At 37.9% G+C, this 243,793-nt stretch overlaps 20 protein-coding genes and 3 long non-coding RNA genes across 35 annotated transcripts; 14 read left to right on the plus strand and 9 right to left on the minus strand.

Annotated features, from left to right (window-relative positions):
- The first annotated feature begins 47,764 nt into the window (after window positions 1–47,764).
- On the plus strand, window positions 47,765–48,698 carry LOC132789373 (rhythmically expressed gene 2 protein). The gene is made up of 3 exons (XM_060797344.1): window positions 47,765–47,922; window positions 47,990–48,078; window positions 48,160–48,698. Exons 1-3 carry the CDS (start codon window positions 47,765–47,767, stop codon window positions 48,696–48,698), a joined length of 786 nt encoding a protein of 261 aa, XP_060653327.1.
- Window positions 48,699–48,732: 34 nt separating this feature from the next.
- On the minus strand, window positions 48,733–49,634 carry LOC132789374 (mitochondrial assembly of ribosomal large subunit protein 1). Its single transcript, XM_060797345.1, has 3 exons — window positions 49,303–49,634; window positions 48,981–49,241; window positions 48,733–48,923 (listed from the first exon to the last, which is right to left on the minus strand). The coding sequence occupies exons 1-3, from the start codon at window positions 49,601–49,603 to the stop codon at window positions 48,766–48,768; spliced, it is 720 nt and encodes a 239-aa protein (XP_060653328.1). The 5' UTR covers window positions 49,604–49,634; the 3' UTR covers window positions 48,733–48,765.
- A 961-nt stretch (window positions 49,635–50,595) lies between these two features.
- LOC132789367 (tyrosine-protein phosphatase non-receptor type 61F) lies at window positions 50,596–59,983 on the plus strand. Of its 2 annotated transcripts, XM_060797336.1 has the most exons (7): window positions 50,596–51,203; window positions 55,020–55,193; window positions 55,255–55,517; window positions 56,367–56,733; window positions 56,972–57,555; window positions 57,617–57,742; window positions 59,832–59,983. In XM_060797336.1, the coding sequence occupies exons 1-7, from the start codon at window positions 51,084–51,086 to the stop codon at window positions 59,866–59,868; spliced, it is 1,671 nt and encodes a 556-aa protein (XP_060653319.1). In that variant the 5' UTR covers window positions 50,596–51,083; the 3' UTR covers window positions 59,869–59,983. The 2 variants fall into 2 exon arrangements, with proteins under 2 accessions (XP_060653319.1, XP_060653318.1); XM_060797335.1 differs by lacking the exon at window positions 59,832–59,983 and having other exon boundaries at window positions 50,597–51,203; window positions 57,617–59,766.
- Window positions 59,984–60,535: 552 nt separating this feature from the next.
- On the plus strand, window positions 60,536–62,370 carry LOC132789369 (tumor susceptibility gene 101 protein). Its single transcript, XM_060797338.1, has 7 exons — window positions 60,536–60,702; window positions 60,810–60,894; window positions 60,985–61,050; window positions 61,116–61,391; window positions 61,450–61,667; window positions 61,729–62,084; window positions 62,139–62,370. Exons 1-7 carry the CDS (start codon window positions 60,658–60,660, stop codon window positions 62,323–62,325), a joined length of 1,233 nt encoding a protein of 410 aa, XP_060653321.1. The 5' UTR covers window positions 60,536–60,657; the 3' UTR covers window positions 62,326–62,370.
- A 202-nt stretch (window positions 62,371–62,572) lies between these two features.
- LOC132789376 (transmembrane protein 258) lies at window positions 62,573–63,078 on the minus strand. Its single transcript, XM_060797348.1, has 2 exons — window positions 62,940–63,078; window positions 62,573–62,884 (listed from the first exon to the last, which is right to left on the minus strand). Exon 2 carries the CDS (start codon window positions 62,881–62,883, stop codon window positions 62,647–62,649), a length of 237 nt encoding a protein of 78 aa, XP_060653331.1. The 5' UTR covers window position 62,884; window positions 62,940–63,078; the 3' UTR covers window positions 62,573–62,646.
- Window positions 63,079–63,153: 75 nt separating this feature from the next.
- LOC132789365 (uncharacterized) lies at window positions 63,154–70,413 on the plus strand. Its single transcript, XM_060797332.1, has 6 exons — window positions 63,154–63,291; window positions 63,373–63,679; window positions 64,694–66,709; window positions 66,772–66,971; window positions 67,594–67,731; window positions 67,790–70,413. Exons 1-6 carry the CDS (start codon window positions 63,283–63,285, stop codon window positions 70,217–70,219), a joined length of 5,100 nt encoding a protein of 1,699 aa, XP_060653315.1. The 5' UTR covers window positions 63,154–63,282; the 3' UTR covers window positions 70,220–70,413.
- Window positions 63,868–64,698, plus strand: LOC132789375 (uncharacterized). Its single transcript, XM_060797347.1, has one exon. It carries the CDS (start codon window positions 63,992–63,994, stop codon window positions 64,643–64,645), a length of 654 nt encoding a protein of 217 aa, XP_060653330.1. The 5' UTR covers window positions 63,868–63,991; the 3' UTR covers window positions 64,646–64,698.
- A 60-nt stretch (window positions 70,414–70,473) lies between the features above and the next one.
- Window positions 70,474–73,615, minus strand: LOC132789366 (dnaJ homolog subfamily C member 16). Its single transcript, XM_060797334.1, has 2 exons — window positions 70,870–73,615; window positions 70,474–70,745 (listed from the first exon to the last, which is right to left on the minus strand). Exon 1 carries the CDS (start codon window positions 73,293–73,295, stop codon window positions 70,953–70,955), a length of 2,343 nt encoding a protein of 780 aa, XP_060653317.1. The 5' UTR covers window positions 73,296–73,615; the 3' UTR covers window positions 70,474–70,745; window positions 70,870–70,952.
- A 300-nt stretch (window positions 73,616–73,915) lies between these two features.
- On the plus strand, window positions 73,916–78,730 carry LOC132789371 (E3 ubiquitin-protein ligase sina). 4 transcript variants are annotated; one of them, XM_060797343.1, is made up of 3 exons: window positions 73,916–74,913; window positions 76,953–77,178; window positions 77,236–78,730. In XM_060797343.1, exons 2-3 carry the CDS (start codon window positions 77,064–77,066, stop codon window positions 78,009–78,011), a joined length of 891 nt encoding a protein of 296 aa, XP_060653326.1. In that variant the 5' UTR covers window positions 73,916–74,913; window positions 76,953–77,063; the 3' UTR covers window positions 78,012–78,730. The 4 variants fall into 4 exon arrangements, with proteins under 4 accessions (XP_060653326.1, XP_060653323.1, XP_060653324.1 ...); XM_060797340.1 differs by having other exon boundaries at window positions 73,918–74,913; window positions 76,953–78,730; XM_060797341.1 differs by having other exon boundaries at window positions 73,918–74,498; window positions 76,953–78,730.
- Window positions 78,731–79,393: 663 nt separating this feature from the next.
- Window positions 79,394–80,712, plus strand: LOC132789370 (probable E3 ubiquitin-protein ligase sinah). The gene has a single exon (XM_060797339.1). The coding sequence runs from the start codon at window positions 79,631–79,633 to the stop codon at window positions 80,585–80,587; it is 957 nt and encodes a 318-aa protein (XP_060653322.1). The 5' UTR covers window positions 79,394–79,630; the 3' UTR covers window positions 80,588–80,712.
- A 146-nt stretch (window positions 80,713–80,858) lies between these two features.
- Window positions 80,859–83,309, plus strand: LOC132789368 (coiled-coil domain-containing protein 22 homolog). The gene has a single exon (XM_060797337.1). It carries the CDS (start codon window positions 81,110–81,112, stop codon window positions 82,772–82,774), a length of 1,665 nt encoding a protein of 554 aa, XP_060653320.1. The 5' UTR covers window positions 80,859–81,109; the 3' UTR covers window positions 82,775–83,309.
- Window positions 83,310–83,919: 610 nt separating this feature from the next.
- Window positions 83,920–154,631, plus strand: LOC132793544 (four and a half LIM domains protein 2). Of its 5 annotated transcripts, XM_060803516.1 has the most exons (10): window positions 83,920–84,027; window positions 85,111–85,328; window positions 110,065–110,150; window positions 126,137–126,513; window positions 126,577–126,821; window positions 143,064–143,264; window positions 144,263–144,437; window positions 153,710–153,879; window positions 153,940–154,126; window positions 154,194–154,631. In XM_060803516.1, exons 2-10 carry the CDS (start codon window positions 85,251–85,253, stop codon window positions 154,349–154,351), a joined length of 1,677 nt encoding a protein of 558 aa, XP_060659499.1. In that variant the 5' UTR covers window positions 83,920–84,027; window positions 85,111–85,250; the 3' UTR covers window positions 154,352–154,631. The 5 variants fall into 5 exon arrangements, with proteins under 5 accessions (XP_060659499.1, XP_060659498.1, XP_060659500.1 ...); XM_060803515.1 differs by lacking the exons at window positions 83,920–84,027; window positions 85,111–85,328; window positions 110,065–110,150 and adding an exon at window positions 112,911–113,092; XM_060803517.1 differs by lacking the exons at window positions 83,920–84,027; window positions 85,111–85,328; window positions 110,065–110,150 and adding an exon at window positions 125,462–125,948.
- On the minus strand, window positions 84,265–85,827 carry LOC132793548 (uncharacterized). Its single transcript, XR_009633126.1, has 2 exons — window positions 85,782–85,827; window positions 84,265–84,577 (listed from the first exon to the last, which is right to left on the minus strand). It is a non-coding gene; the product is annotated as an uncharacterized LOC132793548 (long non-coding RNA).
- LOC132791839 (uncharacterized) lies at window positions 99,638–101,675 on the plus strand. The gene has a single exon (XM_060800933.1). The coding sequence runs from the start codon at window positions 99,953–99,955 to the stop codon at window positions 101,513–101,515; it is 1,563 nt and encodes a 520-aa protein (XP_060656916.1). The 5' UTR covers window positions 99,638–99,952; the 3' UTR covers window positions 101,516–101,675.
- LOC132793543 (trichohyalin-like) lies at window positions 128,856–136,570 on the plus strand. Its single transcript, XM_060803514.1, is given in 5 exon segments — window positions 128,856–131,354; window positions 131,415–131,483; window positions 131,660–132,934; window positions 132,937–133,382; window positions 133,384–136,570. Coding segments are annotated over 5 exon segments (6,618 nt in total). The 5' UTR covers window positions 128,856–129,293; the 3' UTR covers window positions 136,151–136,570.
- A 1,076-nt stretch (window positions 154,632–155,707) lies between the features above and the next one.
- LOC132793546 (ubiquitin-related modifier 1 homolog) lies at window positions 155,708–156,534 on the plus strand. The gene is made up of 5 exons (XM_060803521.1): window positions 155,708–155,817; window positions 155,873–155,940; window positions 156,000–156,081; window positions 156,148–156,196; window positions 156,254–156,534. Exons 1-5 carry the CDS (start codon window positions 155,777–155,779, stop codon window positions 156,320–156,322), a joined length of 309 nt encoding a protein of 102 aa, XP_060659504.1. The 5' UTR covers window positions 155,708–155,776; the 3' UTR covers window positions 156,323–156,534.
- A 463-nt stretch (window positions 156,535–156,997) lies between these two features.
- Window positions 156,998–157,424, minus strand: LOC132793545 (amblin-like). The gene is made up of 2 exons (XM_060803520.1): window positions 157,328–157,424; window positions 156,998–157,271 (listed from the first exon to the last, which is right to left on the minus strand). The coding sequence occupies exons 1-2, from the start codon at window positions 157,410–157,412 to the stop codon at window positions 157,042–157,044; spliced, it is 315 nt and encodes a 104-aa protein (XP_060659503.1). The 5' UTR covers window positions 157,413–157,424; the 3' UTR covers window positions 156,998–157,041.
- A 1,323-nt stretch (window positions 157,425–158,747) lies between these two features.
- On the minus strand, window positions 158,748–218,433 carry LOC132789195 (triple functional domain protein). 4 transcript variants are annotated; one of them, XM_060797042.1, is made up of 17 exons: window positions 217,929–218,433; window positions 204,264–205,139; window positions 203,957–204,190; window positions 188,593–188,716; window positions 186,550–187,332; window positions 181,759–181,875; window positions 181,219–181,342; window positions 174,460–174,745; window positions 173,643–174,248; window positions 162,494–162,619; window positions 161,840–162,432; window positions 161,616–161,777; window positions 160,314–161,046; window positions 160,045–160,258; window positions 159,868–159,984; window positions 159,383–159,811; window positions 158,748–159,059 (listed from the first exon to the last, which is right to left on the minus strand). In XM_060797042.1, the coding sequence occupies exons 1-17, from the start codon at window positions 218,112–218,114 to the stop codon at window positions 158,848–158,850; spliced, it is 5,922 nt and encodes a 1,973-aa protein (XP_060653025.1). In that variant the 5' UTR covers window positions 218,115–218,433; the 3' UTR covers window positions 158,748–158,847. The 4 variants fall into 4 exon arrangements, with proteins under 4 accessions (XP_060653025.1, XP_060653024.1, XP_060653026.1 ...); XM_060797041.1 differs by lacking the exon at window positions 217,929–218,433 and adding an exon at window positions 213,138–213,572; XM_060797043.1 differs by lacking the exons at window positions 203,957–204,190; window positions 204,264–205,139; window positions 217,929–218,433 and adding an exon at window positions 202,882–202,942.
- On the minus strand, window positions 183,462–184,860 carry LOC132793139 (uncharacterized). 2 transcript variants are annotated; one of them, XM_060802824.1, is made up of 3 exons: window positions 184,726–184,860; window positions 184,486–184,659; window positions 183,462–184,425 (listed from the first exon to the last, which is right to left on the minus strand). In XM_060802824.1, the coding sequence occupies exons 1-3, from the start codon at window positions 184,801–184,803 to the stop codon at window positions 184,054–184,056; spliced, it is 624 nt and encodes a 207-aa protein (XP_060658807.1). In that variant the 5' UTR covers window positions 184,804–184,860; the 3' UTR covers window positions 183,462–184,053. The 2 variants fall into 2 exon arrangements, with proteins under 2 accessions (XP_060658807.1, XP_060658808.1); XM_060802825.1 differs by having other exon boundaries at window positions 183,465–184,425; window positions 184,486–184,664; window positions 184,726–184,857.
- LOC132792591 (uncharacterized) lies at window positions 197,655–198,474 on the plus strand. The gene is made up of 2 exons (XR_009633027.1): window positions 197,655–198,162; window positions 198,231–198,474. It is a non-coding gene; the product is annotated as an uncharacterized LOC132792591 (long non-coding RNA).
- A 2,281-nt stretch (window positions 218,434–220,714) lies between the features above and the next one.
- LOC132792316 (gamma-tubulin complex component 2 homolog) lies at window positions 220,715–222,971 on the plus strand. The gene has a single exon (XM_060801620.1). It carries the CDS (start codon window positions 220,820–220,822, stop codon window positions 222,839–222,841), a length of 2,022 nt encoding a protein of 673 aa, XP_060657603.1. The 5' UTR covers window positions 220,715–220,819; the 3' UTR covers window positions 222,842–222,971.
- A 3,504-nt stretch (window positions 222,972–226,475) lies between these two features.
- On the minus strand, window positions 226,476–232,500 carry LOC132791469 (dynein axonemal intermediate chain 3). Its single transcript, XM_060800399.1, has 7 exons — window positions 232,301–232,500; window positions 230,106–230,770; window positions 229,568–229,730; window positions 228,223–229,508; window positions 227,482–227,657; window positions 227,227–227,426; window positions 226,476–227,171 (listed from the first exon to the last, which is right to left on the minus strand). The coding sequence occupies exons 1-7, from the start codon at window positions 232,498–232,500 to the stop codon at window positions 226,514–226,516; spliced, it is 3,348 nt and encodes a 1,115-aa protein (XP_060656382.1). The 3' UTR covers window positions 226,476–226,513.
- Window positions 232,501–240,008: 7,508 nt separating this feature from the next.
- On the minus strand, window positions 240,009–240,403 carry LOC132791529 (uncharacterized). Its single transcript, XR_009632908.1, has 3 exons — window positions 240,323–240,403; window positions 240,231–240,259; window positions 240,009–240,174 (listed from the first exon to the last, which is right to left on the minus strand). It is a non-coding gene; the product is annotated as an uncharacterized LOC132791529 (long non-coding RNA).
- Between the last annotated feature and the right edge of the window lie 3,390 nt (window positions 240,404–243,793).

Raw genomic sequence — 243,793 nt, forward strand, 5'->3', positions numbered from 1 at the left:
AAAAACACCGACAACAACAGCAGCTAAACCAAAGTCGAGTTTGCTTTGATTCCCGACGCTACACCAAAATGAGAACTAGCCCAAAATTTGCAAAACACCTTGATGAGTTTGCTAATGGCACAGTGGGGCAACTCAATGCAAAAATCAACAGTCAAAAAATGTATCAAAAAAAAACGCAATCATAAATATAGAAAAAACTAGTTAATAACCATAAGATGTTTACTGCTTAAATATTATAATTATCTTTCTAGCTTTTGATATTTTAATAAATATTTTTGGCATTCAATTTTCTAGGTCTTTAAGCAATCCACTTGAAATTTAAGATATATTTAATACTAATATTGAAAATTGCAAAAATATTTATTTTTAATTTCTTCTTGATATCTTTTCTATCAATTTTTATCATATTGAATAAGTAAGTGCAACCAAATCTATTATATTCTTAAACCTTTTTTTAATAATTCTGAATGTTTGAACACATTTCTTATATTTGAGACATCAAAGTGAAATCCTTAAGACTGAGAAAATTGAGAAAATTTGAGAAAATTTAAGTAGCTCTTATTAAAGAATCAAAATCAAATCAATTGTAATGCATCGTTAGGCAAGCTGACTAAGCACAGAGTTCAGTTCATGGTCTGATACGAAGAGGTAAAAGTTGTTTTTTTATAATCATACATATGTTATATATTTCATGTCAATGACTGAACTAATTGAGTAGCTAGCAAATGGTAACGGTACCACAGTGCACTGAGTGCTTGTGTGTGTGTTTGCATAGGACTTTTGGCAGTTGCATGTTGCATGTTGCATGCATTAGCATACAAGTGTTGGCCACTAACGAACAGAGCAGAGTGAGCTCTCAAGAGTCTCGAGAGGCAGCAGCGAAATGCATTGAAGCGACTCAGCTGCTGTTGCCACAGCAGTGGGCGCTGGCTATGTGTACTGTGTGGTGCTGTGTGTTAGCAGCCCCCCTCTAAACAAATGGCAGCCCCCGCCTAACAACAACAAACACACGTGCATCTCTACTTTGAGCTCTTTTTGTTTTTTGTTTTTTTGGGATGGGCTATGAGGGAAAGTCGCACAGCAGGCAATTGCAGTTGCCGCTTCCTGAGCCCACACAAACAGCCAGCGAGGGAGACAGACGACGAGGAGAGAGAGAGAGGGTGATAGAGATAGAGACTGGCATAATTATAGCACATTCCATGGCACAAAGTAGCTGCAATCGGATGTGGCGGCTGGCTGTGGACTGTGGATTTGCCGGCTGCCAAGTAGGAGTTCACTCTAAAAATGTGGGCGATCTCCCTCCCCTCTCTCCGTTCCCCTCCCCTTTTGTCCGTCTGTACACTGCGCTCACCTCTCAACAAGCGCATGATTTGCAGCTCCGCCTTCGATCTGAGATGTATTAATGACATTTGGCCCAGTTTTCACTTCCCCCGAAACAAAAACGCGACGTGGGGGCGACGACGATGGCGACGGCGACACGTAACTTGCAGCAGCTGTGCCACCACGTTGGCGTCGCCCCCAAAGCCACATGCCCCTCGGTTCCCCTTCTCTCTCTCTCTCTCGTCTGCCTCATTCATATTCATAAATTTAACGTCTTTTTGCGTAAAGCTGCAAACGCAGCGGAAGTTGTAGCTGCCCCCTCGCCCCCCTCGACTGCTTGCGTCCCCCTTCTTAGCTTAGCTGCTGCTGCTGTTGGCAGACAATGTGCCGCTCTATTTTGGCTGCGTTCCCGTTCCCGTTCCCATTCCCATTCCGATTCCCATTCCCATTCCCGAACCAAATCCAATCCGAATCTCATTCCCAGGCGCAAAAGGGAGCCAAAAGTTCAAAGCACTATTGAACTCGGACGCACAACACTTTCGCCATAAATAGCAAAAGTGACGGCTGCCCCCCAACTCCCTCCTCCCTCTACTCTCCCTCCCCTCTTCGCTTAGCCAGTTGCCTCGCTGCAAATGTTTTATCAACGGAAACTGGCTGCAGACGAGGCGCGTTTAAGTGGCTTGAGGGGGGAAAGCAAAACTGTGGTAGGAAGTGGCAAAACAGCAAAAGAAGCAACTGAAGAAAGAGAGTGCCAGAAAGAGAGAGACAGAGAGAGAGAGGGAGATAGAGATGGAGAGTCAACAAAACGAAAACAAAAGTGACTAATGCCTCAAGTGTGAGCACAGCTAGCGGCTTCCTCCCGCTCACTTCCTGTGCGTGTGGCCTAATGAGGAAGTGGAAATGGAAGTGGAAGTGGAACTGAAAATGGAATTGGAAATGCAAATGGAAGTGCAGCGAACACACATACGAAACTGGAACTCCAAGTGGATGATGGAAGGTGGCAAATGCAATCGCATTTTGGAGACGAACCAAAAATAAAATCAAACATTAAAAATACCAAATAAAATGTAAAGTAATGGCGACATTTGGATGCTCTACACAAAATTCTAAAGAAAATTAGAATTTCATTGAAATAATGCTGATTTTAACACAATTTTGTTGCGCAGCAAAAATAAAGAAAGATGATTTTATTATTTTAAGAGTCATAAATTTTTAATTTTAATTTCACTTTCATTAAAATAATTATATTAATAGCAAAAACGAAAATATTAAACACTATAAAATCATTGAATTTATTTTGAGTAAAAGATAAAAAACTTATTCTTAAAATAAATTGTGTTATTTTATAATGTTTAATTTTATTTCGTTTCTGCTATTTATTTAATTATGTTAATAGAAAAAAATGATGAATGAATAATATAATTTTTTTTTAAATGTTTTATTTGGTTTAGTTTCTGCTATTTTTTTAATTATTACAATGGAAAGAAAATTATGAATGACATAATTTATGATTGATTATAATCTTATGATATAAATATTAATTTTTAATATATTTTTTAACAAGTACATTTTTTTTTAATTTTAATTTATTGAGTGTAAATGGGATATTTTAATATTTAATATAATTATAATGAAGTATGCATATAATTATAAATAAATATGAATTTCTAGCTTTAATTAAGCCACTTCATTCCTTAGGTTTTATTCCGAATGAATCTTAAGTTTTTTGCCTGACTGTGTGACACATCGAAGGAAGTTAGGGTATTGCAGGCCCTAAAGGCCGATGCCACTTAGAGCCGAGTTGTTGTTGCAAAGTCGTGTTGGCGGGGTGGCAGTGGCAGTGGGTTGGTTGGTATGTGTGAAGGGAGCAGGGGAGAAGGGGAGAGAGAAGAAGAGGAGGGGGGCGCTCTATAAATAAGCATTTGCCCCGAAAGGCCGGAAATATTGTGACTATATAGACGAAAGCCAGCGACGGCAACCGATACGAGTCGCAGCTGTCGTGCTATTTCGCTCGCACACACTCTTCGCTGTTGCTGTCTCTTTCTGACATTCATGGCGCATGTGTGTGTGTGCGTTTTCATTCATATTTTGCGCACAATTCATTCATAACTGTATGTGAATGGAATTGGGTAGAGAATGATGTAGGAGAGGGGAGCGCAGAGTGGAGAATTGGCACTGGGAATGGGGCAATGGCAGCATACAATATGCTTGTTATTGCTGTTGTTGTTGTGATTGCGACAATATGCAGTGAAAAAAAAAAATGTACGAGTATTGGGTGCTGACCCCAAAAAAAAAAAAAAAAGCGGAGGAGATATGGATGCGTTCCGCACTTATCAGTTTATGTCTGTCCACAGAGCAGAGTGTGTGTGTGTGTGCGAGTATGTGAGTGTGTGTGTTTGCTGTTGTGCGTGTGCTCAATGAAAATTCATTGAAATTTAGAGCAAATCTATAAAATGCAACCAAGCAAGCAGCAACTACAACTACACTAAACACACACACATACAAACACACACACGCACACATGGTTTGGGGGGTCTCAATGGCGTTGGCGATGGCAGCGATAAACTAACAACAACGCCAACAACAAACAGCAAACGAAACGCATTTGGAGCGATGACACGAGAAACCGCAGCGGAGGCGTCGACGTTGACGTCGGCGTCAGCGTTGGCGGCGTCGGCGGTAGCTGTTGTTGCTGTTGCTGCTGCTGCTGCGGCATTGCATGAATTTATGAATGAAAGTGTATGTGATTATGTTTGGCTCGCTGTGTCTGTGTGTGTGTGTGAGTTGAGCACTGCGCTCGCATTTAATGAATGAAAATCCCAAGCCGAAGCAACGACAACACACACACACACACACGAACACATGTTGAAACCACAGCAAATGCAGTAAAAAACGGAAGTAAATGAGAACAACAACAAGAGCAACAACAACGACACAACGTGAAGAAATATGCTTCATTGGAATGAATGAATACCCGCCTGATTTTCAACTACGGATAAGATACTTGTAGAATATTTGATGTCTTCAAGTATCCACTCACATGGCAGGCATATAATACCCATACATGCATATATACATGTGTACTTATACATACATTTATTTACACACGTATTAAATACACAAGGGCGAACTTAGGCTTAAGATTAGATTGTGCTTTGCGCTCTTGATACTGCTCATCATAGCAATGAATCAATGCTCATCATAGTTTATGAATTTTAAGTGTTCAATTTAAGAACTCAGCAACTATATGTATTTTGAAAACACTAAATGAAGTTGGATTCGAGTTTTGAAAGTGGTAAATATATTTTTCTAAATTATTTAAGAATTTTTTCCTAAATTCAAAATACATTAAAACTTTATAAATCTTTTGAAATTTAAACATTTTGAAGTTTTAGAAGTTGAATTAGCAAAGGATTTGTTCCTTTATGCAATTTAATTTTACTAAAATTTAAAAATGTTAAACATTTATGATTTAGAAAGTAGTAAAATTAATTTTGTATTTAATTGAAACATTTCTTTCAACATTTAAAACTAATTTTGCTTGCCAAAATCTTCAAATTTTATAGTTATTAATAAAAAGTTATTATGTTTTAAAGTTATTTTTGAACAATCATAAAAAAATACTTTTATTTTGCAACTTTGAATTAAAAATGTTATTTTTTAAATCTTGCTACAAAAGATTTATTTAAAACTCTATTAAAAAATTTAAAAATGAAATTAAATTTAATCAAAAAATTTTAACTTTTAACTTTTAAGGACATAAGACCCTAATTATTTATAATAAAATCAATTATTTGAATATGCGGCATGATAAAGCGAAATATATTTGCTTGTGCAACCAAAGGATATTTGCATAGTAACTAAAGAAGATGAAGAAGTTGATTACAAACCTAATAAACAATGAAACCCAAAACTGTAGTGCTAAATTTAAATACGCTGACGATAAAGGGCTTCCAGATTAATGGAATTCAGATATGGCAAAAACTGTGTTGAGAAATTAATGAATTAACTCTGCCTGCTCGGCTCGGTTGTCCGATAAATTACGCTGACATATTTATTTTCTACTTGTTTTCATTTTTGCTGTTGCTGTTGTTGTTATTGCTGGTTTTTGCGCTGATTTCATTAGTTTTATTTCGGGATTTTTTCGATAAGCTGAGATTTTCTAAGAAAAAGATTACATTAAGAAATTTGCATTTGGCGTGTTTTTGTTACATGTGCTTGTTGCTGAGTCTGAGGTCTGAGTCAGGGAAACACGATTGTTGTCGACCGACACAAATGGGGCTATGATTGATCGAGTTCTGGTGAAATTCGATTGATTGTATCACAAGTGCCTTCGACACTGAAATGGAAATTTCGAATGGAAATGGAAATTCTGAATGGAAATTGGAATTGGTAATGCAAATGCCACTTGGACTCACCGCACAAAAGTCATAAAATTCACAAAAATAAAAAGAAGAAAACAACAAAGTTTTGTAAAAATTACAAAGAAAATATAGAGATGTGTGTAAATAAAAATAGAAAATGTTTCAAGATTGTTGGTTTTTTTTCTTAACAACAATGACGCACATTGCAGGTAAAACACAAACACACAAACACTCAGTCGAGTTAAAGGCAAATATAAATAGTACGATATAATATTATATGATACCTTCATACACACAAGCCCTGGCTTTGACTTTTACGACTTAATATTTATCGAAGCGGTAAAATTACAAGCGAAAGTGCCGCGAAAATTGTTCAAATGTGGAGAAACAATAACAAATAACAAAAAATGAAAATAAAAAATAATAACAACACAACATTTAACCGACCAAATGACGCACAAACTTTACAAGGTTGTCTGCCCCGTCTGCGGCCAATGTAATATCATTGAAGGGGAAAGGGGAGATAGGAAGAGGGAACTTTGTGTACGTCATTGAAAGCTGAATGAAAACGAAATGAAAATGAAAATTGGCGCACAGCAAACACAGCAACAAGTAAACTAACTAGCTGCAACTCACACTCACACACACACACACACACTGGTGGCTTTTACGTCAGCAGCATCAACACAATTTCCATGCGATTTCTTCGCCTTTTTTCCGTATTTAGATTACGATTATTTATATTAGAGCAGCGGCTGATGACGTTCTCCGCCGGGGCCATTGAAGGAGTCCAGAGATCATTTCGAAAAATGTTCCGACGTCGACGTCTCATTAAAAGTGTGTGCGCGTAATTATGCCAGACACTGTGGCAGAGAGTTGCCAATGGATTTACATTATTGTGCATTAAACAAAAATAACCAATCGATAATTAATCGACGGGGCGATCGCACACACACACACGCTCACAGGGTGATCCGTGTGAAGCTTTTCGCTTTCAATTGTCGATTTCTCGCTTCTTGATATATTTAGTTTAGTTTAGTTTTTCCTTTTTTGTTTGTGTTGCTTTTGTTTTTGTTTTTTGATAAATGCGTAACATATCAAACTGGTTCAATTCTGTTGATAGTTTTTCATGTCGTTGTTGTTGATCGCGCCTCGACTGTACCAATCTTAATTGCGCATTTAAATAAGTATGTATGTATGTTGTGTGTATGTAGAGAACAACTACAACTACTACAACAATACAAAATAGTATTCACTGGCAGCCAGCAAATTTACAGCCCATTGTGAACTTTGAGGCTTGAGGAAAAAAGGCGCCTTCTTCCCCCAAAAACGTGCGCTCTTTCTCTGTCTCTCTCGCTCGCTCTCTACCCCGACTGCGAATGCTACCCCTACCCATTGCTCCCTCCCTCAAACCCTGATCGCGTTGGCCGACCATGTGTCTGTCGTTCTCGACATTTTGAAGCTGCGCATATTGCGCCTTGGCTATTTATTATGTATTATAGTTTATGGGCCTGCAAACAAAAACAGAAGCGAAGCAAAAGCAAAGCGACCGACCCGACCGACCGCACTGCAAAAACGTTTTTGCGCAATATTCTCACAGCTTCGAAGTCTGTAGTATGTCGTCAGGTGGCAACGCCAAGTTACGTTTTGTGCACGGCACGTGTAGCTAATTATTCAAAAATAGTTTTTTGTTCTTCGTATATCTATCTTAATAAAATTAATTTATTTGTTCTAATTAGACAATTTACGATCATTCATTTTTTTTGTTGTTGTCGCATTTTAAAATAACAGCATTCGCGGCTGTCTGGCAACGCTATACGCAAAGGCCAACATGAAGAGCGTGAGAGAGCTTAAGAGCACACAGCTACAACAACAACAAGAGCGACAACTTGTTGCGCTTATGACTGTGTGGGTGAGCAAGCAGGCGTGTGTGTGCATGCGAGTGTGTGAATGAGCGTATGCAAGACAGAGAGAGAGAGCGAGCTTTTAGGCCTCGCTGGCCTTGCTGTTGTCTGGGTTGTCTCTCACTCTGTCTGTCTGTCTGTTCGTTGTGTCGTGTCTGACTGACTGTGTGTCGCTGTTTGTGTGTATTTATTTCTTTGGTGCGCAAAAAGCCCAGCGCACACTTAAGGACAACAGTGAGAGAGAATGAATGAGAGAGCGCGAGAGTGCACATGTGAGTGTTTGTGGAGGACTCTGCTGTATGCCTGGTGGGGCTACAGAGAAGGGGGATGGCTGGCTTAAGCTGTTCAGCGTTGCGCTGCGTCGCTGCTGCAGGCTGCACAAAACAGCTGTTTTCTGTTGTCAATTTGTAATGCACGGCCGGACAAGCGCAGCGCAAAAACAGCTGTTTTAGCTGCATTCCGCACTGCGCTGACAGCGCTGACAATAACAATAACAAACACAAGCAGAGAACCGAGTGTACGCGTGTGTGAGTATAAAAACTAGTAAAAGTTTAAACTACTTGATACTTACAAACAAAGCCATTAGGCAGACTGCTGATGGCGATGGCGATGTCGATGTTGATTATATAAGCAGCGACGCACACATACTCAGGGCTATTCTACAAGTATGTGTGTTTGTGTGTGACTAAGTGGAGTATTCTGTGTGTGAGAGTGCTTTAGTATTGGTGTGTGCCAGTTTACTAAATGCTCAGCACACGCACTAACTCAACCGAACGAAACGTCGACGGCGACGACAGCGGCGGCAGAGGCAGCGACAGCGACAGCAGCAGAAGCAACAGGCAGATAGGCAAGTTTGCCTTAGTTGTTGTTTGGCCTCTGTTTGTCGTTGTTTTTGTAGCTGTTGTTGCTGATGTAGTTGACTTTGTTGTTGTCGTTGTTGTTGTTGCTGGGCTGGCGGCGACATTTGTGTCGTATCTGAACATTTGCGCTTTAAATAAATATACAGAGGTATTATAAAAAATGAGGCAACTACGAGCAACTACGAAATTGGTTCAATGCACGCCGCCAAAGCCAAAAGTGGCATCGTTCTCTTATCACAGCTAAGCTGCAAACTTCAACTTCAATCGAGTTGTGGGCGGTTTAGTTTCTCGATTGTCGTTTATCGATATGTTGATCATCATCATCAGCTTTGATCATCATCGCTTGTCACTTGTGGGCCATTTAGTACAAAGTTCACTTGCTCTTCTTGTTTTTGCTTTTTTTTGTTTTGTGTGTTTTATACATTTTTGCAATACATGCAAACATTTGAATTTTGATTGTATAAGTTTACTGTTGCCTTGTGCGCCATTTTTTTTTATACAAATCCATACGAGTTTGTGACTGTGTGTGTTTGTATGTGTGTGTATACATTTCATTTCTTTATTTAGGTTTTTTTCTTTTATTGTTGCTTTTGGCTTGTATTTTATTTTATTCTTTGTATTTACATTTCGCTTCTAATTTTAATTATTCAGTTGCGAAGCTCAAAAGTCGCGCGCTAGTTTGTTTTTAATTCTTCTTCTTCCGCTGCTTCTTATTTTTATTGTTGTTGTCGTTTAAGCAGTTACGTTACGTTATTATACGTTACGCTACGTTATGGCCTTTAAAACTGCGTCGCAAATTTGCAATTTTTTTTTTGTTCGTTTTGGTTTTTTTTTTTTATTTTGTGTTTAGCTTGATCGAGTTGAAATTGGGTTCAAGTTTCTTTTTGTCGCTTTTTTATGTTTGTTTAGCAATATAATTAATAATTAGTTAAATGGCGACACACAGCAAGGCACACACACAAACATGCACACAGACAGCTGCAGACACTCGAACACACACGCACACACACATATAGGACGTAGAAACAGACACAGGCCAAACACCAACACCTTTGCACAGTTTTAATTGAAATTCACTTTGATGCCGCCGCCGTTGCTGTCGCTGCTGCTCGTTGCCGCCGTCGTCGTCGTTGTCGTCGTTGCCGCAATCCAGAGACCAGAAGGAGAAGAGCCCAAAATGAAGCAAGCACACAGCCACACAGTGTAAGCCGCCGCGCCCAGGCAGAGCAAGCAGTTCACCGCCTCCTCCTTCTTGACGTTGGCGCTGTCGGTGACGTACTGAAACAAATGTCTCACCAAAGCTTCGTTTGCAGCGAATAGTTACGCGACGAAAATACACGCACACACACAGACATTCAAGGCAGAGGCAGCGACAGCGCTGCGAGAGCAGCAGCAGCAGCAGCAGAGACCGCCGCCACCGCGCCTGGTATCAATGAATATGCCTTGAGTTGGGCGCCCACTGCATCAAAAAGCAACAAGTTCGTTACTGAATGAATGTTGCTCGCAGCGGTTGCTGCTGCTGCTGCTGTCGCTGCTTCTGCCGCCGTCTTCGACACTGTGAGTGTGACTTTGCATGTAATGGTTAACGCCACCATGGACAAAAAAAATTTATACATTTTGCTTGTGTCTGCTGCTTTGGTGCGGAAAACAATAGCAAAACAAACACACCGACACCTCACACACCGACACATACATGCACAGGAATTCGTATCAAAGAGAGCAGTTCTCTCTCTATCTCTCTCACATTCTGTCGCTCACTTTGTCCCAGCAGCAGCGGCAATGGCAAAAGCTTGCGGTCGTTTGCTTCTGTGTGTGTGTGTGCGTGAGTGAATACGATTGCTTAGCACGGTAAAAAATTTTTATGAACGAAGCAAAAAGAAAATGGCGGCCCAGCCAAATGCAATTTTAGCCTATCAATTGCAATTTTATCCCATTAGATGATCAATTAGTTATGAATTATGACTTTAAGACGCTGATTCTGTTGTTAATTTAATTATCATTAATCAATAAATTAATAATTTGTTAAGGTAATTCCAAATTCTACAAATATTCAGTGGCATTCTTTATATTTACTTGGAATAAACGCATTTTAAATATGTTTTACTGCAAATGAAAATGTTTAAAATGTTATACAAATATTTTGGCATTATTTTGTTAAGCACAAATTGCATTTCAGATGCTTACATTTTGATATTTCTATTAAATATGGACATTTTCTATGAAGTAAATCAAATTTGTTTGATGTGGAGAATAGTAAATTTTTATAAATTTGGCTTAAAGCGATTTAATAAAATGGTTATTTTTGGTTTAATTCAATTATTTTTAGTCTTTAGATCACTTTAATTCTAATATTTACGTAATCGCATGTTTTATTTATTTGGAATACCAATTAAATTAGTAACTCTCATTTTAATTGATAATTGTCGAGGATATTCATTGAAATTACTTAAGCAATATGCTTGCTTTAAGCCAGACTTTGCATTTAAGCGAACTGCATGCGTTTTGTGCTCAGTGTAGTGTGCTCAAAGACACTTATTTAAACACACACACACGATCGAAATCAACGAAAAAAAAAACGCAGCCAAAGCCCCAACGAAATCTGTAGAAAAAATTCCTGTGCCAGAAGCGCGTATATGTATATACATACAAATGAATGTACGTAGGGGTGTGTGTGTGTGGAGCAGAGCAAGAGGTTTAAACTAACACACACACGCGTAAACACAAACGCACACTCGCGTAGCGTGTGCCATATGAAATGTGTAACGTCACAAAACACAAGCGACTCACCGACACATTGATACTAGAAAACATTTCGATTTGGGGGTCTGTGTTCGTGTGTGTGTGCGTGTGAGTGTGAGAGCTGCTTGATATGCTTGTACGTGTATGCGTGAGTGTGTGTGATTGCCATGAGGGCATTTTCTAATGGCAAGCATGAAATTGAAATGAATTTGATATCAAATTAAATGTACTTACAATTCAGAAAAGAAACCCAAAAAAATAAAAACAAAATGAAAACTATATGCAATTAAATGCTTACAATAGAGTTTGACAATTTGACTGATACTGAAACGGAACTAAGTACAAACGGACTATTATGAAAGACTGTGGGCCCAACCTTTAACCGCACACAACTGATATCAGTTTACGAGTTGTCATTGTGTCCAGTCCAGGCAAGCAAGCAAGCAAGCTAGCTACAACACACAACATCAAAAATCAACAACATGAAGAGCGAAGACAGTGAAAACACACACACACTTACACGCACATCAAAGAATCATTCAGCCAATAAAATGTTCAAAACAGATGCCCTTAAACGTTTTCCATTTTGGATGCCCCCCAAATCATCAACATCAACAATTATGTATTAATTTGATCCTAAATGCTTCTTCAAGTTAATTAAACGCTTTAATAATAGTCCACGTGCTAATGCTGACGTAAGGGTCGCCGACACTCGTTGTCATACTTTTGTATGTGTGTGTGTGTGTATGTGTGTGTGTGTGTGTGTGTGTGTGAGGGGCGTGCACAATACGTATCAACGCATCGCGCTCACACACACACATGCGCAGCATTTCTCACTTAGCTGACAAACACACACACAACAAAAGTTTAGCAAATTTCTTTCTATAAAGATCGCAGTACACACTCACACACATATACACCCTCTCACGCACACGAAAAGAGTGAGAATGCCAAAGCTCCAAATGACGTACGCAATATCGAATATGAATAATAGTCAAAATGTCGTCGAGACATCCAGAAAATTCTCCAAAATTTCCACCTTTCACTCAAAATATCCTTCTTTAGTAGGGAAATTTCCAACACTTTGCTCAAAACTTCCTTGCAAAAATTCTAGTAGAACCATTGCCAAAAAAAAAAAAGAAATCACGTGTTCCTCCATGAATCGAATTAATGTGTGTATTTTATATATACTATGCACGGCAACAGAGTGAGAAAAGAGAGAACGCACCCGAAATTAGCAACAACAAAAAGCTCGACACTCGCACTGAGAGAAACTCACGCGTTGCGAATAAAAACCGAGAAAACAAAATGGCCGTCAGGTGAATTTTGTTGACGTGGTTTTATTTTTACCAACGCTGCGAAATTTGCGAATTTCAACTGCTTTCAATAAACAAAAATAATTGTACATATTATAAGAAATATTTTACCTTTTACTATTTATTAAATTGTATTAATATTAAAGACAAATTACACAATTTCTGCTTAGAATTAACTTTAAAATACACAAAATGGCGTCTGTTTTTCGTTGACAACACTCAAATGTTTTTAGTTTTGTCTATATATATTTAGAAAACTGTTAGAAATGTTTTTAAACATAGCTTATAATTTGCCAGTTGCATCGTTATTATTATATAATCGCAGAAAAGGATCGCAAAAGGATAGGCTCACAGCATGAAACCTGAAAGAAATTCAGTAATTTCAGAGAATATTAAAGTCATTACAATAGTTATTTTCTAGCATAGGCACATAAAAGGACCATAAGCTAATTTAAAATGTGATACAATTGTTTAACAATAAATTTTACGCATCTTTTATCCAAGGGAAGTGATATATAATAATTTCAACTTAATATTTTTAACCCTAACTGCTCTTTAAAATGGACTTTCATTCATTTAATAAAATAATTTACAAAGTTCTTGACTCCAAACATATCCCAAGTTCAATAATCCTAAATATAAATATGAATTATTATTTGTATGTTATTTTATATCAAGTCTTCGTTTAATGGCTAACATAAAGTTATCAAGTGTGCAATGAAATTTTCTAATTTCTTTAAAAGTACATTTGAAAAAATTGTAATTACATCTTTAATTTAAATATTTTGAACACTTTTAGTTTCGCAACAATGTAGTTAAAGCAGCTGCAACTAAATTCAAGTTTACATAATATTCGATTATACAATTAACTTTACGATTTGCATGTCGCTTATCCTTTTTTCTAAGTATGCCAAATACATTTTAAACTGCTATTATTTCACGCAATTAGTTTGGAATTTCATTATTTTACGAAGAATAGATCAATCAAATGTGTATTTAAATTTTTAAAGAAAACATTTTTGTCCTTAAGCTAACTCTGAAGTATAAAATCACTCCCGAATTTTTTTTAGAAGTCAACAATCTGTATTGCTCTTCCACAAGACAGAATTTATTAGTTTGGTTTGGGAATTTCAGTTGAATAAAATATTTTTGAAATCCTTCAGAAATCAACTTAAGCTATAATGATATTAAATGTAACTACAGTTTTGCATTTTATTTTGATATGAAAAAAATAACAATTTTGTTTCCTATTTCTATTTTTCTTATTATACAGTGTTAAATAATAGAGTATTATCATTAAAAATAATGAAATCGTTTAATAGTCTTGCAGGACTTTCTCGAGTTGACCAGCAAATAACAATTATTACGTTTCGTGTGAGATAAGCAAAACGTTGTGTAGAATTTGGGTTGCAGCACAATTAAAATGTTGATCGAATATTCAAATATTCAATTAGATTTGGCCTCAATTTGCGGCTGCTACGGCTGCTGTTGTGGCATGCAACTATGGTTTGAGTTGACTAGACTTGACTTCGAGCTCGGTAGTCAAAGTCGAACACGGAGTTGCGAGTCCATGCTTGTTGTAGTTGGACTCGGAGATCGTTTTTTGGGGGGCGTCCATTTGACCAGACAGAAAGCGAACCGACTCCATTAAAAATGCTCCACTAACTGCATTCCAAGAATTCATAAGTCAAAGATCGAATTTGCTGCTGTTGCTCTGGGTTCCAAAACGATAGTGGCCAGTTTTTCCCAGTCTCAGACTCAGTCGCATTGTAGCTATGTTGTGTTGTGTTTGTCTGGCCAGGGCCAACGCCACGAGACAACAAAGACTTCAAATTGAATAAATAAAGCGCAAGATTTATGCATACGAAATTAATAAATTGAAATATATGTACACAATGAATATTAGACACTCTCTCTGTGGAAAGCTCTTTAACAAGTGCAGCAGGCATTTAATTTTAATGCGTCGCCACTTTGCCACTCCCCCCACTGTCGCTGCATGCCCCCGTCCATAAAGTTTATCAGCGGGCACAAACGAAAAGAGATTAACACGGAGTTTTTACCATCGCATGGCGAGAAACCAGATATGAAATATGCGCGATAAGACCAAAGTGCATTGGTGTCAAAAAACTACTTACATGAAGAATGCAGGCCAACTACGTACGTGAATATCGCGCTCTCTATCACACACTCCATCGTGCTATCTCTCTCTGTCTCTGGCTGGGTTCTTAAATTGTGTGTTCGAGTGGTAAAGTGATGAAATGCACTGCCACACACACACACAGACACAATCTTGTATTTACTTATGAACATGAGAATGAACCAAAACCCCTTCCTCCTCCTCCACCTCCTCCGCCCGTTCCCCTTCAGCCATCACATTCAGAGTCAGAGTCGCGGTCGCCAGCCAGTTTCAGTTTCATGAATGGGGCCCTGGGAGTCACAGCAACTCCAACAGCAACATCAACAGCAACAGCAACTGCAGCTGTAAGCTTCAAACTGTTGCAGCTGTTTCTGTGATCTGTTTGGTTGCATGAATGAATGAATGAATTGCGATGTCGATGGCGATGTTGATGGCGCCGGGGAACCGCATTGATCGAACTATTGTAATTACTATAAGATTATGCAAAATGCATATGCAATTAGTTTTGCCGCTGCACTTAAATTCTCAAGCCAGCCAGCCAGCTAGCTGGCCTAGCTGTATCTTTGTATCTCTGTATCTGCATCTGTATCTGAGAGATTGGCTCGCAGTCTGCGACCGGCTCACTGTCTCTCTCTCTCTCTCTCTCTCACTGTCTCTGTCTCTGTCTGTGTCTGAGTCATGGGGGCAACTGGTTTGACTTGACTGAGAACAAGTACAAACGTACCTCTAGTTGCAGTTACATTGCCAGTAAGTAGTTGCAAGCAGTGAAGTCGTCACAAAACCCCATAAAAGGGGCACGTTATAAAGATATAGCTATCGCTGAAGAATTGCGATTGGACAGTGTTGGACAATATACAAATACTAAACATTATCCTTTGAAGTCTTTGCAGTGAGTGAAATGTGTTATTTAAATTGCTTTTTAATGGGATATTGGTAAACTTCAGTTTACAGTAGTGTTTATTTCAAAAGAATGTGTATTGCATTAGTTTAGTTTTCAGAGAACTCAAATTAAAGGCCTTTAACTCACCTAATGCACTTCACAATCTGTTGATTTAATATAAATCACTTTATTTATTTATTGAATTTACTTTATCTATATAATTTATTTTCAATTACATTATTTTTAATTGATTTACTTATTTCTTCTACTATTCTATTCCGTTAAGCTTGCTAACATCCTTTAACTATGTTTGCTAACTGACATAGCTATTTAATTTATTGTAGATTATTCATTAAAATGAAGTACGAACTGCTAAGAATGTTCTTAAATTAAGTTAAATTATATCTTTAGTTATTACTTAATCTTCTAAGACGGCAAAGCGATCTACATAATAAATAATACTTCTAAAATTTCATTAAGGTTTAGAATAGTTTTAAGACGATTCATTCTTATTTTTTCTTTCTTTTGGAACGCATTATTCTTATAATAAGTATATTTATTATTTTTTTTTTTAAATAGAGTTTTTAACACTGCAGTTATTATTGCTCTACTCAACTGAGCTGAAAGAATTTGTTTTAAATCTATATATTTATGTATATCCTGCATCTAACATCTTTTTATTCTCTTAAATTAAAAACATTTTGACAACATTTTTTTATATATGAAAATTGAAAATTTGAAATCTGTTTATTCTCTATCTTAATACATTTTGAAGAAATTTCTTTAAGGAAGTTCTAGCAACAAGAGAAATTATTTTCAAAAATATATCTCTCAAAATAATAAGTAAATGCAAAATAGGAATAATATTTATGGTAATCGATATCGGTGAAATGGATATCAATTCGTGAATGAACCCAATAAATTTCTTAAACATTTTCTTCACAACTTTAAATTCTTTATATTTTGCATCACTGCATGCACTTTATTCACTGGTTTCAAATCTGAAACATCTTTTAATAAAGTTAAACTATGCACTTCTTTCACAGGGTTCAAAAGTTAAATATCTTCAAATAACGTTAATGCAAATGTGTAAACAATAGTTTGGTCATAACTTCCAAAATTGATTGAGAAAAGAATGGAATTTATCCACCCACAGATCGTTTTTCCCCCCACGTGTCTACGCACCTGACTGAAGTGACTGTGATATGAAGTCACGATATTGGAATGTGTGTCTTGATGATGATGATGATGATGACGAACACAATGTTGTGCAAGCCACAAGATGCAGTTCTGTCTGCATCAACCTGTTGGCATTTTGCAATTAAACTTGAAATCTTAAATTCAAATTTGAATTTAAATTTGAATATTCTTAAGACATTTTGAGATGTAGTTAGTCACGTCTATGAATTTAACTAATTACGAATAGAAAAGTAACAATATTAATTTGATGGTCCATAGTCTCGTTTGTCGACATAGGCATTAAGATTAAGAATGGAGTAAAATACCTAGAAATACCCAAAAAAAATACAAAACTGCATCGAGAGATCAATGCCAGTCAATAATGAGCATCAAAAACGATGCCGATGGGAAACAACAAGGGAACTGCATCGCCATCGCCATCGACAACGACAGCGACAACGACGACATTCAACCTATCAGTATATAAAAATAATGTCTGTCCGAGTGTCTCCTAAAAACTGATAATAATGTCGCCTGCGGGAAATTCCTTTAGCGGCATTTAAGGCCACTTAATTGTGCCCCGTTGAACTGAACTAAAACTCAAACTCGAGCTCAAACTCCAGCTCAACTCCAGTCTCTCGCCTGAACTGACCAGGTTTCAGTTCAGTTCACTCTCTCTCTTAAAAAAAAAAAAACCGAAAAACCAATCCTAAATTCCTGGAATTTTGACTCTTGTTAAATATCAACTGCTGTATTTGTACACGCCGTCGACTGTCGACTGTCGGACTCTGTCTCCCAGTCTGAGACTCAGTCTCAGTCCCAATCCCAGTCGCAGTCCCAATCCCTGTTGTTGTGTCTGCCTTCAGTTTGTCTGTCCTTCAGTCCGTCTGTCTTCTCAGTCTCAGTCTCAGTTCTCCTCTCCCCCGCTTGCTGCACTTTCCGTCTGTATGTCTGTCTGTCGGCGTCTCGCGATGCGTGTGTGTGTTTTATGCATTCTCTGCCCAGCAAGAACTTTTCAACCTGAAAGACGCACTGAATAACAACATTCTTCGCCTGCAGAAAACTTCACTTCTTATCATATTCGTTAAAATTATCCATATTTCTGTGTTTAACTACAATTGAACTATGATTGAAAAGGATATCCTGTGACTATTTTGGATATTTACCAATCTCATTAAATTTTTATTTTAATTCTATATCTGAAATAAAATCCAATGATTGAAATGGAAATCATTTGATTATATTGGGTATTTGCCAATCTGATTAATTTTTTTTTTCTTTATCTGAAATTAAATAGAATTCATTAATATCTATCTCTTAATATATAGTTATCTCCATAACTAAGCTGGAATTGCTTTAAATTATTATTTTTAAAATTGAAACGTATATCCTTCGATAATCTTTGCTAACATATATGCCATTTTTATTCTATTTTTATGCCCGCTATCCATTAGGTAGAAGGATATTATAACTTTGCGCCTCCAGGAAATGTATGTAACATTAAGAAGGAGGCATCTTCTACTTACTACGATTCTTGATAGCTTGGGCTGACAATCTGGTATATTTTATACTCGATGGTAAACATTGAATGTAGTACAGAATCAAAATACCAACTATATCCTTTGATATATTTTAATATTTTTGCAGTATATTAATTTGTTATATTTTCTTTTAGAATAATACCACACTGAGTTGCATTTATTCGAAATGGGTACCGGGTATCTCACAGTCGAGCAAACTCGTCTTCGGTTTCTTACATGTTTTGTAGTGGCTTTATTTAATTTAGGATCAAGTTCATTCATCAAATAGTCTTTAAAAGCATACTTTACTAGTTTCACTTTGTAAGCATTCATTTCTTATCATTAAGGTAATAAGGATCCATACAACTTTGTTTAATTAGGCATCACCAATGATTTTAAGATATGTATTTCTATTGCCTATTATTCTGTACTCAATAATTTAATTTTTTGTGACGATCCACAAATATGATAATACTCATTACTCATTATATTCTAGTCGGGTTAAATTTTCGCGTTTCCTTTAGAAATATGCAATGCCTAAATTTAAGCTAGAATTTTTGTGAATAAAACAAGATTGTTATTTAATATCATGGATTAGAACTTAAGAAATAATGAATTACCTTTCTTTTTTTTCTTGTTATTAATATTTTTCTACCTTTATTACATTATGTATATCTTCGTTGCACCTTAGAGCAAACTGAAAAATATGTTTCCCTTAAAAAAAGTTTAATTTATTTATTTTAACTTACACTTTTTAACCCATTCACACATTTCGCAGCTTCGAACTAACTTTTAATCACGCCAATTGCAGCACTTTGGCACCGCTGAATTCTCAGCTTACCTACAGCGGAGAAAGGAATGTGCATAACTTTGCAAGAGCTTTTCAAGCATTTAAAATAGTTCTAGCCAAGTTAATAAAGCTATTTATATTTGGTATCTCTCAACTGCATTCCTTTAACCTGAGCGTGACCTTTTGTGTGTGTGTTGCCACTTTACCATGGCTAAAGTTGATTATCAGTTGGTCAATGGTCTCTGAGTTGATAGATGTAATCGCAAAACAGCAACTTCAACGGCAACGAATAATAATAGTTGAGAAGCGAAGACAAGCATCTCTTGTGCGCTTTTTGCAGACACCTCGATCGAAGAGATCATCGAGATGCCGATGAGCGAACCAATTAGATCAAACGTTTACTCCTGCTGAGTGGCAAACAACTGCATGCAGCACTGTTGCATGCCCCATGCCCCAACTCCCAACTTCGCATTGCCTGCAGGCAAAGAGCAACAGAGTCAACGCTCAAGCTACAAAACCCGCCAATGTAAATATACACACACCACACACACTCTACACACACACACACTCAGTCAGATATCAGACATTCTTTCGGTCTACGGTCTACATTCAAGAGGCAAGCAACACAGAAGTGCAGCAGCGGAGAGGGGGAGGAGTGTGTGTGGAGCAGTGTGGAGAAGGGGCATCGATGATAATATTCATTCATTTGATCAAACCGCCGAAGACGTCAACAACAACCACGAAGCAACAGCAACAACAACAACAGCAACAGCAAACGACGACTTTCATTATGCCCCAATGGCCATGCCACCTCCTCAACCTTCTCCAACTCCTGCCACGACAACGATGGACAACAACGTCGACGACGACGACGACGACTGCAGCAACAAAGCAACTAAGCAGCGACGCCAGCAGCGACGTCGACGTCGACTTGCATTGCTGTTTAACCATTGGGCAGGCGATCGCTCGACCGCCCGAATGCAGTCCAAAATCAAATTGAACCGCAGCAAAGAAGCAACAAAATCATATTGCCAAAGTAGCAGCAGCAGCAACAACAGCAACAACAGCAACAGCAGCAGCAGCAACAAAATCAACATCCAACAAGAATAACAACAACAACTGCGCGCTTCACATCATTACACTGCAAGAAATCAGGGCGTGCATACCAACGTTGGCAAAGGTAACTGCTTCATTTTCAATGCAACTTTTTTTATTAGAATATTTATGAGCGTATTCTATTAGGGCTTCTACCGTAAGGCTAATTTTATTTGATGTGAAAATTATGGGTGTATTTTCTGTAGCGTATACTTAATATTAAAAGAGACATGGAAGTATAAATTAAGATGAAGTGATTACATTTTATAACTACCTAAAGTTTGAACAATTTCATTATGTATTATATGGTTATATAGAATTTATTGCTATCTTACGATTAAATTGAGGAACTGGATTACTTTACTTTATATTTTATTTTTGTAAGAATAAGAATTGCTACCATGTATCTTGGTACAATTCTTTAATACTGAAGAACAAATTAAACTCTGAACTATATATTTTGATTTGTTGTAAGAAAATACTTGAGGATCATCTGAATAAAATTAGTTTCAGCCAGTTTTCTATTATTTAAATGTATATACTTGTATGAAACTAATATAGTTAGCTAAAAAAAAGCGTTATCCTAACTGGGGAATACAGTTAAAACCTTAAAAAATCAAATTATTTCTATACCAACTATCCATAGAGTAGAAGGGTATTACAGCATTTTTTATTTTATAGTATTATAGCTATATTAATACAATTGCTAGAATAAAGTGCAATGGAGACCAGTTCTTCCTAATCAAGATACTTTCATTTTTCTGGAGGACTTTCATTAAAGAAAATGTAATAAATTTAAGAATACTTGTTCATGCGAGTCATTTACATGATTTTCGGTTTCCTATTATTTATACTACAGAGAATAGAGAGTTTTCGAAAATGTCATAAATATGTAGAGGTGAAATTTAATTCGAATACCATTTAATTTATAATCTCTAAATCACATGCAGTAATTTAGAAGAATTTATTAAATTGAGGTTATATCGAAAGATCTATTTAATAAATTTGACAAGAAAGTGTTTTCACTTTAATCATATTGAATTACAAGATTAGATATCGGTATGGTATTAATTTTTGCATAAAATATATTTATGATTATTTTTCTAAGCGTTGATTTTCTTTCCCCAATTTCGTGGAGGTGTAAAGTAAGATCTTTGGTAATTGCCTGTTTCACCTGTGATTTTTGTGACAGTGCAGACAATCGACACATTCACTTATAGACTTAAAAAATCGATGAGAAAAGGAATATGTTGAACGGGCGGGCGTTTGGTCTGCTTGCTGCAGCACGGCTCAAAAACTGCTGCTGCTGTTGCTGTTGTTGCTGCTGCTGTCCCAAGGTCCGTTTGTCCGCCCATGCACACACACAGACACGCATACACACGCACACAGTGAGAGGGAGACGAACACACAGACAGCAGACGAAGCAAAGACCTCTTTTTAATGTATTGCAATTCCAAGAATTTAGGAAGAGGAACGTGAGAAACTTTGTTTTTGTTATTTTCTTTTCTTTGCATTTCATTTCAAGATACGAAGCGAACGAAGGCTTCGCAGTCGCTGCTCTCCATCTCCATCTCTCTCTCTCCCTTCGCTATCCATTTCCATCTCGTTCATGCGCTGGGCACTTCTGCAATCCCTGCTGCAGTGGAGAGAGAGCGCGTGGAGAGTGTGTATGGAGTGTGGAGAGTGGAGAGTGGAGACTTACGGCGGCTATTACTCTTACAGAGCTTGGGCCATGGCCAATGTTTGATTGCAGTCAGTTGCATGCCCCAGACATTCATATTGTATACACTTAAAGAGTTCTTTGTGGAATTTTCGTATTGCAGCAGCCAAAAACGGCGCATTTTAAGGTGAGAGCGAGAGAGAGACAGAGCGTGTGTTTTGGCCATGCCAGACTTGGCTAATAAAGCCGGCGACAAGAGAAAGCCAAAAATTCCGAGACAGAAAGCCGCAGTTGGGGGCGGCCTAAGGAGCAAAGAGAGGGGGGCGGCAGCCAAGGGCAGAGAGGAGGAGAGAGAGAGGGGGAGAAGCACTGTATGTTGCCACATTTAGTTATTCTGTTTGCTTGCCACATTCTCTGTTTTCTTTTCGCTTTGCTTGGCTTTTGTTTTTGTTTTGATTTGTTTTTGCATTTGCAGCGATTTTTGTTGCAAGCAGTTCATTTCGTTTTTGGGATGCTGCTGACGTTGCTGCTGCTGCTGCTGCCACCGCTTGTGGAATGTGCGCGCCGCCATCGTCGAGGCTGCATAATTTTTTTTTTGTTGCTGTTGTCGATTCTCTTGTTTGTTGTTGTTGTTGCTGTTGTGGCGCAGGGCAGCGACAAAATAGCAGAATCCTGTTGCCATGATCGTTAACAAGATGCCAAGACAACGGTGCGGCGTGGCGTGGCATGGTGTGCTGTGCTCTGTGCTGTGCTGTGCTGTGGCATGGTGGCGTGGCAAGCAGGAATCTGGAATCTGTGGGAGCTTCGAAGCTTGGCAGCCAAATTAAATAGGCGCAAGCGCTTGAGTTAGCCACGAGTTTCTGCTGCCCATTCTTCTCTCTCTCTCTCTCTCTTTCTCTCCCTGTCTTTCTCACTCCTTCTCTTTCTTTTCTTTCGACAACCGAGTTGATTGTCCTCTCACCTCAAGTTTTTGGCCTCAGTCTGGAGTTGTTGCTGCCTGTTGCTGTTGCTGCTTTTTGCATGGAATGCTGCCTTACGGGTAGAGAAAATCTTCTCACCTCAACAGGCAGCATCATCATTTCGTTGGCCGAATGTTAAGATCCGGATTGCGTTTTCAATGCAACACCAACAACAACAACATTTCATTCTCAATACTCGAAACTAACTATAAATGCACTCTTTGGGAATTTGATAAGTATCTATGATTCTTAATGTTTACAGATCATGTTGCATTCTTTGCATGCTAGAGATCTTTTTATAATTCTTATTGATTTCCTAAGCTTTTTTTTAATCAAATTTAGAAAATTTTTTAAATTTTTTTTATCGAATTTGCTAAATTCTAATTTGTCAACATTGTTGGAATTTTGTTCATCAATCTGGAATTTCGTAAAGGAAAGCTTTACCACATTATTCAAGCTCTGAACATAATTATAACATTATTAGTAATCTTGAATTTTATTAAAGTACAATTATGAAGTTTGAAACAGTTTTAAAAAATTTTACTTAAAGTTCACCTATAAAAATTTGATTACTAGAATAATTGTTACAAGTTATTAGAAGGATGATCAACAAAAAAAAGTATAAGCAGAAATTACTGTATTTTCTTGTTTCGATCATCACATTTATTAATTTTGTAAACATTTATGAAAAATTTACAATTTATATGGTATTTCCGTAAAAAATCTATTTTTGTTTTTAAGTCTAAAATTTTTTATCTGGAATTTTGCTTACAGGAATTTGAATTTTATTACATTTTGTTGCCTAATAGTAGATAAAAAAATTATATTTTAAAGGAATGTCGAAAATTATATTGAATCGTCCCTGAAAGAAATTGCACATAATTTGATTAGCAATATCATAACGACGATAAAACGAACATATTAATGATCTCCTTTTGTATTTGTGTATTTATGAGATAATTTTTGTAATTTAATAACTATCAAAAGTACTATTTTTTGTACTTTGAATATATATAGTAACATTTTGACCCAATTAGTGAAGTTTATGCAATTTTTGCTACAATTTCTTATTCGCTTTGTGGGTACTACGTTTAATTTCTGGATAAGCAAATTCAAGATGTTATTAACAGAAATGTAACATATATACCAAATATATGGTATTAAATCCATGATGCCAATACCAAAAATTCGTATACCAAATACCATATATTGGTATTTCAATTCAGTCGTTCAATTCACTATTAGAGTTGTCTCAAATATTATCTTCTATGATTAACTGATATCATTTATGAAAAGTGAAATAATAAATTAATTAGGTAAATCGACGATGACATGATTTCGCTTACTACTTTCGTTTACTATGATTTCAGAAATCGAAAATAATTCTTAGCAGCAAACTTTAAGGTATTAAATTAAATAATTAATTGATAAATTGATGATCGTTTACTGAAATCGAAAATAATTATTCTCAGCAAATCTTAAAGATATCGAATTGAATAATTGAAAAACGTCGATTAACTGGTTGCGCTTAAAATGTGTAATTATCGCATTGATAGGCTAAATAAAAGAGAATATTCTGGATATTCTGGAAATTAAAGATGTTAATAACAAAAATGTATATACTAAATATATGGTATTTATTCCAAGATATTATAATATAATTCAGTATTAAAGTTGTCTCAGATATTATCTTCTAGTATTAACTAATATAATTGATTCAAAAATGGAATAACGAATAAATTAATGAAATTGATGACAGGATTTCGTTTACTACTAACATTTTATGATTTCAGTAATCGAAAATAATTATTATCTGCAAATCTTAAGATATTAAATTAAATATTTAAAAACAGCTTTAGAATTATCTCAGATATTATCTCCTGGGACTAACTGATATTATTGGTTCTAAAATTTAAATTATGTATAAATGAATGAAATTGATGATGACATAATTTCGTTTACTACTATGTCAGTAATCGAAAATAATTATTATCAGCAAATCTTAAAGATATCGAATTGAATAATTGAAAAACCTCGATTAACTGGTTGCGCTTAAAATGTGTAATTATCGCATTGATAGGCTAAATAATAGTGTATATAGCGACTTATTATAGCCATCATCAGGTTTGGGCGTTGATCATTTGTTAGGTAGAGACACAGAGAGGGAGAGAGAGGAGCGTGTCGAGTCAGTGTGAATAAGTGGACGCGATGAGCCGTAAGGAGCAACTTCAGCAACAGAAGCAGAAGGAACAGAAGGAAGGCGTTGCTGTTTTTCTTTTGAATTCGGCTTTTGACGATGGTCAACGAAAGAAACGGACTTGGAGTTGGAGTCGTCGTAGTCTGATGTTATTCCTGAGCTGCATATTGGTTATTATGATTATTTCTGGCAGGCATTTTGGCTGCGTTGACTGCGGCTGCGACTGCGACTGAGGCTGAGGCTGAAGCAGAGACTGTGCAAAAATCCGCACATAATCTCGCAAAACCAGTAGAACAACAACAAGAAGTCGCCGCCACTTCGGCACTTAGGACGTGGATGTGGATATGGACTTGGGATGCTGCTCTGCTCATTTATAATGGGAAATGTGTGTGAGAGAAGGCGCAAGGCGCAGGCGCAAATCCCTTTTCATACCTTTGCCTTACCTTTCCTGTCAGTTCTTGTTGTTGTTGTTGTTGTCGGGGTCGCCGTTGTTATTGTTGTGCGTCTTGTCTGAATGTGTCTGAATCTCAGCCACAGTCACAGCCTCCGCCACAGCATCATCGGCTTTTGCTTTTGGGTATTTTGTTGTTTTTCTGCTGTTGTTGTTTTTTGCGCTCTTCTTTTGTCCTGTGCGCATCGCATTCGAATTTTCCCAGAAATGTTAATTATAATACATATACATAACACATATTCATACATAATTACTCGCATTTTTTCCATGTCCATATCCTGTTTATGCCTCTCTGCATTCGCTTTGCGCCTCTTCGTTTTGTTAATGCGCTAAATAAATTTGCATGCTATGCGTTTTTTTTTTTGAATGCCTTTTGTTTATTTTTGCGGCATCGAAAAACATTTTAGAGGGACGAACGCAGCTGATTTCGTCTTAAAGAGCATCGGGATTCTATGAAAAAGGTGTTCCCATCACACCAGAAAGATCAAGAACAGATCTGATATTTCATTCACAAAAATTGGGTATAAAGCTGATTAGGGGTGAAAAGTTCCCTAATTTAAAGCATGATTTTTTCTGTGATGCATTAAATTATTCTTAGTTATTTCCTTACTTATTGAAGACTATCTAAAAAAGGAAGAAAATGCTCTTAGCCTATTTAATATGTGTTCCATCAATTAAAATGTTGATCAAAATATAGTATAAATTAAGGTAAGGCTTTTCTTAACACTTAATAGTAATACTTAATACTTAATTAGTACTTAATACATCCCATAAATGCATATAATACTTATTTTATTTATGATTCTTAAGTGGCAGTTTTATTTCCAAATTTTCTGAATTATTTACTTGAACTTATACAGTAAAATACGCATTAAAACTGTAAATAAAAAAATTAGAAATAACAAAACAAAAATAAAAATCAATATAATTGTTTGTCAATTATTTAGAGACTATTAAATATAGAAGATTTTATTATATTATTATTTTAATTATTTCCTTAATTTGATTATTTTTATCACATTAGTAGAAATCTTAACAGATAAGAATTTTAGGTTAATTATCTTAGGGTTCCATAAAGACATTTTATAGTTCTAGTGTATTTTTAAAAATATTTTCCTATACAAGGAAGCTAATGCATTACATTTTATTGCCTCCAATTTCAAATAAATAGAAATTACATAAGATTAGAAAAAACCAAACATAGTTTTTATAGAAATACAAAAACTAACAAAAATAAAAACAATGATGACTGTCATATTTGTTAATGTGATTATGCGTATGCATTTCAACATTAAATTATGTAATACAATACACGACAATTAATTTAAATATTTTTTATGAACGCTCTTTATGTAATTCAAGAGCTTTACAATATTTGGGTAATTAAATTATTTTAATTGCCGTTCTGAAATGAAAAAAAAATAAATAAAGAAAAATGAAATGTGCATACAGGCAAATGTTGAAAAGTTTAAACAATTTGCTACAACGCAATTTTTAAGTCTTCTATCAAAAAATCGCCGCCATTATGTTTTTCGACGCTCTCAAAAAGAACAGCAACAACAATAACAACAGCTACAATAATAACAACAACAATAACAACTGCGGCTGCGGCAGCGGCAGCGACAGCAAAGAGCAATAGTGAATAGCCCTCCCACTTCTCGCGCACCCCAAAAGCCCACAAAGCATGTTAACGAAAGCTGTTGCGGCTCTCCAAATAAAAACGACAATAACAACAAAAATATGTCAAAAACTAACAAAAGCTAGTATCTCTCTCACACTTACACATGCTCCCGCACACATGACACACACGAACACGAACGCGAACGCGAGCAAATGTACGCACACATACAAGCGTAACCCACTCACACTCACACACACAGTTAGGCAAGCGCCAATTGATCGCTCACACGCGCACATGTGCGCGAATTTCTCACCTACACATATGCTCTCTTTCATACACACACGCTCGCGTCAATACCAATGCATACGCTCATACTAATCGCAGTACAAACGTTGACGAAGGTGGAGGTGTGGAAAGGGGGGGTCGACGAGACGAAGATCACGTAGTGAGACTGTGACTGGGAGATAGGTGAGAGGTGGGCACAAACACACATTAATTGACGTCGGCGTCGACGTAGACGTAGACGTCGCGCGAAGAGCGTGAGAGCAATACACACACACACACGCATACATAGTATGAACGAGTACGTATGCATGTGTAAGTTTGTATGTACCTACATACATACATACATACAAACAAAGAGCATGGGGCCACTAACGCCACCCTGTCTTGCCAACAAAGCGATAATGAACGAAAGACTCGACTGTAACTGCGACAGCGACGGCGACTGCGACTGCAGATGGGAGCCACAAAGGGGAAGGGGAGGGGAGTGGAGTTGTGGGCATTGCAAACCAGTTGCGGTGGCAAGTCGCAATACCAATACCGCATTCCAAACCAAAGAGGTTAGACCTCCGCCGCCGTCATTTCATTCACAATTTTCAACATTGCAGCCGCGCAGCAGCAGCAGAAGCAAAAGCAGAAGCAGACTGCACATTGCTGGAGTTGTGGTTGTGGTTGTAGTTGTAGTCACTGTTGTTGGTAGCTTGCACTCTGCTGCTGCTGCTGCTGCGACTGTGCGATTGACTCTTTGCGCTTGGCATGCGACACAAACACGGACACGGACATTGTTTTGACTTTGAAAGGGGGCCCCAAAAATATGTTTTGACTATGTTTTTAATACAACTTTTGCCTTTAACTCACTCTCTTTATGCGCGCTCTCGCTCTCTACCTTGCTCTCTTAAAGCCTTGGAGTGTACTTTGACCTCAACGTTGATGAAATGCTGCCACGACGGCAATATGATTCATTTGTTGCTGCTTCTTCGCAGCATAACCTGTTGTCTTAATTTCTTACTCAAATGGCAAAGCGAATTACAATAAATTCCTTAACTAGTCGTGTAATCGTGTTATCATCATTATTTACAATTACAAACACACACAAACACGCTTGCAAGCACATTGCTGATACACAGCAAGAAAAAAGAAAAAGCACAAAATGAAGAGAGTGCAAAAACATTTGTATTTTGCTTTGTAGTTGGAGTTGTCAGCGTTGCCACTTGACAAACAAAAAATAGTGCTGACTACTAGTTTGCTCTATTTTTCGCTCTCTTTCGTTTTGCGCAGTGCATTGCGTATGCCGTCGCTTTGCCTATGCGTAGCCCGTACATTAATAATAACAGCAGAAGCAGCAGCAGCAGAAGCGACGCAGAAGCGACGCAGAAGTCGCAGCGCCAGCAGCAGCAACTTGCATACAACTTTTTTTCTACTCCGGCAACTGCGACGTGCCAGACGTGTGTACACACATGCATACATAACATACATGCATGCATACATACCTACACATACTTCAATGTTACCTAATTAAAGTTTACAAGTAGAAGTAGACGCTGTCGCAGTTAAAGCAACATCAACAGCAGCAGCAGCAACAATAATAATAACAGCAACAGCATGATTCATTGGAATGCAAAGAATTTTTATATGTTTCTATCTACATATGCTCAGTGTGCATGTGTGTGTGTGTGTGTGCGATGAATGATTTTGTAACAAACAGAAACAACAACAACAACAAGAGCTACATCAACACCCTAAAAACATCAAGGCAAACACTGCGCATGTGGAATGCAGCAGTAATGGGGCCCAAGCATAACAAAAGCAGACAGAGCCCAACCAGGCTGACAGACAGAGAGACAGTTAGTCAAATAGACAAGCAGACGGACGGACAGAAAGAGCGAGAGAGATTGATAGTCAGTTTAAAGTCGAAGCGAGACAAACACAGCGCCCAATAGATAGACAAATCTGGATGATGGAACCAACACACCAACAAACAACACTCGGTAACTTTCAGAATGATATGCAAGTTGAATGAGGAATTTGATTAGGAAATCGTCATAATTGGGCCGATATATGTTACTTGTAAAACTTGACTATAGAACATTCCAAGCACACACACACACACTCAGAACTCGTACTTCCCCAAAAAAACAGATCGTTAAAAAGAAAACCTTGCGTGGGTTAAACCTTATGTAGTTTACATGTCTTAAAGATTAAGTTCTCTGGGAATTTACTTTTATGGTAGCCATAAGTTAAATGTGTCTAATTTTATTATTTATAGAGCAGTAAGCTTAATGTAGATCCAATAAGAATGTTAGTAAAGAAATGTTAGTTGAGTATATGCATAAATTTATAATATTTATTTAAAACTTACTTCTTGAATACTTAAAAGAGATCTTTAAATGCAACAAGCACTTGAAGAGATATTTTGAGACTAAAGTAGAGAACTACTTTTTTATGAAGACTCGATAAAGACTCTATAAGCATGAAAAAGTTCATTATGCTGATGCAAAATTTTCCTTAATAACTCATATATTATGAATTCTTCAGATTCTAAATATTTCCAATAATACATCTTTGTTTCATACCATTAACGCATAACTATAATATCCACTATAAATTTTCTTAAATTTGGAGATATATGATAAACATATGCATATGCAAATACTTTGATCCCGCATAAGCGATAATTTCCTCAATATCTCATTTATTAAGAACTGTTGATTTATTAATTTGTTCAATATATTATTTTATGTACTTTCAACCTCTATATTAATCCTCAGTAAATTTAGTTTCAAGATTTAATTAAGATAATACATTTTTATTCGAATAATATATCACATTTTAATCATTTAGCCGTGATCTCTTTGCTTTATTTTATTCCAAAAATATACTATACCTTAATCATTAAACTCTAATGTTCCTCCCCAATGTAAGATACTTTCAGAAATCCATTGTCCAATTTAGCCTTCTACAATAAGTAGGCAAACAGAACTTCGCTTTAAGCAAACACGCTATTTAAGATCCTCGAAAAATGAATTTCGTTTTCATTTCCATTTAAATATAATTGTAATCGTATTATTCTTACTCTGCTTACACCCAAAATGTTTAGCCATTCTTAAGTTTTTAGTACCATTAGATAAATCGCATCCATTATGCAGTGATCGATTTTGAGATCAAAGTCAATTTACATTATAAATCGATAATGATTTAGAGAGATAGCGATGCATCCCACTCTAGTGGGAACTCCCAGCTCAGTCATTCCCACACACACACACACGAACACACACAGACTCCTACACAATGACTGAGAATGAGATTGAGAATGAACGACCTAGACGAGCAATAGACCAGAAGACCATGAAGTGCATAAAGCAACACCACTAGACTATACAGAACTCAAGTGTCTGGCTGGGTTAATAATGGGATTGCATTGTAGGCGGTGTTTTTTTTGTCTTGTTCGAAAAAAAAACAGAATACAAAAAATATCAACGACGACGGCATTATGCATAACAAACAAATTGGGCATATTTCTCGGTCTGTCTGAGATTGTTGTGGGTTCTGTTTCAATTTCGGAATATCTCTTGCTGGACAAGATATCAGTATTATTATTGGTCGCTGTGTCGCTGCGTGTGTCAAGCCAAGTGACTTGGTCAGCACTCATTTGGCATTAGCTGTGGGTATCGCATCGCCATCGATGCATTGCAAAATTCGTAGAACTCATTGAGCAGGCATTTGAAATAGGAGCAGGCGATCGCTAGGGTTTTCTTTAGAACCAAGTCGAAGACGAAGGCGTCGTCGTCGGTCAGTTGCATTTACGATTGCATTCGGCATTCAATATTTAGTATTCGGCATTCAGCAGTCGGCTGTCGGCACTCATCACTCGGCCATTGGGTTTTCCTGGAATTTCGACAGCACTGAGACATCTCTTTGGGAGGCCCAATACAATTTAGTCAGCGTGTAATCATTTTTGCTGACAACCACTTCCTGTGCCACAGATTACCACAGCAGCAATAAAAAACACACACAAGCAAGGACGTGCCAATTGCTATTGCTGAACTAAGCAATACCCTGTGCAAAAAAAAAAATCTTATTGCACTTCAATATTTAAACGGAGATAAACAAGACGAAGTTATAGGGATTAAGATTATTAATTATTTTTAAGATTATGGAATTTTGCAATCTTTTTTATTGCTACAATATAAAGAAGTTCATTTTCTTTGCTTCTTAGTAATTTCTAACAAGTTTTTATTGAACTTCTCTATTTATTGAAAATAATTAAGACCAAACCAAATTTATATACAACACTAATTACTTCTCAATATAATATAATTATAATCTTCTTTATTGCAACATAATGTGCAAACCAAAATATTTTGATACAAACCAAGTAAATTTATTATAACCATTAAAATACAAAAATAAAATCTCTAACTTCTCTACTTCACAAACAATCTAGCTGTTGCTATGATGACGACCATTTGAAAGACATAAAATATTTCCAAATTCTCTCATTACTCATTAATTTTTGTATTTTGAGAAATTTATTGTTGATTTAAGTTAAAAATAAATAAGAGTTTTCTCTAATTTAATTTTAGTTTATAATTTACTTATTTGTAAATAGTAAACTTAGATTATTATCTCTCTTATGTTGCAATTACTCTAATTAATTTTCAAGAAATTTAATATATAAATTATTCCTTATTCTTTTTAGTGGGAAATGCTAATCCATAACACAAATTTAATGTAAGCGTGAAATATATTTGTATACCAAATTTGAAATCTTTAGCTTAAATACCTTTTGAAGGAACAGACATAAAGAATAAATAAAGCTCAAGCAACTGACTTAAAAATGTAAGAATATAATTTTAAATTGTAACAATCCGAACTATTTTATAAGTACCGTTACAATTACTCCGGCAAAACCATTATACCCATTTACAGTAAGTGCAGGGTATCGTGAATGTAAAGTGATTACGAGTTGCTCTCTTGGAATCGATCTGCTGTCCCGTTGTCAGCTCCTGTGGCCAGCATTGTGTGTGTGTGTGTGTGCGTGGGTGTGCCAATATCAAAGTGACAGTGCCGCAATATTATCGAAGAAGAATTCCTCTCCTCCTCCTCCTTCGTTTCGTCTCAAGTGTGGGAAGTGATGTGTTGATTACAAACAAGTCGAGGGCCGAAGGCCACATATGGTTTTTTTTCTTTCAGGCCGTTGCTGACCTGTGACCTCTGACCGTGATTTTGAGGACATCAAAAAGGGCAGACCGTTAAATTTCTTGGAACCGAAGGAGGTGCTCAGCTTGGATTACTGTAAATATGCAATCAATTCTTATCGACAAACGAGCGTGAGATACTTTCCATTCTCACCGAGAGGAAAAAAAAAAACATCAAAAAACCAACCAACACACAACAATTGCAACTAAAAACCATTCATGAAAACACACAACAAGATGATTTTTTTTCGGGAACTAATTTGTGCAGTTTTATCTGTTGTGCCGACACAAAGGATTTATCACCCCTCGAAAAAAAGTAGAATAGGGAACCGGGAAGACTCGTTAAGGACGAAACCTGAAGGAAACACACGCTCTTACACAAACACAAACAAACACGAGAGTTCAGAGGAATTTTGGCAAACGATAAACTGAAGTGAAATGTGGGAACTAACCAATTAATGAGGATTCAATAAGAAGGACAGTTATGTAGTCTGGAAATAGTAAAAAGGTGTTTCAAGGAAACAAGCAACTTTAATTGCAAGTTTATTTATTGATTAAGATTTCATTGAATATTAATGAATAAACAAACGAATGTAATTAGCATAAATTCAGGAATGCATTATTTGATCTCTATATCTAGATAAAGCGATCAATTGAAAAGGATTTTACTGTTTACTTAATAAATAGTCGGAATATAAATATCTAATAGAATATATTAAAGAATCAATAATAATAATAATAATAAGACTAATAAGAATAATAAGATTAAGACAATTAATGATTATTTCATTAATTGAAAAATTAGTGTAGGTTAATTAATAATTCTTTCAGTTAGACTAAAAAAATATTCTAGTTATATTAAATACTTTATGCAAATTATGTTTTATATAAATACAGAAAAAACTCATTTTAATTAAATAAAAAATATTTCATTTGGTTGTGCTTCCATTTTTTATCACAATGTATTTCTTATAAACAGGCTACAATTTCTCTTACTTTATTTAAGGGAAAAATACTAACAAATATTATATTTTCAAGTATTCACAGTGAAACTTTTCTAATTGGGCAACTCCTTTATTTAGAAGGACACTTTTTGGGAAACGCTACTTTTAAATTTCATACATATCCAACTTTGTGGGGAAAGCACCACAAGACTATTTTATTTACTTAAAAGGATTACATATAATCAAAATTAACACTAACATCATTACTAAAGCACTGGCAAAAAAGCCTTAAGCTTAAAGTATTATAAAATTAACTACTTGTTCCAAAAAAAATATCTTTAATGCTAGTTACTTGTGGAATGAAAACTTGTAATATATTTTTGAGCTTCCTTTTTCTATTCCTAAAGTGTTAAGCATATTTTAAAACATTTTCCTTCCAAGATTTATGCCTTTTACTATGTTTAATTTATTATATGTATGTTTTCTAAGTATTATTTAAAGAAAATTCAAAGGTTAGGTGATTTTTAAAACCTTAATGGTGTCGCCTATCTTTATAGGTGCTTTATGATCCACCTTTTTATATGCCATTTACCATAGTCACTTAACCACATTCATGCAATGGGCTGACCCGCATTACTGCAGTGTTGCACCCACAAAAAAAGAAGAGAAGAAGAAAGAACCTAGGAACCGAGACGCCACAACGCCAGTTGCAACTGCAACTGCAGCTCTTTTCTCACATTGAATGCTTCTCGTGTGCTGTTTGCGTAGCTTTTGAAGTTGCAGCGACAACATCATCACCCAACTCTAACTTCACCTCCATCCTCAACTCCATCTCCATCTCCATCTCTCTATTGCTATTACCATCATTGCCAGCGTCATCGTCATCGTCAACGCCATTGGCAACGCCATCGACATCGACATCGACATCGCCAGCATCACCCGCTTGTCTCGTCTCCATTTGTCTACTGCAGTGGATTGAAGTTGTTGTTGTTGCTGTGACTCTGTTGTTGGTATGTTAAGTGCGTGGTTTGTTGAGTCTGGGCCACGTTGTCGCACATTTGAATATGAAAAGCGACGAGTCGAGTCGAGTTGAATGTGTGTGTGTTTGTACTTTGTGTATTTGTGGTCTATGGAATGCCTGGAATGCAGTTCGTCCGCTCCGCTTTGCTCGGCCCATTGTTATCAGTTACACCTTGAGCAAACTCCAATAGTCTTGAGAGGAGTGCCTACAACAGCACCTACATATAACATAGAAGCGAGTTAACTGGCCACTAACTACATACTAGAAGTTGTTGTAGGGTTCGGCTTTGGCATATCTGCATACAATGCACACACACACACACACACACAGAGTGAGAGACAGACAAAAGGCATTGCTAATTTTTGCCAAATAAGGCTGGCATCACAAGCATCATCAAGCAGTAGCTGCAACAAAATGCTGTGGCAAGTCCAACGGTCATTTCTGCAGCCAAGAATGCGGAAGAATGACTCAAGAACCGTCTCTCTGTCTGTGTGTGTGTATTTGTATTTGTATTTGTGTGTGCAATAATTCGAAAATAAATGCACAGGAAAGAAAAAGCGCTTAGCGTTTCCATCTCTCCATCTGCATTTCCATCAGCATCTGTAGCTGTATCTGTATCTGCATCTCTATCTGCATCTGTATCTGCATTTGTAGCTGTATCTGTATCTGCACATGCAATTGCCAACTCTCAGACGAATAGACAACGGATGTGTGTTCCCTCTCTCTGTATGTGTGTGTGTGTGTGGTTGTGTCTTGTGTCTGACTGCGCCAAGAGCTATGACTCTTGGCAATCTGGGGTCTTGTCTAGAGATGGCCATGGCAACAGCGAAGCGAGCGAACACGAAAATCAGCAGCAAGCAACAAGCAACAAACAGCAAGCAACACAAACAACACTAACAAACAGCTAGTTGTGGAATGCTAACGGAGCTTTGTCTTGAAGTTTTGAGTAATGCTACTTTGTACTACAGATAATTCAAACGTGAATTTATTATTATTTTAGCTTAACTACGTGTGATTAAACTAATTATCTTTATTAGAGCATCAGCTCTTTTGCTGCTTAAGCAATAGTTGGACTTTACTTTTATATAAAACTTCCCAAAGCTCTTCCCACATTTAATCGAAAGCTTAAAACTTTTAAGAAGCTAACTATTTAAAGTATTTCTTTTTTATAGTAATATATCACAACTGTTGCAGGTTGAACCGTTTTCTTACATAGCATAACATTATTAGAGCAACAGCCCTTTGACTTCTTAATTAATTGTTAATCTTTAAGTTTGATCAAAATTTCCCAAAGCTTCTTCTAAATTTAATCGAAAGCTTAACGCTTATTGCAAATTGACTAGATAGAAGTCTTTCATTATTTTCTATAACTTTAATCTATCGAATTTTGCATCTCCAATTTGAATCCTTAACTAATACAGTATAGTTAGATTCAATCCGAAGCTCAAATGTTACCAAAGCTTATTTTTAAATGGATTAGAAAGCTTTAATCTTGTAGAACAATACTTGTAATAGTAGCTAAAAAGTCTTTCTTTCTAATATTCATATGTCAGGGTTTGTATGGTATCTTTATCAGGTGCAACCTTTCTGAAACTTCAATTGTCTTTAAAAAAAAGAGAGCACGTTTTTTCTTTCTGTGTACAATTGTTAAACGATAATCTCATTTAAGGTATGCCATAAAGATTTTCCATTTATGGAACCAATTTTAAATAATAAATTTCTTGACAATTTTCCAAAGTTGCCATTATAGTTTAATCTGTAATGGTATGAGCCTTCCAGAAACTTGGTAAGTAAAAATAAAAGTGAAGTAATCATAAAAAGGTTAAAGTTTATTAAATTAAGCTTGAATATTCCTAATTTTATATTCTTTTCTGTTTGCTGCTTACAATTTTCTACATTAATATTGAAAATAAATACGTACATCTTTAATTAAAAGCATTTGTTTGTTCATTTTTTACTCATACTATAATACCTAAAGACTTGCATTTTGTCGATAAATATAGCAAATTTCTAAGCTAATGTGCTTTTTTATGGAGCTCTTCTTATTTTTTATAGAAAAGCATTTTTAGAATTTGCGGAGACAACAACTTAACTTAAGTTCTGAGAAGCTTTTCATCAAATATAGCTTTAATGAAAAGCTCTTCTTTACTAAGATTGTTACGCAGTAGGCGAAGCTCCTTCAGCAATTGCTGTTCACTCTTCTTAACTTGTCACCTTCTTTAAGCTTTTCCAAAAAAAGCTGTTAATTGTTTTTTGGAGACCTTGTGTTCATCTCTAAGCTGCAGCTTGAGCGGCGTATCAATTAAAGATGTGCTGCCAAGCAGCCGGGGGGATATTTGCTGCCTGGAGTATAGTTGCCACCTTGGACAGCTGCGGTGTCAGAGCAACAATCAATCAAAACATCATCAACAGCAGCCAAAGCAGCAGCAGAAGCAACGTTGCCTCGTCTCCATCTCCTGTCGCTGTTGGCTATGTTTAGCCATGTTTGCCATATACTCAGATACACACACACACACATACTAACAGCAAAAGAGACATTTGTGATCTAACTGTCTGTGACAAATTTTATTTCTGTAGCGGATCGGCGACGTCTGTCTCGTGCATCCCCCTTGCAGCTTCGCCCCGCCGCTTGGCCGAGTAAAAAGCGCTCAACAACAACAACAAAGTAAAAACAAAAAAAAAAAAAAAGCTAATGTCACTTCGCAGCATATTTAAAAGCACATAAAGATGTTTATACCAAAAATAACATGCAAAGCAAAGCAAAGCAAAGGCAAACGACAAACGGCAAAACAGCAGAGCGAACGATCTGCACCCCAAAAAAACACACCACCTCCCCACCCCCGAAAGCTCCCTCCTGCTGCACACATTTGCACCTCTCGCCGCTCGTCCATCGCCCAGCAGCAGCAGCAGAAGCAGCAGACAGACGACGCGACTGCGGCCCGTGGACCAAACAGTCAAAAAATAGCCTAGCGACAGGCCAAAAATAAACGAAAGCAGCAGACGACGCCGACGTCAGCTGCGGCTCTGTTGCTGCTGCTGCAGTCGCCAGCTGCAGTCAACGTCGCAGTCGCAGCGAGCGTCGTCGTCTCCGTCGCAGTCAACGTTGCCCGGCTGGCAATAATGTCGCAACGGTGGCGCTCCGTTCAAAAAAATAAAAAGCAGAAAACAAAAAAAAAGTGATGCCAGGGCTGGCGCTAACAGTGATGACTCATTTGCACAGGGCTGCCAACTTGCTTTGCATCCTTGCAGTGCTCTTTCTGTTGCCTACTTATAGGCTTGCCTTGCACATCCTTTATTGCCTGCTCGACTTCATTTTCGCATTTCAACTGCAGCCCTGTGACCGTGTCAACAAATTAAATTCCGTCTGCTTGCGTCTCGCCAATGAGTTTCATTCTAGGGACAAATCAGCGGGACAGTCGCATTCATTCGTTCATATAGCGCGCTATTTGCATACACTATGCAGCAGAGTTGGCTTTAATAGAGAGCCATAGTGGAGACTCGACAAGAGCGACTGGAGCGACTTTTAGGTGAAAGTTAATTGTAATGATTATAATTCAAGTGACACTTCATAAAGTAAATTTATATTTTAAAGGATACATTAACATTTCATTTTTTCATTTTTAAAAGTAAAGGAAAAATTAAAAAAAAAATTATACATTTTTCTGATTTTATATTTATTATTTTATTTACAATACAATACAATAAAAATGTGTAAAAAATTGAGTAACTTCAAATAAACTTCATTTTGTTGTATTTAAATAAACTACTCAGTGAATAAATAATGTAGTTTCTATATTTATTCAATCATGACATAATATGTGTAGATATTTTATAGTGGTCCTCTTGAAAATAAAACATTACGACTACTCCTGATTGATTGAAAAGAAGTAATAACATACTTCAATCAAAACAATTTCAAAAAGATTGTAAAACATTTTTAAGATAGTAAATACTTCGCAATTAAAATGAAAAACATTTACTCTCTAAAAACTAGAATGAAAATTTTGAGATAACCAACTTTTAGATCTTCAAGAAAAAAGTAATTAAAACAAAATGTTCAATCTTAAAAAATTCTAAAATCAAGTTCCCAAACTTCAGGTTCGTTTCCCTGTGTGTTCTTAATGCGTTTATCATTTCCCAAATTTTTCAAATATATAGTAAATAATTCTTTTTAAATTTATTTAGGCGCATATTAGCGCTTTGATGGTTATGAAAAAGAATTTTTAACTGATAAATTTCTTCTTCACACTTCCAAAGTATTACAAAAACACAGTAAGCAAATTTTTTTTTAATTTAACAAATCGTAGCGCTTTGATGGTAATAAAAAGAAAATATTAACTTATTATTTCTGTAATAATTTGTTATCTTTGAGTTGTGATTGATATTTAATTAAACAAATTTAAGCTAATGTTGACTTTATGAAACATGGAATTTTTGTCAATACAAAAGATTGGCTAACTTTTCTTATAATTCATCACAATAGCAATGTTGTTGTGCTATAGCGAGTTGCGTCTGTAGCCAGACATATAAGCACGTGCTATGTGTGAGTATGAGTGTGTGTGTTGCCTTGGTGGATGCTAGATCATTCCTACGGATGGCAGCGTAAATTCAAATTCAGATTCACTTGCCCACAAAATTAGAAATTTAAAACAACGCCAGCAACAACAACAACAACAGCAACAACAAAATAGCAACATTTTTCAGCATCTAAATAAAGTAGCGAAACGCAAAAAAAAAGCCAACCACAAAAAGGAACATAGAAGATCACAAAACTACAACAATAACAACAACAACACAAACGAAGAGAATAAATGAAAATTGAAAAGAAAGCAGAGAAATGATGAAGAAGCGAGGGGAAAATCCTAAGCAAACAAAATGTTGTGTGTTCGTCGAGAGCGAAAAGTTTTATTTAAAGTTATAACAACGACGGCGGGGTGGAGATCTGCTGTCTGTCTATATAGTAGCTATATATCTATAGCTCTATAGCTAGAGATAGATCTGCATCTCGCTCTGTCTGTCTCTCTCCGACTGTCTCTTTCATTGAGCATTGTCTGGGAATGCCCAACGACGTGGAATGTGGCGTCTGTTGTCTTGCTGGGGCCCTTTTTGAGCGGGGAGAGATGCTATATAGTGTATGTTTATATATATCTACTCGATGTGGGGCAAGACTGAGGGGAGACCTCGCATCATGCATTCCATACTTCCGTATGGAAGCTGGCCGTAACATTTTTCCCCTTAATCATCGGGCAGCACAAAATTAGAAAATGACGAACCGAAAGTATTTCCGTTTTATTTTTGGATAGAATATGGATTGCATATGTGTGTATGGGATATTGGAATGTGGAAGTTGTTTCGCCATATCTCACATTTTTGGTTGATCTTGCCGCTGACAGAGAAAAACGAAGAAGTTGTTCATTAGGTGTCCTGCTAAAAGTCATAATCACCTGTCCAGCCTTCATCAGCTCAAAGCTGTAGAGACACCTTGGGAATATCGTTTTTGGTGGCGTTGTCTTTATGCACCAATGGCAACGACATCGTTGTTTCTCTCTCTCTCTCTCTCTTTCTCTTTTTTCTTCTCTTTCTCGCTTTCGAACTCCAACTGATCGCAACGGCGGCCAAAGACAAATTCTTGCGTTTTTCCCGGAATTCACTCAATAAACTCAAACAAAACCCAAACATTTAACAAACGAACCACAGCCACAGCAAACTCTGCGCCAACTGCGGCAGCAGACAAAAGGCCAAGACGCAGTTCGAAGATGAAGACGGAGATGAAGAGACAGACGAAGCTGCAGACGAGACGATGCAGAATCGTCTCGGGCAGCAAAACACAAAATAAACCTAAAAGGCGGATAAGGAATTTCAAACAAGAACACACCATGCAAGAGATGCAAGAGATGGAGTTGCAACTTGCAACTTGCCGATGCCGATGGAGTTGCAGTTGCAGTTGCACTTCGAGATGGAGATGAAGCTGTGAAGTGGCGCAGCCAAGCGAAGAAGAGCACACTGAGCAAATACAAAGTCCAGCATTCCGAAGCTGAACAAAAGCACTTTTATGCAACACCAAAAATAGAGTAATAAATAGAGTAAACTTTGATTGAAAAATTATTAATTAATATAACATTTTAACTGTTAATTGTTCATAGTGCGCCTTGAGAATCATATTTGGATCATTAGTATGAATTTTAAACTATGAAGCTATGATTTTTATTTTCTTTAGATCGTACGAATTATTCACAATTCTTAACCATTTCTTATCATAACCAGTTAAGATGCTAAATAAGTGACAGAAAAAAAAATAAATATAACATATCGGTAATTTTTTGACAGTATTTGTAGTGTGCTGCATTATTAACCGTAAAAAAAAAACATAAACTGAATTAATTTTATAAATAAGTTAAAGTTATTTTTATAGCACTGGCTTTGCACTATATTTGGAGCTAAAGTTCATTTTAGGAACTTTTTCTGTTTATGAAAACGTATGTATTTTAAATAAATATTTTTCAATTTGTCTAAGATTTCGCTCATTTTGGCAATTATCTTTAATCAGAACAATAATTCCAAAAGAATTCTTGCCTCTTTAAGTGCCAATAAAGAGCGAAAGTGTTCATATTTAGTCAAAATAGTCACTTTGTACAGTGTCGACACTGATAATTACCAATATACATATACATATAAATTATAATAAAAAGGTGGATTTTAATCCGATTCATTTACGTATTCGTTGCATACTTCAGGGCTTTTTGAACATTAATTCCTGAATTACTTGTTTGTACTTGGTCCTTATATGTACTTATTTTGTGTTTCATTCGTATACATTTAATTAAAGTGCAAATAAATGTCATTGCTAGAGACACTTTAAACTAGTATGAAATAAATATAAAAACGTTTTCTCTATATGATCTAGATATATTATCCTTCAGCTAGCTGCGACGAATTGTGTTTTTTTTTATAGATTTAGTATTAGGTAAGGTCTTAAATAATTGTAAAATTATGAATATGATTATCAAATCGTTTATTTGATCTATACTACTCAACTAATTAGTCACAACATTATTTAGCTTATATTATTTACCTTTGCATAGCATACTTTCTGGAGCTAAGGAGATATAGGAGCCATAGAACTGCAAAACTTACTTTTTCCTTGAGTCGATTCATATGGAAAAGTTATGAGGAGTTTGCTTTGCTGTTATTTACAGGACTGGCATCCAGGAGTGTCATCCAGAGTTTAATAACAAATCATTTGCAACACATAAAGAATTTGACATATGCGTTAAAAACACATATTATACAAGATGAAATGAAAAGTGCAAAGGAGAAAAATGTGCTAACATTTCGATGACAGACCAAAAAATATAAGTTAATTAGAACATATTATCAAAGTAAATTCATCAGAAATTGAAAACAATAAGGTAAATAACCATGTTATAATATATTATATATATTTATTTCATACAATTTGTAAACATAATGTTGAAAATAATTTATAAATTTATTTTAAATAAAATAAATAAAATTCTATATTTTTATCGACTCTTAAATCATTTAAAATGGCATTTACAACACGTTGAGAAAAGTTTCAGTTCATGTTCTACTGTTGAACTATTTGTGCAGCAGCAAATAAACTTGGTGCTACAAAAGTGGTTAGTTAGTGGGCGAGTCCGCTGCAGAGAGCTTGTGGCATGCAGCATGAAGTAGGCGGAGGCGGTGGCTGAGGCGATGGCGGTGGCGGTGGCGGTGTGTTTCAACCACAAGAAGCCAGACCTAATCCGTTTTGTGGACTGCCACTGGGCAGAAGGGAGTGAAGTCGAAGTCCAAGGCAATCTGCGGCTACTGATGGCGCTGGCGCTGCTGGTGCGGTACTTTTGCTGCTGCTGCTGTTGCTGCCACAGCGAGTGGCAAGTCGAGGGCGCAGGCAGAAGGCAAAAGGCGAAGGCGCAAGCGCGCAGTCAGCTCCTAAGCGCTACAAGCGAATCCTCCTAAAAATTATTTATTAACATGGTAGAAATTCGCAAACAGGTTAAAACGACCAATCAAAACAACAACTGCTGCAGCAGCAACCAGCAACAACAACAGCAACCAGCAACCAACAACAACAAAAAGCGGCGGCGGCGGCAGCCAAAGACCCAAAGTGCAGATAATATTAAAAGGCAGTCAGGCAGCCAGTCGGCCAGACAGAGTTGGAGTCGAACTTGGAGTTGGAGTTGGAGTTGGGCCGACCGACTGTCGGACGGACAGACAGACGGACGGACAGACGGACTGGCAGACACATTTCGAAAAGGGCCAACATGAAATTCCATGGGAGTCATTGACTTTATTATTATTGGTTGCTTGGTTGGCTAGCTTGGCTGCTTTGGCTGCTTGACTTGGCTTTGCCTTGCCTTGGTTAGGTTTACTTTGCTTTGGTTTTGCCTCAACTCGACTCAACTCAACTCGACTCGACTCGACTCAGCTTGACTTGACTTGCTTGAGTTGGTTGCTTGGTTAATTTTCTTGGGAAAGTTTTTGTTGAAAGTTGGGCGGCCTTTTTTTTGTTGTATTTTCTGCTGTTTTTTTGTGTTCAGTCTTTCTTCGCTGCTTTTTTAATTTTTTGCAACTGAAGTAGTTGGCGTTAAAACGAAGGTAAATACTAATCATTGGGTAGGACATAACATATGTCAGTAAATCGCCGAGTTATCCAACTGCAAATTATACCGCTGATCGCACAGCTTAATGTAATTGAACATTTCTTTTATTTTTTTGGTTTAAGCGCTGATAACAAAGGATCTTAAGAAAAACAATGTAAATTTGTAAATTACATACTTCATAAAATATTAACTTTTGTACAAATTTAATAAGAAATTGACAAATTAAGAACATAGTAAATTTCTAAATAAAATAAATAAAATGTTCTTACATTTTTAATAGATTAATTTATGTAGTATCTTAAATTCGAGATTTAATAGATAGATATTCTTAAGAGAATATTTCGAAATGCATTAATCGAGCAAATCTTAATGAAGAAAGTATTAAATATTAAAAGACTATAAACTATTTCCAACATTTTTATTTAGCAGAATATTTTTAAATAGTTCATTGATAAACTATATAAAATCCGAGTACAAAATATTAAATAGTCTATTCAGAATCTATTATGAATAGAATTCTTACATATTAATAATAAAACATTTAGAATAATAATTTAGTAATTGTATATTGAATACTTATTTCTGCAATGGCGAAAATAATTAAAAATTAATAATAATAAATAATTAATTGTAATTGAATTCAATTTAAAAAAAAAACAAGTAAGAAAGCTACAGTCGAGTGTGCTCGACTGTGAGATACCCGCTACCCATCTTGAATAAAAGCAATATATTTTGCGGTATTATTCGCAAAACATACCGATTATACTACAAAAATACTAAAAATATATTTTGGGGTATTATTATAAAAAATATACCAAATGTACTAAAAATACTAAAAATAGCAAAAGCAAATTAGACCCCTAGTAAGTAGGCGGTTTTGCCCATACAAAAGTATTTCTTTAATAACTTCCAACCAAATTTTCAGGAATCATAACTACTAAAGTAATTATTGTATATACCAACATTCGCAACTCTAGCTTTTAAATTAGGCTTGTTATTCGATTTTTTTGATTTGCGGGGGCGGAAGTGGGCGTGGCAAAAATTTGAAACAAACTTGATCTGCGTGCAAACATAACAAATGCTGTCGAAAAAAAATATATATCTCTATCTCTTATAGTCTCTGAGATCTAGGTGTTCATACGGACGGACGGACAGACGGACAGACACACAGACGGACATGGCTAGATCGTTTCGGCTGTTGACGCTGATCAAGAATATATATACTTTATAGGGTCGGAGATGCCTCCTTCTACCTGTTACATACATTTCCTGCCGGCACAAAGTTATAATACCCTTCTACCCTATGGGTAGCGGGTATAAAAACGTACCAAATAAATTACTTCTAGTTCTCTGATAGGATTTAACATTACCAATGAGTATTTCCATATATTAAAAAACTAAAGATTGGGCTAAATATATATAAGGAAAAATATTAATTAGTTATATGAAGATTATTAAAGTATTATAAATGAGTTGTTTTTTTTTTATTAAACAATATTCTAAAGTTAAATGTTTTCTATTAATTACCTCTATTCTTTTTTGGTATAAAAAATCGCATTGCTAATGTTTTAAGTGTATAAGATTGTCTATTGAAAAAACGAGTATAAGTAAATTGTAAATATAAATACAATTATTTATGTATTTCTAAATTTCTAAACAAATACAAGACAAATTAATATTCATTGTAAATTAGCAATAATAATGACACACATTTAAATACTTGCCCAATATTTATTAATGTTCAATTTTTAAATAACATTAAAAAATGCCCTTAGCCTGTTCTATTTACACTTCTTGCACATCTAAATAAGTAATTCGATTTTAATATTAATAATAATCATTTTAAATAATATGAGCTTTTTATACAAATAAGATTCTCTACCAATTAGAATTCACAGTAAATTTAACATCATTCATATCCTGTTCTATCACACTTGTTGCCCATCTAAATAAGTAATTAGATTTAAATACATTCTGCAAGTTGATTAAATGCGAATACCAAAAATGACATTGTCAATGCGCAAAATGAAGTTTTTAATAAATTCCATTAATACCTCGCCTTTTCTTGGTATCACGTTCATTTTTTGGGGGCCAAGACAAGACAAAATATTGCTGCATTCATCGTTGGCCCTACCAAAACAGCATCGGAAGAACGTTAGTTCTCCATATCGTTGGTATGTGTGGAATTTACTCAGTGTGGTTATTTTTTTTTTAGGTGTTTGTATCTTTTTGGACGTTGTTGCCCTTTCCATAGAAACTTGAACCTAACAAAAAACCTTGCTGAGGCAAATTGATACTTTATTTATAGCGAAATCGAACAAAATTGGCAAATACCAAAAGTGCTGCGAACTGGGCGCAGTCAAAAGATGAAATAAGCAGACATTTTCATACCCTATAAACCTTTGCAAATGTGCATCAAATGGGGTAGCTTGACTGGAAGCAATGTCTACAGCAGGTGAGAGTATAGAGTACGATTTCGTTGAATATAATCTTAGAATATTTTGTATTAATATTATTTCTATTTTAGAAATAGATTTGGATTTATAATACTATATACCAATGGGACTTTTTCTTTTTATAATAATTTAAAATATAATAGTGAAGGAACAAAACATACAAAAAAGGAAGAAATAAATTTAATAATTTAATGAAAAATAATAGTAACAAAATATACGACTTTTTAGAGAACAATAAATAAAAAACTTGAGAAAATCAAAGTAGAACATAATATATTAGATTTTAGGGGTAAAAGATATTAATAAACAAAAAATAGAAAATTAATATTAAATGTAAAGAAAAATAATATCAGAAAAAAATATATGACTTTTTAGAGAACATATAGTACATATAAATAAAAAACTGATTTTAGGGATTGAATTCATAATAGAAAATTCAATCTGTTGTCTCTTTCTCTGTCCGACGATAGAATTATCCATATCTTAAAGACAATTTAAGTTAAATAACTAAAAATTCACCTTTTGTAGCTGGTGGATTCAATCCTTCATAGCTCCATCATTGGCAATTCAAAACTAACAAATTTCAAATTTTTTATTTGTATTACAGCGTATCTAGCAGTCGCGCAATATCGACTAGATTACTCTTTTTGCTTATAGCTGGCTGTTTGTGGGCGCGCGCGCGCTTCGCGAGTCAACAGAAATCAAGAGAACAGAATTGCCGACCACAACAAGAATCCAAAACGATCCCCGCATAAAGCTTAAAGTGCACACAACAAAGAAGTTAAAGCTGTGAGTGTGTGTGTGTGTGATAGCATTGGACAGCACTTTTGGTCCATTGGGTTTGGGGCTATTGTTGGAAGCTGTCGTTGCAACCACCGCCGTCGACGTTGTCGGCGACGTCGACGCCGCCGCTTTGGGTATGAATGAATTTATGCTTTTGTTATTTTTATGTGTGTTTTCACTGGAATTTCGCCGCATGCCTTATACGGCATGTCTGTCTGTGTGTGTGTGAGTGTATATTTGCGCATCTGTGTGTGTGTGTGTGCTTTATATTTTATGCCGCTCGTTGGCCAATAAAAGGATACAAATTTGGCTGTCCGCTACTTTCATCGCCAATTTTCATTTGTAATTGGTCCTCGACGAATGCACACCAAAAGGTAACCGGATCCAATCAAGCGACAAAATGCCGCAAAAAGTGCAACACACCGAAGCGTGAATACGCTAGCAAACATAATTAAAAACACTTTGCATAGTAACACAACTCATCGTCGTCGTCGACAGTTGTGTGCAGGAATTCCATTAACAAATTGTAAATTATTATTTTAGTTTTTTGCTCAGCTGATCAGCAGATTGTTAATCATAATTGTGGCCACGCCAAGTGCACAATGTTGAGAGCCGGCAAAAGTTTTAGGGGCAGGTAGACAACGTTGCTCGGTAGGTCAAAACAGCAGATACGTGCTGCTGCTGTTGTTGTTGCTGCCTTTGCTGCTTTTTGCCAATTGTTGTTGCTTCCCACGAGCATTAATAAAACTGACACGTCTGCCATATGCGAAGTTTCTTTTACACATTTTGTTTTTTTCCGTTTATTTATTTTTTTTTGCCAAAATGTCGCCGACTGTTGCGTTCGACCTCGAAATGCGAACAGCTAAACGAGAATGAAACGAGCGTTGCACAATACAATTCAAGTTTTGAATTACGCGGCTGCGTGCGCTGGTTTTTGTCTTGGCTAAATACCAAATTGAATTGTGCCAGTGCTGCCAAGCTGCGCTGAACTGTTACAGCAGTGTGACCGCAGGCAGTGGAGAGTATTTTCAATAAGTTGGCAGCACTTCCAAGTTATCGCGGGCTGTTCAACTTTCAACTGATAAGAGACTATTATTGTTATTGTTTATCTATTGGGACAATGGCAATCCGAAATCAATACTAAGCTTATTACCATAGGCTACTGCCCTGATAAGCTTAGCCAGTTATGAGATGTTGTCATTAATAAGCTAGAGAGATATAAACCGAACCGAACGCATACAGAGAAAAAGATTTATGTATAAATCCGCAGCTGATAAGAAAACAGCAGCAGCAGAAGCAGCAGCGGCAGCGACAGCGCAGCGGACATAGAAAACAATTATGGGGGGACTCGACACACGTAGTACGAGAGTCGCCGTCCAACGCAACGCAGGCGAAAATCAACAAGTTAATCGGTGTCAGGCCATTAAAAAATATTGACTTTATATAGTGAGACCCCTAGCAAAGATGCGCAGCTTGAATCGTTTTCGCTTGATAACCTTTGATGTAACAAATACATTATTGCAATTTCGCACCAGTCCTGGCAAGCAATATGGTGAGATTGGAGCGCTTTTTGGCGCACGCTGTGATAACAACGAACTGGCCAAGAACTACAAGGCCAACTGGTAGGAATACAATATAGAAATTTGCAATGCCATCCTTAAATCAACTCCGAATGCAAATCTCTCTCAGGTACAAGATGAACCGCGACTATCCGAACTTTGGCAGAGAAACATCGCCGCGACTTGAATGGCAGCATTGGTGGCGTCAGCTGATAGCAGGTAAGCGATAAACTGCAGCTCTCCTCTCAAGTGTTCAAAGTGCAAAGCAAATTCCAATTGTTTGTTTGCGTATTTTGCCAGGCACTTTTGCTGAGAGCGGCGCACCTATACCCGAGGCAAAGTTGGACGACTTTGCCAATCATTTGCTTGAGCTCTACAAAACTTCGATCTGCTGGCAGCCATGCAATGGCAGCATTGATCTGCTCAAGCAATTGCGACAGCATGCACAGTCCGGGAAACCATGTCGTGTGGGTGTTGTGGCCAACTTTGATCCACGTCTCGATGTGCTGCTGCGAAACACAAAGCTGGAGCAATACCTGGACTTTGCTCTCAACTCTTACGCTGCTCAGGCGGAGAAGCCACAAGCTGCCATCTTTGAGCGCGCCATGGCCGAGTCGGGATTGAAGGAATTGAAGCCAGCGGAGTGTTTGCACATTGGCGATGGACCAACCACAGATTATTTAGGCGCCAGGGAGGCGGGTTGGCATGCGGCTTTGGTGCATGAGAAGAGCTATTCGTATCTGGCCAAGAAATATGGTGTGGACATTAATCGCAATCATGTCTTTCCCAGTCTCTATGATTTCCACAAGAAACTGAGCGACGATGCTGTTGTTTGGTAGACGCAGGTGTCATCAACATAACAAATACATTACGCTCTCCTTAAGCACAAATTTGTGGGGTTTTATTTTACGGTTCTGACTTGGGCAATGGAGCCATAAATATGTTGCCCATGGGTTGCTGTGGCTTTTGACTTTCTGTATCGTATTGGGAGCCAATGGCCCACAGGGACTCCAAATCGTATTCCTCGCGTGCCTTGGGTGAAAAAATGTGCAGCGCAATGTTGCCTAGAAAAATGCACAAATATTAAGCAATTGTTTAAAGGATATTTCAAACAGACGCACCCAAATCCATGGCCATCCAGTCGTGACTCTTTTCGCCCTCAATGCGTGGCAACAGGTCACCCTTAGAGCGCTTGATTTTGAACATGCGACGCACAAATCCTGCTGTGGCCAACATATGGCGATAGCTACGTGCACTGCAGACAACCAAATGATCCACATACTTTAGCTCCTCGGGCACATAGCACACAAATATGTCATCGACATTCTCCTTGCGCAGCAACTCCACGAGATCCTCCACATCAAACACGCCATGAACTCCGCCTATGGAGTAAGGCACAAACAAGTAAGCAACAAGTGATACAAATTTACTTCTCCTACTCACGCTTTAAATTCAGGCCCATGTATTGATCTTCTGCAGTGTCAACTTCCAGCTCACGTTCCCGGTAGCGTGCCTCTTCGACATCAAAGATCTCTGTGGCCTCCTCATCACGGAATACTTTGTATTTATCTTGCACGCCGCCGGTCACAAAAGACGAGCTGAGTTTTTGTTGCTTATCAGTGAGTTCGTTCTTTACTTTTGACGGTTGCGGCTCTGGCTTGGTGAATTCATGATGAAAGCCACGTAAAATTGGCACGCTTAAACGTTGATCACGTATTAAGCGAAAAATGCGCGTTCTTAACATAATTTATTTATTGTGCAACCAGCTGACTGTAAAAAATATACAAAATAAAACCAATATACTTTGAAATAATCTACTAAATAATACCAGATTTGCATTAGCGCTTGGTATAATTTATAAGCAGGCGCAGCTTTTGAATTTCGCCATAGAACAAACGTTCACAGTTTTAAAAACCGAAAAAATTTCATAGTCGCTAGTAACCATTTCAATTTTGTTAAGATTGGAATACTAGTGAAATATATTACCTCTTATTCAAACCAATTCCATCAATATTAACGTTTATCTGGTTATGTTCCTATTGGGTTTAAACAATCGATTACATCGATTCCACAATCAATAAATCGTTACCAGTTTTAGTTTTTATTTTTCGGTGCTAATAAGATAATAAATAATACATTAATTGGAACATTTCTGTTTTAATTCATAATTCTAAATAATTGTGATATCCCCAAATCTTTGCCCATACAATTGCACAGTTTGAGGCATACTGTCCATGCTAATCTATCAGGGCTGACAAATATATATTTATTAAATCATTTCAAGTTTCATATTGCTTAAAAATACCAAAACAAATTGAATAGTTTTCCAATAATTAAGTTGCATTTTGTTAAACTGTTTTCAAAATAACTGGTCTATATTTTGTTGATCGTCGCAACATTCATAGTACATTACATTCTTATTGGAATAAATATACTGAAATATACCTACCTGCCTTTCAATTCCATTCCACTGAAAAAAATTTTACTCGATTTCGCTTTATTTCAAAACAATTAATTTTGTTATAATATCCTAATTAATTTAAGAATGGGTTTTAAATCGTAAATCGACTAGGCGAGCTTTAGTTTCTTAGTTGCTCATCTAGTTACGCATTTTCGAACATAAATGTTTGTAAAATTCCTCCCACACCTAGTAAAGTGTTACCAAGTTTGTAATAATGAGTGCGGTATATTGGTATATTTTTCTCCACAAAATAGCACTTCTATCATTTGCAATTGCGGTCTCTCATTGCTGCTAATTTGCGGAAAGAAAAAAGCGAGAGAAAAAAACATTACTAATCAAAACTAAACAAACAAAAACGCACGCATTTGCTGCTGTTTTAACGTGGTGAAGAATATTGTGAATAATGTGGCAAATTGCAATCGATTGTACTTAGTCATATGCATATTTAATATACAATTGCCGCCGCTAGCCTAAAACAACACGCCAACTAAAACTAGAGGGGCAGCCAGCCAACCAGTCAGCGAGATAGCAACAGACAACAGAAGAACCACCGTCGCCTCCGTCGTCGTCGCCGTTGCCGTCGTAGTAGTCGAATTTTTCTTACGCACTATTTACTCGGCTCAGTCGTGTGTTGTCGGTGTGTCGAAAATAAAAAAAAATAACGCAACGAATTGAATCGAAAAGTAAAAAAACAAGCAAGCAAACAACGTTACTAATTTAATACAAATTCCAAAGTAACTAAAACAATCAAATCAAGTGCGCAATGAGTGAGAAGGCGACAACGACAGCAGCGCCCACAAAGGATAATACGCCCGCTAGGCTTAAAATTGAACAGGAATATAATGACAAAAAAACTGGATCGGGATGGCATCGGTTCTACAAGGTGAGTGCAACACACATACTGCATACATATGCATATTGTAGACAAAAAAAAAACAACAGCTATTGGCAAGAAGAAGCAGCAAACAGACTGATACAACACACATTCATATATCCACACACACTCCTATTTGAATATGGCAATGTGTGTGTTTGTGTATAACACTCTCAGACGGAGACGCACATACAATTTTTATTCCTTTTTGATTCGATTTCCACGAAAATGTGATGAGTGCGCAAAAGGCTTCTGCAGATGCCGATGCCACCAACACACACACAGCGCAACCACTACATGGTTATACCTACGTTTGCATGTGTGTGGCTGTGTAGACACGCAGCTCACTCACGGTCAGCCCCACTGCGCTATTATTGTTGTTGTTGTTGCTGTCATGTGAGCGTGCGCTTGTATTTGTAGCTTTTGGTGTCGGCAGCATTGGTCAGCGGAGCAACAGAACAGCAGCAGCAGCCCAACTTCAGTCTTTGGCTTGAGTTTGTGGCGCTCGCGCAACGTTTGCCCAAAAAATGTTACAGGCACATTCTCTCAAACACACACACACACATGGAGCAGTCACTCATTCACACACACATGCATACTTACGCTCACCTGCTGCACTTTTTGCATGCGCTCTCTCGTGTTTTTTGTGCTCTTGGATGCTGTTTTGCTGTTCTGCTTTTTTTCTCTTTCCTTGCCTTGCAATTCGCTCAACATTTTTGTGTGTTCTTGATGATTACAGTGGCCATTTTCTTCTAGACTTTGCGCCGCTCGCTATGAGTACCTGGAATAATGATAAATTCACACTCGACGCAAGAGAGTTTACGATTAAGATTGCAAAAAAAAAAAACAATGTTTTTTATTTTATTATTATTATTGATAAAAGGCCGCGTTTGCTCGCAAGCATTTGGAAGTTCCGCGAATTTCTTGTCGGCATTCGATTCGTGTAGAGTTCTAGGAAACACACACATAAACTATGGATGTGTGTGTAGTATATGTTTTGGATTTCATTTGTTTTGATTGCTGTCTGTTGATAATTGTACTGCAACTAACAAACTCAGTATTTTGCATGCCGTAAATCACTCAATCAAATAGTTAGATAGGATGGGGGGGGGGAGGAAGGGGAGCGAGTTAGTGCGAAATCTTTGCAATGTGTGAAGGGTTCGATGAGCTTTCGCTCAAAAAGTTTTTGCATTTACCGCTGCAAGTAGTCGAAAGTATTTTTCACACGCATAAGCACATACGCATACACAAACACATTCGCACGCACACACACACACACACACATACAAATGAGTAATTCTTCACAAAAGGGCAGCAGCGTCTGGCTTTTGGGCCTGGCCTGGGTTTCTTTTCTTTTGCCTTCCGAGCTAAACTGAGCTGGAGTTTCTGCTTTATGACCAGTTCCGGCGAAATGTGTCTTCAGCTGTTGCTGCTGCCAATGTTGTTGTGCCCGCTTCATCGTCGTCGTCGTTGTCTTTGCCACTCACTTGAATTTGGATTTCACGGAATTTAACTTCGCAGTTAGGATGACATTGCCTGCGTATCTCTCTCTGACACGGTCTCTGTCTCTATCTCCGTCTCCCTCTTGCATGCTTGAGTTTTTTGTGTAATGAACGCAATTTGTTGTTGTTGGTTGGCCCCTTCTTCGTTGTTCCTTTTGGCTCCTTTCTTTATGCGCGCTGTGCGAGGATAATCTAATTTTCCAACTAAATCCGTAATAATACAACGACGAAGCCAAGCTTGAACAGCAGTATCCTAATTGTTTTCGCTTGAAAGCATTTTCTTTTGTACAATTGAACGTTTCCAATGAATTATAACTGCGCAAAAATAATAATAACAATAACAATAATAACTCGAGCAAAAACTGTTTAAATTGTTATGCTTTATGCGCACTTTAATACAGTTTTCTTTTTATTTTAGACGAGGGAGCTTTTTCTCTTGTCTATGACAACAAGCAGAAGAGTAACAAGAAAAGTAACGGTGCTTGTTGTGCGCCATTTGCAATTTATGCCGCATGCAATTTGCATACCCTGTAACACTCATTATGAGTGGGGTAAATTCACTGTAAACCAAATGACTCATCCATAAGCATGAGTAATTTTGATGACTAGAGGTATCTGTTAGCCGAGTTCCCCATTGCTTTGGCCATGCTCTGGAAATTCTGACTGCAATTTCTTGTTGCAACAGATTTCACAACTGTTGCATGTCAACAATGCAGATATACTTGGAAGAGTAAAGGGAGGGAGGGAGGGAGGGGGTCACCTGAATAATCAAAAAGCATAAAGAGTAAACTGTAAAGTAAGCAGCTATTATTTGCGGCAGATTAATGTAATTACTTGAAATATGCACTTCAAGTTGCGGTGCATCAAGTGAATCGCTTTTAATAGCCATTACTCATAACGTATTAAAACTTAGTGACAACTAGGAAATGTATTTCAGGCATGGATGTATAAATATATCTGCCTGAAGTTATATTCTTATATTTTCTTGATCACCATTTGTGATTGCAGTATATTGAAGTTCTAAATAAGAACAATATAATTAATAATTAATAAGGTAGCTTCTGAAAAAAAAAACAAAGTCTTGGTTCTCGAATAATCGGACCTCAGGGATTTTAGCAAATTCGGTGGCAAAATTCCTAATAATTTTTTTTTGTTATTATGACTTAATCTAGGTTTACATTTGAGCAAAATTATAAAATAACATTTCAAACACTATTCTTAGTGCACTATAGACTGAATACTAAATTATATGAGGACTCTTATTGGAAAAAAGATAGAAGTCTATTCCTCGAAAAATAGTTCAACGTCTGGCAAGCATTTTTTTTTTTTATAAAAATAAATAATCTTATTCTCAATAATTTCTCAAAATTACACTTCAATCATAATAAACTTGAGTTAAAGTGGTTCCCCAGATAATTTTGAAAAACGGCAATCATGCTTGGAATTCCCTTTAAAGTGAATACATATATCAAAGCCGAGCAAACTCGATGGTCTGCAGTTATTGCACTTGCTGTTGACTGATAACGAAGCATTTGCTGGTAACAGTTACAGTAACGATAATCACTCGCTGCATTTTAGGCCCACAAGAGATGATTTCGTTTTGTGTCGTCTGCTTCGAATGAATTCTCGCTTAACTCTGAGAACTGTCTGATGCGTGTTATCGGGCAATGTTTCTTTGTAATTGCAATTGCAATTTCATAACACTGGAAGTCAGTCGTCAGCCTCAATTTGCGACGCACTGATTATCGGGGAGTGGCGTCGCGACTTGACGAACTGATTCACCTACTTAATGACAAGCTGACAATTAACAGCTGATTTTTGACGCTGCCGTTGCTGCTGCTGCATATCAAAATAACTCTGACAGTAACAATGAACATGCGAATTGTGGTGTCTCATCAGAGGGAAATTGTTAGTCACGCGTTAAATGCAAATTTCAATTGTGTTTAAATTTAGCCAAAGTGTCGGAGCAATTGGCACCAAGTACTAGACATAAATTGAGGATCACTTGAGGACGTCGCAGGCGACATTGAACTTGTTGATAATGTTACTCTATCCATGCTCTGCTCTGCTGATAAGCAGCCAAAGATAATGCTGTTACCAATGTGAGTGGAGTATGCGTGGAGCACACATTTTGACCAATTAGTCATACACACGTTGAGCAGTCGCTAGGCCATGATAAGAAGCGAGTCCAATATTACCAATGACAGTCGCTGTTGTGGGGGAGGGCTATCCCCAAAAAATCAATTGGGGAATTGTGTGAATCACCAGGAATACTAACAATGTGCAACTCATAATTGTTTTATTTCTGCTTTTTTGATTACAGGAATTGTGCGAAGTATGCGATCGTGAGGCTAAAGAGCAACAGTTTACCACATTGGAATCGGAGCGTTCACAGAATCGAGGACTGAATAGATATCGAGATGTCAATCCCTACGATCATTCGCGCATTATCCTCAGACGTGGCAATGTCGACTATATCAATGCCAATCTGGTGAAAGTAAGTCACAAATTTGATTAATTCAAATCAACAAATGTAACAAACATATATTTGATTGCAGCTGGAACGCGCCGATCGTCAATATATACTGACACAGGGTCCGCTGCTGGACACGGTGGGGCATCTATGGCTGATGGTATGGGAGCAGAACTCGCGCGCCATTCTTATGCTCAACAAACTGATGGAGAAGAAGCAAGTCAAATGCCATCTGTATTGGCCAGATCAACTGGGACCAGAGCACGCTCTAAATCTGCGCGATGTCAACTTATCCGTTGAGCTCATCTGCTGCGAGAACTATCAGAACTTTGTGCGCCGATGGTTCAAGTGAGTTTAAACCAGATTTTAAATACTATCGAAAATGGGTTTTTTTTGACCCTGTGGCACGTTGACGCTGACAATCGCGCACGTTTGTCAACTGATGCAATCCTATTAATAGCATCGCCCAGATAGATTAGCTTGACTGACTGATAACATCACGTTGATTGCCATCATTACATATGTAGTGCCAATTAAGCAGAGTAATCATTCAATTGTCAGTCAATTAGGTAATTGATATTGCACAATTCGTGGTAAAACTGTAATCTAATTAGATGCATTATTAGGATTTTAATGTTTATGTTGGTGATTGGCAGTTGAAAGCATCCCTGAACCTATTAAATATGTTCAGGAATGTTCTAGTTAAAAACGTTGATTAGGTGTTTTTTTATGAATTAAGGTTCATTAATGATTCCACCTCTTAAAGTCAAAAGGAATCTTTAAAGTTTTCTGTAGGTTCAATGAAAATTGTATAATAAACTTAAAAATGGTTCAATAACTATTATTTTTACCTTGAATTTAATGAACTTTTGCTTGTACTTCGTATGGTTTCGTATTATTATAACTTTTCTGTCTAATTAAGAACACCTTTTAATCACATTTTTAAAGATGTGATGAACAAAGTACAACGAGCTTATTTGCTTTACCTTGGGATTCCCAATTGGTTATGAGGCAATAAAATAATTGCCACAGATTAATAATGCCAGTCGTAGCACAATTTAAGGAAACAAATAATGAAAACTATTCAATGATTTAAGTATTATTTTCATGACAATTCTTTTACCATTTTGAGGGTAGTTTCACAGACATTCCTTTTTATGAAGTTTCCCTATTTAATCTCTACATTATCTCTTACAGATTAACTGATCTCGAAACGAAAACGAGCCGTGAGGTTATGCAGTTTCATTACACGACCTGGCCGGACTTTGGCATACCCAGTTCGCCGGATGCTTTCCTCAAGTTCTTGCAACAGGTGCGCGACTCGGGTGCACTCAACAAAGATGTGGGTCCAGCTGTCGTTCACTGCAGCGCTGGCATCGGTCGCTCTGGTACTTTTTGCCTGGTCGACTGTTGCCTGGTGCTGGTGGATAAATACGGCGAATGCAATGTGGCAAAGGTGTTGTGCAAACTGCGCAGCTATCGCCTCGGGCTTATACAGACACCCGATCAATTGGACTTTTCATATCAGGCAATCATTGAGGGCATCAAGAAGTTGAACGACCCCGTACGTATACCAAATAGAAGTTCTCACAGAAACTGCGCGCAATGTTGAACCTACAAATTGTCCAATTGTTGTTGAATATTTTGTAGTAAAAATTTATTGTTGATTATTGCAAAGTAATCATTGTAGTTTTTCTTCTCAACAAGTTTTTTTTGAGTATCTTTAAACTACATTTTGCGCATTTTCATATCCATACAACATTTATTTTGCTAATCTCATGTTCATACGCTTCACTTTGCAGAGCTTTCTTGAGGCAGAGGAGCCGATTCTTAGCAATGATACGGAACCGCACACACAGGACGAACAACCGCCGCCATTGCCACCGCGTTCGCATTCCCTCAACTTGCCATTGGCGCCCAACACTGGCGGCGTTCTCTCCCTCGATATGCGCGCTGCGCATGCCAATGGCGATGGCATTGTTGGCGAAAGCGATATTATCTTAAGCGGCGGCGGCGGCGAGAAGCCAACGCTGAGCAGCAAAGATGCGCTCAACAATATTATTATCAATCAGCATGAGATCGTTAATGCCGAGGTGGCAGACAGTCTATTGAATAATCGGCCATTGCCTCCGTTGCCCACGTTACCACAGCACAGTGAACAGGAATCGGATAGCGATGATGAGGACGAGGACTATGATGATAACGACGATGATGAGGACGATGACGATGAGGAGGAGTATGAGACAATTGACGAACACAAATTGGATACAGCCAACGGTGATGTAACATTGCTGCAACCGCATGAAGATGATGTCAATGCCAACAGCGAGAAGCCAACAGCGGCTGTCGAGCCGCACAAGGTCAACGGCATTGATTTGACAACGAGGTATGTCATTAAGTAATCATTTTGAATCGCAACACATTTCATATATTAATCATTATTGTAGTTCCGGGGATGAGCTGAAGCGACGAAAACGCACCGAATACCAAGCGAATCTGGAGCAGAAAGTCAACGAAATCAAGCGAAAGCAGCGCGAAAACGAGGACAATCAGCAGGCGGCGAAAAAACGAAGGTCATTACTCACATATATTGCGGCAGGTGTTGTGGTTGGCGTTATCGCCGCCTACGCGTACACGAAGCTAGGTTAAGTCCTTGACCAAAACGGCCCCCACCCACTATCCAAAACAACCTTCTCCCCCAAAGTCCCCTAGTAGTTATCATCGAGCCAGGAAGTAGTCCAGGAAATAGATGTAGCAATTAGCAGTATGTAGTTTGTGGCACTAGCGTGACAATGAATGATCCCGAGATTCTCGGGCACATATGTATGATGATGATGATAATGATGTATATGTATGTATTGTATGTAGGTCTTATATCGAGCTAACATCAAATGTCAGCGCGACACCAACACTTGCACACACACGAACACAACACACAGAAAATACGAGAAAACGGACAGCGAACGAGATCAATGCGAATATGTCGCATTTGTTGCAATGTTAATGGCAATGCATATTAGGGAATTTTTTTATATAAAAAAACAAGTCGAAAAAACAATTTAAAACAAAAACACACAGCAAAAACAAATGTAACATTTAGGAACTCGGTGTGGAAACGACGAATCCCGAGCACCAAAAGTAGACGATTCTTGCGCAATAGACTGACATTTTAGAACAAATATTTTTCTTGAAGCACTTTCAAAAACGAAACCTAAAAAAAGAGGAAAAATAATATATACAAAAAAAAAAAAATCTACCCAGAGCATGTGGATGAGAATGAAACTTTAAAAATATCGATGTGTAATATCCAAAAAAGCAAATGCATTTTTCTCTGATTTGCGCTCGCTAAGAATGTACAATTTTTTTATTTATCTAATATGAAATAAAAACGTTGCTAACTTAAATAATGTATGCATATGAGAGAGAATACGTTGGTTGTGCCGAATAATATTCTGACCAAGTTTAAAACACAATGAAAGACCACGCCCACATCCACAAAATATGTCCATATTCACGCTTCACTTGTTTTTGACACACACTTCAGTTTCGCAATGACTCTTTAACTTGTGAGTATGTGATGTTTATGTGTTATGAAGATTTGATGATGGAACGAACACTTGTTTAGCGAATTCAAAATCGACAAGTTTAATTGATGGCAGCAAAATGCGGTAATGTGCCAAAAAACAAAAATGAATTGAGGAAGAAACGAATAAAAAAATTGAAACAATTAATCAAACATTTACTTTGCCCGCTATCTGTAACTTTACTTTACCAAAAAAAAAACATTAAAAAAACGAAAAGAATAAGAATGATTTCAACGAATACGAATTGAAGAAAAATGGAACTGGAAATTTTAGTACTATGAGAATACAGGCGCCCATTAAAGCAATAAAAACGCAAATATGTAGCACAAACATTATAATAATGATAATAACAATAAATAACAATTATGATAATGAGCAAATATGATACAAGCGAAACCATTTTGTATTCTAAAATATAATGGCATTAATTGTATGTAATCTTAAAGCAGATAAGAGGATAAAAGTAAACATAAAAAAAAGAACGAATGAGTTAAAGAGACTATTAAATGGTTTTTAGCAGTAAGTGTATACTTTAGATATCTGCGACTCCCTTAACCACTTAACAGCAACATAACATGCATAAATAAACAAACACACATACTTGAATGCGCAGACATGAATGAAACAGAAAATTATTTTTATATGTGTAATCCACAAATTTAACAACTAAATAAAAACGATAACTAACCACGACCCACAATGAGAAAGCGAGTGCGCTTAGAACGATGACGACGAAGACGATGATTTTTATAAAATACATACATATATATAACACATATTTATATAAATATATATACATACATATATATATATATATATATATTTAATACAAGTAACAAATGAACAATACCTATAGAAATGCCTAGTTAACTGAACATTGGCTAAGTACACTGACCTAAAAATGCAACCACACAACAACAACAACAACACGTAATATATACATATATGCCTAATGAGTAAAGAGACAAAAACGAAAGTATTCAAATAAAGTTACATTTAAGATACAACAAATGGTGAGATTTTTCTTTTAACCCCCCAAATAAATTATGATTTTTGTGTTTTTCTTATTTGTTTGCAGACGCCCAAAACATCGCACTGTGCCCAAGATAAAGTAAACACTCAATCAACCATCATTTCCCGCCCCTTGCACCAAAACCGAACAGTAACACAATGAACATATCATTTCCCAAAAAAAATCATGTAGAAACTAATTTAAAAAATAATAAATAATGATTTTCAAAAGTATTCCTTTGCATATCCCACACATACTAAAATTGACTTTCCTTTATTTGAATTACCCGCCTTACAAACAGTTATTCAAATGTGACTCCATCGTTATGATTATCGATATATGCAAAGTTATCGCGAAATTGCGATATATACGTTTTTTCTTTTGTACTCTGGGAAAGTTCTATATTTGTCCTACACAATTATATTTAAATAAAAGGTAATTAAAATTGGAGTCGAAGTATATTTTTATTGTAGCCAGGAAAGCGTTTATTGCGTATACATTCAAATAAATACTGTAGTTCCCCTTTTTGAAAGCCACGCAGTAGCTCTCAAACTGTAAGATACAGACGCCAGCGCATTTCGTGCTTTTCAGTAAAATTCTTGTTCATCAACTGTATTAGGAAATGTAGTACTATAAATATAAATAATATTTAAAACTGTCTTCTATTTTTATCAGCGATTTTGTATTGTTTCAATAAAAACAGCAAAACTATTATTTTTAGTATATTTTTCAGTTAAATAAGGTGTATTTGAATATGCAATCTACAGTCACGCTGACACTTTGACGACTTTGTTTTCCTTTTGCGAAATAAAGAAATTTTTGTTACAACAAATTGCATTTTAGTAGCAGTTGTCGGGTCAAAATTCGATAAAATATATTAACAAACTAGAATATGCCTGCAGTAGAAGAGGCGGAAATCAATAAATATCTTTCAAAGGTGCGATGAGTCATAATTACCAAGTGTTCTTTTTGTAACCCAATACAAATCGCTCAAATGACGAAACGCAACACGCAAATTATTAATTAATCATTATCACTTTATAGTATAAAAATGTGGCCGCCACAAGGAAAGACGTTGTCGATGTTATTACTACGTATCGCAGTTTAACGTACGATCTGCAAAAGTTTGGTAAGTATAGCAAAGAGGGTGGGGTTTGATTCAAGTGGTTTTGCAAAGTTTGCATAAAACGTTATAATAATAAACAACAACTCTACGCAGTTTTTAACGATGGCAGCTCCAAGGATTTGTTTCAACTGCAAGGTACCATACCAGTGGTTTATAAAAGTATGTACACGTATTCAAATGAATTACTATGGCAATTAACTCGACTTTTATTGACCTTTCGACAGATAACACCTACTACATTCCCATATGTATATGGCTGATGGATACACATCCGCAAAATGCGCCCATGTGCTTTGTGAGACCTACGCCTACCATGCAGATTAAGGTCTCCATGTATGTGGATCACAATGGCAAGGTTTATCTGCCTTATCTGCATGAGTGGCAGCCGCACCGTTCCGATCTGCTTTCACTGATCCAAGTGATGATAGTGACATTTGGCGATCATCCGCCTGTATACTCAAAGCCTAAGGAACAGGTCGCTGCTCCATATCCAACGAACTGTGAGTGATTAATAAATTTCATTAAGATTATTTGTAATCATTTTGTTTCTATCTTCAGCTTATATGCCGCAACCTGGTGGTGGACAAGGTCCCAGCAATTCGTATCTGCCTTATCCGAATGCTGCTGCTGGTGGTGGCAATTTTCCACCATATCCCACAGGTGGCAATTTTGGACCATATCCACCAAGTGGCGCGGCACCGGGAGGAGGCTCAACTGGCTATCCGCCCTACATGAATTATCCACAACCCGGCGGTTATCCAGGCAACGCTGGCTATGTAAGCACAGAATTTAAAGAATTTGCTTAAAACGGAATAATTTATATGTTTTTCTCTTTAGAACCCATCTGGGAATACCAATGCCAATTCAACGGGAACCATCACGGAGGAGCACATTAAAGCATCACTTATTAGCGCAGTAGAGGACAAGTTGAGGCGTCGTATCCAAGAGAAAGTTAACCAATATCAGGCTGAGATTGAAACATTGAATCGGACCAAGCAAGAATTAGTCGAGGGCAGTGCCAAGATTGACGGCATCGTTTCGCGTTTGGAGCGGGAGCAAACCGATTTACAGAAAAACATAAGCGTGCTGCGTGATAAGGAGGAGGAACTAAAGAAAAACCTGGAGACGCTTGAGAATGCCGAGGCAATTGATCCGGACGAAGCGGTGACTACAACTGCTCCCCTATACAAACAGTAGGTTATGAATACATGTATTTCACTGAGAAAGCTAATGGTGTATGCTTTTAGATTACTGAATGCCTATGCTGATGAGGCCGCCACCGAGGATGCAATCTACTATTTGGGCGAGGGACTGCGTGGAAGTGTCATCGATCTGGAGACGTTCTTGAAGCATGTGCGTACGCTGTCCAGGAAGCAGTTTATCTTGCGTGCTACAATGCAGAAGTGTAGGCAAAAAGCTGGACTCGCTGGCTAGTAAACAAGATACCAGACACTTTTCCAGCTGGTCTAGTAAAAGATACAGATACCGATTATTTTTCCCATCTCTGTTGCTAGTTATGATTTTTTTACAAATATAGAATGCGCAGTTTGCAGTTTTAAAGTGCAACTAATAATCAAACCGCACACATAATAATAATATCTGCTATTTGTTTTTAAGCTACAAAATTGAATCTTTGAAATTATAATTGTATTATGTGTATAATGAATAAAAACCCAACGTATGTTCACACCACGCTTACAAATATACAATCTATTATGTTTATTGCCAAATACATTTATAGGGGAATGTTGTTGTTCATACATAAATGCCAACCGTGAGTAGAAGAAACACAATGCCAAAGCCGAGGAATATAGCGGCGCACAGACTGATCAACAACTCTTTGATCAGTGTGCTCTCCTTTGTGTTCTTTCGCGACACCACAAAAACGAAGAACCAGGCGGTGAAGAACGTTCCAATGATGAGCAGCACAGAGGCGAGGTGGGGAAAAACGGCTGGATTGACCGGCGAAACGTAACGTTGCATAGCCTCCATGCTGTGTACAAACAGGTGTTAATAATTGTGTGAACTTAAGTGTTGTTTTTACTTACATTCGGGTTTATTATTTATTGTTCTTGGTTTAATTGAATTTTATATTATTTTCTTCTTGTACGTGGCCCGGCCTATGTAGCGTTTTAGGGTTGCTATTCAAAAATCGATTGCTTATCGATTGTTAGTAGTGTCGTAGTGTTGCCAGCTTAAATAGATAACCTTTTGTTATCGATGTATCGAGCAAACGATAGATGTTAGAACATTCAGCTGTTCATCTCTAGCCAAAACGTGGTTTTGTGTAAAAGTTAAAGAAAACGAATTTGCAAGAAATAACAAAAACACTGCGCTTTTTAATGTCAAAAAGAATAACAGCGATAAGAAAATACAACAAGGACTGGCACGATGAGCGATGTAAGCAGCGTCAGACGTCATAGCAGTCGTATCACATTTTTTAAACTTCGCAGCTATTTGCTAAATGTGTGTTTTTTGTAGCTTGAAGAAATGGACAACGACAGGCTGAATGAGCTGGAGTCAATACTATACGCTTCAATACATTATAGTGATGCAACAAGTGAGGAGCAACATGCCAAGGCTGTGGATGTGGATGCGCGGTCGATGCCACCACCTTTGCAACAACAACAGCAGCAGCATCGCTTTGTTAGTGGAAAGCGTGTTATCAACAATGCAACAACAACAATTGGCAAACCACGTTATTGGATAGACAACAAAGGCGAAAGCAATGCAACAATTGGCGAATCTACCAAATCACCAAAGACAAGCGAAGTGCCGCCAACTGAAGGTCAGTATAATATAATATATAGCGTGTGTAATCAACTCACGTGCATTTTGTGCAAATGTTTAAATGAGCACTGCAACTTGTCCGAGTCTTCGTTAAGCATACATACAGACTAAAGCGAAGAAATAATTCATTCTTGTGTCTTTTAACAAGCATAGCTTGCTGTAAATCAGTTAGTGAGCTAGTCCAAACAATTTTCAGTGTGCAGAATATAAATTTCACTTGTTTTTACTTATCGACTCAAACTTAAAAAATATCCCAAATTATTGTTGACATTCCAAATTTCAAACCGAATTCTGTCTGCTTTTTGGCATCATGACGCAACATTGGATGCTACACGCTATTCACCAAAAATTGTGCGAAATTAATCATTGTTTTATCATATGGCTGACCCTTAAAGTGCTAGGCCTTGTGCTATTCTTGGACTATTATTATGTCTATTATCGCCATGATTTGCTCTACTGGATAGATGAAATATCCCAGCATTTGTTGGCCTACATATTATCCTGCATAGTGCTCGTGATGATGTTAAAATTGCTATCCTCGGTTCAGGTGATCACAACCGAAGCACTCTTTAATCGAAATACGCATTGCATCATGCGACCACGTAAATTGTATGAGGAACGTTATAGACGCTTTGTTTTGATGCGATTGGTGCAACAACTGGAGACAGCGTTGCAGCAACGCAACACGATTCCAAACGATATACCACATGATCTGGCAATGGTGGAAGATTTGCATTTATTTCATCAGCAAATCGATCAAGCAGTCAACGACTTTCGCAATGCGGTGTCCGTTTTACTTTGGCCCAATCGTGCTGATTTGCAATGTGATGCCTCGGTGCTCTACGCTATTGATAAGGCACAGCTCGATGATTTGGTTGCACAGGGCTATAGCTTGAATAAACCCGAAAGTATTGATATATCAAACGAACACATAAAGCAGTTGCTAAATCCAGTTGGTTATTAGTTATTACAAGTCAATAAAGTAATATTAATTCCACGGTTCTGCTTGTAGATGAACCAAAGACGACGGCGCAGCCAAAGCGCATGTTGCCGCCGCCACCAGCAACCACAGTAAATACCTCGCAAAAGGCCAACAAGGTTAACAACGCCAAGAAGAACCCTCCAAAGCCAATCAACAATGTGCAACAGTTACTGCAGAATCAGCAGCAATTGAAACGCAAGCAGCTGCAACAGGCGACTAAAAAGCAACAACGTCAACAGCTTCAACTGCAACTACAGCAACAAAGTCAGCAAGAGCAGAAACAACATCAGCATCAGCAGCAACAACAACAACAGCAGCAGCAACAACATCAGCAGCAGCGACAACAGAAACCACCGAAACCACAAACAACTTCTAAAACAACAAATGATGAACCCGAGCGTTTTGATCAACGTCTTTTGGTCGCCATACCTCCAAATTGGCCAAAAACAAAGCGGGAGCCGGGACAGCGTGCTGTGGCGCCTTTTGGCAAGGCAAATCGCAAGCTGGAGCAGCTTCAGAAACTGGAACAAAAGCGACAGAAATCGAAACAGGCGCGTGCCACCAATAAGAAACTCAAACAAAACAATGATCAGCCCGTGGAGATGATTGATCTGGTGGATAGCGAAACTTCGTCGAATGCAGATGATGTTGTCATTGTGCCGCTGCCGCCAGTGCCAATCATTGATGTGGATGCCAGCGAGGATGAGCAGAACGAAGATGGCGAGGAGGCGAAAGGGCAGTTCACGCAACCTTATCTAGAGGAAAATGCCATGGATGCCGCCGACGTTAAGCTGGGCGTCAATTGTGCTGTGGAGCCGGCAGCTTTATCATCAGCGTTAACCTCGCCCTGCAATTCTGTGCTTTCGAGTGATGATTTTATTGTACAAAAAGACACGAGTCGTTTGCTGGCGGATCATGCACGTGCCACCGATGAGGATTTGCTGGTATTGACTGAGAATGCAATCCGTAATGCTGCCGAGCCAGACAGTCAAACTATGGATAGGGAAGAGGTGCTCGACAACTCATCCGAATACGAATTTGTGCCACCCTCTAAGCTGGAGGAGATTAAGCAAAACTTTCGTGTGGATGAGCAACAATTTCGCGCTCTCGATGTCTACGAGAGTGAATCAGATCTCACCGAGAGTGGCATTTATTGCAAGGCCAAACAGAAGGCGACACCAACGATTATACGCAGCGTGGACACCGACTCGAATTCCAGCGATGTGGAGGCTGTGATCGAGGATAATGTGGTAAAGACCAAGCGACTGCGCAAACGTCGTGCCTCAAGCACCAAAGACACACAATCCGATCCAAACAATGAGCTCGATGCCGATGAGACGGACAGCGATAATGATGATGTGGAGGCCACCGGAGTGCCGGGCATAGCTCGTGGCATGGCTGTGGAGCGCTGCAAGCGTAAGATACGACGCATTAGTCAGCGACGTTGCTCGGAGAGTGCGGTCAACACAGAGCCCAGGAAGCTAGCGCCCATCGAAGGCAGTTCGGACAGCGGTGCTGAGGATGAAGCGTTGCCAACGGCGCGACAGATTGCGGAGCGTTTGCTGAAGCAGGAGCAACAGAGGGAAATGCAGGCTGTGGACACAACCGAAGATGTGGCGATGGTGAGCGAAGGCTCCGATGCCAACACTGAGGAGGAGGCTGAAATGAATGAGGCCATTACGGAAGATATGAGCACAGTATTCAAGCAGATCGATGCGAGAACAGAACGCTCGAAGCGCACTCTGGAAGCCAATGAACAAGCGACGGTGAGCACCACAGAGGCGCAACCGGAAGACGAGGATGAGGACGATGTAGTTACTGTTGAAATGCAAACTCAGGACTTGGAGACAGTGTTAGATGAAGAGGTGGAACAGGTGGAAAAAGAAGAAGAGTCTGTGCTGCAATTGGAGCACAATATGTCAGAGCTCAAAGAGGAGTTGACTGGCGGTGATCTTGTGGGCTGGAATGATGAAATGTGTCGCTTCTACAATGACAGCTGGAATGGTGAACAATTCAACATGAACAAGCTGCTCAAAGCCATGTCTGGTAAGTGCTATCTATTGACTCCTAGTTGACTTTATTTAATTGCTTTTAATTGCCAATTACAGGACAACGTCACGAGTGGCGAATTTCGAATGCAGATCGCTATCCAGTGATGCGCAAACGCTCCAATCTTAAGTGCACCAATTGCTTTGAAATGGGCCACATGCGTGCCAAGTGTCCGCGTCCACGGAAACCCGTCACATGTTACACCTGCGGCACAACCGGACATGCCGAGCCACGCTGTCCAAATGCCATTTGTCTGGGCGTAAGTTGGAGTTTATATAGTTGTGTTAGCTATTAAAAAGTGTATTCTAGTTTCGTGTACAGCAAATGTATGTGTAACAGCCAGGGGAAAATTTTGTATTTATTATTGATGAGCATTAATAATTTATATATTGTAGATTGTATGTTCGGCTGTTCAATAGTTGTGTAGTAGCAAAAAATGAGAATATTGTTATTAACAAATATCAAATACATGATGCATGTTATTTTTGATGACGATATTGTTAGAGATTTGGAATTTGATGACAAAAAGTGAAATTAAATTTATATTATGTCTGATTCTTGATTATTGTATTGTTAGATAGAACTAGAGATTTAAAATTTAAAAAGAGAATTCAAATTTTAAGGCAAAAATAGCAGAATAGTTTTAATTGGGCATTGAAAATAAAATATAATGTATACAATGTCTGAATCTTGACGATGATATTGTTAGAGATTTAACATTTTAGGAAAAAAATAACAATATATTTTGTACGCAAAAAGGAATAATACCATTATAGAGCTGCTTTAAATGGGTAGCGAGTATCTCACAAGCAAGCAGACTTGACTGTAACTTTCTTTCGTTATTATTGTTATCATTAATTATGTCTTATTTATGTTTTCAGTGTGGTGCCAAGCAAGCGCTCTACGTGCAGAAGTGCAACAAGTGCTCGTTCCTCAGTCGGATGATCTGCCAGCTGTGCAAGATGCGTGGCCACAGTACGGACATGTGCCCGGACAAGTGGCGTCGCTATCATTCCACGGTGAGTGCAATCAAATTAGCTTTTACTCTCATTTATTAAACGAATTTTGCCATTGCAGACACGCTCCAATGTGTCGCTGGAGTCAAAAGTACAGTATCGCACGAAGCATTGCAGTTATTGTGCGGCACGTGGGCATCTGTTTGAGGATTGTCGTCAGCGCATTGGCGAGTATCGCAACACCAACTACACCACCACGATAATGTCGCATCAGAAGGTCTACAAGGATCGCGGGGGACCGCTGAGCTATCTGGGTGATTCCTCCACATTTTTTTCAATCGAGACACCATTTCATTTCAATTGGAGCTCGGAATTCTCGAAGAACAGTTGCTATGGTCGCTTCCTGAAGGCTGTGGGACTTGCACGTCCGCAAAAGAAAGCTCAGACGGCAACGTTGCAACAATCGCAGCAACTCAAGCGTTATTCGAATGATTATGTGCCCAATCCCTTGGTGCAAGCAGCACTAGGAAACAAGACAACGGCTTCGACTTCGCCTTCGACTTCGACTTCGACTTCAGCTGCAACTATAACTGCAACATCAACATCAACTGCGACTGTAATAATCGACGAGTTGCCTGAGCCGGAGGAAGATGCAGTTACAGAAGTTATTGCCTCGCCTGTGGAGGAGACACAGCAGCCGGTGTTTGTTATTGATACTCAGAGCAAGCCAGCAGAAGCTAAGACCACCGCGACAGCTACAACAGCGACAGCAACAACGCCCAGTAAGCCCGCAATTAGTAAGCCCAGCGTGACGCCTCACGACCTGGACTCGGACTCCAATTACAGTTTCTCCGAGCACTTTGAAGTACCTAGCTCAACGACCACAACAACAAATGAGGTGGAAATCGTAGAGGATACATCACCAGCAACCCCCAAGTCAGGGCCGATGGAGAATCTGCCCGAAATGATACCGTTGAGCTCAACAGCGGATGACAACGAGGAGGAGAACGTCAACTTGAGCAACAATCGCTATTCGCAGGGCATCTCAATGTGTGTGACCAGCAAGGCGACATCCACCTCGAATGCAACAGCAGAAGATGCTGGAAGTTTACCCGATGTGCCTTCGGAGGCAAAGATATTGATGGCACAGGATCAAACGCAGTATTTGTTCAGTCCGGAGGGTTGTCAGTTCTTGACAGCGTCGGCCAAGAAGTGCAATGTGAGTGTGCGCATGGATTTCAAAGAGTATGGCTATGTGCTGGTCATTTACGGTCTCAAAAAGAATCAGGAGGAATTGCAGCTGATGCTTTTGCATCGGAATCGTGAGGTCAAACGTCGCAGCAACGATATCCAACGTCAAAAGCCACCCAAACGCATCGATGTGCTCATACGTTTCCTCCGCGACGGCATTAATAGCTTAAACACCGATCTCGGTAATGCCAAAACACATTTCATACGCATTAAGGAGCTGGAGGAGATGAACACCAAGAATGGCTTTAAGCTGGCCGAACGCAAGCGACGCCTGCTCAACATGATACTGTTTGGTCAGGCGGGATTGGGCAATGGCAGCATGCATCTGGATCAATTGTTGGTCATACTCAAGCGTCTGCTGGAACTTTCGCCCGATGAGAATGCTACGTCGGCAATGCGCAATGAGATCGAAGAACACTATAGCGTAATCTTTAGTGCGCAACCCAATGACAATTATGAAGTTTTGTTGCAGAACTACGCCAAGCTGGACATTAAGAATCGACTCAAGTCGTTGAATATCGAGCCAGCTGTGTTGGGTTTAACGCCACGCAAAGCGAATGCCACGCCGCGTCGACTCTCCTCGCCACCGCCACCGCCTCCCGTTTGGACACAGGATGCAACGCCGCCAGCTGCGCCTAAGAATAATCGTGTGGCCAAACCGCGTGCGTTGTTGAATGCCAAGTGGTCGGATCACCAGCAGCCAGCGGTGCCGCCACCTCCAGTCTGGCAGGACGAGGCTGCTCCAGGCAATCAGCAGCAACAGCAGTCGCAACAACAGCATAATAATCGTGTAGCAAAGCCACGCCATCAACAGCAGCAGCGTCGACAGCTGCCATTGCCGCCCATTTGGCAACACGAGGAGCAGCAGCAGCAGCAGCAACACAACAACAACAGCAACAACAAATTGCGTTTACCCAAACAGCGAATGCAACCATATGCCAGACCAATTGGCCAGCAGCAATCACAGCTACCTTGCAACAACATGCAACAGCGTGCAATTGCCACTGGAGGATTGCACCTGCAACGCCATCAGCCGCTGCAATCGGAGTGTGTGCGTCTTTTGGCTGGCATGGAACGTGATTCGTCGTCGCGCAACAACATCAATACGGATTCATCGAAGCCATCGATATTCTGGTCACGTGAATCGCTTCGCTACCTAGATGAAATGTTCCGCACAACCGCGAATCCAGAGACACTGGAGCGACTGCATCGTGTGTTGGATCGTTCGAGACGCGGAGAATTGTCGCACAATGATTATCGAGCCGTGATTCGATTGCACTCGCTGATGGGGCCCAACTAAAAGTTGTGCTTAAATACTAGGGGGAAATAGGGGCGGGAATTATAGTTGTATATGTTTATATATCATCTTAAGACTAGACATGAGCTTACAAATGGAGTACTACTAATAATACTATTAGAATATGTGGGTATGTCGAAGATATTACCCAAACAAACAGAGAAATGAATAAAAGAAATCTGGACTTTTCAATTTAATTGTGTAATGCACTAAACTTACATTTATTCTTTGGTAACAAATACAAAAAAAACAAATCGATAATTATATAAATTAATGAAATTGATTTAGCTTGTGGTGATATTTGATCAACGAAATACTGATATTGATGCTTGATTGATTTAGCAATCTTTTCTTTTTGATAATGGCTGATCATTGATTTGGCGTTGCAAATGTTGTTGGCAGTTTCCTTGACTTTTGGTCCACATCAAGTTTTGGAGAATAGGCAAGAGGAGGAAGGCAAGCTACGCTACGTATTTTAAAGTTGAAAGTTGAAGAGCAGAGAAGATTAGTGGAGTATAATCCTTTCGTTCTGCAAGCACAAGAAATGAGAAATGAATTCGAAATCATTTTCAAAGAAAAACTTGCAATAAATAGATAATAATTTATTTGACTAGATGCGATTTACAAAGAAGGGGGACGACAAAATAATTTACATTTTCAATTATTTGTTCTGGTTGCTTTTTTTTTGTTATTTGTTATGTTGTTTATTCATCTAAGCTGCGAGCGCTGTCTTTGTCTACTTAGTGGGAAAATCGGGCCAATAGTTAATATAGTATCTGTGTGTGGTGCCCTCGAACAATCGATCCAGCCAATTGCTGAGACCATCCAACAGATTGTCCTCGAAGAGCACATTCGATTCAGCATCGGATTCCTCCGAATAATTCACGCCCAGAAAGTTGCCAATCTCTGGATCATCGTTGCGATCCAGCAGCTGTTTGGTCATCTTAATCATACGCTTTGTGCCACGAGCGCATTCCGGATGCTTGGCATGATAGACGCAAAAATACTTGCGATGTCCATTTAATGCTATTACGGTGCCCACACAATTCCGTGGATTAATCTGTAGATTCTGATTTGTGCATAACGATAAGCGTAACAGTTCCGAATACCACGACAAACCCTTCTCGATCAGCATGTGGCCAAACAGCAGCGTCTTAGTCCGTCTATACGGCCAAACCGCTCGATGATATGGCGGTATTAGCTTCGTCCGACTCTGCAGATCTGTAATCAAGAGAATCGTGCGACAACCGGGTTTCAGCAGACGCACCAGACCATTGTACTTCTCGGCTCGCAGCTCATAGAGCTTCAATTCAGGCGCCTGCTTGCTGGGCTTGTTATTGCACAACCCGTCGTTGAGTTGTCCTTGCGCCTTGAGGGTTTCCTCCTCGGCGCGAACAAAATACATCATCACATAGCCGATGGCAAACATAAAGGCAATTGTGCCCAGCAGCGACAGAGCGGCAAACAAATGCTCATCCTCAATGTTATCGGATAGATAATCGACTAGATAGAGTAAACGTGTAATCCATTTACTTAGTATGCCCTGAGCATGCTCATCCAAGAGATTCTGCACATAAGCCTCATAGGTGAGAGCTTCATTCGTTTTCAATAGACGCTGTATGGTCAAATTAATCTCATGTTTTGTCGTATTTATGGCAGAGTTATTCAAATAATCTGTGGTCTTGATATCCAGCTTCGCGCCATCGACCCATTCATATTTGATCTGTGTGCTATCGCGTCGCCAAATGACCACGAGACGCAGCAGATTATCCTCGAAGGAACCTTTGGAAATGGCATTCAAGAAATCCGCTTGCTTCTCCTTGTACATATAGGCAAATCGCACACGCTCCGCACTGTAACCGCTCTCCAACGCAATGTGTCGCAATGCACCGCGTGCTATGTCATAATCCGGGGAGTTCTCGGTGATGAGAACGACACACAAACGCTTGCGGGGACGATTCCATTCGGCGGGACAAACGCCCTCGAGCACCTCTTGCGACGAGAGTCGCGGCAGTGACAAGTATTGATTGGATGAGATGATGTTCTCTAACGTTTGCGTTGGTATATCCGCCATGGAGATGCTGGCCACCGCACGCAACGAATCCTCATTGAAGAGAAACAGTGTATCCAACTTGGGATTCACTTTAAAACGATCTGCGATTAATTTGGTATTCTTATTCGTCAGATCGACGAAACCAAAGGCGACACGATCGTGGAAACCAAAAGCAGCGATCAGATACCTTAATCTGGTGGAGCTTCTTGGTTCCAGGACCAAGGCACGCACACGATTATCTGTCCAGCCCTTTAGGAACTCCTCCAGATTATCATCGTTGATGCGCTGACCGATCTTAAAGGGCATCTTCTTTCGTATAAACTCGGCCAGTTTCTGTTGTGTGTAAACATTCTCACGATACACATAACTGTGGCCACTCATCACCAGGACCATTCTGGGAATGCCATCAGCACCGGTTTTCCTCAAGATGCCCGGCTCGTGAGCCGCATTTATGGTGGCAAATTGCACACCGAGAGGCTCAAAGGTGTCGACTAACTTCTTAAAGGCCGCCACAATTCTCATACAGCCAAAACACCAATCATTGTAGAACATGATAATATGCAATTTGGTTTTGCTCTTTGGTATGATTGTTTGTTCGAAATAATTCGAGGTAACGGACAATTTGTGATACAAACTAATGTCCTGATCGAAGCCAAACTGTTTGCCAAAGAACTCCTCAACCGGATCGAAAGCGAACCGATTATAGCCGCTATAATCGTGCTTTTGTCGCAAATAATGCGAATCCTCGCTTGTGATTCCATGTTGATCGTAAACTTTGCGTCGCTCCTGATCGTTGAGCAGTTCGTAGGCTTTTTTGATTTGCACAAAACGCCTCTCTGCGTCCGGATGATTGTTTTTATCGGGATGCCATTCTTTGGCCAATTGTTTATAGGCTCGCCGCACTTCTTGCACCGTTGCCGATCTCGTTATGCCGAGTTCCTCGTAGGGATTATTGAGGGCACAGTGGGCGAGAGTAGCGAGCGCAATGAGTGCTACACAATATAGTATCCAATAATTGGCCATCATTGTGTCGAATTAATTCTATATATACTGTTATTTTATTATCCCGTTTTTCTTTTAATGGGGGTTGTTGGTCCGTCGTGTGCTCCAGATACGAGGCGTATGATTGATGTGGAGAGTTATCGATTTTTTGGTTGTTTTTTGCTTGCTTAATTTAAACAGCAGTTGATTAACACTGGATTAAACGCTTTTGGCAACGCACATGGCGCTCCAATAAATTTGTTGTGTTTTATTAAACAGAACAAATTTCGTTTTGAATTCTTTTTCTATGCTAGTTACAAATTTAATCGCTACACCCCCGACAGGGTTGTCGCGGCGTCTAAAACTGCAGAGTTGTCGTTACACCGCAAAAAAAAAAAACAAATAATAAATGCAATCAGTATGCTGTTTATAATTTGTTGTTAAATACATATTATTATATAAATTTAATAAGTACACGTTTTTCATGTAATTTTGCTTTGATTTTAAAATACAATACAAATATAGCAACAACAAAATAATAACTTTAAACGTAGCACAACACTGAAATGCTGGTAGTGTGACCAATTACAGTATTTTCAATGGGCGCTTGGCATGAAAACACTGCAACTCGTACATCGTATTTCCACGAAAATAGTATATTTTTGGAAAATCTAGTTGCGGTCACGCTGTGTACAAGGCAAATTAAAAGATAAAATTAAAAATAGCCAGAAAAATACGCGAGTCTGACGTGCTAAATAGTTAAATAGTTGTGCCTGGCAATTTATAAGAATGCCCACATAGACTGAGCACATCGTGCAAGTGTTTTTGTGCAATAATAAATAAAAGGAACAACAATATTAGAAATAAATTTTCAAGCTTCTTCGGCTACATTGCACGCAGAGCAGCAGCAGAAAGAAGCAAGCCACTGCCTGCTCCCCCTCTGCCCTGCCCTGCCCCTTAGCCGTAGCATTCGCAGTCGCAGTCGTTTGTCTACTTTAAGTTGCGTCCCGTATGTAAATGTAACCGATGGACGACGAAGGCGAACCAAACAGATGATATTCACGCTACAACAACAACGACCACACAACAACAACAAGAAAAAGCAGCAGCAAACATGTACATATAGCCATCAGCATATTATTCAATGAGTGTGTGCGCGAGCGTATAAAAGAAAAATTAGATAAAAACGAAAACGAAAAATATATAAAATGAAATTAGCGCACGCCTGAATTTCGAGTTTGGCGCAAGGTGAATCGAACCGAACCGAAACTGAATGTTGTACATACATATAATACATACAATACAAATACAATACAAAAAAAAAGTGCGACGAAAAACAATTTCCAACTTTTCTCTTTGTGCGTGTGCGTGTGCGAACCTGAAGTGCTGCCACCTGCAATTGCAATTTGCAATTGCATTGATTTAAGCAACACACAAACACATACATACAAACATACGTGCATAAAGAGGATATACATAACGTACATACAAACATACACTCACCTCATACATACAAACTTATGTGCATATATGCATGTGTGTGTGCACACATACACGTGATGGCTGACTGATAAAAGCCTCAAACTCACACAAACATACACACACACACGCAGAGGCAGTGAGAGACGCACACACACATATAAACACGCATACAGCGAGCTTTGTAAGTTTACGTTTATGATTATTTTGTAGCTGTTTATTTTTACACACATTCACACCCATACATATATAAATTCGCATTATTATTGTTGATGTTGATGTTGTTGTTGCTCTAACATATCGCTCTGCTTTCCGTCGTTTTCTATTTGATTTTGCAAACTCATTGAAAAAAAAGTAACAAACTTAATTACATTCATGGCTTTAGTGCAGCAGTAATTACCCCGCCGACGACGCTCTCCCTTCCCCCTCTTTACAATGATCTGCTCTCTACTCCGCTCTGCCGCATGGAAATTTTCTTACGGTACGCAGCGAGCCCCCAGAGCCAAATGTTAATTATGTGCCGCTACCACAGCCAACCAACTACCATCCCTACCCCTCCTTTAGCCACCCTCATAGTCAGTGCTCATTGCTGCCACAAACGAAGCCCATATTGTTGTTGACGCAGTTCGCGTCGCATTTGTTTATACTCCATACTCACTCACACACACGCTCACACTCACGCATACTCCCACAAATTTTGGAGCGTTGCACTGTGATTCTGAGTCGCTGCTAATTTAATAAATGCATTCGAAATGAATGAGATAATTTCATTTCATTCAATGTTTGTTACAATAGAGAACTTTAAATTGAATATTGGGAGAGGAAACATTTTTTATTTAATTTCATGTTTCCCAAAAACTCCCATTTTCTATATAAAGTTTTGGGGAAGGAAATACTAAATAGATTACTAGATTGAACACATAAATATAGAGAGAGTTTACCCAAAAACTCTTAAGATATAACACAAAATATTGAAAAATATGTTTTATTGTTAAAATTGGGTATAGTTTTCTACGGAATTTAGTCGCATTTTTATAAGCACATCAAGAATGTCGCGTAATTAGCTTTCTGGGGAGTCAGGAATTCAAACAACTGAATGATTAGATTTAGGTAACATTAGTATCAACCATTTTTTTGTACAAATCGTCTTGCATGCAGAACGATAAGAAATTAACAATATCTATAAGCACGATTTTATTTTAAAATTTGAGATTATTGAGAGATTAATATTGAAGTATGAAATTTTGTTTGCCAATCTGAAGTCTAGATTGCAATTTTACCTAAAAGTCAGAGCAAGTAGATATTTCACTTAACGACCACTTCACTGTACCTCAATTGTACTTAGCAGCCAAGCTGCGTTTGTTATAGAAATTCACTTGTATCGAAATTCACTGTACAAAATAAAACCAAATATAATAAAATAGAAGACACTAAAAAAAGTCCATTGCTTCACTTTAATGCCTTCTCGGTTAGTGGCCAAATTTTACAGCTCAGGTCGAGGCCGTTAAGCGAGGTGTAGGTGTGTAACAGATTAGATAACTATTTAACCAGTTTACACACGCATTTGAATCACTGTGCGTAGATCATCACGCTCATGTGTCGCAGTTCGAATGGCGGGCGGTACGGAATGAAGCCTAATGGTCGCATTTTTCATCACTCTGATAAGAGTGGCTGGCATTCAAGAAGTATTTGCGTGGTTTTACACGCGTGTAAGGTGAACGCGCCTCAAACTCGTCTCGGTATCACAAAACACAAACGCAAACACAGACATACGGCAAATCAAAAGCGAAGTCAAGCGAAAGAAGTGCGGCGGGCCTTCAAAATGACTCAGCAACAGCAACAACAATAGCAACATTAACATTAAGTTTAACAAAGAAGCTACATATCTATACCCTACGACGTGCTAATGTTAGTCGTAATAATTATGATTGAATGCAATTGGATATTTGTGACAGTTGACGACAATTGTCGAGCAGAAAGGACGGTTAAGATTAATTGAACGTCTTTCAGTTGTTTGCTATCATTACGATTTGTAATAACTTTTGTGTATCGATTGAGTGTCAATCAAACTCAAACTTCTTCAATTATTTACTAACATTCCCACACATGTCACATAGAATTTCATTGTAAAAAAACTGAATGAATCGAGTAAACATTAAGTGACTAATAAATGACGAATTTGTTGATGTCTTAACGGGTTTTTCGCTTTGTCTAATTTTGCAGTGACACACAATAACATTATAACTTGAACTTGGCACAATTCGCTGGCGCAGGAGGAGGAAGTAGCAGGCAATCACACACACTGAGGATAGTTAAATAGCACCAAGAAGTCCAATGTCCAATAAAATCAATCCCAAGCGACGTGAACCGACAGCAGCAGCCGCTGTAGCCGCCGCCACCGCCGTTGTGGCGACCAATACGAGCAGCTCGACGGGATCGTCCAGTGCTGGTAACACATCATCGGCAAACACATCGTCCTCATCCAGCTCATCACTGTCGTCCGCAGGAGGCGGTGATGCTGGCATGTCTGCCGATCTGACATCGCTATTCGAGTGCCCCGTTTGTTTCGATTATGTGCTGCCACCGATACTGCAATGCTCCAGCGGGCATTTGGTATGCGTCTCGTGCCGTTCCAAGCTCACATGCTGCCCCACATGTCGCGGCCCCCTCGCCAACATACGCAACCTGGCCATGGAGAAGGTCGCTTCCAATGTGAAATTCCCATGCAAACATTCGGGCTATGGCTGCACCGCCTCACTCGTCTACACTGAGAAGACGGAGCACGAGGAGACCTGCGAATGCCGGCCGTATCTGTGCCCATGTCCGGGTGCCTCGTGCAAGTGGCAAGGACCGTTGGATCTAGTCATGCAGCATCTAATGATGTCACACAAGAGCATTACAACGCTGCAGGGCGAGGATATTGTGTTCTTGGCCACCGACATCAATCTGCCCGGCGCCGTCGATTGGGTGATGATGCAGTCGTGTTTTGGCCATCATTTCATGCTTGTGCTGGAGAAACAGGAGAAATACGATGGCCATCAGCAGTTCTTTGCCATCGTTCAGCTGATCGGGTCGCGCAAGGAGGCTGAGAATTTTGTGTATCGCCTGGAATTGAATGGGAATCGACGTCGTCTCACCTGGGAGGCAATGCCGCGTTCCATACACGAGGGCGTTGCCTCGGCCATACTCAATTCGGATTGTCTGGTGTTTGACACATCGATTGCGCAACTCTTTGCCGACAATGGGAATCTGGGCATCAATGTAACCATATCTCTGGTCTAAAACACCAACACACACACACCCGGTACATACACACAGCATCAACACACATCACCAACACACAAAATCCAACAAAATGATTGAAATGATTATGTGCATCGTTTCTAAAACGATTTTCGATGATTTTCGATACACGATTCTTACACCACACATATACAAATTATATATACATATATATATTCCTTTAATCGTATCGGAATGTATATAGAGCATGTGTGTGTGTGCGTGTAGATCGGTAGATTGTCTGTCTGTATGTCTGATTGTCAGTCTCTTGCCTTTTGGACTGGCAATAAATATTATTAGTAGTTCTAGGAATATTTCATTTAAATAAGTGAGAAATGCAAACTAAGAAAATTAAACAACAAAAAGAGAGGAAAGAAAAACACATTTATTCTACCGCGTGTTTTTTTTTTTTGTATTTGTGGGTTTTAGTTTAATTTAGTTTGTAAGCCGGTCGACGTGGGGGCATAAAACTTGGAGCGGAGCTGCCCACCATCCACAATCCATACCACTCTCGAAACAAATACACACACACACAATACACGTACACATCTATTACATCTTTACATCTATACAACTGAGAACAGCTAGTTTAGTTAATGTAAATTATTTTATACGAAATAAATTGTAAATGCTATAAAAGTAAACATCACTTTTAACGACAAACAAAAAAAAAACAAAACAACAAAAAAAATCAACAAAACATAACTTAACAAGAATAATGCAAAAATAAAAACTAATTGATATATAATGATAATTATATAATTAACTCGAGAGTTGTAAGCTACAAATTGCGACAATTTTTGTTCATGCCAAACGAAACGTAACAGTTTTTTTTCTCGTGTAAAAACGCAACTCGAAATTATAACAATAATACGATGAAACATCCTCCCCCCTAAAAAGACACCAACAAACACACACTTTATACTAAGATTTGTATCCCCAAAAAAGCAACAACAATAAGAACACCAAACAAGAAAAAGAAAAAAAGCAATTTAATGTTTAAATTTAACTAGTTTAGACCGATCTCCCGAACAGTTGATTTTATTTGTTTTCTGCCTAAGTTTTTCAACATTGTCAACAAACAAAAACGTTTGCAATTGGAAATTGTAAATTGAGCAGTTGTTTTTTTTTTACAATTAACTGCAATATGTTTAGTTTAAACAACAAACAAACACACACACACAACAACAACAACAAACACACACAATGACAACTACTACAGAAAATGAAAAATAAACGTGATTAGTAAAAAAAAGAATTAGAAAAAAGTCTTGCAGTAAAATCATTTCTCTTGACATCTAGTTGACAGTTGATTATTTTTTTGGAAGCAGGCTTCGCCATTCCCATCGAATTGTTGCAGCAACCCAGACGAATTTAAATTTCAGTTTCCTTGAAGGCCTAAATACAATTGTCTTTTTCTCTTCCTTTTTTTTTTTTTTTTTATTTTAACAGAACTAAATTGCCAAGCGTACGAAAAATTGACAGGCACACTCCAACTTTTGATTAAACACATTTTGTTTTATAGTTTCCTTCTTCTCGGTTCGCTTTAATTGCACTTTGACAAAATTTCCAATTTGCTGCCAGTTCAATAGATATAGATTCCCAATCGCAAAACTCAAATGCAACCACGTCGACAGCGCCCCAACGCGGATGCTCCACCGACGGCCAATGCTCTGACGCTGCCCAAGGATACGAATAGCGGTCAGGAGATGGATACGTCACTCGATCATCACCAAATGGAGGGCAGTTGCAGCAGCAGCGGCGGCGTCAGCATCGATTGCGATAAACCCGCCGAGACGGCAACCCGAGAGTTTTTGGTCTCCCTGCTCGAATGTCCCGTCTGCTTCAGCTATATGATGCCTCCAATTATGCAGTGTTCGCGTGGTCATCTGATCTGTTCGCAGTGTCGCAACAAATTGAACGTCTGCCCCGTGTGTCGAGTGCCCATGACCAACATACGCAATCTGGCCATGGAGAAGGTGGGCTCCAAGCTGATATTTCCCTGCAAGCATGCCTGCTATGGCTGTCGGATGCGTTTGTCCTATGCGGATAAGAAATCCCATGAAGAGGACTGCGAATTTCGTCCGTACTTTTGCCCGTATCCGGATGAGAAATGTGTGTGGCAGGGCGCGCTGAAGGATGTGTATAAGCATTTTGTGAGCACGCATCAGAATGTGATCACGATGGAGGGCACAGATATCATATTTTTGGCCACGAACGTAAATCAAGTGGGAGCACTGGACTGGACCATGATACAGTCTTGTCATGGCCGACATTTTCTGCTCTCGCTGGAGAAGGTGCAACTGGGCGAGGGTTGTCAGCAGTATTTTGCCGCCTGTCGCATGATCGGCACTATGCGCGATGCAGCCGATTTTGATTATCTCATCTCGTTGGAGGCCAACAATCGTACACTTAAATGGCAGTCTAAGCCACGCTCTATACGGGAAAGTTTCGTTACGTACACCAATGCTGATTTTCTGGTATTGAACAAGTCAACGGTGGAGCTCTTCTCGGAAGATGGCAATTTGGCGTTGAATATCATTATCAAAAAGGCCGACAATGGAGTACAGGATTGAGCAAATAGCAAAGTACCGTAATTCCTCTAACCATTGTGTCGATGGTCCAGTCCAGTCTCTCAATAGTGTACTTTATATTCTCTATGTCCGCCAATATTACGTGGTAAAACTTATCATTTGCCAGATTTGTTCTTTTCGTTTTCTTCAATGGGTGCATAGTAGTTACTATGATTTAATATAGACTCTAAGGTATAGAAGTATGGCATTGAAGTCACTACAATGGCCTTCAACTAGAAGATAATATTGATAAATCGTATTAAATCTGATTTATTGTGCACTTCCATTTTGTTATATTTGAGTTTGGTATTTTCGCGCTACGTCGATAACTTTCTGAACGCTATCGAGCTATTCTAAGCGACCGCAGTGTGACCATTGCTCGTATATCATTTATTTGGCGACCAATATACCGCAAAAAAATATCCATGGTGTATTGCAATACTCAGCTTGCGGTCACGCTGAGCGAAAGACCAATTTTTTTTTGTAATTAAAATGCCAAAATAAAAGTAGATAAATATAATAATAATGGACGAGGTGGATAAAATAATCATGCACCAGCTGCAGCAAATCGATGCCAGCATTGAGCCTACGGATCAGCTGACCACATTTACGCCTGAGCAAGTGGTGCGAGCCGTGTCCAGTTGTTTGCTGGAAATCAATCCAACGCTGACGGAGCTGCCGCGATCATTGCCGGGCGGCGCGATGGCACAACGTTTCAGCGCGGCCACAGTGCTTGCCGAGCGATGTAAGGAGAGCGGCTACCGCGGCGACATTGGCTACCAAATCTTTCTCTATCCCAACGCTGTGGAGCTGCGACGTCTGCTGATGTTTCTCATTGAACGATTGCCTCGGGAACGCCAGAATGCAGACAGTGCGGGCAAAGCAAATGCGCTTAATGCGCGCGAGCAATTACAGCGAGAGGTTCGCAGGAAGTTGACGGAACAACTAAAGGCACCATGGGTGCCGCAATTCTGTCGTGCGGTGGCCAATCGTCAGAAGCAGGGCTGCAGTTGTCAGAGCATCGAATTTAAGCCACATCTGAATCTGAACATTCCCGGCGCTAAGCTGGCCGAGCGCAGCAAAGAGGTGCAACAGTATTTCGAGCAATTGGCACCGAATCTCTTTCAACAAGTGGATGCCAGCTCCTATGATCTCATTGCCTCGGTGTTGCACAAAAACGATCTGGAGAGTTGGGGCGAATTGGTGCCGACGGCTGTAAATGTGCTGAGTGTTCGTGAAGAGGAAGTGCCGCCAAGTCCACTGCTACACGTTGCGGAGAAGCTGCCCGAAAACTCAGAGGCACCAACGCCAGTGCAACAATTGGGTGACCAAGTGCAACAGTTGCGTGCCCAAGCGGAAAAGTTGCTGACACAGCGCAAAACACTCAACGCCCACCTGGAGACACTCAAGGCCAGGGAAGCCTCAGCTGCTGGCGAGCTGGAGAATATACAAGCAGTGCTGAAGCTGCACGAACGCAGCTGTTTAGTGTTGGCCGATCCCGAGGAGAATGTTGCAAAGCTAGAGGCATTGCTGCGTGCAACGGAAGCCAAACGACAAACGTTGACGCAACAGTGGCAGGATTATCGCAATCCGCTCTTGAGCACGCTGGACACGCTCAAGGCGGTCAAGGAGGCGCAGCAGGTGCAGAACGTGCGCACGGGAATCGAGCAACTGGAGCTGGAGCTGCTGGCGAAGACACAAAAACACAACGAGCTGAGCGTACGCAGCGCCCAGCAAACGCAGCAAGCGCCACGCAAGGAATATACGCGCCGCATACACGAATTTATTGGCAACATACGCAAGCAGCGGGACGACATCGATAAAGTGTTGGATGATACACGTCAGCTCCAGAAGCAGCTGAATGTGGTTGCTGCGCAGCTGGAGCGGCAGTTCAACTACACGGATGATCTGCTCTTTCAGAGCGCCAAGCACGATCTGCATGCGAAGAAGGCATACAAGTTGTTGGCCCAATTGCATGCACATTGCAGCGAGCTGGTCGAGTGCGTCACGAATACGGGCAATGTCAGCAAGGAGATTCGAGAGCTAGAGGTGCAGATCGATGGAGAGAAATTGAAGAATGTGCTGATCAGTTTGCAGCAGATCACTGGAGATATTCAGAAGTTTGAGCAGCATATTCAAGAGCTGCAATCACAAATACGCACAGTGGAGAATGCAATAACGGCGGCCTAAAAAAGCAAGAGAAACGATATTAGATTATTACTTACTATATATTAGTGCCAATTATAACAAAAAAAGAAAAACAAAAACAAAACAGATCACTCACGCATAGCGTAGTTTCTCGTAGCCAATTTATTATTCAATGCATTTGCAAAACTTTCAATAAACGGACCTGAGCAATTTCAAAACGAAATTCAATTTACATTTTTTCAAAATATTTATACACTAGTATATGATCATAATGATGACGCGCACAGTGGAAACAACATGCTTCAAAGCATTCCATTCTCTTTAACTCAAAACGCTTCGCAGTGCAAACGGGCTATTAGCCTGCCGGCTCTCTCATTAGTTCTCTCTTTGCGAGCATGCGCTCTCATTATACACTTTCAAAAAAGTCACACAAATAAGTCAACGAATACGTGTTGAGCTTAAAAGTTAAGTCTATAAATATTCCCAATTGGTATTTGGTTCAAATATGTAGTTAAATTAAATAAAAATAAATGATGTAGTCAGAAATATTAATTTTTTATTTGTAAAAAAAAATATATTGCAGAAATACCGAGTCTTCAGAAAAGTGTAATTACATGTATTTAATATTATATATGTCATCCATTCAATCTTAATAAATAATGTTTTGTTATATTACAAATATATCGAGGTTTTATAAAAGATTAATTTGAATGTCTAATACACATTATGTTATCGTTCTTCTTACTAAAATAATAATGATAATGTAATATAGATAATAGAAAACATAATTGAAAATTAGTTTGTATTTATAATAATGTTGCGATGATCATTTTGATCTATCACGGTAAATTTATAAACATTTTTCTTGACTACTTCCCATAAGTAAAAACTTTAATGCAGCTTTTACACATGAATAACACACTTAAATAAAATATAATAAAATATATTTAAATAATTTCTTTACATGTAATATTGATAAAAATATAAAAATAAATTTATTTATTTAGCAATATTTGTAAGTTTTAATTGAATTAGATTTTATACATTTTCTGGCCACCGATAATAAGAGTATTTGGAAATCGTGATGCTGCCTGGTTGCTTTCTCTCTTGTTGTACTCCCTCTGGCTTTTTGAATCTGAAGCGGCAGTTATAACTGCCGGCCCCGGACCCGGCTGTTAGTTGTTGCTCGCCTTTTGAAGTGTTTTGAAGCTGCAGCGCGTTGGCGGCCGTCGTCTCGTGTGTCGTGTTTTCGTTTCATTTTTGTTGATTTACTTTCGTTTGTTTTTAATTTAAAAGTAAATTTCCAAGCCAACCAAGCGACCACTTTAGCAATGTTGCCCTAAGTGCCACTGTCTAAGTGCTCAAGGGTTTCTTTTTCATCTAAAAATTATATATGTGCAATACAACAAAAATACAACAAAATACAACTAAAATAAAATAAATAAACAAAAAACAACATATCAAAATAAAGCACTTGAGTTGTGTGTTCTGTGTGTGTTTCAGTGTTTCAGTGTTGCTGGGTGCTTTTGCTCTGTTGTTGTTGTTGTTAGTGTTAGTGTTGGTGTTGCCCTGTGCCGCTCCAGAACTCGTTTGTGGCCTAGAGTTTTAGGTTCTTTTGCATGCCGCGATAACAAGTTTAACCGGTGTGCGTGTGTGCCGCGTGTGTAATTGTGTGTGACTGGTGTCCTCTGTGTGTGTGATCTGTATGTGTGTGTGTGTAGTGTCTGTATGTGTTAGTGTTTTGTGCCTCCTTCAACAAACTGTTGCGCTTGGTCGCTGATGACGTCGTCGTCGTCATCATCGTCATCATCATTATAATCATCGGGGCCCTTTTTGCCTCGTTTGCTGCAGGTCATAATTAAAAATAAAAATACAAAAAAAAAAAATTAAAACGACGCTTGACCAATTGAATTTCAATTAGAATTGCAAAACAGTGAAGGTCGCGCCACGACTTTGCAGACAACAAAAAAACAACAAGTTGTGAACAAAAAAGAAAAAAAACAAGAAAAAAACTTGGCATGTGGCCGGCCGGCTTTGACTGCGGCTTAAATGTTTTTTCTTCTTTTCGTAGGCCGCTAAAAATAATTGTGAACTCGTCTAACGGACCACGTCACACCTGGCAGCAGCAAGTACAGCAACAACAACAACAACGCACAATAATTAAACCGCCATTAATAAATAGTAATAACACCAAAGCGAATTATTAGCGAGCAAGTGAGCGAGAGCGAGTGACAGAAAAAAAATACAAAGTGAACTATTCACGTTAGCAGAATATATTTTTAAACGACTACGCAATAATTTGTTTAACTGAATTTGCAAAGCAACAACTGATAAAATTGATAATAACCATAAATTGAAATTTTTCTTTATGTATATAGCGAAGGCGTCCGCACAACGAGTGTAACGAAAAGCAATATATAAGAAACAAATTAAATAACAATTTTAATTAAACATAGTAATAATTGCAATTGGCATTTTGCAAAAGTAAAGAGAGCAGCGTATCAACGTATCATTAAACATGACACCATCGCCCACAAAGGAGCTCATGAGTGCGCAAACACTTTCACGACGTCCTCGGGAGGAGTTCGCCGAGAAGGTGAGTAATACATCTACATACATCCCACCCCCCCTCTCTACCCACCCTCAAATGTCCTTTCCGACTTGGCCATAAATACTACTCAATATCACCTAGTGGCTATTTATAAACTATGGACTTCCTCTGCTTTTATTAATCGACCAAAAACCAACAAAAAAAAGAGAAAAGGAAATTTATAAAAGTGAGAAAAAAATAGAAATAGAAATGATTGTGCTTTGTATTCTTGGCATGGCTAAAAAATATAAACATTTGCGCGGCTTTTGTTTAATTTTGTTTGTTTGTCCAATGTACATAGTAAAATAGTACATTGTACATTGTACATAATGTAGTCTGAGCACATGTAGTAAACATACGAATGTAGTAACAGATCGGGTTAAATAAATAAGAGTTCTCTTTCGATCTTGTCTGTCTTCTATCATTAGCCAAGTTAAACTTGGACTTGTTTCCAATTACCTGTAGTTTTTTTCTGCTTTTTAATCACATGCCACACACAAGATTTGGCTCTGACTAATCATTGAAATGGCATTTACCGTCGTTCCCGGCCAAATGTGATTGATAAGATATCAGCAATCGACGTCAACTGATAATGTGTTCGACTCTGTTAAAAGCTCGCAGCATGCACTTGTGTGTGCCTCTAAATATAAAATATTGTTTTGGAATTTGTTGTGAATAGTTAGGTAAATATAATTGAATACTATAGTTCAGTAATTAATGATGCACTGGGGGAAATCAGCTTTTAAAATATGTGCTACTTTTAATTTATGTTTTTTAAAAGTTTTGATCAGAGTGTCAAGGGAAATAAAATGTATGCTTTAAATAATTAAAAGTTCTTGCAGACATTGGAAAATTTTAAAATGAGTGTTAACTACTGATGTTTAAAATTAAAGTAAATGCATTGAATGTTTGTAAAATATATGGATAATTCTTTGCCGAAGATGTCACGTTCAAAGTGGAAAATACGTCTACCTAAGTATTGCTTTATTTTGAATAAAGATGAATTGTATAGCTTTTGATTAGCACTTAACTTAGACCTAATAATGCTTTTGGAATTATTTTTCTGTTTTATGATATTTGCAAACATGTACGAATTTTTATGAAAACCAAAAAAAGAATGAATTTATATACATATTTTAGCGTAAAGCAGAAAAAGTTTTTAAAATCAATCTTAGCTGTAAATATAGTGCTAAACTAGAGCTATAAGAATAACATTTACTTATTTTTAAAATTGTTTCAGTTCATGTTTTTTTGTTTACACTCGAAATTTTTCGCCAGAGAACTACTTCATTAAATATTTTCAAGCTTGAATATTAACTCTCTAGTAAAAATAATTAGTTATCTTCTCTATTTTAATTATACAACTTAAACTTAACATTTTTAAAGCTTATAGACATCCAGTTATTTACTTGGAGTATTATTTAAAGCCTTGTCTTTCAACTATTTAAATAATTGTAGGTATAAATTCTTGCATTGAGACAAATATTTTTTTGAATAAAAATTTGTTTTGTAAATTAGCTGAGACAATGTCAAACTCGTTTCAATAATATGAGAAAGACGTATACATAATTTGTATAAAATTTGTATTGTGATGACATAAATTAAGTATAAGCAGTTAATTTGTTTGAAATATGAGACACTGAAATTTGACACTAAGAAATTAGAGTATAAATCGAATTTTATTGAGCCGGTTTCAATAAGTGATATATTGTTTATTATTTTCACAATAATGTAAACCTTTCAAATTTGAACTTTAATAAATGTTACAAAATAGGAGAAAAAGTCTAATTTCACATATTTTAATTTAGTTCATTTACGTAATGAGAATAATATAAGAAACTCGAGAAAAAAGTATAAAAAAAACAGTATTAGATCATCTACTACTTGAACATCAAATACTTGCCTCGATTGTGTCACATTTGTGCAGTAATACATTTCAGAATTAGGCAATAATTATTTGCATTCGCTTTTGCTTTAGCTTTTGCATTTTTGTAGACACAATAGCATCTGTAAAGTATTTTCTGTCAGGGACACATTCCATGCGATTTGTTTGTTTGCCTGGCTTTGTTCCCGTTTTGCAGTTTGCAGTTTGCAGTTTTGCCGTTGACGTCACAAATCCATTTGAAATGCAAAAAAAAGCAGCGAGCAACAAACAATAAAAACAAATTCGACATGGCAGCTTAAGTTAAGCGAGAGGTCAATGAGTTGCAGCAAAATACAAAATAAAAAAAAAACACAAACGATGACAGAATGAGACTAAAAAGACTTGTAGCTAAAAATTCCAACACGTTTGAGTTTGGAATATTCGTTATTATAATTCGATTATTGTTCTCGATGCTGTTCAATATATGTGACTATGTCACACAAATAGAGAGATAGCAAAGTGAGAGACAGTCTCATATGTAAATCTTATAATTTACAGCTTGTATTGTTCTGGTTCGTTGCTTTCACAACGCTTTCAACGCGACAGCAGCTTGAGATACAAATGTATCTGTATCTTCATCTCTCAGAGTAGTTTTCGACACCAACAACATGAACAAGTCCCCAGAGTGAACTCTTGAGAAAATAAGCCCAATCAGCGAAAATTGTTGTGTGTGCTTGATTCATTGATTGATTTGCAACAATTCCACAACCACAACGGCCAATGTTAATTTCATTTCAAACTTTGCTGCAGATCAATCAATTTGCTGCACACGTTGAAAACATTCTTCTTTTATTTTCGGACTGTCTGTATTTCTTATACAGAGTATATCGCATGTTACGATGTTCTGTGCGATGGCATTGGCCAATTTGTTAGCTGGGCTCGCCTTTAAATGCGAATCGCATTGAGTTATAACCAGACAAAAAGACAGAAATACTGACAGACGGACAGAAAGACGGTATCATCAGCTTTTGGGGCGGTTTGTGTTGTCGTGCTAACAGCTAATTTTGAATATTCTGCATATGTGTGTTTTACAAAAAGGAACTGGAAAAAACATCAACAAGAATTTCAGTTTTAAATTTGTGCGCCACATAACGACATGCCGTGCGAAATCTGATGCAATCGATGAGATCATCACAGAACCTACAGCAAGACACAAGACCAACAACAACCACATTAACAACAACAAAAATGTTAAGCGAACCCGAACTTGAAATGCCATTTGACTCGGCTACACGAGCATAATGAGCCGGCAATAATATAAAAAATAAAGAACGAACGAAAAAAACCTACTTAATACGTAATAATAATGAAAAACCCAATTGTTTAATTCGTAGAGGCGTTAAACTTAAGATTGCAATTTCCTCACTTTAGAATTCCTCGGCTTCCAAAAAAATAGCTTGACTCATTGCTCAACTGATCAGCATCGCTGTCTCTTTCTACCATTTGCTCTCTCTCTCTCTCTCTCTCTCTCTCTCTCTCTCTCTCTTTCTTCTCACTCAACAAATATACCCAGCTTGACAAGTGAGCACAAGGAGGCTGCGTCAATACGTAATGCTGATTAGCGGTTAGTAGAATTTACATAAATGAAGCACAGTCAAGTTTTGACAGTAATAGACCTTTTACTTTTTATAGGTTAACTTAAAATCTTCAGCACTTAAATATGCTTATGACGAATATTTATTAAATTCATAAAAAATTTGACATTGAAACTAAAAAAAAGATGATATTTTTAGTTGCTCTTCACCCAAAACTAACTAACGAAATTTGAATGTGAAAATCTGTATTTAACTAAAAAGTAAACGATACTAGCTTAGGAATATTGTTTTATTTTTAATCCAAAGTATATACAAATTACGAAGAATCTTTGTGAAATTTGAAGAATCGATTTTAAATTATACCTTTTACTTACCTGTTAAGTTATGAACTAATATATTGAGATAGTAGACTATTTCAATACGAAAGGATCGTAAAATAAAATACTTTTGGTCTTATTCCAAGAATTTGGGACATGTCAAGTAATTCATGTATACGATATGACAAAAGTTATTTAGCTATTGATGGTGATTCAGATTATATATACTCTATAAGATCGGTGCTATCTGCTTCTTTTTCTATAATCTTAATAGATCCTGTATTCTGTATTAAAAGTAAAGGGTGTAAAAATTCAACACAAAACATTTTAATCAAATTGGAGTTTAGCCTTGAGCATTTGCTTATAAATCAAAAGAACCACTTCAAAAACTATTAAAATATTCACTTATGTGCCGTTAAACTCGAACTGGAACTGGAACACTTTTATTTTGTTGTTGGTTGTATCCCGAGTGCATTGAACTCCAATGCCCATTGATAAGAAATTCAAATTTCCAGTTTAGTTTACGATTTGCATAACAATTCGAATCGTTGGGGTATTTCACAGTCAAGCACTCACAGCTCACAGTCTCCATCTGTCTGTCTGTCTGTCTTTCAGTCTTTCTGTGTTTACTGTGTGCATCATCGCGTCGTGTTCAGAGTCGTTTTGGGGTCCTCAGATCTCATTCCTCCAGTGATGCATCAATTCCTGCAACTTTCAATTTCTGCCGCTGCATGCAACTTGCTACGCTCCCCTTGCGACCCTTTATCTTTCCACTTTGTCGGCTGCCGAGTTCCGTTGAAAAACTATAGCACATCTACATACAAATATATGCCACAAAAACTGAGTCATCAGCCAGAATTCAGAATTCAGAAGAGCAGACGAATAGACGAACAGATCTCGCATTTGACACGGAAAACCAAAACCAAACCAAAGTCTATAATGTATTTCACTTAAGTGATGACTATTGCGCGTTTTGTGGCTTTCCAATTGCCATCAATACTTATATATTACTATATATATACACTCTACTACTGGTTTGAGTTAAATGTTTGGTAAATACTTCAGACAGCAGGTGATTTCGGTTATGACGAGAAACAATAACAAGTCGAGCAAAGGGTGGCGGTTAAATCAATATTTGTTTTTTGCCAACTTTGCTTGCAACTATCATCATATTTTCCTTCAGCTGAAGACCTTCAACTCCTGCTGTCTGGCTAACTAAAAATAAACTGCAGTTTTCATTTAATTTGCAATGTTTTAAATGGCAACTGAAATGAAAACGTATTTTAAAATAATAAATAAACGCTTTGAAACTGTGGCAACCAAAAACTCTCATCACTTGCTTGTTTTTGCATAGAAATATAATATTAATCACAAAAGTTGCAAGCAGTTTGTTACAATTACTTAAGTGGCAATTATGTTTCAAAGGACTTTAACTCTCAGCTTAAAGTATGCAACAAAAACAATTTGCATTGCTTGCATACTGCGCAAAAACTTTCTGGCTGAAATTCAATATACAAATTAAAAGCGCTTTGTTTAATTTTGTGGAAAAATGCACAAAATATATGTATAAATGGTGCTTGGTACTTTAATATTTGCTCAGCAAACATTAGCAAATATTATATTTATTCATTTTATAATTTAATGTTCACTGCTAAACTTGATTATTAAATTTGTAGATTAAGAAATACATGAATTCAAATTATTATTTTTAATTCTGGCAAAAATACAAAATATCATAATATACATTTTTATAATTTACCTTTTACTCATTTAATATTTTAATATTCTCATCCAAATGTTGTCTTAAAGTTTAAGGTTTTGCTGTAATTTATTGAATTTTGAGAATAATACAAAACTGTAGAAATGCTGCGTGAAATCTTCATGTTACTTTTGAGCATACATTTTATTTCACGCCCACTTCCGCTCCTGGAAATCAATAAAAATCTAATTACAAGCGTAATTTTGAAGGTAGATTTTTGGTACATACAATAATAACTATAGTCTATGATTCCTAAACATTTTCTTGCGATTAGATTAAAATTGTAAGAGTTATTTAAGAAATACTTTTGTATGGGCAAAAACGCAATTACGGGTCCTAGTTACTTTATCTGCTAATCTGGTATATTTTGCACTCTATGGTGCATTTTGAATATACTAAACATAGTCTTTGGTATATTTTATATCATTTTGCGGTATATTAATTTGATACGCACTGTTTTGCTTTTATTCTGAATAAATTTTAAATTTATAGCATTTGCAATACAAAAATTTACATTTTTTGATTCATTTTGGGGACAAATACAAATTTATTTGTTCTCTCAAGCTTTTATATTATATTTCGTTCTAACTTAGTAAACAAGCCTCTTTATATTAGTATTTTCTAGCTCTTAGCTTAGTAAACATATTTTTTTATATTTGAATATTCTGTAGTAAATTTCATTATTAAATTTCTAGATGCTGCACATGAGCTTCGTACTTGACAGTGACCGATTTGTCTCAAGCAGATTTCCAGGAAATTTCACAATTTGTGTGTTCCTGGTTTCCGTTTTGTTCTTTCCTATTTGTTGAGGCAACATATGCTTAAACATGAAACAGTTTCAAGAAATTAATTCGCAGAAATCGCTCTGCAAATATAAATTTATAGCATGCAAATATCTAAACAATTTTCTAATTTGACATTTACGAGTATGAGAAATGAATTTATAGCTCAGTGTAAGTTACTATATAGTACGAATATAGTATCATTGACTGCATCTTATCATGTATGTATATAGATGTCATATGCCTTCAGCTTATTTGCGTTTTAAAAACCTTGCCTTGCACTTGTTGAGTTACGCTTGACAATTGACAACTTTGTCAGGCTTTTAATATTTTAATTGCATTATTAGTTTTTTTTTCATAGCTCGCGACACTTTGTCTCTGACTATGACTTTGTCATAAACATTTTGCAGCTGCTGTGCGCACAAATTTAACACCCCAATCTAAATCTAGAGAGTGACAGAAAGTTGTTGTGTCTTCTCTTGCCTTCTCTGCCCATCAGCATAATCATCTTTAGGTCTTTTGGTAATTGTTGCGTGTCGCTGTTATATTTCCCATGGGCGTGTTAGTTAAACTTACACAGTAGATAGCTACGCACTTGGGTGGTTTTTGGCTAGAGTGGTGGAGTATCGACTTTAACACACCTTTACCTTCCACTGCCACAGTTGTTGACCAGCTGGTGAGGTGGCCAGGTGGCCAGGTGGAGAGGAGGCTTGTCATATCATATGGCAATGTTTGCGCAACGAGATGGTTGCACGAACATCGCTTGGGCGGCGACAGGGTTGCCACCCTCTGCTTCCTCCTTCTCCCACTCCCATCACAAACAGTTAGTGATGGTCAGCCATAAAAATATTATTTTTATTAACTTGACAAAACAATCCATATAATTATTTACCGGTTTTTGTTTTGTTTAATAGTTAAACTTGTCATAAATCCCACATGATTATTAAATTTTATTGCCTTATACTATACATATTTTACCATTTAATTTTCACCATCTCTAGTTGTTTATTTTTATACCCGCTACCCAAGGGGTAGATGGGTATTATAACTGACCTTATGATTCTTATAAAGTTGGTAAAATTGTAGAAGTTATGTTTATGGCAAGAAACGGCAGGTGCAATCAGAACTTTGTTGCTTTGGTGATTTGAATAATGTAATATATGTGAATATACCAAATTAGACTAAAGGACGAAGTATGGGACATATTAAACGAAGAAATATATATGTTTATATACCAAATTAGCTTCAAAGTATGGTATATTTTGAATGATGTAGTATATATTTATATATACCAAAGTAGTCTGAAGACCTCAGTTGCTCTGGTTCATCTCTCCAATAAAGAATTGTATTCGTTATTTCAAAATATATCAAATATAGCTTTTGGTATATTTTTGTATTTTTTCAGTATTTTAATTGGATTCCGTTTAAGTATAATACCGCATGGTTTTTTAGGTAGCGGGCTTCTCATAGTCGAGCCTACAACCCTCTAGCTTTCTTACGTGTTTTTTTGGTAAATTTTTGGGCGTGTCATATATTTGTTTCTTTTAAGCATAAATATTGGTATACTATTATTAATTTAATTGATTTTTTGTTGGCCTAATGCGTCGATTGTCCAGCAGCTGGCTAGCAACAAAAAGTTTATTGCAGCCATTTGTTATTTTTGAGGCATTTAAAATAGCGAAATTTATGTTAAATTCAAACAGCTGGCCGCAGTCATTAGCTGCGGAGGGGGACACACGATGCACGAACTCGTGTAACCCCAAAAGCAATTAACATTAGTCAAACATGTGTATATATATAGTATATTTGTATCTTCGATTTGTTTGGCTTAAAAATTCGTTATAATTATTGCTAATCACCTGCGAACGGTCAACAACGGTTGTAAATTGCGAGCAAGTCGAACTTGAAATACGCTAACAATCCAATTGACAAACATACATATGTATCTGACAGATACAAATCTGGTTTCAACTGTAACTGGTTTAAACATCGCACACAGGTGAGGCTTGTTTTGACAGCTTTTGCTTACGATTAAATCTTAATTAATTAAAGACAATTTTATTAATTAATTCCTAATTAACTGCGACTATCGCCAAAGCTCATCTCTTCGGGTCAGGTCATAAAAGGCGAGAGCCGTAGCAAATTAATGAAAACTAATTATAGATTTGTTTGTGATAAAAACCAAGCTCAAAAACTCTCAGTTCAACAGAGGAAGTGAAGAATGTGTTTTGCGCTCAAAACTTCGTAGGGAAACAATTTTGACAATTTCTTTCAAGTCTATTAATAACTGTGCGTAAAGTGGTTGCTTTGAGATTCTTTGATTTGCTTTTCGTTTTGTACTTTTTCGGTTTGGTTTTTTTTTCGGGTAGTTGCCAAAAGTTTTTGTCGTAGATAAGGAAAAGCAAACGAGTTATGTTTGCCAATAAGTAAATTAAACAAATTCTCTCTTTCGGTTTTTGTTGTTTAAAAATAAATTTCGGCGTCATTCGGCCTATCGCTAACTGGGCAAAGACGAAACGCGTACATAGACAACACTTTTTGGTGCCCCGTTAGCGGTCCAACTACTCGTACAACACTCGAAGCTAGCAACCAACTCAACAACTCAACAGCAACTCAAGTGTCTGCAGTTTTCTGTGGCTGTGGCTGTTGCAGCTGCCTCTGCCTCTTCCCATGCGTCTCTTGGCCATTAAAACGCCATATGGCCTTTCTCCAAAATTCAAATAAAACAGTCATGAGACACGTCATGAGGCGCAAGCAAGCAGCCAAACAGTCAAGCAGCCAAGCAGGCAGCCAGGCAGCCAGGCAGGCGAACCAGGCAGGCAAGCAAGCAAGCAACGCTTGCCCCGGCTCCAGAGAGTTGCAAAGCTCGCGTCATGCGTGCCACTTGGCACCTATGTAGATAAGAAGTGTACGTAAGGTCTATGCGAGGGTGGCACAACAAATTCTCCACTTTGCTAGCTACTTACATAACTAGAGAAAACAATGGGGAGATTGTAAAGATTTTGCATGAAAACATGAAACATACATATTTGTTATTATGTTATATGCTATTTACGAACTTGAATGTTTGGATTTTATAAAAGAAAACTTGCAAAGTCAGCAAATTCCTCTTCAAATTTGTGAAAGACTCGAATGAGATTCTAATGTCCTAGGTCTATAAATTGTATTATAATAATAACAATCTATAGTATATGAATTTTGAACAAATATGAAATATGCAATATGAAAAATATGAATATAAATCAGAGATCTTATAATTACTTTACATGTTCGACAGCTATCACTTGTTACTTCTCGAGCTGCCCTCGCTTGTTAGTATCGCTATGTACAATGGTCTATTTTGTGCGCCGGTCGCTACGTGCACCGCCGGCAACCGGTCACGTTTCGCTGTTGTTGTTGCTGTTAATGTGTTGTTGTTGTTGGCGTAGCTGAAGCTGCTGGTGGAGAGCTAAAGAGCTAGAGAGTCAGCAGCGTCTCTCTATTCGTAGGTAGTAGCTGTGGCTCTGGGTTATAGCTGTGGCTGTGGCTGTGGCTGTGACTTGTGTCTGTGTCTGTGTCTGTGGTTGTGGCTGTGGCCTCAGTGGTGGCCCGTGGAGACCCAACGACTGGATAGCTGAGTGGCCAGCTGTGCAGACCGCTGCTCATAACTGTAAAAACACGCTCGCCCACTTCCTTGGAGCATTGAACAGACGGACAGACGGACGGACGGATGATCGGACAGACACATTGTCCATGTGGTGTGTGTTTGATTTTTGGTTTCATTTATTGCTTCATTGCTGGCATTGTTGTGTGTGCGAGCGACGAGCGGGGAGAGGCAAGAGGCAATGCTTGTCATTGGCAGGCTGTGTCTATGTGTCTGTCTGTTAGTGTGTGTGTTAATTTTTAATTGTGCTAAATGTGCACATAAATATCAAGATAGATAAACACAAACGCACGATATATAGACAACAATGCAACAACAGCAACAATAACAACAATAACAACAACAGCGACAGCAACAACAATTTATTCACAATTTTCAATTTCAACACCCACCCATGTTTTGGCTTATTTGAAGCTTTTTTCTTTGTTGAGGGGCATGAATGGATCTAGCTGCCTCGTCTGCTGCCTCTGCTTGGCTTTTGTTGCCTGACATTGGCACCAACAGCTGTCATTGCGACTCAGTCTCAGTCTCGGAGTGTGTGTGTTTGATGTTTGCTTGTGGGCTATGACTTAATAGCTGATAAATAATGTTACTCGCATTCTCATTCGCATTCGCATTCGCTTTCGGGTAAATGGTCGTCACATGTGCGATGAACAAAATGCATACAAAATGTGTCAAATGCTCTCTCATTGCCCATTATCGAGACGCAGCAGATACAATTGTATCTCATGGGACACAGATACTTGTACATTTTTATTGTACTACCTACCACTTACTTTCCTTTTTCCTATGCCTTTTCCCCATTGCCATTTTCATTTCCATTTCATACATAAATAACCAGACTGAGCGACAACTTTGTTTGCGGGGTCCTCGAGGCCCACTTGCGGGCATACACTTCTTCTTCCTCTTCTTCTTCTTCCGCTCGTTCTTCTTCTTCTTCATATTCTGCTTCCTCTTCTGGTCGTACTCGGATGGGCTATTCAACAAATTGCCGTTATTATTTGGACACTTACATTTGTAGTTATGAATTGAACGTGTCTGTTCGTGTGTGTGTGTGTGTGTGTGTGTGTGCGTGTCCATTCATGCCCATAAAGTTATTTATATGTGCCAAATATAAATAAAGCCAACTATAAATTAATCAATATTAGGTAGCTACTTTTAATAAAGACAAATCAATTGGTTTTCAGGGAATTAAATTTTTTTGGTGTTGTAATTTTTATTTTATGTTATATACTTTTCTAAAATATGCCATTTGTTTACCATCTATTGAAATTGTTGGAAATTGTTATTTAAAATGAACATTCTACAATTTAACTAAAAAAATTAAATTTTTAATTAAAGGAAATTAAATAATTTATGCTAAGCTGTTTATTATTTTTAAATATGTCATACTTAGAGGTCGATTTTTCAATCTCTCCATAGAGTGATCTATGGCTATTGTTTTAAAATGATTTGCTCAATAAAGTTCTCTACAACAAAATTCAACTTTGCAAAGTATGAATGTAAAAATACTATAAAATAATAGGTGGAAATATTGAATAACAAAATATTGTATAAAATCATTGATAATCGACCCTTAGTTATTTATAACTGTTTCTCTAAATAAGTACTTTAAAACTTTATGTTTAATAACAAAGATCCAGCTTCAAAAATTGTATTGGTTCTCAAGGAATTAAATGTATTTTGCAATGTTGCTGTGATTCTTTAATCTTTAATCTTTAAATGCCTTCTTCAAAGTTTAACTAATAAGACTAAGATCAAACATTTCTTTACCTAAATAGTTTATTAATTCTATATTGCCATTCGTTCACGCTTAGTCATTATTAGCTGTAAATGTATTTCTGAATTAATACATTAAAATTCAGCTCATAAAAAGTCTGACCAAAAATTATGACCATGCGTAAAAACTTTCCACATTTATAAACTAAAAACTATAAACTATAAAGCGCTAGTAATTCTTCATATATGATTTATAGGCAACCGAGCACGTTTTTTGATCAAATATCATCTGTTTTTTCTTTTTGTGAAACACTCATCTGCTGTTGCTCATCCCATTTCTCACACTTGGTCATAATTAGCTGGCAAATAGCATAGTTATTTGCCTTTTTTTCGGTTCTGATCTGAATTATTATTATTTTGTTAAAGATTAAACAAAAATCCAAACAATTCGCATAAACAAATTTATTGCATATTTCCCCCCATCCAACACTTACTTTTTCGACATAATAAACATTTTGCCGTAATAATAATTCTTCTGGTGTTGTGTGGTATTTTGACCCACTGCTGCGTAAGGCTGCTGCGGCTGTGGCTGCCATTGAGGCATGTGGCAGGCCAACAAAAATCATGCAAGTGTTAGCGAGGGTTGCCCGAAAAGTTTTTCTTTATTAGATATATACAAAATTTATTAGAAATATTGAAAGCAGCTTTTATTGCGACCCGCGCACAAGTTGGATTTTCATGTTTTTATGATTCTGCAAATGGCGTGAACTTTTTCCATCGCCCGCTGGGATTTTAGATTGTCGGCGAAGTGTGTACATGACTTGAGCAGAGTATAATAGCTGCTGCTTGGGCAAAATATATAAATTTCAAAACATTTATTTGGTGCATTTTTCAAAATTGATTTCAATTTCGAAGCGAACAAGCGCCTTCGAACAAGTTGCAATCATTTTTCATTGCATATTTTCCGGCTGTCGCTGGCTTCGGTCAACCGCGCGCTTAAAAGTATGCACCATAAATTCTATTGACAGTCGGCTTATTTTGTGGCATAAAATTTGTAAATTTATTTGGTTGGAGTCTGGCAAATCGGCAGTCGAAATCATATTTTTGGTTGTGTGCACTCATTAATATTCATGTGGGAATTAAACACATGGAATCATTTGCGCACATTATCCGTTTAGTCATCATAAATAATTGCGAATACGAACAGCTGCCGCTGCAGCAATCAAAATGGCTATTCGCACTTGTTTGAACAGAGCAAACCGTAAACATCAAACGGCTACAGATACAATCTAATGACTCTCATAAGTTTTTGGCGGAATCGGAAGCGAAACAAATCAAATGACACAAAAGTGCGCGCACACGAAACTCAATCACTCATTAAGGCGAACAATGAGGCGTCTAGCATCTCGGCAACGCCATCAAAAGCCATCGATAAATTCAGACTAGACTACAAGCTACAAGCGTCGCACCGCTCTGCACAGTGGCGCAAGGGTTGAAGAAAATGAGTGAAAAAATTTCAATTATATTTGATGAGTCGTTTTAGAGTAATAGCTTTGCTTTATAATGATGCTGTGATTTTTTATTCAAATGTTTTTACTTATTGAATACTGCAAATATTTATTCATTTTTATTAATAATTAAATTATATATTATATATTATTATTCTCTTATCATTAATAATTGACTAAAGAACTTTACTGAACTTTTTAACAGAAAATAAATTTACTTGTTATGGTTTTTTGTTCAATGATTTGCATTTGTTTATAATTTCCATTTTTGACATAGCTATCTAATAACAAATGAGAATAGCTGGTAATTAAATTTTCGTACTATGTTACTCTCATTATTGACAATAACGAAATATTATTTGTATGAATAATTTTATTTATTATCTATGAAAGCAGATTGGTTTAATTGACTTCATTGGAAATATTTAAATACTTTGTAAAAGCAAAATAAACCTATTGTATTGTAATCAGCAAAGTTTTCCTTATTTATATTTGTGTTTTGATAAGTCAATGTAATTATAGCTTGCTCCAGTTAATAATTTATGCCATTTTGATTTGAATTCAAACTGTAATTGCTAGACAAAACTAAAATTAAAAGTTCGTGCCGTAACTTAATAATAAATCGCGAAATTTGCATATTTTTTTTTGCTGCTCAGCTTGAACCACTGTGCACGGTGTTTGTTGGTTGTAGAGAACGGGAACTGCTTAGTTGGCACTTCAAAGCGACAAACAAACAAAGGCAAAGTGCCCACAACAGACAAAGCGGATAGCTGTGAGGTGTTGCTGTTGTTGTAGTTGTAGTTGTTGTTTGTTGTAGTTATTGTTGCTGTTGTTGTTGCATTATCTGGCTAACGCTAATGCGTTAAATGAGCTGTTGATGCGCCACGCCAGATAACTAATTAGAGCGCTTTCTGGTGCATAAATTACGAAATCAGCCACAAGTTGCAAACAAAGCCCTAAAGCCTCGCTTCACCTACGCACGACGACGAACGCTGATCGCAGCTCAAAACTCTACGTCATATTATGGCCATAAAGCTAAACACGATGATGACGTTAAGTATACGCCAAATTGGTCAAAACAAAATAGACAGAGAGAGAGAGAGCAAAAAAAAAATGAAATAAAAATGACAAACGAGCGAACGCAAAATACAAAACACGAATGACAAGCCGAAGCCGAAGCCAAAGAAATTCTAGTGATCCGCGTAATAAGTGAAGTTAAGTTGGCAGTTGCTTTGTGGCATTTGCCAGCGACAGACACGCGAATCGCGTAGCGAAGCGAGCGAAACGAAAGAGAGCGATTACTAATTAAAGTGTGCGATAGAAAGAGACAACAAATTATAGACAACGCCGCAGATTTGTCGTCTATCATTTTTGTTTGGTTTGCTTGACGCCGCCGGGCGCTTGTCGCTGAGCTTAGCTTGAGTTCGCTCCAAGGTTAATGAGATGTCATTTTTTCGCAATATACGTTCATCGTTGGCATCGGCCACGTCGTCGCGCAAAAGTTCCTCACGCGACACAACGCCAGTGCGCAGCTGCAACTCGCGTCCGGCCAGCGTGATTAGCTCCCGCCGGGATTCGAGCACGAGTTCAACACTGCAGCGTGGAGATACTTTTATACTGAATGATGAGGAAGAGGAACAGCAACAGCGACCCACAGAATCGAACAGCAGCACACTGGAGAAGAAGTCAAAGAAGTCAAAGGTGTTTAGCAAATTCAGCACATTCACGAAGCGCAAGAAAACCCCTTCACCCGAGGAGGTGGCCAGCTATGAGCATCATCCGAGTGACACGGCTACGAATACTTACTACAAATGGCGCAGCGATGGCGATCGCATGTTGGACTACGATGCGCACTCGGATCCCTTTAACTTCCTGTACGAACAGCAGAGCAGCGGTCACAAAAGTCGTGCACAGGAACGTCCCTCGAGTCTCGGTTCCAATTCAAGTGGCAGCTTCGATTCCAGCACTTATCGCAAAAGCAAAACGCCCACGCATTTGCGAGAGCAGCTGGAGCAGCTGAAAACGCAGTCTAATGACGATCTGCTCGAGGAGGATGAACGGGAAAAGTACAAAACGGTCACACTGAGCAGCTTTCGCAAATCCTTTCGCGATCGCCTGCTGCAGCAGCAAAAGGAGGCGCCTCATAATCCTGCCTGGTTCGTTGAAGTGCCGCCGCCGCCAGCAACAGCAAATGGAAGTGGAACAACATCGCGTGGCGAGTCCAAAGAGAACCGCCCCGATTTTCTCGTCTTTGACAATGAGAATTATCGCCCGCAATCGCGTTCCCCACTGCGCGATCGCCCGTCGCGTTCCGTCACCCGCTCGCCCGTCAAACGCAATGAGACTTTTCGCGTGGCACATCCAACGGTGCGTCACCTATCGCCATCTCCAACGCCGCCAGCTGCCAGCTCCATACGCATTGAGATCAAGAACTCCATACTGCCGCACTCTCCGGGCCGCCTAGTGCCGGTGGGCGTGGCCAAGCCCATGCCCACCACGGAGTACTATGCACAGCGGCTGCTGGCCAACAGTCTAGCAAGGCAGACGCCTCCCCAACAGCAGAGTTCAGGCAAATGGCATCGCTCTCCCACCCGCTTGACAGGCATAAGTCAACTGCAATCATCGTCCGCTCCTCAACGCAGCAGCGGACGCTATCAGACCACTGTGCACATTGGCAGCGAGTCGAGCAAATTGGCTGCGACGCCAGCTGCGCTGCCAGCGCGAGGACGTGCGCCAACCCGCGTCCAACTCTACGGCAGCAAACCGAACAATCGACAGCAGCATCAGCAGCTGCAACAACCGTCGGCCACATACTTTGGCGGTCACTATAATGCACCTGCCACCAGCACGGCGATCAATACGGTCAGCAAACCTCTGGCTAATTCTAGAGTGAGCGTGGGCAACGCCAGTGCCAATTGGGGGCGTCGCGTCGAGCAGCCGTCGGCAAGAGTTGTCGCCCCCGCGCAGCGACGTAATCGTTCTCCGATCAAGATTCCATGGCGATAGATCGCATACCAACTTTATTCGAACTGCGATCGATGATCGAGCGATTGTTGTTTACAAATTGCGAATAACTTTAGCACGCTAGTGAGGAACGCGTGATACGAATAGTTTTACGAGTATATGCGATAGTCGAATTGTAATAAATGAATTTAATTTATAAAAACTGCAACTTTTCAATAAGGAATTAATGGATTAAAAGATATGCGAACAGCGAAGGGAAAAGTATTGAAATAAATTAAAATAATTTATAAAAACTGCGACTTTTCAATGTGGAATTCATGGATTAAAAGAGATGCGAACAGCGAAGGAAAAAGAATTGAAGGAAAAGTAGTTGTGAAATTTAAGTGAAATTTAAGCGATAGAAACTAGGAAAGAAACATGAATTGAACGATAAAATGAGATATCAATATCAATGTTTTGATTTACATATAAACTAAATTTTAGTGAACAAATATTAGGAAAAGCAGTCAACCATAATCCCACAATAGAATTAGTCCATATGCGATAGCCGACTTAAAATAAAAGAGTTTTTTTCTGAAAATCATCGATAATGTGGAAAATTAGCTGCGAACTACTACAGTACACAGCAAACGAATTTGTTGATTGAAGATTTAAAGAAAAATAAATAGATAGCAAAGAATTCTGCGAAAAGCGAATCTATCAACAGTTTACAAGGCGATTTATTAAGTAAACAATGTTTATTTAAGAGTGTGTGATAAAGATTTCGCACAAAAAGGTTTTAAGATAAAAACAATAGTCTTTGAATATAATTTTGGCAAACAATTTTTTATAGATAAAGATTTAAGATGAATGCATTTTGAGATAAGAAGCTTGACTTAAGCAAAATGCTGAGAAACTTAGAAAATACATTTGAAAAAATATAAGAAAATATTTGTTAGCAAACAAAAGAACAAATCGGTTTATAGATGAGTTTAAATTAGTATGTGGTAAAGCAAATAAATTAGCCAATGATAAAATAATAGAAGTGATAAACAATTTAATATAGAATATCAAGATAAAGACCATTAAAAAATAAATACTGATAATATTGATAACTATCGAAGGAATATTCAATTTTGCTTAATAGTGAATATTCCTTCGATCAAAAATCCATTAAATAAATATCATCTCTAATCTATAGATCATATGAGTAAGGCGACAAATCTCTTGCGTCATTTAGAACCGTGGGATGTATTGAATATTATTATTTATTTTCCTTATAAATTGTGCTAACAATTTGATATCTGTGTAGGGTCGAAAGGTACACACATGAGTATTCCTCGCGTTTTGCGAGTGTGTAAAATAACAATTATAATTAAGTAAATAAATGAATCCAATAAATGCGAATAAACACAGAGGGGGAGAGAGAGAGATACAGTTGAGATACAGCAAAGTCGGCGTGTTGTGTAAATTGATAATTATCATTTGTTGGCATTGCCCGTGGCCGAAATCATTTGGTAACAAGCAAGGCTTTCAGTAGTTGTAGTTGTTGTTGTTGTTGTAGTTGTTGTAGGGCCATTAACAAAAGAAAACACAACAAAATAAAAAAGTGGAACGCACATGCTAAAATATATATCCAAACCATACATTCATTCATTCATTCATGTGTATTCACTTATCCCCCATTGAAAATCGAATCCCACATTCGGAACAACACAATATTGTACAATATTTTATTGAGGTGTTAATTATCTGCCGACCGGCCGACTAAAAGAAATCTCAATGCATGATATGTATTAAATTTAATTTGCCCCGTTTTATAAGTATTGTATATGGTATATACATATATTTATACCCGTTACTTATAGGGTAGAAGGGTATTCTAACTTTTTGCCTGCAGAAAATGTATGTGTGAAAACCAAGTACAAATTTTGAATTGGATTAAAAATGTCGAAATTATTTAAGGTATAGTTTTGTATGGCAAAAAACGCCTACTGTAATCAGGTCTTAGTTTCTTTGGCTGACAATCCGGTATATTTAGTGCTCTGTGGTGTACTTTAAAGTCAAAACTATGTCGATATACCAAATTTTGCATCTGGTTTATTTTGAGTGATTTTTTGGTATGTTATTTTGGTATATTTACATAATATGCTTTTATTTATTATTATATCGATATACCAAATTTAGACGTTGGTATATTTTAGTATTTTTGTATATTATATCGGTATATTTTCGGTATATATTTCTATTTATTATTATATCCATATACCAAATATAAATTGGTATATCGGTGTATTATTTAGGTATATTTTCTGAATATGGTTTTTATGATATCTCACAGTCGAGCACATTCGACTGTAGCTTTCTTACTTGTTTTTTGATGTTCTCCTTTGTAAATAATCTTCGAGTCCCGCTCTGTCTGAATGTGTATGAAAATGGGCGAGCGTTACGTGATGAGAATTCATTTCCATACGAGCATTTCTGACTTGGTCTGGTTTTTTTTGCCTTGGGTTCGCTTGGGTTGGGTTTGGTTTCTGTTTCTGTCCGAGGGGGAGGGAGTGCGAAAAGTGGTTAGTTACGTTAGAAAGCTGAAAGGAGATGCGCTTATTATAGCCGTATTTGGTTACGACAATTCTTAACGCTTAACGGCAAAAATTGTCTCGCAGAAATTATAAAGCTTGGAATGACGTCAACGCGACATTTGATTGGGTTTCATCGTGCACCTTTTCAGATCTGGAAATTAAATAAACAAACACATCTACGACTCGGGAACAAATGAATCGCGCCAAATATGAGTCTCAAAATGATTCATACTTTTTTTTTGCTTATTATACCGCGCATTGATTTGCTTAACAAATTTAACTTGTTTCAATCCGTATTTGGTTTTCATTTCTTTTCAATATTTAAATATGTACATAATGTTTGTCGGTTTTTAAATTGTTTTCAAATTGCTTGCGGAAATAAATAAAAGAAAGTATTTGACGGGTGAACACCCTATGAAATTACTTTTAATGCACCAAATTATATAATTATTTTTAATATACATTCAATTATTTGATTTTTCTCGAGTAGGATAGCAAGATAAATTTAGAAGTGAGCGTATTCAATTATAATTAGAACATTTTATTAGAAAAATAGTAAAATAAATTTGACGTATTCAATTATTTTTTTAGTATAATTAAAATATTATTAGAGTAGCCAAATAAATTTAGAAGTGAACGCAATTATTTGTTTTAGTATAATTAGAAAACGTTAATAGAATAAGTGAAACAGCTACAGTTTAGTGTGTTCGACTGTGAAATACCCGCTATGAATAAAATCCAAATAGTGTATTATCATTAAAATATACCAAATCAATATACCACAAAAATTACTAAAAATAATCCAATGGCTACAATTGGTATATTGATATGCCGAATGCAAAATATACAAATTTAATATTAGTAGTAAAAATGGTCTTAATTACGAAATAATAGAATAACACTTCAAGTGATGTCTAAATATTTATAAATATTTATTCAACATGATACTAAGGACCGTAAAGAATTGAAAATGTAATTTATACAAATTTTAATTTCATATAACATTTTATTTAATTTTTTACTAAAGATTAAAAAAAAGTATTCCGATGGGAGTATGTTTATTTTTAAATAATAAAAAAACACTTAACAACTCCATTATCCTTTATTTATTTTTCAATACGAAGCAAAAAAGTATTATTTATAAACTTGTGTTAATTTCACTTCCTATTCAATTGTTCGTTAAAGATTGTAATGTAGCATTTCTAAACAGCTTCTATATATATCATTTAAATAATAGAAAAGCCTTTAAGATGATATCTAACAATTTCATAAATTATATTTTCGAATCAAATCATTTAATATTTATAATCGCTTTTAATTGGTTATTATAGAACTGCAAATTAATACTTAATAATTAGCATGATTTTCTTCAATTATAATTATTAAAAAGTTTCAACTTCTATAAATATCTTGTAGCTTCTTAAATTTATAATACCCTATAGGCGATGTGGTAATCTTAAGGAATCATAGGTAATTGACCCAACACCTTTTTTGCCGAATGTTAATTAATGTGTTCTATTTATGCATTGCCGTCAAGTTGTGTAAAGTACCCCTACACATCATTAAATCGATTTCCGAGAAATCGAATAAGAAATATAAACAAAGAAATAGAGTCTTATAGTCGCAGAGGAACTGATCTTCAGCCTTTCTCTCAGCACTTCTTCAGCGTCGAGAAGTTAATTGCTAATTAGCAAATCTCTGCTCTAATATCAGCTTAAACATTGGCCACATATATCACTTTCTAATGTGGCCACAACGGGGCCAGCGAGTTAGCCAAAAAATAAAACAGAAAAAATCGTAAAAAAAGTTAAAGCAATTCGCGTCAGAGAAGTCATCAGCTAAACTTGGCCAACAACAGCAGTTAGAGACTGATCTACGCATGATCTTGAACTACATAAATAGACTTGAGTGTTGTTGCAACGCATTTTAGCCATTTTCCTTTTGTGTCTGTGTGGCGGCATCTTAACTAGACTGTGAAAACTAAATGTAATGTAAACTGTTTTGGAGTCGTAACCTCGCTTTAGGTGCGACTCTATGCATCTAATTTTGATCTTTGTAGTTTTTTTTTTGGGGGGGAAATTACTATTGCGTGGGTCGCTAAACAGGTTGAAGATAAGCTTCATCATGATCATTTGACTCGAAATCGTGTTAATTAATGCGAAATTTTTGTTTGACAAGCCAAAGCGAAATCAGAGGCGCGCTTTACTTCACTTCATTTCAGTTCTCGAGAATTCTCGACAATTGCGACTTCTGTTTATGTTGTTAAATCCCCAACTTAAAGTCTGGCTCTTTGTTGTTTTGGTTAATTTTCTCTCTCTTGGTGTCTGTACTGTTTTGCAATAAACAAACACTTACGGGTTCTCTTGTTCTGTTGCCTTTTTAACGATACTCGTATGTGGCTCAAACGTAGATTGTTTTCCAAGTAATTCGAAGCCGGTTTTTGTCGACCTACGGACTCTTTATAAATTGTTGTTTTTTTCGTTTTGTATATATTTAAAAGCGTAGACAAACAGTCAACAGAATCGCGGCATAGCGTCATAGTTTGAAAATGTATCTTAAAGCGCAACTGAGCAGCGCATAGATACAGATACAGATACAAATTCAGAAATTTGTTTGCCCAGAACTTTGGATCAAGTGCGTGGGCGTTAACTCTGTCTATGTGACTGTTTGTGGGTAGAACTAGTTTCCATTACCATTTCCATTCATTCGCTTTAGCCGATATATTTTTTGAATTTTGTATGCAACTGGCATTGCCTCTCTTTCCCCTCTTGATTTAGTTTAGTTTCCCAGCGAATATTTTTGGTCAGTTTTATTTACATTTAAAATTGGATTTAGAGCTGATTAAGCGTGCCTTGCATGACATCATTGTAGAGCAAGATGTAAATTACACCAAGTATTACACCGAACAAAAAATCTATATATATATTAAATGCGTTGTTTTTTGTTTTGCTCATTCGAATTTTTGCGTTGTTTGTTTTTCATTTTCAAAAGTAGATTGACAATAAATTTAATTACACTAATTATAATATTTTTCTTTATTGTTAATTCCCTAACTAATTAAAGTTTTCTTTTTATGTTTTTGTTGTTACTTGATTTAATAAGTATTTAACATTTTTCACTTGAATTTGAATTTTCTTAATGTATAGTTTTTGTTGTTTATTTATCTTTTGTATTATATTTAACATTTTGAACTTCAATTTGAACTTTGTTGTTTAATCATTTAATGAATTATATAATTTTTTGTTTACTTAATTATTTATTTATCTTGATTCGCGATTCTTAAAAACATATTTAATACTTTCATTAACGTCATCTGAACAATGATGAGAGAGAGAAAGTTCTTAGAACTTATTAATATTTGATATTTAAGAGATATTGATTAATTTACTTCTATTGGTTGATTTTTAAAAACATTCTAATAGAATTGAAAACTTGAGTAAAATAAACAATTTCTTATTATTAAAGTCGATCAACTAAAATTGAATAGAATAACATTAACACTAGTTAAATTTGATTTATTTTTGTTTACCATTTCTTTTAATGACATCTTAACATAATTCTAAAATAGATATTGCAAACTATTTTTATTAATTATTATTCTTCTAAAGCTCTTTTTAAGTAAATTGAATGGATATTACATATGTTACCTTTAATACCTATACAAAATTAATAAGATATATTTTTATTGAAAGTAGACAATTCTATTTCTTTAACTATATATTATGAATAATGGATTATTATTATATTCTAAAAATAGCCGCAGATTAAAATGTGATATATTTTATACATTGGTACTCATATTTATAATATTTCTTGTAATTTTTTTCAATCGACTCTAATTGCTGTTGACTTTAATTTCTAATGTGAAAACTTTCCACTACTTCCATAGAATTTGATTGTTTGGTATTTTTGTTTTGTGTTTTGTGCTGTCATTAGCCAAAAAGAATCTCATATGAAATTCTAATTATTTGGCTATTAATAATATTTTTGGCTCTGCCTTCGCAGCTAAATGATGCTCTGCCTGGTGTTTCCCCTATATGGACTTAGCTGATTTCAGCTCCCCCGAAAACAAAAATGTTGTTAATGTCATCTGCGTTAATTTGTTTGGAATATGTAAATGATTATTTTGTATAGCTTTATGGCAAAGTGGAAAGCTTTCGTTTCGAGCTGCATGCATTATAGATTTATTGGCATTGTCATATGCTTAATTGGCACATCATTAATCTATCTGCAATGCAAACAGCAAAGGGCTAAAGACAGAGCAGAGCAGCAGCAGCGGCAGCTGCAGGCCAGAAGTCAAGTCAGAGAGCTAAGTGGAAGTCAAACATTTGCTCACTTGAGTAGTCAACTTGCTTGCAACTTAATGCCGATGCCGCATCCGTCAGTCAGTCAGTCAGAGAGAAGTCGAATGTTTGTGCCTTTGTCTAGGCAGCAGGCAGGCATTGTGTTGTCATCCAAGTTGGCTTTGAACTGGGTCAGCATCGATTTTCGGAGCGTGGCGACGTGTCACAATTATCGTTTGAATAGCATCGAAAGGGTCGCCAAAAAAACGAAGATAAAAAAAGCAAAAGCTTGGCTCAATTTTCGAATGCACTCAAAGGACATGTCGCCTGCATCCTGCTGCGCCGCATCCTGCATATTAATTTTAGCTGCCGAACTCAACTTTTTACGCTGTGTAAATATCACGTAAAAAAAAGAAGAATCCAAAGAATATTACAAAATAAAATGGCAGCAAATTTCGCTGCAGTTTGTCAGCCACAAAATACACACACACACACACTACAAACACACAAACACACAAACACACACACACACTACGAACACTCACACACACACTGAGAACACACACACAGTGGAAGACAAAGAAACATGGCCAGAATCGGAATGGAAACGTGCCAAGTTGTTGTTTGTTGTTGTCATACATATATTTTGGTGTAATTTTGGAACAAGTGTCGCTGCTTGCCACCGTCTCTCCTTCTCCCTCTCTTTCCTCTCCCCTCTTTGCTATAGGCATTTGCTGCAGTTTGTTTTGCTATGCTAAGCCTCTCTCTCGTTGACTGTTGACCTCACTCTGGCATGCGGATTTCGGGCTCCAGCCAGTCATCCAATTGCAGCTGCAAAATGTTTCTGCATCTGTATCTCTATCTGTATTTGTTGCTGTATTTGTATCTCGAACCAGCTCGAAAGGGAGACACACAATAAGCACTTGACGCAATGGCGCGTAAATGAGCAAAACAAAAATTAAGTTGTATAATCGCAAATCGCTTTTGCAGCGTAAAATACCCTACAACTGAATTCTCAAGGGATCCGAGGAGAAGGAGCGAAGGCAACTACATTAAGAGCAAATTATTTTTGCTAAGAGACTAAACAAATGCTTTATGTCAGAATGAAATATTTGTTAGCACAGCCAAAGCTCTCTGTTTTTTATTACAATGCCAAAGTAAACACTTTGCATTTCACCTTAACCTAATGAATATAAAATGTTCATCTTTATGGGTATTTTTTTCGTGAAGTCTTTTGACATATTTAATGATGTTCTTCACATTTGTTTTTTCTTTAATTACATAAATCTGTTTAATATTAGGGAAAATACAATACTTGCCCTTAGATATATATAATATCCACTTCTTTAACCCAAGAAAGAAAAAAATCTTATATTTCTTAGCTTAAGAAATAATTATTACTAATGATAATAACTAAATAATTTCCCCAAAAATATATATTTATGGTATTCTTACATTGTTTCTCGTTTATTTCATTCATCTATTTATGAATGAATTTCTCTGTACTCTTATTTTTTTGTATGTTTTCTACACAGAAAGAAATAAAATATTTTATTAGATTAAAGTAAAACCGTTGTCTTTCACCTTAATTTTAACTACATCATTTGTTTTTACTACAGAATATTTGCCCGCACATCAGGCCATTAAGCACTCTCGAAAAAATCCCCTTTATTATTATTAAGTTACAGTTCTCTCTCTGTCTGCCCGTGCAATATTTAATAATGCAATTAAAAATGACTAATTACAGGGTGTCATTATACGCGAAGTGGACGACGGCGTGCGCTGTGAGCAATGCAAATCAGAGTGTCCCGGTTTTGCGGCCCATGACTGGAGGTGAGTGAAAGCTGTAACTATTCTCCCGAGTAATAAAAACGGTCACAGTGCGTATACGCAATGTTCGTAATAAACGATTTATCATTTGAAAAAAGTTCGTTGCGCACAGCTGGCCCAATATTTAGCCACCACTGTTGAAAGCTTTCAGCAAGCTCGTAGTTAGCTTCTAATTGCTGTCGCCAGGTGGCGCTCAATCGTAACTTGCAACGTTTTTGTTTAGACTACAAAAGACAGCTAAAAATGTGAATTTTTGAAATTCAATCAATATGTTTTTGGCAATTTACCCACGCGAGCTGTCGCCAGTCTTTTGCAGTTGGCCAGTGGATAATGGATAAATAAATAATGCGTCACGTTTGCCAAATAGAATCTTCGCCAAAAATATTTTGATCGTAAAACATGAAAGACACAACAGACAAGAAAAAAGTGAAACGCCTTCAGCTTAGCATCACTTGTGGGCGCCTTTTGACCGCAGGATGACAAACTGCAGCGGCATGCAGTAATAAATTTCTGGGGTGTTGCACAATAAAAGCAAATATAAAATTTATATTTAATTAGCTGACGGTTTTATGCAGTGTGCTAATGAGCCAATTGATGCACATTTAATACTGGTATGCAAAAATAATTATACAATTCTGCGTGCAAATGCAAATTAGAATGTGCATCGTTACTGCCAATTCACAAAAACACTTAATGCTCGTGTCCCTCTGCTCCCCTCTCTACATCTCACTTTGATGCTGGCCACAAATTCAAATTACGCTATTAATTTGTGAAATTAGTTTGTCTGATTGTTTCGGTCTCCTTTGTCTAACTGCGGTTTCTGTTTTGCATTTTCATTTCGGTTGCTGGCTGCACGCCAATTCCCATTGAGCGGCGGCAAACGGGGCGGATACGTAATCGCAACTGATAAACGGGGCGTATGCGCGTTTTAATTTTACTATTCGTGTTTTTGGCTTATTCGATTTGTAACCACTGTGTGCGTCCCCCACATCGACTGCTTGCGATTTTCCTCATACTATAATTCATTTGTTTCATTCTTGTTTTTGGTTTTTATCGTATATTGTTTTTATGGCGCTGCGGTTGACTTTAATGGCAAAGAATTTCGGGGCGTAAATAAGAAATTCAAATTCATAAATAAACGTGTTTTTAATAAATAAACGAACAAAGAGCATCGCTATTTCTTTTATGCTGCGCAAGTTAATTAAATTGATGAAAGCATATATCAAAAATTGTCAACACAATTTATACTTAGGTGAAGAACAAAAGTAAAATATGTAATTATAAGTACAGTAACGACTGCCTTTGCTGGACAAGTATATAAAGAGGTTAAGACAATAAAGCCAAACAGGATAATTCTGTGTAATTTTAATGAAATTAATTAAATTAATTTAAAATATTTTTTTTTAAATTTTTAAAACGATTTTACTATTAAAACAAAATTATTATTATATATTAAAATTAATATAAAAACTGAAAAAAAAAGTTTCCGTTTAAGCGCAGAAGAGAGTTTTTACTGCAATAAAAAAACTTTGTAGGTTGTTCAACAAATGAATATGCCGAATCATTTGCAGTTTTAATTGGAATAGTTAATTTCGAAAATACGTATTAGGCTACAATAGCTCGCAAAAAACAAATACCGAAAAACAATAACAGCTACATTATCTATCCCATAAAAAACACAGCATGACAGCCGAACTTTTTGCACTGTCCGCAGGGGGCGTAACATGACAACCCGCAGAGCGCAATCGTGCTAGCTCCACTACGATCGTCATTCGACTCTTCATTCGGTTCATTGCTCGGCTCATCATTCGGCTTCTCATTCGTCTCTGCGTTCGGCTCCTCATTCGGCATCTCACTCGTTCGCTTTTCGTCTCTTTGCTCATGTGCTGCTCGCTTCACTTGCTGCATTGGCAATTAAACTGTAATTAAAGGCCTTGACTTGCTTTTTTTTTGTACTTTGTCTCTTTTACTCGTGCTCAATTCTTGGTGGCTTTGAAAGCTTTAGCTCTAAATTGGCGCCCATTGCCGCAATACCATTACGAGCTTGAGTATGAGTTTGAGTGTGTGCTTCCCTTGAAATGTTGCAATTGGCGCTCAGCTTTCGGGTTCAGCTCAAGTTCACACCGTGAAGACAGCGCGTGCAGTTTTTTTTTTTTTTGTTTTTGATGTTGACATTGAGTAAAGCTGACAGACAGCCGAACGTGTGTTAGTGTTTGTGAGTCGGTGTCTCGTGTTTATTCATATGCCTATTAAGATTTATTTATTATGCAGCCGACGACTTTGTCTAACGGCGCTGCGTGCTCAAAGCAGCTGTTGATGATGCTTCTTCTAGTTCGTGTGCACATATTTTGACTCACGCTCAATTCTCGACTTTGTCGCTGCTTGCGAATTTAACAGTTGTTTTTCATCGGCTGCGCATTGCCGACACGATCGTCGCTGTCAAATTTGCTTCGTTAGTTAGTCGATGAGTTGCCAGCTTAAAGTGCAGGTGCATGAAATTAACCGAACTCTGTCGCGACGCGTGGTTATTATTTAAGAGAGAGCAGTCGCGCTCTCTCTCTCTCTCGTTATTTCTCTCGTTTCCGAATGGAAGACAGAAAGTGAGTGTGCGGGTGCGTGTAAGTGTGAGTGAGAGGTTGTGTGTGGCTTTGCTTATCGGCAACAGACACACGCATTATATATGACCGCTATAGATAGCTTAGCCGCCTGTCAACATCTCTCATTGTTTACATTTTAAAGTCGCTGCTGCCGTCGCAGTCGCTGCAAAGTTTGCTAAGCATGCAGCTAATGTTGCAGCCGACGTCATGTGACGTCTTTGAAGTGCAGCCAGTGTTGGTCAAGAAGCAGCCAAAGTTTCCAACACGCGAACGTCACTTGGCCATCAGACGCAAGAAATCGTTTGCTGCGCTTGGGTTCAATAACACGCCATCTGTCGGCGAAGAAGGGTGAGTGCAAATAAGTAATCGATAATTATCGTTCACGAGTTTAGTGGAAAGCGTATAAATCGACTGGAATAGGCAGTTGAAAACTATTCACAATTGAAATTGCTTGTTTCTTTGTAAGTTATTGGGCTATTCACAACAGATCGTGAAAGATTATTGAATGTTTTACCTAATGTGCTGACCACGGGCGGAATTTATGAGTGATTGTGCGATAATTATGACGGAATGAAATTCACCAGGCTAGCCGTAAGCCAAAAAGTATTTTAATTGATCATCAATCTGTTGGCGATCGTTGGAAAGGTTGGCGAAATGTTCGAAAATAGATGTTTGAAACAACTTGCTTTGATTTTTGTCGATATTTCGCTGCTGTTTTTCATATTTTAGCACTAATTTCAGATATTTTGTATTGTTTATTGATGTTATTTTTCATTTCGAGTGAGCAAAAATACAAATCAGGCAATCCGATACGGAATACTCTCAATTGCGGCGAAAAAAAGAGAACGAAAAAATGTTATTGCCATATTGATAGTAAATTCACGGAACTGACGCAATATGTGTGTCAAATAAATCGTATGGTTCAATACCAAAATGTATTCGTACTCGAAAAAGTGTGCGATTGTGCCCCCCATTAAACCCAATTAGTCCCGCCAGACTCGTATATAGCTAGACAAGCAAATGGATGGTCAGGCATAAGTTGAAGTCCCAAAAAGAAAAAGAATACATTTATCGATAAAATACAGGAAAACTTGGCGAAGATTTAGTTGAAGATGATGGCAAATGATATTTTACTGGGAAAAAGAATAAACACATCAACATTTGGGGGCTGTGCTCATGTGATGTTTTTGCACAAATCAAGTTGGTTGTCGAAGCGGAGCTGCAAATGAGCATGCTCAACTGTGATATACTCGCTAATCCAAATTTCTGCAAATAGTCATCTGTAATGAGGTCTTAGATATGCATAAATAATGTTAATAAATGCACACACACATCAAAAAGGCAGTTATTCTCAATGTGCCATTAAAATAAAAATATTAATAGTTTTCTACTACATTATTATTATTTTGACTTAATAAATTTGTTTCGTTTAACTGCAACTTTTCATTGAAGGAAAATATATTTACTCTAATATATTGTTACTAAGTCTATAAATGGGCCAATTTAAGAAGTTTACTTTAACAGAATATTTTTCAAAGTGTACTAAAAAATTAATGCTGTCATTGAATTTGTCATGAAATGCATTAAAGTTAAACTTCATTTTGCGATGTCAAACAAATTAATGAACAAAAATGCAGCAATCTGTAATATGCTATTATTATATGCAATGCAAGATATAAAGCAAAGTAAACTTAATTTTGCTATTTACATTTTTAGCACTTATCTTGGATGTGCAATTAAATGAAGTGCGATTATCGACATTACATTGTAGTTATTCAATTAGTATCACGTGTTACATGTCATGCCATCAAGTAATCATACACTTTTAAACATTTTAAAGCGTGCACACGATACAAGTACAAGTAAATAAATGAAAATGAAAACATTTGTACATTTGTGTGCCGTGCTGTTTTGGTCGTTTAGCTGAGCTACCTGTATAGGCAGCAAGCACATTATCTAATGTAAAATAATGGCCTTAATGGCGGCAGACAACAGACTCAATTTTTGTGGTACAGTGAGCGACAAGCCAAATGTATCTTGCAGATACATTTGTACATGTATTTAAACGTAGATACAGTCGTATATATGACGCTGTTGTTGTGCGGATGATGTTGTGTGATTGTTGTGTGCTCCCTCAAGGCAGCTGTAATTAAAAACGGCAAATGACAGCCACATGTATCATAGATGGGGCAGGTAAATAAATAAACAAACATCGAACCCGAACCGAAACCAAACGAAGAGCCAAATGAGAGAGAGAGAAAGAGAGAGAGAGAAAGAGAGCACAAATGAATCTCTGAAAGGTTCACACACGCGATGCGATTCTGAATTGCTTTGTATCAATATTTACCGCCCATCCGATCTATTGATAGATGGATTTTGTAATAAACATTTTTTCTGCGGCTTTCTGCTCAATATAAATTAAACGCATATAATGCCAAATATAAATCCCCAATTTGGTTATAAATGGCAACATTTTGTAGGCGTGCCTGAAGACAGGCCAAGTCCAAGGTCTATCAAAAATGTTCAAGAAAATAAATTGAATTTGCAATGCTATTTACAATTGGTGCGCATTACTAATTAGACATCCATAAATAATATTAAAAAATTGCAAATACGTTTATTTTTAAAACGAAACGAATAAAATTCATTTACCAGCTGTATTGCTGATCTTTTTTTTTTTAATATCGATGAATGAGCACTTAGCTAAATGTGTTTACCATCAATATGGACGATTAGTTCGAATGGCATCGTAAATCTTTCATAAATTATGCTGGATTCATAATTAGTTTGTTTTTGTTTAAGGAATAATATAGTCGGTATGATTTGTGCCTATTCAATAGTATTTTTACAAGTATGACTAACTAATATGTTTAGTTTTGAATTGAGTGGTGATAATTGTGTAAAATTATTTTATGCCTTGCTTAGGGAAGATGTTGAAAAATCTTTTTTTAAATATTGGTTAAGTATCTTTATTATGTTATTAGACCTTTCAGTTAGTTCTGTACACTTCTGTGAATTGCTCTTTTACAAATACAATAGCAAAAAGTGTTTTATTTTTTTAATTCCTTTAAATTTAATTTTCTAAAAAAATGTAATTTATTTTTTAAATTTTAATATTTTGAAATTGTATTTTATATTTCTTTACTGGAAAACATTCCTGCTTAGAAATAATATTAATATTGTTTTAAAAATATTGTTATAATATTAAATGAACTTTTGAAGGCAGCAATATTATAAATTTCCGTTTTAAATATCGTCAGCTTAATTACTGATCCACCTCAAAAGATTATATACAAAACTGTTACAGATAAATGCGAAATTGGAATTCGGAACAACTGTTTTTTCTGATTCCCTTTCACAGTACACTTTTTTTGTAGGCATAACTTATACTTCAACTCAATCATTGCACTTCCGCAATATACGACCGTAATATTTATTGCTCCGGCCGTTTTTCTTTTTTTTTTTTTTTGTTGCCTAGTCAATATGCTCGATATGCAATCGATGCGATTTCCACAGTATCTTCGTATGAGATTTGTGGGTGTTTTTGTTGTAGGCCATGCATTGCCATCTCTTTTCCGGCATATCCCCATCAATTACTTAATCAGCGACGTCGCCAAAGTCACGTTTTGCGTTTCGTAATCGAATATGGAGATGGAGATATAGTACAACGTAATAATGTTACCTTTCGTTTTTCTCTCTTTTATTTTTCTTAATGGTGGTGCTTATCAAGTTGATAGACAGTCAGGCCAGGGCAGGGAAAGTATCAGGGCTGCGGCACCTACTTCACTCTCTCTCTCGCTCTCTGTCTGTTTTACTTGGGTTAATAATGTGTGCAATTTGTAAGGCTTGGCTTGACCAAAACGTGCGCCTCTAATTAAGAGTGTGCTTGGCCCTGTTTGCCACACCGACCTCGAAGGGAGGACGTCGTCATCAATCTTCAGTACACCTACGTGAAATAATAGTAGTAGGAACGTCTGGAGTACGTAACCAGGCTCCGCTGACATGGCTCATATTGTAGATGAATATGGCCAACTTCCCCCCCACCCTCACTCAAATTCGCCTCCTCCCACTTCTGCTCTGCTGTACAATTGAAAGCAATTAATCATTTATGTTTACGGTGTGCGCGATTTTGTGCATTAAAAACAACAAAATCTCATAAATTACGTCCCATTCCTCATCGCACGCAATGAATCTTTATCTTTTTTCTCTCTGATCATCATCATTGCTAGGCACGAGAGGGGTGGAAAGGTGGGGCTTGCTTTTTTCTTTTTTCTGCTGCCGTCACAGCAGAAATTTCTGCGAAGTGAGATAGATAGATGCTCCACCTTCTCTATTTCCATCTCCTTCTCCTTCTCCTTCGTTCTATGCGTGCGTTGTCCGTCAGCGTGTTCTGATTGTCTGTTGACTTCTTCCATGAATGAAAACACTTGGCCATCATCTTTCTCCCCCTTCCACTCGACAGCCACTGCCACACTTTTACACACCCTCCCTTTGAAGCTTCCCCTTCGCATCACAGTATTCACTCCTCACGTTTGTATATTTTTAGTGCAAATATACAAATTTACCAAAGTGCTGCGGATGGCTAAAGTGAACAGCAGCAACAGCTGAATTGAGCAAAAAAAAAAAATAATAACAAGAGTTGGAAAACATTTTCAAAAGCCGACATTTGCATACACTTGACAGTCATAGCTAGCTGCTGTATTTACTTTTATTTTTTTGGATGTGCAAATAAAACATTTTCTGCATTTTTTGTCAGTTTGAGTGATGAATAATAAATGATGCGCACTGCAAGTGCTTTATTTATTCACTAGTTGAAACGAGGGCCAAAATACAGCTCGAGGCTATCAATATATAAAATTGTGTGTGAGTAGTTTAATATTTTTGGAAAAATTCTGCTTTTCTGAGTTGTCAAACTCTTTAAATATTGTGCAGAAATGTAGTTAAATTTTTTGGGAGAATGCGAAAATGTTCATATTAAATTTTATTGAAATTTAAATTTCATATTCAATTTGATTTAAATTTAATGGACTTGATGACTTTAAGAAATACTTCTTTACTTTGAACTTTTAAAGTTTAAAGGAACTGCTCTAAAAGGTTTGACAATATACAAAAATCGTCAGTGGAAACTAAATCTTTCAGGGATTCAGATCTTATGAATCTATTTTCTTATTGAACATAATTTGGTATTTTATATCTCTAAGATTTTTTAAGAAATGAAAATAGTTCTGGAATTGAAAATATTGAGAAAATATTTATTTATTTGCTTTCTTTTGCAAGTATGATACTAATTCTCTTAAATATTTATTTTTGTTATATATATACTTCTTAAATAATGCGTACTTATTACAACACAGTTTTTATTATGAATACTCTCTCTCACATATCCCAAGATAATGTTTAAGTAATTCCAGCACTGCCCATTTTCGAACCCGTATCAAAAGAACATAAAAATACGTAACCGAATACCTTTTTGTGGCATAAGCACTGTGGCTGTTGCATATGCCCCAACACATTTTAGAGAAGGGGGTAGGCTATTGGCTGGCCAGTCGACTGGGCGCAATATTCAATGGCATCATAATATTTTTACGGGCCATTTGCGTTGTCTTTATGGATTTTCTATGGTCGCTGACAACGCGCCTCATGCCACTTACGACCCTCACTAAGCCACTCGATCCGCGTGGCACACAGCGAAACGCACATTTCAATTGATGTCTTTTTTTTTTTGGCTACTTAGTTGCGCGTTTGTTTATAAATACGTGTAATTTGTTGCATGTGGTAATCACAACAAGCAACTTGTCGCAGCCACTTGATAAATGGGGGTCTGCTAGTTCCCCACTTGACGGCGACCTTGGCCGCCTTTCGCTCCTCGCTGCTGCTCACTGCAACAACGCATTGGGGAAGCGTGGCGTGCAACATCCATTCCAGGGCTAATGGCATCTAATAAATGCAATGTCTGCGGGCCATTAATTATGCACTTGCCACCGAAAATCAGCTGCAACTCCATTTGACTTCGCGGCGCAGCCAAGCGCAATACCTGTTGACTCATTAGCGTCTCCCTCACACACACACACACACGTGCGTTTTGTGTTAATGAAAATATGAGAAAAAACACAGACTGCAAAGCTTTTGCTAATAAGCGGTTGCGGCTGACAGACAGACAGAGACAGATAGTGAGAGAAGCAGTTAATGCAGCTGCTGTCAGCGCCAGCAGAGCCATAGTCGCAGTCGCATCAGCAAGTGCTGTGTCATTTACGTGTTCTCTCGTTCGCTATCTCTCTCCACAAACATTTCGCTCTCCCACGACGTCGCTACGTTTGTTCTTTGGTTTGCTTTCTTTCAGGGAGCTTCGTTAACGCCGCTACACGCTTCGGCTGCGGCGGCGTCGTTCGCTGCCGACAACAACAGACCCAGACCGACGACGCCGACGCAGAGTTCAGTTAGAATTGAATTGTATAACGGTGCGGTCGCTTGTCGCGGTCTCCACGCCCTTTTTGGTTTCGCGCGTTTTTCGTGCGACTTTCTCGACGCGTTTTCTGTTTAATTTCGCGTTGTTTTCTTTTCTTGTTTACCTTTTTTGATGTGCGGCGCGCAAAAGAGGTGCAAAGACACAATAATTTAACAAAATTAAAAATAAGAAACAATCTCAAATTTAATTATAGCATATAATATTTTAGATGACAGACTAATGTGTCTGATATTCCTTCATTTTTACCGTTGTGCTGTGACGTCTGTGTTTTTGGTTTATTTGCTATCTCTATCTCAAGTTCAAGTGCTCGCAAATTCTTAGCATCATCTCATATTTTCTTTATTTTTTTGTGCTGTAGTATCTACAAACAGAATGCCAATTGCTGCCAGCCATATTTGTTTACATTCAGCCATTTGTGGTATAAACATGCGGAAATCTTTGCTACATGCTACCATACACATTGTACATGAATCGGCATAATCATGTTTTCTTCAATATGCCCAAATATTTTGTTGCAATTTCATTTGGTTTTATTATTGTTGAAGATGTTATTCAATGTGATGTGGTGACAAGCAGATCAGGGCTTTAAAAATTTGATTGGCAAGTGTCGGTCAACTGTTTGTGTTTACAAATTTACAGAAGAAAAAATTACAAAAAAAAAAACATTTCCAGAGGTGTTTAAGTTTATTATTTGCCTGGCAAGTTCGGTGAGGTATTGCTGAGCAGCTGTTTGATCTGCCTCCCTTTAACTCTTTGGGAAAAATAAAACAAGCTCATATTGTTTTATTATTGCCACATCTGTTTATGCAAAAATATGGACACAATGGAAAAATACGTTGGTGAATTTTGTTAAATAATGAGAAATACGTTATACAATGATAGACAAGATTAATAGATTCTCAATTCTATGTTATGAACATAAAAAAAAATTTGTGATAAGAAAGAAATTTGTGATTAAAAAATCGCATTGCTTGTTGGAATGTTATAGATTGTCAGAAATACATTAAACCATTTTAGTCTTTCTTTGAAAAGATATTACAAGTCATCGTAATTCTTTGATATTTATTATGACTAAATTTATATATATATTTTTTTAAATTTACAACACATTGTAAGCAGATTTCGCCGTTAATGTCATCCCCCCTCCTTCATACCCAGCCTAAGGGCGTGGGCTGGGGAAGTAAATCCAAAGTAAGAATAATGTGCATGCAAGGCCATAATAATTCACAAAGCGCAATGCAATTTGGCATTTGCATGCACACACAGACACAAATACACATAAACAAAGTAAAAGATGCAAAGGAAAGTATTTTTTTTTACATACGCAGTCACAATCACATTTACTTTTGCATTTGCATTTGTGTTTGTATGTGTGCATCTGCAAGTCATAAACCATACATAAGTAAAGCAGCTTCTTTTGCTAGAACAAACAACAACGACAATAACTACAACAACAACAAGTTAGAGTAGCAGCAACAGCTGAACATCAGTCTTAGTCGCACAGTCCTTCTTCTGTGCTCTTTCCCTTTCTGCTGCATATGTTAATTTTCTAGTAACTTAGATATTATCTGCTGCTGCGCTGCTCACTGATTCAATTAGTGGTTGCCATCCATACGCATAACTTACTTATAAACGTTGCATTTACTCGGCTAGATTGCAGATGTAGGCCAGTACAAATGCATTATTCTAGCACCCATTGTCGGTGTTGTTGCTTTACTGTCCCGGTAATCGCATTAAAAGTCATTTAATCGAAAGCGAAAAGAGAGAAGAGCTCACATGCACCGCGTGGGTGTGTGCGAGAACTTATGCTGTCTCCGTCTATCGCACACCTTGCGCGCTGAGCTCTCTACAGTGCAAGCTCATAATTGAGATTTGTTGCACTCTCCACAACCGTTGACTTTTATGCGCGCTTTTATTGTTTATTGTTTATGGCGCAACATGTTCAATTATAGTGGAAAATTGGATTTTGTGCTCTCTCCCTGCGGGAAAAGGAAGGTCAGTGCAAATTGTCTATGCGTGCGTGTTTGTGTGTGTATGTGTGTGTGTCTCTGCTGCATGTGAAGCTAGCCAAATAGGCAGAGCAACAACACTAGACACCAGACTGACAACATATTGTGCTGTGCTCTGTTCTAGACTACTTTGCTGTGGGAAATTGGGAATCGGGGCCGCCGTTTAGGGAAACGTCAGTTTTGTCGCCAAAAGTTTTCCAATTGCCCGACCCTTTGCGTAGACTCTCTTATAAATGAAAGTGACTTTGGGGCTTATCAATTGTAATTGTTGACTGTGGCTGCTTCCACCGCTTTCCCGCCCCTTTGGCATCTACATCCGCACCTTAACGCAAAAGTGCCAAATGCTGCGGGCAACAACAAAAGTTGTCGCCTGTCTATTTCTATCTCTCTTTCTCTCCTACTATGTGTGTGTATGTATGTGAGTGTATGTGTTTCGAGCACTTGCTGGCTTTTAATTACATTTATCTGGCAGCAAAACTTTGGCAGCGACTTCTTCGCTTTTTGTTTCAGTTTCTGCCGTGTGCGTTATGTTTCTATACCCTGCATATCTAATCGCAAAGGGAGTATATATACTTAATTCTAATTAATTGCAACCTCTTTCTTTAAAAAAATAATTTTAATATTTGATAAATACAAATTTCGCATTATTATTTATTTGAAGCGTATTATATCAAAATAAATATCTTAACCATCCTGTGGCTATATTTTTGTAGCTATGCTGGGGAAAAATTACGTTCTATAAATGCAAATAAAAATCTTAAGAAAAGCTTATTTAAAAAAAAAAAAACAATTAAAGCGTTATTTCAGATGTAATATGTATTGAATTAAGATTTAAATTGCTTTGAAATTGATATATCTTATTTTCAGTTAAAAATTCTCAAATTTAAAAATTGTTGTATCATTTTCATATCGAAGTAAATATGAGAAATAAGAATTTTCAATCAAGTAACAAAGCATAAGGATTGATTGCAATTTGGAATCGAAAGTTTCGTAACTAGCAATCTAAGCTCTTAAAGCTTATCTTAATTCAATTTCTATTTTAATTTCTTCATTCGAATTGAAGACAATTTTAATTTGCAAACTACTGTTTTGTTGTTGAAAAAAACTAATGCCATTTGTGATTAAATTTTTGGTAGTCCTATAACTACCCGCATCCTGTAATATATTCTCCAAATTGCGACCACGCCGAGCAATAAATTTTTCCCTGGAGTGCACTGAAGCAAAATGTAGTCCAACACGATTTGAATTATGGGCTTAATATGTAGACCAATGGGCGAGGCGCCAGAATTCGCAACGCATCCGTTTGTCTGGCAGCGAAAAGCTTTTTAGTTTAATTTGAAAACATAATTGGGAATATGAAATACTTTGAACTTTTTTAATTGCCTCTAAATCGCTTTCTGTGGTGGTGAAAGTATGTCGCAGTCGAGCCTCAATCGTTTGTTGTGCGTTAAGCTGTCGACACCTGAGAGATCAGAGAATTCAATATGTTAAGTTGAAACTTTTCGATAAGTTAAGATAATCTGCGTGAAGCTATTAAATAATTTAGCGGCACTTGAGCACGTATTCTGAAGTATCCAAAATCGTTTAAGTTATAGAGTATCGTTGAGGTTTTTACATTAACACAGATAACGTTGTCTTAGTGATGGAGTCTATCAGTAATTATGATTATTATTTTGTCCGCAATTCAATTAAACAAAAGCTGTGCTATTTTGTTTCGTTGATAGTCGATGCGATACTCAAAACGCACATATTGTAGAGGCTTCATTGTCAGAGGCGGCTTTAATCTGAAATAAACACGTTTTAATGGCATCATAATTGTTTATTCTTTGATAAGGTTGCGCATCCCGTTAGCAATGACTACTCGTCGTAGAGTACATTATGGAACAAACAGAAACTGCGATTATTTACATAGTATGGCCCATCTGCTATAAAACAGCTGGGCAAGGCAAGCTGCATTTGCTAATGCCAATGTGTTATCTTTAACAACAACACACCAACTGTCGAGGGTTCAGCGAAAATTTCGTCTTTTCGTCATATCTTTTCTGTAGAAATCTACAAGACCAGACTTTTACCTCAGATCATTTTCGGTATCAGTTATTTGCATAACTAACGATGCCCCAGAGGGACGTACTAACAATTGGAACTGTCTGAGCATTATAAACTCTAGAAACTCATTTAGAATGAGAGAAAGGAATGTTATTGACAATCAGATACTCAGTAGTATTCTGTTTATATTTAAGAACCTTAAAGAAATAGCCAGAAAGTTAAGAAGAATTAAAATAAAGAAATAAATAATTAAAAAAATAAATAATAAAGAGTATAGAGTGAAGACTAATAAGCAACAATACAGATGGTTTTACATTTTTGAGGAATATTTACAAGGAAGTATTTACAGGGGAGTAAGGGTCACCACTCGCTGGATGGCCTAAAGGGCAGGTCAAGAGGGTGGCGTCTTATACTCAGAAAACAAATGCTTAAATCAACTGAAAATATAACAAATTTTATAATCGATGTTTATGTTTATACTGAAAACATAAGTTAGAAGTTTAAAATAAATACTTGCTACATACATAATACATTTTAACCAATCATTTAAAATTGAAATTCTGAATAATTATCCCTATTTTGAATGTAAAATTCGACTGTCATTCGGCTGTCAGATACTGAGTAGCTTTTAGCTTTTAGATTATAATTCAATGAACTTAAAAAACTAGCAAAAAGTTCAATAGAAATAGAATATTGAATAGGAAAGACTAATATATTAAATATATCTTTAAAAGGGAAAAATAGAACAAATTACCTAAATAATTATTGATAAAAATGTAGATAGAAGTTCAAAATAAATACGAACTACATAATACATTTCCACCAATCATTTAAAATTGAAATTCTGAATAATTAGCCTTATTTTGGCAATCAGTTTTATTACCTTTAACATGTGAATCGAAGAAAGAGCAATATATACTGACTCATCATGCCCCGTTGTGCTGTGAAAAATCTCTTCAAAAACGAAAAGATTGGTTATCTAAATGATGTGTTTGACCCTAAAAGAGATTTCGCTTTATGATGATTTTTTTCTTCTTTTTTTTTTTGCACATTGAAATTCATATGCAAAAGTAACATAAGTTAAGTCGATCTCGATCTTGATATGACAGTAGTATGCACAAAGACATTACGAGCGTGAGTCATGCATTTGTTTTTATATTTGTTCTGCCATGTTTGCATTACTTAAGCCCAGAACAGTCACCCCCCTATTTTTATGTAGATACGCTGAAAACCTGTTGCATTTTCCGCATTAAAGTCGTGAGCAATTAGCAACAGTTCCTCAATTGGCGCTTTCGGTTAGCATATCACGTCCATAAAAGGTCATCTAATATTTTTAGTAGTCGTTGCTGTTTGTCTCCCTCAGCTCGGTTGATATGATTTTCAAGAATTCGTCGGCTTATCTGTCTACGAGCGTTTTACTCATGGGCTATTTTTTAACATTATTACGTACTTTTTTTAGAGTTACTTCATTTCATTTAATTTCATTTCGTTGCGTTTCACTTTCGTGGCTGTTGACAATCTTTTGGGTTTCTGGGTTTGTTCATTCCCATTTTCCTCCCTTGCGCTGCCTGATGACATCACACACAATCCAAATTTTGTGACAGAGTCTCGGCCTTTTTATTAATCTTATCAGAAAGTTGCTTCTTGGCATGCACTGATGCCTTTGCTGTTGCCTTCGCCTTCGCCTTTACCTTTACCTTTATTTTATGGGCAGTTTTTTTTTCCTCTTGTGGTTCCTTCTTCTGAGTGGCAAATGAATACCTTTTATATCAAAGTGCTGGTCATTTGGCTTCGGCTCGGCAGCCATATGAGCTCAGCAGTTTACGCATTTTTTCGCTCTGAGGTGTGGGGTGTATTTATGACGCTGATTATTTTTATCTAATTGAAAAATAAGTAAACAGTCAATTAATTGTGCTGTATTGTTGTACTCCCTCCGACAAGCTGAGCATTTATTTTTATTTGTGCGGCGTAAGAAAAATAAATACAGTATTCAATAGTAAACACTACATTGTGAGGAGGCATTTAAATGGCAGCGTAAATTTTGCGAGCAGATGAATAAAGGTTAGGTTAACACTTTAATCAAAATGTCAAATAGCAAATAATCCCCGAAACACAGACGTGTTAACTGAGAAGTGTTTCATATGCTAAGTATTTCTTCTTGTTCGTTATCCAAATCGAAGCAAGGCGCCCAGCTGCTTAAGAGGCCGCTTCGAAAAGACCGCAGAGACCAAAGCGAAACCCCCGTATATTTTTTGATGAGTCAAACACAGAACGAATGAAACTTTAAACTAAATGCGAGGGAGAGCGCAAAAAGAAAGCAAAGTTAATTTAAAAGTGAAATAAAAGCAAAAACAAAACAAAAAAATAATAAGCAATAATAATCATAATCGTAATCATAACAAAAAAGAATATATAAAATAAATACACCACAAAATAAGAAAGAGAATAAAGTTCTCGGCAAAGTGCAGTTAACTGAAAGTTGCCATAAAGTATCGTAAAGTGAAGCGTAAAGCCAACATAAAATGGTGAAAATGCTCGACCTGGACCGTCACGCTGAGTGCCCCCTGTGGGCGGCATTAGCCTCCGATGTGCCATGGACGGGCATGCACTATGCCTGCCTCAATGTCCTCAACATTTACTGCAAAGTATTCGATAGAAAAGAAATTTACGATCTCATTGTAAGGTAAGCGAACGCGAACGCATGGTGCAGTAAAAAGCTGCCGCTAGATGGCGCCAGAAAAGCTTTGCGCGAAAACAACGGCAAATCAAATAAAGCACACTATAGAGTATGCGGGGTATATTGCTTTTTAAGAGGGATTGAACAAAATGTGATATTTAATTTAAAACTTGTTTTATTTCTGTTGTTTTCAGGAAAACCTGCCAGTCCTGCAAGTGTCCGCGTGAGGCGCACGCCATTTACCAGCAACAGACGACCAATGTGCACGAAAGATTGGGTTTCAAGCTGGTCTCCCCAGCGGATTCCGGTGTGGAGCCGCGTGATTTGGGCTACACGTGGGTGCCGCCAGGTGTGCGTGTCTCGTCGCGAGTGAATCGCTACTTTGATCAGCTGCCCGAGGAGAAGGTTCCGCGGTTGGGCAGCGAGGGAGCGCGGGTGCGAGAGCAGCAGATCTCATATCAATTGCCCAAGCAGGATCTATCGCTGGAGCACTGTAAACATCTGGAGGTGCAGCATGAGGCGTCCTTTGAGGACTTTGTGACAGCACGCAATGAAATTGCTTTAGACATAGGTGAGCATCGATGAAAGATTTAAATAATTCCTTGATGAGTCATTTTTGAATTTCTCTTTGCAGCCTATATCAAGGATGCGCCTTATGATGAGCATTGTGCGCACTGTGATAACGAGATTGCTGCCGGTGAATTGATTGTGGCCGCACCCAAGTTTGTGGAGAGCGTCATGTGGCATCCAAAGTGCTTCACGTGCAGCACCTGCAACGAACTGCTCGTCGACCTCACCTACTGTGTCCACGACGACAAGGTCTACTGCGAGCGTCATTATGCGGAAATGCTGAAACCCCGCTGCACGGGCTGTGATGAGGTGAGTCCGCCATCGTCGGTTGTCCATCAACAAATTGAACTGCCCCTTAGAGACCTCCTCCTCTTGCCACTAATCCCATGTGTGCTACACATGCTGTGTCTAATGACCCGTTGCTAAGTAAAAATGCTTAGCACACTTTCAGGCGGATTTTTAATTGGAACTCAACTCAACTAAGCTCCACTCTCGGTGCTCTGCTTTTTATTGTCTGTCGCACGCAGTCACCTTTAATGGCCGAGGTGTGGTCTGCAACGTTTAGCTTCCTTCTCCCTCTATATTTTCTTTGCTGGCATTTTCATTGAACTTCATATGTTGTGTCATTAAAGAAAAGAAGAGAGAAGCAAAGCAAAATTGTGCGCGCTTTTCCCTTGGCCACATTGCACATTGGCCAATTACCAGGGCTAAAATGCGACAATGCCAACTGACAGTTCATTTGAGACATTGGTTCTTGACGTGTTGACATCGTGCGTACGGCACGATTTATTTCCCACTAAGTGAGTAGCCAAGCAAGCATACCAAAGAAATGCACAAGAAAACTGAGAACTGTTTAAAAGAAAAGTCATAAAGTTTTGATTTTTGAAATGTGTTGTCAGTGCTCTAAAAATATTCTTGTAGCTGCAAGTCAAGGTTATCTTTCGAGACTTGACCAAATGGTCTAGAAAAGAATTCCTTTTTAATTGAAATTGGTCTAAAATAATTGATGATTGTTGCCTAATATCAAAGAAATTTCTGCACATAATAATTGGGTGTTTGGTTTTATTTTTTGTTAAACAAAAACGGGAATGTAGATCTCTTAGAAAGAAATATAAATTGCTTTCTGCATTATATATTTTTATTAAATTTCTATTAAACTTAAAGCGGCGATACGTCTTGAATTTTAGTAATGGATTAATTTGTGTAAATGGAAACAAATATAGGATATTAGTTCCTATTCATCTGCTAGTCCGAACTTATAAATATATATTTTATTACTATATTTCACCATGTCAGCTTCTATTGATGGTTGACTGTGAAAACTTGTTGAAATGTATTTTTAAATATTTTGAAATAGTTGTTTTTATTGATAGAGATTTTGGACACTCAAAATTCTTTATTGAAAACTAAAATTTGTTGTGTCACCACATTTAAACATAAATTGAAAGAACTCTCTATATATTCTAAATAAACTCAAGAAATTCTCAGAGAACATTTATCTCTCTGCTAGCACAGTTTCTGTTGGCATTGAATACAGTTGTTCGAAGAGGCGATGGTCAATCGGTCACGCCCCCTTCGTGTATGTTGTCAAGCATTTTGTGCACTTTCGCTTTCAGCACAAACAAATGCGAATCGCGAAATACAAAACACAAAATACAAAATACGAAACACAAACAAACAACAGCCAGGCGGCGACCCATTTATTTTTGGCACATTTCTCAGATATTTATGAGCAAAGCAAATAGCGAAATAAAAATAGCATTACATATCTGTTTTTTTCTCTCTGTTTTGTATTTTTATATTGTTCAATTTGCTCGAAAGCAAATTGAATGTTGTTTATTATGTGGCAGCCACAGTGCGTATACGTAATTCGCAATTAAAAGAGAGATTACGCGAGTGTGTTGCTGCCACAAATTTATGGCAGCAGCAACTGCTGCAAGTCGGCCACAACGACGCGACATTGGCAATGCAACAAATGGCGAAGGCCGGCGCAGCAAAAGAATGATTAGACAAACATAAATAGCAAAGCGCAGGCGAAGGAAAGAAATACTGAAAAGCGAAACAAATGCGAATATGCTGAAGAATAACACTCGTAATATTCATAGTTGTACGCAGAGTGTGCTGCGATTCATTCGCAATTTACATGGCGCGCTGATTAGAATCGTTGTCAAAGTTTGTTGCGAATTGCCAAAACTGTTGCCAAAATAGTTGCCCCCGCGAGCGTGTTCTCTATCTCACTCTCTCCCCCTCTATCTTTCTCTTTGTTGGCCTTTGTCTCTCTTGCTCGCATTCTCTGCGCTTGTTGTCGCCAATTAGCGGCGCTGTGTTTTTGGCGTGAATCACTTGAGTGTCGGGCCCTTAGCGAGTCGCATTAATCAGTTGCAAGACGATCGATTAACTGGCAACAACTGTGTTGCCTCCGCCGCGTGCAACTGACTCTCCGGTGGCGCTTTTCCCCTCGCACCTTCCACGATAAATTTTAAACAAATTCAAAGTGATAAAGTGTTGAAAAATATTTTTGCACGAGGAAAATTCAAAAATCATTTGGCAAAATTTACGGAATTTTCTTATTTGTTTTTGGCTGAAATTTCCTCAACAAAAAAATTTCGCATGCGAAGAAAATTTCGTTAATTGAATTACCTAATCAGTTGCTATTTTGCCCTGAGTGCCGCGAGAGTGAGTGCCCCAAGTGAGTGCGTGGTGAATTTTATATAATACGTAGAAGAATCAACACACACTCTCAGTGCATTTGTGACTGGCGAGGATTACGCAAGCACTATCATGGCAGCTGACGAAGCGCTCACCGGTGTCGGGGAGCTGCTCTTCTCCCTGCTCATCGGCTATTTGGGTGCTCTGGAGTTTGCCTTTGTCGCTCAGCATCTTTACCACTGGACATGCCGGCATCCCAACACGCAGCAAGGAGTGGATGCAGCTGCTGATGCAGAAGAGTTGCCACGTTTGCGTGACCGACTGGACAAGGAGTTGGCCGAGGCTGCAGCTCGAGAGGCGGTAGCGGGCAGCAATGTGATGCAGGATGGAGTTGCCTATAGTAATGGCTTCCGTGTGGAATCGCCAGAGGATAAACGCAAGGCGTTGGCTGCCGAATTGGAGCGACAGCGACACATTGAGGAGGAGACACGCAAACAGCTCGCGGAGGCCGAAGCTAAATTGGCCGAGGAGCGACAGCGACAGCAATTGGCAGCCGAGGCTGCGGAGGCAGCAGAAAGCGAACGCAAGCTGTTAGAGGCGGAAAAACAACGCGCGGCCGAGCAGCGAGAGCGTGAGGAAAACGAAAGAAACGCCAGGGAACGTGAAGAGCAGGAAAGACAAGAGAACGAGCGGAAATTGTTGGAAGCGGAGAGGCAACGAGAGGAGAATGAGCGTAGAATACAAGCAGAAGAGGAGGAGAAACGGCAACGCGAAATAGAGGAAAGTGCCAGACAACGCAGAGAGGCAGAGGAACAACGCGAACGAGAGGAGAATGAAAGAAAACTGCGCGCGGCAGAAGAGCAACGACTTGAGGAAGAACGTCAGAGAGAACTGCAAGAGGCTGAGGCGCTACGTAAAAAGGAACTTCAAGAGGCAGAGGAACAGCAACGAAAACTGCAGGAGGAGGCGCAAGCGGAGGTTGAGCGACAACTGTTACAGCTGGATGATGAGGATGAGCAGGCTAGGCGAGATGCCGAGATTGTGGAGCGACTGCTGGCCGCTGAGCGAGAACGGAAGTTAAGTGCCACGGAAAGCGAGCTCGAAGAGGAAGCCATTGCATTGGAGCAGTCTCGTCGCATAGCCGCCAGCAAAACGGATCTCGAGCGCAAGCAAAAGTCAATTGAAGAGAACGCCCGCCTCTTTATGGAGGCCGAGGAGGAAATGGTGATGCTGCATCAGCGCATGCTACAGGCGGCTCAAGAGGAAGAACAGTCGCTCTATGCGGGCGCCGTACCTGTGGTGGAAGAACCTTGCATCAAGAAGCTCGTGCCGCCGCGCTTTGAGGAGCCCGAACAGGAATGCGAGGAGCCTCTCGTGGTGCAGCGTGTGAAGACACAGCTGGGTCAAGGCAGCGGCGGCGAGGAACCCTACATGGTCAAATCGAAGACTTTAACGTTTCCTGGTGTCTCCGATGAGGGTTCCTCGGTGGAGCCTATTTCCAGCCAACAGTCCTCGTTCAGCACACAACCCTCCGAGGAGCGTTCGCACCAGCAAACAGAGGAGGAGCGTCAGGAACCAGAAGGCGAAGATAATGTGCCCGATGTGCAGTACACCGAAGACTATTTGCGCTCCCTGGATGGCATCAAGAGTCGTCCTCTGATTAGGGAAGATGGTTCGGGTCGTCGACGTGCTTTTAAAAAGCGACGTTCGAGCGGCAGTTCGAATTCATCGCGCGATTCGCGCGCTTCGCGGGACGAGGAGTTAAAAATGTTCACATCACTCGAGGAAGAGGAGCTGCGTCACGGCGACAAGGCCGACTACAATCCCATTAAGTATACGACAGAGCCCACGTTGCGCGTCAAATCTCATCACAGGCGCCACAAACGCAGTCCAGCGAAAGATGTGAAGCCACCGGCTGATGTTACTAGTTCGCTGGAAATGCTTGGCGAGGAAAGCACAAATCCCTGGGGCGAAGTGATGCCGGAGCACTACAAGGACACGGAATTTTGGAAGCGGGAGAAGGCCTTATCTATTGACGAGGAGGAGTTGGATCTGGAGAAACGCGCTTCGGGCGAAGAGGTGCTCGATTTGCCCAAGAACAAACCGAATGCATCCTCGTTCGAGGAAGCGACAGACGAACAAAATGAGCTGGCGGTCAACACGTTAAGACAACAGCACTCTAAGGAGCAACTGGTGAGTGGTTGACTTACAAGACAGTGTAAGAGATTTGACTAATGTGTTATCATGTATCAGGACAAGGAGAGCACGGAGAGCTCCAAGGCGACGGATCCATCGAGCAGCAGCAGCGACATCAAATCCAATGTAAGTGGTCAAGTTGCAGTGCTTGGCTAGCTTCTTTCCTTGCTTTAACCCTGCTTCCCTTTGCCTTTCATATGCTTCTCTATCGCTGCCTGATCTGCTTTCCACCACCTGCTCTCTGCTCTTCATTTCCTGCGTACTCCTCTTCACCTCTTGCTTTCTGCTTGCGCTTCCTGAAGCTGCAAACCTCTAGTGCAACAGAGGAGCAGCCGCGACGCAGCTCGCCTGGGCTGCGACGCAGTCCCCGCATAGACGAAATGGATCACTATGAGGAGCGCTGGCGTCAATCGGAGCAGCAGGCAACTCAACCTTCCAGTCAGCCGCAAACTCCGAGCATCTCCGTGCAGCAACCGGACACGGCTCCTTGGCGAGATCAGTATGGTCTGCTAATGGAGGGAATCAGCGATTTTTACGACTTCACAGCCTCAGTGAATCCCTCGCGTTCTCGCTCCACATCGCGTAATCCATCGCCACAACCGAAGAACGTAGCAAATCGCATGGATATCGATGATCAGCATACTTTGGAAGTCTACGATGATACAGCGGATGGTCCAGTGGCCGGAGAATTGAATTGCGAGCTGGTGCTACAAATGCTAGAGACTTCAATCAATGGAACTGAGATGAAAGTGGAGCAAATCAAGCTGCAGAATGTTGCTGATGATGTACAGAATGGCTGCCAGCATATGGTGACCATGGCCTATGAGGATGAGCGTTCATCGCAGCCACGCACAGTTGCTGAACTGGAGCAGAGTATTCAGCAGAAAGACCAGGTTGCGGACGGCACAGCAATGGATCTGGAGGAGCAGGTATCGGAACCCCAAGCCGAGCAGCAAGTGGAGCATCAATTGAGCGTGGTTATTCCACAACCCGTCATCGAAATTAACGCTTTGGTTGATGAGCAAATGGAGAACTCTGAGCCGGTTCCAACACGCGAGGAGATGCGTCTGTTTGTTGAGACCATGAGAGCTCAACGTAATTCGCGATCCCGTTCTCGCTCCATATCGCCGTTACCTACGTCAGATAATATTGCACGAAGCCTCGAAACACGACGTCAAAAGCGCATTAGACAAAACGATGAGTTGTTCGAGAAACTGCAGCAAGAGGACCTGCAGCGAAGTAACTCGACATCGCCGATACCACCTGAGGAACTTCCCAAAGCCAAAAGTCCTTCTCCCTCGACTTCACCTTTGACAGTTGAGCCAGCAACTCCACTTGCCCCTTTCCCAGTCGTGCCTACCATTTCCATTGAAGTTATGGAAGATCCCGATGTGGAAAAAGAGCCTGAGGATACTCCTGAATCAATGGCTCGACTCTTTGAGCAACTGCGCTTGAATCGCTGTCGTTCGCACTCTCGTTCTCGCTCCAGATCTCCATTGCCCAGTGCTGCCAATCTTGAGCACAGTCTGCAGAAGCGACGTGAGAAGTTGATAGCGCAAAACGACACTTTTTTTTCGCGCAGCTGGATGAGCGTGCCAAAACTCCAGAGCCCGAGAGGCGTCTCGTTGTAGAGCATCGTTACGAATATGTTGAATCCACTGAGCTTGAAGTGAAAGTTGAGGGTCGGGATATGCGTTCTCTGTCTCCGTCTCGATCACGGTCCATGTCACCAACGTCTGAGGAGGATAAATCGCAACAGTTTCATCTTATGCTCAATTTGGAGGGATCGGAAGCAAGAACACTCCGACAGCATAGCCAGGAGTTAGAGAGGCTGCTCAACCTAGAGACTGCAGAGGAAAGGCAGGAGTTAGAGGAGTTGCTCGTCATGGAAGATGCCGAGCATAGTCAGGAGTTGGAGCTGTTACTGAAAAGCAATACGAAACAACGCGAGGTTGACTTGGAGGCGCTGCAGAAGTTCAATACAGCCAACGAGGAGGTGGAGCTACGTTTGATGTCGCCCCCCGAAGTCAGAGCAGTCAAGCGACTATGAACGGAGTTTTTCTGAAGCAGCACGCAATCTTAAGGATGAGCTACAAGTAAGTGGTTTTAAGCGATCCACCTATGTTGGCGAATCCCTCGACATGGGAAGTGAGTTCGAACAACTGCGTGAGGAGGCGGCTCATTTTAGACGTTCGCGCAGTCCCTCACCTTCAATGGATCTAGATGTGGCTAGGGAGCAGGCAGCAGCACAACGTGAGCTCCAGGCTGCTATACTGAACTCACTGATTACAGCCAGTGGACAAGATGCAGAGAAACGACTCGGTGCCAAGCCAAAGACGAGCGAGTTTGAAAGGACTTTTTCCGAGGAGGTGAAGGATACGCAGCGCATGAAGGAGGAAGCGCTAGCCAGTGGCTTTCAGCGATCAACCTATGTGGGAGAGTCGATAGATATGGGCATCACATCTCAACTGGATGATCTGCGTCATCGCACAGCGGAATTTAATCGCTCCCGCAGTCAGAGTCGTTCGCCAGTTAGGGATGAAATGGATGCACATGCTCTAAAAAACATTGAGGCCGAGGCAGCTAAGCGAGAGCTTCAGGATCAGTTGCTCGACCAGTTGGTTGCTTCCAGTGGAAACTTTCAGGACTTTTCACGTCACCTTAATGCGGATTTTCTTGAGAGCGAGCGACGTGCCTCGGATTCGGCTTTAATTCAGCTAGATCCCTTTGCATACCTAGACCCTGAAGAATATCATCACTTTAGGCGATACTCTTTAGCTCAGGAGCAACCTGTGGAGGAGTATCCTAGTGATGAGTGTGTTTATATATCTCAAATCGAAGTGCGCTCATTGACGGGTAAAAGAACTTGGCTTAAAGAGGATTTCTATACCCAGGACTTGGCCGACTTGGAGGTGAGCCTTACTGAGGAGAAAGAGAAAAGGTCAGAATATCTAACGGAGGGCTCCTGGGCACGTGCTGTTTTGGCTGCGGAAGCAGAAGCAGCAGAGTTCGATGAGACGAGCGCCATCTACAATTACGACATAATTGGGGATTACCCAGTAATGGACGAACTCAGCACCAATGATAGCGATGATGAGCGTCAGACTGTTGTGGAAATTGACGACGATGATGAGTACGAATTTGAGTTGGACGAGGGCATTTCGGACAACAATGAGCGCACTCAGCCTACAGATGAATCGCATCATGATACCTCCGAGTGCGAGGAGGCCGAAAGGAACGCCGATCGTTATGCCAATAGAGGAGCGGATGATTGGGAAGAGGTCGAGAATGTGGAAGACTTACCTGACTACAATATAGACGATGGCGCTGTGGGTGGCGCCTTCTCCGATCCAGACTTTTACATCGAACAGATCTACAATGATGCGGTAAAGAATCGCAAGCAATCGGGAATACTGCGGGAATACGAGACGATGATACAGGAACAGTTGACAGCAGAGAATGCAGATCAAAGTGAGTTCGAAAAAGATAAATCCAGTTCGGACAGCGAACGATATGCGCTGTGGGCCAAGACTAGAGAACTGGATAGATCCGAAGAGCATCAAAGACATCACAAGGACATTGACATCTCCATTGGTCTGCTGGAAAGTGAACGCCGTGATACCGATATGCGTTATCTGGGTGATGCTCAGGGTGCGGCAAGACAATCGACTCGCTTACGCACTCGATACGGCTACAGCCCGAAGTTGCAGGTTGACGTGGTCGATGATGACATTGAGGTAGACTTAAATTATAAACCAAAGCGTGAGTACAACTGGCGTAAGAACTTTAAGCTGGATGATAATGAGCCAACAGAAACTGTGGAGAAAACAGCTAACGATCAGGAGGATGACCTGGAGGCAAAGCATTCTGAGGAACAGCATGTAGATGAGAAACAAGTTGAGCTTTTGGCTGAGCAGCAGCTAGCGTACGAGGGCGGAGAAAATCTTGGAGAATCCCTGGACTTGCGTCGTATTAGTTTAGGCGGCGAAAGTATAACGCTTTTTAGTCGCAGTCCAGAGAGGGAGAAATTAGCCGATGTGCCTGAGGAAGGGCAGCCAGAGCTGGAGAATGGTGAAGTGAATGGTCAGCACCAGCAGGAAGATGAGCAGCTGCCAATTGAAGAACCTCTAAATGAAAAACCTAAAAAGAAGAAGAGCAAGAAGAAGTCACGCAAGGGCTCGAAGACCGAAGAGGAACTGCGCGATGACAACGACTCGGACAATCAGCAATACGATCGACGCAGCTCGGCAACCCGAGAAGATCAAGAATGCAACACAGAAGCGCCCAAACGAAAAGTACGCTCCCGACGCAGTTCCAAGAGCAGTGGGAATAATGAGGAACTCAATGGAGCGCTCTTCTCGCCTAGGAGCAGCATAGGCTTTGTAGCTGAGGCACTCGAAGGCATTGCCGAGTTCGAAGCCCCAGATGAAAATGCCTCAAAGAAGAAGACCAAGAAACGCAAGAAGATATCAAAGGAACCTAAGGAGCAGATCAGTGTGGAGCAACCTGAGGAGGAAGACATCGATCGGGCATTGGCTGCAGCGCTCGCCGAGATTGCACCCGTCACAGTGTCCGTCTCCGCAAACCTGACGCCAGCTTCAACGCAGCAGAATCTGCTCTCCAGCATCAGCGTAGGACACAGTCTTTGTCTGACACCAGCCTCATCCTTTGAAGAGCCAATGCCGAGCACCGAGGTGGAAAATAACCAGGAGACAACTGCGGTGGCGCCAGCTCGCTCTGTTGTGGATACATTTGACATACTGAAGGACGCCAATTTCTATCCGCTTTTTTAGCTAACTGCTATCGAGATTGCATGCTTAACAGTTTCTATATTATACGATACGATTTATTATACGATTATACGATTCAGTTACATTTGATTAAACTCTTTATTTGTTTCTTATAGACATGTTCATAAAGCCCAATGCCAAATGCCAAAAAAACCCAAAAATACCGTGCACGCTGTACAAATCAATCCACAAAAACTATTTAGCACCCATTGTAGATCGCATCGAATTGAATCGAATGGGAGTGGAAGTCTCCCGATCCTGATCCTGATCCATATTATCGACAAATTGGAATTGTTTATTGCAAAACTTGTCTGTCTTAAGTATGTGTTATGGGCACGATTAAATATGTATATTTATGTATTTAAATAAAAGTAACGACCAAATAAAATTAGCCACGATTTTTGACAATAAAAACTAATATAATGAAAATGAGAAAAGGTACTGCATCTTTTCAATTCGGTCGATCAATTCATTCAGAAATTGCTGCTGACTGACGCATTTGTTGTGCACCCGGACGGACCGATATATCTATAAATAATTACATCATCATCATCATCGGAATGGCCGAAATATCTACATGCGCCAAGTGCACTGACATTCACCGCCAGACAATTGGCCATATTGCACATAACTTGTAGCAAATACCAATTACCATATGTGTACGATTGGAGAATTTAGCGAACAAATTCCATTTACGTTTGGAATTCAAATAATATAAACTCTTTGCAATTTATAAATATTTATTTTAATTTATGTTTGCATATTTTTAATTGGAATTTGATATGTTTATGTGCCTCTTTCAATTCATTCACAAATTGATTTTTTTTGTATTTTTATGCAAAACGTCTGTTTGAAAAAGTGCTTCAGTTTTTGCCTAAATGTGGCAACTGTGCATTCACTTGGCCCGATTTACATTTATATTATTTTAATTTTTTTTGTTTTTGGTCTGATTTCGGTCGCATGATGTCATTGTTGTGCGCTGAGCATGTGTCGAGACTGACGGGAGGACATAAGTCATTTGATGGGATTATTTTAATAGTCTTGTGAAAAGCCACAAAACGTACATACTTAAACTGTCATTGGGCGAAATACATTTATCTTCCGTATAATTTGCATTATTCGAGAATGGAATTCAACTTGAATAATTGTTATTAATAGCACCCCAGTTGTGCATTTTATTATGCGTGTTCTACATTTCGATGACACATTTTAATGTGGAATGAATTTTCATATTTCGTATTTTTTGTATCAAGTTTATTTTAATATTTTGAATTTTCGCTAGCGACTTACAAAGTTGTCTGCAGTTCAACATTTAAATGCTGCCCCTAAAAGTAGGCAACAATAAATGCCTAAAAGCATGCTACAAAAAATACGCAACAAACAATTGATGCATTTGAATTTTGAATGGGATTTGTTTTGCGCTTTATTATTGTTGTTTTTTCTAAGAAGTTCGCTTGCTTCAATGAAATGTGTTGCACTTATATCTCATAAATTTTGCGTTTGTTCCGCTGAAATAATGTTGTCAAGTTTAGCATGTCACATCCTTTGTCAAGTTAAGTAGAATCGTCAGCTGCGACCACACAAAGTGAGAAATGATTCTTATTTTTTTGCATTTAAGTTTTTTTTTTTGCTGTTGGCCGCTGTCAAAATGATCAGAAATTGAAAAATCTTTGTATTTCAGAAATGGTTAAATTTAGTTGTTGTTGTTGTGCGTTTCACGCTAAAATATTAATGACATGAGAAACAGGAAAGTGTGTCACTTGGGTGATTTGTTTACGTAGCTCACTTTGTGGCCACTTTGGTGGCGGGGGTCTTTCAAATCCATTTGTTCTTCGTTTTGTTATTATATTTCTAATTGTTTTTTTTTCGTTCTTTCCTTTTGCAAAAGAGCACAGGGCCTTTTTGCTGTAAAAGTCCATTGCGTAATGTTTGGCTATCTGTTTCTGTTTCTGTATCCATACTAGCAAAAAGCAAAACATGCAAAATTCGCTGCCAAAAAGTCTTATTCAATAGTTTGTCTTTGACATGAATTCATTTTTCCTGTGGGGGCAAACGTTTGGCGCACTTAAAAGCTGCCAGATATTTTCATTTAATATTTTTTTAATACCCACACCGACCACATGGAAAGCGTGGAGTATTACACGTGTGAAAAACACAGAACTTTTTGCTTGGGGAACTCCTGAGACGGGTATTTATTAGTCGATCAATCGATGCGTCACAACTTGCAGCTATTTGTACTTGTTGGCATTATTTATCTGCAACATACGTATATGAGTCTAATTTATATATTTGTATGTTTTTGCTGGCCAAAATTATAATTTGAAATTCACTTGAAACTGTGCTGGCAAATGAAATATCCGAATATTTCTACATTTCAGAATTCTCTGCCCGCTGTGCCACTAAAATGAAACACCTTTTCATTTAAATTCCTGTTCCTCTTGTTGTTGCTGTTGATTTTCCCATCATTTTTCCATGCACACATTTTTCCCATACTTGTTTTTTATTAACGCGAATTTGCCGTTTTAACGGGCTGACTATTTCGCCTGCCTGCCACACGCCTCTGCAACACATTTTCACACACACACACAAAATAAATTAATGATGTTTTGTGCCGCGTGCAAGATATGGTTAAATGTCATTTAATGGCCAAAATAACAACAAAATGAAAAAGTATATCTGCTATTTATAATCGTTTATTTCATGAGAACAACCGCTGTCAGAATTGTATCAAGCAAAATAAACTTAAACTTGAACTCATCATCATTATCATCATCATCAGCATCATATAGATCAAACATTTATCGACCCACTGACGCAGTTTTTCCAATCTACAGTTCGAATGTATTTTTAAACACTTAAAAAATCAACGCTAGACATTTAATTTCCATAATTTGACCATTTGCCGCCCGTCGATTTATGCCAGCCAGCGAAATTGTATAAAAATAATCTGGAAAAATGAAAATACTATATATGCAATATATGAATTTATGACCCAATTAACGCCTGCGTGCAAAATGATGAATGCCGCCGATGCTGAACGCAATTCTCGTGCGAAGCGCACACACACGACACGCCAACTTTTATCAAAAGATATTTTCGCGAACTGCATTTTTATTTATAGACAAACTCAAGATTGCATTACACTCTGCTCCATTGCACTTGCTCTTGTTGTTGTTGTTGTTGCTGTTGTTGCCCCTGCCACACACATGCTCAATCTACTGTCTGCACTAGCTTTAATATAATACGAGCTGAGGTGTTTCTATATACTATAACACTATTCACATGTCTGAGAGTGTGTGTTTGTGTGTCTGCCTCTGCGTGTGATTATCCACATGAACTCACTCATAAATTTGGATCGTTATAAAATTTTACATATCTCTGTCTTAGTTTATAATTAAAACTACTTTTAGTTGGCCTAAGGCAGACAATGTTTGACTGCTTCGAAGATACCCTGGAGGCACGCAATAGTGAGCAGATTATGGTTAAAATTGAGGGTTAATATATTTAAATTAAATATGTAATAAAGCTACAGTCGAGTGTATACGAAATTTTCATCCAAATGAACTAAGTTAGCAGGAGTATCTCTTAAACATCAATTTTTATCTGATTGCAACCAAAGTTGCAGAAATCTCTAGCTCTAGCGACATTTTTCGGCAGGGAATTACCCATATTTATATTTTCATATGAATATATATGTATCTTTACCCTGCTCGTCTAATATTCTTTACATGTTTGTAGATACGTCTTACAGGGTATAGTTCTTGTTTAGAGACTACAAAATATTGTAGTCTGTTCTCGATATGAAATTGGCCATTTCAAAATTTTACGTCTCGTTTTAAATTGAATAAATTATTATCTGGCAAAGCTACACAACATTTTAAAATATCGTTATTCAATATATATACTTTGTTAAAGGGAAAGAAATATAGCTAAAATAAATGATAGGTTTTAGCAAGTTTCAAAGGTCTTCAGATTAATAAAAAGAAGTTTTTTTTTTTGTATTTTATTTATTTTATTAAGTGTATTAAGTACAAGAATATGTAAATTATTGCATCATTATTTAGATCTTCATTCTCTTATATCAGTAAAAATCATATAAAGAAAAAACATGATAAATTACATAGGAACAAAAATATATATTTTGTAAAAGTGCAATGTCATATCTCAGGCACAATTTCTTTCCTAGATATTTTTGAAATGCATTGCTAATAGTTTTACTTTTGTAGATGAAAAATGGTTTCTGTTGACAAGGCTAATGATTAGCCAAGATCACAGACAAGGGTTGCATAGCTTTCGCCCTTTTCACATATTATTTTCTTGCCAAATTTACAAAATGTGCGGTTCAGTGCACAAAGAGATGTGATAATTAATAGTATTATATTATATCAACCTTGCCTTGGGTGTGTCTGCAAATTGGTTGCTATTGAAATGCCAACATCCTATTTGTTTTAACGGGTTTGTAATTTTTAAATGTGTTTATTAACAATGTTTATTCAGCGACTACTATTTATTTGCCTTGGCCACTTGCCCTTTGTTGTCGCATTAATACAGCTGACACAGACGTGTCAACTGTGACATCTAAACTAAAGATTCAAATGCAGTGCAGATACAGATACATCTACGAATCTTTGGCACATATACAGATTGATTTACTCGAAAATTAGATTAATTGCAAAATGAACTATTGATTTATTTTGGAAGCAACTTCTGGCTCATTTCAATTATCAATCAAGTTGTTCCACAATTTGTTTAGACAATGTCTTTTGGAAAAGTATCTCAAAGCGATGTTTTTCCAGTGCAGCTGTTTGTAATTTTCTATTACGATTTCCATTGGCATTTTAATGTTCTCTGTCGCTGTGCCAAAAGTTGCTGTAACAAATTTGTTGCCGAGAAATGCGAAAACGAAACGGGAAAAAAGCGAAAAAAAAAGAAAACTCATATTAATTATATACGATGCTGCCCACGCTCGCTCACTCGCTGCTGTCCCTAGAAGATCAATTAAAAATCTATATGGATTCACGTTCAGTTGCATGTGGCATGAGATGCTGTTGCTGCTGCTGCTGCTGCAGACCAGACGGAATCAAGGAATTTATGCTCCCAAACAGACAGACAGAGACTGAGAGAAAGAGAGAGAACGAGAGTGTGTGTGTGTGAGACTTGTGTGTCGTGTGCACAAGCGCTAGCAGAGGCAACAACAAAAGGAAAACAGAAAATGATTTTTCCGAAAATGATTATTTCAATACGACGAGCAGCTTCGCATGCGTATGTAAATGACGTGGGACACAGCGTCTCCCCCAAGACAGTTGCAGGTGTGTGTCACACACACACACACACCAACACACACATGTGTGATTGTACGTTGTCTATTCTAATTTCTTTTGGCACCTGAAAATTTGAAATATTTATAGAACTGTGTATAAAATATTACAACCGAAATTGCAAACTTGACGTTGCATTTAAGATTCAATAATGCCGTTAATGATTAGCCCCGTTGGCCGTTGTCTAAGCCAATTTGTTATACCAATTCACTCTCTTTCTGTCCCCCACTTCTCTCTCTCTCTCACACACACTCTTTGTATTATCTCTCACACTGTGCATGATCTGTGCACTTGCTCGCTCTCTCTGTTGCGCTCAATTGGCTGCTGTTGCGCTCGCTGGCTCTCAATGGCACTCCCCGAGATTTTATTTTTACACTTGACTCTGGGGGCGAAACTAGATACACGCATCGCAGCGATTGCGCGAGATTTTTCAAAACGTTTTCAAATATTTTTGTGAAACACACGCGCCAGTTGGCATCTCGACTCGGGAAAGTCCAAAACGTAAACGCGAAAACTCAAATTTTTTTCGGCAGCGCTTTTTTTCGAGTACATAATAAATTTAGAAAGTTCAGTCGGTCATTGGAGTGCAAAGTTGTTGTCCGATCCATACAGGGAAAAGAACAGAAATCGTTTAGGAAAATGGCGGACGTGGAAATTATGCAAACGGTGACGGAGACCAAGAAAACGAAGAAGGTCAAAAAAACGTCGAAACGTCGCGAATCGGAAGTGCAAATCACCGAGGTGGATGCCTCCAATGAGGAAAGGGGGTAGGTGAACGTGTTACGTGTTCCGCTGTGGATCAAAAGTTTTGTGAATCAGTTCAGTTTAGCAAAAAGGGCGCAAAAAACTAGAAAGAATTTTCCATTTTTCCATAGAAATTTCATTTCTTTTGTTTTGCGTCACTTTTCGAAAGACGCTCTCTGGTATTATTCTGGTATTTTGGATGGCCGTGTTGTAGCTCCCTCGTCTATATATGTATTTGTATTGTCTCTCATCCGATCAAAAAGAAAATAATGAAAAAAACTACAACTCAAAAACTCTCATGCACAAAAACGTTCATTCGAAAAATAATATAAATCAAATCGATCACAAGCAAACTATCCAAAGTACTCGCATAACTCGAACTTTTACAAAACGACACGTTTACTACCTTCTTTCCTCGGCAAAAATGTTTACTAAAAGGTACCCACATAAAGCTGTCGTTGTCTTATAAATGTCTAATCTATGTCTCCACATCAACCCAACAAAAAACACCAAAACAAACAAACTCACAACTCAAATCAGAAAGACTGTACAGGAAAAAATAAGTGAATACATACATGATACAACAGATACAGATACATTATATATACATACAGATCTTGATATATTATATTGAGAGTAGTGCCACAGAAACACGAACATACTATACCAAATGAATACTATGAATACTATATACATATATACCATACGTATATATCTTATACTCGAAATCTACAACATTTTTACACTGTCCCACACGCAAATTCGAAAAATGGAAATGCAAACACTTGAATGGAATATTTATACTCGCAGTACTTTGATTATTTATTTTTGTTTGTCTCTGTGTTTATTTGCAGTTAATTTTCAGTGGCGAGTACACAAAGGCCATGGACAAGGATTGGCATTCGGGCCATTTCTGTTGCTGGCAGTGCGACGAGAGCCTCACTGGACAGCGTTACGTCATCCGCGACGATCATCCCTATTGCATCAAGTGCTACGAGAATGTGTTCGCGAATACGTGCGAGGAGTGCAACAAGATCATTGGCATCGATTCGAAGGTAAGTCTTTTCACTCACACACACACACACAACATATGGTTGAGATAACAAACATGATTATTGACACAACAAGAATAGCTACGATATATGGCGAATAACAAAAGTATTGGTCATATATAATATTTTGTTTAGCTCAAAGATCTAAGATTTTTACGGACACAATTTTTAAGATATTCTACACTTTGTATGAAATAGATCATTGGTTTTTTATTAGTTTAATGATCAAAATCTTTTAGTCTTGTATTATTTTAGTTTATAGACCTAAGAATTATATTGATTTTACTATAAATGTCATATAGTTACAAAGCCGTTATATAAACAAAAATTATTTAATTTTCTACATTTAAAATGAATTTATATTCTAATAATATGTTTCAAATTTAAAAATTTTAATTTTAATTTCGTTCATTTTTTGGTTTTGCGTACGAATTGGTTAATTTTTGCAATTATCACATCAGAAAACAAAACAGAAAGAAAATTCCAAAACCATCCTTAGCTCTAATTAAAGTACTTATCTAGAGCTATACAAATAATTTTTTTTTATTTTCAAAATTATTTCAGTTTATGTTATTTTCAATGTAGTCTCTCATAGGACAAATTCCGCCATGGAATTACCCATATATTTATGTTAATTATTAAAAAAGATATAAGAAAACTATTTTTCTCAAATAACAAACTATTACAAAATATTCTACAATTAATTTCAATGATTGCAATGATTTTAAAATGATAAAAAGATATGTTTTCTTTTCGAACCAAAAATTTCGTTAAATTACAATCTTTATAAAAAAATGGTATGAAAAATATGATATTCAGGAATTTTTGAAATTATTAACATCTAAATTTTAATTAATTTGAAAGCTTTTTGAAGAATGCACGAAATGCAATATTGCATTCAATGGATCATTTCCATAACAAGCATACAAGCACTTTTCGAAATCTGGTTCACATTATTTTACATTTATTAAATATTTGAAAACTCGAATTTTCTTTCACAGGATCTATCCTATAAAGACAAGCACTGGCACGAGGCCTGTTTCCTGTGCTTCAAATGCAATCTGAACCTGGTCGATAAGCAATTTGGCGCCAAGGCCGACAAGATCTATTGCGGCAACTGCTACGATGCGCAGTTCGCATCCCGTTGCGATGGCTGCGGCGAAGTTTTTCGCGCAGGTGAGCAAACAATCTTCCTATATTCTTCCTATATTTAAGATGTTGCATACTTTTGGGCGGCTGAGGAAAAAAAATTGACTGCATGTTGAGTGCAGTGATGAGACAACTGCGACAACTGGTTGGGTGGCAATTAAATGAGATAGAGAGGGGGAAGGAAAGGGGAGGATGCTGACATTTACTGGGAGTATGCTTAATACTATGCCAAATTAATTGCGCATGGAGCGTAATTTGTTACCAACTGGCGACACATTTCATAAATCTCCGATGTGCACTGGCATATAAACATAAATAACTAGCGCGTATTTGCTTGCCCTGTATAAATGTAGGGCATTCAAAAGGGGTATATTGATTGTAGAGTATAAGTCTCGTGCAGTGAATATTAAAATAAAGTGTGTGAATCTCGAAGCTTTAAAAGCTTTCAGCATTCAAAATAAGCTTAAACTCTGGTAAAATATATGGAATCAAAAAGGCAACTTTTAAAGCTTCTGAAAGTAGTCGCTTTAAATATGTAAGATAAAAAATTACAATTCTTATAAAAACGTCGAATGGAACTCAAATGGAATGAAACAACTTTTTTAATAGTTGACAACAAGTACTAGAATTCATATAATCTAATAATCTTGCAAGCCAAATGAAAAAAGAAATTATTTTATTAGTAAAGATTTATCTTAACATACTTTATTTGGAATTCTTATAATGATCCAAATGCGAATGGAAGTCAAATAAAAATTTCAAACTATTCCCTATTTCAAAGGAAAAACGAAAACTATTTGAATGGTAAAGATAAATCCTTACAATTTCTTGAATAAACTTTAAGGATATGATATGAACTTCAAATAAAATAAAAAACTATTCACTATAGGGTATATTTTAGTGCAGTTCCTTGATAAACGTTGTTCGTAGTCAACTAATGAACTTGCTACAGCTGAGTGCGTGCAACGTGAATGAGAAGCGAGTGAATGTGTGAGAGTCTGAGTCTGAGAGTGAGCCTGAAGCCAGTTTCTTCTGTTTGCATTCAGTTGTGCCGGCAAAAACATAAAGTACGAGCATATATAGTATAGTATGGAAGCACGACGATATCTGTTTTCATTACACGTTGCTGTTGCTTTTGTTGTTGCTTTTGTTGGCTGCAATTTGAACGTTACGAGCACTTTGTGTCCAAGTTTGTTGTTTGCTGGTGCTTGAGATCTGACGCCTGACATAAGTCAGTGCATTTCAGCTGAGTTCGGTTCGCAGCAAGTTCATTGTCACGACGATGCGAAGCGATATGCGAGTAATGACTAAAGAGTGGCAAATCGGCCCACGCTTAAAGTCAGATACAGTTGCCCAGCTGTCTTTCGATTGTGTGTGTGTGTGTGTTTGTTTTGAGGCCCTGAACTCACAGGTGGACGACATTATATGGCTAACAACAACAGAGAAAAAAGGTGTAAATTATGACAAGCGCCTTCTGTTGTTGACTGTTGTTCTGCCGCCTTTTCAATTGAAGCGTTCCGCAAACACAATTTAGTTATGGCAAATAAGTTCGAGTTCAGTTTTTGGGCTACATTTATTGCGATAAACAATACAACAATATAAACGAGATCAACGCGAACTTATTGTCATATCACTGAGAGGAGATAAAGTGTTAAGAGCACGTACCAAATTTGGCCGTGACACTTTCGTTTGCCAACGCGGAACGTGGCCGCATTTATTAGCCGCAATTGAAGGCATTACCAAAAATGGGGGGAACTGTTGTTATTATTGGAAGTACTGACATTGCCAATTACGAGAGGAAATAAATTAAAGTTGCAGTGTAAATTGAAATTAACATCAATGTCAACGGCAACGAACGCATCCCACACGAGCGTGAATGCCAATTGAGTGGCATTTGAATACACTCACTCAGCTCAGTTCAGTTCAAATCAATGTGTATTCGTATATGTTGTCTAAAGGTGGGTCGTTAGCCAAACGTGAAGAAAGACAAGTGTCGTTTACATTACCAATTCAGGCATTAACTAATTGTCTAATCAAATACTTATTATCTACCAAGATTTTTGCTAATTTTTATTGCGTTTCAATGGCCCACAAATTACATCATGACAACACCAAAAACAAATCTCTCCCCAACACATAAATTCTCAGCGCATTATCGTTGATCTGATGATGATGATGATGACAACGCCTTCGGAATCATCCCCTGTCATCTATGTTAATTCGTGGCAAATTGTTGAACAGATCCACATTAAGCACTCGCTACCTCATGACTCAACGCAAACACTTTTTTATTTATAACTATTTGAATATTTTTGTATAGAACTTGTTTTTCATTTTCGACTTGTTGCTGCTCTCATGATTTGTGGCTTTTAAATTGGCTGCGTAACAATGAAATGGCAAACGAAGAATTATTATTATTAAAGATTGCCGATAAGCGTGTTGAATTAAATTAATGCTTTTCATATGGAAATACTACATTTTCATACCCGTTACCTAAAGGGTAGAAGGGTATTACAACTTTGTGCCTCCTTGCTCTTCTTACTACGGGTCTTAGTTGCTCTGGCTGACATTCTGGTATATTTTGCACCCTGTGGTATATTTTGAATGTAGTTCTATATCAATATACCAAATTTAGCCTTAGGTATCAAATGTAGCCTTGGTATAATTTTAGTATTGTTGGTATAGGGATAATAGGTATATTTTAAATTGAATACTGTTCTTTTTAGTATTTTTGACATAGGGGTAATAGGTATATTTTAAATTGAATACTGTTCTTTTTTTTTTTAGTATTTTTAGTATTTTTGGTATAGGGATAATAGGTATATTTTAAATTGAATACTGTTCTTTTTTGCTTTTATTCACAATAGGTAGCGGGTATTTCATAGTCGAGCACACTCGACTTAGGCTTTTTTATTTGTCTTTTCGTTTATCGACCATAATTGCGGCATATTTGTCAGAAGTTATTACTAAAAAATAATTTATGAGGCGTACAACAAGTTTAATGAGTCAGTGCGAATTTTACGTGCTCAACGCGATCTGAAGACTCTAAATTATCTGCAAGCTGCAACTTTACTTCACTTCCACTTCAGCTTGACTGCTTAATTGTTTAATTGCTTGATAAACTGAAGTTAACTATTTAATTGCAATTCAATTGATTTGTTTACTAGACAAAATACCCACGCAGATTCCGAGTCGGCAATTAATCAAACAAGTGAATGGGGAAAGAATTTAGGGCTGCTTTGACCAAATGCGGCGTTTGTCAACTGCTAATGTCAACTGCTCTGGATGCGAATTTCCATATCAGCTAGTGACAACTGGCTGTGAATTTCCATATCAACTTCGTATCAACTACTCTGGCTGTGAATTTCCATATCACATTTCCTTCACAAACAGCAGCCCACAATGTGTGCTGCTGCTCACCTTAACGCCCTGGCGGAGATTGACAAGCAACTGGAACGTAACGCAGTTATCTGCATAAAACATAAGCGAGTCAGTCTGACTGTCATTCAACCAGTTTCCGCCAGTCAAAATAGTTCATAATTGCATGAGGAGCCTAAATGGCACCTTGCCTGCCTTGTTATGTCTCTTCTCTGCCATGTTCAACAAGACGATCTTTGTCCGAGAGTTGGCGGCAACAACAAGCAGCAACAATCAGCTACAACTTGCTCGCTTGCTTACGAATTTCACTCAACAACGAACTCAACTCAACACAGCTCAACTTGAATTCAACTCACAAACTGAACTCACCTCATTTGAGTCGTTTTTTCCCCGTTGTTGTTATTTACTGTGTCGGCCTATTCGATGTTGTTTTTTTTGGCGGCTGTTCTCAGTCTCAAAACGGCTTTCAAAGCGCTCGGCAAGTGCCGCGGATGTAAATTGTTGAACGTGTTTAACGGGAGCAACGTGTTGCATGTTTGATATCAATTGCAGCGCAATCTTATAAACAAAATAGTCGCGCGGACTCGCTCGTATCATTTATTAAAAGCCAATTAAAAAGTATTTCCGCACTTCGTTATTGTTGAATTTGGCACAGCATACAGAATACAGAATACAGAGAATATTTCTCGTTTGCTGCTGTAAACAATAAATTTGTTTGGCGCAGCAAATATTCTTGTAAACAAGCTGAATTATTAAGTGCCCCCACACACAAACATTTTTTGGTGTAACTGCAGCCAGATCTCGTAAACTAGCCCTGATATAAAGCAGTTACCGCTGCTGCGTATACGCAATATTTCATTTAGTTCGCCTGGGCGTATGCGCATTGCTTGCTGCGACACTTTCAAATTAATCCCCCTACGCATATTGCATAATCCCGAAACTAGGAACTGGAATCTCGAGTCTATCGCCTCTGCATTGCAGTTGAGATCGAGTTCGAATAAAATTCGTATTAATAATAAGAAATTTGACAGCAGCTCGCTCGTTGAATAGAAATTGCATAGCCAAAACCGGAAACAATTTGAGCTGCCTTTTTTTGGCTGCATTTAAAACAAAAAAAATTGTGGCGATAGCATCGACGTGTGCCACATTTAAAGAGCTAAATGGAAAACATGAAAAGCAGCACACACAGCACAAAGCAACAACTACGATGATGGCAGACACAATCATGAATATGCACGCAAAGAGTGTAACAGCAATTTCAGTTCGCCCACTTGAGAGTTGGTTGGCATTTCTCTCTGTTTTTTTTTTTTTGTTGGCACTGCAATTGAATGCCAATTGAAATGAAATCGAAATCGAAATTAAAATCATATAAACACGAAAAACAAAAAAAAATGAAAACGACAGCTTGAACTTTTGCTGTACTTGGCTTTATTAATTGAATGTCAGGCGCAATTTATATTTAAAAAATGGAAGAAAAAAGAAAAAGGTAGCCGACCCAATAAATCTCAAGAGCACTCAATATACGGCGCCTGTTTACAACATTCAAATGCAAACGGAGAGTAGAAACCCGCTTTAAACCCTAAATGAACCTCACTGTCATTTGTCTTTGTGACTGATTATACCTGCTATCTATAGGGTAAAAGGGTATTATAAATTTGTGCCTCCAGGAAATGTATGTAGCGCGCAGAAGAAGAAAACTTCGAGTCTATAAAGTATACATATATTATTGATCAGTGTCAACAGCAGGGACGATATAGCCATGTCCGTCTGTCTGTCCGTCTGTCCATATGAACATCTGGATCTCAAAAGCTAAAAGAGATATAGATATACTTTGTATATTTTAAATATAGTAATGTATCAATATACCTAAATTAGCCTTTGGTTTAATTTTAGTATTTTTGCGGTATATCAATTTGGTATATTTTAAAATGAAAACCGCACTATTTTGAATGTATTCAGAAAATACTTTTCTATGTTACCTTCTGGTATATTTTGCACTCTGTGGTATATTTTGAATATGTTATATTTTTAGTATTTTCACAATATATTAATTATATACATATATACTTTAAAATTAATAATGTAGCAGGTATTTCACAGTCGAGCACACTCGCCTGTAGCTTTCCTGCTTGTTTTTGTATCGGCTTATCAGAGACAAGCCAAACAACAACAAGCGGGCGATTTCAATTTCTCTTTTATGTGGAAAACAGAAACCTAATAAATCTATAGACAGCTTTTGGCTGTGTGCCCTGCAGCCAGCCGTTGACATTTGCACAGCCAGGTCAGAAAGCGACATTGCTGATTAAGCTGCCTAACAAGAGACATATCACGAAATATAAAGACGATTGCATAAGCTGAACTTACAGTTGAGGAAATCATTATACAAACACAGAGAGTTGCATTCTTTGATTTCGCTGCGGAAATGTCAACGAATTCGAGTAGTCGAAATACGAACTTGCCACAAATTGTGCTGAGCGAAGCTCATCAAATGCAGAGCACGAGCGGCTGGCCGCACTTTCCATTTCATTTGCCAGCAATGCGAGAGCTTAAACACTGCATTATTATTATTGTTTTCATAAAGCGAGCTATCAATCATGCACTTAGATCACAGCTGGCTGTCAATGCGAACAATTCGACTGCCTGGCGAATTTCAATGTCGCCTCCTCCGATCTCCACTTGACCTCAACGATGGCGGCGTCTCAGTCTTGTCTTGTTGTAGGCGTCGACTGTCGACTCAATTCGTGGGCGATGTCTTTGGGATGTCGTGTTCGTTGTGTGTGTGCTGCTTGGCAACCAGCATTCAATTAGTTATAATTATGTGACACGTCTGAGAGAGGAGGGAGAGCTATAAATATAAGCAGCGATCAAGCTCAACTCAAACCACAAAATGTTATGCTGCAAAAGCCATATGAATGCTGCGGTTTACCAACTAGTTCTCAATTCGCTAACAATCAACCCGCAGACCCAATTCCCTGCCATATTAATTGCTTTGGCCATATTCCAAAGCGGTTTCCTGTGGGCAAATTCAGCATATAGAATTTGTCAATTTCCTGCCTTAATTTTGCGCGCACGCGCTCATGATAATTCTTCAACGTAATTTATTTTGTAGCTACTTTTGATTTTTTACAAAACAACAAAAAAAGTTAATTATTTAATGATTTATGAAGGCATTATTTGTAGCTATTGTTGTGTTGCTGTTGCTGTTTCATTTTGCCATGTTATTTATAAACATTCTCTAAGTTTAATGAAACTTGTTGTCGATGCGAGAAAATTTCAACGTGATGTCATTGCCTTGAGAGAGACTCGACGTCGCCAAATTTGTTGTGTTGCTTTTCGAGAGCACAAAGATCGCCTAGAGATTAGTTTAGGCTGGGCTTAAGATTGTACATCTTAACTGGTTTGCTGCCCCATTCCCCTAAAACTAAGCTCCAGTTCAAGTCCATTGATCAGCTAAACGTTGACGCTGACCCACTTGCGGAACTCTTTTTCTTTTTGCTAAACAAATTACTTGCCAACTTACACTTGGATTGTGTCGTGACTTAAAAGGCCAGTTTACGAGTTTCTTGCTGCTAATCTGAAGTTGTAGGCATTCTGTAGCAATCCCTTTGGTTCTATATAGCATATAAAACTGATCATGACCGATGTGGATGTGCTCAGCTCTAGGATGAAGTCGCGATTGCATTTGCAAACCAAAACGATTGGCGCCGAGCGCATTAAGAAGGCCAAGGATAACAACGAGGACATCGCTGTGCTCAGCATGTTCCTACCAAATGCCAGCGCTGTCGAAGAGAATCGCAGCTTCTATTGCTCCCTAGGCGATTATTGTCGCCTCGGTGATCCGCGTGCCACCAAAGCAGGTAAATCTCGCCTCGATCAACGATCAGCGATCAGCTAATGCGTTGTTGCTCGTAAATTATGTTAATTAAAAACCAGCGATACATCATAATTTATCAATATTAGTGCCCATTTAATGCTTCGGCTATTGCCAAAAAGGTTGAAAGATGATAGAAAAAAAGAAAAAAATAAATAATATAGACACCCACATGAAGTGCTTTCGTATTATGTCCAGCACTCCATAACGTCATCGCAGCTTTCGTCTGCGGATGAGTAACATTAACCCAAGCGGAGGTACACTTAAAAAACAGACAAAAAAAAAAGAAAGAAACGGACAAAAAAATAGACAATCTCTAGACGATGATGATATGCTCATTAAAAGATGTTTAATACTCGCATATGAGAGATGTAAGCAAAAAAAGTTGTTCTATCCAAATTTGAGTTCAGAATGTTTTTTCTTGAGCTGTGAAGCAATCAATTTATTTCACCCATTAAGTTAATTTTTTCTCATTTTACTTTATTTTTCTGAGCTAGGACTTATAACCAGCATGTTTATATTTACATATATTATATTACATTACATTATATTAGATTTACATATATCTACTTAACTACTCTACGTGACTACTCAAGCATTCAACTATAACATTAACTAATTTCTTAGTCAAATCTTTCTAAACTGTTGTCTAATGCATTTTTATCTTCTATTTTTTCAAGTTTTTCGACAAGAATGTATTAACTCGTTTCCTTCTGAAGCAGTATTATTTATTAATATTATATTGAAGTAAAGCAAACTCGAAGACTACTATTAAATTAATGAATCAATTAAAGAATCAACATCTTAGACAAATCCTTCTTTACTCACTTTTCTTCTCTTTTTACTTTTGACTTATGTAGGACTACTAATAGATGCATTTCCATGTGTTTTCTTGTAAAAGTCTCTATGACAACTATGTATTAAGTTCATTAATGAAAATAGGAAAAAATTTCTTGTCAAAGCTTTCTAGCTAGCGCACTTTTCGTTCCTTCTACTTTATCAATCTGTTATATAGAACTTTTAATAGAAGCTTTAACTATTTTCCCCGTAAACCATTCTATTTTTATTTCTGTTTATTTTAGCAAAGTTATTTTTTGTCTGACGAAAACTCCAAATTAATTCAAGTAACATATAAATAAAAGAAAAAAAATATTTAAGTCAAATCCTTCTTCCTCACTTTTCTCAATTAAACTGACATATAAATACTTCTAGGCTTATTCGTCATGTCTGCTATTAACAAGTGGTAACATCTCCTACATCACCTAATGTCTATGACTAAGTAACAGTTACAGAGCTCATAAATTTGTTCATATATGATTTTGCGAGTCTTTTTGATGGAAACTATTAAATAAATGAAACTTTGCCTACCACGGCGGCAATTTAAAGCATAACAAAGAAACAATAGGAGACAATAGAATTGACTAGAATGGGTTAGTTAGTAACCGCCCTGACATTATTCCAGTCAATTACCCACTTCCCTCTTGCTACCAATTGGCAGTCAGTGAACCCAACTATGAAATCCCTCCAAAGTTTTCACTCAACAAAAAACAGTAGTCGAGTCGGCAGGCAGACAATTTCATGTCTTATTTTTGGCAACAAATTTTGAGCACGCAATAAATAAACTAAAGAGATTTTTTATGCACACTAGCTGCTGAGTAGTCGGTGCCACAATGGGAAACTAATGGAGCCACGACGATTATAACGATAACTTCTAGGGGCTCATCGTGTCTCTTGAGACTGCACAATTTGAATAATTTTTGCATTAATTGTTATGAAAATCAGCCTAAAAAGGGAATGGAAAAGCGAATAAAAGGGTTACACTTTTTCACGTTGCATGTCAGCTGCACATAATGTTGGTAAAAGAAATCGGATTTTGTTTTTTACTTAGCGTTATTATTGAATGTGAATTGTGATTGGGTTTTGGCCTGAATATGTCTGGAATTTGGGGTATTTAATAGATTGAGTTACTGGTTAAAGTTCAAGGTTGCAATATGAAATTGAAATTGAAATTGATTTGTCTATGTTTCTCTCTCTCTCTATCTCTCTCTAGGTACCAAGAAAATGGAATACAAAACGCGTCAGTGGCATGAGAATTGCTTCTGTTGCTGTGTCTGCAAGATGGCCATTGGCACCAAGTCGTTTATACCGCGAGAGCAGGAAATTTATTGCGCCGGCTGCTACGAGGAGAAGTTTGCCACGCGTTGCATCAAGTGCAACAAGGTGAGTTCCCAAACGAAAGTGGCAAGAACTGCATTGCTTAAAAACAATTCTATCTTACAGGTAATTACCTCAGGTGGAGTTACCTACAAGAACGAGCCGTGGCATCGTGAGTGCTTCACTTGCACCCACTGCAACATCACGCTGGCCGGACAGCGCTTCACCAGTCGCGACGAGAAGCCTTATTGTGCCGAATGTTTCGGCGAGCTGTTTGCCAAACGCTGCACATCGTGTGTCAAGCCCATCACTGGTGAGTGGTTATACCCTTTAACATTATTTAAAATATATTATATGACTAATTTAACTCTTATCTCCAGGCATTGGTGGCACACGCTTCATTTCGTTTGAGGAGCGTCATTGGCATCACGATTGCTTTGTCTGTGCCAGCTGCAAGGCCAGCCTGGTTGGACGCGGTTTCATCACTGACGGACCCGACATTCTCTGCCCCGACTGTGCCAAGCAGAAGCTGATGTAAAGCAACTCCGCAGTCAACCTCCAAGTCAAGAACCAAGTCATACAGTCGCCTAGCAAGTCAGGACTTGGATGGAAGCAGTTGCAGCTGAAGAGAAGTGAAAGGCAAATTTAAAAAAAAGGGAGCGAGATTTAGCCATAAATTAAACATTAACAAAATTCATCGAAAATGGATCAAATCATCGGTTTGAGCGGAATATGTATTAAACGATATATACAAAACAAAACAAAAAAAAAACAAAAACAAACAAAATAATGCCTTACACTTACACATACATATACACTTATTAGATATGAGATGAGAATTAGCTAAACAACAAGAAAATGAAAAACAAAAAAAAAATTGAATCCTAAAATCAAAAGCCACAAATTTTTAAAATTATAAATTAACTATTGTACGAGTGCTTGTATACTTATTAATATAGCATCAAAAATTATATAGAGCTATACGCATAATGCTAGCCTAAACTAAAGTGGGAAAATCGAGTGACAAAACATCAACAAAAACATAAGAAACAAAATCAAAATGAAAATGATAATGAAAGAAAATCTCGCTTAAATATTGATATTTTTGTGCTTTACCATCAAATTGTATAAAATATATATTTATTATTTGTAATTGCATTTGAACGCGAAAACAAAAACAAAATGAAAGAAACACTAAAAAAACAACAAAACAAAATGATTGTAAACAAAATGATAAATACTGTAACTATTGTTGCCACACATTGCATAATGTATGTATGTTTATTTATTTATTTTAAGTTCTCTAACCACACAAAAAACAAAAGATGCGTGTAAAGGTTTTCTAACCGTGGGTTTCAGTTAAATACTTGTATTAAAACACATTTTATGTTTTCTTTTATTTTTTATATTATGTATGTTATTAAACAAAAACCTACCACACACTACAAAACACTGCAAACAAACAAAAACATATACCCAAACGCAATACACGCACACACACGTCCTAGCAATTTAATTGTTTAGTTTTATTTTCATGGTTTTGTATTATAATGAAAGCACTTTGCGCAAACTAAAAATGTCCACACATAATTATTTTACAAACGCCAACAAAATGTCAATGTCCTTAACTATTTAATGAAATTAAAGCTAAATAAATTAATAATATTCATCGATGTGTTTTGTTTTATTTCAACTTTGGTATCATAAGCGCATGTGGGAATAATTAAAATTTTAGTTACTCGAAATTCAAATTCTAAATTTTAAAATGCAAAAAGAGAACTGTTAACGCAGTAAGGAGTACATGTCGGTGTTTTTAGTGAATGGCAAGCACGATGACGATTGGCTGGTATTTTTAGTATTAAAAGTGCTTTATCGATAGTTCTCGTCATTTGAATGGTCACACACCGCCAAATAAAACAGCTGTAGAAAGCTTTTTAAAGAAACAACTCAAAACAAATGTAAAATGGGAGGCACGCCGGATCTGAAAATAATATTGGAGTTTAGGTAATTTAATGCTTGGCTTGTTATTATAAAGTTTATAAAAAAAACTGTTTTTCAGTGCTGGCGCAGAACTACTTTTTGGAAATATCAAAAAACGTGAGCTATCATTGGATGGCACTCAGAAATGTAAGCATCTTTTTATTGACTAACGAAATTAATAAATAATAAATATTGTTAATTTGCAGGGACAATAGCGAATTTATTAAAGTGGATGCATGCCAACATATTAACAGAACGTCCAGAGCTATTTATACAAGGTGACACTGTGTAAGTTGGGCATATCCAAATAGCACGTGTTGATTTTTTTACTAAATACATTTGTTGTTTTTTCAGACGACCTGGAATTCTGGTGCTGATCAATGACACGGATTGGGAGCTGCTGGTGAGTTATGTTTAAGTATGGACGCATACTTCAATTCTTAACGTTCTTAAATTGCAGGGCGAATTGGAGTATGAACTGCAGCCTAATGATAATGTGCTTTTTATATCAACGCTACACGGTGGTTAGCAAAAGCAGCTGCTAAAAACTTAATTACTATTAAAATATGTTTTTATCAAATGCTCAGAAGTAAGGTCTAAGTAAAAATTATTAATATATAAGCATAAAGTCAACTGCAAACTTTAAATGACGTTTCTATATCAAACTGAAAATTAACTCGTGAATCAACAGGTGGAAATGTAAAAAGCCCTCAAACAGTTGTAAATAAATGTAACAAAAAAAGCATTGAGCCGTTAATAATGCATTTGCTGCCTGCTGCAAATTTCTGTTCGCCTGGTCGCTCAGCTCTGAAATTGACTCATTTTTAGCTGTTCGCGCAGTTCAGAATGTGGCACTCATCATTAACAAATAACATGCGTATTGAAATGCAGACTTAAAATCAGCATAATTTATAAAAAGGAAAAATAAAAATTAACATTTTAAATCAGAATTACGTCCCTTTACTAAAATTAGCAAAGGCCCACACGATGGTTCGGGAAGTAAAGTTTTCTTCATTTTAAGTCGCATAATGTTAGCGCGCACGCTATTTAAAACACAACAACGCGGAATAACAAGTTGGGAATTATAAGGCATGGTAACTCACACTAAATGTGTAGCTGATTTTAAACCTTCGAATTTTATAAATTGAATTTATTTATTGTTGAACATTTTGCAATTTTATAAATAAAAAACATTATTTTATACTATTTAAATGTATTTATTTTGTAAATAGAAGTTAAGTAAAATAGTTAATCTAAAGGGTTAGTATGCATTATTTTATCAATTGGTTGCTTGCATTGTTTGATGCAAGCACTTCGAGAGCAAAAACGATTTCTGTTGCCACCACAACCTCTATAGGCCAACTTCTTACAGGTTTTCGTCTTTGTGTCGAAGTACCACATTTCATTATTGGAATTCTTTCGGCAAACGGGCCAACCAGCAACACCACGATTTTTAAGGCCCTCGCACACCTGTCCAACTGTAAGAAATTATTGGTTCATTGAAATATATCAAATTTTTAATATAATTACTTACATGCAGCTCCCCGACAATCTTTTTTTTCAGACTCTATGTGGGACACATAAAGGGCGAGAAAAATTAGAATTCCAACTACCTTCATTGTGCTATTAGAACTGAGTAAAGAAAGCTTATAGAACTGCACTTAAATAGCAAATTTATAAAGAAGCGTTGATAAAATTGCAACTGTTCCCGATCGGAACAACTGCTGATAGGAACAGTGGTTGATAAGCAAAACAGTCCCACATCAGTTTTCACATCAACTGGATTGAAGCTGCAACACTTGCTAGTCCAGTTCCAAGTGAAATACCAGGCGAACAGAATCAGCAGCAAGTGAATTACTAAGAGAGGAGCTGCTCCACCGGATGCCCCCTAGAGTATGCAACACTTTTTGTCAAACTATTTTTGTCGACTGAGTTCGTCTCAAGTGCTTGCACAGCCAGGCGAAATACCAGGCAAACAGAAATGTTAGCGCGTAACTGGATGAATGAGTGACAATCATTTTAATTGCTTTGGCTTCTAATGCTGCCCCCAAGGGTATGCATTTTTTTTGGTCTAGTGGAAATTTGAATTTTACGACATTCAAATTGATAGTTTTAATTTCACTTTTGAATGCTAGTAAACATTTTCTTTATATTATTTTTTTTTTCAATTGTCACTTACAATTTTTTTCTACATTTTCTTTATTTACTCTTAAATTAATACAACTCTTTTCTTTTCTATGAATGTTTGATTAAACTAATATTTTGTAACTATTGTAGCAACTACTTTTACTACTTCATCAACAAATATTTAAGTGTTCTTAATGAAGATAAACGACATTCTGAATTTTCGAAGCAACATTTATTCAATTCTTTGCTTAATTGTATACATTATTCATATTTTAAAGATATGCAATTATTTATGTATATTTGTTTACGATACTCTAAAGATAGGCACTTAATTTACATACTATTAACTAACTGTACGTTATGAATTTCGTTTTCGATTTCTGTTTTTTCCCATCTGATTTTCTTGGACGATGTAACGCCCATTTTCGGCTGGCACATGGTGAGCGCCCCTCGATAATCGTTTGTGTGTTGTGAGTGTGTGTGGCGTGTGGGTTGTTCGAGTAGATTAAGGCTGATTAAGATCTATGAAATATATTTCGACATTGACACATTGAATTCAATAATTTCAAATTTTCTAAAACAGAATTGTGTGTAGGGGAATGGATGAATGATAATGAGTGGATGAAAAGCGGCATCCAGGGAAAATAATACAATAGTAGTATTGGAGTTGTTTTATGACAAATTAACACAACTAAAATGAAATAAATAATAAATAACAAAAATAATAATAGTAATAATAATGATAATGATAATAAGTATACATATGTAAAATATATATATATATATATGATAATCTGAAACTGTATCTATAAATCTGTAGATGAAACCTTTCTTTTTTTGTTGTTTGTTTTTCCTTTTTTTTTTTTTGCTAAAGCTATACATTGTTTTGTTTGTTTTCTTCGAAATGCGATACGCTAGAGAATTGTTTTATTTATTGATCTCTGGATCGGCGGATTCGGCAGCATGCGCATAGGATTTGTAGCGTCGCAATATGACAGTCGAGTTGCTGGTGCTGGCCATCGATGCAGCTGTTCCCGATGCCGTTGACCAGCTCCCGCGGCTGCCCGTCAGCTGCTCCATGGCCGAGTGTGTATGTTCCTGATCCGGCGTTACAGATATATCGGAGAGTATGCCGCTTTCTGAATACACAATATACAATAACATATTTTAGTTGATAATACGTAGGATTAACATATTGAGGGACACAAAAGAACATGCAGGGAACACAAATACTAGTTAGGCGGGGAGCGTGAATGTGACAGGTGATGGGTGAGTGGGGTATATACAGATTGTGTTGTGTGTGTGTGTTGTCTGTCTACTAATACTGAAGGAGTGTGTATATATACAGTGGGAACAAACAAACAAACGGAAACAAAGAAACGAGTAACAAAACTAAACATAAATAAAACAACTAAAAGCAAGTAAACGCCTTAAAAGAAGTAGCACAAGTCAAGCTCTATACCCATGGACAGCTGGCTGACAATTGTCGTGGATCGTTTGTGTTGACGCTTGTTGCTCTTGCTGTTGGTGTTGCTGTTGCTGTTGTGGCTGCTGCTAGCATACGAGGGAGTGCTGGTGCTGGCACTCATGCGGTTCTCTGCCTCACTGCTGTGGCTCAGCTTCAACGCTTGCGTCTCGTTGATTAGTTCCAAGGTAGCAGAGGTGTTGTTGAGGTTGCTACTTCCAACAGCATTACTGTTGCTGCTCAGTTTGCCAAAGTTGAGATTGAGGCTGTGGCGGGTGACGGTGTCGTGGACAGAGGATGAGCAACCGCCGCTAATGGAGGAGCTGCTCGTGGTGCTGGTGCCGCTGGACAGCGAACTCTCCGAGATGAGCGAATTGGGACGTCGCATGCTGCCCTTGCCAGGGTCTGCATGACGCAGCTTCGGTGCTATAAGGAAAAGTAATTAGCAAACAGTGTGTGTGGCTAACACGGCGTATACGTACTTTTGTTTAGCTGAGCGAGCGGTATGGAGCGATCGCTGATCTGATTGTGGCTGGGACGTATGTCCAGGCAGGGTTTGCTGCCAATGCCCATCGAGGACATCTCTGCCAGGCGAATTTCTGCAAGAAAAGTTCAACTTTAATATAAAATTTCTTTGCTTCAATTCATTGAAAACTCACCTCGATTTCGCTTCGCCTGTTTCCAGAGCAGTTTCGATATCTCCTCGGTCCAGGCATTCTTAATGTCCTCCGACATGCACTGCAGCGTCCAAGTGTCGTCCGGCTTGCGTTTGCGGAACCAAATCTCAAATTTGGTCGTCGAATCGCCCGTGTGCGCTGTGAGTCCAATGTCCGAAGTCTTGATGCTGTTCTTATAGATGTAAATGTCCAAATTCTGTAGGAGAAATTTGTCAACATCACATTGAAAGCATTTAAAGACATTTACTTACCTTGTGATCGGGAAAACGTCGTGCCTTGCCGAACAGCACCAGCTCCTCGAAGAGAAACACCTGACGCAGCGTCTTCTTGCCCCCGCGTCCTTGCCACACCAGAAACTCGTTCTGTCGCAGCAGTCGCCCCTGCTCCTTCACATTCACATCGCAATCGCGCAGAGAATCCATAGCCAGCAAATCGTTGCCGTGGCGCAGCTGAAACTTGACCATCTCCTCGGCCCGTTGCAGTTCCTCCACATCGGCGGCAATCTCCTGCAACGCTGCACCCTCCACACTCTTCACGGCCTTGACCAGCTGTTGCAACAGCAACGCATACTTGCCCATGCGTTGCACTGGCTTCAGAAGATACGATGCCAAATCCATTTTGTCCTGCAGCTGCAGCTGCTTTGGCTTAAAGAACGAGCTGCCGTATTCACTGAGCAGCGTGTCGCTCTTCGGCTTGTTCTTGTTGTACAGCGCATACAGATAGAACTTGGATTCCATTTCCAGGAAAGCTGCGCCCACTTTCAAAGGGTTGCGCTCATAGCGTTCCAGTTCGCCCAGAAAGTGCGAATTGTGAAACTCAAAGATCTTCTCAATGTTGCCGAAGATCACATTACGCTGACCACGCAGCGGCTGAGGGATGTCCTCGCGCAGCAGCTCGTCGATGTAGTTCTCGATGACGTAGTAGAGGGAGCGCACATAGTCGCGTTCGGTACCAATCATTTCGCGCATGATCAATAGAAGCGTTCTGTGGAGGAAGTAATCAGATTTAAGTTATTATAAATGATTTTTTTGGGATTTCGAAGGTATCGGAGTAAAGAAGAAACCGATTCTTATTTCCAAAGAGCGATATTTTTTTCTAACATATTCTAAAGCAAACCATTATGTTACATATTGATTATATAAATTATAAATTATATAAATTGCACATATTTGTCTAACAATTATAAAGTCAGCGACACAACATACTTCATACTTTAATTTAAAAAATTTTATAATACTTTAACTGCAATATTTGATTTGTGGCTTTTTTTTAAATATACGCTTTGATATTTCCCTATTCAAAGGTTTAGCATTAATTTCTTCAATCTTTCTGTTCGCCTACGTAAATTGCTTGATCTTTGAGACTATAAAAGATGATACTACTACTATTATTAGGCAATTGAAATTTATGGCGATCGGAAACTTGCTTTAATTCCTATTTATTATTTGGTGTTAAGTTAAAGTAATTGGAAAATAAATCTAACTTTTTAATATCGTTGGTTGTACGACTTTTGGAAATATGTTTATTTTATAATAGATGTTTTGCCTACTTACTTTTGTATTTTTGGTTCCAAACAGCTGAGCTCCTCCAGTGTGGTCAGCTCGAAACTGGAGGCATGGCACTGCAGATGGGCATTCGCCTCCATGGGCGAATGCATGTCCATGTAGCGCTTCGTCGGGCGGTCAAAGCACTCGTCCTCGAGCAGCTCATCGTGACTGCAAAGAAGAGTCCTGCACTTTAGCATGGCGATGCTTGAAATTAGCGTTCGTTAACTCACCTCTTCTCGTTGAGACTCTGGCAGGAGCAAATGCGCGCCAGCTTCGGATTGCGTTCGCAATTGTCGCAGACACCGACACCCGAGTCAGCAATCTTTGATTGCTGCTCCTCGCCATCAGCATCGGCATCGCAATCGTTGTCATGCTCCTCCTCGGGTTCATCCATATCCTCCAGATTGCGACTCTCGCGCCAGCAACTGCAGTGACTGCTGCCACCAGCGCCGGTTGCCCCATCGAAGGAGCTGCCATTGCCGGAGCTGCAGCGATAGCTGCCACGCTTCGCAGTCGTCGGTCCTGGCGTGCTGCTCGCTGTGGGCAACGCGCTGGTCTTGCGCATGGTCGGCAGATGCTTCTCGATGAGCGTCGTGGCGCCCAGCTCTTCGGCTAAACGTTGCAGCTCGTCCAGGGCCGCAGTTTCGCGTTGATGCTGTGTGAGCAGATGCAGCAGTCGAGCGCCGCCTTCGATGCGTTCGCGTGTCTTCTCCAGCTTGTCAGAGAACTGATCCAGCGCCGTCTTCAGATTGTGAGCGCTCTCGCTGAGCACGGCAATCTTGTTGGCCGCCAAATGCAGGTCACGTCCCTTGGCCAAGTGTTTCTGCCAGGACAAAGTATATATTAGTTGAAGAGTGTGATTTAAGTGAAATGTCCTAACTTACCCTGGCTATGAAATAGTACTTTTCAAACTCCAGTTCCTGTGCCTTGAGCGTTGCCTCGTTGTCCAGCTGCAGCTGTGCAAACTTTTGCAAATTATCTGCACCGTCACTGGCCAGCCAAGAGGTGACCTAAAAATTAAAGAGATTGAGATCAGCGAGGAACCTTCAAACGCTTTGTGGACACGCCCACTTCAAGGTCCAATCCCCTAAAAAAAATTTCCCAACGATGAAAAGTGAAATTCAAAACAACGATCGACAATCGACGATCGACGCTTCGATCTAATTAGCCTCCACTTTACAAATTAAAAAGCAATCGGGCACAAATCAAATAAAATGATTCCTCTACGGGTATTTTACAAACGCTAAGCTCCCAAAGGTATTGAAAACAACAACAGAGAGGACAGAGACGACGACGACAACGACGACCACGAGCCAATCAACGATCTCACATTGATAATTTTGTAGCTCTAACCAATTTTTAATCACCTGCTGCGTCCAATTGAATTGATACAATCGATGATGCGACGAATTATGGGCCAGGGACGGGCACTAGTTCGATTTATGGCCCCAGGGAGGTGGCAGTGAGGGAGTGGAGAGAGGGGAAGCTGCACTAAGTAACTAGCTTCCAGCGTGTGCCGCCGTCTCATTCACTTTCCGTTTTTGGTTTCTGTCTCTGCCGATCTTTGGCTTTGCGATAATGTGCCCCAGCCACTTTTGGGGGCATGTCCACGTCCACTGCGACTACGACTACGCTACCACAAACTATGTCTATGTCTATGTCTGCGTCCTCCCCAATGAATGAATATGCTGCCAGTTGCTCCAGTTTCACAGTTTGCCGCACAATCAGCAGTGCAAAAGAGAGAGAGAGAGAAAGACAGCGACTCAGTTGTGCACCGACTCCGACTTGGAATCGCGCTCTTCATGCTCATCAGATATGGCAGACTTGGCCATATGCACGAATAATGCCGAGCGAGTAATATACAGGGTGTTGCCAATGCGCTTAATTGAAATTGATAATCGAGTTGCCTTTTTCGATTTAAAAAATTTCCTCAGGGGAGTTGAGTTAGCTTCATAGCTTATTAAGAATTACGATAATTGGAAATGTTTTAAAGTGCAACTTCTTTAACTCTGCATTTCAAGAATTAAATAAATTTGGTTTTAAGAAAAACTGCTTATTAAGTTGAAGTGATTTTTATTAGATTACTTTGTATTGAAACCCGAACCAGAACTGTTCTATAGAACTGTTAAAACGATTAAATTTTTAAATAAATTTAAAAATAAGAAGAACTTTTAGAAGATCCATAAATATAAAAATAGCTGTCATAATTGAAATCATTTGATTACAGAAAAAAATTATGAATAATTTTCAATTAAGTGGGTATCATAAATCACTTCAATTTAATAAGAAGTATTTCTTTAAGCCAAATTTATTTGATCTGTTTTTCTAAGAGTTATTTCTGTTCTTAAATTTTGTTGAGCTGCTCTTCTCTGTGTTTTCTTTTTTATTATATATTTATAATTATGAATTATTTATTCTGCAGCTTTTTGTACGTAAGGAATTAATTATATCCAAATTGAATCACATAATATTATTGTTGCAAGTATTTCAAACAAAAATTAAAACAATTTAATTGGATTATAGAGAAACTTTTTCATTATTATGCAAATTATTGAAGGTCTACCAAACTTCAGAATAATTGTTTAATCGAATTTATTGATTGTATTCAGATTTTGTTTAAGCATTTTCTATAGCATTTTTCTTATGGTTTCCATTATAGAAACTTTAATTACGCATTCATTTTTTTTTTAAGTCTATGTCATTTTGTATTTTAAATCATATGAATTTGTGAATTGTCATTTATTTGTTTTAATTTGCACAGCACCTTTTGTTGCAGACACACCCTGTATTTAAGAGCCGGCTCAGCAGTTAGCATTGTTTACATGACGGGGCGCAAGGCCTTTTTTAGTTTTTATTGGACGCTGCCATTTGAGAGATTGTTTCTCAACGATTGCCACACACACCGACACACACGCACACGCAGACGTCAATAGAGGCAGAAGTCAATAATAAATAAATTAATTGATTTACTAAATCGCTGGTTCAATGAAATGCTTAATGACAGGCGATAAGACTGCAGCCGGAAAGAAGCTGAAGTTGTCGTTGCTTGTTGCTGGTTGCTGGTTGCAAGTGAAATCATCATCGAATGATGCGATAAACAAACGAAAATAACCATAATAGAAACAAAAGTTTCAAACTTCAACTTGAAGTCTCAGTTGGTTGCACGTTAAAGCGATGATGACTCACTCACATAGTTGGCTATTTGGGCAGCTAATTGCTGGCTGCCAGCTGTTTCTTTCGGTGATGGCGAACGGGAGCGAGAGGCGGGGGATCGACTGGAGGTGGGGGAAGTAATCATTGCGCGAATCGAGCTCAGAATGCGATAACAATTAAAAGCGGGCCGCCAACAACAACATGCCCGAGACAGCGCTGAATTGCAACTGTTGCTCACAACGTTGGCCAGCGACGAGCAATCGTTGTCGTTATTGTGGTTGTGGTTGTCGTTGGCAATCGCACTTCATCATCATCATCATCGTAGTCAGCAATTGCTCACGAACAGTGCGCTGCTCTGCATTTGGCAGGCAATGAAAAATGAAAATGAAAACAAAACGAATCGAAATGAAATGAAATTCAATCAAATCAAAACAATTAGCTAGCGCAAATAAATGTCCACTTTGGAGAGCAGCAGGCAGCAATTGTTGTGGTTGCTATTGCAGTTGCCTGCTTCAATTTGCTTAGCTAAGTAAATAAAAAGAAACTGACTATCTTTTGCTATTCTCTTCTTTCCTTCATACACTCTCTGATAAGCTTGACTACATATTTCTTGCGTCAACTGATTCTATTTGCCACTGGCAGCGGATGTTGTCTTTTGTTGCCTGTGGCTGCTGATAACGCTGCAACAGCAACAGCAGCAGCAACTGCAACCGCAACCGCAGCAGGGGGAGTTGACTGCACTCTACTGTGGATCGGCACATCTTAGAAGAAGCTGTCGGAATAGTTGCTGTGGGAGTTGTTTGCTGTTGGCATTGCTGTGACATAAAACGCAAATTTAACGTGACAGTTTAACAAGTTGATCGCATGCACCATAAAACACATGCAACACCTACAACAGCAACACCAACAACATCCCTAGCAACCAGGCTGTAGCAACAACTATGTTGCTGTTGCTGCTGCGTGGTTGCTCCCAGTGGTGTCCATAGCAACTGTTGCTGCCGCTGCTGTCGTGTAATTTACGCAAATGTCGCGTATTTATCTCACAGCCATAAACATTTTTTAAGCCACAATATCGAATTTATTTTGACACTTAACAAAGTTGTTGGCTCTGTTGTTGTCGTGGTTGTTGTTGCTGCTGTGGTTGTTGTCGCTGTTTACTATCATAGAAAATTCCGACAGCTATTGGGGGGGATTTAAGTTTTGTGTTTTGTGTCTGCATTTGTCTCTGCTTCGCGCTGTGGTCTCTTCTGGCCCGTGTGTAATTTATTTCAAAGTACGTCTTAAATGATATGCGTATCCCATTTACAATTTGCCACATTTGCCACATTTTGCCGACATTCGCGGAGTGTCTCATTTGATGTTTGGTTAATTTGTTCCTCATGCCGTGTTCTCGTCTTATCCGCAGCTGCTTATCTCCACTTCTCTTTTATTTTTAACTTATACTATTTTAACGGCCGTGTCTAGTCATTTCGCCAACTAATTTATGGCAGTTACTCAGAAACTATAGCGATGACGATAAGTGTGCCCCTTCCCTTTCACTCCTGATCGTCTCTCTCTTTCTCTTTCTGCATTTATCTCCCTCTCTCTTTCCCGAACTCTGTTCAGGGTGAAGCAACTGGGTGGAATGTTGTGTGTACGGCAAGTGAGACATTAAACATGTATCTTGCCACTTTAAGTGGAAACATATCAAACACGCTGCAAGCCAAGCCGTAACAACACGAAAGCACATTAAAAACAAATTTAACCTTTGAGTTATGGCTTTATGTTTTCGAATAAAAAATATATATATAAAAACTAATGCGCAAACTGTGACCACTGCGAATTAAAATATTTTACAGTGGGACATCAAAGTGCAAATAAATAAAGTGAAAAACCAAAAAACAACAAGCGAAGTTCGCATTGCGAATACACAATAAATATTAAGACACCTTATGAAACAATTAATTTTTGAAGTCTTCCTTAAGAAAGTAAAAATAGTAATAACTTTGTGTATTTTTTAAATTAGAATTTTTGAAATTGCTAAAATTTCTCTACATTAATTTTTATTATTTGCAATAATTATTTTATTCTTGTTTTTATTGTTAATTTTTAAATATCTCTGTAATTTGTTTTTTCAGATTCTTCACTAAAAAAATGGAAATCATGTTTTTGAATGGGCAAAAACGCCTACTTACTACGGGTTAATTTCCAAATTCTCTTTTAAATGTATAAATCCTTTTGATAAATATATTAAATACGCATTATTCTTTACTGTTCTGTCATTTTTGTTTTGTTTTTGATTTCTTTTTGATTAATAATTTAAAACTTTATCACTTTTTCACTTTCATTCAATGAATTTCACAACTTGCTTTGAAAACATTGAAAGTAAATTATATTTTCCAACAATAAATCACATAAATTCCGCAAAAGCTCTGCAAGCTTTTGCAAATAGAGTATGTCGAGCTTTTCAGCCAAAAGCACATTAAAACATGCACAGCTAATACGACACCTAATTATTGAATAACGAAGAAAAATTAAAAATTTTTGTTTTTAATTTAGGATTTTTACGATTGAAATGCGAGTGGAAATGTGGAATCTGAAATAAGTAAGCTATAAAATGAAATGGAAATTTGAGAGTTTGCTCATGCTTTTAACAGCATCGTTAAACAAATTTGCAGCCCCTCCCACTAATAAAAAAATAATGTAAAATACCCTCATGACTGACTGACTGAGTGAGTGAATGAATGCCACTGCAATTGCCACTGCAACTGCAACTGCAACTGAAACTGAAATTGTGGCACGCTCGGCTGCATTTTTTGGTGAACTACAATGAGACGTATGTATAATAAAGCAATTTTCGTTTAACTATTTGACGCGAAAAGGAGATTACAATTTTAGTTATTTTTCACTTTCCAATGCAACGAACAACAAAGACAAAAAAATAATAAACACGCCTCATAGTTAAACCCAAATACAAAAAAAAAAAACTTCAAAACCGAAATCCCCCAAGAGAGACTCGGGAATGGGAGACGCAACATGCAACAACAGTCATAAATTGTGGCCACAAAAGGCCAAGACGTTAATGTGGTGACAATATTGCATGCAGGCGAAAAGCCGCTTTACTCAGCAGCAGCAAGTGCAACACTGGCAACATGGGGCAGTGGCAGTGACAGTGACTGCAGCTTATCGCGTCTGAATCAAAGACGGAACGGACGTGACGCGACGCGACGCTCGAAAGGCGGCGGAGGGAGAGAGAGAGAGAGGGGAAAAATGATGACAGCTGTTGATGAAGTTGACGATTTCTAAAAATGCGTGTAAAATTAGTGTTAAAAAACATGTCAAACTCAATACGACAGTTACATTTTGACATGCCCCAAACGATGTCGCCGCCGAACAACAATTACGTTTTGTTCGCTGTCACTCCACCTGAAGAAGAGAATGAGGAGAGTCAAGTCAAGTCAAGCCGAGTCAAGTCGTGTGTTGGGGCTTCTCTTGGTTAATTCAATAAATACTATGCACAAATGCAGATGCAGATGCAGACATTCTAGGCGGCAACTTGCACTGCCTTGGGCAACTCAATGTCTGCCAAGCTAAGCGTATGATTAACGTCTACATTGATGACACACAGCGAGTCAGAGTCAGAGAGTCAGCAGATGAAGTTGCAGCTGTGATGATGCTGAAGCAGAGTCTGAAGCTGAAGCTGAAGCATTGTTTTGTTCGCGTGGCGAATTTGCATGCATCAACCGGTTGCAGCACTTGGCGGCACTTGCGGCAGTCGAGTCCACCACCACAACCACCATCGAGTCCCAGATCCCAGATCCCACATCCCAAGCGAAGATGTGCGAGGGTTAATACACGCGGCTATTATTAATGCCAAAGTCAGACCACTGTGAATGGGTCTCACTCGGTCTCGGTCTTGGTCTTGGACTCGGTCTTGATCTTCGTCTTCGTCTTCCTTTTGCAAAACTTCTTCTTCTCGGCACTGTCGACACTAAATAAGCCTTCATATTTCATGGCCAGTTTTCGCTGCCTGACCGAAATTCTAGCCCGTTCTCAAATGCTGTTGCTGCTGCTGCCTCATTGGCTGCTGTTGCAGCTGCAGTTATGCAAGCCAAGACAAGGCAAGCCAAGTTAAGCTTTGCCACCACATTCCACGGGACCTCGGCGACTTTTGGGGTTCGAATGTCAGAGGCCATAAATAAGCTGCGCATTGCTTCCGCGCCACAAACTTGTCTCTGCTCGCAAATTTAGACTGTGGTCAGCTCATCAGCTCCCTGTTGGCATCGAGAGATAATATGGTTGCTGCTGTCGGCGTCTATTGCTTCTGGGATATTGTGAAGGCGCGAAACAATTAAACATAGTTTTCATTGCACAAAAGCCGCCGCCAACAGCGCGCGCAAATTAATTTGAAGAAAGAAACAGAAACGCGCCAAGACGACGATGGCGACGATGGAGTCAAAGAAAGCGCCACAGCCCCAAAAACAAATCCAATTTCACCGTCAGCGTTCGTTTGTTTGTCTGTTTATTTGTTTGTGTGTATTTTTATCGGTATCTTCATGCAGCTATCGGCAAAGACGCGTCAACTCTTTCACCAGCAGCAGCAGCCAAAGCAGCAGCAACACCCAACGCAAACACTTGTGGCCATAACTGGAGCTGTGCTTTGGCCCCGCAACCCGCCCCGAGTAATGCAGTCGATCAACAATTTAGATATAATATCGCATATCGCATCATAATGTCGTCGTTGTCGTCGTACTCGTAGTTGTCGTCGTCGTTGTTGCTGTTGATGTTGTAGTTGTCTTTATTCCCTCTTCTCTGTATTCCCCTTCTCTATTAACTCTCTTACTGCAGCCCAACAAAATGGCGACGGCGGCATCTTTTTTCGCACCTTGTTTGAATGCGCGCCTAATGGACGACAGCGACATTTGTTAGGTGGCGACGTTGCACATTCGCATTCGTATTCGCATTCGCATTTGGAATTGCAACTCGAAGCTTGAAGCTCGTGTTTGGCTCAGTTTAGTTGCGGTTTGTTAGCCAACTACATAAACGTTTTGATTTAATTAAGCAAATCAAGGCCACCGCACAACAAATACACTTTTCTTCACACACTCTTGGGAATCAAGTTGATCGTCAACATAAAGCCAACTTGATTAACTTATTACTGGCTAACCTAATAAACTTACTACAGATGTGATTAAGGAGTCTTACAGAAAAACCTTTTAATGAAAGCTTGTTAATAATCAACTGAACTTGATTTTACCTTTGGAAAATAATGGGATACTTAGCAAGCAATTCATAATAAAAATTAATCTATCAGTGCACAAGTCTAGATATATTTAGTTCTGCGTTTTCAACTAAATAATTAATTTGCAGTTGTTACTTAGTTACTTTTGTACTTCAGTTTAATAAGATGAAATATTATAGGTCCTCTGTGACGGTTGTTGTCTATATAACCACCATTATAAAATGTTCTTTGTTTATTTCAAATTGACTTACAAAATTGTAAATTCCATATAATGAATCCATATCAAAATGTTTTCTGTAAAATGTGTTAATAAGTTTCTGATAACTCTATGTAAAGGCTATCTATAAGAAGCAAAACTATACAGTTTTAGTTCTTGATTTAAGAATTTATCTTTTGTCTTCAATTTTATAGACATTAAATTATTTTTTTCTTGTTACTATGTTTTATAAACTTACTTAAAGTCACAATAATAACATACTGTTACTCAACACTATTAAATTTATTTTAAAATGAATGATGTTAGCAACATATGATAATTGAGAGCTTTAAAAACATTACAACATATAATGCCAAAACACAATTGCAAACAAAAGAAGCAATCACAGGTGTAAAATCGCAATTGACGCAACAAATTGTGCGTTACAACATAATCATAACTTAATGATGTTAAATAAATCATTAAATGTATTTATAGACATTGTGCGTCTTCCCACGCCAATTATTTGTGCAAAGTCTTTTTGGTTATGCGCAATGACAAATTAACAATGCTTGGCAAACAAGTTAGAGTATTCAACTCAACTTCAAACGGCAATAAAAAATTGGGAGCTGTCAACGAGGGGCTTTTTAATTGAAAGCGTGTTGGTGTTAAATGTTTAGAGTAAGTTTTTAGTATAATTTTAGCGGCGATCGCGATATGACAGATAGAAGAGAGAGAAGGAGAAGGAGAGCTAGAGAGCTCAAACAGTTAAGAGTTCGATGGATGGATGGACAGGCAGAAAGATAGCCAGTCTTTCAGTCAGTCAGTCAGTCAATGCGTCAGTCTTATCGCTGAACTACTTTTGAATGAAAAACTAATGAAATGAGCCATCAATGGAGCAATCAATGGGCAGCTCTCAGCTGCTCAGCGCGTATTGCAAATCGATTGAAAAATCGCAAAAAGAAAAAAACGAAATGTATTTAATTTCTTTAACCTTGCTTTCACTTTTCTCATTAACTTTTCGTCGGCAATTAAAATTCAATTTTTGGCCCCAGCCAAGTTAGCTTTTTTGATAAATGGCCGCACACATATATCTTTTACTCCTGAGGCGGAGGAGCGTGTGAAAAATGTCGAAAAAAACTGAAAACTGAAATTCGAAATCCGACAAAAATCAAATAAGCAGCAAGCGGTTAACAAGGCGCTGCAAATTGTTAAATGCCAATTTCCGCAAATTATTAAATGAAATTGAAGATCCAGGAGCCGTTTATCTATGAGATACTCGCACAAGTACACAAGTATCTACGTATCTTTTGTGGTTGCTGCTGTTGATGCTGTTGCTGCGTGTCTGTCGTGTGTTTGCAATTTGACATACTTTTGTTGGCCAACAGCAGCAGCAGAAACAGCAACGGCAGGCTCACATGCAACAATCATAATAATAATGGCAAAACTTAATAGTAGCGCGAAAGTATGACGAATATGTAAACGCATCTGCAATGCATACGAGACGAGTACGGAGTTGGAGTTGGAGTCTTCCTTTATGACTGCGCTAACTAATCCCACAACAAATTATTGTGATTAATCAGCGAAATTGCATTAGCGGAGACTGCAACGGAGCTCTTTGGGAGCTCGCGTTGGGCGTTGCTGCAACTGTCATTGGCGCTGATTAAGCGCCGCCGAGAGTCGAGATTACCCAGGCCAGATAACGCCACAGAGGAGAGCTACATCTCTCTGCAGGTTTGCAGCTACCGCCCAGAGACAGTTGCAGTTGCAGTTGCAAGTTGTGGGTGCGTGCGTGCTCAATTATGCATACCACATGCCACATGCGGCAAAGGGGCCAAAAGGAGGGTTAAAGGTAGCCCAAGACAGACAGATGATCATGGAAAGCCATTCATCTGCAGCCCTTGAGAGCAACTGTTGCTGCTGCTGTTGCATGCTACCCATTAACAAGTCAATTAAAATGCCAGGAAATGGCAAAAGATGCAACTGCAACTGCAACTGTGATTCGCAGATGCGCCACTGCGAAACACTCTCGAATCTTGGCAGGCTTATCTAACGGCTCCATTTGGCTGCAAAAGCCAAAGCAAAAGCGACGCTGAGAGCTTTGAGCTGATGGCCAAATCAAGCAGCCATTGGCTACCGATTGGCTAAGCGAACCCGTTGCGCACATTAAGCGGATGCGCGTAATAAATTAATAAAGCCAACATTAAATGCACTGCACATTCAATTAACAATGTCAGTCGAAGTCGCAGACGCATTCGCAGTTGCCGCGTATCTGCCAGATACATTTGGCATTTCGTATGTGGACGCCACATTTCCTGTCGCCAGTCTCACACACCAAATGTTGCCAGCTCATTAAACTCCTCTTGTTATCATCAAATCCAACAACTCTTCGGGCTCAACATCAACACGTTGCCTGCATATCAATTGAGTGCACATCAAATACGTGTGGCAATAATATTCATGAGTTCATCAGAAACATGGCCGAAATGCTTAGAAAAAAACTTTGGATTGAAGAAATTTTAAGTATAATGTGAGTCTTCAAGTTAAAATTACTGCATTACTCTAAATTTGCTACTTCGAGTAAAATTCTATTAACATTTTTTTAAGTCACGACTAATTTTCTATATAGAAAATTATACAATTCTCACCAAATGCTAATTGAAAAATGGTTTTTTAAACACAGTATAAAGCTTCAGTTACATAATTATATCATCTCAAAAATTGATTTGCTCGAGTTATGAACGATTTGTACAGTAAGCCATTTGTATGTATTAGAGCAGAAGTTTTATATAATTTCAAAAGTAGATGTTGAAGATACGCTGTGATCTCTAATAATCTTAACACATTTGGAAGTTAATATTAAAGATGCTTTCCTAAATAATTTTGTAAAATTAAACGAACTATGAAATGATTTAATTAATATTCGATACATTTTGCTATTGGTTTTTATATTAATGTCAAATTATAAATTGCAGAATTATTGCTGCGTATATTCAAATACACAAAATTTGCAACTTTGAAAATCTTTAGATATTTAAAATTTCATGATATTGTTAAAACATGATTTCAATTATCGGTCAGTATTTTATGATTCTCGGTTTTAGAATGTAATCTGAATTGCTGAAATTTCTAATTTTCATTATACTACAAATACTTAAAAAAAAGAGTTAGTCAGAAAGACTCCAAACTAGAAGGGACAAAATCGATTAGCTTTATGGTAAAGTATTTGCGTAACTTTTGTTGCTATTTATGTTTACGTGAATACGTCATTAAGACATCACAGTTGTAAGTTGTGAATTCGTCATAAATTTCGTAACTGTGGTATTATTCTTCCGTTACAATTCCCAATTCTAAATACGTAACGATAAGAAGAAATTGAGCAACTTTTAACAGCAATTGCCACTAAAAATTGAAATACATAACTGAGATACTTTAAGTATGCAATAACAATTTGATGACTTACCTCATTGATCTCATCCTCGAGGGCACGCTGGCGAGTGAGTTGCCGCAGACGCTCGCGTCGCTGCTCCGTCAACTGCTCGAGGCGCTGTGCGGCACGATCCACTTCGCTGTAGAGCAGCGTCACCTTCCGCAGTTTATGGCCAGCATCCGAGTTGCAACTGCTTGGGCTAGAGGCAGAGGCAGAGGCAGAGTTGGAGGTAGCAACTGAAGCTGTTGCTGGTGGCGCATTGATGGCACTGGCTGCCTCCTGGAGGCGCTGCAGCTGTGTGGCGCCACGCTTGCGCAAATTGTGCAGCTGCGAGTCCATAAGGGCACGACTGAGGGCACGATGCTGACCGTAGAGCTGTCGTCGCGTTGGCAGCCCCAGCAAATCGGCAGCGCGTATGTCACTCAAGGCGGCAACAAGTCGACCGCCGGCCGCGGAGCATTGACGCTGGAACGCCTCAAGCTGGGCGAAGAACTCGCGCCACTTCACAGCGTCGTGATGATGCTGGCCCCGGAGCAAACCGCGCGGCAACTGCGATGGCGCAACACTTGTCGTGACTTGGTCCACGCTAATGAATTTAACCAAATGCGACGATGACGATGACGATGATGGCGATGCCTCCTGTGTGTGCGGGTGTGTATCGGTGTGTGTTTGGAAGAAAACAAAATAGCGTCATTAGTGGCCAGGTAAGTTCTGTGTTTTGTTTAGTTGTTTTTGCTGGCCATGTAAAGCGGTTTAATTGGGTGCTGTGGGGCGTCAACCTAGACGGAGTGCCCTCCTAATGATTTCATTTTGTGGTGCAATCGAACCAAAGGTTAGACGCTGAACTTACCGGCTGATCACAGCTATTGCTGTTGCTGCTGTTCTGTTGCTGCTGTTGTTGCTGCTGCTGGTTGCACAATTGCAGCAAATTCGCATCGAGACAAACGGCCAAAATTTCACAATTGCCAATTTGCTTGCTTAACAGTTTGAGACTTTGGCAAATTAAGTCGATTACGCATAAATGTTGCGACTTCTCGATGGCAATTAAAATGGTAAATGTTTGCTGGGCGGGTTTCAGTTGTTGTTGTTGTTGTGGTTGCTGCTGTTGTTGTTGTGTACTTTTATGGGCTGCAATGCTGCAAATACACAAGTTAAAATGCAATGAGTTTACGGTAAGAAGTGCATGGTCAGGCGCTCATAAACAACGACGTCAAATGTGTATGGTGTAAATTGTGGATGTGGCAGGTTGCTGCTGCTGCTGCAACTGCAACTAAAGCAGAACCAACGCGATGGCAACGCCCAAAACAAGTTCAGCTTAATTGGCAATAAGCGGCCTCTGCCTCTGCAACTAGTAGATGCGATGTGAATGTGATGTGTGTTTGGTTGCAAGCTGCCTTCTCACTCCTTGTTACGAGTGTTCACTGTACCTTCAAAGTATATCAAAAGGCAGGCGGCGGCGGGCAGTAAATATGACAAGTTGGTAGCCACTTTTAATCAGCGTAAATAAAAATTGAAAATTGCCGCTAATGGCAGCTGCTGCAGCAGCGCATTAATAAAATGCCCAACAGCCGCATTTGCCTTAACACTTTACCCCAAAAAAGCGTTTTTATCCAGCTGCGCTGCGCTGCCCCAGCCAGCTGCAGCTAACTGTAAATGCATGCCAGCCAGCGAGTCAGCAAAATGGTCAGCGACGGTCGGTCAAGCAGTCAGTCAGACAGTTTGTTAGCCAGTTATGCCTGTGTGTTGTGTGTTCTCACAGCAGTCCATCCACCCCCGTCAGAGAGTCCGCATTTTAGCTGATATTTGCACGCAATGCGCATGCGGCAGGTCGCCGCTTGCTGCTTGCTGCTGCTGCTGCTGCCACAAGTGGCAAGCTAACTGCGGGCTCTGGCTCAGCTTCATCATCATCGCTGGCATGTTTCGAGTTTAATGATGCCGCACACACACAGCATACAGCACACGGCCATCAAAACCGTTTGGCATTTCAATTTGAAAGCAACCTACACAACGCGCTAAAGCTGCCACAAGATTTATGAGAAGTTCAATAATGAATTCTCTATACTCTGCCGTCGTAAATACTCTCAACGATTTACTAATTGTCAGCTTAATACAATTTAGCAGACACTTAAAGCTAACTGATCAGAAGAAAATGGGTTGCGAGTGTTATTAGTCAGTTTGTTAAAAAAAGCATTGAAAATCTTAAAGTCCAAAAATCGTTACATTAATCATAAATATGAGTTTATGAGCAGAGCAGATATGTTGTTATGCAGTAAATACAGCCTATTACAAAATACTGTAAATAACTGTTAAATAAGCGAGCTTAACAGGCAAATGTTATTACACAGTCTGCAGAAAAATATTGTTGTTAAAAAACTTTTTAATTAAAAATGTTAATAATTATTACAAAATAGCTCTTAAACAAGCGAAACATAGAAATCCAATTTTAAAATAGCATAGATGTAAAGTTCATGTTAATGTCTTGAAATTAATAGAATAGAAATGTTTTTTTGCAATAAATATTCGTTAGATAAAAGTGCTTTTAAACAAGTGAAACAAAACATGCAAATGTTATTTGGTCATCTGTTAAAGCAATAAAGATGTTAACATAATATTAAAGTTCTGAAATTGTTTAATTAATATTACTAGGTTAATAAACTGTTTTTATGAAGTGCTTCTATGCAATAAATATTGCTCAGATGTAACAGGTAAAAATGGCTGTTAAAAAAGCTAAACTTAACATGCAAGTGTTATAAGAGAGTCTGTAAAAATTGCACAAAAATGTTAATGTTAAGAAAGTGTTATCAGACTAAAAAAATGTTTTTATTGATTGAATGTTAAATAAGCGAAACAGAGTATTCAAATGTTATGTTATTAGGCAATCTGTTAACATAATAATTGCCTAGAATTAATACATATAAATATTATTATTCAAAGATACTAGAAATGTTTTATACAATAAATGGCTGTTAAACAAGCGAAACATAGAAAAAGAACTAAGAAATCAGCAAAAATCACAGAAAAATATTACCACTAAGAATTTGTTAAATTTTAATGTGATTTTCTGACGAAAACAAAAATGATTTGTACCAAAACATTGAATGTCCGTTTAATCATAAAAGAAAAAAAAAATGTAACGAATTACATAAATGTGAAACTTAACATTTAAATGATGATGAAGACGTCTGTTAAAGTAACAAAGAAAATGTTAAGCTTCCGAAATTATTACTTTAAAATAATCAATATAATTTTAATACATTAGAAGAATGTTAACTTCTTTGCATTTTTACGTATAAATATTGGTTTATTTTCAGTTACAACATCTTCAATAAAAGAAAACAATTTACTTATATAACAGCGACGCTATTGAATTGTAAAATATTGATAGTCTGAACATAAAGAAATCATTTAAATTGTTTTTTTTTTAGATGCAACTAATGAATTTTAATTATATTACAGCTGTAACATTGTAAGCGCTTATTAAGTTTGCCATGAAATTATAATTGGCTGAAGTATCGATAAAAAACACCCATTTGCCAATTTAGCAGAGAAAATTGAATATCTGACTACCCAATTCACAGCTTAAAGACTTAAAAACGGACAACATTAAAATTGCATTTGAATATGGGAAGTTTGCCCAAAAGGTCTGTTGTTCAAATGGCATTTACAACACTTTAAAGCCATGAATCTTTTTATTGCTTTTGCATGCAACCCGATAAATATGGGCTATAAAAACGAAAAATCATAATCAATTTATGTAAAATAGCAGTAACATTAAAAAAATCTTATTGGCCAAACATAACATGCAACACAGCATAAAATTGATCTAATGTCAGTTTTAGTTGTCAGTTTTGCCTAAGGATATGAAAATGCAAGAAAGAGCAATAAAATGTGAGTGAGTCCTCGCTTTGGGGTCGCTCTCGTGTGTAACCCGAGCTTTCTTTTATACTCTTTTTACCAGTCTTATTTGTATTATATATTATGCGCGGGCATGCATATTAATACCTTTCGCACTCGTTGCAGGCGGCAGGCGGCATTTAAAGATATTCCCAGAAGTACTGCTGCAGACCCATAAAAACAAATTTAATTGCACGCTGTCACACACTGAGAGAAAAGACATACAAGACAAGTCAAGGCACAAGACAAGACAAGAGAAGACACAACATCAGTGAAGCCTTCATCATCATAGAGCTGGCTCACATTGTGACAGGGTCAAATAGGCCCATGGCCCAAAGTGGGATGATGTAAGTTTTTCTTTTTAGATAGATCAAGACTCGACAACAGCAACAACAACATCGCTTCGACTTGCAGTCTGTTTTGTTGACACTGCTGTCAGTCTGGGTCTCCACACTCGTATATCTTGTGGCTTTGGTGAAAACTTTACTCAGCTCAAATATTAAATATTTGCGTGCTGCGCTCGTCTGTCGTCTGTCGACTGGCATTTCGGATTTAGACAGTCGAGCTAATGAATACCTTACACATGTCGGCAAACAAAACGCAAATAATGTCAATGGCTGAGGCTAGCCAGGCCCGCCATTGAAGAGAGAAGAGAGAAGAGAGAAGAGAGAGAGAGAGAGGAGTTTCCACCAAGTGAGAGGAGCGCAGAAGAAGAAGACATAGACTGAGTGGCTGTCCGAGTCCAACTTGTAAAGTCTTTAGTGTCATCGTCATCAGTCAGAGACAGGCTGGAGTTTGTGCCAGTTTTGGAATTTCGTATGACTTGTGCAGATCTTTTTTGCGCTGCGTTGCTGCGCAAATGTTTGTCAAAGTTTTCTAACACGATTTGGCCGCATTTTATCAATTGGCATTGAAGCAATTAACATGCAGCTGAAACGGGAATCAGAATTGTGTATTGGAATGGCGAATGGGGGAATGCCAGCCAGCCAGCCAGCCAGCCAACCAGCATTTATGTATATGTTAGTATAGTAAGTGGCCAACGAGTGTGTTCTCATATGTCGATTTAGATTTCACAGATTATTCTCATATTTCCAGGAATCGTGTGGAGGAGCAACAACAACAGCAACAACAACCACAACACACAACCATTCAGCATTTCATTGCTGGGCCACTAAAGTTCACATCATAAATTTAAAGTGTCACGAATCTGTCTGAAAAAATCATTCATACGCCTGCAGCAAAGATCTTTCGCTCTCTTTCTTTCTGTATCTCTATCACACACAACTCTTCCCTCTCTGTCTTTCATTGTCTCCTTCTGCGGTTTTGCTCTACAAAGGGAAGCCGAAAGAGCACAGTCCCTCAAGCGACGTGTCTGCCATGCTTTAGTAGAGCCAACACACAACTGTTGCCTGACAGCGACTAGAATTCAAAATTACACTATAGAACACAGAGCTCAGCTTAACCCATGACTATCTTGATAAGCTCTCGAGAAGAAAACATTGTGTTAGTCTAGGGCTATCTTGATAATAAAGCTTGAACATCTTCCGCAAATGTGAATGACTTGAAAAAGATTAATTACGAGCTTATGCCCTTTTTTGTTATGTTACATGTGAGTTTAGATTTATTTGGACTCATTTAAAGGAAGCCTTGCATAAGTGTCGCTTCTTGAAAAGTACTTGAAAGTCATTAGAGAATTTCCATTGAAAAGTTTGGAAATTATTTAAGAGCATAATAAATTGTATGCCTGATGTTTTTTTAATTATTAATAAGATAAGACACATTGCAACTTTTTATGTTATTTATCCTTTCAATAATATAGATACCATATCCTCCAAAAAGTGAAAAAACTGAATAGATAACTGCATCTTCTCTAAAAGTGTTGATAGAGTATCAATTAAAAATCTTGGTCTTATTTAAAAGCATAAAAAATTGCGCTGCCTTATTTAATTAGACCTAATTCGGCTTTTTAGCTTATGTTTGTCTTTCAATTAATCGGAACTTTGCTTAAGATAAAACATAAGACAAAAAGGTGTAAAAATAAATATAAAAAATTAATTAAGTTTTCTTCTGAACATAAGTTAAAAGGTAATATGTATTTTCACCAAAACTACTTTAGAGAATTTCCATTGAAAAATCAAGTCATTTTTTAAAGTACGTCATAAATTTTATGCCCGCTGTGTTATATAATTATTTAGATTAGACTGAATGCAGCTATTTAATTTATGCTTGTCTCTCAATTATGCAGAACTTAGCTTAAAATAAAATATTAACCAAAAAACTGTGAAAATAAATAGAAAGAAATGAATTAAGTTCTCCAAGATGTGAGATAATATTTATTGCAGTCCATTTAAAGGACGTTTACATTGTAATCTGTAATCTTTTGGCAATGAACTTGGGTTCTTTTCTTTGAAAAACTGAGCATTTAAAGAAGTTAAAAGACAATACTCAACTATAGTATGTTCTTATTAAATTATATAACACGCGTAGGCGATTAAATTTAAATGCTTTCATTAAATAAAGAACGCTTCATTCACAAAAGCAGAATTATCAGCTGGCAAAGTGTGAAAATAAATAGATTTTTGCTCAAAGTTTAAAGTAACTTCGTTAAAATTTATTATACTTTTTCCATATTAGCTAATTTCTTAAAGAAGAATAGATTTCTATCTTTAAGAATATAAATGAAATACTATAAATTCTGCACTATTTTATCTTCTAGCAAAAGCTATTATGTTAAGTTTGAAATGATATCAATTAATTTCATTCCCATTATAACACATACAAATAGAACTAATACTCTAGTCTCTCTTGATAGAGAGATCCCAGAGGCAATCTCTTATTCATAAAAGACTTAAGCCGACAGTTCATAGCAATGCAAAGTACTTGGAAAGATTACTGATATTCTAATCTGTTATAAGGCGAAATGGACATAATGTCAGCTTATCTATTTGTCGGCTCAATTGGAGCGTAAAATCTTCAAAGTTTGACGCTTTTGTAGCGCAGTGTTATCGACTTTTAGACTGAGGCTTTTGTTCTATTTTCTGTGGCAAAGTTCTCAGCATTGAACACAAGTGCTGTTCGATGTTGTTGTTGTTGCACAGTTGTTGTTGTTGTTGCTAGTTGCTCGCTGGTTGTTCTTGTTGCATGTTTCCTTTTAGCCAAAGTGGCAAATTGACTGGCATGCATATTCTGCTGTGGCAATGAGTTCGACTGCCTGATTGCCAGACAGCCAGACGACGACCGAGCGAGTGAACAGATGTGTTGGGGAAGAGCTCTACTTGTGGCCAAAGCGAGTTCCTCCCCATCCCTCCTGTATATAACATCTTAAAGGCTTAAGTGCAGCGCCGTCGTCGTCGTCGTCGTCGTTGTCGTTGTCGTTTTTCCCAGCGCCATGCAAAGTTGGCTCTTGGTTGGTTGGTCAGGCATTAACTGCACATTTGCATATCTGCTCGTAAATATGGATGGGCTGTGAGTCTATAAACTGCTTCTTCTTCTTCTACTTCTACCTCCACCCACTGTGTCTTCATCTTGAGTCGCTTTGTTGTGTTGAAGCTGAAGAGCAGGCAGCTGCCTCGTTGTTGTGCTCATTCCCATGCGTTTTGCATTTGACATTAAACTGCCTGATTCTGATTGAGAGGGGGGCAGCAACAAAGACGGAGGGCGGGGGCGGGGTTGAGGTAACCCCTTCAATAGTGTGTGTTTTTTTCTGCAAACTCACCTGCGCTCCGGTATGGTGCTGTAGTAGAGCAACAGAGTGGCCAGCTCATAGCAATTGAGGCCCGCGCTTGCCACAGCATCGCCATCCACATGCACAAGTGGGTCGCCTTGGAGGGTGCGTGTGCCTGCGAAAAAAAGGGGGAAATGGAAATGAAAATGGAATCGATATTGGTTATGCGATCGCATGGAAATCTAACTCGAATGCTTTGTGAATTGCTCGCTGGGTGGTCCGAGTGTCGACACGCCGCGTTAATGTGCGAAAAAAGTGTGTGAATTAATTGAATTGAATTGGAGTTTGAGTTCGAATTGGTGAATTCACATCGCAACGAATTGAAACGAATGCAAATTGAATTTGAAGTTCAATTGCATGCCTGGCGGGCATGAAAAACACATAAAAATAAAAATCAAGGGGCGTTGCTTGATGATTTTCCATTTTGGCGTTAACAAATTTCCAATTTATATTTATAAGCGAACAGTTAGTTTAGTTAGTTAGTTGGTTAGTTGTAGTGAAAGTCTAGAATTATGCAAAAATGGAAAGTACCTGGCAAATAGACGCCGCTGTTCAACAGTTTCTCGGGCAATTCACTGATCGAGTTGGGCGGCAACAGTTCCGTCTCTGACTCCCTCTCCAACGCTGTCTCCCTCTCCGTCTGCAACGCTGCAAAAGCAAAAAACAGATACAACAAGTGACAAGTATTAATATTATACTTTATATATAGCATAGTTCGATATGGGTTAATTGCATTTTAAACGCTCGAAGGAAACCTTGAAAAAACTGGTTCAGGATCGTGCGACGTGCTTTGCATAATAATGTCATTTGATTAATTTGGCGACAGCCACAGCCACAGCTTCACAGTAGCCCCCACACACAAAATAAAAGGGGGCGTGGCATTTCGAAAAACTCGTTTGCAATCATAAATTTGGAGTCGCCACTTTCGCGTGCGACAATTTTGATATTTTTTATAGTTGTTATAAATGCGACACTTTGCAGCGTCTGCAGAAATTCTGCCACCTGGTTGCACCACCAAAAGAGTCGCCACCACCTGTTGGCCACCGCTTTGAATTGTGGTGCGAATACAAATGCCAGGTGCTGGTTGCACGTTGCACGCTGCTCTGTTGCATGCATAAGTACGTAATTCAATACCCCAATAGTTGCTGCTGCCACAGTTGTGTGCCCCCGCACTTGTCAGCTGATTTATGCCCGCTTGCAAATTGCACCCACACACACACCCAAAATGCGACTTCAGGTCGATCGCATTCCATTGCCGCTGCACACTGGGATCAGATAACGAGCTCTCCACTTAGCATATCCAATCCCCCTCCTCCTATATATATTTATTTTAGATATAGTCAGTTGGCTTGAAAGTGACCCTTGCACCAATGCAGTGCCAATTTGCCAATCGAATTTATTTTACATCTTTGACCAAAGATCTTAGGGATTTTATTTGATCTTGTCTTTCGTAATTGCTTTTTGTACGTAGTATAAAATATTTTGTTATTTATGTACATATATTGCACTTATTTCTTAAAAATTTATTAATATACCGAAGGTTATATTTGGTATATCGATATACTGCTACATTAAATATATACTAGATTGCCAACCAAAGCAAGAAACCCCTAAATTTATTGTATATCTCATGATTAAAATAAAGAAGTGTAGTAAATATTAATAATTTATGCACTAAACTCTAATAAAACTACACAATGAACTTCTCATTTATCTTTAGATTTCACATATATTAAACTGTGGAATCTTTTCATTATTATTTTTATAACATTTTTTAGTGAATTTTGTTATTTTCCTAAAATGTTCCAAACTAACCAAGAAACAATATTATCTATACTTTTTGAAAATTAACTTTATGAAAATATTGCAATGCTCTCATTGCTCTATTATTTAATATAAATTGAATACTGGAAACAAATTTGGGAACCTGTATACTAAGAGCTTAATAAAATGAAGCAGTTAATCTATTTCTCAAACTTCTTATTAACAAAAATCACAATCAGAATATGAATATGTAATGGTTTCATAATTTACTGATCTTACAATTTCCCCATAAAGTGGTCTATAGCTATTGTCTATATACAATTATTTGCTGAATTACGAAAACTTTATTAAAATTCTAGAAGAATTTGAAGGCGTTTTTTACCTACGCAATTTAAAGATTTAAGACATTATATAAACCACATAATTAGAAATAGATATTTATCGTAATTCACAGCATGTAAACAAAAACAACACTCGTATATTTGTATCTATCAAACTCTATCAGCTAAGATATTGTTTTCTCTCTAACAAGCCGCTGCCCATTTCAATGATTTATCTGCTAGATTTCCATATCTTTTCCCCACATAATAAATGCTGGCTGAACATATGTTAAGTTGACAAGGGTCAGTTCAGTAGATTGTTTGGCAAACTGGTTCCACTGTGCACAGTGCATTGCTTTGGTTTCTCATTTAATTTTCATATTTTAGGCTTTGACAAATTAAAAGGCATTTGCACGGTTGTAGCTGCTTGCTTCTTGTTGTTGTTGTTGGTGGTGGCAGCGAAAAGACAACGATATTTTGTGGTTAACCAACGCCTGGCGGATGCTGTGGGCCGTTGTTGTTAATGGCTAATAGCTTTTTTGTTGGCTTTTGTGGTCGAACGGTAACCGTGGGCGTTGTCGACGCATTCTAGTCGCAAGCTGAACTGAATTGAACTGAACTCAGCTGCAACTGTGATACAACACACCGCGAGTGTGTGGTTTCATTTACCGCCTGGACAGATACTTTGTGTATTAGCCATAATTTAAGAGCAAGTGATATTGATGACATTCGATATTCCCTCTTAGAGACGCTGCCGCAGCTTAAAGTGACAGACGATATCGACAATCATGAGAACAAAGGCAAACCAATAGCAATTCGAGAATATAAACCAGAACCAGCTGTCATAGGCGGCATAAAGACAGCCGCGTTCATAGAGATTTTTGGGCAGAGCTTTGCGATATTTATAGCACGAAAGAGGAATCGTATCATTCGAAATGGGCACACCATAATCCTGGGGTCCATTGATGCCACAGCACTCGTGTGTGGTCTCATAGTAGTAGAGTCTCTCGCTAAAGAACCCACGCACCACAACATAGGCATCCGTATAGGCGATAATCGAAAAGCTGCCGGAAATCAGGAGCACAGAATTCAGCAAGAAGCCCAAAATTATGGACTAAGTTTTGCTGAAGTGAAAAACTAGAATGGAAAGATTGAAATTTCTTCATTTTCTCACCACCAGAAAGAGATTCCCTGTGCCACACATTACAAAGATCGTGTCCACCAACAGCACCAGACTGCAGATGCCCTCGATCCACGAAAGCATCGTGAAGAGTGAGGCAAATTCATAGTTTGGCCCCAGTTTGATCAGCACATAGGCATGTTGAAACAATACTCCCACAATCAGATACTGCGCTAAGATTGCGAAACTCAATCCAGTTCAAAGCTGTTTGCAATCTGCGAATGCCAATCTTACCACAATCACAATATTGAGCATGAGGCAGGTCCAGGACAACTGCTGTTTGCTGCATTCCCAATCGGTTCTGAAACACATTATATCTCGACTATTCACGACGAATTTACATTTGACAATTAAATCGAATCAGTTATCGAACGAACGATAGAGAAAGCGGCTGAGAATTGATCGTTAAAATCGTTGCTAATAAACTTTAATGGAGAGACAATCTGCAAAGTAGCAGTTAAATAATCAATTAAACAAGTCTGGGAGCATCATGAGAAAAGTTGAAAAAGATTCTCTCAGAGATAGAGAAATGTTTTCTTTTCGACTGATCATTACAAAATCAATTTACTGCTCATCAAAATTATTTCAAGAGCGTTAAACAACAAAAATATGGATGAATTTAACTGGAATAATGTTTAAAAGTTATGATAAACTTTACCGATTTTAAAACGGAATTCTTTCAATGGCGTAGAGTCTCAACCACAGCTAAATCACTTTCATTTTATTTCTCAAATGTTCAACCTAAGCAGATTTATTGAGCCATAAATGTACAATATATTTCAGAATACAGCTTGATTATGTTCATGTTATTTCTCACATTTGTTTTTAACAAATTAAATAATTTCACAGATTAGAAATCGGATCTATTTCAAGTCATAAGCAAATCTTATAAATGATGCTATCAGTGCAATAAATAGTGAGGTACAAATTATAATAATTTGTCAAAAGATTGTTTAAATAAATAAAAATTCTCTGATTTCAAATGGAAATTCTTTCAGAAGTTTTAAAAATTTAATCGTAAAAATAAAACTTAAAAACTTATTTCACTTATCAAAAGTTCATTTAAATTTATGAACAAATATAAATTGAAATTCTTTCAAAAGCTTTCAAAAATTTCATTTGTCAGAAGAATTGCTGTGATTTTAAATTGAAATTATTTTTTAAACTTAGACTCAAAAAGTCATAATCTAAACATATTGTGTGGGCAATAAATGTAAAAAATTATTTAGCAATTGTAAAAGATTTAACTTATTTTCTTTCCCAACTGTTTGTTTAGATTAGCGAAAAGTTTCGCAAGTTTTAAATTAATTTTTTTTGCAAGAGCATAAACACATAAAGATTTATCGAAGCATGAGGAAGTAAATACTAAAGTGATATGTTTATCAAATGTTGGCGCTGATTTTGAAGTACGCTACACTTGATTAAAAGTTCAATTAAGAGCAAAGAAAGTGCAGAGAAATATGAATCAGCTCAACAGCTCAGCGGGAAGAAGCTAACTACAAATACGTTGTAAGCAAGCCACAGCGAAAGTTAACATAATAATTTATCAAAAAGAAGTACAATTTATCATAACAAACCAGATAGAGAAGGCGAACGTACTTTCACTAGAAAATTCTTAACTGATTGCAGGCGCTCATTGCGCGATTAATTGAATCAAATGTTGGCAAATTTATGCACAGAAATTATATTCGAATTGACGCTAAATTTTGTTTTTGGCGGACTATCTAAACGGTGCTATTAGTGCAGAGCGAGAAATGAGCTCAACACTTTGGCCGCGGGGCGTTTAATTGAATATTTGAGTACTGTGGGGCGGTGGGGAGGCGTGGCCTCCCGCTCTTAAGATTTGCATACAACAATTGCGCGCTGAGACTGTAAATTGCTCTGGCATCGATTGCAGATCTTGCGGCTAAAACAAATAGCTCTAAACAACGCCCAGTTTTGTGGAGCAGAGAGACAAAGATATGCACCGGAGTTGCACTTATTGTTTGGAGTATGCGGCGTATGCGTGATGTGAATGTGCATATTACGTATACGTTGATACGGAGTTGGTACACTTACCCAGAGATTGACGCTTCTCGCCGGCATCCGTTGCCTCCTCGTCGCTGTCGATGTGCGGAAATGAGTTGCCCAAACAAAACAACGGCAAAGCGGGCGATGTGGAAGGCAACAACAAATCGTTGTTGCCGTTGTTGTTGTTGTTGTTCATCGAGTTGCTGCTTAGATGGCTGTGCAACTCTTCGCCGGCGCTGCTGCTGCCACTGGAGCTGCTGCGCTCGCTGGCGTTGCTGTTGCCCGACGAGGTGGAGTTCATGCTGTCCTGTCGATTGGTCAGACGCCGCAGCATGTAACGGTTGTTGAACAGTTTGTTTTTGGTAATTAAATCGCTGCGCCGCAACGCGCACTTTGGCGACCCAATGTTGTTCGTGTTGTTGTTTGTGTTCGAGTTGTTTGTGTTGTTGTTATTCAAGTTATTGTTGTTGGCTTCATCGAGCTGATCCTCGCCGAGGGCTAGAGGCATCTGCAGCTCGTTCAGCGACACGCGCTCAATGCTACGCTCAACGCTCACCAGCAGATTCTGCAACAACTGCGGCAGCTCGATGGCAGCATCGTTAACTTGCCCCTGCCCCGCTGTTGTTGTTGTTGTTGTTGCCATTGCTGCCATCGACATTTCTAGCTGTAGCACGCTTAATGGCTCTTGCCGTGGATTATTGTAATCTATATCGATGCAGTGAGTCTGCAACTCACTACAACTCGTACTTCTTCCGCTCCTCTCTTGCTGCTGCTGCTGCTGTGACGAGCGCCAAACGACATAAAGCTGCGGTGTGGCCTCTGCGTCAGATTCTGAAATTGAAACACACAAATTATCAGTTTTAGATTAACAATCATGTGCACTAGTTAGCAACATTTTGCTCTGCTCTATTCGCTGCCTCGCAGTCTGCTTCTACATAGTTGTAGATCAAGAGATGCCTAACTATATGGAACACTAAGCTGAGCAGCTGAGAGCTGAGCAGATTGACGGAGTGAAAACGTTAGCTTCGCATTTCAGTAAATACTAAAGAAAGCTAACATGTGAGGCGGCTAATTAAAATTGTTGCTTTATTTACTGGAATACATTTACCATACTTAAAAACGTCTGAGTTAAACTGTAAAGTGTTTATTCTTTTTATCACGATGTGATATCTACAAAGAGTAAACTTCCTGAAACTAATTTTGTTAGTTTTAACGCGCAAATGCAAATGTACGTTTCATGTAAGTTATTATTTACCAATTAGATATTTTATATAATAAAAAGAACTTCAATTATTTAAATATTTTGTTTATAGTATGTAAGTTTTTCAAATTTTAATATTATGTACAATTCTGAATATGCTAACAATGGTAAAAAGTCTCCAAATTGATTGATTTGATTTTTAATTTATTAATATTTTCAAAATTGTTAAGGACATCATCTTAATGAAGCTACTTTATTTCTATATTTTTTCTAGAGCAGTTATCTATAGTTTCATTTAAAAATGTCAGTTCATGAGGAATCAGTAGAAGCTACTATAAAGTTGTTCAACGAAATACTCGAATATTTATTTCAAAGCTTATAATTAAAAAATGTATAGCCATATTATTATAACTTTTTTATGAAATGTTTCTTACTTTCCATAAAAAACTGTTTAGTTTTTATTTTCAATAATTTTATCTATTTTAAGATGAATAGCTTAAAGAAATCTTCAAAAGAGTATTCTAGAATTGTGTAAAATAATTTTTGTTAGAATTATTTCAAAACTTTTTAATTTTTAATTGAATTTTGAACTGTTAAATAAAAGTTATATATACAATCTTTTATTTTTAATTTAATTATATATTTTCATTTCGAATTTTAAAACAAAATATTAAATACTTCAATATGTTCTATTTAATTTAATTATCTGTTGATATTTCTTCTATAATATTTGTGCTTTTATTTGTATTTAGTAAACCAAAATAAATAAGAAAATAAATCTGAAAGCTACTCTTACTTTGTTCTCAATTTATAAGTGTAAGAATTGTTGTTGCAAATAGTAGAGTAATAAAATGAAAAGGATATCGCTTAAGTTGGTGCGACCCACTTACCCAGTTTGACACACAGATAGAGTTCGGCTGGTTGGAGTGCGTGCGCGATCTCAGAGTCACTCAACTGCAGCACCAGCGCTCCATTGGATGTGGCCAGCGGCCAGCCGGGATGCCATAACCAGGACTGTAACGATAGCCGAAAACAGATTTGCAGATTGAGTAACGAAATCATTTGCAAATTTTTATTATTACGACGATTACATGTTGCACAGGCAAAGCTGAAGTATTTCTTCTTGTCTCCTTCCCTCCCACTCTCCCCTTATTTCTATATTTCAAAGTTAAAGCTGGAGTGAAATTATGTAGACAACAACACCCGCAAGTGTTAAGCTGCAAAAAGGAAACCGAAAACCGAAAATCGCTTAGACTGAAAAGCGCATTAAAAATGGCCCAGGCTGTCAGATGAAGTCTCTTTCCCTCTCCCTCTGCCTATATACGAAAGTGTGTGTGTGTGTGTTTGACTGTGGGCCTATCAGATGGCGAGTGTGGCAGCAGCATTTCGTTGGCTAGCTGGATAGCTGGCTGCCCCCAAACGTAGAGTGACTTGCCGCGCGACTAGCGATGCAAAATTATAGATAAATCATGCAAGTCAAACTTTAGCAATTTTTGCTAATTTTTGGTTATTACCCACAGCGTTTTCAGCTCACCCAAAACTGAAAACAAAACGCGACGCGAAAATTCAAAAAACGCAAAAGATTTCACCCCTACGGGAATGTGAAATCGAACTTGCAACTCAAAAAACAAAAACACTGAAACGTACAACAACTTGCCACAAGACAGACTGAGGAGATTGAGTGAGAGAGACCTGCAGAGACCTTATAGACTGGTTTCGGGTCGTCGCTGATCCTGGACTCGCTCGCAACTATTAATTGTTGTGACGCGAAAATGTGTTTTTTATTTTTAGTTTTGTATTTTTCGCATTGTTGTTAATTTGGAAAATGGTCAGAAACGTTCACTCAACAAAAAACTAAAAAAACAAAAGCACAAACAAAACCAAAAAAAGGTGCGCTCACATTCGGCTTGATTTATAGCACCTTTTGGGTCGACACAAAAGCTCTGATATTTTTATAGGTAAAGGTTTCAAGTTGTTGTTGTTGCTGTTGTTGTTGTTGCACATGCCACAAAGACCCCACACAGCAGAGACAAGCGACTGAGCCACGGCATAAATCAATTGTTGAGGGAGAAGGAGAAGGAGGGACAAGAGGAAGGGGGAAGCGAGGGAGTCTGCAACCAAAATCCATTCAAACAGAAAATGATCAATTTTGTCATTTGATCAAAGCCGCAGAGCAGCGATCGCAACGCATCGTTTACAATCGGTTGAACAAAATGATCATCGCCGTTCCATGCCACACACAGCAACAACTTCCTTTCAACATACGAGAGAGGGGAGAGAGGAAGAGAGGGAGGGGAGTATCATTGGCTGTCGCCACATGCTAAAATGATGATTCTCGTACAACATTTTCTGCTTGATTGACCGCCACAATTCGCTCTGTTCTCGCTGTTGTTCGTCTTTATCGTTAGGTTCTAAATCATTGGCATCGACATCGCCATCGACATCGACATCGGCGTCGCTTCGATTTCGTCGTCATTGACCCAAATGATCGCGTCGCTCGGACGCCGCTTGTCATTGTCAACGTCGTTGACGACGTCGCCTCCAACCCAAAAAAAAACTCAGCTTTAAACCGCTGTTCTTAAGTTTGTTTTTTTCATTTTTAAATTTTTGTTACAATTTTTCCCCCTTTTTTGGCTTTCAAAGTCAAGTCAGTCGTTTGGCATTCTTTTTCGAACCATTTTTTGCGCGATCTGTTGTTTTCAATTTGCAACGGCGACAAATTTCAGTTCCATTGTCGGCTACCTTAGATTTATTCTGAGAGAGATTTTGTCGGTGGATTTGCTGTGAATCCTTTTTTATACCCGCTACCCATAGGGTAGAAGGGTATTATAACTTTGTGCCGGCAGGAAATGTATGTAACAGGTAGAAGGAGGCATCTCCGACCCTATAAAGTATATATATTCTTGATCAGCGTCAACAGCCGAGACGATATAGCCATGTCCGTCTGTCCGTCCGTCCGTCTGTCCGTCTGTCCGTCTGTCCGTATGAACACCTAGATCTCAGAGACTATAAGAGATAGAGCTATAATTTTTTTTCGACAGCATTTGTTATGTTTGCACGCAGATCAAGTTTGTTTCAAATTTTTGCCACGCCCACTTCCACCCCTGCAAATCAAAAAAATCGAATAACAAGCGTAATTTTAAAGCTAGAGTTACGAATTTTGGTATATACAGTAATAACTATAGTAGTTATGATCCCTGAAAATTTGGTTGCGATCAGATAAAAATTGTCGCAGTTATTAAAGAAATACTTTTGTATGGGCAAAAACGCCTACTTACTAGAGGTCTTAGTTGCTTTGGCTGACAATCTGGTATATTGTGCCGTCTATGGTATATTTTGAATGCGGTACTATATCGATATACCACATATACCATTTGGTATATTTTTAGTATTTTTGCAGTATATTTGGTATATTTTGAGAATAATACCGCAAAATATATTGCTTTTATTCAAAATGGGTAGCGGGTATCTCACAGTCGAGTACACTCGACTGTAGCTTTCATACTTGTTTCTTTTTGCTGAAATTCAGATCACTAAGAGACGCGATATATCATTGGGATTACGCAGCATTTGTGCCATTTTTTTGCGTCATTCCCACGCCTTTGATGTTGAAAACTAAATTACAGTTGAGTTGCCACACAAAAAACAAAACATAAAAGTGCAAAAGGATATCAAAGTGACAGCCGACTTTGTTATACCCTGCATAACAAAAAAAGGAAATACTTTGTGATTTATGTATCAGTTTTGATTGTTTTTTTATACCCGATAGGGTAGAAGGGTATTATAACTTTGTGCCTCCAGTAAATGTATGTGGAAGGAAGAAGACAACATCTTCAACCCTAGAAATTAGAATATACATATATTCTTGATCGCCGTCAACAGTCTGGTCTTAGTTGATTTGGTTAACAATCTGTTAAATTCTCTACTCTATGGTATATTTTATATGTAATAGTATATTGATATATGTACCTTGGCTTAGTTGACAATCTGGTATATTCAACATTCTTAGATATATTTTACACGCAATGGTATATCGATATACATATGTATCAAATATAACCATTGGTATTTTTTATTATTTTAGTATATTAATGTAGTATATTTTAAGAATAATAAAGCACTGTTTTGCTTTTATACAGGACAGTCGAGGACACTTTACCGTGGCTTACTTTCTTGTTTGAGTAATATTTCAGTTATCTGCACAAGGTTAACTACGTTTCGTTAATGTTTGCTTTAACCTTGCGAATCAAATTACTTTACTTCCGAAACACCTCAAAAAATAACAGCAAAAGCTAACTGTATTTGCAATTAATTTTGCGCAGATTAGAAATATTTATGACGCCATAAAAATGTAAAATAAAATTGATATTTGATGCAAATACCTCAAGAGCTGCCTTTACAGGGTATGCGAAATCTTTCAGCACAGTTTTGTGAGTAATCAAGCCGACATGCTGTGTCATTAGCATATACTCTCCACTCGTATGCAGATCTAGATATATATACATATACATATATGCATATTTATCTTTATGCATATTGCACTGCAAAATACTCAAATTTTGTATCCGAATTCCCGCTTCCATTCCCATTCCCACTCTCAGTCCCATTTCCATCTCCATCTCCAACGTTGGCGTTGTTCGCTGGCAACGTGTGGCGCCCAGCCTGTGGCAATTATTCAATGGGGGTGCCGTCGCACCCGGATTGGGACAGGGACGACAACGACAATGTCGGCGATGACGAGAGACCGGGCAGACCGAAAGACCACCAAGTCAGCGCCACACAGAAATTACGCATGCAAAAGGCGCATAAAGGCGTTGCACCAAAACAGAAAAAGAGTGAGAAGAGAGAGATGGAGAGAGCGAAGGGGAAACTCATTTCTACATATGCATTTGGCGTGTTTTTTTAATAAATTATAGAAATACAAAAACTGGCAAATAAAAAAAAGCGAGACAACTTGTTGGCCGGCAAAATTTTTGCTGTTGTTGCTGCGCCGACGCCCAATAATTTGTTTTTAGATTTTATTTTCGTCTTTTGGTCTATTGGAAATATTTTTTCAAGCTACACAGCAAATAATTAATATGTTGGCGCAAAGATACAATGGATTTTCGTAAAAAAAGGGCCACACCTGGTCAAAAGCGCCGCCAGCGCATGTTTTAATTACGCATACGCCGCTTAAGCCGCCTAAGCGGCATGAGAAAACGATACAAAAGGCGACAGACAGAAGGCCGTTATTTTTTTTGCGCGAATCAATTTGATGTTGTTGATGTTGCTGATGTTTCTTTTGGCTGTTCCCTCGTCTAACAGTCTCTCAAGAGCCGCATGACTAATGCGGTGTGAAACTCATTCAAGCACTTTGTTATTATGAATTCCGTGAATACTAAACGTGAATAACGTGAAGGTGGGAAAGCTTTAAATTGAGCTAAGAATAGCGCAAAACAATGGCTAAATTAAATTAATTGGCATTAGTAGCAGGCAGCTACTGTTAACTTAGTTATAGAGCAGGTTGCAGGAACTTAGTTGTAGTAAAAGGGATTGCAATGAGAATAAAAATAGTATTTGGATTGCATTAAGAGTGTGTTAAATTAAATTTAGAATATTATTAAAATCTAGAAAAGTAGACGAAATGTTAAATATATGTATATATAGAATTTATTTTATTATATTTAACTAACTTAAAAGAAGCCTGAATACACTTTAATTAAATGCTATTAACTGTAATACAAAGTTTCATCAGTTTCATCAGCTGCTAAAATATATTCCAGAGAACAACTTTTTCTGAAAACTATAACACATAATATTGTGAAAATAATAGCATAAGAAAATCTTGGCAATCTGTGGGAAATGCAGAGATTAAACTAAAATAAATACAGAGAAAAATGATTTTCGTAGAAAACTAGCTTCATTGTGGGAGTCTTAAAAAATTTAACAAATCTTTAAATATTTCGAATGCATAGAAAACGTTGACAATCTTATGAATAATTAAAACTATCAACTATTTCAGTCATTGACAATCTTCTGCATAAATAACAATTATTAACTTTTTCAGAGGTCAGTCCAGCTGAGATATTAAAATAAAATAGTAATAAATCACAGTGTGTGTTAAGCAATATTTAAAGATGGATCAGTAACCTGCTGCTTGATTACTTCTAATTATATATTTGATTTGAACTATTTAGCATATTTTTGGTTTTTTTTTTGGGAAGAACTTTCTCTTTGCTTTGGGTGAGCAATGATTGAGATGCATGTAAGGAATTCCATTCTAAGATGTGTTGCGAGGAATGTGAATCGAGAAGCATCTGCACGTCGCAATCTGCAGCGAATCTTTGAACTTTTTTGTTGTTCGTTATTTTTGCACACAAACAAAGCGAGTGAATTTATTGCCATCAACGTCACATTTCCGCTTCATCTACCAGAACGGCCATCAAGAGAATGGCACCACCACCGGCAGCAACAGCTCCACTGGCTGTGGCAGTGTTCACAGTCAAGCCGCAGTCACCACACCTACAAATTGTTTGTTTTTATATTTTGCGGTGGCTGGAGGAGGCAGCCAAGGAAGACATCGGCAGCTGTATTCCTCGAATGTGTGTAATATATTTATGTTTATTTTGCATGTCGCTAGCTGGCTGGAGTAAAAGAGTAGCAGGCGGGGCACAGTTGCAGCGTGACCAAAATAGATCAGGTCTAGGCTGTCATGCTTGCTGCATGGCCGGAATGCAATGCATGCCCCATGCCCCATGCCCCTTGGTGGCATGCCAAATTCAGCTGCTGATGCTGCTGTTGTTGTTTTTGTTTTCGCAGTTCTCGCAGCGTCTTCTTCAAGGCGACATGATTTAGGTTTTGGCATAAGCAGGAAGTTGCCTGTCGATTGCCTTGTTGAAATATTATAGTGCAACAGAATATCAGCAGCAGAAATATGCTGTCACAAGGCGAACTTCAAAGCTAAGCAAAACTGTTTCTCTTTTTACAAAAGCAGCAAGTTGCATCAGCGCACGTAATGCCAAAACGAAGATGGACTTTAAGATTGAGATTGAGATTGAGATTGAGATTGAGAGACAAAGATCGCAAACGATCGCAGCTCAGATGCGGGGCTCAATTACGAGTGCAATTGGCGGTGGAGTAACATAACAGCATAACAGCAAAAACCGGTACACAAAACTTTACTTTAACTTCACAACTGAGATTCTTCTTCTCCTGCTACTATCATCAACCACTTTCAGTTCACAGCTGATCATGAACTTCGAAAACAAGTTTTTATAGCCTCATGGCATAATAACAGAAGACATACAACTTATACAACAATAACAACAACAACAAGAGCAACAACAATAACCTGAGGACAACGTGAGATGATCTGAGTCGAGTTCGAGTTCCAGTCCACAGTCTCAATTTCAGTTACAAACTCGAGTCTCTCTATACTTTGTTCTGTCGCTCGCTGGGGATAATTGAAAAAGTTGTTAGCCACATCAATTCCAAAACGGCTGTAAACTTGTTAATGCATTGAACCGGCGAAAAACGCATTAAAAACGCCAATAACTGAGCACAAACTCCGTTGAAATCCGAAAGGGTTTCTAAGTAAGTAGCTTCGCTTGAGTTGCTTTTGCTTTTCGCTTTTCGCTGCCAATAAGGAAGTAAAAGAATTCAATATAGCGAAAAATGAGAAAAACAACAACAGTGAAGTAGAAACGAGTAGCAGCTGAGCTGAATTTTCTCATTCTCAGTCTCATTTCTTAGATTCTTGGAATATGCTGTAAGCCGCAACCACGAAATGTAATTGTTTGCTTTTTGGAGTTTTTATTGAGAAACAACCCAAGAGACTATGACGATGTCGATGGCGATGTCGATGACGATGACGACTTGGGCTATGACTTTGAGGTTGAGGTTGAGGATAAGGACGTGGCTAGCGACAACTGCAACGACAACAAAACAGCGACAACCGCTGAGACAACAACAACAATAACTGGGAGAGAGAACGCCAGGCAAATCGAAATAAACTTTATGCACGTAAAATTTTAATGAGCACAGCACGAAGTCAATTTCAATGCTAATCCGGCGGCCAAAAGCCACGCAGACAAATGGACAAAGACACGGACAGCAAGACATCAAGACAGCGGGACTTTGGACTTGGCCATGGATATTCATACAATTGACCAGAAGTTGAGACCACCGTGTGCTCATAAGCTCAACCACTGCGGTGGAGGTGGCGATGACTGCGGTTCCTTCGCCACAGCGAGTTATGTCTAGTCTCGCTCCCATATGTGCCCTTAAGCCACAAATCACGAAGGTGCCGCGATCTGACATCCTACTCACAATCCGCCCCAGGCAAGGTGTCGGTGTCGTCTACATAGCTCAGCTGCACTAAAACACTGTGCAACAAAGCAAATGCAACACGAAAATAATATAAATATAAATATTTAATGAAACTAAAGAACTACTTCTAGATTTGTTTTAATATAATGTTACTAAGAAAGAAGCTAACAAAATAATAAATAAAGTCCTTCTTAAAGATAATAAATAAAAATATTTAAATTTAATATAAGATGTCTTATTAAGTTTTTAAATGCGTTTGCATAGCAAAATATATTTAGTTAACAATTTATAAGCCCTATTTGGAAAACTTATTGATTATTGAAAATTCAAGTCATATATTGAAGTTTTACAGGTATAACTTCGGACCTCCATTGGTCTATGGTATGCCCTCTAGGGGCCGCGGGTTGAATCTAACCTTACATAACTTAACTTATCCTAACATAACCTATCATAACCGAACCTTTAATAAACTCCTATCGGTATATTATATAACAAAAAATTCAAAGAATATATTTGTAACTGCTAACAAGAAATTGCTAAGCACTAACATTATTACCTTTGAAATCATAAACTTGCAAAATGACTTCAAATTTGATACAATGTATTTCATCATACAATGCAATATTTTTAAATTAGGAAGCTACTATGTAGTCTCTACAGTTTTTGTTAAAAACGAAATATATTGAGGTAACTTGGAAACAATATTAAAAGCAATTGTAAATTTATTAAACTAATCGCTTTAAATTAATGTGGAATTTATAATTGATAAATTTATTTCGGTAGCACATTTTTAAGATTTTTAAGAATTATAATTAAAATTCTTGTGGTAGATTTTTTCAAGTTCAAAAATTATAATTAAATACAAATTGAATTTTAAATTGTTACATGTCTCCAGACTGCAGTTTCTTAAACTTCTTAGGGTGATTACCTCTTAAATCATAAACTTGGCAACTGTTTTCAGCAATGGTAACAGGAGGGAAGTTTTTAACTCTAACATTTTATGAGCCAAACGTATTTACGAGTGCAGAGTGCCAACGAAGTCTTGACTCGAAATATAATGCTGTTGTGCAGTGTTACAAAAGTTACGCTTGAACTTGACAAATGCACAAATAACGTGACGCCAAATACAAAATGCTGTCTATAAAGCCAAAGCCGCAGCCAAAGCCAAAGCCGAAGCCGTTGGCAAACTGAGTGTATAAGTTGTAATACGAAGTACTTGTAATTTATTATTGAACCATTTATTAGAGCGTGTCTAAAGTACACAATTGTCAGGCCGGGCAAAGTTTGCCAGCTCCAAGTCGATGTCATTCATGGGATGGATTTGACGGCTTCGTTTGTTCAATGCACAAATTTATAACTAAGTATTTTTATTTGGTTTTGTTTCGATTGCAGCGCGGCGTCGTCGTCGTTGTCGGATTCAGGCGATTCTCACAGTTGCCTTTTTTTGTGTCTTTGTCTACCTGTTGGCATTGCAGGAAGCATTCACCTTCTCCAGCCAGACAGACAGACAGACGGACGGACGAGGAGACAGCACGCAGCCAGACAATGACGATAATGACATAAAAAACAAAGTAAAACAAACGGCACAGACAACAACAACAGTCCGTCTGTCAGTTTGCCAGTCTATCAGTCAGTCAGTCAAACACAAAAAAAAGGAACACTCTGTTCCACACACACACACATGTGTTTTGTTTCATGTCTCAGTCGCAGTCTGAGTTTCGGTGTCTGCCACTGGCACTTGACGTGGTCGCCGCCTCAAGCCCAACCACAGCTCCAACTGAGTCTGAGTCTGAGTTTCTACCTCCGTCTTCATCTCCAACTGGATTCAAACCGCGGACTCATCATCGGCCTGCGGCTTTTGTGCTGGGTTAATTACTAAGCGAGTCACACGCGCTTGAATAATTCAAGGCTATCGCATGCAGTTCTCGATGTTCATTTCTATTGCACAGCTGCAACTTTGCAACTTGCCACTTTTTTCTCTCTTCTTTTATTTTTGCAGTACTTATTATAAAGCCAAACATCATTCGCGCTGTGTTCGCTGTAACATAATCTGGCTGAAATCGTCGAGGGAATTAGGATTGCAGTTGCGTTTCTTGCTGGCATTTTACTACGCAGCTTGGCGCTGCAATGACTAAGTATCTTATAATGAAGTGGTAAGTATCTCTCGAATACAATAACTATAAAAACGCTATACCATTAGCTCTAACACTGTACTTTGTAGCATATTAGCAGCTGCTGTAGGTAGCAGCTATAAAAGCGTCGCGACGTTTTCTTTTCGGGGTGGAGTCTTATCCAGCGTAATTGATATGGAATTTGAAATGCATACGAAGATCATCAGACAACAATGAAATATCATATCGAGTTTAACGACGTCTTAAGGTGGCATTAATGATTGTCATAATAGAGAAATTAATTCAAGAAAGTCTAATTGCATTCCTTTAATAATTAAATTATGTTTAACAATATTTAACTTGGTTTTTATATTGATGAAAATATTATTAAAGAATGAATAATTGCATTCGTATAATATAGAAAATATTATAAGATTGTTTATACCTGCATTCCCATGGGAAATATTGAAAATATTATATTATTTTTCATTTTTGCGAAGAATAAATATTTTCGAAAATATTATTTAGGTTTAGAAAATATTACATTTGCAGGAAATTTACATGTGCAAATATTATTTAAGTTTAGAAAATATATTCTGATATTGAAAAATAAAATTTGTTTCGTATTTTTTCGTAGTATTAAAAATATTTTTTGGTATTTAAGAAAATAAAATGTCAATTTAAAAATATTAAAAAATTATTTATTTATTATTATTTATTTAAGTTTGGTGTATTAAATGAAATTATTGGAATTTTTCTTTATTGAAAGTTAAAGTAAACAAAAAATAAATTAAAGTTAAAATGAAATATTTAAGCAAATTTACTTATGAGTTTTGCAAATAATTTATGTGTTGAAAATATTTTTTAGCTCAGAAAATATGAATATATTTCTGTTGTAGTAAAAGTAAAATTGCAAAAAAATGCAAATTTCCAAATGTAGAAGATCAAATATACCAAAATACCAAAATTTACATGCAATTTAACAAATAAATGCAATAAACAACGAATTATCTCAAACATTACTAAATAAATTCAATATAAACATTTGCAATTTTTGTTGAAATATTTCTTTCAATTTCAATGTTTGAAAAATTGCTCAATAAATTTCAGTAAAACAACAAGACTTGTTTTTGGAAATATTCACAGTTATGTCATATATTTGGAATTCCCATATTAAAGCATTTAATAGTTGTAGTCAATAAATATCCAAACTGTCGATCTCGAGTAAATTGAATTAATTTCTGTTTGCATTAAGTAAAGAGTTAAATGAAATGAATGATTTTCAAGTCTGTGAAGCTTAAGATAGACACGCTTAATCGGCAGACATCATCTCTCGTGTATGCAATGAACTCGTTGTTTATGAGTCTATTCAGAGATAGGAGCAGTGTACACAATTCATCCATATCAATATCCTTAATGACAACTTCCTCTCGAAACTGTAATTCGACATGTGATTGTCATGACTTTATAGCCAATTCACACGCGCACACACAGAAAGAGAGAGAGAGGGAAAGAGAGAGATAGAAAGAGAGACACATACATAAATACTCACTTATGCACAACACGTGTCCACTCATATGAATGTGAGTGCGCACTCGTGAATGCATTTTACAAGTTATTTTATGCAAGCCATAAATATGCACTTTACACTTTGCGCATTTCTTTCTGCAACTCTTTCTCTCCCTCCGCTCTCCCTCCGCCATGCCACAATACAAACAGCCAACTATAGAGGATACAGATCGAGTATCTCTTAGCTCTTAGTTAGACCAACACAAACATAGAGAAGGAGACAGAGAGACTGGGAGAGTGAGAGGGAACGAGAGTCCCGTAGTGTCGAGTGGTGCCTGCATACAAATTATGTACAAACATGTTTTCAGAAATGTTCAATTCATTATCGCTAACAAATGCCGATCATGTTGTGTTCAACACACACAGTTCAAAGCACTTTTCCAGCAGAAAAATTATTGCCGCAGCCTCTCTTTCACTCCCTCTCCCTCCCTCTCTCTTTCTCTACGTCTAGCAATTGCAAAATGGGAATTGCAATTGGAATTGGGTCTGGATGGTTTTTTGTGTTTATCAGCATTGTGTGTGAGGATTGATGGAGCAACGAGCAACTGTTGCTGCTGTTGCTGCTTCTGGTTTAACTCGGAAGCTGTTTTCTATCTACTATGCGGAAAATGCTCGGCACATGCTCCGTAATTGCTGTACGTCTATTTTCTCTAAGTGATATGCCATGTTCCAGCTGCAGACTTTTCTGGCCTAATCAGTTTGGACAGCGACTGCGACGTCGACTGCGACTGTAACAAACAATGAAATGAAAAGCCCGGCAAGGCAACCCCAGCACTCTTTTATTTTATTATTATTTTTATTTGTTTTTTGTTATTTTCTCTGTGCGTCCACTTAATACACAACTTCCGCTTACAATTGAAGGCACTCGAAAACAAAACTCACAGCACAACACAACACAACACAAAAAACCTGATGAGAGTTGTTGCGACCCTTCGCTCTAAACACTCGCAGCTGAAGCTTCTGCTTCTGCTTGCTGCTGATGCCTCAGCTTGTTGCTGTTGCTGTTGCCGCTGCGGCTGCGCACAAAAGCGAATTAAATTACAGAACGTGCTTCATTGAGAAAAAAAGAAGAGAAAAAACACACAGAATACAAAATACAAATAAATAAAACAAGCAAAACCGTTCTGATAGCTGAGCTGCTGGGCTTGAAATATACCCAGCATTCAAATATGAGTTTAAATGCAAAAGAAAAAATTATAAAAATAAAATTTAAGAAATTGTGATAATTCAGTATTAATAATCATCTAATATTCTAATTTAATAGTGAATTAAATTTAAAAAGAAAGGAATAAATAATTGAGTTTGGATGATTTTCCATTTCCGAAAATAATCAAGAAATTCTAAATTTGAAATATTTAAAATATTAACACATTGAGGTCGAAGAATATCTAATAAAATTTGAATAATCTTTTAAAAGCTCTTAATTAGTAATAAATACGCTTTTTAAGATTTAAAAATGAGTTTTTCTAAAAATAAATTTAAGAAATTCGAATAAATAATTTCCACAAATCTAAAAAAAAAAATAATTAATATAAAAAGGAATTTAATTTCCAAGACTTAACAAAGTGTATTTCAACATATTTATATTTTAGTAATGAATTTCTTTATATCTACCTATTTATATATAATAAATGAAAAATTAAAAAAATATATATTGTTAGTACTTTTATCTATTTTCATAAAGTAACTAATTGCTGCAACTTTTAGGAACATTAAAGTTACTCCGTTAAATATTCATTGTCTACTATTTTTCGGAAAACTTTCAGTTTTCTTTGCAGTTATATGATAACTCTAGTAATACTATTCAATAAATCGCCTTTAACTGTCTCTAAAAAATAGATAAAAATTTCTTAATTTAGTTAACACAAAAGAAACAAAAACTATTAAAAAACAGAAGTACGTACAATAAAAACAGATTTCATTATACAAATTTGAAATATAGCCGTAAAGTAGAGAATGTTATCAATTTGATTTGCAAGCGATTGTGAAATATCAATATTCGAAATTGAATTTCGTTATGAAATAAAATGAAGTGTTGTTGTTGCACAACACTATTGAATGGCCACTTTACAGGGTATAAGAACGCATTTTACACACGCAAAGCGATGCCACAAAGTGTCTGCGTTGGGAAGAGCATTAAGTTTCTTTATTAAATGCGAAGACTGAACGCACAGCTTGAGAAATTAAAAGGCAATTAAGATGCATCAGGCAGCTGCAACGCAACTTCAGGGCGCCCTCAAGCTGCCCCGGAGTTCATTCATCACACACACACATATGTATATGTACATGTATATAGACATGTGGCAGAACTCTTTATGGCATCTAAAATCAGCTGCAAATGTGCGTAGTAATTTTTGCTGATTGATTCGAATAAAAAAATGATGTTTGTTCTCTGCACTCGCAGTTGAAAAGCTGTTGCCTGGTTTCTTGTATGTAGGTCATGTTGAGCACTTTATAGACTCCCACAGTCCACACAGCAGTCCACACACATAGACACACACTTAGAGAGTGTTGAATGTGCAACATGTGTTCATTCGCTATGCCACGGCAAGTACCACACTGCGTATGCGTAACGAAAATTACCATAAATTACAGTTTAGACACAGCCACGGCTCGTTCTCAGCTCAAGTTTGATCTGCTCAGTTGTCTGCTGTTTTGCTGATAAGCGCATTTAACACAAATTCGTCAAGAACATATTTTGTAATAGTAGGCAACAATTTTGATATGTTTTTTGGTTTTTTTTTGGACTACACTATACTTATTTTATATTCGATTTTAGTTTTTTGAAAGGCTGCCCACACTTTGTCTTTGGCTTTGTCATTGAATGCAAAGCCTATTTACGAGTGTTATTCCGTGGGTCTCTCTCTCTCTATCGGTTTTTGTTTTAAATCATTTACAGTCTTTCGGTTTTAAGTGAAGGTTCTAAAAAATAGTCGCGTGGGTCGAAGGACGCTCTTTGACTTTGGCTTCCGGGCACACTTTGCACATTCGTTTATTGGACATGCAAATTGTTCAATTGTGTTAAAACTATTGATTGTTCATGAACTTGGCAACATTTTGAATTGAAATCAATTTGTGAACTTTGATACAAATTAAAATAATAATGAAAACAAAAGACATTTACCTATAAAAAATGAAAAGAGAATCGTTGAATTTATGCGCTAATAAAGCGATTGTTAACTATTTTCTTACTATTTTTGTGGCACTTTTATAGGTACTTTCGGTTAATTTTCGTTTTATTGCGTTGATTACGAATTTATTTCACTGCTAAAAAGGCACTTTAGTAACTTTTCGATTTGTGGTTTTTTTCTTTGAAATTTTTTGCACTACACTGGGACAAAATGCATTTACCAACTGTTGGTGTTGTTGTTGTTGTTATTCCTATGAAATTGTATTGCACATTTCGTTGATGAGGCGTCTCGGAAAAAACATAACGTAGACGAACGAAATACGAAAAAAATGTGTTGCACGTTCCGCATGCAGCACGTTCCACGTCTTCGTTGCGTATTTGTTGTTGTTTTCTCTTTTTCTTGTTTTTCTGCCGCTCACTCGACTGCGCGCCGCGAATTCAAATCTCAAACTGACCAAAAACGACAACACGAGCAACATTCCGCATTCGACCTTTTCGTACAGCAAACTTCGTGTCGCAGCCGACGCCGCTAACAGTGCGCTGTTATGCTCGATATGGCACTGCTGGGCTTTACAGTGTGCTGTTAGTTTATACCTAAGTTAACAGCTGCCAGGGATGCTGTAAAAACGCGCCGCTTGCAGGCAAATGCATTGCTTTGACTTACACTTTGGCACTTTGTTGTGGTTAAACATTATTAATTATATTATTTATGTTTTTTATTACGTTTAAAACAATTTGCTTTATATATGCCCATTAAAAACTTTGAATTATTGTAAGCTGTGAACTGCATATGGAAACTTCAAAATTAGGTCGAAAACTGTTGGCACTGTTTTCAATTTGTATTTCAAATTTTGATTACTTGAGAAACTTCTACAATTAACTTTCTCTGCGTTTGCCATAAAAAGTAGCTTTAGCTCATTTGAATATCTATAAACTATTTGCAATTTCAATATCAATTCCGATTCCCAATCCCTTTCCATTGCCATATTCATTTCGTTAAATTGCTCATGCGCTAATTTGCGATGCCTGCAGTAACACTAAATGATAGATCTTTCCTCTCTACTACTACAGATTTCTACAAATCTAGCAGCACCTCAGGGGCCAGAGATCTAGAACTGTTTTGTGTGGGGCACTTACCTCGCCAATTTGATGAGTGGCGCGCAACGTTGCCGCAATTTGTGCAAATTTGCATAGGAATCGCTGCTCGAAGCTGGGCAGGCAGCCCTCAAAATGGGACACGAGCAGCTCACGTGCCTGGCGCATTAAAATCGCACGCGTGCGTGCCCAGTAGATGGGATAAATGTGCGACAGATGGCTGTCAATCAGTTGGGCCAGCATGCCATCATCCACAGTCGCATCCAGTTGCGTTTCCTACAAGCCAACACAAAACAAAGGGTTAACTCAGAGTGGGCTAACACAATTTAGTGGGCATTTGTGCACATACCTCATTTGAGTGCTCCACAACCACCTCCACTTCCATCTCCAACTCACGTTGCGGCTCCTCCAACTCTTCGTCGGACTCCTGTGGCGCAGCTGGCGCTCGTCGCAGACTCAAGTCAAGCGGCATGCACTCGACATAGGCGCTGGACGAATCCCTGCTGCCACAGCTGGAGTCCTGTTGCTCCTCCTCCTCAGCCTCCTCTTCCTTCAACTCCTTCTGAGGCTGCATTGTGGGTGCTGTTCCGCCTGCTTCGTTCTTGATCAGTGTAATTGTTGCCGTCGTAGTTGTTGCTGTTGCTGTTGCTAGTCTGCTCTGCTGACCCGTTAGACGTTGCTTGCATTTCTTTAGATAGCTGCGTACTCGCGACTTGCTGCGGTTCACCATGCTTCCAGTTGTTGTTGTCGTTGTTGTTGTCGCTGTTGTTGCTATTTCTGTTGCTGGGCATTGACAGCACACATAATTAGCATTTGGCTTGGCCAGCGTCGACAGCTGCTGCTCCGCCTGCTGCTGTTGTTGCTGCAACATCTCCACAACAACCTCTCGCATCTCTTCCTCCTCCTCTTCATCCTCCTCCTCTTCTTCGTTGCGCGCTATGGGCGCTGTGTGGCCCGCACTGGCCTCGTTCATGTCGGCGTCGTCGTCGTTGCTCGTGTCCGTGTCCATGTCCATGTTATTCATGTTGTCCATGTCGATGGCCACCGCTAGCGGCGCCGACGTCGCGCTTTTGCCATCGATTTGAGTGTCATTCAGCACCAAGATCTCGCTTAAATGGCCCTGATCCACTAATTCGGCTCCTGGCTCGCTGCTTGTTGTCGTCGTCGCAGTTGTTGCTGTTGCTTCCTCTGCTGCCGCTGCTGCTGTTGCCGTGTTTGTGTCAGCCTGCAAAGAAGGGAAAAGACAGCTACAGAAACAGAAACAGAAACCGAGACACGTGTGAAGTTCAAAATATATACGTATACACAATTGTGTTGCATGCAACAACAGGGCAAGCCAAGCCCTATTAGAGGCCAGTTGAGGCATGAAAGAATACAATGGAAATAATATCAAAAGCGATTTAAATTAACAAAGCTTATAAACTCCATCAATATAATCAAATCAAAGTTTAAAGGACATATTTCATGTGTTCAACTTCTATAGAACTTTCTTATTATTTTACTATATTTTATTTTTATTTTTTATATTTATGTTTTTCTGTAGTTTGCACACGATTTATAATTTTATTTTAATTTATAAATGGTCGCATTCCATATACAAATTTATATTAATTAGACAATTTCGAATTTATATAAATTAGCTTAAATATTTTAATTTGTAGCCTCATTTTTGCAGAACATACAATCATTTCTTGGTTCGCTTTTAGATTTAACTCTATTATAAGCTCGTTTTTTGTATATATGTATCTCCACTTATACCTCACCTCATATTTAGTAATACTAAATAATCTTATATGTTATCTTTCTTTTATCTACTACATAATCTCCAATAATACTAAATTTGTGACATAAAAGCATTCTCAATTCACTGTCAAAGCAGTTCGTTAGTTGGCGACATTCGTTCGATATTTCTCTAAAATTAAAGTAGCACATATTTGTTTATGTTTTGCTTGTTGTTTTCTCTAAAAATTTAAGAGACTAGCACAATAAGTAATAACTTATTTGAAATCACGCAGCATAGAAAACACATAAATAAAATAGGGTGCGCTGATATTGGGGGCACAACAGAAACCGACAAAAAACAAAAACGAAAAAACTAAAAATACAGAAAAAAAAAATAGAAAAGAGAAAAAAGGTTCTTTAAATACAAACACACGCGATGGACTGAGGTTTAGTTTGAGTTTGAGGTTGAGTTTGGGGTTGCCTGGGGCTACCAAAGTAAAGTGAGTACAAAGTGAGCGACCCGCGAGCCGGGTGCATGTTAAAAGTTAAACAAAAAATCAATTGGGGACAGCATTGATCCGATTTCAAAGCAGCAGACAACAACGTAGGGCGTGCCGCCGCCCAGGGGAGGTGTTAAGTTAAACAACGTGAACAACGCGGGCAACGCGAACAACCCGAACAACAACAACAACAATAAAAAAAGCTGCACTCGCATTTGCATGGCATGACAATCAAATGACTTTGGTAAGCTGCAAAACGTCAGCGCGTTTGAAATTCGATTTGCCGTCGTTATTGTCATAGGTCAAGTGTAGCATAGTAGAATTCACTTTCTTTCGCACACACATTGCCCACAAATTTGCAGTGAAAGTGGCAACAATCTCAAACCAAAAAGTTTGCCGCCTCCTTTTTTTTCTTTGCTGACCATAACACATAACAATGCCACTGCCTTTGGCACTAAAAAACAAAACAATAACACTGAATACCGAAAAAATACTTAAAAAGCTTGCAACCTCCGTACTGACAATGTGACACTTTCCATATATGCAACGCACACACACACACACACACCGTGTTGCAAAGTCGCCCACAAGTCGACACACAGCAAATTGGCAACGCGTTGCCGCTTCGTTGGCTTGTGTTGCCACAACTAAGCCCAAGTGTCCTGTCTGTGCTTTAGTCCTAGTCTAGCTAGTCTAGACTCGCCGCCAGATGTCGCTTGTGGCAGGCAGCGCGCATGCGCCACAATAAATTGCCACAAGATGTTGCACACTGAGTCGTCGTCGGCTCCGTTTGAAGTGCGGCCAAATAAATACCAATAAATATATCAAAAAAAATAAAGAAATATTAAATAAAGCAAGTAAGAAAACTACTGTCGAGTGTGCTTGACTGTGAGATACCTGCTTCCCAAGTATAATTAAAACAACTCAGTGCGGTATTATTCTTAGAAAATAACTAATTAATATACCGCAAAAATACTAAAACATGCCGAAGGTGATATTTGGTGTATTGATATAGTAGTAGATTTAAAATATACCATAGAGTGCAAAATATACCATATTGTCAGCCAAGCAATCGTCTCGTCTGTTGTCGCAGATCAAAATTATCTTTTGAATCAAAGCAAAACAGTGCGGTATTATTCTTAAAATATGCCGAATCAATATACCAAAAATACAAAATTACACATAGGACTATATTTGGTATATTGATATAGTACTACAAGTATATTCTATATAGTACTATATCTATATTTGGTATATTGATATAGTACTACATTTATGTTTGGTTAATTAATATAGTATTAAAATATACCAGATTGTCACCCAAAGCAACTCAGAACCATAGTAAGCTCTACAACTTTCATCTGATCTTAGATAAACTTTTATGAACCATAAGTACTGTAGTTATTATTGTATAAACGCGACATAGCAAATGCTGTCGAAAAAGACTCTATCGCGAACATGGAGATATAATCTCGGCTGTTGACGCTGATCAAGAATAAATATACTATAAGGGGTCGGAGATGCCTTCTTCTGCCTTTTCCTGCAGTCACAAAGTTATAATACCCTTATACGCTATGGGTAACCAGTATATAAAAAGTTATTTTTGCAGTTGTGCCAGTTTTCGAATACAGAGATTTGAATTCCAATGTTGCCCCCAGTTGTGGCACGCACGTTGTCGTCCAATTTGCTGCCGGACGCGCAGCTCATCAATTAATTACCCAGCTCCCCAGCCTCAAGTTGCCTCAAGGCAACGTTTTATGCGTGAGTGCATGTCTTGATCTTGTCTTGTGTGACTTGGTCAAGTCAAGTTTTATGGGCGGAAAGGAAATCGAAAATGTTGCACTAGTTGGCCATTAAAGGAAGGTCGCTTCAGTGCACCCAAAAGTCTAGACCTTGCGGCGATTGGCACTGAAAATTGGAATTGGAAATGCTGCGACTGCGGCTGTGACTTGAATTTATATTTGATGTGATGCTTCTCACGCGTCTGCAGTTACGAATGTCTAACGCCAGTTTGACCCACATTCGAAATCAAATCAAAATCTTTTGCTCGTTATTCATGCGCAGAGAGCGAAAAACAAGCTTGGAAATTAATTTTTATGCATCTCTTGTCACATTTGTGTTAATCACAACATTATGACTGCGTTTTCTTTTTATTAATTGGAAGGAAAGAGAGGTCGCCAACACCTGCGCTGAACGAGAGAGAGAGAGAGAGAGAGGGCAAAGAGACAAATTAAATTTATTGCGTGTGATTTTGATAGTGAAAAAGACAAGCGGAATACACAAAATATTGCGTCAGTAACTAATTTGTTAGCCCCCAAAGAGGGGGAACATCGAACCGACTGCTGTTAACTTGGCTTGAACCAAAGCGCATTGGCCAAGTTTGCGTTGGCGGTGCAAATTGCAATTGTGGAGACACATTTTAAGTGTGTGCCGAGAGTGTGTGTGCGGTGTGTGTGTGCGGTGTGTGTGTATGTGTGTGTGGGTGGCAGTTGCAACTGCTCCCGCTGCCAAATTAAGTGACAGCAAAGCCAACGAAATTGAAAATTACATCGCGGACCGTGAATGCGTGTCGTTAATGGCTTCGCCTAACCTCTGACTGCCCCTAAAAAATAAAAATAAAAATAAAAATGAAAGAGAAATGATTTGGCTTGAAGCTCGACTTGGAGTTGAAGCTGCAGCTGGGAGCGTGGTAAATGTAAAATGGAAAACGAAATGATGTGAGAAAGCCATTTGCATGCAAATCAGATAAAAATGCTCGTAATATCGAACGAGGTGACAAACTGACAATGCGTAAGCCTAATGCAACAAGCTCTCCAGATTACATTATTATCCATTTAACATTTAAATTGAACACCATTCACAAATAATTTCGGACGGCGCACAAAAGCTGCTCAAGTAGCCGCTTATAATTGAAAAAACAGTTTGGAAAAAACAAACAAAGAAATGCATAATTTTTAGTGGAAAATATAAATGGATTATAAAATTGGATAAACGAAGAAAATTTAGTTGGAAGCAGTTTTTACTATAGCATTAAATATTAAGTATAAAATCACAAAAATTAGTTTAAATTAATTACAAGAAACACTGTCTAAATGAAATATATTTTTTAATACATTTTTAGCACTAAATCATTTAGAAACCAGAAAGAAAAGAAAATATTTAGAGTTAAATTAAATTGAATTGTAATAACGAAGCATCTCAAAATGATCACAAATATATCAAAAATTTATCACAAATAAGCTTTGTGGAAAGTATCAAAATAATTGAGCAATTTGAAAAAGTATTGAATGATGACATTTTAGATTGAATTATTCTGAATTGAAGTGACAAAAATTGATCAGAAATATTTAGTACAATGTACATATTAATTAGAAGGAAAGACTATTTATGTTAAATATATATTTTCATTTTTAATTTATTGTGAGTTAGGAGAGCATGAAAATAATTTAGCAATTCATAAATTAACAGTACAAATTAATTTAAAATTACACATTAAAGCAAAGCAATGTGCCCACAATTACGCAGTTAATTAAATGCCTCAAATAATAAACACCAAATATTTTTAAACAAACACAACCTAATCACTATAATTTATCAATTAAAAACTGTAAGTTTGCAAACCAGATATACTTAGTTTTTAAAACATATGTAACTGCTAATTAAATTATTAAAAAGCCATGATAATAACTGATCTCTATAATCAATTAATGAATTATTTCTTCCAGTTTTCTAAGCTCCGCAGATTCCTCGATTAAATTTATTTACTTTATAGTTTAAATATAGGTTTTCTGCAAAAATTTCATTCGTAATCTTCCTACTCAACGTACTTTTACATAAAAAACAAAAGCACTCAACTAAATGATTAAAATATTGCCTGCAGCTCTATGTTTAGATGATTAAATAACTGAAATTTAATAATATCCTTCCAGGCACTTAAATAAATTATTTAAATATCATAACCGGATTTTAATAATATCAATATCATGCACAATAATCTGCTTTACTCCAGTTTGCCAATATTCAATTTCATAAGCAAGTATTTAAAGTATTTATTTAAGTTTTCGCTTGGCACAGAGTTCTTTTCATTTCCGTATTCCGTGCAGCTTATCAGACGCCGCTTTTATTTTTTATTTTACCTGTCTCAGTTTTCTGCCCTGCAAGTCAAGTAATATCAACAGAGTCCGAGCAAAACTAAAAACTAAAAAAGTGCAAACTGTGTTTTTTTTTCGTCATATTGCAATTGGGCATGCAAAATTTTAGTATTCATTTCGAATGCGTTGAATTTTTCATGAGATTTCCCACGTTGTGCGTGTGCGCGGGAAAAAATATTAAACTTAAACAGTTTTCATGTCTCTTGCTGTCTCTATCCTTGTCGCTGTCCCTCTCGATCGTCTCTTTCTTCAGTTAACAGCGTTTGAATGCGATTTGAAAGCCGTTCATCGTAAGAGTTGTTGTTGTTGCTGTTGCATGTCACGGTTTTTTTTTTTGCATGATTTCTGGTTAAAATGCAAAACTTAGTTGCGATAAATAAATATGCATGGGGATGGATGGCAAACAATGTGGAAAACGGCAACCGAAAACTGACGAGCGGATGCACAAAAGCAGCCCCCACCTAACAACAAACAAGCAACAACAACCAACAACTAGCAACCAGCAACCAACAACCAGCAACAACTGCCAGCAACCATTGCAATTAGCTGCCACTGTAGGCAGCAACAATTTTTTATTTGGCTTTTTTTTTGCTTTTTGGGTTTATTGGCCATCGAGTTTCGCGGTTCGCCTGTCCGTCCGCCGTGTCCATGCAACAAATGAGCTACTGATAAATATTATTAGCGCATTGGCTGCCCGGTTGCCCGGTTCACTGGCTCCGCTGCTCTGCTGCTCGCTGCCTGCCACATTTGTGGCCATAATCGCAATTTATTTAAATGCGAGCGAAGCAGGAGCTGCCTCTGCGATTGCACTTCTGCAGCGTGTTGTCTATGTTGAACCGGTGGCTGTGAGTCCACAATTAATATCGACATTTTAACACTTAGCGCTGACTTATTGCATCTCTTAGTTTTCCAGATTGTTATTATCAATCGGGCAGACAGTACGTTTAGGCCAACAGCAAATGCTTTAAGCCGCTTCACATCGCATCGGTGGCAAGTGGCAAATGGCCAATAGCTGTTGGTGGTCCACAGCAGCAACTTAGCCTTCATATCATATCAATGCGCACCACAAAAACAAAAACAAAAAAATAAAACATTACGAGTACGTCAAAAGCGGCAACTTTTTACTTTGTCTTTTCGTGCTTTCGTTTTTCTCTCAGCTAAATTCAAATCTCTGCCATTTCCTTTGCACTTTTTATGCTCTTTGGCTGGAGTTAATGTGCTGCAAATTTGTAGTCCACTCAAAAAGCGATACAAATTTGTGGTTTGCATTACAAATATCAACTGCAGTCAATTTGTTCATGAGAAGCTTTAAATTTTTAGATATTTTATTCATAGTTTTTTATTATTTCGATTTATTTTTTGTTAGTATTCATTGCTTATTAAGAAACCTTAAACCTTAAACTTATTTATTTATTTCAAATTCTTTAAATTTACTCAAATTTATTTATGTGCTTTGCAATTCTTATTTGAGTTATTTATTTAATATTTTTTTATTCCAATTATTTTTAATAGTAACAATTTCTATTAACTGACAAAGTTTACTTTAACTCAATTTATTTATTTGAAATTAAATACTTTTTCATGGGAATATGACATTTATTTAAAATGCTTCTTTATTTGTAAGTTTTTTCTGGTTCAATAACCCAAAGAGTTTTTCCGCGAGTCCATTTCATATTCAAAGAAAAAAATGTGTTTCAACACTAGCTTACATTTTCTATTGAATAGCTATGTGTAATTAATATTTTTGTTTTATTATAGACTAGTAAAAATGGAAATAACATATATATAAATATATATTAGATAGTTTTAGTGCTGTTCATAATATAATAATTAACCTAATTTCAAATTTAGTATTACTTTTACTACTTTAGCTTTCAATAATTCACCAATAATGATAAACAATTGATCAATAAAAAATAATTCAAATTCTAGAAAAAATAAGAAAGAAAGGTACAAAAGGAATGTGCTAGACTAGGAGATTCTCGATAACCATTTTTAATGTAAGTAAAACAGTGCAAAAATTATTCCAAATTAATATACAGCAAGAATTTTAAATTCTTAAATTTCACCTACAATAAGTAACATATTACTTTGGTTCTTCTCCATCAATTATTCAAAACAACACAAAAACTTGGTATTCTAAATTTTAAATTCAATATTGTTAAACTTATGTAAATAGTGTAGCTCACAGCTTTGTTTATTTTAAAGCACGCCTGCAGCTTTTCATTAGAATTCCATTCTAGAACTGCAATTAACTATTTTCAATCTCTGTTCTCAATAATCACCTTTCACAAACAAAGCATTTAAAATTCAAAATTGAGAATTATTCTACATATGTGTAATTCTGTATTGGAATTTGTTGCGTGTGACACTATATAAAGTGATATTTTTCGGCAGAGAATTACCTACAATATATTAACTCAATTTTAAAGTAATAATCCTCTCTATATGTCAAAACAAAAATTAAAAAAATTAGTTTGTTCAAAGATGTTGTTGACAAAATATAATTTGTGTAATTAATATACCCATCAAGAATTACAATTAACTGCTTTCTACTTCTGCCCTTGCCAATCAATTATTCACATCACAAAATTGAATCCCCATCGAATCTGATCTCTCAATTTATGCGCTTACTTATGAGTAATGTGGCATGATTAATCAACAATAATAGGTTGCGAATACGAGTAGTTCAATCGTTGCAAATTACTCAATTTAAATCAATAAATGTTGCTACAATTTCCAGGTGACCCCCATTTCCATGGCCATGTCCAATTCCCAAATCCCAGATTGCAGTTCCCATAAGCAAATTGGGATTTCCATTTCGTGTTTTTCATTTCTCCATCAACCTACCGTTGTTGTTGTTGTTGTAGTTGTCTCAATGGCTGCATACGAATGCCAGATCAATGTCGGCTGCGTATTGTGGCCCATGCCCAGGCGCAGGCGAGCATATTGCTTCATGAATAGTTTCCAGATTACATAAGACATCTTTTTGCTGGCAGAGGAAGAGCGAGTCTGAGAGTGAGACTGAAACTCATAAAGATCGATACGGGCAGCGAGAGATATCCACATGCAAATTATATGCGTGCCAGGAAACCGACGTCTGGCGATCCAGGCTTGATCAGAGCCAAACTGGCATTTAGTCTCGGGTAGAGCGAGACAGAGATAGAGTGAGAGAGAGAACGAGACGAGTGACGAGATTGAAGGGGACGACTGCAAGGGATCACTTAATGCGTAGTTTGTGTTGCGTTTATTGTTTTCATAAATAAAGAAAATGTGTTGTACGAAACGCGACGCGACGCGACTCAAAAGACTCGACTCGAGTCGACTCGAGCTGCCTGCCACTCCAAAATTTGTCGGTTTACATTATTATTATTATTGCTTATTATTATATGGCAATGGCTGGCGATGGCGATGGCGCTGGCGATTCACTTTACAAAAGACAGATTCACTTCATTTTTCACAAAACAAAAAACCAACAAAAGGCCTGACTGCTTGCCTTCCTCCCTCCATGATATAGAGAGAGGGTAGAGGGGAGACAAGTCGGAGCAGCGGCTTAGTGATTTTTGTATTATTTTAATATTTATTTACATTTGAGCATTTTGCATAACGCGCGGGTCACGACGGAAATCGTCGGCTGGCAATTTATCAATACATAGTTGTTGTTTTATTTTCGTTGTTTTATTTTTATTTTTGCTTTTCCTTCAGATACAAATATATATGTCTATATATTTGTGTGTATGTGTGTGTGTTTGTTGGCTTGTAGCCTAAGGTAGAAGGCAAGCGAGACAGAAAGGTTCAGGTCCAGCCATCTACGTGCAATGTGCGAGGGGCCAGACAACCAAGGAAAAAAATCAAAAACCACTGAATACAAATGAAAAACGCGCCAAAAAATCAAAACGCGCACAAATTTTTGCGGGGGGCGTTCGCGATTCGAGCCACGAGATCAATAGGAAAAAACGACAAAACCAAAAAAAAAACAAAACTCGCGCCAGGTTTTAGGCCGCGTAGACAAAACCATTGGCTCTGGGCCTGGCCTGACACTGGGATAAAGATTGGGATTGCAATTGCGGCGCAACTCCAACTTCAACTTTAACTACGACTATGTCCGCGTCTGTCCGGTGGAAAACAAGTTCAAAGCGTTTGCGGCGCGCAACTAAATTGAAATGAGCTAAGCGAAAAATGGAAAAGCCGCACACTGGCCATCGAGAAGGGGAGTGTAGAGCACAGACAGTGTGTTACACACCTACAACACACACACACACACAACCACACACTCTCAATACACTCGCCCATTTGCAGGCTTGAATGATTTTCCATGCGTGCGAACGCTTTTCAATGTGAATCCGCTGCTGAACGAATGATTCGTTGAGCGCTTGATTGAATGCCACTCAGCTCAGTTTTCGTATTGATGATGAGAGTAATGTACACTGGACAACATTATTACTTAACCATTAACACATAACGAATATTAATCACAACCACCATTCAGGAAATCGAACTTCTTCTTGCACAATTAATATTATGCAAAATTGTGCAGGAAATTACTCTCTGACATAATTTTCATTTATGTGGATTTGTATATTTCGCAACGTAGTTTTAAAGTGCTATTAATCATTGGTGTAACTTTAAAAATTTTCTTATCCTGAATATTTTACAATACTAATAATCTTTCGTTGAACTTTTAAAAGAATGTTCTCTTATTTCTAACACTAATCCTAAGTTGAATTCAGAAAATAATGTTCTGCTCAAAAGGTTCTAAATTGTATCTTAAGTTCTAAATGGAAAAGAAAATTTATTGAAAATACTAAAAAATGCTATAAAAATAAAACTAATCTTTTGTTGAATTTTAAATAGAAAAATTCTATAAAGATATTATTGATCTTTAGTTAAATTTTAAATTCTCTTAATTATTTCGTAATACAAATCCCAGCTTTTAATTTTTGAAAGAACAATTTCTCGAATAAAATAAATTTATGACAGTAATATAAAATACACAAATATCTTGTTGAAATCTTAATATCTGGGAACCAAACTAATATAGAACTAGCTAGTTATTAGGATAGTAAACATAAATTTTAAATGACATATTTCCCTAAAAGGAAAAACTTAACATAATATATAAGTTTTAAAAATATTCTTAACATAATACATCAAAATCTTTTAAACCTAGATATTCAGCTATTCTTTTCACATTTACCAAACTTTACGCTAATGTATATCAAATTTCCACTAATAATAATATTGTATACACTTCCTGCACCCATCCGTAATACTAAAGTCTCATTCTAACCCCAATGCCAACATGTTCTTAGAGGCTTATGTACTATGTGCCTCCACTTTTGTTGCACAGTGATAAATGAATGCTAAACACTGCACAACAACACACCCACATTGCCTGGGTTGAGGGATATTTTATTGTTAGTCTGTTTTGCGTGCTAGCTGGGCTTTGTTTAATACTCTGAGTGTTATTGTTTGCTCTACGTCTCCGTCTCCGTCTCCGTCTCCAACAACTTCGCCATCATTCCCATTCCCCACAATTGTTTACCATAATTGCCAAGTGCCAAGCGCATAGAGCGACATCTGCGCCTCTGCCTTGAACTTGGCAAAAAAAAAAACACATAAAATAAAAACTCTGATAGTTTCCATACACAACGAATACTACTCATACTCATGCTGATACTCATGCTCGCACTCACACTCGTATTCGAACTCGCACTCGTACGTGTTAGTGTTTAGTTTATATGTCTTTTGACAGGCCTTTTGTTTACGCAGACCATCAGAATGGTCGACAACAAGAGCTGACAGCTTTTGTGCTCCGTTCTTCGCCATTTAATGTGATTTTAATCATCGATAACTTTGCATAAAAACCACGCTCAACTTCTAAGTGCTGAGAAATAAACATTTGGACACGGGATAAGCAGAATGTTTTCCATATTTTGCGCGTCTCAATGGTTTTTCAGCTGGATATGACACTTGATAAATGCCCTTTCATCTGTAAACTATACTCTATAGACAGACATTTCCGTTGTTGGGAAAAAGCAATTAAAACGATGATTGAATTTCTGACGTCAATTGCAAGTCAGTAAACTATACTTGTTTATAATTATTGGGTAGTTATATACATATAGTACATAGTGAGCGCTAATTTGCGCTAGTCAATTTCATAGATAGTTCACCTAAAGATCAACTCACATATCACTTTGCAGTGAATTGTTTGAATAGAGAGAATCTTAAACAATCGTTAAAGTGAGACAAAAGTATATTTTACTCTACAGATTCTATATTATATGGAAAATAGATATGTAATATAGTTTAGGACATAGCAACTAATAGTTAAGTATATAACTACATATACCATATAATATAATGTATAGAAACTTGATTGTATTAAGCCTCTAAATATTTATATAAATATACAATATAGAGAGTATGTAGAGATAATATTCTATTGAGACTTGATATTGTAAAGAATAGAATATAGACTTTACTGATCTAAACTTATTCCTAATTTTTAATAAGGTTGATCACTAGAATTTTATAGAATGCCTTGTCAATATCAGATAATTTAATCCAAAGGTACAAATCTGTGCTATTTTTGGGAATACCTTAAAAAACCATATCCAATAATTATTAAAAATATTACAAAATTAAGTATGCTATAAAAATGCCGAATTTCAAGCGGAACTGCTATGCAACAATTTGAACCAGTTACTCGGGTTCCTGTTCGAATTCCAAACCGTCTCTCCGCATAATAGAAAACTCTTTGATATGCCAAGGGCGTAAACTCCGCACTCTTCTGCATAATACGTGTTGTGCCTGCAATTCGTCGCATTGTTGAGGCAAAAAACTAAAAACACGCCCAAAACAATTTCGAAATCGCACAAATAATTGCCAAAATCGACAGAGGAAAAAAAAACACAAAACTTTCATAAAATGGGATAAATTGGATTTCTAACACTGCGGCTTGAATTTAAGCTACACAACTTGCTATAATGTGCAACTTTTGGGGGGCTTCTTAGTTTGTTTGAATTGATAAGAGACGACAGCGACAGCAACAGACACGGGAGCGGGAAAAGGAATGAGAACTGTTTATCAAACTGACAGCAATAATCGCTCAAAGCCCAAAGCTAACATTCAGAACGCTGCTCATGGCCAAGCTAGAACGGTTCGCGGGCCGGTGGACACACCTTCCTGCTGTGGCCTATAAGAGTATTTAGCAAAAACTAAATAAAACGGAAACGGAACAAAGCGGCAGACAGTTGGCAACTCTAACCGTAACCCTAACAGTAACGGTAACTGTAACTATAACTGTAAAACGGGGGTTGCGGTGCGTGGAATGAGCAACTTTTGACGTCTGGTCTTTGGAGAAATTGAACTTAGTCACGCCAATGCGAAATGTGGCTAACCCTTTTGTTTGGCTGCCCCACAAATTTCGCAGGAAAAACAAAATTAGCTGCAAATTACGCCAAAATATTATTGTCTTTAATTGAATTTGCCTGAAAGCGAATTATTAATTGAATTCGCTAGAAACACAAGCGTTTGTGATATAAAATCAATTAAAGCAACTCCAAAGGGGGTTGCAATTATCTATCATGTGTTAGTTGTTGTTGTTGACCCACATTTTGCACTCAGGACACTCACCCGCTGTTGCTGCTGCTGCTGTTGATGACGGCGTCGCGGCAGCGACAAACGCTTTTTAATCCACTTGAGCGTCGTTTGACGGCTGCGTGTGAGCGACATGCTGCAAAAGCTGCAAATGTGTGAGATCAGCACAAGGATGAGCTGCAGCCACTCAACACACTGTTCGCGCGTGGGCAGACGCAACATTAAACACAACACTCTCCTCGCTCTAACAACAACACCAATTTCATAACTTCACAAAGAGAGCGGGAGAGTGAGAGAGCGAGTGTAAAGAGAGCCGGGCAATTTTTACGTCACGCGATGGATATTTTTAAAGCTTTATTTTTTGCACAAATTTTGATGTGTATTTTCGGTAATCACTTTCTTTTTTAATTTTATTGCACTTTTGATGGGAGCGATGGCGGGGCGGTGGGCGTAATTTGCCTTTTGTATTGTAAAGTAACTGTGAACGGTACGCGGACACTGACTGACTGTTGTTACTTCAGTTGCGTTTGTTGTTTGACTGAGAATGCGGTCGACTTTGCAGCTACTGAGACGACATCGACAACGGTGGCGACAGCGGCAGCGACGCTGGCAGTGAGAGCGGCTCAATCTGAGACTGAGAGTGTTTGCAGTAGGCGCAAATTGTCACCAATGCGACTAGCTTGTAGCTGTAGTTGTTGTTAGTGGTGTTTGCTATTGTTGATATTTGTGGCGCTGTCGGTACCGCGTTTTGTTTATAACTGGTGCGTGTGTCGAGCCCAAGAAAGTACATACGAGTACGAATGTGTATAAATAATGCAATAAGCAACAGCGACAAAAACAAAAGCACACAAAAACCCCGAAACCTTAAACGGCACTTTTTTGCAGTCAAAGCACATCGCACTTCAAAGCCGGCGTCGAAGCAAGTAAGCGCTGCCGACGTCGCTGTCACTATCGCAGCCCTTCTCTAGGCCGTGGTCGCTGCCGAAACTGAAACTGAGCTTTGCACTCAATTTAATTGGCGGCAGCAGCAACAACAACAAAGACATGCATGCCAGAGAAGATTAAGCTTCTTCTTCTGGCTTTCGCTATTGTTGTTGGCGCGAGAAGTGCTGTCCATGTATTGTTCTTGTAATATAAGTGTTTATTCTCTGCATAGTGGTACAGAAAGTGAAGTTTGCTATTTAAAGTATGCAACTCATCAAATATTTTAAGTTCTTGAAATTGTGTTGTGTTATAATTAATAACAAAATTCCAAAAACTTATAAAATATACAATAACTAAAATGAATTAATATTTAATTATAAAATTGCATGATGTAAATAAATTCGTATGTAAATAAACATAATTTATGTAAATTAAAGTTTAAATAAACTTCAACAAGTTTTTAGATTAACAGAAAATTGTTTAAATTCCACACGTTGCATTTTTAAGCGACTTATACCACTGTGCGTTAGGCACGCGCTCGCACTTTTTTTTTAACTCCATCCAAAAGGTGAGAGTGAGAAAGAGAACGAAAACAAAAGCTCAGCGTGCAAGTGCATTTAGCGGACGGAGGAAGCAGCAGTAAAAGCAACAGAAGCCCAAAAGCTTTATCGGCACTTCTTGCTGTTGTTGTCATTGTTATTGTTATTTACTTGGTCGCGTTGCCAATGCATTTTATTGCTTCGGTTGTTCGGCAGTTGCTGCTGCTGTTGCCGTTGCTATTACGGTTATTTATTTATTTATGCTAATGTTGCTGTCGACGGTGACCGCGACGCCACTGCCGACGCCGACGCTGACGTTGCATTGTTCAGAATGAGAACAACTAGACAATAACAACAACAGCAACAACAACAACAACACAAGGCGCTCACGCGACCAAAGCACATAAATAAAGTGTTCTCATAGTTAGTTATCTGTTATACGATGTTGCACGATATTCGCGTACATATTGTTTATACATATATTTATGAAGAAAGTGCCTCAGCACATTTTGGGCGGCTTTTTCAGTTTTGCTTCCCATCGTCTTGGGAATTATTATGAAAAATTCTCAACACGTTTTCACTCGTCGCTTGCCAAAACTGATCACGAAGGTGCACGTTGCATTGTTGCATGGTGTCCAATGCAAAACACCTGTGGATGGTGCTGCGTGTCGCCTCCCGTTTCCCAAAGATGTCGGTGCTCGGTACGAAATGCGAATCGTAACTCCCACAGGTAAGTGCTACTTGCCACCTGCCACTTGCCACTTGCAAATGAATACTACGAATATATTGTGCTATTATTGTGTTATTTTTATGACTCCCAACTGAATGTTGTTCAACGAGAATTGTGATGGCATTTTCATTCATAAGTTATCGATTGCCAGCAACGACCTGAAGGCATAAATAAATCATGTTGTTTGTTATTGCGTGAGCTTTTCACCTCTTGAGGTTAAAACTGTAATATGACGATGCATTACTTTAAGTTATTTCCGCAGTAGAATACTTTGTTTGAACAACAATAATGAATAATAAAAAATGTTCGACTTTTCACCAATTTAAAAGAGACGGAAAACTTTAAGATATGTTATAAATAATTCGAACTATAAAATATAAATAAATTCAGACTAAATGTCAAAAAAATTGCATTACTTCTATAAACATTTAATATTCCTCAATTAATATATATTTTTATTGTATATAGCAGTTTTTTATACACATATAACATACATATATAAAGGCTCAATTTTACCAAAATCATCAGTCCTTTGGAATTTAAAATATATAGTTTGCTAAACAAATACTGAAATTTTGGAAAACAGTTTCTTATAGAATGCTTTGACTGTGCCGTAATCCCATTTGAAGTTGAAATAGAAACGTCTCACAGTGTCAAGTCGCACCTTTGCCGATAATATTAATATTAAGTTTACATTTGTAAAGAAAAAAAAAGTTATTTAATTAAAAGTAGCAATGGATTCTGATGCCGAGGACCTAAAGAGTGGGGAGAGTTCCTCGATAATAATGGAGCAAGGTGATGATAAAGGCGATGCTTCATCACAGGCAAATCACAAGAAGAAGACTGGATCGTGGATATTCGAAACAGTTGGCGGCTATTACTTGCCCAAAGAGAACTTGAGCAAACTCTCAGCCAAGGAGCAGGAGCAGCTGCTCATCAGAGACTTGATCTACGCTTTCTCAGGTGTGCCCGCATCACACATACGACCCGACTTACCGATCGACATGATCAGTCTGCTGAAAACAGCTCAGATCGATGAGGTGCGCTTCAAGATCGACGAGAACTTTAGCGGCGCCTTTCGAGCGTTGGGCAATGAGTTGCTGCCCCTTATTGGATACTACATCAATGTGCAGAGTTTCATCGAGGACACGGTGATGTCGAAGAGTTGTTATCGTACTTTAGGCGTTGCACTGCATCGCAACATACAATCGTACTTTGAACTGTTGTCCACGCTGGAGACGCAGCTGCAGCAGCAGAAACTCAATCTGCAGCAGCTGGTGAAACAATTGCGTCCTTGGGTGAGCAATCTCCAGTCGTTGGCCAGTGTGACCAGCCACGCTAGGCGCAGCGAGTGCTCGATTGCAGCGCTGCTCTCGATGATGTACGAACAGCAGCAGCATTTTAAGAGCAGCGCTTTGAAGCAAGTGCTGACTGCCGTGTCGGATTATTACATGAAGATGGTGCAACTGTGGACACAGAAGGGTGTGCTGTACGATGTGCGTGGCGACTTTTTTGTGGAGGACACACATGCCACAGCGATGAGCAGCACTTTGTTGTCACCGAAGCAATGTTGCCACGCGTTTTGGCAGCAACGCTACAAGCTGCACTTGCAACGTTTGCCCAGTTTCCTCGAGCCGCAGAGTGAGAAAATCTTTCTGGCCGGCAAGTATCTGAATGTGTTACGTCAGTGCAACGTGCAGATGCAACTGATGCAGATGCCGCTGAGCTATGTTTTCGGCGATGAGGCACATGTTGAGTTTATACGCAGCAGCTACGAGTTGCCAGCGCGAAAGTTGCTCGACATACTCAAGGATCAAGGACAATTGCAGCAACATTTGAGCAATCTCTTGGATTACGTGCTGTTGCAACAAAATCAATTTGTGGAGTCGCTGCTGGAAAAGTGTGCGGAGCAGTTGCAACGTCCTGTGGATAGTTTGGTGCCGGAGAAGTTGCAGAAGCTGTTGCTGGAGACACTGCAGAGCAGCTCGAATCCTTATAAGCACATGTTGCAGCTGCAGCTGATGGATTGCGATGTGGTTGCTCAGCTGGAGCATCGCGAGCAGCAGGAAAAATCAAGCGATGAGCTGACCAGCGAGGAGGATCAGCTGCCTGAACCTTTGAACATTACTGGCTACGAAAGCATCTCTTTGCGTTATACTCCAAATTGGCCGATTAGTTTGGTGTTGCACGAAGAGTCGCTGCAACAGCTGCAGCTAGTGCAACGCGTGCTGTTCTTGCTGCGTTACGTGCAACATCACTTACAAAGCATCACCTACAACTTATCCAAGTGGAATCCACTTGCTGCGGAGCTGCGCGATCGCATGAATGAAACCATCAAGCAAGTAGAGCAGCATTTGCTCTTAGATGTGTTGGAACCACGTTGGCAACGCTTGCTTCAAGCTGTGGAAAAGGCTCAATTGGTGGATGATGTCATTAGAAGATTCGAATTGACTGTGAAGCAATGTGTGCAACTTTGTCTGCTCTCTGAGCCCGTGTCCTTTGTGCGTTCGCTTTTTACGTTGGGGCAAATGTGCCTCAACTTTTGTGGCTTCATTGAGCAACCAACTGAAGCAGAATTCGATGCTGGACTCTTTGAATATGATGGTGAATTTACTAGCTTGCTGCAGAGCCTGCTAAATGTTATTGAGCATTTGGCAAACTCAAGTCAAACTGACGATAATGAGCGAGAGTCCTGCAAGCAGCTGCTCGATCGTATTAAATTCGATCGCAGAAGCCCAAAGATAAAGCTTAATTAGTTGCAAGTTTTTATTTTCTATTTTAATTGCTAAACAGTTGAAGTCGCTTTAGGTCAAATTGATTGTTCTCCAAAATTCATTAGCTTTAAAGTAGTGCAAACTTCTGAAAAAAATTTGCGTTTATGTATATTTTATTTCATTTTTAATTTAATACATTTTAAGACAGAAATGTTATTAATCTTTAGTTCACTTTTGTAAAGATTTGAATTGATTTATTTTTTATTTTATTAGCATTAAATTATTATTATGGGAAAATACAAATTCTATTTTTCTAGGGACAAAAGATAATTGACCAAACGTAAGCTGGTAACACTCAAAATTTTTCGCTCTTCCCTCAAGGGTCTCCCTACCATTCCTTTTGTTTTATCGCCGTGGAACGGACAAGTTGCTTGAACAAATGAGTAATAAACGAATATTTTATAACTTACAACAAATTCATATTTAATTTTAAAAGCTGTGTGGTCCTTTTATTACATTAATAAGTAAATGAAAAAATTAAATGTGTTGCCTTTTTATTACATTAATAAATAAATGAACAAAGAAATAATATAAAAAATTTCAGTATATCTACATAATTTTGATGTTTAATGAAATTTTAAAATGGAATAAATTTTGTACATATCGCACTTATTTGAAATAAGGTGAATGAAAATATACAGCTATGGATAAAGATTACTAACAATCAAGATATAATTCCAAAGAAATTTTTTAATTACTTGTTTGAAATATTTGTCAATAAATTAGATTTCGTTGAAGCAGTTAAATTTCCATCTCTTGTCTCAAGATCTATGCAATGACTATATTTTGCTGATAGTCTTTCCTAGAATTAGCTTTGACATATTCAGGTCACAACTGTGCAACACTTGCCACAATGTTGCACTTGCAATTGCGCCGGGCGTGAAAAATCACCGAGTGTGCTTAACATTTGGCCAGTTCGCCTAATTTGATGCCAAGTCACGGCTGTGTCTGTGGATGCATCGCTTTGCATAAGATCGTAAATTACACTGCTTAACCAAAATCAACCTTCGTTGAACCACGCGCTATAAACTTATATTTTGTATGTAGGTAGTGGCAAAAGGTAAACGAGTTTCAATGCTCAACAGACTACAATGTGGAGTATAAAATTGCTATAAACATAAGAGGTGATTTGTTGATTGAGTGATTGATTAAGCGATTGAGGATGAGAAACAATAAAACGCAAAAGTAGCTATTGAAAAATTTGCATAAATATTTAAAACAAATAAATAAATAATAATGTACCTACTTGTAAAACTAATTTATCGATTTACCGATTGATTTGTTGATTGAGTAATTCAGAAAGTGATTGAGTCCGCTAACTAAAAAAGAGAAACTGCAAGGTAACTGTTGGTAAGTATGAGAGATATTAATTAACAATTATTAAAATAATAATATGCCAACATATATAAATGAAAATATACTAACTAGCTTAGATTGACGCTTAATTGATTGACTTCTAGCAAAAGAAACGAAGTGATTAAAAGCGAAAAAAAAAAGTATTTCGTTTTAGAAGAATTTAAAAATTCGAACAGTGATGTAATAAAATGGTTACCACATAAGTGATAAATCGATGATGAGGACTGCTACTTAAATTGGGAAATTGTAATGTAGTAGCTGCAAATTAATTTGATTAACTGCATGTCAATTAAACAATGTGTTTAAAGCTTAAATACTTTTCTTCCAGGATTAATTTCCGTAAACCTATTAACCTAATATGTTTTAACAGCTTATTGATTAAAGTGTTGGTTATGGGAAAAATAAAAATTTTATTTTATTGCAGTTGCATCGCCTTGCGCTGTTTTTTTTTCACTGGGATCCTACGAAGCGTAATTAAGCACTGTAATCAAAATAATGCAATAAAATAAATGAATATCCATTTGATTGAATTTAATGACCCTGGCTGATAAAAATAAAGTAAATAAATAATTAAAATTGTATTATTTAAGATAATCTGAGCAAAATGACGATCGACAGCTGGAAATAAAAGGGAAACGATTGCAAAGTGAGTGCATCTAAAAAAGAAATATATATATAGCCGATGCGTTAAGTTTGAGACAGACTATTTATCGATCTGCCAATTCGAATTCAAAGTCCGAATTGTTATGTAAAAGTGCAAAATGAACTTGCAGTCAAAGCTGCAATCAACATCGACATCGCAATCGCAATTGCCATTTGCTGCAGCGAGAGTCGCACGCAATGCTCTGCAGAAATGAATAATAATAAAAAGATATGTCTACAACTGACTGAAGAGTTGCAAAAAAACTTACAAAAAAAGTGCATTAAATGCGAGCGAAATCATTTTTATGGTTTATCGCTTAGCTGCGCTTAAAGGACAACAGGTGGTCGCCTCTCAACGATGATGAAGTTGTTGCGCATGCTGCACGATGATGATGCAACACAGAAACGAAAAAAAATGCCGGCCGGCAGCAAATACGAATATGTATGTAGCTTAAGCCAATCATAATGGTCGCAAAATTATGGTAAAGTTCAGCTGTATTGCTTCCGAAATGTATATCATTAACAGGCCAGCAAAAATGATGAACTGCCGCTGTCCATTTCCCCCTGGATCAATTTTCCCCCAGCTCAATCACATTATGACAACAATGGGCAACTGATGCCACAGTCTCGCAGTCGCAGCCGCAGTCGACTGAGTGCCGTGGGAAAGCGACAGCGGTTGCATCGACGCCGACATCGACATTGCTCTCTGTCCGGCTCGCTGTGGCAAGTTCATTAAACCTGTGACACGCCTCGACCGCGAAAAAGAGATGATTTCATTTACTCGCTCATTCGCTTAGAAATGTCATAAACTTGAACCCGCTGCTGAAAGCGGAAATGCCACGACGTGGTTCAATGCACACTTAATTAAGGCATCCAATTTTTTGGCATCGCCAAAACCGAGTCAAACAATGGCCAAATCAAATGAAACTAATGAATTGCTGCCGCCAAAATATCATAATAGCATGTTGTATTCATAATTATAAGAGGAAGTATTTCATTGAATTCGATTTAAAGAATTTAATTAAATTATTGAAGAACCAAAAGGAATATTCTATAAACTACTTTAAAAATTTTGGTAAGTGACTAAGTAAAAAAACATTTTTAAATAGGTGATTTATCAAACTTTTGTGCGTTCAAGTTAGCTATTTTATCTTATATTCAAGGGTTTACAAATTTTAATAAAACTCCTCAAAAATCAATCGAATACAAATTGGAACAGTCACTCATTGAATTTAGATGAAATAAATTGCTTAAAAATAAAAGGAGTTTGTTTTTCTATGATAATAAAAATAATTTTGTATATATACAATATAATAAATAAATAAAATATTACTTTTAGTATTATCATTATAGTAAAATACAAATGACAGTATACTCTTAGATTAAGGTTTTTCGAAAAATATTAAATATTCTATGAAAAAATAGTTATTAATTCTTGTTAAAAATTTCGTTAAGACATAAATTAATACTGTTGCCAATGGATTTTTAGTTGAAGTGTTCATTTCAAACAAATTCATAAGTCCTGCAAAAATATGAATTCCCCGAAACAATACGAGTATCATTATTTTGTAATATTTAAATTCCACAATTCCTCAACCCAGCAAAAAAATCAATTAAATCATTTTTATAGTTCTTCATAAACAAATCAAATTATAATTAATCCTCATCAATAACAGAAGCAATTTTCTCAACCCTACTCTGCGATTCAGATGCGGGGCGCAATTCCTCCTCGGAAGTTGCCTTCGGAAACGGGCCTAAGGGGCGTCGATTGTAGAGCAGATCGGTGCCAAAGTCGCACTCAAAGATTTGATTATCGCGCAGCTTCTCCTTATACCACAAAAGACGATCAGTGTTGCCGCCCAGCGATTGATCGAGAAGCTGGCGACGTTGAATGCCACGTTCGAGTAGCTCAATGTAATCCACCGACTTGAGTTCGGGAAAGTTCTTCAGACGCTCAAAAGCATCTTCGCTGATGCTCTCATAGGACTCGGAATTGGCGATTACATTCTTCACCCGCTCTGCAATCATTTCGCTGCGTTGTTGATCGGAAATCTCGACGGGCAGAATGCGAGAGCGTATGGTGGCAACATCCTCATCGACGGTTTCCAGGAGCCGAGCGTACGATTCCTTCTTGGCGGTCTCATAGCTAAGTCGTTCCTTTTCTAGCGCCGTTTCACGTGCCAGTTTCTCGGGATCCATTTGCTTGCGAGACATTAAAATGGTCATCATGCGGTTCAGATTCAGTTCATCAAACTTTTTGGCCATACGTTCGTTGTACGGCACATTGCCGAGGCCTCCTTTGGCACCTTTGGTGCTGCAAGTGAAGATTAGGAACGGAAGCTGTCGAAATGTTCTACTTCTCATCTCACCCGCCTTCCTCATCATTCTCTGACGCACGCTTTCTGGGATTCTGCTGCTCTCGCTCCAAACGCTCCAATTCCTTGCGTGCTTCTTCCTCTGCCTCACGTTTTGCTTCAATGATGTCCTTGTTCAATTCGTAATACTTTTGCTCCCAGGCCTGAATGCTCATCTTGCGGCTGATTTGCCTCAGTACATATTTCATCAATTTCTATGAGAAGATACGTGATATCAATAGAAGATATATATTAAGTACTTCAACTTACGGCCAATTCGTTGTCTAGCGGTACATCGAAGCTGTGGGGCAGCTTCACCATGCGAATGCTGCTGTTGTAGTCACCAATGCCGAGAATCTTGTGCGGAAGTGAAGGACGATGCTCTGTTACTGCTGTGATGATGCCGCCTCCCAGCACTTCGGTCAACACAGCGTCATCATCGCGATCTAGCGAGAAGAAGATTAATTATCTTTGACAAGAGTTAATCTAAATTACTTAATACACAAAATAAAAAACTGAAAACTTCCTTATTAGATACCGGTCAATATTAATATTGTATTAACCCGACAATACTCTAGGTTTTCACTTTACACAAAATTCAGCTGAAGACTATGCAGCCAACTAATTCTTAAATAACATACAAATTTACTACCTGATGTTATGAAATTTTTGTTTTTTGTGATATACAATATTTTTTCAACAAGCAATTTCTATATAGAAAGTTATTATTATTATCTTGTCTAACTAACTAATCGAAAATTCTGAAAGAAACTAGGTTTTTATGTTGAATAACAAACCATCACAATAATATTGTAATTTAATTCATCTAGGACATGAACCAACTTGTAAGAAATAATATACAAATTAATTTTTTAATACACCAAAGATGGCTTTTAAGTTAAGTCAGAGCAAAGCTGCGGTTCAAGCTGAATAGAATTTAACAAAAAGTTTTGTCACGATGGTAATAAGTAAACTTAAGAGATATAACAAATATATGCTACATTCACTTACCCAAAATATCCCACGCTTCCAAAATGCCATCATTGCGAGTAATGTACAAGACAGCTGGCCGCGTTTCACTCCAAGCAACAGCAGTGAGATCGCAAGGACGCTTGCGCCAAATGATGGCCGAGTGAGGATAATCCTCCTTCCACAGAGCAAACACAGTGCGACCAATGGAAGCAAACAACTCCGGATAAAAGGGATTCTTGCTGACCGCCACAACAGGACCATCGTGGACCATGGCAAAGTTGATGGAGCTGTTCACCTGCTCCTTGGCACCTGCTTCACTGTACATTCCCTGCCACTCGACGCGCACAATGTGACCGTAGTAGGTGGAGAGAATGAGCGATTGACGCAACTCGGGCGGATTTTTGGCCACTACATTGATGGGATAATTGGCAGGCGAGGAGTAAATGACCTTGGGAGAAGGCGTTTGAACGGAGAACACTGAAGTGTCGGCTACGATGCCAGTCAAAGGTTCGTTGTAGGACAAACTATAAATGGGTTTGATTGTTTTGTTCTTCATCGCAGATTCGTTTTGTGTAAGCTCCTTGGGCAAGTTTTTGGCACGTTGCTGTTGCTCCTTCTTGGAGACTTCTCCATCAAGATTCCAGAAACTGACGGTGCCATCAAAGGCGCAAGTAATGAAGAATTTGTGATGATTGCGCTTATCGGGATCGGTGAATACTTTGCCAAAGTTATTCAAATAAAAGTGCTTGCTCAGCCAATAGATGCCAGTGATCGCTCCCGTAGGTGAACTCTCCAGCGGTGATATAATTGCTGGGGGTACAACAACATCCTCGTTGATGTCCAGCGTCCAGTTGAGATACTCACCAATCATGGCACGATACTTGGCTTGCTCTGGGGTTAGGAACTCCTCCTCATCGAGGTGTTCGCAACGTCCCTGCAGATCCCAGACAATCAGTAAACCATTCTGACAGCCGCCCAGCAAGATATCGCCATTAAAAGGACAAAACGACAGTTTGGTCACCTCAAAAGGCGCTTCAAACTCCAGTTTATAATTCAAATTGTCGGAGAAGCTCCAGAGCAGCACAGGATTCGGTTCGAGCACCGCACGCTGCACAAAGTTTACATTGTTTGTGGCCAGATCCGTGGTGCTGGGAGTACTGAAGCCATAGGAGACGGCCAGCAGGCCAGACATTGAAGGATACCAATCGATACTGGCCACATAGCGTTTGTCGCTCTTCGAGATGTTGGCAAAGCACATAAACTCCTGCAGATACGGATTGGAGTAGTGCACCACCTGCTTGGTCGATATCAGCTGATAGTCATTGCTGAAAAGTAGTCAAAGGAAGTTTTAAGGTTAAGTTAGGAATTCCTGTAGCCAACCCACCGATAGCTGTCGATTTGATTGAAGTCGAGAGTCTCCAGCAGCAGATTTACCTGATCGGACATCTCGGGCGGTGGCTTGGGAGCCTCCACAACAGGTGTGACGGGTCTGCTGCGAACGGCTCCCGCCTGCTCCTCCTCTACTTCAGATTCATCAAGTTCGAGGTCTTGATGGGGTCAAATAAAAGAAAGTATTTAAACAAGGGAAGTAGGGAGATAGTAAAATATTGGAGTAGAGTTGGAAAAGGATAACGATTTAAGCAAGAAAGAAGTTTTTTTGGTATCCAACATCATATTAATAATTGCGTCGGATATTTTTTTTTTTTTGTTTTTTTAATAGTCACTTTCCTTTTATACAAGTGAAAAAGTATTTATTAAGTTTGTGGAAATCGAAAAACTAATTCCAAACTGGAATATCTTAAAAAGCGAAGGGCCTATTGCAGTTAAATCTTCGCTACAGTTTTCTTACTTTCTTTATTTAGGCTACCAAAAAAAGAGGAGCAGCAAGAAAGTCGCTTGATATATTATCACTTGTGACTCACCTGCATCGTCCAGCTCGTAGAGATACTGAGACCAGGCGTTCGAGGGAAATGTGGGATTAGTCTGCTGCTCCTGGCTGATGCGAGCCGGAGCCACTTGCACCCCAACCGCAATGCGACGTCTGATGATGTTATCGTACTTGACGTTTTCATTGGGCAGCAGCTCGATGACTCCATCTCGAACATCGCGAGCCAAGCGTCGTTGGAATGTAATGTGCTTGGGCTGCTGAATGGGATATACACTCTGAATCTCCACATCGACTGGTGCTTCACGTATGTGCTCCACTAGAATGGTCATTTCGTGCTCGGTGCCCATGCTGACCCAGCTGCGTGGCTTCTTGCGCAGACGTCGCTGCATGCGCCAACGTTCGAAGGCTTCCATGTTCTGGATGATACCCATCGCGAGTTTGGTGTCGCGACTGCTCACGTAGAAGATGAAGGGATCACCCTCGGGCGGATCCTCGTCGGACTCGGTGAGTGTGGGGCAATAGCCCATGAGCACATAGTTTTCGGGATTGAAACCCTTGAACAACTTCACTAGATCGGCGGAATTCTCGAGCTCTTCGAAGAGTACATCGCGCAGTTCCTTGTACTGCAGCTGCTTCCAGGGAAATTCCTGAGTGACATTGAGCCCTACTTGGATCTTGAGGGTTTTCTGCACAGCTTCACTGTAATAGTGTAAATATATACATATGTATATATATAAGGATATTTTTACAAATTAAAGTTTTTTGAATTAAACAAGTAAGAAAGCTACAGTCGAGTGCACTCGACTGTGAGATACCCGCTACCCATTTTGAATAAAAAAAATATATTTTGCGATAATTTTCTCAAAATATACCGAATATACTGCAAAAATACTAAAAATATACCAAATAGTATATTTGGTATATTGATATAGTACCGCATTCAAAATATACCATAGACGGCACAATATACCAGATTGTCATCTAAAGCAACAACCCTAGTAAGTAGACGTGTTTGCCCATACAAAAGTATTTCTTTAATAACTGCGACAATTTTCATCTGATCGCAACCAAATTTTCAGGAATCATAACTACTATAGTTATTATTATATACACCAAAATTCGCGACTCTAACTTTAAAATTACGCTTGTTATTAGATTTTTTTGATTTTCGGGGGCGTAAGTGGGCGTGGCAAAAATTTGAAACAAACTTGATCTGCGTGCAAACATAACAAATGCTGTCGAAAAAGAATTATAGCTCTATCTCTTATAGTCTCTGAGATCTAGGTGTTCATACGGACGGACGGACAGACACACAGACACACAGACGGACAGACGGACATGGCTAGATCGTCTCGGCTGTTAACGCTGATCAAGAATATATATACTTTATAGGGTCGGAGATGCCTCCTTCTACCTGTTACATACATTTCCTGCCGGCACAAAGTTATAATACCCTTCTACCCTATGGGTAGCGGGTATAAAAAGGGACTACAGCCTAAATTCAGATGCATAAAAGGAATAATGTAAAGTAAAATAATTTAAGAATATTAGAATAAGAATTCTGAGAGCAAAAACAATTAATAACAACCTTAGTACTACTATGATAAAGCTTGAATTGGAGAATTTGAAACTCTTTAAACACTATATTAAAAATCTGAAGTTTGAGAACTTTTCAAACTCAACAACAGTGAAGATTAAAATTTGAAGAAATGCGTGAAACCATACTTCAATCATCAATCATAATTCAGTAATTACAGTTTCTAATTTTAGAATCAGAAAGTTTCCATATCAAAGATTTTACTCTGGTTTTTTTCTTTGTCAAAATTTTTTTCATTAAAATATTAAAATTACAAAGTGCAATATATGCAGAGCCATTGCTTTTATTATCTTACTCGTTTCAGATATAAAGACTTAATGTACATTCTAAATGTACGAATCTTTGATCATGACTTGTAATTAAGTTATCTGGTTTTTTTTTACATTTCGAATAAATTCTTTAAAAAGTAAAAAATAGGCTTAATTTAAGAATTGCTATTCTGGTTTCAATTTTGAAAAGGTTTCGTTTTGACTTAATACAATTTCTTGATTTTAGAATGTACTTTATTTTTCTGTGTAAGTTTAATTTCTTTCGGGATTGAAATTTAGAGGAATTTAATATTATCCTGCTTCTGTATTTAGTGGATTTATCCCTTATATGTATCTTCTACTATTATTATTTATTTTACTCACGTGACCATCACTTTTTGGCAGGTGGGCAAAGCAAGCAGCGTGCGCCACGATTCCTGCACATTGTAGAGCTTCTGCATATCCGGCACATCCTCATCGGAGTCGGGCTGCATGAACTTCTTGAGATATGGACGACGCTTCTGAATGCTGCCCGGCTCGAGGCCCAGTTCAAGGTCGCCCGCATTCTCAGTGAACTCATCCATGTTGCCAGCTGCTTTCTAACTAAATCCAAGTATATATTTCAATATTGTTTTCAATTGTAATTTGTTTATGTTTGACATGGCGTCCATGGCAATGCTTTTGGCTATGAACTTGGAGCTGAGCATGCGTCGCTTGAAATTTCTCCGCAAAGCAAAGGTTGGGTGGAGGGGGCAGAATCGCAATGAAGTTGCAACATTTTCACTCATTTACATGCATGAGGCTTTGGCAAAAATTTCCTTCGAACAATTTTTGAGTGGGTGATTGTTTTGCAGACGTTTGTCCATGTTGCAGCGAGGCATTTCACATCATTATCTTTGACCAAATACGGAAACTATGCGCGCGCCAGCAAAACAAAATAAACGCAATTGTGTGTCACTCACAGAGGCTTCAACAAAAACGCGACTGGCAGCACGAAAAATATGTGTGTGCCCCATGTGTATGTTGTTTTTTGTTGTTGTTATTGTTGTTGCTGGACATGATCTGTGGCAGTTCAACAAACGCGAAAGCGACGCTGCTACGCAATCGAAATCGAAAGTTCTGTGATGGACAGCTGCAAGTCAAGAGTCGCAAGTCGCAAGTCGCGAGTTGCAATGTCAATGCACTGCCACGGGGAGTAGTGGGGAGAGGAGTGGGGGAGTTGCCTCAGAGTGATGCCAACTGACACACATTTAATGGATGCACGTCGCTCACTTTCATTTTCATGCCGCATTCTGAACAAAACGGGCGGCGGCAGCGACGGCGTCGGTGGCAACTTTCGATTTTAAACGCAATTTATGCACCTGTCAGCTGATAACTTGCACCTCCGATTAGTCGCCGCTTGCTTTTGGCCGCTAAATAAATCACACGACAAATTGTTGACAAAACATTTCGTAATTTAAATAAAAAAGAAACGCGACAAGCTGCCGATAGTTGCCCCTCCGATAGTTTGGCAGCATGCAACACACAAACACAAACGAATGCAGCGCAACACAAAAATAAAATAACAACAACAGCCCAACAAACAACTTCCTCATCCGCAGCCTGGCAACTGGCAACCAGCAACCACCAGCCAACAACCAGCACCAACAACAACACCAACAGACACAACAATGACGTCCCCGGTCACAAGTCGTGGCAGGCTGATAATTTTTTGATTGTGCCACAGCTCATATGCAAAGTGAGACGCAGGCGGAGAAAAGCAGAGCACACAATGGAACTCACTCAGTTCCAGGCTTCCTCGTCTCTTGGGCCCAACTGTTGCTGGTGAAACATGTGATCGTGATACTCTATAAAAGACTAAAGCGTTCAATTGATTATAAAATATTACGTATATAAAATATTAAATAAAATCGGAAGTTCATATTGAGAGTCTCTGTTATTTATTCATTGTTAATAAAAATTATTAATACTAATGTTAAGCTAGTGCAATATATAATGCAATGGAATAAAATAATCGTAATAATATATTTAAAATATAAGAAATAAATCGTACTGTAAAGCTTACAGTTTAAAATAAACCGTCAAATCCATTATTAAATAAATCCTAAAAATCAAATCTTATTGTCATAACATTATTTGTGTGTCCTCTCTTTACGTTAATTTATGAATAATTAATTTTGTTAAAATAAATTGATAGTTTCTTGATGAATGGCAAAGCGCTGAGTTTTCGTTGAATTTTGTTTAGGTTAACTTTGAATGGACTGGACCACATTTTAATACTATGTTAAGTTAGTATAACATATTCTGCAATCGTATTTCGTATTAACGGGATAATCTTAAATCTTTCGAATATTCTACCCTAATAATTTTGATACAAAACTGTAAGTTTTGTTTAGACAGCTATATAAATTGAGAGTGTTTTTCGTTAATTTTCAATGAAGAGAATAGCAAATCGTAAATCGTAATCGCCTGCTAATGTAATTGGGCATATCTACAAAAAAAAACCCAAGACTTTTAAATTACAGATCCCTAGTTAATCCATTAACTTGTTTGCTATGCTTTCAGTAAAGATGCAAATGTTTTACAAATAATATTTAAAGTAATGCAAACAAATGATTCGCTTTGACAGACGGATAAGTGTTGTAACACATGGGCATAACTAACATGTAAACAATTCGAGATAAAGTATAAACAATTTAACGAATTTCATATAAATCTGTTGGATTATGATATGGCTGTCACAAACATCATAGGAAATTATTATTGCATCCACTCGCAGAGTGAAACAGGCTGCAATCGTAGTACAATTGTGGCCAATTCGGGGCTGGGCACAATCGGCAAACGGTAGGCAACAACAACCACAACAACAACAACAACCGAAACAACAGCAAGAGTCAAGCTTTGCAGTTGTACAACTGGCGACAAAATGTTGCATGTTTGTGGCTGTCACCAGCGAGTGCAGCACGTTGCCTGCCACATGCCGCATGCCGCTTGCCGCCGTGTGGTGCAAGTTTGCCTGTTGCCAGAGTTGGCTGCAATATATGCAAAAAGGTGCTAAAAAGATCAGAGGCAGCGATTTATCTTCATTTGCATTTGACGTCGTTGGCTGTGTGTCAAAAAGGTGTTAAGTGCCACAGCCACAACTACAGCTAGAGTCAGCCTCAGTCTCAGCCCCAGTCTTAGCCCCAGTCTCAGCCTCAGTCTCAGCTACATTGAGTTTTGCGGCGCCGCTTTTGATGACAACCGACAGCAACGGTAGTCGAAGCGCATAATTTTCGATATTTTATAACTTTGCGGTAGCCGAAAAAATGGCTATTCGCTGGCACATCAATCCAATGAACCGACCGCCCAATAAGGTAATACCCCCCAAGCACCGTTATTAGCAGCAGCCAAATTGGTCAACAACAACTTTGACTGCAACTCGAACAACAACAACAACAAAAAAACAATGCCCACTTCTAGGCTGAGTTGGGAGATAGTCGCACCGATAAAAGGGACATGAAATTCAAATTTGACTGGCCAAAGTGCTGCAAATTTACTTTGCCAACTTATCAGCGAGTGAAATTTGCAAATACGGCTTCCGTATTACGATTCGACGTTTTGTGAATTATGTGAGAAATTTGTTAGTGGGCTAAATGCTTTACTGATTTCATCAGCTCTCCCAGTCCCGGCTTTCCCAGCCCAAAAGGTGCCCCAAAACTGGGCCACCAACTGAGTTCCATTAACCACCAAAGAGCGCAGCAAATGCCAAATGCAGTTTATGGGGGAAAAAACTTAATTCGAAAAAAGATTTCATTGATAGCCAAAAGAAATTCGCTAAATTTAGATTAATTGTCATTGTCTACAATAGTTTTTATAATTGGTCAACTTATGAAAGTTTAACATATATTGAGTAAGAATAATAAATGGCGAAGCAAATTAACGTAAAATGGAAAAATTGCTGATTACGTTAAAATTTGTCAAGGGTTGAACATTTGAAAGATTGTATGTTATACTGTACTGTTTGACACCAAAATCAATATAGAAACTTCATTATTCATTTGTCGAAAAATTATTTATTTAGGGTATTGCTTGATCTATAGTATAACTAAACAGTGATCACTTGAAGAAATAATGCAGACGTATTTTAAATGATATGGAAATAAATATAGAATTGATAAAGTATGATAGTTCTAAAGCGCTGTTTTTATATCCGCTACCTAGAGGGTAGATAGGCATTATACATTTTTGAAAAGGCAGAAGGATTCATCACTGTTTATTAATTCTGAAAACAGTTGCGATCGGATAAAAATTGTAGAAGTTATATATATGAAATACTTTTGTATGGTCACATCTGAGAATCTGGTATATTTCGCAATCTATGGTATATTTTGATTGTATTACTATATCAATATACCAAATATAACCTTCGGTATATTTTTAGTATTTTATGGTATAGTAATTCGGTATATTTTGTATATATTTTTATTCGAAAATATATATATTTTTAATTTGATTAATTTTATTATTCGGATATTTCAATGATTATACATGGGTTCAAGCTTCAAAATCCAAAAAGATCTCTATAATTATGTTAGTCAAGGTGCTGGTTGAGTATGAGAGTTGAAGTTTTGCACTTAAATTTTAGTTAAATAAATAAATACATTACAAACTAATTCCAGTAGTAAGATTTGTTTAAAGCGAAGATGACTAAACTCTGGTTGCGACTATTGTTGATCCTTTCATTAATATTCATGTGCCAGCAAAAGCCACAAGTTAACACGCGTTGTCTTTTTTGTATTAATGGCACGGAAGCAAAACGTTGTAAACCATTCGAAGTACTTATTAATGGTCGATGTCGTAAAATAGCATAAGAAAAATTGACAATAAAATAATAAAAAAAAAATTTGTCGATCATTTTTTTACAGATATAAGCACTAATTCTATTATTCTTTATAATTATGTTAGTCAAGGTGCTTGTTGAGTATAGAAGTTGAAGTTTTGCGGTTGAAATAAATACAGTACAAAATAATTTCAGTAGTAAGATTTGATTAGAGCGAAGATGACTAAGCTCTGGTTGCGACTGTTGGTGATCTTTTTATTAATATTCATGTGCCAGCAAAAGCCACAAGTTGGCTCAGGTTGTCCTTTTTGTATTTATGGCAGGGGAGCAAAACGTTGTAAACAAGACGAAATACTTGTTAGAGCTCGTTGTCGTAAAAAAGCATAATAAGAGTTTTCGTTTGAAGTGACAATAAAATTAAAAAATAAACACAAAATTTGTCGATCATTTTTTTGTTGTAGAATAACTTTCTTAAAGTTCTTATACAGATAAAGGCAATATTTCTATTATTCTCTATAATTATGTTAGTCAAGGTGCTTGTTAAGTATAGGAGTTGAATTTTTGCAGTTGAGTTTTAGTTAAATGAATAAAAACAACACAAAATAATTTCAGTAGTAAGATTTGATTAGAGCGAAGATGACTAAGCTCTGGTTGCGACTATTGTTGATCCTTTCATTAATATTCATGTGCCAGCAACAGGCACAAATTACAAAGCGTTGTATTTTTTGTATTTATGGCACGAAAGCAAAAGGTTGTAAACAAGACGAAGTACTTATTAATGGTCATTGTCGTAAAAAAGCATAATAATAGTTTACGTTTCAAGTGATAATAAAATGAAATAAAACAAAAATTTGTCGATCATTTTTTTGTTGTAGAAAAACTTTGTGCAGTGTTGAAATGTGATCGTAAATAATTAAATTTATAGTGACAATTTTACAATTTGGCAAAGCTAATGCCATATTAACCCAAGATTTTAGTGTTCAAGCACTTTCCCCCATGATGGTCAATAGAAAATTTGCGTTAATCTCATAAGGAAAATCTGTAAATTAGAATTCACATGTGGCCAAAGTTGCGACCGCATCGAATTGCAGTGGCAGTCAAAGAGTCGTCGTCGTTGTCGTTGTCGTCGTCGTCTGGCTGTGACAACGATAATCCCTGCAAAAATATGCGCACAAATTAAGTATCCAAAGTGCGACGATTCCAAAACCGATGGCGGGATTGGCGGTTGCCCCCAGCCCCGGCTTCGACTACGGCTTTGGCCATTGTTGGCATATTTAAAGTTGTAAAATAGCGAAAAACACGTTTGACCGACATTCGTGACCAAAGTGCGGCTGCAACTTGCACTGAAGCTGGAATTGGAATTGGAATTGGAGTTGCAGTTGGAGTTGGAGTTTGAAGTTGGAGTCAGCAGACTGCAACCAGGATTTCAATTTCGATTTCGATTTCGCTTTGGTGCGGCGACAAATGTGCTGCGTCCATCCATCCGTCTGTCTCTGTCTCTGTCCCTGTCCCTGGTTGCCGTCTTCGACCCAGGCCAATTGACCGTGTGACTACTTTAGCAAATGAAAATGGTTAGAAAAAAAGGTTTTTTTTTGTTATTTTTGTTGCCAAAGCCAAAACATAATTTATGATGCACTTTTGTGGGGCTTGGGCTATACTTTTTTCTCGTTGTTGAGGCCGCATGGTGACAGCCTGTGTGACTCATGAGCTGTTAGCTAGCTAGCTAGCTCCCCAGCTTAACGTTGAACAAACGTTTGCCAGGTGTCGCTCAGCATTCAAACAAAAGTGAAAATGGATAGGAAGAAATAGCAGAGAAAAAGCAAAAGAAAAACAAAATATATCAACAGACCCTAAATTGTCGCGCATTTGATATTTATGATGGTCTTGCATTTTAGCTTTTAATCACATGTGACTTGAATAGTGAGCGTGAGTGTGAGTATGTGACCATATATTCGTATATGTATGTATGAGTACCAGTTTCGACTCCCAGGGTGCACTGACCTCAACCTCAACCTACGTAGTTGTAAGCACAGTGCAATGGCTACTGTATTGTGCGCCAAAGTTGTGTGCGGTGAAAATCCCTCGCGCACTCCAGCTAACTATGTTAAACAGCGAAATCAGGCTCAGTCTCAGGCCAGGCGCAGGCGCATGACTCTCGACGACAGCGGCATCAAGATAAAAGCGCATGACATACGGCGACAAGAAGCTACCAGCGACCGGAGACCGGCGACCGGCGATCAGCGAGGAGGGGACAATTTTTAAAGACATTGCCAGCCCAGAAGTAGCAGCCAAGCAAAGCAGCAGCAGCACCAACAGCCCCAGCTCGTTGTCGTCATCGTCATCGTCATCGGCGGCGTCGTCATCCATTCCAGCTGCTGCAAACGGTCACCCGAACTCTTGTTGTGCTCCCAAATTTGGTCAAACGTGCAACATTTCAGCCACCCGCTGTCAAACTTTTGGCATAGAAAGCGAAAATTCAACGTTTGTCTTGGCCTAAACCGTTGCCAACAACTACAACAACAACAACACTGCGGCTGATGATGCCAGCTACTATGTATGATGCCTCTTAATGTTGTTGCTGTTGAGGTAATCGCTGTGGCAGACAACAGACAGTGTGATGAGAATTCCACTTAGAATAATTTGTCAGCAAAGCGAAAGTGTTTCTTTGTTGTGTCAGAGCAACTGCAAGCACATTGCGCAATGTAAAGTCATTTGAAATATTGTTATTACGTATTAAAAGTTAGTTACCTCTTAAATTTAAAACTGTTTAAGGAAATATATTAATTTAGGAATGCTTCAATCTTTGACCATCATTTCGAAGCAAAACTAAATATTTATACTTTTAATTTGTCGTATTACATTGTTATCGCATTTAATTTGGCTAATTAAAGAATAAACCTAATTAAGGAATGATTTAAATAGTCTTAACAATATTTCCAAAGCCTTATTAAATTGCTTTATAAATTACTTTATAAATGGCAAGGCAGAATTGTTTCTTACTATATCCTGACACGAGGGTTACAAAGAAAAACTTTCGCTGATATTATTAAGCATGATAAACAATAAGAATCTCTGTTCAGGCGAAGAATGAAGCCGAAGAACATTTAAACATTTGAGGATACACAGAATTAACTTTTATATTATATAAAAATAACTAATTACCCTTTGTAAGTAAATATTTTCAGATACTATAATTTGCATTGTTCCGTCTCCAAACATCCATGGTTTAATTTCGTTGTAAAATTTTATTATATAACGAAGATTTCATATTTAAATTAAAATTTAAGATTTAGTCGAACAGTTTTAAATAAGACACATAACCACTAAGATGCTTCTTAAGCTCGGAACTCTATTATCCTTTGCCCTTCTGCTGATAGCCATTGATATTGATCGGTACGATCCGTATGATCGGAACTACCAGGACTTCATTCAACATCTAAAAAATGATAATTACGTTTGATAAATCGGCGTAAAGTCGTGATAAACACTTACATTTCTTATTTTTAAAATTACCATAAAATCTAAAAAAAGAATGGAAATATAATCAATGTTTTTATTGCTAAAATACCACAGATTAACATTACTTAATGTCAACTAAAGCAATTTTTGACCGATTATTTATGATTAAAGTGTGTATTTTAATGTCAGTACGTTTAGGAATATTTCGATAATATAATCCGATAATCTAATGGTGTGAATTATCAATTTCTTAGAGTACAAAATAATATTTTTTCGTTATACTCTAATTTGATTAGTTCTGTCTCCAAACATCCATGGTTTAATTTCGTTTTAAGATTTTATTATATAACGAAAATTTCCTATTTAAAATAAAATTTAAGATTAATCGAACAGTTTTAAATAAGACACATAACCACTAAGATGCTTCTTAAGCTAGGAACTCTATTATCCTTTGCCCTTCTGATGATATCCATTGTTTTTGATCCGAAAGATCCGAACTACCGGGACCTTATTCAACATCTAAAAAAATGATAACTTCGTTTGATAAATCGGTGTAAAGCGATAAACATTTAAGATTTTCTATTTTAAAATTACTATGAAATAAAAAAGAATGCAAATATATTCAATGTTTTTATAACTAAAATACCATAGGTGAACCTTACTTAATGTCAAATAAAGCAATTTTTGACCGACAATTAGCGTGTTTTTACCACAAAACTTACTATAAACGAAACATTTTGTGGGAAGTTTCAGACCAGAGTCTCATCGAATACAAAAGTTTATCATTATTTATGATTAAAGAGTGTATTTTAATGTCAGTACGTTTAGGAATCTTTCGATTATATAATCCGATAATGCAATGGTGTGAAATATTAATTTCCTGAAGTTCACAATAATAATTATTTCGATATACTCTAATTTGATTAGTTCTGTCTCGGAACATCCATGGTTCAATTTCGATATACATTTATATAATATAACGAAGTTTGCTATTTAAGTTAAAATTTAAGCTTGAGTTGAATTGTTTTTCATAAAACAACACAACAACTGGATACAGCTAAGATGCTTCTTAAACTCGGAACACTATTATCCTTTGCACTTTTCTTGATAGTGTATAAACCGAATCCGGACGTGGAGAGATTCTACCGTTCAAAATAATAATATTAATATATTATACTAATTATATCTGTTCACCTGGATTAAAGACTTGACTAACATTTGTCAATTTTTTAATTTGTCAATCAATGTTATTATTATTATTGATATACCAACATATTTCAAATATACCATATACCAGTGAAAAATATATCAAATTATCAACGCAATTCTGACTCGATCAACAGCAACAAAACTTATTGTACTCGAAGCGATATGTGTGTTCAGGATCGGTAAATTCTTAAATAAAGGCTCGAAAAATGCTCATCGAAGACAAACGATGATCATTTTTTTTAATTTAAGAGTGTATTTATACCCGCTACCCATAGGGTAGAAGGGTATTATAACTTTGTGCCGACAGGAAATGTATGTAACAGGTAGAAGGAGGCATCTCCGACCCTATAAAGTATATATATTCTTGATCAGCGTCAACAGCAGAGACGATATAGCCATGTCCGTCTGTCCGTCTGTCCGTTTGTCCGTCCGTCCGTATGAAACACTGGATCTCAGAGACTATAAGAGATAGAGCTATAAGAACAGATCAAGTTTGTTTCAAATTTTTGCCACGCCCACTTCCGCCCCCGCAAATCAAAAAAATCGAAAAAAATTATAGCTCTATCTTTTATAGTTTCTGAGATCCAGTGTTTCATACGGACAGACGGACAGACACACAGACACACAGACGGACAGACGGACATGGCTATATCGTCTCGGCTGCTGACGCTGATCAAGAATATATATACTTTATAGGGTCGGAGATGCCTCCTTCTACCTGTTACATACATTTCCTGCCGGCACAAAGTTATAATACCCTTATACCCTATGGGTAGCGGGTATAAAAATATACATTTTTTCGTTATAGTCCAATTTTATTATATAACGAAATTTTCCTATTTAAATTATAATTCTAGTTTGAGTCAAACACTTTTAGTTCACACACTAAGATGCTTTTTAAATTTGTGACTCTATTATCCTTTACTCTTCTACTGATTACCTATCCTCCAGACACGAAGAAGTTAAAAAAATAGCTTTAAATACCTGATAAACATTTGTCAATGTTTTGAAATTTTACAATGACTAAAACATAAAAAAAGAATGCAAATATAATCAATTTTTTTGTGGAATTTGAATAGGGTTTATGCAACTTTGCTATTGCTGAGATAAAAGTAAGTGTGCAACAACAAGAGTATCAACATTAAAATTAACAGCGGCCCACGCGGCGCATGTGTAATCAATCAAATGGACATCATTCGTGGCTGCGACTTGCAAGAGGTAAGGGGCAAGGGGGCAGCGGCTAAGGCCAAGGCAGAAGCCACAGGGCGTTGCTAATGTTGATGGCTGCCACAGTGTCAGGGGCAGAGACCTGCAGTTGCCACTTGATGTGCTTAATGTTGCCGATGCGTTTTGCCGCACACTCAAATTGCTGTTGGCTGTTGGCTGTTGCCTCTTCGGGCATTAGAGGGCGTAATTACATTTTCATTGAGTGCCGTGCCGTGCCACAGGTGCTGTGCGGCAGTTGCTGTTGCAGTTGCAGTTGCAGTTGAAGTTCGTTGTGTGCTGCGTCTAGTTATAAAACTCCCATGAACAAAATTAATACCAATTTCCGTAAAAATAGTAAATTTGCATTGTCGTCCCCCGCGGCAAGTTTAATGATTAATTTTCCCAAGCCAATTGCCAAGACTCCAACGACAATGACAAGCATATAAACTACAATCGAGTCTTAAATACAGAGAAAAACAAAAACAAAAAACAACAAGAGTGGGCTGAGAATGCGCTCGCTTTGCTTGATCGTAACGAAATCAATCTACAATTTTAATTCACAATTTTATTTGTTGGCCAGCTTAAAAACAGTAAAACAGCAGCCAGGCTGACTCGCATGAAGGCGATAAACATCGGCATGCACGACTCATGCACAGCCAGAAGTGATCTTGGCCAGGCCCAAATGGTTGAAGCGAGACCAAAACGCTGACATTTTGTTGGGTGTGTGTGCAAGAACAACAAACAAACAACTCCAAACTGCAAACAGCAACAATGAGAGTGCGACAAAAAAAGGTCAACGGGCTGCAATCAAAATAACTCAATTTTCGGGAGCAATTAAAATGCTTGGCGCTGATCTGCAGGCATCAGATAAAAGCCCACACATCGATCGCCCAAAAGAAAAAAGAAGAAATAAAAAACTGGCGGCGACTTGTAACATTTGTCTTGTGACGCCCCAGCAAATAAATAACTGCGAAACAACAACAACGACAACATCAGCAACTGCTGCCAAATTGCATGTAATTAACAGTCAATAATAAAAAAATTACGTATACGCATACGTGATATTGTTTGGCATAGCAATTAATTTACCCATCGATTTCTGCAAAGCCTCATCATTTGGCCTCACTGACACCTGGAACTGACTGAGTGAAGAAGATGAGGAGGGGTTTTTATTTTTTTCT

The sequence above is a fragment of the Drosophila nasuta genome, chromosome 3 (genome assembly GCF_023558535.2).
Source record: "Drosophila nasuta strain 15112-1781.00 chromosome 3, ASM2355853v1, whole genome shotgun sequence".
Classification (NCBI taxonomy): domain Eukaryota; kingdom Metazoa; phylum Arthropoda; class Insecta; order Diptera; family Drosophilidae; genus Drosophila; species Drosophila nasuta.

Coding starts and splice junctions, on each gene's coding strand:
- LOC132789365 (XM_060797332.1), top strand. Junction 66,710..66,771: donor GCTGCTCAAAGCCATGTCTG/GTAAGTGCTATC, acceptor TGCCAATTACAG/GACAACGTCACGAGTGGCGA. Junction 67,732..67,789: donor GGCGTCGCTATCATTCCACG/GTGAGTGCAATC, acceptor TTGCCATTGCAG/ACACGCTCCAATGTGTCGCT.
- LOC132789371 (XM_060797340.1), top strand. CDS start 77,064: ATGTCCAATAAAATCAATCCCAAGCGACGTGAACCGACAGCAGCAGCC.
- LOC132789367 (XM_060797335.1), top strand. CDS start 51,084: ATGAGTGAGAAGGCGACAACGACAGCAGCGCCCACAAAGGATAATACG. Junction 55,518..56,366: donor TTTGTGCGCCGATGGTTCAA/GTGAGTTTAAAC, acceptor TATCTCTTACAG/ATTAACTGATCTCGAAACGA. Junction 56,734..56,971: donor TCAAGAAGTTGAACGACCCC/GTACGTATACCA, acceptor TTCACTTTGCAG/AGCTTTCTTGAGGCAGAGGA.
- LOC132789369 (XM_060797338.1), top strand. CDS start 60,658: ATGCCTGCAGTAGAAGAGGCGGAAATCAATAAATATCTTTCAAAG. Junction 61,392..61,449: donor TGCTCCATATCCAACGAACT/GTGAGTGATTAA, acceptor TTCTATCTTCAG/CTTATATGCCGCAACCTGGT. Junction 61,668..61,728: donor ATCCAGGCAACGCTGGCTAT/GTAAGCACAGAA, acceptor TTTTCTCTTTAG/AACCCATCTGGGAATACCAA.
- LOC132793546 (XM_060803521.1), top strand. CDS start 155,777: ATGGGAGGCACGCCGGATCTGAAAATAATATTGGAGTTTAG. Junction 155,941..155,999: donor ATTGGATGGCACTCAGAAAT/GTAAGCATCTTT, acceptor GTTAATTTGCAG/GGACAATAGCGAATTTATTA. Junction 156,082..156,147: donor TTTATACAAGGTGACACTGT/GTAAGTTGGGCA, acceptor TTGTTTTTTCAG/ACGACCTGGAATTCTGGTGC.
- LOC132791839 (XM_060800933.1), top strand. CDS start 99,953: ATGTCATTTTTTCGCAATATACGTTCATCGTTGGCATCGGCCACGTCG.
- LOC132789195 (XM_060797041.1), bottom strand. CDS start 213,356: ATGTGGATATCTCTCGCTGCCCGTATCGATCTTTATGAGTTTCAGTCT. Junction 181,343..181,758: donor CAGCGGCGTCTATTTGCCAG/GTACTTTCCATT, acceptor TTTTTTTCGCAG/GCACACGCACCCTCCAAGGC. Junction 162,433..162,493: donor AGTACTATTTCATAGCCAGG/GTAAGTTAGGAC, acceptor TTGTCCTGGCAG/AAACACTTGGCCAAGGGACG.
- LOC132793139 (XM_060802824.1), bottom strand. CDS start 184,803: ATGTGTTTCAGAACCGATTGGGAATGCAGCAAACAGCAGTTGTCCTGG. Junction 184,660..184,725: donor TGCTCAATATTGTGATTGTG/GTAAGATTGGCA, acceptor ATCTTAGCGCAG/TATCTGATTGTGGGAGTATT. Junction 184,426..184,485: donor CAGGGAATCTCTTTCTGGTG/GTGAGAAAATGA, acceptor AGCAAAACTTAG/TCCATAATTTTGGGCTTCTT.
- LOC132792316 (XM_060801620.1), top strand. CDS start 220,820: ATGGATTCTGATGCCGAGGACCTAAAGAGTGGGGAGAGTTCCTCGATA.
- LOC132789373 (XM_060797344.1), top strand. CDS start 47,765: ATGCGCAGCTTGAATCGTTTTCGCTTGATAACCTTTGATGTAACAAAT. Junction 47,923..47,989: donor AAGAACTACAAGGCCAACTG/GTAGGAATACAA, acceptor AATCTCTCTCAG/GTACAAGATGAACCGCGACT. Junction 48,079..48,159: donor GTGGCGTCAGCTGATAGCAG/GTAAGCGATAAA, acceptor GTATTTTGCCAG/GCACTTTTGCTGAGAGCGGC.
- LOC132789368 (XM_060797337.1), top strand. CDS start 81,110: ATGGACGAGGTGGATAAAATAATCATGCACCAGCTGCAGCAAATCGAT.
- LOC132789366 (XM_060797334.1), bottom strand. CDS start 73,295: ATGATGGCCAATTATTGGATACTATATTGTGTAGCACTCATTGCGCTC.
- LOC132791469 (XM_060800399.1), bottom strand. CDS start 232,500: ATGGATGAGTTCACTGAGAATGCGGGCGACCTTGAACTGGGCCTCGAG. Junction 229,509..229,567: donor AATCAAATCGACAGCTATCG/GTGGGTTGGCTA, acceptor ACTACTTTTCAG/CAATGACTATCAGCTGATAT. Junction 227,427..227,481: donor CGCTAGACAACGAATTGGCC/GTAAGTTGAAGT, acceptor ATCTTCTCATAG/AAATTGATGAAATATGTACT.
- LOC132789374 (XM_060797345.1), bottom strand. CDS start 49,603: ATGTTAAGAACGCGCATTTTTCGCTTAATACGTGATCAACGTTTAAGC. Junction 49,242..49,302: donor CATGGGCCTGAATTTAAAGC/GTGAGTAGGAGA, acceptor CTTACTCCATAG/GCGGAGTTCATGGCGTGTTT. Junction 48,924..48,980: donor CTGGATGGCCATGGATTTGG/GTGCGTCTGTTT, acceptor GCATTTTTCTAG/GCAACATTGCGCTGCACATT.
- LOC132793544 (XM_060803515.1), top strand. CDS start 112,926: ATGCAGCTAATGTTGCAGCCGACGTCATGTGACGTCTTTGAAGTGCAG. Junction 144,438..153,709: donor CGGCGAAGTTTTTCGCGCAG/GTGAGCAAACAA, acceptor ATCTCTCTCTAG/GTACCAAGAAAATGGAATAC. Junction 154,127..154,193: donor GTGTGTCAAGCCCATCACTG/GTGAGTGGTTAT, acceptor TCTTATCTCCAG/GCATTGGTGGCACACGCTTC.
- LOC132793545 (XM_060803520.1), bottom strand. CDS start 157,412: ATGAAGGTAGTTGGAATTCTAATTTTTCTCGCCCTTTATGTGTCCCAC. Junction 157,272..157,327: donor AGATTGTCGGGGAGCTGCAT/GTAAGTAATTAT, acceptor AATTTCTTACAG/TTGGACAGGTGTGCGAGGGC.
- LOC132789376 (XM_060797348.1), bottom strand. CDS start 62,883: ATGGAGGCTATGCAACGTTACGTTTCGCCGGTCAATCCAGCCGTTTTT.
- LOC132789375 (XM_060797347.1), top strand. CDS start 63,992: ATGACGCAACATTGGATGCTACACGCTATTCACCAAAAATTGTGCGAA.
- LOC132789370 (XM_060797339.1), top strand. CDS start 79,631: ATGCAACCACGTCGACAGCGCCCCAACGCGGATGCTCCACCGACGGCC.